Source organism: Perna viridis, chromosome 2 (genome assembly GCF_037379345.1).
Source record: "Perna viridis isolate PV_CMFRI_1.1 ecotype Kerala chromosome 2, ASM3737934v1, whole genome shotgun sequence".
NCBI lineage: Eukaryota > Metazoa > Mollusca > Bivalvia > Mytilida > Mytilidae > Perna > Perna viridis.
This window is the reverse complement of record NC_142446.1, coordinates 63,707,137-63,995,494: the sequence shown is the minus strand read 5'-3', so window position 1 is coordinate 63,995,494 and position 288,358 is coordinate 63,707,137. Positions and strand designations below refer to the sequence as shown.

Genomic DNA, 288,358 nt, shown 5'->3' with positions numbered 1-288,358 from the left:
CTATCTGATGTGAATTGTACTCTTCATATGGCCATACTACTTGCAGTATCACTTTCCAAATCAAACATATACCCTCTTCATATCTGAAATGGACTCTACTCTGAACACAACCATACTACTTGAAACAGCATTTTCCTCACAAAATTGTACATGCCCATCACATAAGACGCCAGCAGCACTCCTAATATATAGCAAAACTACTTGAAACAGCACTTTCCAACATAAATATATATGCTCATTATATTTGATACATTTGTACCTAATCGTATATGCTCATCACATCTGTTTCGAACCCTATTGATAACATTGTCATACTCTATGAAATAGCACCTTACCATCGAAAATATCACACCTGATGTTGACAGTACCCATCATATGCCCAAATCACTTGAGATAGCACTTAACTACCAAACACATATGTGATTCTTGCATCAGTTGCCGACTTCTCTCTCAATATAGCCAAAGAACTTGAAATAGCATTTTCCTGCCCCAAAATATTCATAGTCATTACATTTTCTCCGACCCCTATTGCTGACATGGGCATATAACTAAAACTAGTACTTTCCTACCAGATTCACACATATTTATACATGTTCTTATATCTGATTTGTACTGTGATCTTGATATAGCCAACCATACCTAATGTACTCTAAACATTGATTGACAACGTAAGAACGGGTTTTCATACAAAAAGTGTACTTGTTGATTCCATCTTTTTCGTATGTGCTCATAATGTATCGGTACTATATGAACTAGCGCTTTCCTACCCAAAACATTCAGACTCATCACATCACATTTGTACCGTATTCTTAACATTGCCATAATACCAATCATAGCATTTTCCTACTCAAAATATACATGTTCATCTTACTTGACGCCGACTGTACTATAACTTTTGCCATACTACTTCTAAGTGCATTTCCTAACCAAAATCATACATACCCATCATATGTTATTCAAACCCTATTATTAATATAGCCATACCACTTGAAAAAGCACTTTCCTACCAAAATCAAACATGCTCATTACATCTGATTGTGCCATACTCTTAACATGACCATACTACTTGAAATGGAAAGTGCGAAGTCATCACATATAATATGGAGTGTTGGCATAAATTGGCTTACTACTGAGACTAGTAATTTCTACTAAAACGAAACTATCTGATTTGAATTGTACTCTTCATATGGCCATACTTCTTGCAGTATCACTTTCCAAATCAAACATATACCCTCTTCACATCTGAAATAGACTCTACTCTGAACACAACCATACTACTTGAAACAGCATTTTCCTCACAAAATTGTACATGCCCATCACATAAGACGCCAGCAGCACTCCTAATATATAGCAAAACTACTTGAAACAGCACTTTCCAACATAAATATATATGCTCATTATATTTGATACATTTGTACCTAATCGTACATGCTCATCACATCTGTTTCGAACCCTATTGATAACATTGTTATACACTGTGAAATAGCACATTCCCACCGAAAACATCACATCTGATGTGGACAGTACCCATCATATTGCCGAATCACTTGAAATAGCACTAAACTACCACACACATATGTGGTTCTCGCATTAGTTGCCGACTTCTATCTCAATATAGCCAAGGAACTTGAAATAGCATTTTCCTACCCCAAATTATTCATAGTCATTACATTTTCTCCGACTCCTACTGCTGATATGGGCATATAACTAAAACTAGTACTTTCCTACCAGATTCACACATATTCATACATGTTCTTATATCTGATTTGTACTGTGATCTTGATATAGCCAACCATACCTAATGTACTCTAAACATTGATTGACAACGTAAGAACGGGTTTTCATACAAAAAGTGTACTTGTTGATTCCATCTTTTTCGTATGTGCTCATAATGTATCGGTACTATATGAACTAGCGCTTTCCTACCCAAAACATTCAGACTCATCACATCACATTTGTACCGTATTCTTAGCACTGCCATAATACCTATCATAGCATTTTCCTACTCAAAATATACATGTTCATCTTATTTGACGCGGACTGTACTATAACTATTGCCATACTACTTCAAAGTGCAATTCCTAACCAAAATCATACATACCCATCATATGTTATTCAAACCCTATTATTAATATAGCCATACCACTTGAAAAAGCACTTTCCTACCAAAATCAAACATGCTCATTACATCTGATTGTGCCATACTCTTAAAATGACCATACTACTTGAAATGGAAAGTACGAAGTCATCACATATAATACGGAGTGTTGGCATAAATTGGCTTACTACTGAGACTAGTAATTTCTACTAAAACGAAACTATCTGATTTGAATTGTACTCTTCATATGGCCATACTTCTTGCAGTATCACTTTCCAAATCAAACATATACCCTCTTCACATCTGAAATAGACTCTACTCTGAACACAACCATACTACTTGAAACAGCATTTTCCTCACAAAATTGTACATGCCCATCACATAAGACGCCAGCAGCACTCCTAATATATAGCAAAACTACTTGAAACAGCACTTTCCAACATAAATATATATGCTCATTATATTTGATACATTTGTACCTAATCGTACATGCTCATCACATCTGTTTCGAACCCTATTGATAACATTGTTATACTCTGTGAAATAGCACATTCCCACCGAAAACATCACATCTGATGTGGACAGTACCCATCATATTGCCGAATCACTTGAAATAGCACTAAACTACCACACACATATGTGGTTCTCGCATTAGTTGCCGACTTCTATCTCAATATAGCCAAGGAACTTGAAATAGCATTTTCCTACCCCAAATTATTCATAGTCATTACATTTTCTCCGACTCCTACTGCTGATATGGGCATATAACTAAAACTAGTACTTTCCTACCAGATTCACACATATTCATACATGTTCTTATATCTGATTTGTACTGTGATCTTGATATAGCCAACCATACCTAATGTACTCTAAACATTGATTGACAACGTAAGAACGGGTTTTCATACAAAAAGTGTACTTGTTGATTCCATCTTTTTCGTATGTGCTCATAATGTATCGGTACTATATGAACTAGCGCTTTCCTACCCAAAACATTCAGACTCATCACATCACATTTGTACCGTATTCTTAGCACTGCCATAATACCTATCATAGCATTTTCCTACTCAAAATATACATGTTCATCTTATTTGACGCGGACTGTACTATAACTATTGCCATACTACTTCAAAGTGCAATTCCTAACCAAAATCATACATACCCATCATATGTTATTCAAACCCTATTATTAATATAGCCATACCACTTGAAAAAGCACTTTCCTACCAAAATCAAACATGCTCATTACATCTGATTGTGCCATACTCTTAAAATGACCATACTACTTGAAATGGAAAGTACGAAGTCATCACATATAATACGGAGTGTTGGCATAAATTGGCTTACTACTGAGACTAGTAATTTCTACTAAAACGAAACTATCTGATTTGAATTGTACTCTTCATATGGCCATACTTCTTGCAGTATCACTTTCCAAATCAAACATATACCCTCTTCACATCTGAAATAGACTCTACTCTGAACACAACCATACTACTTGAAACAGCATTTTCCTCACAAAATTGTACATGCCCATCACATAAGACGCCAGCAGCACTCCTAATATATAGCAAAACTACTTGAAACAGCACTTTACTTTCCAACATAAATATATATGCTCATTATATTTGATAACTTTGTACCTAATCGGACATGCTCATCACATCTGTTTCGAACCCTATTGATAACATTATCATAATCTGTGAAATAGCACTTTCCCACCGAAAACATCACATCTGATGTGGACAGTACCCATCATATGGCCGAATCACTTGAGATAGCACTTAACTACCAAACACATATGTGGTTGTCGCATCATTTGCCGACTTCTATCTCAATATAGCCAAAGAACTTGAAATAGCATTTTCCTACCCCAAAATATTCATAGTCATTACATTTTCTCCGACTCCTACTGCTGATATGGGCATATAACTAAAACTAGTACTTTCCTACCAGATTCACACATATTCATACATGTTCTTATATCTGATTTGTACTGTGATCTTGATATAGCCAACCATACCTAATGTACTCTAAACATTGATTGACAACGTAAGAACGGGTTTTCATACAAAAAGTGTACTTGTTGATTCCATCTTTTTCGTATGTGCTCATAATGTATCGGTACTATATGAACTAGCGCTTTCCTACCCAAAACATTCAGACTCATCACATCACATTTGTACCGTATTCTTAGCACTGCCATAATACCTATCATAGCATTTTCCTACTCAAAATATACATGTTCATCTTATTTGACGCGGACTGTACTATAACTATTGCCATACTACTTCAAAGTGCAATTCCTAACCAAAATCATACATACCCATCATATGTTATTCAAACCCTATTATTAATATAGCCATACCACTTGAAAAAGCACTTTCCTACCAAAATCAAACATGCTCATTACATCTGATTGTGCCATACTCTTAACATGACCATACTACTTGAAATGGAAAGTACGAAGTCATCACATATAATACGGAGTGTTGGCATAAATTGGCTTACTACTGAGACTAGTAATTTCTACTAAAACGAAACTATCTGATTTGAATTGTACTCTTCATATGGCCATACTTCTTGCAGTATCACTTTCCAAATCAAACATATACCCTCTTCACATCTGAAATAGACTCTACTCTGAACACAACCATACTACTTGAAACAGCATTTTCCTCACAAAATTGTACATGCCCATCACATAAGACGCCAGCAGCACTCCTACTATATAGCAAAACTACTTGAAACAGCACTTTCCAACATAAATATATATGCTCATTATATTTGATACATTTGTACCTAATCGTACATGCTCATCACATCTGTTTCGAACCCTATTGATAACATTGTTATACTCTGTGAAATAGCACATTCCCACCGAAAACATCACATCTGATGTGGACAGTACCCTTCATATGGCCGAATCACTTGAAATAGCACTAAACTACCACACACATATGTGGTTCTCGCATCAGTTGCCGACTTCTATCTCAATATAGCCAAAGAACTTGAAATAGCATTTTCCTACCCCAAAATATTCATAGTCATTACATTTTCTCCGACTCCTACTGCTGATATGGGCATATAACTAAAACTAGTACTTTCCTACCAGATTCACACATATTCATACATGTTCTTATATCTGATTTGTACTGTGATCTTGATATAGCCAACCATACCTAATGTACTCTAAACATTGATTGACAACGTAAGAACGGGTTTTCATACAAAAAGTGTACTTGTTGATTCCATCTTTTTCGTATGTGCTCATAATGTATCGGTACTATATGAACTAGCGCTTTCCTACCCAAAACATTCAGACTCATCACATCACATTTGTACCGTATTCTTAGCACTGCCATAATACCTATCATAGCATTTTCCTACTCAAAATATACATGTTCATCTTATTTGACGCGGACTGTACTATAACTATTGCCATACTACTTCAAAGTGCAATTCCTAACCAAAATCATACATACCCATCATATGTTATTCAAACCCTATTATTAATATAGCCATACCACTTGAAAAAGCACTTTCCTACCAAAATCAAACATGCTCATTACATCTGATTGTGCCATACTCTTAACATGACCATACTACTTGAAATGGAAAGTACGAAGTCATCACATATAATACGGAGTGTTGGCATAAATTGGCTTACTACTGAGACTAGTAATTTCTACTAAAACGAAACTATCTGATTTGAATTGTACTCTTCATATGGCCCTACTACTTGCAGTATCACTTTCCAAATCAAACATATACCCTCTTCACATCTGAAATAGACTCTACTCTGAACACAACCATACTACTTGAAACAGCATTTTCCTCACAAAATTGTACATGCCCATCACATAAGACGCCAGCAGCACTCCTAATATATAGCAAAACTACTTGAAACAGCACTTTACTTTCCAACATAAATATATATGCTCATTATATTTGATACATTTGTACCTAATCGTACATGCTCATCACATCTGTTTCGAACCTTATTGATAACATTGTCATACTCTGTGAAATAGCACTTTCCCACCGAAAACATCACATCTGATGTGGACAGTACCCATCATATGGCCGAATCACTTGAGATAGCACTTAACTACCAAACACATATGTGGTTGTCGCATCATTTGCCGACTTCTATCTCAATATAGCCAAAGAACTTGAAATAGCATTTTCCTACCCCAAAATATTCATAGTCATTACATTTTCTCCGACTCCTACTGCTGATATGGGCATATAACTAAAACTAGTACTTTCCTACCAGATTCACACATATTCATACATGTTCTTATATCTGATTTGTACTGTGATCTTGATATAGCCAACCATACCTAATGTACTCTAAACATTGATTGACAACGTAAGAACGGGTTTTCATACAAAAAGTGTACTTGTTGATTCCATCTTTTTCGTATGTGCTCATAATGTATCGGTACTATATGAACTGGCGCTTTCCTACCCAAAACATTCAGACTCATCACATCACATTTGTACCGTATTCTTAGCACTGCCATAATACCTATCATAGCATTTTCCTACTCAAAATATACATGTTCATCTTATTTGACGCGGACTGTACTATAACTATTGCCATACTACTTCAAAGTGCAATTCCTAACCAAAATCATACATACCCATCATATGTTATTCAAACCCTATTATTAATATAGCCATACCACTTGAAAAAGCACTTTCCTACCAAAATCAAACATGCTCATTACATCTGATTGTGCCATACTCTTAACATGACCATACTACTTGAAATGGAAAGTACGAAGTCATCACATATAATACGGAGTGTTGGCATAAATTGGCTTACTACTGAGACTAGTAATTTCTACTAAAACGAAACTATCTGATTTGAATTGTACTCTTCATATGGCCATACTTCTTGCAGTATCACTTTCCAAATCAAACATATACCCTCTTCACATCTGAAATAGACTCTACTCTGAACACAACCATACTACTTGAAACAGCACATTTGTGATCAGATGTGATGAGTGTACTATGGTTTGAAAAGTGTAATTTCAAGTAAGGTGGTCATTTGTAGAGTAGGCATCGAATCGGGTGTGATGAAAATGAATGAATTTAGGTAAGAAAGTGCTATTCAAAGTAGTCTGGCATCACATGTAATGAGCAAGTACATTTTAGGTATGAAATTGCTATTTTACGTAGCATGACTATGTCAGGTGTACATTTCACACTAGATGTGAAGAGCATGTATGTTTATTTGATAAAGCTTATGTTTAAAGTGGTATAGTCATGTTTATAATATGGTTTGCGTCAAATTTGATGAGCATATATGATTTAGGTAGGAAAGTGCTATTTCGCGTAGTATAGCAATATTAAGGGTACATACCAAATCAGATGTGATAAACAGGTATGATTCTAGTACCAATGTGCTTTTTCAGGTAGTATGACTGTGTTCAGAGTTCAATCCACATGGTATGTGATTCGCATGGATAATTTGGATACAAAAATGGTATTTCGCATGGTATTGCTATCTTTGAAATCATAAAATGGTCATTTTAGAGGGACGAGAGGGTATTACTTACCATGAGCATGAATGATTTTGGGTAGAAAAGTGATCTTTCATGTAGAATGGCCATGTTTATAGTACAATTATCGACATATGCGATGAACATGTATGTTTTGGGTAGGAACATGCTATTTCAAGTCGTGAGGTTATACATAGAACACAGTACGAATCAAATATGATGAGCATGTATGATGTAGGTAGGAAAGTGCTTTTTCACGTAGTATTGCGATATCAAGGGTATATGCCAATTCACATGTGATAAGCGTGTATGATTCTGGTACGAATGTCCAATTTCAAGAAGTATGACCATGTTCAGAGTTCAGTCCATATCATATGTGATTAGCATGGATGATTTGGTTTTAAAAATGATATTTAACATAGTATTGTTATCTTTGGAATTGTAAAATGGTTAAATGGGTAGGAAAATGATATTTCAAGTACTTTGGGACTCACTAACCACATCTGAGTTAAATGGCCACCCCACCCCCTCTATGTAGTACCAAAACACAATGAACCTAGACCTATGCATTGTAAGTGCATTATTTGTGTGTTTTCTGATTAAAATTAGTCAAAATAAAGCCGAGAATGTGTACTTTAAAATCATACATGTAATATACTATAAAAGTGTATGAATATTGTTTACATGTGTGGGTAATTTGCCTCCATGTTGTCAGTAAGCAGAAAGGGTAAAATTATGGATTTTCATTATTATTTAATCAAGTAAATTTTGTGAAGAATTTCGACAGTCAATAGATTTTGATGTCCCAAAGTAAAGGTAAAAGACTGGAGAATGGCAACATATATTTATTGTTTCATTTATTTAAAATACAAGGGAATACAAATACTTTCAACAATTATCATTACACTATTATCTAGTACAAATGTATCATGATACCTGTAAAAAATATACTAAGCTACTATTTTTCCTTCATTCCTCTTGGTGCACAAAACGAAGCCTTACAGCATATGAAGTTTTCAACTTGCCATGGGTAAATGTAACTAAGTACCTAACTTTCCCTGACCCAAATTTCACTTGCCCTGGGTAACAGGAATAGGAATCCTAGAAGACTGCTTTAAGTAATAAACTGGTTGGTTATGCAAAATTTGTGTTCACAGCACAGAGTTATATATAAATCCTTGTTCACAGTAATGGTTAAGTTTAAATTTAAAAGTATGGTTTAATTGGACTGTCCATTGTGTTGGCTTAATGTGTAAACACAAGTGGAAAAAAAGAGATAGACAACTTAATGCATACTGTATATGCATGCACAAATGTATATAGTAAATGTACCCGATATCAGAATAATGACATTTCCACTGGGCTTTGCCACATATAAGAAACAAGAACATACTTAATGTATTCAATTTTCTTTAATTATACATGTACAGTTATATCACATTTTACCACAATATGTCTTATACCAGATACTGAAAACGTTTGCAACTGTATTGTTTTACATTTTTATATTAAGAGTCAGTCTTGAACAGATAACTGGAAATAGGTAAATACATCTAATATTTAATCTGCGCCTTCCTCATGCTCAAAATATAATGTGTTGATTCTCCCATACTAAACATTTACTGAATTTAAGTCATTGTGTGTCCAATATGCTGTTGAAATGGGTCAAATCAGTTGAATAATTGACATGCAAGTCATGTTTCCTTCTGCTTCATATACATGTGCATTGTCTATTAATTCAATTCACACTGCTTAGGATGCTGAAAATTAAAACAAACCAGTATCAATATACATGTAATACATATAAAAATTGAAAGCTTTTCATAATTGTAAGCTTTTAATATCTATATATGATTATAAATTGCATGTACATTGTACTTGTACTATTTTGTTAAGACCTGATTGAAAAGGATGGTAACAGCTGTGATACCGCACTTGATTGTGTTTTATAATGCAACTTCAGTATGTATTCAATACATTGTTAAGTAGAAAATACATGTTTAATGACAGTTCCCTGGTGGACTCATGTCATATTTAGCAATGAGTAGGAGGTTCGATTCCTCTTGTTCTGTAAATAATTTTAAAATTGAATGGTTAAATGAAATAAATTAAAATGAAAAAGGAACAACCATTTGATCTTTATGGGAAGAGCTACATTTGTAAACTATCCTGCCTTATTATTTTGTGAAAAAAAAAGGTCCTGCCTTTATTATTTTAACAATTTTATTAGGACAATCATTGATCCGTTTTTTTTTTGTTTTTGTTTTGTTTCATAAAGTGAATATTTCAATATTTCTTTTTTATTTCATTTTTAAGCATACCTCCCCCCCCCCCCCCACAAAAAAACACACACACATACGCATACACATACATGTAAAGTGCAATTGTTACAATGTATTTCTGACTTACTGTTGTCTGTTATTTTTGGTTTGTAGTACTGTAGTTTCTAAGCATATTTTTAATACTGTAATTAAGACAACTTGACTGGTAATGTGTTTGAAATAAATGTACATTTTGTAAACGAAGGTTAATTTCATAATACTGCCTTTCATGATCAAATTTCTATCTTAGTAACTGCATCAATAATAAGCAAATTTTTATCGTTGATGAAATTAATCTTTTTTACGATCGCAGCATCTCATACATTATGTATTTTAATAGGAGGTTCCTAAGAACAAACATAAGAAATGGCGGACTAGCAAAATATGAACTACAAACTAGGCATGTGTAGAATGAGCTGTAAATGTGAGCTAGATCAATAAGATTTCTCTAAAATGCAAATTAATATCATAAATGATGATAAATCATTGTAAAACCTTATCATAATTATGAAAACATTAGGTTCAAATGGGCAAAATCAAGTTATTTCATAAAACCAAGGCTCGGTTTTACCAGGACAATAATAAACATGGCTTTTCCATTTACCTGGTTAATTTCTTTTTATATCTACCGAATTTGTGTATCTCCTTATGATAAATCCAAAATTTACAACTTTCTGAATCGATATATTATAATTTCACGTAAATCTGTCCATTCGATCGCTAGAAATTACATTTTGAAAAAGTTGTGTTTAAAATCTTGAAGTCATACAGAAAATTTTAACATGGCGGCAACCGAAAGATTGAGTCCCCTGGAACTACCACTTGTACAGCCATTGCACATACAAATAGTCTCAGGTCTAATCGTCCTCGATAATGACAAGGTCCGATAAATTCCTAATAGCAAAGGATGGTTACCTGTTTGGAACGACTATGTTCGGATAACAGTCAGAAAAAAATCCTTTTCGGGCGTGGCTGTTCTTTTGAGGTTCTGTTGTGGAACATTGAAGTTCCCAAATAATCGCAGAATTTTTCATTAGAAATTTTAGCTCTTCAATCATTTAAGTAAATGTCTCTCTTCATTGAAATGATAGTAAAATCCTAATGAAAATGCTGGTGTTGATGAATGAGTTGCACTTATCCTTAAAATGGACCTCTTTTCCTGGTTCCCCCGACCTATCCATTTTTCAAAACATCTTTTTTTACTTGAGTATTATATTTTAAGGGCGAAATTTGATCGGGGGAATTTCTTATTTATAACGTTTTTAAAAAAATACAACTGACCAATCGATTGACCAGCAAAAATTAATACTATACAACCTCCGATATTCAAAAAATGCTTTATAACTTGATGGAAAATTTCGACCAAATCAATTCTCCTAACGTTGGAAAAATTTTGTATTCGCCCAAAATGGCAAGGGCGAGTATATATATATATATATATATATATATATATATATATATATATATATATATATATATATATAAAATGATATAAAAAATAAAAACGGCCATATCGACTACATCAACAATAACCTAGGATGTCATAATTTAATTTTCTACGGATGTAGTTTCGGGTTATCCAAAAAACACCGTCAAAAGATTAATTTCTATTTCGTTTTGCATTTGAAGTGAACTTTTCTAATAGTTCATGTTAAACGTATTGAAACTAATTACAAGACATTGCTTAAAGCATATACATGGTATAAAGTAACTTGATCTATATAAAACGAAAAAAATCATTAAAAAAGAATATAACGCACAATAAAAAATCAACAAAAATAAAAACGATACTGTAATTTTGTAACCTATATCTAAATACACCTTTTGCACTGCATAATACCATAGCTAATGTTTTAAATTAAATATTATGTTAGCCTTGTATTGAGTTGGTTTATAAATAGACGGAGATAAAACAACCTTTCATTCATTCATTCATTCATTCATTCAAATTTTTACTTCCTCATTTCACGAGATATTGGAATTAAAACAATTCATAAGTATAATATATATAACAAAAGTAATTTAAGAATATATGTTAGGGACAAGAAAAAAAACCCATACATTTCTAATGTACATGTGGGTAAACAAACGAGAAAGGGATGAATACGGCCCAATGTGTACAAGGCTAAAAAAGTTACATTTTATGGCTACAGTAACTGAAATCATATCATGAGTCGCATAAGTTTGCATGTGCAAATATATCATTAAAATTTTCATGGCACAAACTGCAGAAGATCATAGTAGTGGTTGATAACTTAGTGATTGATTGAATTAATGTCCGAACAACAATATTTCAGCTATATTCAGGCGATGAACATGAAACGGATGATAAAATGAACCTGAAATTATCATGATAGAATGAAAAAAACAGGGATCGGGCACACTGATAATAGGGTCGAAAAATTATGATTGCCATTAGAAAAGGGAAGGGATGGGTAGGGTCGGGCAATTAAGCCTCCTGTTGCGGAGCGCAAAAAGTTCCTGAAGTAGGAACATACAGCAGGCATCTTGAATGTGCGATGAACGTGGCATCATAACACGATGCACCACTATGGTTTGCGGTCAGGTTTTCCGTATTAGAGCCTGACAACCCCAGCAGGTAACAGGCAAGGGGTACTCCATTCATTCTACCATCTAGGGCACACAACCCAGTTGCTCTCTGGGCAAAGCGCCCTAGCCCCCGCCTTGAGCTCTGAACACTATTTAGTCGCCTTTTACGACCAGCCTAGCGCTGTTTCAGGCTTATTCTTTTGACACCCGGACCAGTAACTTGTTGATTAGGTTAGAGTATTCAATTTCAGCACAATAGTTGGCATATAAATGTATAAGACGTACAAAGTCAACGACATCATTACTTTGTTTTTTCCCAATCATCAAACTGCTGATAATTAATAGCACTGTTCACAATGGATTTCCATTTCCACTTATTTAAAAGGAAACAAGACTTAGAATATTCCGTAAGATATTCGCAAAACTTATATGTACCTTAAGTATTCTTGACATCTTGAATAAATCCGTACTGATATTTCTCTCTGTTGAACAAATAGGTAAAAAGTCTTAGTAGAAATATTCTCTTTGTTTAAACATTAAGTCAACACAGATCTTGTAAAAAGCAATTTTATTTTCGATGTGGCTCAAAATCGGTTGTAAACCCACTAAACACTCTCACATGTCTGACCTAGAAATGAATTTTAAATCGAGAATGTACTTTAAAATAAAGTGTTAAAAACTATAGAGAGCAAAACATCTTCGTTTCGTGAGTTAGTCGCGCCATTAAAGGACAGTTGGTAAGATAACATATTTATACAGTTTTATTAAAATAGTTGGATGTGTTGATTTATTCGTCTAGCCCTTTTTTGTAAAGTAAGAGCTTTTCCCCTTCTTGCAGGCATCGGCATTTTCGCGTTTTCAATTTAAGTTGGGGAATTAATCTCAATACCTAAATTTGTGAAATCGTCAAAAACTTTAACGACATTATCACCGATACGACATTGGAATTGAATGTCCTGTGCTCTTTGGTGCTTTAAAAATTGGATAATTGGAGATTGTTTCGCATTCAACTGAAACCGTCATAAAATATTGGTTACTATATTTAGAATACGTTGAAGAGAAATCGGGCAAATTGCTATGTGTCACCTTTTGCACTGCATAAAACCCAAATTTTATTTTCAGTTAAACATTTTATTTGCCATGCGTTGTGTGGGTTTATATACAGCTTGTATCTTCTTCAAAGCACGTTGAAAAAAGCCTGTAGATCTAAATTACATTGATTTTTACCGATTGACCTCATTTTTAGACGTGAAACATAAGGTAATTCAAGTCATTTCCAGATAAAATATAAATTGGGCCTGACTTTTATGCAATGTGCATTGATTGAAATGACTCATCTCATCTATAAAATGAAGAAATTATGTCACATGTCAGAAGGAATTTCCCCCAATAAAGCACCGAAATTTAACATAGACATTGTAAAAAAAACATCAAGTAACATTCAGACACTACGTAATGTAAATGTGATTCATAATGTAGAAAAACCCACCAAACAAATGGTGAAATTTTGGTTTACATATACCATACTTTTGGGTACCAATAATCTTTTCTGTATTCACATCTGTACTGATGGTGGTTTTTTTTTATATGCATGAATCACCTCATGTCTGTTTTTTTTTTAATAAAGACTGTGACTAAACTTGAAAACGAGATGAAACAAACTCTGCACTAGCATATGCAACTCGTATTATGACTGAGGTGTAGTTTATGTCTGATACAAAATAGTGCTGCTGTATATACTGTTTTTTTTTTAAATATTAAATCAAATGATAGTCGAAACAAATACCATGTTCCCCTTAGGAACATAAATACCTATAAGTCTAATCCACTGTTTTTGAAAAAAAGGTACCAACAATTTCAGTATAAGTAATGTCATTAAAATAATAGAATCGCTTAAAACTGCCGTGTTTTATAGATAGAGTTCATAAATCATTTGTGATTAAAATGAGTTTCAAGAAATAGCAAATCACTGGTCGTGGGTAATTGTGTTGTTCTGTCACCACGTATAACCCATATGCCCTTTCCGCTATAAAACTCATCGTACTGCATCCTTATCATAAGTGTGTGTTTATTTAAACCATGAATAAACTTTGAATGCATGCGTTTGGTACTTTTGATAAATCAGTCATCTATTTTAATATACTTTTAAAATAAATCAATGTTGCACAAAGGAATTGGATTGATTGTTTGATTTGGTATGTTAAACAAGTTCATATGAAAATATTTGAAGTCAAAAACATAAAATATGAGTGTTTTCCCCATTTTATCAAGAATATAAATCCAAATGAACAGCTAAAATAATATTGCAAAGTAAATATGCTTTCACTACTTCTTTAATATCCTTGACTAGTGTTTCTGTTGCCTTTCATGCAAACTTGATTTTTAGCAAAGCAATTTTCGCCCTTCAATTGCTTAACAACATGTTTCTTGCTTAAATAGGTCCTTTTTTCTTAAAGAGCTACCTTTTCCATTATGGATCATAGTTGATGGTACATGAAGTCTGTGTGACGTTTTGCCTATCAATTATTGCATACATAATATTGTAGTTTAAATATGTTCATAACTTTTAGCTAATAAACGTGATGTAAATTTCAAATCTTCTTCATAAATGCATGTCATTTTATTTATTTTAGACATTATCGAATGACTATTTAAATGCAACATTCATTGTTACGTGGAAACACCAATGAGAACATAATGAACTGTACATTTTAGGTACCACCCTATATAATTAACATAAGCATGATTTTTGTTTACATATCTAATATCAATTTAACGACAGACTTTATAAAGCTTTCACTAGAAAATGTATTTAGCATGTAGAGCAACAGCTGTTCTCAAAATGGTCAAAATAATAAACGTTGATTGCGTCACAAGTTCATGTATACATGTACGCAAACATAAATTTACGATGGATGCCGCAACATTTTATAGAATTAAAATTAATATTCTAATAATAAATACACAATGAAATACAAAATGTATGTCTTTTATACAATTACAAACGTAAACAATTATTTGTTTTCTTAATGCAATTATAAAAATCCGGAAACAAATACAATTTTTGTATTAAATCTTTCCATTGAAACTTCCTGCTTTTATTGATATATCGGTCACAAATTAGAACGATAGTGAAAGTATGGTGATATTGAACCACACCATTGAGCGTTTTTGTCATTTTAATGAGGTACCTTGTAATAAGGTATTCCAAAAACGAATATGATTAAAAACATTTCTACCAATGCTTAACACACGAAGGTTAGCTGTTAAAAGTGTTCTCATTTTTTGTGTTTATATTTTGATCTAAGTAAAACGCCGACAATACTCGAAATGTGTTATACTTTACAACGTTTTAGTAGAAGACGAAAACGCTTAACTAAACTCTGTAATTGTATGAAATGTATTCTAGTATTTAATGATATAGTATTGTCTGCTTTGTTATACTATATGGTGATTCATTTAGATATTTATTTCAAAATTATATTCGTATCACTGGATTATAAATATGTATACAAATTTATGATCACATATAAACTACTATGAACAAAGTAATATGTTTGTTGATTCTTGAATTCGTGGATTCAACAGCTCTATTATCAAAACGAATGGAAAATATACTTTTGTCTAGACCCAAATATCGTGGTTTATCAAACCAAAGAAAATCTTAAAAACTGGTACCCCACGAACAGTAATACGCCCACAGTAAGTTCTGTTTAACATCGTGACGATGTTTAATTTTGTATCAATGTAACAAAGTAAATTTAAAGAATTATCGTTGCATTATCAAAACAAAACATTTTTTTGGATTTAAATATTGATGAAATGTTGTTACTTATATTTTGAATACATTTCTAAATTACTGCAAGTCTGAAATCATCGATCATAAAATATTGTTTTCATATTTTAATGTTTTGGATTTTTATAAATTTTGCAGCTTCAAAATATGGATATATTATGGTGTATCCATCAGCACCATGAAACTGATTTATTCAGCGGGTCATAGTTTTCCTTTCCTCGTTTGTCTATCCCGGACTTGAATTTTATGAGCAACTCGGCGGGTGTTTCTAGAAAAGCAGAGGACGCTTACCCTACCGATGCACCTGGTCAATGATCCCAGTTTTTAGTGGAGTCCGAGTTCATTTGCTTTTGTTACTTTGTCAGGGGTGCGCTGGGCGTCGCCAAAGTCGCAATTTGCGATTTTTTATTTTGTCTGGCGACAAAAATGGCCAGTTGGCCAGGTTTTGTATATTAAAATTGACAGGACGTTTATCAGCAACGATGTTCTCTCTAGTTAAACAATTTTGTTGACGCCTGGTCAGAGTTAATTGCTTATGACCAATTTACGACTGAGGGCAATTAAATTTAATTAGACCAGGCGACCGTGACTGACAATATCCTCATGGGAGGTGTCAATCAAATGTAAATATATTATTGAGCCAATCAAAACTCCCATCATCTGGTCAAAGGTAAACACAACTAAGGCCATGTGCACGTGGCTACACACAAATTTCACTTGTTTAACCATGTAATACATTCAGAAGCAGACTTACCTATTAACAGAATAAATTAAATCCAGTTAGCAATGATTATCCCATCAGGAAGTATCTAAATACTTCGAAATGAAAGAATTGATAAAAGAAAATAAATGACATTTGTTTACACTTTTGCCATGTGACTTTTTTAGCGGAAAAATTGGTAAACAAATAGAATAGGGATTCCAAAAATCTAATTAAGGAAATGCTATTCAGATATCAAGATAATTAAACAGGGACACAATTAATGGTCCATTTTGATAGAAATTTTATCACTTGAAAAAAAGAATCAAGTTTGTTATATATATATAGTATTAGCTACATTAGAAGACTAAGGTGAACATGTTTTAAAATCAGGGGCTATGAGAATAGTAATATAAAGTCTTTGATAGAAGTAAAATACCTGTTTCTGGAGTAGTACTTCTGTTATTTTATGCATATGAAAGTGAGAGACGAGAGCTAAAAACCTGCTTTATACATGCATGACGAGTGAATCTTGGGTACATGTTGGTCATGAATGGAGAGGTTATTTTGATGAATAGACAAGAATAATTCATCAGTGGACTTAATACTGTCTTTTGTTTTTAAAAGTATATTTTTTGGCACCCTTTGACTCTTATTTCTGAAAACTGGCGACAAAAATGGCAGCCAGAGCAGCCCCTGCTTTGTAAGTATGATTTTATTTACTTTATGTTCTTTGTTGTGTATGTCTGTTTTCCATGTCTGGTCTTTGTCCCTGGATTGCATTCTTTTGATTACCGCTATAACCTTGGTTCCTTTGATTACTCTTTCAAATTATTACAATATGAAGAAAGCAAAATAGAGAAAAGAAATCCGGAAAAAGTTTTCGAACAGTAAAATGATATTTAGTATTTAAAAAATTAACAAAAAATATAACAACCTTGAAAGAACGGTTCACTTGTATACACTACATTAATTGAGCATTGCATGTTATACAGTATTATAACTGAATAGAAGAAATCTTTGAATTTATATTTATTTGAATCCTTTATTTAAAACTATGGAAATTTGTAAACTTGATGCATGTAGCGACCATGGATAGTAGTGAATTAGTATTTTCCCTTTGGACAAATAGTTACTTAAATAACCGATAATTTAAAAAAGCTTTATATCTGGATGATTTATTTTCCCAGGAATTATAATTTTCCTAAATTCGAGGTATTAGTCATGTCATGGAATTAAAAACAAGCGAATTATTACTAAGGTCTCACTGACCAATTCTAACGTTTGCATTACTTCACATATTAAAAAGTAGTTTTCAAAAATTCACTTGACAAAAATTTCAAGAACAAATGATTTCTTAAGGTTGCATACCATTGCAAAGCTTGGGTGAGAAGGCTTTCAAAATCATTATTCTAATGGTACGATATTTGTAGAAATTCTTCACAAAATTTACTTGAATAAATAATACTGAACATCCTCATTTTACCTTTTCTGTTTATTGACAGCATGAAGGCAATTTACTCACACATGTAATCAATATTCATACACTTTTGTAGTAAACTACAAATGTGAGTTTAAAGTACAGAATCTCAGCTTTATTTTGAATACCTTTGATCAGAATACACACAAATAATGCACTTACAATGCATAGATCTAGGTTAAGTGTGTTTTGGTGCTACATAGGAGGGTAGCCATTTGATCCGAAAGGGGTTAGCGAGAACTAAATTTGTACTACTTTAAGTAATTGTATCGTATATAGAATAAATTTTAAATAAACCAGAATCTAGATATTAAAAAAAATATATGCACTGTCGAAAACAAAATAATGGGTGAATTGTTAAACTACAGTAAATTATGATATAATAAATTTACAACTTTGACATATTTTCGTTACAGTATAAATGAATTAACAAGAATGAAACGGGCAAAAAATGAGAAAAGTGGGTACCAAGAATATACGAACAAACAGATGAAGGTAAGTTAGCCCAACCAATGTACTTCAGCTACTTACAACATAATCTATTTATCAAAAGAATATCATTGTAAAAAAAAATGCCATTTAGGACGGATTGTCCTCTACTTTTTTTTATATCGTTTTGGGTTTAAAATAGGAAAATTACTTTTCTCCTTTTTCAGTTTTTGCGTTTAATATTCATGTTTTGGTTGCAAGTTAGAATTCTATGCTATATCACGAACTTACAATAATTCTACACAAAAATCGTATACAACTGGGATTTCATTTACATGATTGGGTAAGGCTTTCTCTGAGAATATATTTTGAACCTTATAAATATTTGTTGAGTGAGGATCGTTTAAATTGCGGCAATTATAAAGGTTGCACTTTGTAATCGGAAATGATATAAGTTACTGCTGATGAGAACTGGTGAAGTTATACAAAGTTGAATTTTCAAGTCAATCATTTTATAATAATTCTACATTTCACTGTGGACAAAATATACCAATATGCAATTTTAGTCAGAAAATAAGCACAATCAATGGCGGAATCACTAAATATGTACATGTATCCAGAATCAAATATAAAGATATAAATATGTTCAAAGTTTGATTCAAGTATTTGTCTTCAATGATCAAATATATCTGGTCTTGTTTTTTCATAAATGTTTTAAAAATGATAACAACTACTAAGAAGAAATAATTAGCAACCAAAACATTCGCATGTGTGGCATGCAAAAATATGTCCTAATGACATTTGAGCCCATACTCAAACATGATAACTACTAAGAAGCAGTAATTTAACATTTGAACCCGTACCTATTTTATAGAAACGAATTATAAGTAGTACACTTAACATATACTTACAGTGATTGTTTTCATTAAAAATCGAAATAGTTCAAAATATTAATTCATAGTTTTGCTTATAGCTTGAGACTGCAGCTTACAACACAGACACAAATAGACGGAAACGTAAACGGAAGGATAGACAATACAAAGTACAGATCTATGGTTTAAATTTCTTTAAAGAGATTTAAGCTTTTGGTTATGCTAGCATAACTTAAAATAGTTTCCATATAAGGTCATCAACTATTCAAAAACGGAGCCCTAACGATATTGCAAATTGTGCTTTATGTGAGACAAAAGAGCTTTTAAACCAACCAAAAGGTAAGTTATATATTAAAGTAGCACTTCAGATAATAATTATGTAAAATGTGATTCATTATTGGAAAGCCTACGCGTTTTTTATTTTTGATATGTTGTTTAAAATATTGTAGTAAACAGAAAGTAACATGTTGCTTTTCATATATATATTTTCTAAGGAAATACAAATTGTATATAATGTACTGTAGAATTCAAAGACAAGAGAGATAACTCCGTAAATGACACTAAAATACAATAGAAACTGTTTTAAATGTAGATAATTTTCTAAGACCAGATTGATTGGAATGAGTAATTATACATATCATCATAATGACCTATAAAGTAACTAAACAACAACAATAAAAAATATGTAGTCTTTTCTTTTGGTGTATCACATATTACAGAATTAGCATGATTCTTATAAAGACTAGTATTTTACTTCTCTGTATCGATAAATGACATAAATATGTTTTATCACTAAATGCACTCAATTTAGCGTTGCTGCTTATCTATTGTTGTAGTGATAGGTATGTCCGCCCTGCCGTCCATAATTTCTTCCGTTCCAATGCCACTGACTGGACTTTATCAACTGTTTTTATATTACTATAAACACATATTCTCTTTATTTTTTTTTTATCCAAATCAATTTGGAGTTTATAATGTTCAGGCAAATTAGGAGTCGGGGTGGCAAAATTAGTAAGATTCGCTCACATTTTGTCTAGTTTAGACAAGACTTAAAGTGTAGTTATGCTCTATTTATACTTATTAAACAAATACTAAGTATGAATTAAATTAAAATGTAAACGAACTAGACATTATCTAATTATTAAATGAATGTTCTAGGACAAATTGCCGAACAATACAAAACAACCCGTCGGACGTGACAAGGAGGCGAAACATTGTGATGCTCCAATTAATTATGACGGTGGTTCATATAAGTACATAGAGTCACTGGGACAAAGTTAAACGGTATTTAAAAATGTTACGCTAATGTAAATTAACAAAATCATGAAAATGCAGTATCTGTTTTTTTCTTAATTTGATTAATACCTTATGCAAAGGGTTTACAAAAGTTATTTGTCAAGGTTCTTTTATAAGTCTATCTTATAATGGTCGTCCTACAGTTACTTTACTATTTTACATTAAATTATGTCTGAAATTCCATAAAAAAAACAATAGACGCACTGAGTACAAGAAAGCTAATTTACCACGTGAAAACTGTAACTAATAATTAAAAAGATTACATCGTCAAGAACTCATATGTATGTATTTGGTCCGTTACATTATGACTGTGACTAACTATATGTCACTTGTAAATAAGGACGTAAAAACGAAAACGTATAAAAAATAAAAGGAAACGAAATTTAAAACCACTTAAACTGTGTTATACATATAGTTTATTCTATAAATACTCTTGTCAAAGCTATGGGCTCTGTATTTTAATCAAACTATAAAAAAGAAAAACGTGAACTAATTTTGTAGATTTAGGAGTACGAAATATTGAAAAAGAAGAAAAACAGTATGTACACTTAATCGGGTGAATATGTTTAAGTAGTATCGCATAAAAATGTACACAATCGTCATAACGCATTTTAATGAGGAATATACAATTGAAATGTTTGCATGCAACTACCATTATAACATGTATAATACAATTACAGTGTTCTCGTTACTGCAATGTTTTCTTTCCCATCGGTTTGTAGGATGGAGAAACTGCATAACATTATGATCTCTTTCATTTCGAAACAATTTTAATAATGCCAAAAATATAATATATGACTCAGTGAAAATAACAAAATCTAAAGATATGGTTTTATCAATTGCATTATTACAGGTCGATATAGCTGTATATACTTTGAGTTTATGTTCTTAATTTTAATTGTACATGTATGAACAAATGCACAAATACAAACGTACACTTCCTGGGTGCATGGGGACATATCGTTGGCACATAATCAACGCAAAATGGTATAACACGTTTTGTAAAAGAACGGCCAGTTATTCGCTCTTTTTCAAGAAAAAAAAATGCAAAACAAAGTTTTACAGAGAAACAGAACACTATATTGCATTCCAAGATTGTAAACATAAAATGGTACTTAATTGATGAGAGAATACTAAAACATTATTCGTGTTTTTTTTAGTTTTACAGTCTTAGGAATATTCATTGGTGTTTTTAATGGTCTGAATTACCTTAAAGGGTATTTGTACAATTTTATCATGTTTATTAACTTTTTAATTATAGACTGATGATAACTTTTTGCATTTTTAGAATAGTTCTGTCAATAAAGTGATACGACTATGTGGTTTTATCATTGTCATGGCGTATCGTCAATAAAACTATTTATTGATGATACGATATATATTATTTGTTTTGTTTGACTTTGTATTTTATTCATGTTGATGTTAATTATTTCAGGATTATCGCAAAATTCATCTAAGATGAAAAAGGAGGTAGTGCTAAGGAAACGGACAGTTTTCGAACATAGAAAGGCTATGCATAGTGATAAGCACCGCGTACAAAATTTAATGACATCAAATAATCTGTCTAATGTACTTGGTGAGAATGTATTGTTCAATTGTTATAAACGCAGTTTGCCAAAATGACTCTCAGAATAATTTCAATGCAGCTCTTATTCTTTCCCAATTTTCATTTGCCATATTATCTGGTCCTCATTTACCTAATTCCCATGTCATCGTCAATTTTCTCATTCTTGCGTCTAATTTCTGATTTCATATTTATATTAAACATCGTAGGAAACGCAAACTTATAATGCTACGAAAACATATTATTTTCAATGCTATAGGGTTTTTGTTGCAATTATATTGATGAGAATAATGGTCCTGAAAAAAATATATAACACGAACTTATTGACTGCGATATCATACTGTGAAAAGAATAAAATAGAATAAAATTACCCAATATATAAATAAATGCGTTACAGCCTTATATACATTCTACTTGCCTTATTTGTTTAAGGAAGCCGACGTTTTGTGCGAGGCATGAGCATGGACAATTCTTCAAAAATCCGGTATTATACAATATGTATAATAGATCAGACCATTCAACAGTTCATCTTATGCCACATAGTAAAAGAACAAAGTAGAATTCAGAATTATTTGGATGTGATTATCTAGGAAAATTGCAGAATGCACCACCACAAGGAGGGGTTCCAATACTGCATAGTTGCATGTAAAAATTCATTGATATTAATGTTGGTTTTACATATGTTATAAATTATGATAGAAATTCATTTTTTAAAGAAATATCTTGCATACAAATGGACATTTTCGTGTACTGTGAAATTGTATTTTTTTCTCAAATGTTTTTGCTTAGGGAACACAAGGTTAAAAGGAATGCAATTTAAATTTATCTTGCGTTACTGTTTTAAGTAAAGAACACTGTTTGAAAGATGCGGATAATGATAAAGTAAAATAAAAAGTTGCTACAATAAAAGAGTGATTGGCATTGTGCGTTTAGCACTAGACGCGAGAAAAAAAAATAATGTTTCAGTTTTTGTCATATTTAATAAGTATTGAATCCATTTGTTTCTTCTTACATTAAAAATGCAGTTTTTGTTCGCATCATGTATAACTGTCACAAAAAGAGGTGACCTTGACGGACATTAAAAGCAACAAATAAGAACAAAAACAAGTACAAACAAAACAAAACGTCACCCCCCAAACACACACAAATACACACCTCTTTGGCGTATCTTTTCTAAACTGAGCCTGTTCTTACCTGTTGTTATCTGACCAATATGTCATCTTACAAAAGCATATATTCATCGCCAAGACTAGTGATTAAGAGTGTACATCCGTTTTATGTAAGAAAGGATCTTTTGGAACCTAGAACCTGTTTGTTAAAAAAGACCAGAAATTGAAAACATACTAAATCAACAAAAAACCAAAAGTAACCAAAATAATACATACAAAGTAACGAAAGTGAATGAGCTTGAACTCTACTAAAAACTGGGAGCATGGACTAGTTGTACCGGTAGGGTAAGCGTCTTCTGCTTTTCATGAAAACCCATCGAGCTGCTCATAAAATAGTCAAATCCGGGGTAGACAAACAAGGAAAGAAAGGAAAACTATGACATTTTGAACAAATAAGTTTTCATGGTGCAGATGAATACACAACAATGATCCACAAATTCATCTTGAACGATATAAAATTCAAAATTAGGAGAAAAGAATTGTTAACGGTTTCATACTCGACAGCTGTTGTTATTACAAAGGACTATTAGTTGAAGTATGAATTGTCAAATCTCTTATCATGGTTTCCTTACAGGCTGTCAAGTCTAAAATTTGAAACAAGAAGATACCACAAATCAACAAATTTTGGAATTAAAAATCTAACAAGTCATTGTAAAGTGACATTGATTACAAGATGATGATGTAGAATCTCTCGCATTTTGTGAGAAATGCAGACAAAAATCTTGTTCCTGTGGAAATCGATATAATTAGTAATATAAATGATGTAGTTTATGATTTTTATATTTCGACATAAACATGTAAAATCATAAGAAGTTATAACAAATATTTAAGGTCGTAATATAGAACTATAATGATGCTGTTTCTCACTGTTAAAAAGTAATATTTTCGTAGTTATATTAGTAAATGAAGTTACTTTCGACAATAAATGAAAAAAAAACAAACAAAAAACAAACAAAACAAACAAACAGAACAAACAAAACAGAAAAAAACAAACAAAACAAACCAAAAGAACAAACAAAACAAAAAACAACAAACAAACAAACAAAAAATGCAAAACAAAACAAAACACACAAAACAAAACACACAAAAACAAAACAAAACAAAAACAAAAACAATTGTTGCCTATTATTACACCGACGTAATATATTGTCTAATAGAAAAATGGCACATGTACGATCTCCTGTTAACATTATCTAGAAACCAAGGCAATGTTTGGTTACGCAAGTAAGATATCGGCTTACTGTACACCTGGTTTGTACTGACAGATTTAAGTTTGCGTTGTTGATTTATTCATTAATTTCTATGTTTATTCATGTAATTGGGATCACCTGTTTAGTTTTTTCCCTTGGTCATGTATATACTATCCCTAGTTCTGATCGTGGCTTCATTACTGTAACGTTGCTGGTCATGATACATGCTTTTTGTACCTCTGTTATTGAGCATGTTAACAGACTGATAATAAACAGCTGCAATATAACTTATGTATTACGTTTTTGGTGGGTACCTATGATAATACACAATATTTGAACTGATTTAACTATATCTTATCTGTCAGATTTTAGACTATTGTAACGTCACATTGTCACTTAAGATTTATTTTATATTAAATAATTAATAAAATAAATGTTACGATTAAAGTTTAACCATCACTGTATTCAAAAAAGATAAGAGATATCTGATTTTTTTTTAAAGTTAACTTTATTCGTGGACATGCTGAAATGCCATAAATGCACCAGCGAATAACCTAACAACTAAAAATTGTTGCAGAGGTCAACAAATTATCTTCAACAAATCTCAGTAGATTTTAAGTAATTTAAGTAAGTAAGCATTGATAAACCCCTAGCAACATCCGTTATAAAATCTACGGCAACACAACAATAACATTTCTTCAATATCAACTAAAAATTAAATAACGATGCATGGACGTAAAAATGACCAACATTTCATGAGTGCTCATTGTAGACGGCGCATGTATGCGGTGGTGTTAAATTAGTTAAAAAGACAATAAATAACCCCCTTTTATTTAAGAGAAAAGTGAAATAAAACAACAAACGAACATCCAGAATTCACACTCAAAATGAGAACCAACTCACGCTCGTTGTTATTGAAAGCTAGCAAGGAAAATAATAACGAATGACAATATCACCATTATCTGTCACTACATTCCAAGGGTACTGGATTTGCTGTAGAACGTTAAACGCTAAATTTGCATGATTTAATGATGTAGTGCACTTTAAAAAAAAGTTTAATGCATTCTTATCACAAGGTAAAATACAAAAAGTTGTCATCCCTATCAAACATTTTATTTACTATGCATCAAGAGGGTTTATATGCAGCTTAATGTCATACTGTTTAAAGTATATTAAACCATTTAAGAGACGACCAGCTTTTTTTGGAAAGCTAATACTTGTCTTATGTATGTATTTGACAATAAATCAACAAAAAGCAATTGCAATACAGTGAATATTGATATAAAGATAATTCTCCTGACAAGGAAATTTAATATGCGAATTTACGAAAATTTATACAGTGACTATGTCAAAATGACGACATCCTCACCAACATGAAATATTTCAAAATTTGAATAAAGAAATGATTTGTGTGATTATAAGTTATCCCAATGGGGATCCACCGAACGGGTTTATATTGTTGCACTAAATGCATGGTACTCCACGGTTTCATAGCTATCTTTGATAAGTATGGGCATGTCATAAATAATTACAAGATAAAATGCACATGTACACAGATACAGAACTAAATTTGATTTGATACATTTGACGACAATTGCAGGTTACATATTTGTACAGCATTAAGTCAGATAGTCACCAGTTCCTCATTTATTTATCGACCCATATCATATAAAATTATATTTTCAATTCTTCAAAGTCGTTTTTTCTTCATGCATGGTATCCAAGTCGTGTAGCTTTGCCCTGTCAATAATTTGCTTCTAGATTAGCACATCATAGGTACGCAAATATTTATAAGGAATACATGCATATATGTACTTAGAAAAATATATCATTCAGAAATCTTAATTGAGAAAGCCCTTAAAATCCTTTATGTATAAAATCACGCTCAAAAACATTCAGATGTATTACGAAATGTATTTGAAGATGTATAGGAAAATTATATTTTGTAATATTACACCTCTCTATTATCTGAATTACTTTTTGATCGAATTAGGAAAATAGTACAAATAGACAGTGATTCATAAACCTTGAAATCTTAACTCGCTGTATGTAATCGAACTGTGATTGCTGATGAAAGCATTTAATCTTACATAGTAGGTAAAATAATAAAGGGAATTTTTCCTTTACACGCTTAAGTAAAAATAAAAAAAATATGAAGAAGAGAAAGGGTATGTCGATTAATTTGTAATGAAAGAATTAACGCACACAGAGAGTTGAGTTGATAACCGAACAGAAAGAGTAGAAAATAGAACGGATATGGTCCAACGCAACAAACCTACCAGTGTATTTCATTGTTCCTTCTCTCTTATAAGGCTGACTTTAAAGCTGATCTGATCTAAAGGAAGGAACATCGCTTAGCTATATTTTGTTCTCAGTTTCATTTTTAAACATGACGTATTATCGTCAAACAAGTATAGTTTCTGGAATTTTATACGTCGCGACTACCCTAAAAAACTTGAGAAAAATGAAACTACAGACACTTTCAAATCATCCTTGACCTACACTAAGATATAGCTGGTAAAAGAAAATGGTTGACCAAACTATACGACAAAGTCGATGACTTTTCATACCGTATTGTCACTTTCATTTTGTCTATCGCAACATCCATTCAGCACCTGCATATAGAGTTTTTATATCACAATTTATACGTTTTGCCAGAGCTTGCTGTAAGTATACATACTTGTGAACCGTGCTAGACGTCTTTCAATAAGGCTTCTAAAAAAGTGTTATGTTAAAGTGTTATAAATCGTTACAGTGTATCCATCTGCACCATAAAAACTAATTTGGTCAATGTGTTATAGTTTTCTTTTTTCTCTTTCGTCTACCCCGGACATAACTTTTTATGAGCAACTTTGCAGGTGTTTATAAAAAAGCAGAGAGCGCTTACCCTACCGGTACACTAGGTCCATGCTCCCAGTTTTTTTTAGTAGAATCCGAATTGCTCATTTACTTTTATTACTTTGTATGTATTATTTTAGTTATTTTTATTCTTTGGTATTTTATGGCTGTTCTCTCTGTCTATAATTTGTCCTTGGATAACATTCCTTTGATTTCCCCTAGAATCTTGGTTCCCTTGGTCACTCTTTGTGATGGGAAGAATACGTGTAATGTTAATTATTTATCTAATCATTTTTAAACGCATGTATCTTTTTTTTCAAATCACACTTTGATAAAGTGGCGTGTTAAAAATGCCTTTTAACGAATCTCTCTTGGGTCGTCGACGATATATATCGACCAGTTGAGAGGAAACATTATTTTAAACAAGCAGATGGTGTTGAAAAGTACGATATTTTCATATAATAGTCGAATATTAAAGAGTAATCAAGGGAACCAAGGTTATAGCGGTAATCAAAAGAACGTAATCCAGTGACAAACACCAGACATAGAAAATAGACATACACAACAAAGAACATAAAGTAACTAAAATTATACATACAAAGTAAAAAAGCAATGAGTAACTCGGACTCTACTAAAACTGGGCGCACGGATAAGGTGCACAGGTAGGGTAAGCGTCCTCCACTTTTCTAGAAACACTCGCCGAGTTGCTAAAAAAGTCAAGTCCTGGGAAGGCAAACGAGGAAAGGAAAACTTTGACCCGTTGAATACACCTTGCAACCATACATTGTATTTATTTACATTTTGTTGACGTCACATGTGATTTTGTTTGCACCGCTCTATTTAATTATGCAAAATTACTTGACTTCACCAGTAAATTTTAGTTATAAGAGATTTATTAAAAAAAAATATTCTAACATGCAATAAAATAACTTTAATAATTACGATAAAGTATTGATCATTTCTTTTATATTTATGTTATTAGGGTGTAGAAGAACATGAAATAAAATAGTGGAAATATACTAGTAGGTTTTTAAACCATATACAAGTATTTTCTACATTGGACTTATGTTGGTGATATATCCATAAGCAATTCCCTTAGTGGATATTAACAGTTGGAACGGTTTGGGTTTTGCTTTAAATTTTCGTTAATTTGTCCACTTTATGTCTAATAATTGACCATCTGAGGATCATCATCTGTTACATTCACTCCTAACATTATACAACCACGCAAAAAACATATTGTTCAACTTACAATATAAACACTATGCTTTACTTTATGTTCTTTGTGATGTATTTGTGTTTTCCATGTCTGGTCTTAGTACCTGGATCACATTTTTTTTTATTACCACTATAACCTTGGTTCCTTTGGTTACTCTTTGCAAGAACTATCGTTCTTAATGTGCTTTGATTTGGTTAATTTCAGTGTGAGATGAATGTATGTTTTTGAAAGTACAAATCTAATTACAGGAAAGACTATTTTTACGTCAAAATCTTAAGACTGAAAAAACCTCGTTTATTCGATGGACATCATCATGAATAACCTGTACCATATGCAGTGTCTGAATTTTATACGAAATCGTACTAAATTTCCCCCGATTGATTTTGTTTTATTGCTCCAGGGTGATACCAGAAAATGTGCGTTTTACGTAGTTTGGCGTTGTTGGTTGTTTTGTAGTCTAAAACATTCCAAATATTGTTATTGATCGAAATGCATTTGTTTCGTTTTTTACCACTGGGATATTTCTTCAGATATAAATTAATTTCCATTCATTTAAGTGTATATTGACATTCATATTACTTTTATTTTAAAATAAATAAAAAAAAATAATGAAACTCACCGCCTAAATAAATAACCTCACGCTACTTAAACTAGAGCGTCAACATTTCGGTCATGACATTCTTGTCAACGATGGTAACTTTAAATACTAAATCGGTGTTGCCATGATTGTTCTCACTAGAATCGTAGTTACCACTTATATAGCAATAATAGTCGTAAACCTGTGACGTTCCAATAGCTATTGTTTTGTTTTGATACTTGCATTGTAAATGTACTACTTTCCTCAATCATACACATTGATAACAATAGTCTAAATCGGAGTATTTGTTTGGAATTAAACAAATCTTCATTTAGTTCCTTAAATAGTTAATAATAAATACAACTTTCCAAAAGGGTAAAGCAAGTTTTTCCATGGACTACATATTTTTTACTGCAAGTTTTATGAGTTATTAAATACTTAAACAATTAAACCAAGTGTTTTGTAAATAACCTCGGTATGATTCAAATTCACATTTCACAGCAAATTAAACAGTTCATCAGTCAAGAACCAGGAAGTAAATAAAGACAAGTAAAATGACCTAGAAATTGATAAATAATTAAAAAAAAAGAAAATACAAGCAATACATAGACAGCAATAAAGATTTACTGGAATCGTGCAATAAAATTCTGGATATTCGAAACAGAACAAGGTCGTACAACTATAGTTCACTGTATGGTGTTGAATTTGATTAATTGATTTATACTTTGAAACTTTTTTTCTATTTGATCTTACATCATAGGTGTTGTATAACTTGCATTTGCTGAATCACCTTATATATATATATAATGTATTCCACGCAGGACTCTTGTGATAAGAACAGGAAAACCCGAACTTTAACAAACCGTCTCTTTAAAAGCTTATGTGAGTTACGTACTTGAATTGATTTTCATCTGATTGTTCACCTTGCAACCTATACAAGAACTCAATGAACAATTGTAAAGCACCAGGACATCACGTGTATTTCCAGTTTATTTTTTTTACTTCTTAAAAGACATTTCAGACGACCATTCAGCTTGTCATAAAAAAGGTCTAATAATGGTAAGTGAAATAATGCTCTTTGAAAAATGGTTTTAAAAAATAAAGATTGTTAAATTGAAACATGCAAAATATTACTACTACTACTACTAATAATAATAATGATAAAATGATGAACATAATGATAATGATAATGATATTGAAATAATGATAATGATATTGAAATAATAATAATAATAATAATAATAATAATAATAATAATAATAATAATAATAATAACAAAATTAAAAAAGCAGACAGCAGGCACATGATAGAAAAAATATATGCCATATAAATATCGGTGACAAGTCATTTTACATTTTTCGACTACAACGACACATTGGTCTTTCATTTAATTAAAACAGAGAGTGATTTTGTAAAGGCGTCTTATTTAAACGACGAAATGATAACCATTTATATTTGCGTCGATAAAGTAATACAAGAACAAGCATAGTTTCAACAACCCTTTCAAAGTCGTTTGCAGTTCAATATGTTACCAAATGTAAAATATGAAGCAGTTATTTCTTTAATTAGAGCTTGTACAGTTCTTATAGTAAAAAATCAAAGAACTCAATTTTAATTCAGAGTGTCTTCTTTTCATGTTACAATCTTTAACTTCACAGGAGGCTTGCAAATTTTTTTGTAAGCAAAACATGATTTTCTAGTTTATGTTATTGTCTTGTTCATGACCTTCAAAACTATGTCACTTCATTTTGCCATTGCTAAAATTTATACAATATCAATTTTCCTTGAATATCATTTAATAGAGTTGTAATCCCTCGTTAGATGTATTGTTTAAATAGACCATTAAATTTGATTGAAATACCACGGTTTCTACTCCATTCTATTGATTTATTCGATTTATTGATAAAATATTTTTGAAAGTAGTTCAGTTACTTAACAAATAAGCAATGGTTATGTAATAAGTATTTTGACAGGATTAAGACAACCGTGTAAATAATCACCAGTGTGTTTGATATTCGCAACGTCCGTACTACATTATCGTAATAAAGTTTATATATATATTTTCAATTTCATGTCTGAAATCTAAGGTATATCAATCTATTTAAGAAAAATTACAATATAAGTAAAGAAATTAAAAAAAACTTGTACGCTTTAAAACACCGGACATTGTATTTTATAAATGAAACCAGTGGTTGTTTGGAAAAGACAGATTATTATACTAATACATGGCATTATTATTTTAAAAAACCCGTTTTTCCGTCCGGTTATTAGGTTTTATACAATCGTTTGTTTAACAATTTAAAAGCAACATATATTTTATAAATTTGAAACCATTTATTTCTATATCATTAAAAATTTCTGTGTTATCATGTTATCAATTCACTTTATAGTACTCGAGAGTAATAGTAACATTTGCACGTTTGAAAAAAACTTAGTTTTTTATAATCCAAAACAGCTTTTTGAAGGCAACATACTAGCATCAGTTGTATTTATATATTCAGTGTTTGTTATTCATTTTGACTCTATATTAAGTTGCTTGCACCAATTTCTTTTACAGAAACCTCCAATTCAGAAACATAGTAATCTTTAGGGCTCAGATCAAGGAAGAAAAATATGCACTCCAAGTGAATGGTTACAGCAGACATACCTGGGATTGCGAGTAAATACTAAATACTTATAAATGCTACACACTTCTCATTCTGAATGAAGTTTCTCAACAATTTATATAAAACTTATATAGAAATCCATAGCAATGGTTAAATCAATCTTTAACTTTGTCATGCTCAATATATAGTAGTTGCAACACATGAAAGTTGTTGGGTTTCAATAAAAAAAAATATGGCAAAAATTAGGCATTTCGAAACTATAAAGAAAAGAACTGAAAAAAAAAACGAAATATGAGTTCAATGTACCTATTTCTCTTACCTATTGATAAAAGGTTGTACACAATTTTTCATATATGAGAAAGTTAAAAAATGCATTAGCAGTTTTTACTTATGCAGAAGGTTCTTTTGTTTAAAGGTTTTACCACAGAAAAAATACAAATAAGTACTTAATATTTAAAAATTTACAATTCAGATTAGATGGGTTTTTCCTACAGAAAATTGCAATTTGATATATTTGAAATTGTTAACATATGTTACATTTTGTATTCATATATATTTTTTGAGGATGAATCCCAAGCAATTGTTGAACAAAATAATTCAGCATTTGAGGTGGAAGATGGCATTTTACTGTGCAATCAACGTGCTTCCATGCACAGCGACGACTATGCCTCGATTGAATCTCCAAGAGTCAGTTCAAATATAGTATGTATTTGGTTGGTCAAAGTTGATTGTGCATTTTTGTTATAAATAAGTAGTAAATGACACGACTAACTAAGTAAAGAGTAATCAAGGGAACAACAATTCTAGTGAAAATCAGAAGAATGTAATCCAGGGACAAAAATCAGACATGGAAAACAGACAAACACAAGAAGGAACATAATAACTAAAATAATACATACAAAGTAATAAAAGTAAATGAGAAACTGGACTCCACTAAAAACTGGTAGCATACACAGGTGCACCGGTAGGCTAAGCATCCACTGTTTTTTTTAAATACCTGCATTAGGTAAGTCAGGAAAGTAAGGTCAGTAATGTAGCCGGTGCTTGTAGTAGTTCACTTAGAGCGGAGAATATTAAGCTTGTTATTTGTCTCATATTGTTCTATTTATGAAAGACACAAACAGTCACGTTTATTTTATTTATGTTTGAAGACAAAAATACAGCTGATAGCATCCATTGTTTGGGTGGGGTTATTTATGAGTTCTTTTCTGTTTGTTTTTGTTAGTAGGTAATCGTAATGATAGAGATAAAAATTGAAATTAAGACAATATTGTTTTTTAAGGAGCAAAACACAGACTACTTACACCCGTATTACACGACATCTGAATTTGACGAAGAATATGCATTGGTTACAAAGTCCATAAGAAATGATAACGAGTCATGTAATCTCGCAGCACCAGCTCCACATGTAAGTTTCGTGTTTTACATAATACCTGTACACTAAAACGCATTTGTGACCTTCAATTGGTCATTTCCCCGTAAAACTAATAACAGCGTATTAGGTACATAAAAAATATTGATATATATATTCAATATGTATTTTTAATGGATTGTTGTGTTTCAAAGTAAGTAACAAACATACAAAATGTATTAGGCACAGATGTCTTGTATGGATTAAAAATAAACAAAAAATAAAATACATAGCCCTTTAACACCCCAAAATATATCAGTTAGGCAAGAAGCAATCTATGAGTAAGTTAATGATTGTATATTATATCCAATTTAAATATAAATTCTTGCACATTTATATTGAGAATTAGGGGTGACAGAGACAACCTTGGGGTATTTCTTGTATGTTCATTGAGGGATGGTGAGAGGGTTGAATTGTGGATGACTTGGAATTTGGTGTTTTTGTAGAACCTTGGATAATCTTTACTATTTGATAGGGATCCCACAGTGTCTTAGTACCTTCCAAAGTACATTTCTGTTAACTATGCTAAGGCCTTCTTGAAGTCCACGAAGTTTATGTAGAGGGCTGGTCTCCTTTCTATTTAATCCTCGATGATGACCCGTAACGTGGCAATTTGGTCAATACATGATCGACCGCATCGGAATCTGGAGAGTAGTTGAAGTCCTTTCCAGTTTTTGCCAGTTGCTCAGGTGGACCTCCTTTGGAAGCTTAATAATGTAACTTAACCTCCACTCCTCAGGGATTTCCACTGTTTTTTCAGATTGTTTTCAAACAGCTCATGATAGGTGCTGCTGAGCCCCATGCCAGTTCAAATGTCAAAAAGAATAGATGAAATATTGCTGCTCAGGCGTTAAACTCCAACAATCAATCAATTAATCCTTTAACCAATCGAAATGTTGGTTTTTCCGGGTTAATCTTTAAGACCTCAGGTGCTAATTTGATTAAGTCCTAGGGCTTTTCAAGTCCTTATACGTAGGGATTTTATGATTTTAACATTCGTGGTTGGGCCTTCTCCAGGAGGTAGATCAGGAGCATCTGATATATCTTCTCCATTTAAAAGTGGTCGATCTAGTTCTGTTATAACATTTCCATCGTTGTATTTTGCTAGTTTTGATTAGTTGGTATTTCTATATGTCAAATGCCGTTTGATGTAGTACACAGCGTTTGTGTCATTTCTGCCCATTGCATTATTTGCTGATGAAGCGAGCTCGTTGATGTAGGTACTTTTATCCTGTCTGGTCCTTTCTCTTTACTTCTTTCCAATGCTTAAATGTTCATTCTCAACCATTTTTTGCAATCTTGTCTTGACCTTCAACAGACCTACGCTTCTTAATTGTCGCGATTGTATTGTCTGATAAACAAGACTTGTATTTCTTCTTTGAGAATCCAAGTTCTATTTGGCATGTGGTGTTTTACTCTTTCCCATTGTTTGCCCTGAATATAGTATGAGCGCTCCAGATAACTCCATCTAACTACGTTCCAAAATATCAAGGTTATATTGCTCCATTTCTATTGCAGTATGGGGAGCTTTTCCGGTTGCCTATAATGTCTCCTCGCGCCAACTTGCAATCATTAAGACAGTCTTAAGGGAGAACGTTTCATCGGCGGTTGAAAAAATTACAAATTTAATTCGTTCATTTACTGAACATGCTTGTATACATGCTTGTCATGCCATAAGTACATAGGAAATTTGTTGTCATTTAGAAACTGTAAACGTTCTGAGCTGTCTTGTACATAAGCTCCTTGATTTTTGAATATAGGTAGCAAAAATTATTCAAGAAGTTTTTGCAATTTCTACAATAAGAAATAATCGGACGGCACAGTATTCTTATCTTTTCTCTATTGGAGATAAAATCTAAATTGGTTATGTTTAGTGGTAGTTCGTGTTCTTTTAATAGTTTATCATACTGGATTCATATAAAACAAGTCTCTGGATATTGATATTCATTTAGTAACTCATTATAACATTTTTCGACTATAAACCGTGAAATGTTAATATTAAAGACATTTGTTACATACTTCTTCATACATAATTTAACATGTTGAATGACAGTTTATGGTGCATTCATTATATGTGCATGAGATTCATTTCCTCTCCTTTCCTTTTACTTTTTTTTCTTTTTTTCTACCTAAATTGTGAAATAGGTATTTTGTTCTCAAAAATATTCAAGCGCCCCTCCCCCTAAATTTACAAATGGTCGGTGCATACAGCCGTATGACTCATCCTCTGAACTGAACCACCAGCGAGAAAACACAAAAAAGACGTTTGCAGCTCATTTCACATTACATCTTCGCTTGAGTTAACTTAACGTTTGATTGTATAACATTTTGTTCCATAAATTTCTCTTTACTGATTGAATACCTTCCGATACAAATGTAAATAAAACGTTTTTTGAGATTGTATCTGATCCGGATGCTGTCAATATTTTATAATCCCAGTGTGCAAGTAATAAAAGGTGATTAAAAACATGTGTACATTACTTCATTTGGAAGCATAAAATGGACCACTAGGTAAGTATCTGAAATATAGGAAATATTTCATTTATCATATTTTCTTACAATAACAATGAATTCAAGTGTATTTGTCGCATCTTGATTCCGTTCGTGTTAAACCATAACTTGACCTAGACTTAGAAATCGATGGTAAAGAAAAACTATTGACCAAACTTAATACAAACGTGATGACATTTCATTCAAAATTGTCAACTTTCCTTTCATCTGTGGCAACATCCCTTCAGCACCTGCGTATGGAGTGTTCATATCACAACTCATACGTTATGTGAGAGCTTGCAGAAACTTTTCGTATCGCACTAGAACTCTAAAAAATAGGTTTCTGAAACAAGTTTATGTTGCTACAAGATTGAAGTCATCACTACAGAAGTTCTATGGTCGTCATCATGAACTCGTGGATCGTTATGGTGTATCCATCTGCACCATGAAAACTGATTTATTCAACGGGTCATAGTTTTCCTTTCCTCGTTTGTCTACCCCGGACTTATTATGAGCAACTCTGTGGGTCTTTCTAGAAAAGCAGAGGATACTTACCCTACCGGTGCACCTGATCCATGCTCCCGGTTTTTAGTGGAGTCCGAGTTGCTCATTTGCTTTTGTAACTTGGTATGTATGATTTTAGTTACTTTATGTTCCCTGTTGTGTATGTCTGTTTTCCATGTCTGGTCTTTGTCCCTGGATTGCATTCTGTTGATTAACGCTACAACCTTGGTTCCCTCGATCACTCTTCCAAAGATTTTAGTACTATTATATTTTACTTGAAAACAAGTGTTGTTTGGTGAATTTTTCTACGTGTTTTTTTTGTCATTTCAGGAGAAAAACTTTGGCTATGCTCAAATATATGGTTCAACGCCTCAGAGGGACGAAGGAAATACTAAAGTTAAAATGCCACTCGGAAATGTAAACTTTTTTTCCGGAATTTAAATTAAATAACAATAGTAAATAATTTTGATATTTCATTGAGCTGTTGCAAAATGCGTTTTAATTACAGTATGCTTACTGCAGCTTATTTTATAAGCATTTTGAAGTCGTATTCCCTTGCTTTAAAGCCTAGAACGAGTATAACATTGGGAGTTTATGATTTATTGTTCTGCTTTTAGCAATTAACACAATGCAATTAACCATAGAGTACCAAACAGAAAATGAAGTCTAGCAACGTAAGTTTAAATTTTCCTGTTCCAAATACACCTGATCGACCTCTGTTATTTACAGGGCAACAACAAATTACATGGCTCATTATTCAGAACATGGCAAGACAACTATGCAGCCCCAAAACCAATTAGAGATCACAGTAGTACAAACACCGCATCACCAAGAGATTCAAGATGCAGCAGTCAATATGTATGAGTTTATTGTGTACATTTTTAAAGAATATTTATCACAATTCTTTTAAACCAATTACATATTTTGTTTGAAATGGTTTTATCAATTATGTTTCAACTTTAAATAAATAAAGTAAAATGTGCATGCGTTAGTATAATTCATTTTTGTAGGTCAGTAAGTTAAACTATAAAGTTTTCGAGTTCAATTATTACGCAAAAAATATTTGGAATTTGCACCAGAAAGGAGCAAATAAATTACACTAAACGTTTATTAGTTTATATAACATTTTTTGTATATCATGAAACTTGCAGCCTTTTTTATTTAATAATGTTACATTGCAGACCCGTAGGTTCAGTGTCTCAGCAATTAATACACCGAAATGTTTAGTTTTGATAAGTCAAAAATGTTTCAATTGAAGAAAAATAACCAACCAGATATATCAATGAAAAAAAAATTGATGAGCACACGCGTTTCGTCGCGACTACGTACATCAGAACATCAAGTTATTCTATACATTTATCATTACACTTACCTGTTTATTCGTTTAGAATAGGAAAAAAATGAAATCTTGTTATTTCACTTTGTTTCTAATTTAAATAACGCCTTGTTTTTACTTTTTTCATTGTTGTACAGACATCATTCGGTTGAAAAATTCATACCTTCAACGGATTTTTATTATTTTCCTGTTCAAATATTTTCTATTATCAAAGACTGGCATATTGTTTTAAACTATTTCACATTATACTTGTAGGATTCCATCAATACAGACTTTTTGGAACAACACAACATTCAGAATAGGATAGAGGTAATTTTATGCAAAATTTCCTGTTTATGCTTTAATTTAAACTTCGACAGTCATCAAACGTTAAGCAGAATCTTAAGATTGTATTAATTTTAGTGTTTAAGTAGCAGAATGTATATAAACTAGACATAAGTTGATACATGCATGCCAAAATCACTTTTATCTCAGTAATGGTTACAAACCACAAAAGCGGCCAAACTTGGTTATATCATTTTAGCATTTTTTAGATAAAAATATATAGATTGTTTATAAAATTGCACTTTGAGAGAGTGTAGTTTTTTCAAACAAAACATGCATTATTTGTTCGTTAGGTTTTTCAACATCATGAATCACAATGTCTTAAGTCAGTGTCTGAACTTTATATTAACTGGTTTTTAAATCGATCATAAGCGATATACAGGAGCGATTTAAGGATGTAGAAATTATGACAGAAAAGACTTTTAATTTTCAGTAGGTTTTATTTTTGTAATTTTTATCTATTAAAAAAACCTAAAAAAAATAAGTATTTCATATAAACTTCTCGAAAAAAAAAACAGTGAAAGGAATATTAAAAGTAAATTATAAAAAGAAACGTGGGGGTCACTGGGCTAAAATCATAATGATATGAATGTATAAAACCAGAGAAGTACAAAAAACTGACAAAAGAGACTGCACAAGGGCGGCAGACATCATTTCCGGTATTTTATTTTATCTTTACATATTGTCTTCCAGGATCCACAAAGCCACGGTAGACAAATATGTACGGCTTCTATTCCACCAAAATTTCTTCAGGTGAGTATGAAAAGCTTAGAATTAATTTAACGATAAGATTTCGCAAAGAAAAAAACCAAAAAACAATATCAGTCGTTTTACAGTCTATACAAATGAAAAGGGTATAAATAATCGGCACAGTTTGTAATAAAACATGCCTCTCTTGATAATTTATATCATCACAGGAACAATAGAAACAATGTTTAAATACATTTAATTTTGAGCTATATCCTGCCATATCATAAAATGAAACTTAGTGATATAAAATGGTTTAATAAAAGAATTATTTAAGTCTACACATTGATATTTTTATTTGTAGCAGTATGATCAAGCGTTGGATCTGAAGAAAAGGGTCTGTTGTATTGAATATTATGTAATAAGTATTTTGCTATTGCTTTAAAATATGATTGTACAAATGTATTTGTATCTAACGACAAAAATGTTTTGAATAATAATATGTATAGGGCAAAGAAGGTTGTCCTTTAATATGACAATTATGAAACTACACAAAAACACGCAACTGGGAGAACATTTGACTGCATGAAATAAACCTCTAATAGAGATCGAAGACTGAAAAATTCCAAAAAGACAAATTTCATATTGGGTAAGACCAATATTTTTTCAGCTTATATTTTAATAATACTCTTCTGCAGTTTGTGTATGTATGATATTATGTCTCCGACTATTGATGCTATAGTATTTTTTTTATAATAAATGAAGGCTCGATTGTTTTTTAGAATAACCGTCCAAGAAAGATTATAGCAGTTTCGATTGGGTTATTAGTGTTTGTTGCAATAGCTTCTGGCATTGCATATGCCGCTAGTATGGACCATAATGGTATGACCAAATAAACGATAGTCAAATTATAAATGCTTAAATCTTAGGGTACACTATAGCAGCTACTGCGTATTAAATAGTAACATGCCCTTTTTAAAATAAAAAAGAACTTCTCAAGGAATAAAAAACAGCTGTCAAAATATTTTGGTGCTCTCAAAAGAATGATTAGGTTTATTAAGTGTAACCATTTAAAGTTAAGGAAATTGACTCGCATTTGTGGCGAAAATCACAACCCCCACAATATTTGTATTCGAAAAAAATGTATTAGGGACCAAAGAAAGTGAGCGTTTTTATAACATTAGAGAAGTGGAAAATTTAAGGACAAAACAACTACAAAGTTCCTTAGTGACGAGAAATAACTGGTTGTGTAGATCACCATAATGTGCTCGTTTCCAAAATAGAATACTTTTTGCAAAAAAATGGAAAATACGTAGACGTCTATTTTTTTCATGTCAATTGCTTTTGATCAAATGTTATACACTACAGTTGATTGAAGTTTTCACAACATTTCACAGAAAACAATTATTTTATTACAGACTGTGTGAAGTCAGCCTCATATCTTGACATACACTTAAAAATCGATGGTAAAGGAAAACTATTGACCAAAAGTTACGACAAATGTGCTGAATTTTCATTCAGAATTGTCAATTTTTCTATCATTTGTGGCAACATCCCTTCAGCACATCCTTAAGGAGTGTTCATATCATAACGCATACGTTATGCAAGAGCTTGCCGAATCTATGCAGACTTTTTGTATCGCGCTAGAATTCTAACAAATAGGCTTCTGGAACAGGGTTATTTTGCTACAAGATTGAAGTCATTACTAAAAAAGTTTTATGGTCGTCATCATGAATCAATCGAAGCCAAGAAAACTTATTTATTCAACGGGTCATAGTTTTCCTTTCCCGTTTGTCTACCCAGGACTTTAATTTTTATGAGCAAATCGGCGGTTGTTTCTAGAAAAGAAGAAGACGCTTACTTTACCGGTGCACCTAGGACATGCTTCAAGTTTTTAGTTGAGTCCGAGTTGCTCATTTGCTTTTGTTACGTTGTATGTATGGTTGTTTTACTTCATTTTCTTTGTTTTGTATGCCTGTTTTCCAAGTCTTTGACCATGGATTACATTATTTTGATTACTGCTAAAATCATGGTTCCCTTTATTATTCTTTGCGTAATTATTCAGTGAATGAATACAAACAAATTAAGGCCTGGAACTTATTTAATATTGAATTGAAAATTATTGCTGTATTAAGTCGTCATACGATTTATATCTAAGATGCAGACACCAGACCCCACAAAGCGAACACTGTAGAAGAATTCGTAGAATGTAAGTAAATATGTAATCAGTTCATTTAATAGGTTTTACATTGCACTAATTGTTCAACAAAAAATGTGACCGTCTGTGCAACGGAAAATACTATTTAAAATTGATATATGATATAAGAAAAAATATTTTAATTGAACAAGAATGTAACTCTCATTTCATATTTTTTTTCTCAGATATCGTTAAGGATTATTATTAATGCTTGATCAAGTGATCTGATTGTACCAACTGTACGAAGCTTGAGGTTTCGCTTCAAACGCCGAGAAGTGAAACATGAGCAAGCTCACATTGATCCAACATTGATTTTACAGTTAATTGCATTGACTACTGCATTTACTATTAAACGATGCCTGTTATAAGGGAGTAAAACATTTATATCATACTAATATAAATAGAATCGATACACAGGATTTCACTAACTCAACTAACACGAAAACAAAGCAAAACAAGAGGTAAAAAGCATTTACAAATTCATGTTGTAGATTGTGCAGAGGATGGCAACGTTGGCAATATAGGACAAAAAGTGTGTTATGCACCTAACAAATCATGTCTACACGTCTTAGATAATAGAGATGTAAAATATGTTATCATAACACAAGTTACATCAACACACTACCAATACACAAGAACAGAAAGTCACAACATAACTATTCCTATAGAAAAATTCAATACTGTCTTTGATGAATGGGTTATTGACTACAACATATCAAGAACTGAACAGCCGATAAGGATAGAGAGAAGGAATGTAAAATGTCGTCATATTGGAGACTACCATTTGACAGTTGAATTCGCGGATAATGGTACTACGACATGCACATTTAACATACGGAGTTCATGTACGTGTATTTGATAAGATATTTCATTGAAATTTAAGGGACTAAAAACTGAAGTATCGATAATTTCAACCAGTACGTTGTAATTATAAAGTGTTTGTTCTGAATTTTATTCTTTAAACCAGTCAAATGTTTTAGCACTTCTCTGTTAAACAATCAGGCAAAATATAAGTAAAGTGTGGAAAATGAGGAAAATAACGCAACGATTTCATAGCACTATCCGAGTCTTTATATCTCATTACCTCAAAGAATATACGACAAAATGTTTACGAAGTTTGCCTTTTTAAGATATTGATAGATCAAATTTAGTTGAAATGTAATATATAAAAGTGGTGGTATAATTTTCCAGCACTTTTTTCCGATATAAACGGTCAAAGATATCTATGTCATATATATACTTTTGAATAGCTTTGTTCCAGTTGTTTTATATGTATGAAATATATTTGAGGCATAAATGTCCAAATAGAGAAAAATGATGTGTCACCCATGGCCTGATTATTTAAAAGATTCTGTTTATTTTTTTTTCAGATTTTTTTTTCTTTTGATAACACATGAAAAAATCCATAACGAAAGAATTAAAATATTTCTAAATGGTTGTTGTATATACAGACAACTCTTGCATAGTGAGAATTAATTTAAGTGATATCTTTTGGGTGTTTCCTTTAATATATTGTAATGCATTTTTTTTTTATTTTGATAGCCCCTCAGTTAGATTTGAAATATAATAGAACAGATGAAGGCTTCCTTATATTTACATGTAATGCGAGTGACATGTGTATAGATGCACAACTAACCCTTTTCATTACTGATGGGGATTCAACGAAACCCTTACTTTCTGAGGACGGGCACGAATCGTGCAATTCTGCAACTAAAATGAAAACAATCAATTTAACTGCGTCAACAGACGTATATGTCAACAATATATCTTGCAAACCTCTTACCCTTGATGAACATCTCACGGAAAACTTAACAAAGACTTTGCTTGTGTGTTGAGATCCAAGTAAGTATCATATTTTGAAGAGTTTGACATAAATATCTGTAAATTTATACATGTATATACACGTGTTACAGCATCATTTCAGTTAATTTATGTTCTTTGTTGTGTTTGTCTGCTTTCTATATCTGGTCTTTGTCCCTGAATTACATTTCTTTTATATCCGCTAGAATCTTGGTTGCATTGATTACTTCTCCAACTCTCATAGGCAAACTTTAAATCATATTAAGTGTATTTCATTTAATGAGGTATAATGTTATTGTATTTTCTGCGTTTTTGAAATGAAATTTCTTTGCAAAATGGAAACAAGTTTTCTAGCTGACATAAAAAAAAACACACTTTGATATAAATGATTGAACGGATGACGTTCTACTTGATTTGGTAAAACTTGCAACATTCGAAAGGGATAATTAAGGGAACCAATGTTGTAGGTGAAATCAAAAGAATGTAATCAAAGGACAAAGACCAGACATGGAAAACAGACAAACACATCAAAGTACATAAAATGACCAAAATAATACATACAAATTAAAAAAATTGCAACTCGGAATCCACAGGGAACATGGACCATGTGCATCGGTAGAGTTAGTCCCCTGCTTTTCTAGAATCACCCGACGAGTAAAGAAAACTTGAAAATCAGGTCAAGGTTTTAGTAAATGATGGTGTTTACATATATATATTATTTTTAAAATTCAAAAGAGTTTATGATTTGTCATTTTATGGAGAAAAAAAAAACAACTCTTAGGATATAATTTAGTTTCCTTTCTTTTTATATGCATTGCATACTAATATAAGTATTTTAAAAAAATATTCTAAAATAACAATGAACCGAACCATCTTCTAAACTACTGTATAATGGCACTATATCTTGGAAGAACTGTTCTCTGTTTTTAAACAACACAAACAAATGTCTGGTACTTGAAATTTTACGAACAAATCGATGTTTCTATATAAGCAGAGAACGGTTACCTCATCGATGCATCATGTCTATGTACCCAGTATAAATGGGCCCGGGCTGCTTATTTACTTTTGTTTCTATGCGATTTATGTTTTGTTATTTTATGTTGTTTTTTGTGTGTGTCTATTTGTTCATTGTAATCCTTTGGTCATTTTCTTTTTGTTACCGTTCGAATTTTGCTTTCTTTGATTTCTGTATCGTCAAATAAGTTAACATCTAATCCTTCTTTTTGTTTACTACTGAGTAAAATACGATATCTTGTGTCCTTTTTTCATCCTTACAGTCCTATTGCCTATGTTTGTTGCTATTTTATTTATTAAAAATGTTATATATATATAAACGTCTCGGAATGTGACAACTTTATTCGCTACAATGCTCCATCGGATCAAGGGGATACAGGGAAGTTAATGTAAAGGAACTGGAAGGGCTGAAAAATTCCCAAGGATGTTAAAACTGTCAAATTTCCAAAGCAAATTTTTGTTCGTTCCATCCGCGGGACTCGAACTCGTACCGCTGTGACCTCTGTGGCAACACCGCCTGCACAAAATCCAGTGCCCTAGTCCACTCGGTCAGATAGGCTATTAAAACATAGCTTTCGCTGGTCGGGTCATTCCTCATCGTTGGATTAATCTAGGGTTTAACTAAGTACACTGTGTATGGTAGTACGGGGCAGCTCATTTAGATGTCATTATGTAGGATAGAGGATCAAATTAATGATGCATGTCACAAAAAATCAAATTTATACATACAAAAGTGATGACTCTATTCGCTACATTGTAACATCAGATCAAATTGATACATTATCTTCCATTGGATCCGATAGAGCAGTATAAACTTCGAAAGTTTTAGTTATTTCATTTTATAGTTGATGATGAGATAATTTTAGTCATAGCAAATATTTCTAGATTTTCATAGAAAGGTTTAATGGGCTTTCGCACTAATGCATTTATTTTACGTTTGTTGAGTCATTGACATAGGGACGATAGATGAAAATGCCGAGATAGGATAGGTTAACGGTTGTCCACTAAAATTATTTTCACGTACTGGATTTATTTCCCTTTGTTTATGAAACATATACTTTGATTTCAACTTATAGTCTACTTTTACTTTTTATTCACTTCCCTGGCACATTTCTGTGGGTCTGCATAATAACCATTTCCGTCGTATGAACGTGTATCGTTAGCCGAGTATGCGATGCTCGGTATTATAGAATGCTTATCTTAACTTTCTTAATACTATTGTGTTCAGTCAGGCATGTACTTAGGTGAACTTAGTTTCTGAAAAAAAAAGACAACGAAAGGAAATACAGTTAAAAGATAAATTATTGAAGGAAAGTAGTATTTGATAAGAAAAATGAATTTTAAAATGGACACGGGGCTTAGATTTTTAAAACAAAAGTTAATTCATACACATATGAAATCAATTTCACAAATAAAATATTCTTTTCACAAAGCTTAGGTTTTTCAAATTTTATAATGTTTATTTTCAAGTTAAAAACGTAGTATTTCTAGACACACAAAAATGATCCTGTTTATCGAAAAAAAAATATCCACCATCTTGAAATGAAAGGATGTGTTATGTGTATGTCACTGTCTCCACAATAATCATGGTGTGGTAAATGCGTTAAAGAAAACAAAATGTTTTCTATGAATGCATATTTTTCTAAAATTATTTTTAAATTTTACAGATGCACAGTTATCCCTGACAGTTTATGAAAACAATGATTCTTTTAACATTACTTGTATATTGAGTGAAATATGCAGTGAGGCCACCTTAAAAATTACCATCACCGATGGAAACTCCACTTCAGTACTATTGGGTAAAAACTCGTCGTACTGGACAAAAAACCTCAAAATAAGGACAGATGTGATTTTTCCGAAGACCGATATTTTATATGGGCAGAAAATCACTTGCAAACCTCTGACAGTAGATGAAGAATTTCCAGAAAACTTAACAAAAACTATATCATTATGCAAAAAACCAGGTAGGTATGATTAAAGTTTAATGATAAATTATTCATGGAAAGTTGTATTTGATAAGAAAAAATGAATTTTAAAATGGACACGGGACTTATTTGTAAAAAAAAACAAAAGTTAATTCATAGATATATAGAATAAATTTCACATATAAAATTGTATTCTTTTCACAAAGCTTAGGTTTTTCAATTTTATAATGTTTACTAAATTTAAAAACGTAGTATTTCTAGACACATAAAAAAAAATGATTCTGTTTATCGTAAAATTATCCACCATATTGAAATGAAAGGACATGTAATGTGTATGTGATTGTCTCCACAATAATGATGCTGGTGCAAATGCGTTAAAGAAAAAGAAATGATTTTTCATCTGAACAAGTTAACAACGAAGAAAGCGTAAGCACTTACACAGTCAATAACAAAACAGTTTTTAAGAAATTAAGAAGAGAAATTTGAATGCTATTACATCAAATTATTTTATTTTCAGAAAACTTAAGTAAATGCCCAGAAGAGAAACACGGGCATTTTTTCCAACATCCAACTTTATGCAACAAGTATTACCACTGCTCACATTCAACATTATTTCTACAGGACTGTCCGGCAAATTTAGAGTTCAATCCAGACAAATGTTCATGTGATTACCCAGAAGGCAGGTGCAAAGAATCTATTATGTGTCATACTCCTTTAGAAAAGTTGAAAGAGTGTCAAGGCATGGCACTCATTCGTAAAGAGTGAACATGTAATTCTGTAATTATAGTATACAGGCCATTCCTGGTAAAGAGTTGTATATTCTGTTATTGCAGATGTTTAAATGGTTGTAACTATTTTTAATGCTTTAATCGCCGGAGCCCGTGAAATGGCTTTAGAAAAGGAGAGAATACAGAGAAATCAAAATAGTAACTTTTATCATCGAGTTGAAGATCAGAGAAAGAGGCAAATATGAATTTGTCCGTAGTGTTTTATATCCGGTGTTTAGATAAAATAAAGACGTCCAAGATCATACAGACAATTAAACCTTTAATTTTATTGAATCATTCTAACATTCAGTTAATTCTTCAAACGTGAGATTCATAAGTTCCGATTCAGTAATTATTTGTGTTCCGTTTTTTTTTTATTCTCTTTGTTGATCAACAATAATGCGTTAGTGCTTAGAATTAAAGCGTGTTCTACTTCAATTTTTTTTCACGTGGCCTAACCTAATTTCTGAACCTTGTTTCTTTTCGATTTCCCGTCCTTTGCCATACAAATATAAAAGCATTACTAACAGTTTCCTTTAACCATATATTCTGCATTATTTTCTATAAAAATCAATTTAATACGTCAGAAAGTAATATATTAGTAGTCGTTATCATTAAGTGGTAATAATCTTATTAATTAATCGTTATATATCAATTTACACAAATGGATGCAATATAAATTCAATGGTTGATACTTCGTGGTATTGATACGAATTGATATATTGACATAAAATGTATCATGATACAAAATAATCATATGAATATACTTTGATAGCCCAACATATTTCTAATATAACACATTATAGAATAAAATCCCTTTCCATCTGGATATTAAGGGACACAAAAAAATATGTATATAAATTCATGTTAAAAGACAAATTTAAGACATTTGAGTTACAAAAAAATACAAATGAAGATATTAACGACTGAAAAACAAGTATTAAATTATAAGCAAAAAGCAAAGTTTTGTTGAATATATACATGCAAAAGTAGAAGTACAGTCGATCTTCTGGCTTTGTAATTGCTGTAAACCCTTTATGGTTAATTGCTGAAGAAGATTTGCAAGGCATTGTTATAGAATTTTCTTTGTAGCCAATTCCCTAAAAATGTTCTTCAAAATCAATTACTGTCTTACAGTTGAATTAAGAACAGAATTACATATTGCAAGGTGAAACAAAGATCGGCTTATAAAGTCATAGTCAATCATCATTTATGTTATCATTGTAGTCAGAGGAATGACTTATATTGAAATCAATATTGATATAATAGACAAAGTAATCTGTAAATATTACAGAAAAATAATTGCCATAGTTTAAACGCCTACCTTTTGGAAAAAGTCAATCAAATTTTATGTAACTATTAACAAAACTTCTACAAAAACAGATGATTTACATGGACCAAATAAATTGAAATGCCTATCTGAGACAAACAGAAAGCTGAAAAAGGTACTTTCATTGTACGTTTTCGTGTGTCCCTTAAATCAAGAAAGACACTTTTTGAAACTGATTGTAGATCCGCGTTCGTATCAAGCCTATTTTTCATTCTTTGTATTTTTTAAGTTTGATGTAGAGGTATTTCGTATTTTCAATAAGTTGATTAAAGATTACCGATTTTTTCTAAATAAATCTTATGGTAACAAGAAAAACATGTAGAAAGTTCTCATCAGTTGTACACAGTATCAAACATTAAGTTTTAGACAGAGCAGAGGAGAATATATAAATAAATGTAAACATGAATATTTCTTAAACATGTCGATATTGGTAATAAATAATACAATATTTGGAAATTGGTATAAAATATCATTAAGATATACACCTTAGAATAAAGTTACGATATTTGTTAGGCATATATAACATAAATTAACTGGCCAGACCTGGGCAGGGATGGATATAAAGTCAGATATTGATTCTCTTCTCTTTATTGTGGGTCTGTTATGTTTTTCTTTCATTGGTATGTTAGATGATAAGGTTATAGGGGATATGACCATGTCATAATGTAAACTTTGCCTGTTTTTTTCCATCTTGGATTCAGCCAGAAAAATCTTTTATGTAGCGTAAAAGACTGCTCATAATTAAGCATTGAAGCTTCAAATTTTAGGAGACATTAAGATATAAAATTACATTGAACAAGCTCAACGTTAGGTTTTCAGCATTGACAAAGTCACGTACTTATTTTTGTAAAAAATGTTTGCATTTGTACCTTACTTCTACGCACGAAAAAGCTTTATGCTATAAATTATTGTGGTCTCCCGTTCCGTAAAAAAATGTTTTGCAACAAGTATTGACAGAATTAAATACACACTTATTAAAAAGTCTGTGTTATCAAGAGTATATTCCACTAATAACGGAATCCACAGAGGTGAAATAGTTAAAAAAATCAGGTTTTAATGTTGCCGATCAACTACACGGTGACACTGAATGAATAACTATATCTTTAAGATCATTGGTGTTTCTAGTGTTTAATGACAGATAGACAGACATATCCCATCTGCGTTTAATGTATTCGGGGGACAATAATTAGAACATAATAAGCACATATTAAACTTCTTGTTGATCAAGTTATAGTTATTTTTAGCGGAAATGAACAATCCCTGTGATATTTGCGAAGTTTAAAAATATATAAACGAGAAAAATAACAAATGACACTTGTTCATTGGAAATTAATACTACGAATTTTGTAAATTAATGTGGGAAAATTTGAAATATATGCATTTATATAGGTATTAACGCTTCCGGTGTCAAATGCATTAAAGCTTGTCATTTGAAAAGACTATTTTTTCCCATATAATTGGCAAGTGGATATTCTAACCACAATACTTCAAATGATTCGCAGCCAGGACATGTTTATGTATTGTCACAACCCAACCAAACCACCAATGGGGATGCACGTGCCTTTGTTATTTGTGTGCATATTATTAAATAAACAAGATGCAGTATGGAACTTATATTGGTGCTAATTCAATATTCAAAATACCGTAAAAAACGGCAAAAAAAATTAGATCTATTAATTTTAATACGCAATAAATAGCCTTAGTTATACAAAGTCAGTGTATGAACTCTAAACTATCCTTACCAGTTTGTGAAATTTGGTTTATAGAAATTATCCAGGTCTTGTTCTTCAAACCAAACTTGTTTAAAAGTAAGCTGACTATAAGGTGGCAATAATGAGAAAAGGGAATAAGGTAAATATGATCCCATAAACATGATTGATAAACATATTAATACATCCTAACTATATGAATTACATATTGAGTAGGCAAGTCAGAAACTGAATTTAACTGATCCTAACCATATGACGTATACATATAGAGAGACTGATAACTGCTAAGGTCAAATGCTTTTAGAATCACTCTAAACTATACAATTTTACCAACACATTACAGATTAGTGCTGCCAAATATCCACAAAATCACGAAGTATCTCCTTCCTAACAAACATATAATTGATATAGCATACACTGGATACACCATTCATACATCTCACATATGTGTAAAAAGTAAAACAATACATACTCGATAAAGAAACGATTCAAGATCTAAAAAGCACGGTACTACGAAACTCAAATACTTCTATGGTATATACTGTGCTAAGTGCTAACTTTCTATTAAGTTATAATTCAAGAATTTAATTTCAATTTACACTAATTTCCATACTAGTCTGAGTTTTACAAATATCTTAACGCGTCAAAATTAACCGTTTCAATATCTCTGCCAAAGTGAGAACTGTTGTTGATAAATAAACCAGTAAATAAATGTAGTTAAGCTTTGATAATCTAAGAGTTTGTAATGCATGTTTTTCTGCTGTACTTAACATTTATTGTCGAATACAACTGTATTGCTTAGATTACTAAGACTATATTCGCTACACTGCTCCATCGGATCAAATTGATACAGGGAAGATAAAGTAAACGTACAGAAAGGTCTGAAGACTTCACAACGATGTTAGAACTGTCGAATTTGCGATGCAAAGTTTTGTTTGTTCCCTCCGCGGGACTCCAAACTTGTACCGCTGTGACATATATGGCAACACCGCCTGCACAAAGTGCAGCGCCCTAGACCATTCGGACAGCTAGGCTATAAAATATAGCTGTCGCTAAAAACCTTTTCTAAATCAATGAATTGACAAACTTCAAGGGCCCTTTAGTTTTTAAAATATAATATGTTTGATATTTCGTAAGCTGTAAAAAATATAATTTTACAACCGGGAACGTAAGATGAAAGGAAAATAACAAATGATTGGTGATATACACTATTTTGTTTGCACGTTAAGTGCAGAAGCATATGATTTTAAGAATATATTTGAAACGGCTGTTATGAGTTACAAAATAAATCGTCACGGTTGCTAGCACTTTGTAAATATTTGTTGACATTTAAAGCTTAAAAGTCAAGTTAAGTGTAATGAAATTGATACGTCATGGCATATCTTTAGTAAGTTGTTGATAAAATATATGAAATGTAAATGAAATTAATGCTGTGGATACATATATGATTTACAGGTGATATTGTTGTTCTTATTTGTAGTTGAAGACCAACAATCTATCGATTTAGAAATACATTTCAATATGAACTCATAACTACTGAATACATTGCAGAACAAATAAACATTTAAATATTATTAGGAATAAAATCACCACTTGCAAAGGGTTAATGTGAAGAAGAGAGGGGGTGGGATCGAAACCCTGGGATAGAGAAAATATACGTTAGACATTTTATCTTAATTTAGTCTTCATTAAAGAAAAATAATTTATACAAATCAGACTGGAGCTGATAAATGCATTTCAAAAGCCCACATGATTTAATATTATTCAGAAACAGCGCAGACCACATTAACACTTTTGACTTTACACTATGGGATAAAATAATAAGAAACTTTTACATTTAAGATGGGTCTCATAAAAATTAATTAAAACAAACTTTTTTCTCGTTTTTTTTAACCGATCATAGAAAAAATAACATTTTCCAGATCTTTGATCTCGGTTTCCATTAAGTTTACGTTTTTGCTTTGAACAGTCTAGATTCGATAATTTTGTACATCACATCTACCAGAAACATGCTTAATGACTTCCGATAACAGACATAATTTCATATTTTCCTTCTTTTGTCTACCCAGGAAGTTGAATTTTATGAGCAACTCGCTGAATTAATCTTTAAATGCAGGTGATGTTTCTTCTACCCATGCTGGTGGCCCATTATCCTAGCTTTTTGTGAAACCTGGGTTACTTATTTCTTCTTTTCTTTGGACGTATTATTTTGGTCAGTTCATGTTCTTTTTTGTGCGTGTTCGATCGTTATCCCAATAATGTGTTCCAGTTTTGTACGGTTCGAGTCCTGATTCTTTACAGACCTTTTTACTTGCGCAATATTTTAAAAGGTGTTATTGAGGATGCAATAGAAGTATAAATATTGAGTTTATTTGAATAATTGATGATTAAATCTGCTGGCCTTGATGAGTTGTTAGTGACCAATTAGGTTCGTTAGAAGCAAACTAAAATTTGCTTAGTTTATTAAATTTCATCAGTAATACCTTTGTTTTCTTATCATTGTTTCGTCACCAATGTTAATAATTTGCATACCACGCTTTCAATTCATTTAAAGGAGTGCTGCATCGTGTCTTTACATAGTTACACTGTCCGACAGGAGACACACATGAACAAACCTCTGGAATCCAATGGAAATTGTCAGGACATGATGTCAGGTACATGACTGTTTTGACACAATGGTAAAAATAATTGCATATAAGAGGATGCTGGTACATTTGACCATGTTGGTGTTCCTAGCATCTTGAAAGATTTTCTAAAAAGAGAAATTCATATAAAAGTAATGAAACAACAGCTTATGAAATTAGTAAATATAAAACTTGTATTTCTTGACGTATTTTATGAATTAAAGGAAATAGATTGAAAGTAACGTTGTTTTCGATTCGTTAGCTTTCCGTATTTTTGTCACGGGAAGGTCAATTTAGCTTTCCGTATTTTTGGTTTAATTTAATTAATACTATTGATTTTGATAAAATATGATATACATGTTATCCAAGTCATTTCATTCATTAATCATTCATTACATCATCAGTTTATATTAACTGACGGACCAAATTTAAAAGTCAAACGCGCCTTAACTTGAATGCACTCGTGCATGAAAAATATCACCTGTTTACTAACTACCTGTCATACCTGTAGTCATTACATTGTATTGGCATACGTGGAACAGTTTCATGTATTTTCAGGTTAGTCAATTATAAATATAAAAAAATGTTCGGGATTATTTTATAGTTCAAAACGAGAAATGTTAAGCTCGCTATTGTAATTTTATATTACAAAGTTGATTAATTGTATTTTCAGAATAAAAAAAATATACAGGACGACATTTTTCTTAATGCCACAGAATACCCGGCGACATTTATTTAAAAAGTTAAAAAAATACACTCTCCGACGTCATATCGTGTTCTTGAAATTTGTCTCAAATGTTTTACTCAGTTGGTTCTTCACAGGCAGACATAGTTGTAGTCAAATTTGAAGTAATCATGCCGTTTCCTTCATCAGAAAGGTATTTACAGGAAATTGTTTACACAGTTTGTACCCTCGCCTTCAGTATATTCATCACAACATTTGTTTTTATAGACGTCTCGGTCTTGTATGATTTGTCCTCTTGTATTTTTTTGAAATTGGTAAAATTGTCATAATTTATTGACACAGAAAGCATAGCTTTTGTGCATATATAACTAATTGTACACTTGATATTTAGGTCTCCATCTGTTTCTTCAATAGTACTGTTCAACTGTTGATCTGTAAAGAACAAATTTATCTCTGTTAAATGATGCTAAATAATGATTTTAAATGAACAATTTACGTACTAAGTTAATCTAAGGACAATCTAATACTGCTCAACAATTCTAATCATATTTTAATTCCGTTTTTATTTAGGGCTGGGATGGAACATTTGATACTCACTTCACACTTTATTGATTTGATATATTTTTTTATTCTGTTTTACATTGTTTTGTTCTATTTTTGTTGAAGTGAAACTCAAATCGTCATTATAACATCGGCAGACAATTAGATCGAAATCCGAAATCATTCATAAAATATATGCGTAAATATGAATGTAGAGTATCTGCATCTTTTCAATATTGCTATTGGAGGCCTATACTCGAATTCACCTCAGACTGTTTGCAGTTTTTTTTTAATTATCTTTTAAGTTACTCGTAAGTTCCTTTAAAAAAAATGCCATTTAATTCATGCCGTTCTGTACTACAACTTTCATACAATTATTTTTCGTTCTTACCTCCAAAGGTAACGACCAAAAATTTGCATCGCAAATTTGACAGTTCTAAGACCCTAAGAATTTTTCAGACCTTTCTATACGTTTACTTTATCTTCCCTGTATCAATTTGATCCGATGGAGCAGTGTAGCAAATAGAGTCTTAGTAATCTCAGTATACAGTTGTATTCGACAATAAAAGTTAAATAAGTTACAAAAGTACAGCAGACAAAACATGCATTACAAACTCTTAGATTATCAAAACTTAACTACATTTATTTACTGGTTTATTTATCAACAACAGTTCTCACTTTGGCAGAGATTTTGAAACGGTTAATGTTGATGGGTTAAGATATTTGTCAAACTCAGACTAGTATGGAAATTAGTGTATTGAAATTAAATTCTTGAATTATAACTTAGTAGACAGTTAGCACTTAGCACAGTATATACTATAGAAGTATTTGAGTTTCGTAGTACCGTGCTTTTTAGGTCTTGAATCGTTTATTTATCGGGTATGTATTTTGTTTGTTTGTTTGTTGTGGTTTAACGCCCAAGCAGCAATATTTCAGCTATATTCAGGCGATGAACATGAAATGAATGATGATGAAATGAAAATGGGATGGGACACAAGGATAATGGGGTCGATTAATTTTGATTGCCACTGGAAATAGGGAGAGGTGGGTAGGGACGGGCAATTTAGCCTCCTGTGGCGGAGCCTTATGGTTCCTACTCCGAGAGAATACCACAGTAGGGTTTTTTTAACATGTGAGGAACGCACACGGTGCACCACTATAGTTTGCGGTCAGGTTTTCCGTATTATAGCCTGACAACCCCAGCATGTAACACGCCAAGGGTACCCCATTCCACCACCTGAGGCAAGCAACCAAGGTACTCTGTGGGCAGAGCGCCCTAGCCCCTGGCTAGTGTTCTGAGCACTATTTAGTCGCCTTTTACGACAAGTTTAGCGCTGCTGCAGGCCTATTCTTTTGACACCCGGACCTGCACGGGTATATCGAGTATGTATTGTTTTACTTTTTACACATATGTGAGATGTATGAATGGTGTATCCAGTGTATGCTATATCAATTATATGTTTGTTAGGAAGGAGATACTTCGTGATTTTGTGGATATTTGACAGCACTAATCTGTAATGTGTTGGTAAAATTGTATATTTTAGAGTGATTCTAAAAGCATTTGACCTTAGCAGTTATCAGTCTCTCTATATGTATACGTCATATGGTTAGGATCAGTTAAATTCAGTTTCTGACTTGCCTACTCAATATTGTTAGGATGTATTAATATGTTTATCAATCATGTTTATGGGATCATATTTACCTCATTCCCTTTTCTCATTATTGCCACCTTATTGTCAGCTTACCTTTAACTAAATTTGGTTTGAATACCAAAGACCTGGATGGATGTTTCTGTAAACCAAATTTTACAAACTGGTAAGGATAGTTTAGAGTTCATACACAGACTTTGTATAACTAAGGTTATTTATTGCGTATTAAAGTTAATAGATCTAATTCTTTTTTGCCGTTTTTAACGGTATTTTGAATATTGAATTAGCACAAATATAAGTTGCATACTGCATCTTGTTTATTTGATATTATGCACACAAATAACAAAGGCACGTGCGTCCCTATAGGTGGTTTGGTTGGGGTGTGACAATACATAAGCATGTCCTGGCTGCGAATCATTTGAGGTATTATGGTCAGAATATCCACTTGACAACTATATGAAAAATAGTCTTTTCGAATGACAAGCTTTAATGCATTTGAACAGAGCTACCATTTGCATTCGCATTTGACATCGGAAGCGTCAATACCTATATAAATGCATTTATTTCAAATTTTCCCACATTAATTTCCAATATTCGTAGTAACAATTTCCAATGAACAAGTGTCATTTGTTATTTTTCTCGTTTATATACTTTTAAACTTCGCAAATATCACAGGGATTGTTCATTTCCGCTAAAAATAACTATAACTTGATCAACAATAAGTTTAACATGTGCTTATTATGTTCTAATTATTGTACCCCGAATACATTAAACGCAGCTGGGATATGTCTGTCTATCTGTCATTAAACACTAGAAACACCAATGATCTTAAAGATATAGTTATTCATTCAGTGTCACCATGTAGTTGATCGGAAGAAGCAGCAAAATTAAAACAGGATTTTATAATTATCTCACCTCTGTGGATTCCGTTATTAGTCGAATATACTCTTGATAACACCTACTTTTTTATAAGGGTGTATTTAATTCTGTCAATACTTGTTGAAAAAACATTTTTTTTAAGGAACGGGAGACCAAAATAATTTATAGCATAAAGCTTTTTTGTGCGTAGAAGTAAGGTACAAATGCAAACATTCTTTACGAGAATAAGTAAGTGACTTTATCAATGCTGGAATTTTTTTCTCAGTTACGTTGATCTTGTTAAATCTAACTTTTATCTTAATGTCTCCTAAAATTTGAAGCTTCAATGCTTAATTATGAGCAGTCTTTTACGCTACATAAAAGATTTCTCTTGCTGAAACCAAAATGAAAAAAAAAAACATGCAAAGTTTACATTATGACATGGTCATATCACCTATAACCTTATCATCTAACTTACCAATTAAAAAAAACACAACAGACCCACAATAAAGAGAAGAGAAAAAATATCTTACTTTATATCCATCCCTGCCCAGGTTTGGCCACTTAATTTGTTATATATGCCTCACAAATATCGTAACTTTATTCTAAGGTGTATTTTATAATGATATTTTATACCAATTTCCAAATATTGTATTATTTATTACCAATATCGACATGTTTAAAAAATATTCATGTTTACATTTATTTATATATTCTCCTCTGCTCTGTCTAAAACTTAATGTTTGATACTGTGTACAACTGATAAGAACTATACTAAATGTTTTTCTTGTTACCGTTAACATCCGTTTGAAATAATAAAAATATTGATACATGTACATACTACATTGTACTGTCTTGGGTTTTACAAGCTTTTTGACAACAATTAATCGAATTCGGCATTAGGTCTAAGAGCTTCTGACAAAAAGGGTAGATATAGATCCTTATATTGTTCAGTATTGAAGATTTGTTTACCAAACGTTCAAATGTATGTGTTCACTGGACCTGCTTTGCACCTTGTATAGACTAACGAACGGAGTATACTACATGTTAAATCAGTCATTTTTTAATGCATGTATGTAATGACTAAGACGTTATTATTCATCCAATTGTTTCAGTTAAAACAAAATCCATATAACATATTTCTTAGTATTATGCCTTCATAGTTAATTGGCATTAAGAATCGATAGATTAGAGTACATATATACATTTTTCAGCGTAAATATTAAAATTTGGGTGGGTGTTTTACATCTAGTAATACTTTTTTTCTTTTTATAAAACTGGATAATAAAGGGGTAACAAAGAGTGAATGTCTTTATATTGTCCCCATATTATTTCTTTCTAGAAACCGCATTGAGTTGGGGATAGATTTAGTAAGCCTCAGCTTATTTCAACTTATAGCAGAAATCCTCGAATTTTCTATTTTAAATTTTATATTAAGTGAATGATTTTTTATGTAATATACTCTTCTTTTACTCATTCTGGTAAATTTGAGACTCCTTAAAATGAAAGGTACAAGTCAAACTAATACTTTTCTTTAGAGTAAGAAATCTAGGAACGACAAAATTCATTCAGGAGTAAATCTTAACTTTATCAATTATGTCTTTAAGATTTTATTGTTATTAATTATATCTTTTTGTTAACTCCACGTTATACGCAGTTAAAAAAAGTTATCTACAAAGTATTCAAACAGTAAAGACACAAAAGACGTTTAAGATATCCTTACGTTCTAACTAGTTATGTATCTCGTTATATTTGATTTTTCATTTCTGCTTGCATGTCGTAATGTTCAAAGAAAATCAGGTTAGACAAACAACTTGTTTCATTTGAACTCAGATATTTAATCTATATATCGATACTTTGTATTTATCCATACCAGGAAGTGCAAACAGTGGTGCGTCTAATTTAACTCATCTGAAAGGGTTATTGATTGTTTTAAGCATTGTTTGAGATTTATTTTGGAAAATCGGTAATCTTTAGACAGATTATTGAAAATACGAAATAACAATAAATCAAACTTAAAAAATACAAATAATGAAATAGGCTTGATACGAACGCGGATCTACAATCAGTTTCAAAAAGTGTCTTTCTTGATTAAAGGGACACACGAAAACGTACAATGAAAGTACCTTTTTCAGCTTTCTGTTTGTCTCAGATAGGCTTTTCAGTTTATTTGGTCCCTGTAAATCATCTATTGTTGTAGAAATTTTGTGAATAGTCACATAAAATCTGATTGACTTTTTTTTAAGGTAGGCGTTTAAACTATGGCAATTATTTTTCTGTAATATTTACAGATTACTTTGTCTATTATATCAATATTGATTTCCATATAAGTCATTCCTCTGACTACAATGATAACATAAATGATGATTGACTATGACTTTATAAGCCGATCTTTGTTTCACCTTGCAATATGTAATTCTGTTCTTAATTCAACTGTAAGACAGTAATTGATTTTGAAGAACATTTTTAGGGAATTGGCTTCAAAGAAAATTCTATAACAATGCCTTGCAAATCTTCTTTAGCAATTAACCATAAAGGGTTTACAGCAATTACAAAGCCAGAAGACCGACTGTACTTCTGTTCATTGTCAGTGGTAAATTTCCATTAAATGAATTATATAAAGTATTATCGCAACATGATTCAGTGTACTTTTATATGTATATATTCAACAAAACCTTGCTTATTATGTAATACTTGTTTTTCAGTCGTAAATATGTGTAAACTTGTTCATTTGTATTTTTTGTAATTCGAATGTCTGAAATCTGCCTTTCAAAATGAATTTATATACATATTTTTTGTGTCCCTTAAAATCCAGATGGAAAGGGATTTTATTCTACAATGTTTTATATTGAAAATACATTGGGCTATCGAAATATGTTCCATATGATTATTTTGTATCATGATACATTTTATTTCAATAAATTAAAATCGTATCAATACCAGGAAGTAGCAACCATTGAATTTATATTGCACCCATTTGTGTCAATTGACATATAACGATTTACTAATAAGACTACTACCACTTAATGATAACAGCTACAAAAAAGGAATTGTGGCTACCATGTATTACTTTTTGACATATTAACTTGATTTTTATTGAAAATAAAACAGAATATATGGTTAAAAGAAACTGTTAGTAATGCTTTTTTATTTGTATGGCAACGGGCGGAGACGATGGAAATCGAAAAGAAACAAGGTTCAGAAATCCGGTTAAGCCAAGTGAAAATAACTGAAGTAGAATACGCTTAAATTCTAAGCACTAACGCATTATTATTGATCAACAAAGAGAATAAAAAAACGGAACACAAATAATTACTGAATCGAAACTTATGAATCTCACGTTTGAAGAATTAACTGAATGTTAGAATGATTCAATACAATTAAAGGTTTAACAGTCTCTATGATCTTGAACGTCTTTATTTTATCTAAACACCGGATATAAAACACTACGGACAAATTCATATTTGCCTCTTTCTCTGATCTTCAACTCGATGATAAAAGTGACTTTTTTGATTTCTCTGTATTCTCTCCTTTTCTAAAGCCATTCCACGGGCTCCGGCGATTAAAGCCTTAAAATAGTTACAACCATTTAAACTTCTGCAATAACAGAATATACAACTCTTCACCATGAATGGCCTGTATACTATAATTACAGAACTACATGTTCACTTTTTACGAATGAGTGCCATGCCTTGACACTCTTTCAACTTTTCTAATTGAGTATGACACATAATAGATTCTTTGCACCTGCCTTCAGGGTAATCACATAAACATTTGACTGGATTGAACTCTAAATCTGCCGCACAGTCTTGTAGAAATAACGTTGAATGTGAGCAGTGGTAATACTTGTTGCATAATGTTGGATGTTGGAAAAAATGCCCGTGTTTCTCTTCTGGGCATTTACTTAAGTTTTCTGAAAATACAATATTTTGATGTAATATGTCATTCAAATTTCTCTTCTTAATTTCTTCAAAACTGTTTTGTTATTAACTGTGTAAGTGCTTAAGCTTTCTTCGTTGTTAACTTGTTGAGATGAGAAATTTTCCTTAACATCATCTTTGTGATTAGTAGGATGTTGAAATGATGCCGATGCAAAGTCCCAAAGATACAATTAACCCTATAACTCTAATTACACCTACCTGGTTATTCGCGTAATGATATGGTTTTTGTTAAGTTTTCTGGAAGTTCTTCATCTACTGTCAGAGGTGTGCAAGTGATTTTCTGCCTACATGAAATATCGGTCTTCGGAAAAATCACATCTTTCCTTATGTTGTTTGGCAAGTACGACGAGTCATTACCCGATAGAATTGAAATGGAGTTTCCATCGGTAATGGTAATTTGTAAGGTGGTTTCAATGCATATTTCACTCAATATACAAGCAATGTTAAAGAAATCATTGGTTTCATTAACAGTCAGAGATAACTGTGAAATTTAAAAATAATTTTAGACAAATATGCATTCATCATGTTCATAGAAATCATTTCTTTTTCTTTAACGCATTTGCACCAGCATCATTATTGTTGAGACAATCACATACACATTACATGTCCTTTCATTTCAATATGGTGGATAATTTTACGATAAACAGAATCATTTTTTGTATATGTCTAGAAATACTACGTTTTTAACTTTAGTAAATATTATAAAATTGAAAAACCTAAGCTTTGTGAAAAGAATACAATTTTATATGTGAAATTTATTCTATATATCTATGAATTAACTTTTGTTTTTTTTTAAATAAGCCCCGTGTCCATTTTAAAATTCATTTTTTCTTATCAAATACTACTTTCCATGAATAATTTATCATTTAACTGTTATATCCCTTCGTTTTCTTTTTTTTTTCAGAAACTAAGTTCGCCTAACTACATTCCTGACTGAACACAATATCAATAAAAAAGTTAAGATTAGCATTATATAATACCGAGCATCGCATACTCGGCTTACAAGAGAGGTTCATACGACAGAAATGGGTATTATACAGGCCCACAGAAATGTACAAGGGAAGTGAATAAAAAGTGAAAGTAGACTATAAATTGAAATTGAGATCAAAGTATATGTTTCACACACAAAGAAAAAATACAAGAATTATTTACTGTATATAGATCCAGTACGCGGATATATTTTTAGTGGACAACCGTTAAGCTATCCTATCTCGCCATTTTAACCTATCGTCTCTATTGCAATGACTCAACAAACGTAAGAAAATGCATTAGTACGATGCTCGGCTGTAGACTCATGAAACCTTTCTATGAAAGACTAGACAAATTTTCTATGGCCAAAATTATGTCATCAACAACTATAAATAAAATAACTTAAACTCTTCAAGTTTACACTGCTCTGTTGGATAAAAGTGATACAAGAAAGATAATGTATCAATCCGACGGAACAGCGTAGCGAATAGAGAACATTCGCTTGTATAATATTGATTTGTTGTGACATGCATCATTAATTTGATCCTCTATTCTACATAATGACATCTTAATGAGCTGTCCCGTACTACCATGCACAGTGTACTTACTTACAGCCCTAGATTAATCCTACGAGCAGAAATGGCCCGGCCAGCGAAAGCTATACTTTTATATAGCCCAGTTGGCCGAGTGGTCTAGTGCGCTGGAAATTGTGCAAGTGGTGTTGCCAAAGATGTCACAGCGGTACGAGTTCGATTTCCGCGGAGGGAACGACCAAAACTTTGCACGCAAATTTGACAGTTCTAACGTCTTGGAAATTTTCAGAACCTTCTATAAGTTGACATTATTTTCGCTGTATCAATTTTAACCGATAGAGCAGTGTAATGAGTTTTGGACTCACTAAGTGAACAGATTTATGCCGTTTTATCAAAACAGTTGGATGTGTTGTTTTATTCGCTCAGTCCTTTATTGCAGAGGAGCTTTTCTTGAAGGCATCAGTAATTTCTCTTTTTCAATTTTAGTCGTGAATTGTGCTCAATAACTAAACTGGGGTCATCGTCAAAAACAGTAAAGACATCATCACCGATTCGTATTGGTAGACTATATCTAGAATACGTTGAACATACAATGGGGAAGTTGCAAGATTATGGCGGTAATCAAAAGAATGCAATCCAGGGACAAACACCAGGCCTGGAAAACAGAACATAAAGTAACATAAATCGTACATCCAAAGTAACAAAAGCTAATGAGCAACTCGTATTCCACTAAAAACTGGGAGCATGGACCTGGTGCACCGGTAGGGTAAGCATCCTCTGCTTTTCTAGAAACACCCGCCGAGTTGCTCATAAAAATCAAGTCCGGGGTAGACAAACGAGGCAAGGAAAACTACGACCCGTTGAATAAATCAGTTTTCATATTGCAGATGGATACACCATGACAATCCACGAGTTCATGATGACGACCATAAAACTTCTGTAGTGATGACTTCAATCTTATAGCAACATAACCCTGTCCCAGAAGACTAAGCTATTTCTGTGCGATACTAAAGTCTGTGTAGTTTCGACAAGCTCTGGCATAACGCATGAGTTGTGATATGAACACTCCATACGTAGGTGCTGAAGGATTGTTGCTACAGATGAAATGAATTTTGACAATTCTAAATGAAAAGTCATTACGTTATCTCAAGTTCTGTGGAGGTATATGCGATGTATCAAGGATGTATTAGGATTTGTTAAAGATAATACGTCATCTATAGAGCGGAAACTGAGATTAAAGGATCTAGCTATACGATATGCAACTCATTGTATGTGTCACCTTTTGCAAATCATTATGCCAAAGGTTTTGTTTTCAATTAAATATTTTGTTTGCTATGCGTTGTGTGGGTCTATACAAAGCTTGAAGTAAAGCTCACCAATGTATCTGCTTCTAAGCACGTTCGACAAATGCCTATAAATCTGAATTATTGATTGATTTTCACCGATTGACCTCATTTCAAGACGTAAAACATACGGCAATTCAAGTTGTCATTTCCAGATAAAATATATATTAGGTTATACTTTTATGCAATGTACATTGATTAAAATGACTCATCTTTAAAATGAAAGAATTATGCTACATGTAAGAAGGAAGGTATTTCCCCAAAATAAGTACAGAACTTTAACAGACATGGGACTGAAACATTAAGAACCAGTCCATATAACATTCAGAAAGTGCCTAATATACGGCTGAAATAGGGTGTTGAAAACCGACCAAACAAATGATTAATTTTTGGTTGACATATACTATATCTAACAATAATCTTTTCTGTATTCAAATCTATAGTGATGGATGATTTTTAGCACGCGTAAATTTTTCACTAAATCATTATTCTTGAATACTGTTACTTGACATGTTTTCTAATCCATGCAATATACATCTTGCAATCCAACAACAAATCAAATGCGTTTTGGAATAACATGCATACACTGTTGAGACTTGGATAACAAAGCAGTATTATGTATATCAATGTCTTGATATTTCTGTTCTTTTCCGAACCTAATTAGGCAGTTTTCTTGCAGATACATGGTTATATTACATGATTGTTTTCTCCGTTTTTTTTAAAAATGAAATTAACAAGCTAATATTTGTACGTTTACAACTAGAATCAATTATTTTACATTTACAAATAAAATAAAATTTTATTACCTATATGTGTCCAATACCTCAGTTTGTTGATATCAATCAAATTCAGGTCAGTTAACATTCAAACACATAGCTAGCTAAAAAGAAAACATCGGTTTAAAGGTAACAGCAGTTGAGCGATTACATATTTGAGAAAAATAAACTATTAAATTAAAAAAAATCTGTGTTTGAAATAAAAACAAAACCCGTCCAAGTCGGGAAGTATAAAAAAAATCCCCCAAAAAACTTAAATATCAATCATTTTGATATAGTTTTAATCGTTTGCTTACCGTTGGTCTTATACTTTTAATGTATTTATTTTGTTTATTTTCTTAGATATAACTGCCGGTCTAGATAACGTTGTATGGACCGTCAGACAATTATATTGACCGTTCGAGTTCAAAGTTGAACGTGACGTATTAATTAAGGAAATTGCGTATATTTTCCTTTTTTTTACGAATGATACCGATCAAACTATTTTTAAGAAGCGTAATATAGCAAATAGTCTAAATTGCAATGTATCGACCTGTTGGTTGTCAAACAAAATCAATAGACTTCAGCGGCTACGGTTCGATCCGTATATTTTTTTAAGCAAAGAGCCGGTCAATATATGACCTTCGGCATTATGAACTATTTGCTTAATGTCAAATTCGCTTAGGTGAATCACAATGTTTTATGTTCGGTTGAATATAATTCACAAGTTAAATATTCAACAATGCTCTTGGTGTATTTTTTTACCAATTATATCATCCTTTCTTAAGTTGTTTAGGAAATCTGACTTTCTGCGCGGAACATGGACATGCAAGATTTGGCAAAGATCCGGTATCATGCACCATGCACATTTATCGATGTGATTATTCAATAGTCCACTCTATGCAATATATAATAGGTGTAGAGCGAAATCTTGGGTTATTTGGATGTACTTATTTAGACAACTACAGTGGCAGAATGCAATATCACCAGGAAAATATACCACCCACCCCATGTTTAACATTTGCATGTCAGAAGAACATTACTATTACTCATTATTATCAATTATCAAAGAAAGACTTAATAAAAAATAATAAACACACACACAAAAAAAACTTCCCATGCGTGATAACTTAAATTTTGACTTGAAATAAACGGTTGGTACGGAAAAATGTTTGGTGTGTTATTTATTGTTAACGTGATATAAAAATAATGTCAAAATCATGTAAGAAAGAATAATTGTTTGTACAAAACATATAAATTACACTCTGATTGCAATGTTTGATGGTCTTACAGTCGTAGCTTTGTTCGTGACATGTTTATATCTATTCTGTTTTTTTTTGTAAATGTTTTGTAGGATTGAACAGTTAAGATTGAGCATAATTATTTATATGTTTGTTTGAATGTATGAATATCAGCAATATTGAGCTATTTATAATTCATGTACACTCAAAAACTAAGCATGAAAAAAATGAAAGAAATCACAATTTGAATAATAAAAGACATTCAAACGTTTTGTGTAATTCTTATATAAAATTAATCATAAGAAACTATGGCACATGTAACTTTCTTATCTCGTTTAAGCCGTCCATTCCTTAATCTTTTTGATGATCATTAATTGATGTTATTAAACCTATATTTGAAGGTTCTGCAGTATTTGTTAAGATAAAAATAAACGAAATGCCGATATACGGAACATTTAACTATTCAAATACAAGTTGAAGTATTAATGAGAAGCAATGTCGATGCGTAATGCTTGAATTGGAATAGAAAATGTCTATTTCAATAGATATCCTATTCCTCTTTGTATAGCTTATCAAATGCATAGAGCAAATGTTTATTTTCTACATCATCTTACTATTGCAGTTACTGTTTTTTTTATTACCTAACACTATTTGAAAACAAATCTCCACAATCATGTTTAGAAAAAGTCATGTAACAGTATGCCCATTCAGAATGTTTATCAAAACTTAATAGTGTGCTTGATTATTTTGTAACATAACGCCTTTGAAGTTACGAACTTTTTCATGTCTTGTAATCCTACTTGTGTTAATCAAATATTTGAGCTGGGTTCCAATAATCTATTTAACATTTTCAAACAGTTTGGTTTTGATTTAGTTTCGATATTTTATCAATACCACAGTGGTATTATTGTCAAACCCATTCAATGATTTTAAATACTAATAAACACTCAGATACAATAGATAAAACGGTTAGCCTACAACTCACTATTGTAGTACTTCATTAATTATTTGCGAATAAACATTTTGCAAAGACCTATTTACATAAACGTGACGCTTCCTATATACGAACATACTTTGCTTTGAAACAAATAAAAGTAAATGAGCAACTCGGACTCCACTAAAAACTGGGAACATGGACCAGGTGCACCGGTAGGGTAAGCGTCATCTGCCTTTCCAGAATCACCCACCGAGTTACTCATAAAAAGTCAAGTCCGGGGTAGACAAACGAGGAAAGGAAAACTATGACCCGTTGAATAAATCAGTTTTCATAGTGCAGATGGATACACCATAACGATCCTCGAGTTCATGATGACGACCATAAAACTTCTGTAGTGATGACTTCAATCTTGTAATCAAAATAATCCTGTTCCAGAAGCCTATTTGTTAGAGTTCTAGCGCGATACAAAAAGTCTGCGTATTTTTGCAACTCTGGCATAATGTATGAGTTGTGATATGAACACTCCATACGCAGATGTTGCCACAGATGAAAGGAAAGTTCACAATTCTGAATGAAAAGTCATCATGTTTGTCGTAAAGTTTGGTCAATAGTTTTCCTTTACCATCGATTTCTAAGTGTAAGTCAAGATATGAGGCTGACTTTAAAGTGTCTGTAGTATCCTTTATCTCAAGTTCTTTGGGGTAGATGCGATGTATCAAATCCCCGAAATTAAGATTTGTCATCTTTATAGCGGAAACTGAGATTGAATGATCTAGCCAAACGATATTCTTTCTTTCTGATCAGATCAGCCATAAAGTCAGCCTTATAAGAGTAAAGGAATAGGTTAGCAAGTAAAGGAGCACAATTTGTTCCCATTGGAATGCCGACCGTTTGTTGAAAAACACGTCCACCACACTGGACAAATATGTTGTCAATTAAAAATTCCAGCATTTTGTAAACATCTTCCTCTGTATATTTGGAAGATGGTTTGGAATTATTTCTTACAAAGTATGAGGAATCTCTACCAAGAACTATATATTTGTATCTAGGTGTACCATCTTTTTTTGGAAAAACAACGATGTATAATGTTTTTAAGTCGGGATTTTAACTGAGTATGGGAATAGATGTATACAGTGTTGAAAAATCAAATGTTTTAATGCTATTATATTCAGATAATGATTTGAACTGATTGTCTCCAAAAGATCTTTCGAATTTTTCAGGATCCACATTAAATTAATACCACTACGGGAGTAACAAGTGTTGTGGTAAGACTGCAGACTCTCTTTGACAGTTGTGATGATAGAAGTTAAAAGTTTTAAAAGAGGTTTGGTGGTACATTTTGCAGATCTAGCTATGAAACGTTGTTTGTATGGATTCTTGTGGAGTTTAGGAATGCAGTACATAGACGGTAAATCACAATCATCGTCCGTGATAAAGAGATCAAAGTTGTATTATATTTCAGCTTTAAATTCATTTAGAAAGAAATTAATTCTGAAAATATACTCTAAAAACGACTTAATTAAGATAAAAAAGCCGTCTCTTAAGTGCAATTCAGGTTTGTATGAATGTTGCACTTAAATGGTATTAAAAACATCACTCCAAAATGTTGTGTTGTCATCAATTTCGTAATCATTTTATTGCGGCAATTCCCACCACACGGATCGATATCTATCTTATGACCGGCAGGTGTTTACAGAAATTTACAGCATGCATTACATATCAATGAACATTGTCCATACTCACGGATTTTATTTAAAATTTTCTCATTTTCTTATTAATTTCTGTATTGATTTATGTGAGTGGGATTTTTCTGTTTTCTTAGTTTAGTCCTTGTCCCTGTATCGTGAATATACTATTATTGGTTTTGAACTTGGCCTCATTAGTTAAACGTTGCTGATCACATTGCATGCAATTTTATACCTGTCTTAAAGAGCATTACAGTACAATGATAATCAAAAGATGTAAGATAACTGTAGTATTACACTTTAGGTAGGTCCTTATGATTATACACAATCTATGAACTGATTGAACTATATTTTATCTGTCAAATATTACGCTATTGTAACGTCTCATTGTCACTTCAGATTTATTTGATATTAAATGCAATTTATAAAATAAATTTTACGATTTAAGTTTAACCTTTACTGTCTTTTGAAAAAAAGGTAAGAATTATTGGACTCTTTTTAAAAGTAAATTTGATGATTAGGTTATTTCCCTCATAAAGACCAAAGTAGAAGAAGAAAAATCTGAAATGCTGAAACGCCAAAATGCACTAATGTATAACCTAAATACAAGGTAGCATATACTTGCCGAGGTCACATAAATATATGTAACAGTCTCAAAGAATAATCAAGGGAACGAAGGTTATAGCAGAAATCAAACACATCTTTAGGTAAACTCGGAAATATACGTACAGTCCTTGAACCGATCTGTGCAACGATTTGTTAAATCTTCTTGTTCACTACATTTCCAGGGGACTTCATTTGGCGTAGAGTCCTTCAACACTAAATTGGCAAGATTTAGACTTAGTTTTTATGTGGTAATGCAATTAGAAATCATATATTTCTGTAAAAATCAAGATCAAAGAAAAGACAAAATGAACTCTTTAAAAATAAAAGACAGTCACGTTGTTATTTTGTTGCTCATTTGCTTTTGTTACCTTTTGTATGTATGATTTTAGTTATTCTATGTTCTTTGTTGTGTTTGTCTGTTTTCCATGTCTGGTCTTTGTCCCTGGATTGCATTCTTTTGATTACCGCTATAACCTTGGTTCCCTTACTTACTCATCTACATCATTAACCACTTGGGATTACATATTTGTTTATGCAGGACCTGCCTGTTTTTTTCCCTGAAACCGTTTTTGAGGTTAAGATCTCGCGTTCTCACGTTTTTGCATTTTAGGTGTACTGTGTTAACTTCAAAGTATATGTTCATAAGATTTAAAGTGATCAACAATATATAAAGTGACTGCTTAAATTGATTTAGACAGTAAAATGAGTACAGTAAATCTTCACACAAGTGTTAACACCTTTAGTTTTTGGAACAAAATTTAGTTTTAATTTTGTATTCTTACCACAATGCAAAATGCAATTGGTTTTATTTCAATAAAACATTTAATTTACCTTGTATGAAGAGGGTTTACAGCTCTTTTATGATATAAACTACCCACTTATACCTCATACCAACTTCATTCCCCACTCCCGATCACCATCTCCCTTTGATAATCCCCCACTCCGAAGAGTAAAATAATCTCCAATATCTCATCTCATACAATTCCTATTGAGTATTTCTTACCAAATAATAATATTGTCAAATTATCTTTTATATTTCCTGCTGAATGCTGCAACATTTTAGCTGTTATTTCTAATTAGATTTAATATATTTCATATTATCAATATTTGTAGAACAAAGTTCCCCTTCCTCTTCATTCAAAATCTCCATCCTCCATACACCAACCCCATCTCCAATCCCCATTCCTCATTGCCGATTCCAATATACCTTAGAATTGGAAGCTTTTTCCATACTAGTACTGTATATGCAGCTTAATGTCATGCGGTTTAAAGTATTCACTTCATAGCACGTTTAATAAATACTTAAAAATCTGAAAAAAACATTGATTTTCAACTATTGACGTGATTTTCATGTGTAAAACATTAGACTATTGACATTGTCACTGTTTAAAGATAAAGTTAGGTTTAATACATGTAACCTTAAATGATTTTTATGACTCATCTGTTATATGGAATAACTGTTTTGAGTAGGGTATTTCCCTAATAAAGTACCGATAAATGTTATATGAACCAAGGCCACAGCATCAAAGAACATAAGCAAATACCTCATGATACACTGTATGAGGTAACATAAATAATAAAAATAATAAGAAATAAAAAACAATAACACAAACTTTGTACTCAGTCTGCCTAAAAATACGGTTTACAATTTCATTCATATTGGTTAAATCGTAGTTTTCTTGAAAGTAAATCAATTACATTTATTACGTGTTCCAAATTTGAATGAAAATTGTGGCTAGTTGTCATATACATTTTTGTTGGTTATATATGAATATATGTAAAGAATGGTCGCGGCTATTGTGGATGGTAACAATGAATTCAAAGGGTTGTGTAAAATATTACAATACAAGAAAAATATAAGTAGAAAAAATGACGGATCAGTGTGCACGTTTTTGAAATATCCATATACGCATTTAAAATTTGGTGGGTAAAGGATTTCTTTTGATTTTTTATAGGCTTTATATGATAAAAACCCCATAAAAATAACGAGCTCTTCATTAAAAAAAAACCATTCAAACTGCATGTAGTATTTGATAGACGGTGTGTTTAATGAAATTATAAAATAAATGAGGGGGTCATAGGGCAAAGCATATTTCTATGGAATAGATAAAACCAAAAGATACTAAAAATCTGGCAAAAATACGTAAATATAAACAACGGACACTCTTCATAATTAATGTCATATTTCTCTGTAATTATTCTTATCTACAATGCAAATTTTACATTTCTGTCTGTATTGCGAGTATTTACAATACTATATTGTATGTGTCTAAGTTTCGTTTTAAAGTAAGTGAAATTTCGGTATGGTATGCACTAGTAAAATGTTAGATATTAAAGAAAAACGACTTCAAAAACCTTTAATTTCATTCACATGTTTTCGTTTTTGTATTTTAAAGCTGTACAAAATAATTTAAACTTTGCAAAAAGCGTGAATTAGAATCAGAATTTTATTTTGATGTTCACAATTTATCTATGTATTTTTTTTATCTTGACGGTACGTATCAGAAATATAACGAACCCACGAAATTGGAAATACAAACCAAAAATGAATAGACGGACCTTATGCAAAAACCTATTCGTTATAAGTAGTTATCATAAATGGTTTAATAAGTATCATGAATAAATTATATGACATGCAAATTCTAGCATACTATTGTTGTGTTGTTTAGGTAAAACTGAATTATTAATACATTTTGAGCGTATTTTATTTATATTGTTTTTAGACCGCGCAAAAGTCAAACCACTGATTTGCTAGTTGCGGGTTATACTTATTTTTTTTTACCACACTTTCTTTATGCTGTAATACCCATTGTACTAAACCCCTCTAACAGGTTACCCGTGTTCAGTATTATCGATGTACATTTTCGTTTAAAGCGTATGTGGTTTTAAAATACTAAATACTACTGGTACTTTGGATAAAACGAATCATGTATCTTAAAGACTTGATATGAATTAATATGTTTGGAAAGGCAATTTAATTTATTTTCTGAACACTTCCATTGTTTTTACTTAAAATAACGACATCATTCGTTAGAATATATCCGTACCATCTTTTTAATCTTTTGAAGAAAACAATGAATGAACATGGCATTAAAAAAAAAAAAAAAAAAAAAAGACCGATAGAAAGGAGCACATGTTTTAGAATAAGTTTCTGATATTTTAGAATTGAACTTATAAATCTTTTTTTAACAAAAATCTAATTTTATATTGCTAATGCTTCTTAACATTAGACTAACGAAAAAGGAGGTTATATTCCCACAAATTTTAATTGCATTTAAAAGTGTAAAATAATTGAATATCTAGTTCAGAAACCGCTTAGATTTTTGGATTTTTGTAATGCACCTTACAAATCTCCAAAAAATAATAAATGAAAACTTGATTAATTTGAAAGTAAATTTAATATTTGTAAAACTGGAGTATTACCTAAGCGGTATCTGAAATAGATATTCAATTATTTTACACTTTTAAATGCAATTAAAATTTGTGGGAATATAACCTCCTTTTTCGATAGTCTAATGTTAAGAAGCATTAGCAATTCATATACAAAGCTAAAACTCTATAGCTAAAAAGGGTACAGATATATTTTTAATTATAACGAAAGGGTAATGAATAGAACGAAGGTTCTAGCGGAAATCATATGAATGTTATCCAAGTACAAAAACCAGACACCGATAACAGACACAAACAACAACAGACATAACATAAAAGTAAATGAGCAACTCGGTCTCCACTAAAAAAGAAGAAATGGGTTCTAGTTGAACATTTGGTGACGTGATACTTTTATGGCAAATGTACGTTTACTGGTTTCGCAGTTGCTTAAACGCACGTAGTTCAATTAAAGAACAACTGATATGATACTATAAAATAACCACTTATTAGAATGGAGATGGTAAAATGTGTCAGTGGTTCCAATGTATATTTGATTTTTCTTAATGTCATAGCATGTACAATCTAAAGATAACCGATATATCCAAAAAATCTATCTACTGAACGTTAATATCCTGGTTGTTATTAGCAAATTGATAAAAAATGTCTTATTGGGCATATTAAACACAACCCAATGCGTTTGTCATTTAAGTAGGGTAGAAAGTTATCTCGTCTAGTTTCTACAATTGATTACGTAATTAATGTAAACGAATGATTACCCCAACCTTCAAGATTGATAACGGCGTTAGATTGACATGAAATTCTGCACTTCTATTGTTGACAGAAGGAATTATGACAAACATAAATCTTACGTACGTGTATTATTATGAATAAAAAAGAAAAGAGAGTAGTTCTATGAAGTTTTTGAGGTAAAAAGATGTTTTTGTAGACTTAATAAACCTGAACAAGAGATTACAAACAAAATAATTTTAATTCATGAAATAAGGTAAGTTCGTTTAACTTTTCTGACACAGAACTTAATGACCGATCACAAATACAACGCAAGATACAGCACATAATAAAGGTTTTTGAATGTAATATTCAGTATATTTTATGTGATGTAAAAATGTTGACTTTCAAAAGCTTTTAATTGAAATAAACAAATTTATTTTATAATAAAAAAATATGTGGGATTGTTCCGTCCAGTCTGGGTTCTCATCTGTCGAATATGTTTAAAAAAAGTCTAAACGAATATGTATTTGTAACAAATCATCGAAGATCTTAAGATTGTATTAATAAAATGTGTTTTATTGCAGTGCTGCAGTTTTCAAATCAAAATGCATCTTTAAGAATGTTACGCAAAGGAACACCTTCCATATTAAATACAGTTGTCGATGGATTTCGGAACAGTTCTAACAGTTGCAGTTCCAGTAAGAGGACCCATACGTGTCATTTGAGTAAGAGAAGCTATTGAGAATTTCACATAATTTGATGCATTAACGTGTTAACAAAATTTGTTAATTCCGGTATGAACAGCACCCGACTGTATGCCAATGCTTCATTTTTTTATTTCACTATAGATACATGTAATTAGAAAAGTTTACATTAAAAGATTTGCAGAAAGCGCTTTTTTTTTAAAAATAATCTAACCACAGTTAAGAATATACTTGGCTAACATGTTGTAATCTAGAATATTGAATAGTGTAATTGTTTTCTTGTTATGAAACAAAACAAGGTGAAACTTCGTGTAAGAAAATGTAAAATATGGCACTAATTTAAATGCCTTCATATCGTTTAATGACGACTACCTGATAGGACGAAAGTATATAGGCAGAACTTGTGTTCATTTCAGAAATTTTCATAATAAACATGACATCCGATTAATATATCATAATTCAAAACTTATCTTATTGAATGAAGCAAATCATTTTCAATACATTGACAGCTTTGGTAGAACTAATGCAACAAAAGGATCAGCAGACCATGAACATCTACAAGGAATCAACAAAACTGAATGTCGTGAAAGAAGAAAGAGTAACGATTCTTATGATTCCAACATTTCCACTGGTAGTGATCCATATGTATCGTTTTTAGTGAGTAGGAAAGTGAAAATAAATAACTAAATGAAATTTAAAAAATCCAAGAAACGAACAAGAAAACAAAAAAAAACACACCCAATCAAACACATCGAAAAAAATAATAATAAAAAAACACAAAACAATACCAGAACAATACAGAAGTACACCAAAACAAAACAAAACTGAAAAAAAAATGAGGAAAAAACAAGTGAAAAACCACCATTACATAACACAAAAGAAAAAAAGACCATAAATTAAAAGACATAAAAATCATTTATCTTATGATATGACGTGCTTCAAAGCTCTTTAGATCACAACCATGGTAAAAAATGATAAACACATGATAAATGTTTCGTGCAACACATAGGCTTCGTCTAATCGAAAATATGAAGAGACTAATCCTTTTAGAAACTCAATTTTATCATTGTTTTTACCAAGAGCTGAATATTTATGTCGTTATTTGATCCAATTATAAAATGATGTAACGTAAGTCACCAGACCCTGGTAAAACAATAATGAAATGGAGTTTCTTAAATAATAACTGCAAATATCGTAATGTTTCTGTTTAAACTGATAATCGGTGAGAATTGCTGTAAACGCATTTGTCAACTTATTTACAACTTCTACATGAAACTACTAAATGTTACAATTAGCTATTTAGTTAACTATTTTGTTTTTCTAAAACAATATATAAAATAAAACTGATTTGTTTAAATAGTTTGTTGCAATATTGTAAAAGGGTATTGAAAAGGGGCGCTAGAGATTGAATAGGAAATTAGCATATTAAGATTATATTTTTCAAGAGCTGAAGAATATCTTTCAAATATCTTTATAAAAACATTAGATCCAGGACAAAGACATTATGACATCGTCAAAAATTTAGTATTACTGATAGATTGAAAGGAACTTGATAAATGAAACTTATAATGTATTACTGGTGTAAAATTTTGAGTCATGTTTTATATTAAGAATATAAAGGAACCATGTCCTAATAAAAAGACGAAAAGGAAAAAAAATGGTGATGACGAAAATATCAACATTCCGTGCAAGGTATGTTTATTTTGATTAATGAATATTACATGATAAATACATTTCTGTGTGAGTCATTGCAAAACTTTGATGCAGTCTTACCTGTCTTAACGACGACCCACCTCCAATAAGCTGTCTACAATTATCATTAAAAAAACTTGTTTTACATTGTATGTTTATTAACCCGTATCTTGCTTGACTACTTCTCTTCTTCACCCATGATTTCGTTCTGCCTTAAATGAAAAGACCGCTTAAGGCAGGTTCAATTGTTTTTAGATGCAACTACTAATATTGTATCAAAATCATACTTGCAAATTCATTTTGCTTTAGGTTTTAAATTATAAATTTCCATAGTTGTAAAATCTTTTTTTAATATTTCGTACATTTAAATACTGTTTACAAAGAAAAAAACCCTCAGAAGCGTAACATTACTTTATGAAGTATTTTGGATAATAGAAAATTGTTTGAAGGAAAATAAAGTTACGCACACAGTTTATTATTCAAGTCTATATTCATTGATATTTTGGATTAGTTTTGTTACTATATATTTTATGTTGATCGCAAAAAAGAGAAGCGTAAATGTAATATATCACTACAAATGTTACTGGTCAGACTAGTGCTAGTTCTGCAAAAACCAAGCATTTAAAACATACATCATTTATGCAAAGTTGTAAATTCCAGCATTAAACATGTCATTCTTTTATGTATTAGCATGGAATAAGAAAAATCTATTCTACATTTCTGCAGGGGCCACCAAAGACAATACATACCAATTTTAGTGGACTAAATGTTAGTTGGCAAATGAGCACCATTAATGAGGAATTACAAAAGATATATCCTGGTTTAAAGGTAGGAATGTCATTTTGATAACTAGTTCATTTGATCCTAGCATTTCTCCGTCATAATAATTGATACTGGATTTTTTCCCAATAAACAAATATTGAATAAATCTTTCAAAATTTCAAAGTTCAAAATATATTATACAGACCGTGCCTTTACATGTAAATAACAAATAACAGGATCTTTATCTTCGATTTAAACTTTAAAATTGTCTGGGAAAATATTTTTTTAAAACATTTCTTACAGCATGAGACTACATGTGGCAATGAAGAAATCACTCGCAGTAAAAGGGGAAAAAATCATCGACATTACAAGGTATATATCTTATGTAAAATTGTATAAATATTATACCAGTTTTTGTCGATTTGAACTTCTTCGGGGCGGGTGTGTTAAAGGGACCACAAAGCGGTTTATGAACATATATTAGTTATCATATAGTTAGATATGCAGGCGTAACTGTAGACAAAAAATAAAGGTCGTACTATCTAGTCAAGATTAGAATAAGTCTAGGTCAAAATGCTTTTATTTTGTAATAAACCGTACATGTTTTAGTCGATTAATCCATGTACTGAAAAAAAGCTTTACTGCCATAGAGACATCATCAATTCTCATACATCTTATTTGTTACAATCAACAAATAACACGATTTTTTCAAGATAAAAACAATGTCTATGAACGGGAAATCAACTTAACCATGTTTCGAACGTTGAAATTGTGGAAAAAATATGTAAACAATACTTAATGTTTTAGGAAAGAATACAACAGCACCCCGTCGAATTTAGCAGTAACAAAGAGGCCAAACATTTGGATCTCTCATTAAATAACGACAGTGGGTCATTTACTTACATTGAGTCACCAATCCAAAGTTTAAAAAAGGTATGTATTTATGCAAAATACTCAATTACTTAATAAAAGCAAATCCTTTTTGCGACATCATAGTTTGTCTATGAAGAATGTTTGTGACGAGTATCGTATACGTATAGTATGTCTCTCTACATAAAGTAAGGGTGCTTATCAGATTTAATGCAGATGTTCACAGACACCTATTGACGATTTCAAACAACAATATGGACACCGTGAATACTGTTTTTTCAACATCCTCTAAAGACGTCACGTCACAATTTATACATATAAAATTTCGCATATGCCAGAACATGTAGACACTGTGCGGGCTTTTCGTACCGAGTTAAATTAATACCGATTGTACATTTGAAATAGGGTTCAATTGCTACAAGCTGAGATAGGAATCCCGACCAAAGTTTTGTGTATATCATCATTAACTAGGGGATTGCTCTGGTTTATCTATCAAGAATTAGTTAATCGATTTGTTCACTATGTCGTAACTTTTCGTTCCTCGTCCGACTTTTTAGGGCATGGCATTTTATGTTTAAATCTGCAGGCGTTGCATAAATTCTGTCAAAATTTCCTTGACTGGTTTTAGTATATGTGGAGAATTATCATTAGGTTTTTTAATCTAAATAGTTTTTATTTGTAAGTGTAAGGCTGGTTCCGATACAATTGTTGGTTTCAACTCTTAATTTATCTTAAACTAGTTCACAACAGAAACGTCTTCATTTGCAGAATGTTTGTAATTCTGTCAAAGAGAAGCTAATATGGACGATAACAGGCACCGATATGGACACGGTAAGAACTGTGAAAATTAAGTATTAATATAAATAATACCTTCCAGTTGAAGTTAAACATGGTCTTTTATTTTTAATAGTAATTCAAACCAGACGAATGCTGGGAGCACACGTGTAAAATTAGAGCATTACAAGTACAAATGCCTACATACGCGAGCATATATGCATTAATTAGCTGAAAATGTACGCATAAGTTTGTTAGTTCCGAAGAAGACTTCTATTTTCCTTCTGTTCAGATGTGAACAATGTTGTAAGTCACTCTGTGTTTCGACCCGAATTAGAGAAAATTTGTACACCTTCCTTGAATTTAACTAGATAACCAGTTTTATATCTTAAAAGTTAATTCTTCTTTCCAAATGACTGTCAAAAAGAATACAAAAAATATATTCGATTTATTTTGTAATTTCTTAACTGTAACTATCATTTGTTATCCATTGTTACGATAATCTATTTCATATAAGATTAATAGCATGTATTAAGTTTCATCCTTTAATCTCAGTTTCCGTTATAAAGATGACGTCTTATCGATAAACAATCCTACTTTCGGGGATTTGATACATCGCATCTACCCCACAGAACTTGAGATAAAGGATATTACATAAACTGTGAAACCAGCCTCATATCCTGACCTACACCTAGAATTCGATGGTAAAGGAAAACTATTGACCAAACTTTACGAAAAACGTGACGACTTTTCATTCAAAATTGTCAACTTTCCTTTCATCTGTGGCAACATCCCTTCAGCGCATAACTCATACGTTATGCCAGAACTTGCCGAAACTTCGCAGATATTTTGTATCGCGCTATAATTCTAACAAATAGGCTTTTGGAACAGTTATGTTGCTTCAAGATTGAAGTCATTACTACAGAAGGTTTATGGTCATCACCATAAACTCATGGAATGTTATGGTGTATCCACCTGCGCCATGAAAACTGATTTATTCAACGTGTCATAGTTTTCCTTTCCTCCTTTGTCTACCCCGGACTTGATTTTTTTTTATGAGCAACTTGGCGGGTGTTTTTTTTAGAAAAGCAGAAGACGCTTACCCTACCGTGGCACCAGGTCCATGCTCCCCGTTTTTAGTGGAGTCCGAGTTGCTCATTTGCTTTTGTTATTTTGTATGTATGATTTCATTTACTTCATGGTCTTTGTTTTGTGTGTCTGTTTTCCATGTCTGGTCTTTGTTTCTGGATTACGTTCTTTTGATTACCGCTACAACCTTGGTTCTCTTGATTATTATAACAAACGATTTATTATACTTTCCACCAACAAACACTTTAGAACTGTAATTTAAATTGCTGCAATACCTGACCACAAGTATTTATATATCCCGTCTTTTTAATATTAGCAAAGTATTTTTATGAATGTGTCAGCATTTTCCCACTAGGGTGTGTTTGTTGGTTATTCCATGCAATATGTGTAATGTATTATAGTCAGTAATAATGTAGGTCTTGTTGGATTAACATAAAAAAATATTTCCCATATGATCAATTACTCCGGATTATTTGGGTTTTTAATGGAACACCATCTTTCTTCATTTGACGTAAGTAAAACGGTGCCATGCAACACCCATTCTAATAATTCATTCATGAATATAATTTATAGAAAATAAAAAGCTATGTAATAAGATCTTGAGGGAGGAGATTCAACTGGTATTTGTCATTTTTTAAGATAAATTTGCCGTTTCCTGCAAACATGTCCTATCCATCTCCATTTCTTCTTTTGTATTGCCTTTGATAGAGGTACGGTGTTGGTTCTCTCATAATGTTTTTTTGTTTTGGATCTTTTGTGGCCAGAATATGTTGTGCAGAATCCGTCGAAGACATGGCGTCTTGAAGACATCTAGTTGGTTATTTATGGTATTTGTGCTATTCCATGACTTTGTCCCATACAATGATACTCCAAATACCTTGCTCTTGAAGATTTTAAATTCAGTGCTGGTTCTGATCTTGGTGGTTTCCCAGATGTTTTTCAGCGTAGCAAACGACCCTTTCGCTTTTTGTATTCTGGTAATTTTGTTTAGTTCAGAATTTATTTACTTATCTTGAAAGGTGTCACTACGCCTACATGTATATCACGAGTATACGCACGTGAAAAGTTGACTGCTAACCTAATTTGTTCAGGTTTACAGACTTTAGAATTATTCATCTAAAAGGTGTTTTCTTTTGTTTGCTCACAGCGTCCTTTTAACATGTGTTCTCGATTGTTTAACCCGAGATGTATTATTTGTTCTTCGGTTGATTTACCTCTTTCATAAAGGGTGGTTTTAATTATCAGCAAATAAGCTTATTTTAATAGAATAGTAGGATGAAGTTTCACAAATGTCAATAAAATTCCAAATCCAATTCGCAGTCACAAGTTCAGTAAGTAGTAAAAGTGAGATAGCTCGAAAGCTACACACACATTTAGCTCTATGAGTGAAATTCTACATGACATTTTCAGCTGGGTGAATCGCAATTAATAAACATTGACATTAGTAAAACAATATATTTCTCCTCGTTGAAAGAATCTGAATTAAAGTTTCATCGGATATTTTTTTGATATTTGTAAAAGGCTTAATAAAAAAAAATAATAATATAAAATTGTAAGTAAAATAATAATACTTTAAACTGCAGAATGTTTGTAATTCTATCAAGGAGAAGCAAATATGGACAGTTACAGACAACGATACGGACACGGTTAGTGCTGTCAAATTAGTGCATTTAAAGTATATCTAATCAAGTCGTGGAAGTTTGAATTTATAACTTTGCAAGATCACACGCAAATTTGAATGGATTCAAGTACGGTCAGTTCGGATATTAAAGTCCATTTGGTCACATTTTAAAATCAAATTGTACGTTAATCTTCATTGTTCGGAGAAAATGACATGGTTTTGTTTACAGGCCCCCATCACAATATATTAAAACAAAACAAAATGTCGAAAAGAGTAAGAAACAAGAGACAGAAGATGTAATGTTAGTATAATATGAGTGAGCAAGAGATATTTGAAATTGAAAATCTTATGCAGAAAACAATCTTCAATGTTTATAAACAGTGGTCAAAACAATGTGTAAAGAAATAAAACGCCATCTATATTTTGATAGGTGTAAATTTGGTTTGTTTTGTAGATTGACGAATACGAGTTTTATGAAATGAGGAAAAACGTATGTACACTGTTAAAGTTATCGTATTTTTTATATTCTAAAGAAGTTGTAATTGAAATCTCTGTCATTTCCCAATGATCTGTAAGACGAAAAACCTAACATTTGAACTTTGTTTTAACAACCCACACGATTTCAAAACAGTTGGAACTTTGAATTAACGTACCTTGGCTGCTGAGATTGGATTCTCAAAATTTGTCAGCATATACTTATTTAATGTAAAATTCAGTGATATGCCTCATGTGTTTATGCTCTGTATTTTTGCTCTAAATTGATGATTTTGGGTTGAGTTGTAGAAACAAGCATCTTCATTTAAAAGTTTGAAATAAGGTTCCAGGATTTTCGGGACGAAAATAGATAAAACAAATGTTCGCATACACTCGAACTAGTTGTTATATCACGTCTGAATATTTTTATTAATATGTTTATTTCTAAATATTTTAATACCTTTTGTAAACTATTTTCGACTTTCAGAATATGGCCAGCATGAAAGCGCTTAGAATCTGCTGTTTTATCATCGTCATGGCAATCTTTTCTGCTATAATAGCGTTTTTGTCTTTATATGTCAAGAAATTTATAGAAGGTTGGTAAGATAAATAAGATACAACTTGATTTGTGTCAATCTAAGTAAACTGATTCATGGAACTAAACACCAATATAGGGAGATATCGCATTACTTACTCGATTAACTTAATACTGCCGCTGAGTTATCTGCATATATTAATGGTGTTTAGGTACAAAATAGGCTGCAAAAACATAGCAATACCCAACCGGTTGCCTTAGACAACAAATCAAAATCCAGAAAATAAAACAATAGAAACTGGAGAAAAATACAGCACAAAAAACTTCAAAAGAATGCATTAAACAACGAGTCCTAAGAACACTACCTAAGAAAACTGAACCAGTGACAAGTCTATACTAGCAATTGCTGACAAATATAATCACATACAATTTATTTCGATTTTTCAGGCAATCCTTTTTGACAGTTTTTATTCATTATTTTAAATGGCCTTACAATTGATTTACACAAATCTAGATTAAAGGATTATGTAAAGTTAGGTGGTCGGTCGAGAAAAAAAAGTTTTCAAGTTATTCTCACAAAGGAACACGACTCAATGATACAGTGATTTTTATCATTTCCATTTTTTTAGACGAAAAACTTAAACCCAACCGTAACCCGAGTTTTCTTCTAGGCGGTGAGTAGAGTCACTAAAGTCTTTACGACAAACATAAGCCATTAATACTTATTATTACGCATTTATTTCTATAAGATTCAAAAGTGTTTTTTTGTTTTAAATAAAAGTCATTATTCTTTATAGATAAAGTGTAGATATACAGATTAACAGATATAACACGCGTAATCATAATCTAAATGCTCAATTACTTTCATTTTAAATGTTTACATCTATAACTTGTGATAACCGTTGATTTTATTATAAACTCAACCATATTAAAACAGTTTTTTAAATTACATTGTAGATTGCGGTGAAACACATATTGTTGGGAATCTCGGGAGTCAAATATGTTTATCCCCTGAGTCATTCTACGCGAATTCATCGCAGAGCGAAATCTTAACAGGAGTTACAATATTTCGAAATTCATCAAGGTATTTTAAATACACGAAAAAACAAAACTTAATTGTCAGTTTTAAAAATGATGAATTCAATGAGGAAAAGAATGGTTGGGTAGTTGATTATAATGTTTCTAGAAATGAACAGCCACTAAAAATTGGAATACTCAAAATGACTTGCGAAGATGCCGGAAATTACACAGTGACTTTGGAATATGAGGGGACCCACAATGAGACCTATGACGTATATTTAGACAGTTCGTGTGAGTACACCACATTCAATATGAATTTCAAGGATAAAATGTCAATTGAGAAAAAAAATAGTTCAAAATAATATAAACCATCTACATTTCATTTTTAAATTTGAAATACCACAGGAAACTTATTAAAAATTCGATTGCATTGGGATTTATTAACATATTAACATTGTAAGCGATTGGTGATATAGTATCCCCCCCCCAAAAAAAAAAATAAATAAATATCAATTGATAAAACAAACCGCTTAGTCTATCTTTGTAGGAACTACACTAAATAATTATCCTCAAAAATGAAACATTCCCAATCCCACGCACGCGAAGCACTGGAAACACAACACATTTCCCACGAAACATGCACATGAAGCACACGATACACGAAAGCCACAAGAAACATGTTGCTTGAAGCAAGATACAGGAATTATCGTCTTTGCATAAAATATTCAACTCTGTTATTGGTATTTTCCGGAATTTGACTTGCGAAACGAAACTAATAATATATTATGGAATATAGTGTATGTCTGTTCGTCACTTTTTGTTGATTGCTAACATCATAGATGTAGTTTTACATTAATATGTATTATGCTAGAATAATTACATTCGATATAAACACTCCTTAAATATCCATATGTGTTTCGATATAAAATGACGCTCACTTTCGTTATACATGGAACATTGCAAAAAAAATGCATTGCTCTGGAGTACGAAATTTTGAAATTTCATTATATTTGGGTAAAATTTCCAGATTTTTAGTTCATAAAGTTTTTATATATATACCTTCATATTACTTTAAATATGACAAAATACTATTTGCATGTGATAAATGTCCATCATTGTTGCATGCAGATCGTTGGGTATACATTTTTCGTGTTCCAGGAGAATAAAAATATCCAAATTTCATAACGTATTGGTAAAAATATTTTATTTGTTGCATTTTTGATATGAAAGATGGCTATTTTAAAATACATGGTACATTACAAAATATCTTTATTGGTCTAGGAGTATAAAAATATAGAAATTTCATAAAATATGTGTCAATACTCATTTTTTTAATAATAAAGTATTTTTGTCTTATGCGAGACCATCTAATTGCTTTGAATATTGTAAGTAAATAAGTAATTTTTATGTAGGGAATGTCCATATTTGTTGTATATGGACTATCAAGAACACATTTCCTTGTTCCAATATGTCATAAAGTATTTGTAAAACATACTTAATTTTTAAGTAATTTAGCTATTTTATCTGATGTGATACCATCTTTTTCGTTAACAAAAAGTAAATGTCGTATTTTTTATATGAAAAATGTTCATTTTTATTATATATGGTACATTGCAAAAACATTTTCAATGGCCTCGGAGTATAAAAATATTGATTTTTTGTATAGAATTGGGGTAATATATACTCAATATTTAGTTTTTAAAGTATTTTTGATTGATGTGAAAACAACTAAATGCTCTAAATATTGAACAAAAGTGGAAAATGTCCATTTTTGTTATTTTTGGACCATTGGGAACACATTTGACTTGTTCCAGGAGAAAAAAAAATATAAAATTTATAAAGTATTGGTGAAGCATTCTCTATGTTGAAGTCCTATTTTAGGAACTATTTTATCAAATGCTATACTATCTTATTTGTATAAAAAATAAATTAATATTGTATATTTTATATCATAAAATGTCCATTTTTGATATACCGGGCACATTGCAAATCATTTTCATTGGTCTCGAAGTATGAAAATATTGAAATTAACACATTTGACTTGTTCCAGGAGAAAAAAAAATATAAAATTTATAAAGTATTGGTGAAGCATTCTCTATGTTGAAGTACTATTTTAGGAACTATTTTATCAAATGCGATACTATCTTATTTGTATAAAAAAAAATTAATATTGTATATTTTATATCATAAAATGTCCATTTTTGATATACCGGGCACATTGCAAATCATTTTCATTGGTCTCGAAGTATGAAAATATTGAAATTAATGTTGGGATTAAATATACTCAATTTTTAGTTGATAATGTATTTATGACTTATGCAATTATTTGGAACACATTTTGGATCATTTGGAACACATTTTTGATGGATACAATACCTTTTGATGGTTTAAAGATAAAACATAATGTTTTGTTTGTTTCTGTAAAATTCCAATACTGTACTTTTGCGTCGGTTACAGGAAACAGTTCTTTAATTAACATTTGATAAAACCATAAACGTCACATGTAATGTTTAAAAATGGTTGAAAAATAATTCCAAAATGACAATTTCATGCATATGTACAATATCGTTTATTTTGAAAAAAAAAATAAAAAATTCGAATCGATATAAACATTTTTATTCTCAAACAACAAACCAGCCGATATTATTTGCGATCGGGATACTTTTCGCCGACCATTTCGGTAGGCCCTTTAAAATATTGCAGTATTTAACTATGTGTCTTAAATAATCTACGAATGTTTGAAACCAATTACTTCCTATATATTTATAATGATTCCTGACAACATATTTTCTTTTCAATGTAAAAGGATCTGAAAACGAAATTTCAACGGTATTCCGTAACATGGATTTACCATGAGAACTATTTTCTTCATCCAATCAGGATACAGAACCGTTGCACGAAACACGTTGCACGATACACAAAGAACAAAGCACAAAGGGCACTCTCGAAAGGCGCAAGCACACGAATCCCACGATGCACGTTACACAATTACACGAAAACACGCACACGGAGCACACAGAGTGGGCCAAAATTAAAATTTCAGGTGGTGTACATTTGATATCACGTTTTCGTCCACACGTCACCCTAATACGATCATAAAGGAGCGCAACTACATTACACAAACAAACACTTACCTACCCTAGAGAGAGAGAGAGGGAGAGAGAAAATAAAACTAATTGACCATAAAACAAAGGAAATATAATTTGACTTATTTACAGATCCTAATTTAAAACTTGACGTTGATAACGAGGATAAATCATATATCAACATTACATGTGAATTGACTGACGTTTGTTCGGAAGCCCCTCTTTCAATATTCATCCATGATGGTGACTCAACCCATTCATTAAGAGGAGATAATACATCATGTGATCTTGGAACAACCATTTTGAAAAGAGAGCTGACAATACCTAAGACGTCAAAAGTTCCGGTATATAATATTTCTTGCAAACCTCTCACTCACGACGGGGAACTAAATAACTTAACAAAAAGTGTAAAATTGTGTGATGTACCTAGTGAGTATATTATTCATAATGCTAAGAAACGTATATTCGTTTTTTTCCATTTGAAATCATTTCTGATTCACATTAAAATGGCACAATCAAGTATAACTTCACAAATTACGTTTCTGCATCAACTTGATTTTTCATTTCTCCCAATACATGAGCCAATGTAGATTTATGTTTGTATAGTTTTTTTTTTACCGAAAAGCAATCAGAAAGACGATTTTAAATAGATTATTTATTTTTGCTACTTACCTTAATTTGGACATGGTGTCAGGTTCAACTTTCCGTCTGTCCATGGAGAATCGGCATGAGTACTCAAAGGCACCAACATTTTGGCGGAAATGTAATGTAATTCAGATATAGAGACAAGACAAGGAAATCAGACATACACTACAGAGAACATAAAATAACAAAAATGATGCATACAAAAGTAATAAAATTATATGAGCAAATTGGGCCATCAAAAACCGGGAACATGGCCAAGGTGCATCGGTAGGGTGAGTGTACCTTGCCGAGTATCTTATAAAAAGTCAAGACGAAAGAGGAAATGAAAACTATGACACATTGAAAAAAATCAGTACTTATGATGTAGATGGATACAACGATCTACAAATTCAATATGACGGCCATTAAAAACATTTGTAAGGATGACTTCAATCTTGTAGCAACATAACGCTGTTCCAGAAGCCTAATTGTAAAAAATCTAGCACGGTACAAAAGGTATGCGTAGTATACGGCAAGCTCTGGCATAATGTATGAGTTGTGATGTGAATACTTCATATGCATGTGCTGAAAGAATGTTTTCCACAAACAGAATATGAGGCAATTGGTTTTTTTTACTGCCTTTCTCACAAGAATCTCAGGCTCACCTAAAGGGCTCGCCTAAAGGGCTCGACCTGAATTATCCACGAACAAACCGGCATAAAAAAGACCAATTGCCTTATATTCAGCTTATCTCTCATTATATTGTTGTATTATGTTCTTAGCTTTGGTCTAATGAATGGTTCATTTAAGATAATTATTTTCGTTTACTTCCGGCTTGTCTCTGACCTTTGTCCTTTGCACTCGAATGTGAAATATTAAGTGAACATATCAATACCAGTTTGCACGTTTATTATTTGTTTTTGCATATACCTTTGACCAGGGATGAAAGGAGACATCATTTAGATTTTTTTTTATTTTGCCGTAGGCTATCTACAAAATGTTAACTCTTTTTGTGTGTTTTAGTTCTTCCCATTTATTATTTCAATTTTTCGATTAAAAAACACGTTTGCTACTGGTACATATTGTTAAAATTTCAAACGTTTTTATTTTGTGTAGAAAATTTGACAACTTGTGAGAAGGAACACAATGGACACTTCTTCTTACATCCTGTATTATGCAATATGTATTATCATTGCGATTCTCCGACATTATGGCTAAGACCATGTGGCAACGGCACAGAGTGGAATCCAACCAAATGCACATGTGATTTTGAAGGAAGTGCAACGACTTCATGCAAATATTATAGTAAAATAACATCATTATGCAATTTTCCGCTAAATGAATCACAGGGATGTTCCAACACCACTGGAAGAATAAAATAAGAATTTAATAGCAGAACAAAAATTAATAAAGAACATGTTTACCATGTAAAGGCATAGTTTGCTTCCTTTAGAAATACCTATTCCGAACTATGTCTTAAGACGAATAAGAAATTATTCTTCTTCATTTTTTTTGTACTTCATGTAGAGAACATAATGTTTTAATGACGTTACTGACAATTTCTAATAATTGATTAAATCATGCTGTAGACATTTTCTTTTGTTTTAAATGAGATATCATGTTTAGTGAAAAATAATAACAACTAAATGATGTAATTTCGTGTTATATATAAGGTGCTGTGTTAATTTAAATTACTTATTACAAACTATATTCTTAGGCATCGGTCTTTATTGAAAAAAAAAATCAAATTTCAAATTACTTTCCTATACAATAAACATGTATAATTGTCATTGCATACGAATAAACCCTTTTTCCAAGGTTGCAAAAAGTGGAAGAAAGAAATCCATTTGCAGTTAAATTCATATTGTAATGAATGAAGATCTCGATATCCATTTGCGATCACTTCTAACCTCTCTTAAATTTTATCAGAATCTGTCAGGAAAACTGTTCTATGACAGTAGTTAGAATAGAAATCATAACAGGGTCTGAAGAGGCTGTCCTAGCCCTATTTCCTGACAGTTCCTGACAGAAAATGTCCTGGGTCGTGACAAAGAAAATATGCAAAGCTGTTCTAAACTGTCATACCCTTGCACAGTTCCTGAAACCATTTTTTCTATTCTGTGTGACGTAATTTAGAACAGGAAGTCCGCAATTAATAATGGAAACTGTGCGACTAATGTGAATTAGCAAATCTGATTAGGACAAAAATCTTGATTTTTTAAATTTACATTGAATTTCCAATTAAAAGAGCTCGTCGTGATCATCATCCCAGAATCGTTGTTCATGTTGCAATTTTCATCGATTACGGCCATTCACAAAATATCATTGTTTACATGTATATATATATAAATAGCCTAGCTGGCCGAGTGGTCTAGGGCGCTGGACTTAGTGCAGGCGGTGTTGCCATAGATGTCACAGCGGTACGAGTTCGAGTGCCGCGGAGGGAACGACCAAAAAATTTGACAGTTAATCTCGGTTCCCTTGATTACGCTTGCATTATATAGTAATACTGACAGTATTTACAACAATAGAATGAATGTATGTATATTTAAATAAAATAGTTAACAGTTACTATAAATATATATATGTGTATACGTTATGAGTACATACATGTAAAAGTATAGCTACATGTAAATGCTACCAAGATCACAGATACGAATATGCTATTACGGAAAACAAGGAAAATAGTAAATAAATGTAACATTAAAGAAATAGAGAAATTTACTACTTGTAAACCATTTACTATGTTTAATATTTAAGAAGTACTAGGGAACTGAAAATAATAATTGTCAATGGCCAATCATATTTGTTAAATAATGAATAAATTATAGGTACGGGTCGCCTGCACTAAGTCATGTTTCTATCACTATCCACACGTACATTTGTACATGCACTTTAAGAAAAATTGCTAGTTTTAACTTAAAATTAAACTTTTAAATAATATATTTAGTTTACTAGTAAAGAAAGCAACCATTTTTATCTTCCAGGAGGGGGTCATGTGCTTAGATTTTATTGTCAGATTATAATTGTTTATTTCAATAAATGGATGAGTTAAATATCGTAGAATTTGGAGCTCTTTTTTTCAAAGGGACCATACGATCTGGCCCTTCCTCGCTTATAAACATGGTGCCTATAACAAAACCTTTGGACGAATTTTAACAAGCTTTCTAATTGTCATGTACTCGGAATATAATATATACAGCGTCTTGGCATAATATAGAACATATTCCAAAAATGGCAAAATAGGTAACTTGTCATCTTGTGAGTACATAAGAATCATGCATTAGCTATTATATTCTACTTGATCTTGAATGATTTTAAGATTGATACGATTGTCGTACGATGATTAAAATCAAGAATGAAGCTATAGGACAGTACATGTACGTTCTACATTACAACCTTTGACACTTTTTGTTTACTTAATAATGTACGTGTTTTTTGTCTTCACCTGTAAAATTTTAAGTTTATGGGAATTACTGCCGTATGCAACTTTGGAGGAAAATAATTTTTACTTTCTAGGAAACTAGAAATACTTACCATAAAATTAAAACGCATGATCCAATTTGACCCAAGAAATATCGTCAGAGCACCACCGTTTACCACAAATATAATAATTTTTCACAACTTATCCATCCAAAGAAATCATGGTTTTACAAATCTGTCAAGCAAACGGCACGATCTACAATTGTCGTTTCATGTTCACTATACATGTAGAAAGTACTTTCGGCCACTCATATATTATTAACACGTGAATGTCGTTCATATTCGATCATTTTCCGTGTCAGAACCAACAGCGGCCTGTCACAGCCATTTGTTTCCCGAGAGACGAAAATCATAATGAAATGGGAGATAATTCAACTCGGGTAGGTTTCTGCCTGTCATGTGGGTGACTGCAACACATATATTTCGGTCAAAATTCTTTACAAATGTCATATTCTTGCAAACTGTATGAGTGCGCAGACTTTTCATTTCCATTAGGGTCTAAAATTATTGACTAAAATGTTAATTTTTATTTAAAAATAATTATCATGTGAGTGACTGCGACATATATTTTAGTCAAAATTCTGCAGAATTGTCATACTCTTGCAAATATATGAATCACATACTTTTAATTTCAATGAGGATCCAACATTATTTATTAAAATGTTGATTTTGTTCAATATGATTATCCTGTGGGTGGTGGAGACACATTTATTTCAGTCAGAATTCTTTAAGAAATGTCATATTCTTGCAAAATGTATTAGTGTGCACACTTTTAATTTCCACGACAGTCTAAAATTATTGACTGAAATGCTAATTGTTCAATATAATTATCATGTGGGTGACTGTGACACAATTAATTCAGTCAAATTCTTTAAAAATGTCATTTTTCTGCATATATATGAGTGCACACTTTAAATTTTCTTAGGGGAAAGTTCTTCAAATAAGTTGTCAAAATATGCCAGTCCATTACAATGTGTATGACATTAATTCCATAAAGATTTTGCATTTTATTAGATTTATCTAGTACGTGTACATGAAGTCTTATAAAGGGTTTTAAACAGTGTAGTTTTGAGAAGTGTGATAAAATTAGGCCATGATTTGTTGAAAGATGTTCCTTTTACATTGAAAACACTCTTAGTATAGTAACCTTGTAACAAGGTCTCATTAACAACTTCCGGGTCAAATGGCCACCCCCTATGTAGTACCAAAAACACACTGAACCTAGACATATGCATTGTAAGTGTATTATTTGTGTGTATTATGATTAAAAGTAGTCAAAATAAAGCTGAGAATGTGTACTTTATAATCATATATGTAATTAACTACAAAAGTGTATGAATATTGTTTACATGTGTGAGTAATTTGCCTCCATGCTGCCAGTTAGCAGAACAGGAAAAAATGTGGATTTTCAGTATTATTTATTCAAGTAAATTTTGTGAAGAATTTCTACAATCATCGCACCATTAGCATAATGATTTTGGAAGCCTTAATTTCCAAGCTTCGCAACGGTATGCAACTGTAAGATGTCATTTGTCCAGGGAATTCACAGTGAGACTTTGAAAATTACTTTTTAACATGTAAAGTAATGGAAACGTTACAAGTGGTTAGTGAGACCTAATGATAACTAAAATAAATCCTTTAAAATAGGCTTTTTTGTAACTATTTATTTTATCTGCTACATACAGAAAAAATAACCCTTTGGCAAAGGCTTGACATGCATGTAGTTTAAAATAACATATTTTATACCCCTTTCTTAAGCTAATATATGTGAAAAGTAAAATGTTTTTAGGGATATGAAAAAATGGAAACATGGAAAGTTCAACATTGAATGAAAAAAGCATATTCAAAAGATTACATGTGTATACATGTACATGTCTCAATCAAAATGGAACTCGGCAAAGACAAAAGACACTGAATGACCCTGATGCAGACTTGTAAATGCCATTATACAGTACTTGTACATATACATCACATTTTTTGTTCAATATCAAATAGCAGTATTAAACTCTTGAAGAAGTCACATTATTATATTATTTTCATGCTAATTCAGCTACAGTTACCATATTAAAAGCCAAATTAAGAAAATAAACTGTAACTGTACATTTATGTCAATATATAAGGACAAAGTGCAGACAGAGCCTATCTGTATTGTGCACCCCCATAAAATCTATCAGTTGCTTACTTGCACATTATGTTATTACGGTACTTGCATATTATTATGAAAACATTGTTGTCAAAATACATTCTAGATGTTAAGACAAAGATTCTGAATCAAATCATTACATGTACCAAACTGCTTGCTGAGTTTGGTGCGGATACACTGACATCTTTAAATTTTCAGTTAATGAAATACAATATCCAGTTTTGCTAAGAAAACTATTAGAAAAAAGAAATTCAGAAATACAATTTCACCAACATGAGCATGTAAATTTCTTTTTTATAACAGAAACTAATGATGCAGTGCAATTTCAGTCAAATTCATTGTATAATATTAATTGTGAAAGGACGTGTAAATGTTTGTGCTGTGCATTTGTTCTCACAACTTTGAATTTGTAACAAAAAGACACAGATATTGAGAGAATCATAGAGAAAAAAATACAAAAAAAAACTATCAATGAGATATGTGAATTATATGGACTGTATAATGAATGTAAAACAATTAACAACTGAAATCATTTCAACCATAAAAATGTAGAGTAGTTAAAAGGAGACCTAGGAATGGAAAATATACAATTGTTAAATGGCAAATTGCAACTGTTATCCTTCAAATAAGATATAAGGTGCCTTAAGTAGTTGCAAGTAACTTGCAAGCATTCCATATTTCTGTTTGGTGTAAAATTTAAAGAAATATCTCACAAAAAAGGATTAATTAAAACAATATAGTTTTGTAATCCTTAGGGAACTACTATTTATTTTCTTTATTGGAAGAGGGTTAGGATAAAAACACCTAGCATTCGAATTATCAAAAAAAAAAAAAATAAGACAGCCAATAAAGGCAGATCTATTATGTCCTAATTTTTTTGAAATAATAAAAAAATCCAAAGAAAAAAGACAGCAGAACCTTTCATTAATTTCTCAAAATAAAAAAGACAGGAAAAAAATTTGATTCACCCCCATAAAAAAATCAAATGGTTGCTCCCTGTGAGCCTCATAATGATTTGATGGAAGGGATAGCAGGACTACATGGACGAGAATATCAGCTGTAAATTCAATCCAAAGAGTTAATTTTGAAAAAAAATTGTTGCATTTTTTAAAATATGCCACTGTGTCAAAAATATTAAAAATACAAGCTTATTAGTACGAAGAGAAAAAGTTAGAATAAACATACTAACAAATCAAACTGGTCAAAATAACAACATTCCATGTGCTGTGAATTTCATACACTGCAAACCTATACAGTTTATATTAAAAATAAAGGTTAGACAGATGCAAACCATTCCAGGCATGATAAGTTGATAACTGGCATTCCAAGAGACTTTATTCCTCTACTTAAAAAGACAGTGATGAAAATTAACAAATTTACAAAATGCATGGCTGTCAACAATTCAAGATGCAAATTTGTGGGATTTGGCTTTAAGTTGGAAAGATTGAAGGAAAATGCACCTAAATCAACTTAAAATGTGTGAGAGTAAAGGAAACATACCGTGTTAATAAATCTGTTTAGTGTCTACGAATACATTTACAGGTATACACTACTACTGTCAAATGTGTGTAGTTGAATTGAAATTCATGCAATGTATTAAAAATATTTACAACTAGCTGAATACTTAAACCCAAAAGCTGATGGATTCAGTACAATCAATTTATTTACTTACGCGAGGAAGATACTGACGCTCATTTAGTAAATTACAACGTCAATGGGAAGTAATCCTAACGAGAAGGTGAAAATAAATGTTACTTACATGACGAACCCAAAATCCCGCATATTTTCGTAAAAAAAGACGATATTTCAAATAAGGTACAAAAAATGTTACCTCAGGTATTTAAGCGATTATGGCCTCATTGAAATCTTTGAAATCAGAAGATTTATTGCAAATACTCCATATTTCAGTTAGATAGTATTAGATTATTCTTGTGATACTTAGTTTATACTGACCTAGTTGTGTTTCTCCGATGTTCCATGTTATGATATTTTAGCAGGCAGATCCGACTTTCTATCAAAGCAGTAGCAGTCTTGGACTTTGGAAAAAGGTGGTCTCAAAATGTTTTTAAAAAACGCCGCCATATTGGCTTTCCTTAGCAACCGCCTGTGATTAGATATTTTCCAACGCAAGGGCTTCCGTTTGTCCTAAAATAAGGGGGGTGGGGGCTTAGTTTATATGTTAACCTCTTGGGTAACAAGGTAATGTAAAACATACAATATTTATTTTCAAAATTTGCATTCATAGCGCTAACCAAAAATTGCTCTTTATTTACTAAATCCGCTCGATGTACTTGGTCAATGCTACTTCTTAACAAATTAAACGAATCTTATATCAAAGAATCGGAAATGGAATTATTACACTCCCGAACGAAGCGTTAATGGTTGGTTTATCAACAAGACCCTGTATTTTTATGGCCAGAAAACCATCAATATCCAATTGAGTGCATGAAAAATCAGGAGCTTAAACAGAAAATGGAAGCTTCATTCCGTATACTTTGTAAATGCAATTTAATCCCCTTCCATTGAAGATAAAAAGGAAAATCGATTTAATAATAACTTTTTGAAAAAAAAAGACACCATGTTATTATTCCTAAAGTATGTTAATGAAAGAGTAATCAAGGGAACCAAGGTTATAGCGGGAATGAACGTTTATATAACAGCTCTTGAATGGTGTGAACTTCCCATTCACTCCAGATAACATCCCCAATCCTCATTCCAGATTGGAAATTCCCATTCTCCGTATCTACGTCCCAATTCCCAATAAAATCCGCATTGCAAATTTCTTTAGCAAATATTACAATTATGAAATTGAATTTTCTATATTTCAATTCTTTAACATAAAAACTAAGAATTTTATACAGATTTCATATCAATAAATACATAAATAAATAAAAATGATACCCCATTACCCGCTAGAAAAGCAGAGGACGCGTACCATACCGGTGCACCTGGTCCATGCTCACAGATTTTAGTGGAGTCCGAGTTGTTCATTTCTTTTTGTTACTTTGTATGTATGATTTTAGTAACATTCTTTGTTGTATATGTCTGTTTTCCATGTCTGGTTTTTGTCTTTGAGTCGCATTCTTTTGATTACCGCTTCAACCTGGATTCTTTGGATTATTCTTTCCCATATAAGTAGTGTATACAACACCAAAATAGTTTTGTTTTGAAACATTTAGAATATACGTCTTGACTATTCACTATACCTTCCACAATTAATCAATTTTTGTATTAAGTTTTGATCTAAAAAAGTGAACATGTATTTCGCCAGTATATTGTATTGTACACAAGTTATATGATATATTTGTGTGTGCATCTTATGTAATTTCAGTTGCTTATTCACTTGTGTCTAATTGCATTTATGTTAGTCGATGAAGTGAGTAATCAAACCAAAATTCTATTAGAAATCAAAAGAATATGAGACAGGGCAAAGACCAGACATGTACATATGACAATTGTAGTACCAAAATGTGGTGAGCAAATCATTAAATAAAATTATGACGTCACAGTCACATTCTATATTTGGTCATTGAGAATTTGGACAACACTTTTTTTCTGACCAGGAAGGGTGTTACTTATCAAATTAAATAATTACAAATACAGAATGCACAAGACAAAAGAAAGGGAAAATTAAATAAAGAAATCCGGAAAATGTTTCAAACAATAGAAACGACATAACCAAGTTCATCGCAAAAATATAAGAATAATCAAAACTTAAATTTTCAAATCAGTCAATTTTTGATAATTCTACATTTTAACTGTGGGCAATACATAACAATTTTAGTCAGGAAAAACATAATCAATGGGAAATCACTAAAAATATATCACAACTCAAAGTGATAACAAAGTTGATTTGATCCAAGTATTTGTCTTTCGTAATCATGGACACCTGATGCCGGTCTTTCATAAATATTTCAGAGATAAATACGACCAAGTAGCAGTAATAAGCAACCTAGAAATAAAGATGCATGCAAAAACATATGTCATACTTTCTTAACATATACCGACAATGATTGTTTACATTGAAAATCAAAATATTAATTCATTGTTTTCCTTACAACGTGAAACTACAGCTTACAACAAAGACACAAGTGGACGGAAAAGAAAACGGAAGGTTAGACAAAACAAAGTAAAGATCTTTGGTTAAAATATCTTTATAAAAAGGATTTTCCTAACCAGCTTTTGGTTATGCAAGAATACCTGAATATTATCAAAAAAATTCATTTGGCATCGAACAACACAAACTTTAGGTGGAAGATACGGCCATAGTTAAAAAGCAATTGGGTGAACAGGAAATGGCAAGATGACAAAAGACTAGACCGCCTATTTAGTAATAGGGCAAGCCTAGCCCCGCTTAACTGGTAATTTGTACCAGGAAAAGCTAGAATTCTGGTCCCATGATAACACACGGCAAGAGAGACCATGGAACAGAAACCCAGATACCATAGCAAACATTTACCCGAACTCAATACCCCTAAACTGAAGGTAAAGTACATTTTAGTCGAAATTGACCAAAATCACATTACAACGATTAACAGTTTTATTCGAAAAGTACGTCCCTAACATTTCATAAATAATTGTCAAAGCAATGGGATCGGTTATTTCTTCAACGATATAAAATAAAAATTGTGAACTTATATTGTAGTTTGACAGATATGAGTTATTTGAAAATAAGAATAAGGTATGTACACTGATTAAAATTAATGATATCGCACACAGTGTACATATGCAAAATTAATTCACATATAATTTTCATACAAAATGCACATGAATTTCACCTGAATTGAGCAAATAAACTTTGTGACAGAGGTCATGTGAAAATCGAGAAATGAATCGCGCTTTCATGTATAATTCATGTGATCTGAATAGTTCACATGGAATTCGTATTAAATGAATTTTACGTGAAAATCACGTCATTTTCATGTAAAGCTCGTTTAAAATGAATTTCACATGAAAAAAATGTTTGTCTACACAAAAGTCATAATGTATTCAAACGACATTTTCAATAAATAGAAACATTGACATGTTAACTTTCCATATTATGCAATAACCAAGACATCATTACTGTTATATTACATCCCATTGGTTTAAAAAGATCGTTAAACTACTTATCATGATCAACGCACTCTGTTCGAGACAATTTTAATATTACTATAAATATTATAAACGCTTCAATCAAAATTTAAAGATTCAAAATGTTTTAACAATTGCCTAATTTCAGATCAATATCAATTCTTTGTATCTTGAGTTTAAATCGGGTATGTGTAATGGGTAGAAAAAGGTTAATAGGACAAAGTCGATATGTTTTCATAAGTTTTAGAAAGTAAGTTCAGAGAATTACATCAAAGAGAGTTATTTCTTTATAATCGATAGATGTTTCAACAAAGTCAACTGCAACCTAGAAATTTGCATTAGTTGTTTACATAGAATGACACACATTTTAAAGGTGTAGCGAACAAATGTCTTTTTTTTTAAATGAGTTCGTACGAAGTTCATGATAAAAAAAGGAAAACTATTAATTAGTGGAAATGCGCACCTTCTTCCCTGGATTATATTCTTTTGCTCCTAGTTTTTAGTTGAGTCTAAGTTGCTCATTTGCTTTTTAACTTTGTATGTATTATGTTAGTTACTTTATGTTCTTTGTAGTGTTTGTCTGTTTTCCATGTCTGGTCTTTGTCCCTGGATTACATTCTTTTTTATTTCTCCTTGAACCATGGTTCTTTTGTTACGCTTTGATTCTCGCTAAATTCTTGATTACCTTAATTACTTTTACACGGTGTATAGTTGTGCGAAAGAAAAGCATACTCTTTACATATTTATATCAATAAAGTGCAATGAATAGTCATACTGCTAACATATTGAAGCGCTGAAAACAATAGCTTAAATCAAAAAGCCACGCATTAAAGAATGTATCACCATTTTTACACCAGTAATACTCTTTTTTGTAAAACGCGGTAAATCATTCATTGACTATTTGAGTAATCAACAAACTAAGGGTACAATTAGCATTAAATATAAAAAAAAATGAAAGAAAACATCAATCATCTCTCAAGCTTTAGCTATTAAAGAGAATAGAAACCCTCCCGAACATGTGGGAAACATCAACAGTTTTTACAAGAAGAAGTTGTAGTTTATTTTTTCTATTTCGTACTTATTTAATTCAAGAGGATAATTGCTCTAATTTAAATTGAATATTTCGGATAACAGATATCCGTCCTCAGCATAAAACTCATAAAACTATATGAGCACAAAACTCACAAAATTTAACGAACATAAAACTCACAAAGTTCAAGATCAACACAGATTCAGAAGCTGAATCGCGTACGCTGTGGGTGATTGTACCTTTATCAAAGGCTCACATAAGCAACTGATGAAGAGCCTGAATGAAAATAACAAAGAGGGTCTTTTTATCAAGGTTACAATTAACTGTGGAAAACAATTTAAAAAAATAAAAAGTCCAAATATAGTAATATGGATATATAGCAAATAGTGCTGTTCCAGCCTTAGATCCAAGACATAAAAATGAATTATTTTTTTTCCATCTGGAGAAGTTGTTTGCAATTTCTTCATCCAAAAGCTTATCCGAGATACTCTTTTACATTTTGACCAGTTCTTATTATGTTCTATGATCGTCACAACAATGTTGTGGAGATCCTCCTGGGTGTGTCCGGCAGATCTAAGATGGCGACTTAGAGGGAGGTCTGGTTTGCATTTGTAGTCACTGCGATGATTATTCATACGCCTGTTGAAAGGTTGTTTTGTTTCGCCAACGTACTGCATACCACATCGGCACTGGAGAAGGTATATGGTATTTTCGGCTTTGCAAGTTACGTCGCAAAAAATGGCAAATTCCTTTCCAGTGCAGTAGCTTTTAAACGTTTTGGTGTGCAGCATCTGGGTACAGGTCATACATCTCTTATCTCTACATGGTCGACACTGGCCCGTTGTTATTTGTTTGGACTGAGATGAAATCTCTGCTCTTACTAGGGCTTCTCTTAGGCTCCTAGGTCTACGGAATGCCAGGACCGGGGCCCCCGGAAAGAGCTTGGAGAGCTTGGGATGTTTTTGAATGTCTTCCCAATTTGAATGCAGTAACTGCGAGAGTTTCCAAAAGGCTTGATGGTACGTAAGTACAAAAGGGACCCTTTTGTTCTTTTTCTTAGGTTTGTACTCGAGGGGATCTTCACGGCTGATTTTCTTAGCATGTTCTAATCCCCGATCTATATCTGTTGATTTATAGCCACGCGATAACAAATGACCACGGAGTTCATCTAGACGTTTTTTGGTTGTATCGTCAGAAGAACAAATACGCCGAATTCGAAGTGCCTGACTGTATGGTATGCTTGTAGTACTATGTTTTGGATGACAACTATTGGGAGATAAGTATTGGTGACTATCAGTTGGTTTGCTGTGAAGATCCATGGACATTTCCCCGTCTTTTACAAACGTAGTAGTATCCACAAATGTGATTTTAGTGTCAGAAATTTCATGGGCGAATTTGATTGATGGATGAACATTATTGGCATGTGTGATAAAATTGTCTAAATTTTGTTTCGACTCAGTCCATTTCATGTCAACATCATCGATGAATCGAAACCAAGAGAGGGGTTTCGATAAAGATGTTGAGATTATTTGATTTTCTAATTTACCTATGAAGATGTTAGCATACGAAGGAGCCATTTTCGTTTCCATAGCTGTACCATTGATTTGGAGGTAGTGTTCGTCGTTGAAAGTGAAGTTGTTACACTTCAAAACTGAAGTGAGTAAATTAACTAGGCAGTCGGTAGGGGGGTCCAAAATATCTCATGATTCCCAAGCTTCTCTGCAGAAGTACGGGATATTAGTATAGAGTGAAGTGATATCAAGGGAGACCAGAAGTGTTTCGGGAGGTAAAAGATTCATTGATTCCATTTTCCTCAGATAGTCCGTGGTGTCTTTTAAATATGACGGGAGCTTTTGAACAAGGGGTCGGAGATGGTAATCCACAAATTCAGAATTTGTTTTCGGTTGGGTGACTATTAGCAGAAACTATGGGTCGTCCAGGAATATCTTTGTTTTGTGAATTTTAGGTAGAAGGTAAAAACGTCCGGGTCTTGGATCCTCTGGTTTTATGTATTCGAACTGTTGTTCTGTAAAGCTGCCGTCCTTGAACATTTTGTTCAGTTCTGAAGTGATTTTTTCACTGAAAGATTTAGTAGGGTCACTGGGTAGCTTTTTATAAAATCTTTCATCAGAAAGTTGACGCATAGCTTCTGAGATGTAGTTATTTTTATCCATAACTACTATGGCGCTGCCTTTGTCTGCTGGTTTTATAACTATATCGTCACGGTTTTTCAACGACTATATTGCTTTTTCTCATCGGGCGTAATGTTAAAGAAAGATGGAATGTAGTTGTTGGATAAGTGTTTGATATCTGATTTTATTTTGTCAATGACATTTTCTAGCGTGCCACATTTATTTGATTTAGGAGCCCATTGATTTTTCTTTTTGAATTTTCGAGTGTATATATCACTTTCTTCATGGTCGGAGTCAGAACTGTCAGGGTCCATAACCTGGTCTTCATGTTTGTTAGCAAAATGTTCTTTGAGCCTGAGAGATCTAGCAAATTTATCCAGGTCATCTTCAAGTTGAACTTCATCTATATTGTTAGGGGTGGGACAGAAATTCAAACCTTTAGATAAAATCCTGGTTTCAGTTTCAGAGAGAGTAAAAGATGAAAGGTTGACAATTGTCGTGGTGGAAATTCGTTTCAAGTTAGATTTTCTCTTAAATCTGCGTTTACGAGACTTTTTAGACGTAGATTTGTCCTGTGACAAAATAGTATGTGCTTCTATATTGATAAAGAGGTTTACGCCGTCTCGTGTGAATTTGTGAAGTTGTTTACTTCTTAATTTCTTGGATTGAATAGCTCGGATTTCGACTAATCGTCTCTGAATATTACAAAGTTCAAGATCAGATAGAAAAGAACGAGCATTTTTAAGTAACTTTTGATGAGATATGCTGAAATCAGCTAGTTGATGCTTTGCTTCCTGATATAATAAATCCATCAGACTCAAAGAACCATTAAAACGAATATTATTCCATCTGTGATGAAATCTATTGGATTTTTCTCCAGTGGTAGGGGAGGAAGCCTTAAGTGTTAGGCCTTTAGGAATAATTCCTTGATGTAAATATGTTTCTAAATTAGATATATGATGCTTGATAACACAGACTTTTTAATAAGTGTGTATTTAATTCTGTCAGTACTTGTTGCAAAACATTTTTTTACGGAACGGGAGACCACAATAATTTATAGCATAAAGCTTTTTCGTGCGTAAAAGTAAGGTACAAATGCAAACATTTTTTTACAAGAATAAGTACGTGACTTTGTCAATGCTGAAAACCTAACGATTTTTTCTCACATTTACGTTGAGCTTGTTCAATGTAATTTTATATCTTAATGTCTCCTAAAATTTGAAGCTTCAATGCTTAATTATGAGCAGTTTTTTACGCTACATAAAAGATTTCTCTGGCTGAATCCAAAATGGAAAAAACATGCAAAGTTTATATTATGACATGGTCATATCACCTATAACCTTATCATCTAACATACCAATTAAAGAAAAACACAACAGACCCACAATAAAGAGCAGAGAAAAAATATCTGACTTTATATCCATCCCTGCCCAGGTCTGGCCAGTTAATTTATGTTATATATGCCTAACAAATTACGTAACTTTATTCTCAGGTGTATTTTGTAATGATAATTATACCATGCAACCAATTTCCAAATATTGTATTATTTATTATCAATATCGAAATGTTTAAATAAATTATTGTTTACATTTATCTATATATTCTCCTCTGCTCTGTCTAAAACTTAATGTTTGATACTGTGTACAACAATAAGAACTTTCTAAATGTTTTTCTTGTTACCATAAGATTTATTTAGAAAAAATCGGTAATCTTTTAGACAACTTATTGAAAATACGAAATACATCAAACTTAAAAAATACAAATAATGAAAAATAGGCTTGATACGAATGCGGATCTACAATCAGTTTCAAAAAGGGTCTTTTTTTTATTAAAGGGGCACACGAAAACGTTCAAGGAAAGTACCTTTTTCAGCTTTCTGTTTGTCTCAGATAGGCATTTCAATTTATTTGGTCCCTGTAAAGCATCTGTTTTTGTAGAAGTTTTGTTAATAGTTACATAAAATTTGATTGACTTTTTTTAAAAGGTACTTTGCCTATTATAGCAATATTGGTTTCAATATAAGTCATTCCTCCAACTACAATGATAACATAAATGATGATTGACTATGACTTTATAAGCCGATCTTTGTTTCACCTTGCAATATGCAATTCTGTTCTTAATTCAACTGTATGACAGTAATTGATTTTGAAGAACATTTTTAGGGAATTGGCTACAATGAAAATTCTATAACAATGCCTTGCAAATCTTCTTTAGCAATTAACTATAAAGGGTTTACAGCAATTACAAAGCCAGAAGACCGACTGTACTTCTGTTCATTGTCAGTGGTAAATTTCCATTAAATGAATTATATAAAGGATCATCACACCATGATTCAGTGTACTTTTGCATGTATATATTCAACAAAACTTTGCTTTTTGCTTATAATTTAATACTTGTTTTTCAGTCGTTAATATCTTCATTTGTATTTTTTTGTAATTCGAATGTTTTTAATTTGTCTTTTAACATGAATTAATATACATGTTTTTTTTTGTGTCCCTTAATATCCAGATGGAAAGGGATTTTATTCTACAATGTATTATATTAGAAATACGTTGGGCTATCAAAGTATATTCATATGATTATTTTGTATCATGATACATTTTATGTCAATATATCAATTCGTATTAATACCACGAAGTATCAACCATTGAATTTATATTGCACCCATTTGTGTCAATTGATATATAACGATTAATTAATAAGATTATTACCACTTAATGATAACGACTACTAATGTCTTTCTGACGTATTAAATTGATTTTTATCGAAAATAAAACAGAATATATGGTTAAAAGAAACTGGTAGTAATGCTTTTTTATTTGTATGGCAACGGGCGGAGACGATGGAAATCGAAAGGAAACAAGGTTCAGTAATCAGGTTAGGCCACGTGAAAAAAAATTGAAGTAGAACACGCTTAAATTCTAAGCACTAACGCATTATTGTTGATCAACAAAGAGAATAAAAAAAAACGGAACACAGATAATTACTGAATCGAAACTTATGAATCTGACGTTTGAAGAATTAACTGAATGTTCGAATGATTCAATACAATTAAAGGTTTAACAGTCTGTATGATCGTGAACGTCTTTATTTTATCTAAACACCGGATATAAAACAATACGGACAAATTCATATTTGCCTCTTTCTCTGATCTTCAACTCGATGATAAAAGTTACTATTATGATTTCTCTGTATTCTGTCCTTTTCTAAAGCCATTCCACGGGCTCCGGCGATTAAAGCATTAAAAATAGTTACAACCATTTAAACTTCTTCAATAACAGAATATACAACTCTTTACCAGGAAATACTATAATTACAGAATTACATGTTCACTCTTTACGAATGAGTGCCATGCCTTGACACTCTGTCAACTTTTCTAAAGGAGTATGACACATAATAGATTCTTTGCACCTGCCTTCTGGGTAATCACATAAACATTTGTCTGGATTGAACTCTAAATCTGCCGGACAGTCCTGTAGAAATAGAGTTGAATGTGAGCAGTGGTAATACTTGTTGCATAAAGTTGGATGTTGGAAAAAATGCCCGTGTTTCTCTTCTGGGCATTTACTTAAGTTTTCTGAAAATAAAATATTTTGATGTAATATCATTCAAATTTCTCTTCTTAATTTCTTAAAAACTGTTTTCGTATTGACTGTGTAAGTGCTTACACTTTCTTCGTTGTTAACTTGTTCAGATGAGAAATTTTCCTAAACATCATGTTTGCGATTAGTAGGATGTTGAAATGATGCCGATGCAGTCCAAAAGATACAATAAACCCTATAACTTTAATCATACCTACCTGGTTTTTCGCATAATGATATGGTTTTTGTTAAGGTTTCTGGAAGTTCTTCATCTACTGTCAGAGGTTTGCAAGTGATTTTCTGCCCATATAAAATATCGGTCTTCGGAAAAATCACATCTTTCCTTATTTTGAGGTTTTTTGTCAAGTACGACGAGTTTTAACCCAATAGTACTGAAGTGGAGTTTCCATCGGTGATGGTAATTTTTAAGGTGGCATCAGTGCATATTTCACTCAATATACAAGTAATGTTAAAAGAATCATTGTTTTCATAAACTGTCAGGGATAACTGTGGATCTGTAAAATTTAAAAATAATTTTAGAAACATATATGAATTCATAGAAAACATTTTTTTTTCTTTAACGCATTTACCACACCATCATTATTGTGAAGACAGTGACATACGGAAGATAATGTATCAAGTTGATCCGATGTAACAATGTAGCGAATAGAGTCATCACTTTTGTATGTATAAATTTGATTTGTTGTGACATGCATCATTAATTTGATCCTCTATCCTACATAATGACATCTAAATGAGCTGCTCCGTACTACCATACACAGTGTACTTAGTTAAACCCTAGATTAATCCAACGAGGAGGAATGACCCGACCAGCGAAAGCTATATTTTTATAGCCTATCTGGCCGAGTGGACTAGGGCACTGGTGCAGGCGGTGTTGCCACAGAGGCCACAGCAGTACGAGTTCGAGTCCCGCGGATGGAACGAACAAAAACTTGCTTTGGAAATTTGACAGTTTTAACATCCTTGGGAATTTTTCAGCCCTTCCAGTTCTTTTACATTAACTTCCATGTATCCCCTTGATCCGATGGAGCGTTGTAGCGAATAGAGTTGTCACATTCCGGGAGTTGATATATATATATAACATTTTTAATAAATAAAATAGCAACAAACATAGGCAATAGGACTGTAAGGATGATACAAGGACACAAGATATCGTATTTTACTCAGTAGTAACCAAAAAGGAGGATTAGATGTTAATTTATTTGACGATACAGAAATCAAAGGAAGCAAAATTCGAACGGTAACAAAAAGAAAATGACCAAAGGATTACAATGAACAAATAGACACACACAAAAAAGAACATAAAATAACAAAACATAAATCGCATAGAAACAAAAGTAAATAAGCAGCCCGGGCCCATTTAAACTGGGTACATAGACATGATGCATCGATGAGGTAACCGTCCTCTGCTTATATAGAAACATCGATTTGTTCGTAAAATTTCAAGTACCAGATATTTGTTTGTGTTGTTTAAAAACAGAGGACAGTTCTTCCAAGATATAGTGCCATTATACAGTAGTTTGGAAGATGGTTCGGTTCATTGTTATTTTAGAATATTTTTTGAAATACTTATATTAGTATGCAATGCATATAAAAAGAAAGGAAACTAAATTATATCCTAAGAGTTGTTTTTTTTCCATAAAATGACAAATCATAAACTCTTTTGAATTTTAAAAATAATCTATATAGCTTGTAAACACCATCATTTACTAAAACCTCGACCTGATTTTCAAGTTTCCTTTACTCGGTGGGTGGTTCTACCGATGCACATGGTTCATGTTCCCTGTGGATTCCGAGTTGCAAATTTACTTTTTTTAATTTGTATGTATTATTTTGGTCATTTTATGTACTTTGATGTGTTTGTCTGTTTTCCATGTCTGGTCTTTGTCCTTTGATTACATTCTTTTGATTTCACCTACAACATTGGTTCCCTTAATTATCCCCTTCGAATGTTGCAAGTTTTACCAAATCAAGTAGAACGTCATCCGTTCAATCATTTATATCAAAGTGTGTTTTTTTTTGTCAGCTAGAAAACTTGTTTCCATTTTGCAAAGAAATTTCATTTCAAAAACGCAGAAAATACAATAACATTATACCTCATTAAATGAAATACACTTAATATGATTTTAAGTTTGCCTATGAGAGTTGGAGAAGTAATCAATGCAACCAAGATTCTAGCGGATATAAAAGAAATGTAATTCAGGGACAAAAACCAGATATGGAAAGCAGACAAACACAACAAAGAACATAAATTAACTGAAATGATGCTGTAACACGTGTATATACATGTATATATTTACAGATATTTATGTCAAACTCTTCAAAATATGATACTTACTTGGATCTCCACACACAAGCAAAGTCTTTGTTAAGTTTTCCGTGAGATGTTCATCAAGGGTAAGAGGTTTGCAAGATATATTGTTGACATATACGTCTGTTGACGCAGTTAAATTGATTGTTTTCATTTTAGTTGCAGAATTGCACGATTCGTGCCCGTCCTCAGAAAGTAAGGGTTTCGTTGAATCCCCATCAGTAATGAAAAGGGTTAGTTGTGCATCTATACACATGTCACTCGCATTACATGTAAATATAAGGAAGCCTTCATCTGTTCTATTATATTTCAAATCTAACTGAGGGGCTATCAAAATAAAAAAAAATGCATTACAATATATTAAAGGAAACGCCCAAAAGATATCACTTAAATTGATTCTCACTATGCAAGAGTTGTCTGTATATACAACAACCATTTAGAAATATTTTAATTCTTTCGTTATGGATTTTTTCATGTGTTATCAAAAGAAAAAAGAAAAAATCTGAAAAAAAAACAGAATCTTTTAAATAATCAGGCCATGCGTGACACATCATTTTTCTCTATTTGGACATTTATGCCTCAAATATATTTCATACATATAAAACAACTGGAACAAAGCTATTCAAAAGTATATATATATGACATAGATATCTTTGACCGCTTATATAGGAAAAAAATGCTGGAACATTATACCACCACTTTTATATATTGCATTTCAACTAAATTTGATCTATCAATATCTTAAAAAGGCAAACTTCGTAAAGACTTTGTCGTATGTTCTTCGAGGTAATGAGATATAAAAACTCGGATAATGCTATGAAATCGTTGAGTTATTTTCCTCATTTTCCACACTTTACTTATATTTTGCCTGATTGTTTAACAGAGAAGTGCTAAAACATTTGACTGGTTTAAAGAATAAAATTCAGAACAAACACTTTATAATTACAACGTACTGGTTGAAATTATCGATACTTCAGTTTTTAGTCCCTTAAATTTCAATGAAATATCTTATCAAATACACGTACATAAACTCCGTATGTTAAATGTGCATGTCGTAGTACCATTATCCGCGAATTCAACTGTCAAATGGTAGTCTCCAATATGACGACATTTTACATTCCTTCTCTCTATCCTTATCGGCTGTTCAGTTCTTGATATGTTGTAGTCAATAACCCATTCATCAAAGACAGTATTGAATTTTTCTATAGGAATAGTTATGTTGTGACTTTCTGTTCTTGTGTATTGGTAGTGTGTTGATGTAACTTGTGTTATGATAACATATTTTACATCTCTATTATCTAAGACGTGTTGACATGATTTGTTAGGTGCATAACACACTTTTTGGCCTATATTGCCAACGTTGCCATCCTCTTCACAATCTACAACATGAATTTGTAAATGCTTTTTACCTCTTGTTTTGCTTTGTTTTCGTGTTAGTTGAGTTAGTGAAATCTTGTGTATCGATTCTATTTATATTAGTATGATATAAATGTTTTACTCCCTTATAACAGGCATCGTTTAATAGTAAATGCAGTAGTCAATGCAATTAACTGTTAAAATAATGTTGGGTCAATGTGAGCTTGCTCATGTTTCACTTCTCGGCGTTTGAAACGAAACCTCAAGCTTCGTACAGTTGGTACAATCAGATCACTTGATCAAGCATTAATAATAATCCTTAACGATATCTGAGAAAAAAAATATGAAATGAGAGTTACATTCTTGTTCAATTAAAATATTTTTTCTTATATTCTATATCAATTTTAAATAGTATTTTCCGTTGCACAGACGGTCACATTTTTTGTTGAACAATTAGTGCAATGTAAAACCTATTAAATGAACTGATTACATATTTACTTACATTCTACGAATTCTTCTACAGTGTTCGCTTTGTGGGGTCTGGTGTCTGCATCTTAGATATAAATCGTATGACGACTTTATACAGCAATAATTTTCAATTCAATATTAAATAAGTTCCAGGCCTTAATTTGTTTGTATTCATTCACTGAATAATTACGCAAAGAATAATAAAGGGAACCATGATTTTAGCAGTAATCAAAATAATGTAATCCATGGTCAAAGACTTGGAAAACAGGCATACAAAACAAAGAAAATGAAGTAAAACAATCATACATACAACGTAACAAAAGCAAATGAGCAACTCGGACTCCACTAAAAACTTGAAGCATGACCTAGGTGCACCGGTAGGGTAAGCGTCTTCTTCTTTTCTAGAAACAACCGCCGATAGTCCTGGGTAGACAAACGAGGAAAGGAAAACTATGACTCGTTGAATAAATCAGTTTTCTTGGCGTCGATTGATTCATGATGACGACCATAAAACTTCTTTAGTGATGACTTCAATCTTGTAGCAACATAACCCTGTTCCAGAAGCCTATTTGTTAGAATGTAGCGCGATACAAAAAGTCTGCGTAGATTCAGCAAGCTCTTGCCTAACGTATGCGTTATGATATGAACACTCCGTAAGGATGTGCTGAAGGGATGTTGCCACAAATGAAAGAAGAATTGACAATTCTGAATGAAAATTCAGCACATTTGTCGTAAAGTTTGGTCAATAGTTTTCCTTTACCATCGATTTTTAAGTGTATGTCAAGATATGAGACTGACTTCACGCAGTCTGTAGTAAAATAATTGTTTTCAGTGAAATGTTGTGAAAAAATAGACGTCTACTTACTTTCCATTTTTTTTGCAAAAATTATTCTGGTTTGGAAACGAGCACATTGTGGTGATCTACACAAACAGTTATTTCTCGTCACTAAGGAACTTTGTAGTTGTTTTGTCCTTAAATTTTCCACTTCTCTAATGTTATAAAAACGCTCACTTTCTTTGGTCCCTGATATATTTTTTTCGAATACAAATATTGTGGGGTTGTGATTTTCGCCACAAATGCGAGTCAATTTCCTTAACTTCAAATGGTTACACTTAATAAACCTAATCATTCTTTTGAGAACACCAAAATATTTTGAGAGCTGTTTTTTATTCCCTGAGAAGTTATTTTTATTTTAAAACAGGCATGTTACTATTTAATACGCAATAGCTGCTATAGTGTACCCTTAGATTTAAGCATTTATAATTCGACTATCGTTTATTTAGTCATACCATTATGGTCCATACTAGCGGCATATGCGATGCCAGAAGCTATTGCAACAAACACTAATAACCCAATCGAAACTGCTATAATCTTTCTTGGACGGTTATTCTAAAACACAATAGAGCCTTCATTTATTATAAAAAAATATTATAGCATCAATAGTCGGAGACATAATATCATACATACACAAACTGCAGAAGAGTATTATTAAAATATAAGCTGAAAAAATATTGGTCTTACCCAATATGAAATTTGTCTTTTTGGAATTTTTCAGTCTTCGATCTCTATTAGAGGTTTATTTCATGCAGTCAAATCTTCTCCCAGTTGCGTGTTTTTGTGTAGTTTCATAATTGTCATATTAACGGACAACCTTCTTTGCCCTATACGTATTATTATTCAAAACATTTTTTCGTTAAATACAAATACATTTGTACAATCATATTTTAAAGCAATAGCAAAATATTTATTATATAATATTCAATACAACAGACCCTTTTCTTAGGATCCAACGTTTGATCATACTGCTACAAATAAAAATATCAATGTGTAGATTTAAATAATTCTTTTATTAAACCATTTTTATATCACTAAGTTTCATTTTATGATATGGCAGGATATAGCTCAAAATCAAATGTATTTAAACATTGTTCCTGTGATGATATAAATTATCAAGAGAGGCATGTTTTATTACAAACTGTGCCGATTATTTATACCCTTTTCATTTGTATAGACTGTAAAACGACTGATATTGTTTTTTTTTTGTTTTTTTTTATGCGAAATCTTATCGTTAAATTAATTTAAAGATCATTCTAAGCTTTTCATACTCACCTGAAGAAATTTTGGTGGAATAGAAGCCGTACATATTTGTCTACCGTAGCTTTGTGGATCCTGGAAGACAATATGTAGAAATAAAATAAAATACCGGTAAGGATGTCTGCCGCCCTTGTGCAGTCTCTTTTGTCAGTTTTTTGTACTCCTCTGGTTTTATACATTCATATCATTATGATTTTAGCCCAGTGACCCCCACGTTTCTTTTTATAATTTACTTTTAATATACCTTTGAATGTTTTTTTTTCGGAAAGTTTATATGAAATACTTGTTTTTTTTTTTTAGGTTTTTTTAATAGATAAAAATTACAAAAATAAAACCTACTGAAAATTAAAAGTCTTTTCTGTCATAATTTCTACATCTTTAAATCGCTCCTGTATATCGCTTATGATCGATTTAAAAACCAGTCAATATAAAGTTCAGACACTGACTTAAGACATTGTGATTCATGGTGTTGAAAAACCTAACGAACAAATAATGCATGTTTTGTTTGAAAAAAACTACACTCTCTCAAAGTGCAAATTTTATAAACAATCTATATATTTTTTATCTCAAAAATGCTAAAATGATATAACCCAGTTTGGACGCTTTTGTGGTATGTAACCATTACTGAGATAAAAGTGATTTTGGCATGCATGTATCAACTTATGTCTACTTTGTATACATTCTGCTACTTAAACACTAAAATTAATACAAATCTTAAGATTCTGCTCAACGTTTGATGACTGTCGAAGTTTAAATTAAAGCATAAACAGGCAATTTTGCATAAAATTACCTCTATTCTATTGTGAATGTTGTGTTGTTCCAAAAAGTCTGTATTGATGGAATCCTACAAGTATAATGTGAAATAGTTTAAAACAATATGCCAGTCTTTGATAATAGAAAATATTTTAACAGAAAAATAATAAAAATCCGTTGAAGGTATGAATTTTTCAACCGAATGATGTCTGTACATCAATGAAAAAAGTAAAAACAAGGCGTTATTTAAATTAGAAACAAAGTTAAATAAAAAGATTTCATTTTTTCCTATTCTAAACGAATAAACAGGTAAGTGTAATGATAAATGTATAGAATAACTTGATGTTCTGTTGTACGTAGTCGCGACGAAACGCGTGTGCTCATCATTTTTTTTTCATTGATATATCTGGTTGGTTATTTTTCTTCAATTGAAACATTTTGGACTTATCAAAACTAAACATTTCGGTGTATGAATTGCTGAGATACTGAACCTACGGGTCTGCAATGTAACATTATTAAATAAAAAAGGCTGCAAGTTTCATGATATACAAAAAATGTTATATAAACTAATAAACGTTTAGTGTAATTTATTTGCTCCTTTTTCGAAAACTTTATAGTTTAACTTACTGACCTACAAAAATGAATTATACTAACGCATGCACATTTTACTTTATTTATTTAAAGTTGAAAAATAATTGACAATACCATTTCAAACAAAATATGTAATTGGTTTAAAAGAACAGTGATAATTATTCTTTAAAAATGTGCACAATAAACTCATACATATTGACTGCTGCATCTTGAATCTCTTGGTGATGCGGTGTGTATACTACTGTGATCTCTAATTGGTTTTGGGGCTGCATAGTTGTCTTGCCATCTTCTGAATAATGAGCCATGTAATTGGTTGTTGCCCTGTAAATAACGGAGGTCGATCAGGTGTATTTGGAACAGGAAAATTTAAACTTACGTTGCTAGACTTCATTTTCTGTTTTGTACTCTATGGATAATTGCATTGTGTTAATTGCTAAAAGCAGAACAATAAATCATATACTCCCAATGTTATACTCGTTCTAGGCTTTAAAGCAAGGGTATACGATTTCAAAATGCTTGTAAAATAAGCTGCAGTAAGCATACTGTAATTAAAACGCATTTTGCAACAGCTCAATGAAATATCAAAATTATTAACAATTGTTATTTAATTTAAATTCCGGAAAAAAAGTTTACATTTCCGAGTGGCATTTTAGCTTTAGTATTTTCTTCGTCCCTCTGAGGCGTTGAACCATATATTTGAGCATAGCCAAAGTTTTTCTCCTGAAATGACAAAAAAAAAAAAAAAAACACGTAGAAAAATTCACCAAACAACACTTGTTTTCAAGTAAAATATAATAGTACTAAACAAATCTTTGGAAGAGTGATCAAGGGAACCAAGGTTGTAGCGTTAATCAACAGAATGTAATCCAGGGACAAAGACCAGACTTGGAAAACAGACATACACAACAGGGAACATAAAGTAACTAAAATCATACATACCAAGTTACAAAAGCAAATGAGCAACTCGGACTCCACTAAAAACTGGGAGCATGGATCAGGTGCACCGGTAGGGTAAGCATCATCTGCTTTTCAAGAAAGACCCGCAGAGTTGCTCATAATAAGTCCGGGGTAGACAAACGAGGAAAGGAAAACAATGACCCGTTGAATAAATCAGTTTTCATGGTGCAGATGGATACACCATAATGATCCACGAGTTCATGATGACGACCATAGAACTTCTGTAGTGATGACTTCAATCTTGTTTCAGAAACCTATTTTTTAGAGTTCTAGTGCGATACAAAAAGTCTCTGCAAGCTCTGGCATAACGTATGAGTTGTGATATGAACACTCTATACGCAGGTGCTGAAGGGATGTTGCCACAAGGAAAATTGACAATTTTGAATGAAAAGTCATCACGTTTGTATTAAGTTTGGTCAATAGTTTTTCTTTACCATCAATTTCTAAGTTTAGGTCAAGTTATGGTTTAACACGAACGGAATCAAGATGCGACAAATACACTTGAATTCATTGTTATTGTAAGAAAATTTAATAAATGAAATATTTCAGAAAGACCATATTAAAATAGTTAATTATTACTCATTCAGTAGAAGAGAAATATCTGCCTGACTCTCACCGGTAAAGGAGGCGGGGTGTCAACACTATCTTCTGTTATTTGGCTTTTTACTTTTGTCTGTTCTCTATCCACTTTACATACTTTACTATACACATGTGTATCATTTGGCTTTTTCTCCTGAAAAAAGGAGGCAAATTTCACACACACAGTCAATGATGTAATGCTGTTGTATATGTATGTGAATTTATCTATTATTTTCTATATTTCAGATACTTACCTAGTGGTCCATTTTATGCTTCCAAATGAAGTAATGTACACATGTTTTTAATTACCTTTTATTACTGGGATTATAAAATATTGACAGCATCCGGATCAGATACAATCTCAAAAAACGTTTTATTTACATTTGTATCGAAAGGTATTCAATCAGTAAAGAGAAATTTATGGAACAAAAAGTTATACAATCAAACGTTAAGTCACCTCAAGCGAAGATGTAATGTGAAATGAGCTGCAAACGTCTTTTTGTGTTTTCTCGCTGGTGGTTCTGTTCAGAGGATGAGTCATACGGCTGTATGCACCGACCATTTGTAAATTTAGGGGGAGGGGCGCTTGAATATTTTTGAGAAAAAATACCTATTTCACAATTTAGGTAGAAAAAAAGAAAAAAAAGTAAAAGGAAAGGAGAGGAAATGAATCTCATGTACATATAATGAATGCACCATAAACTGTCATTCAACATGTTAAATTATGTATGAAGAAGTATGTAACAAATGTCTTTAATATTAACATTTCACGGTTTATAGTCGCAAAATGTTATAATGAGTTACTAAATGAATATCAATATCCAGAGACTTGTTTTATATGAATCCAGTATGATAAACTATTAAAAGAACACGAACTACCACTAAACATAACCAATTTAGATTTTATCTCCAATAGAGAAAAGATAAGAATACTGTGCCGTCCGATTATTTCTTATTGTAGAAATTGCAAAAACGTCTTGAATAATTTTTGCTACCTATATTCAAAAATCAAGGAGCTTATGTACAAGACAGCTCAGAACGTTTACAGTTTCTAAATGACAACAAATTTCCTATGTACTTATGGCATGACAAGCATGTATACAAGCATGTTCAGTAAATGAACGAATTAAATTTGTAATTTTTTCAACCGCCGATGAAACGTTCTCCCTTAAGACTGTCTTAATGATTGCAAGTTGGCGCGAGGAGACATCATAGGCAACCGGAAAAGTTCCCCAGGCTGCAATAGAAATGGAGCAATATAACCTTGATATTTTGGAACGTAGTTAGATGGACATCATTTGGAGCGCTCATACTATTTTCAGGGCAAAATCTACTGTACTCATGACCACCAAACGAAGATGGCAACCATCAGCATTGAGTAGAAATCTCTCTCAACATGAAGGCCAAGTCATCATTCATCGAATGGAATCTTGCGACTGAAAGATTTATCGTTGGAAGATTTATGTCAAAGATACAAATGTAACAGTCATTCAATGCTACGCTCCTACCAACGTAGCAGAGGAAGAAGACAAAGAAGAGTTTTATAACCAATTCCAAGCTACTCTGGATTGAAGAACACTTGGGGCATCTTGATTGTAATGGGTGACATGAACGCCAAAATTTAAAAAAAATATAACACAGGGAGAACTGATCACGGGGAAGGAATAAATTGGTAACATCAAACTCAGAATGCAGATGTTCGTTCCAAGAACGATCTGGTCATAGGAAATACAACAGTCCTGGGTATACCACATAACAGTCGGCAGAATATTGAAAAAGAGTATGACAGACATAAGAGCTTATCGAGGTGCTGATATAGTCTCCGATCATCAATTTGTGGTGGCTAAATTTAAGATCAAGATAGCCATGGCAACTTAACAAGATCAGATTAGAAAGCGGAAGTATAACATGAGGAAGAGGCTCAGTAGACAAACAATGGGAAAGAGTGAAACACCACATGCCAAATAGAACTTGGATTCTCAAAGAAGAAATACAAGTCTTGTTTATCAGACGATACAATCGCGACAATTAAGAAGCGTAGGTCTGTTGAAGGTCAAGACAAGATTGCAAAAAATGGTTGAGAATGAACATTTAAGCATTGGAAAGAAGTAAAGAGAAAGGACCAGACAGGATAAAAGATCAACGAGCTCGCTTTATCAGCAAATAATGCAATGGGCAGAAATGACACAAACGCTGTGTACAACATCAAACGGCATTTGACATATAGAAATACCAACTAATCAAAACTAGCGAAAGACAACGATGGAAATGTTATAACAGAACTAGATCGACCACTTTTAAATGGAGAAGATATATCAGATGCTCCTGATCTACCTCCTGGAGAAGGCCCAACCACGAATGTTAAAATCATAAAATCCCTACGTATAAGGATTTGAAAAGCCCTAGGACTTAATCAAATTACCACCTGAGGTCTTAAAGATTAACCCGGAAAAACCAACATTTCGATTGATTAAAGGATTAATTGATTGATTGTTGGAGTTTAACGCCTGAGCAGCAATATTTCATCTATTCTTTTTGACATTTGGACTGGCATGGGGCTCAGCAGCACCTATCATGAGCTGTTTTGAAAAAAATCTGAAAAAAACAGTGGAAATCCCTGAGGAGTGGAGGTTAAGTTACATCATTAAGCTTCCAAAGGAGGTCCACCTGAGCAACTGGCAAAAAATGGAAAGGACTTCAACTACTCTCCAGATTCCGATGCGGTCGATCATGTATTGACCAAATTGCCACGTTACGGGTCATCATCGAGGATTAAATAGAAAGGAGACCAGCCCTCTACATAAACTTCGTGGACTGCAAGAAGGCCTTTGCATAGTTAACAGAAATTTACTTTGGAAGGTACTAAGACACTGTGGGATCCCTATCAAATACTAAAGATTATCCATGGTTCTACAAAAACACCAAATGCCAAGTCATCCACAATTCAACCCTCTCACCATCCGTCAATGAACATACAAGAAATACCCCAAGGTTGTGTCCTGTCACCCCTAATTCTCTATATAAATGTGCAAGAATTTATATTTGAATTGGATATGATATACAATCATTAACTTACTCATAGATTGCTTCTTGCCTAACTGATATATTTTGGGGTGTTAAAGGGCTATGTATTTTATTTTTTGTTTATTTTTAATCCATACAAGACATCTGTGCCTTATACATTTTGTATGTTTGTTACTTACTTTGAAACACAACAACCAATTAAAAATACATATTGAATATATATCAATATTTTTTATGTACCTAATACGCTGTTATTATTTTTACGGGGAAATGACCAATTGAAGGTCACAAATGCGTTTTACTGTACAAGTATTATGTTAAACACGAATCTTACATGTGGAGCTGGTGCTGCAAGATTACATGACTCGTTATCATTTCTTATGGACTTTTTAACCAATGCATATTCTTCGTCATATTCAGATGTCGTGTAATACGGGTGTAAGTAGTCTGTGTTTTGCTCCTTAAAAAACAATATTGTCTTAATTTCAATTTTTATCTCTATCATTACGATTACCTACTAACAAAAACAAACAGAAAAAAACTCATAAATAACCCAACCCAAACAATGGGTGCTATCAGCTGAATTTTTGTCTTCAAACATAAATAAAATAAACGTGACTGTTTGTGTCTTTCATAAATAGAACAATATGAGACAAATAACAAGCTTAATATTTTCCACTCTAAGTGAACTACTACAAGCACCGGCTACATTACTTACCTTACTTTCCTGACTTACCTAATGCAGGTATTTAAAAAAAAAACAGTGGATGCTTATCCTACCGGTGCACCTGTGTATGCTACCAGTTTCTAGTGGAGTCCAGTTTCTCATTAACTTTTATTACTTTGTATGTATTATTTTAGTTATTATGTTCCTTCTTGTGTTTGTCTGTTTTCCATGTCTGGTTTTTGTCCCTGGATTACATTCTTCTGATTTCCACTAGAATTTTTGTTCCCTTGATTACTCTTCACTTAGTTAGTCGTGTCATTAACTACTTATGTATAACAAAAATGCACAATCAACTTTGACCAACCAAATACATACTATATTTGAACTGACTCTAGGAGATTCAATCGAGGCATGGTCGTCGCTGTGCATGGAAGCACGTTGATTGAACAGTAAAATGCCATCTTCCACCTCAAATGCTGAATTATTTTGTTCAACAATTGCTTGGGATTCATCCTAAAAAACATTTATGAATACAAAATGTAACATATGGTAACAATTTCAAATATATCAAATTGCAATTTTCTGTAGGAAAAACCCATCTAATCTGAATTGTAAATTTTTAAATATTAAGTACTTATTTGTATTTTTCTGTGGTAAAACCTTTAAACAAAAGAACCTTCTGCATAAGTAAAAACTGCTAATGCATTTTTTAACTTTCTCATATATGAAAAATTGTGTACAACCTTTTATCAATAGATAATTTTTGCCATATTTTTTCTTTATTGAAACCGAACAACTTTCATGTGTTGCAACTACTATATATTGAGCATGACAAAGTTAAATATTGATTTAACCATTGTTATGGATTTCTATATAAGTTTTATATAAATTGTTGAGAAACTTCATTCAGAATGAGAAGTGTGTAGCATTTATAAGTATTTAGTATTTACTCGCAATCCCAGGTATGTCTGCTGTAGCCATTCACTTGGAGTGCATATATTTCTTCCTTGATCTGAGCCATAAAGATTACTATGTTTCTGAATTGGAGGTTTCTGTAAAAGAAATTGGTGCAAGCAACTTAATATAGAGTCAAATGAATTACAAACACTGAATATATAAATACAACTGACGCTATTATGTTGCCTTCAAAAAGCTGTTTTGGATTATAAAAACTAAGTTTTTTTTTCAAACGTTACTATTACTCTCGAGTACTATAAAGTGAATTGATTACATGATAGCACAGAAATCTTTAATGATATAGAAATAAATGGTTTCAAATTTATAAAATATATGTTGCTTTTAAATTGTTAAACAAACGATTGTATAAAACCTAATAACCGGACGGAAAAACGGATGTTTTAAAATAATAATGTCATATATGAGTATAATAATCTGTCTTTTCCAAACAACCACTGGTTTCATTTATAAAATAAATGTCCGGTGTTTTAAAGCGTATAAGTTTTTTAATTTCTTTACTTATATAGTAATTTTTCTTAAATAGATTGATATACCTTAGATTTCAGACATGAAATTGAAAATATATATATAAACTTTATTACGATAATGTAGTACGGACGTTATCAATAAATCGAATAAATCAATAGAATGGAGTAGAAGCCGTGGTATTTCAATCACATTTAGTGGTCTATTTAAACAATACATCTAACGAGGGATCACAACTGTATTAAATGAAATTCAAGGAAAATTGATATTGTATAAATTTTAGCAATGGCAAAATGAAGTGACATAGTTTTGAAGGTCATGAACAAGACAATAACATAAACGATAAAATCATGTTTTGCTTACAAAAAAATTTGCAAGCCTCCTGTGAAGTTAAAGATTGCAACATGAAAAGAAGACACTCTGAATTAAAATTGAGTTCTTTGATATTTTACTATAAGAAATGTACAAGCTCTAATTTAAGAAATAACTGCTTCATATTTTACATTTGGTAAAATATTGAACTGCAAACGACTTTGAAAGGGTTGTTGAAACTATGCTTGTTCTTGTATTACTTTATCGACGCAAATATAAATGGTTACCATTTCGTCGTTTAAATAAGACGCTTTTACAAAATCACTCTCTGTTTTAATTAAATGAAAGACCAATGTGTCGTTGTAGTCGAAAGATGTAAAATGACTTGTCACCGATATTTATATGCCATATATTTTTTTCTATCATGTGTCTGCTGTCTGCTTTTTTAATTTTGTTATTATTATTATTATTATTATTATTATTATAATTATTTCAATATCATTATCATTATAATTATTTTCATCATTTCATCATTATTGTTATTATTATTAGTAGTAGTAGTATTTTGCATGTTTCAATTTAACAATCTTTATTTTTTAAAACCATTATTCAAAGAGCATTATTTCACTTACCATTATTAGACCTTTTTATGTCAAGCTGAATGGTCATCTGAAATGTCTTGTAAGAAGTAAACTGGAAACACATGTGATGTCCTGGTGCTTTACAATTGTTCATTGAGTTCTTTTATAGGTTGCAAGGTGAACAATCAGATGAAAATCAATTCAAGTATGTAACTCATATACACTTTTAAAGAGACGGTTTGTTAAAGTTCGGGTTTTCCAGTTCTTATCACAAGAGTCCTGCGTGGAATACATTATATATATATATATATATATATATATATATATATATATATATATATATATATATGTAAACACGTAAGATAAGGTGATTCAGCAAATGCAAGTTATACAACATCTATGATGTAAGATCAAATAGAAAAAAGTTTCAAAGTATAAATCAATTATTCAAATTCAACACCATACAGTGAACTTTAGTTGTACGACCTTGTCCAGAATTTTATTGCACGATTCCAGTAAATCTTTATTGCTGTCTATGTATTGCTTGTATTTTCTTTTTTTTAATTATTTATCAATTTCTAGGTCATTTTACTTGTCTTTATTTACTTCCTGGTTCTTGACTGATGAACTGTTTAATTTGCTGTAATATGTGAATTTGAATCATACCGAGGTTATTTACAAAACACTTGGTTTAATTGTTTTAAGTATTTAATAACTCATAAAACTTGCAGTAAAATATATGTAGTCCATGGAAAAACTTGCTTTAACCTTTTGGAAAGTTGTATTTATTATTAACTATTTAAGGAACTAAATGAAGATTTGTTTAATTCCAAACAAATACTCCGAGTTAGACTATTGTTATCAATGTGTATGATTGAGGAAAGTAGTACATTTACAATGCAAGTATCAAAACAAAACAATAGCTATTGGAACGTCACAGGTTTACGACTATTATTGCTATATAATTGGCAACTACGATTCTAGTGAGAACAATCATGGCAATACCGATTTAGTATTTAAAGTTACCATCGTTGACAAGAATGTCATGACCGAAATGTTGACGCTCTTGTTTAAGTAGCGTGAGATTATTTATTTAGGCGGTGAGTTTCATTATTTTTTTTCTAATCTATTTTAAAATAAAAGTAATATAAATGTCAATATACTCTTAAATGAATGGAAATAAATTTATATCTGAAGAAATATCCCAGTGGTAAAAAACGAAACAAATGCATTTCGATCAATAACAATATTTGGAATGTTTTAGACTAAAAAACAACCAACAACGCCAAACTACGTAAAACGCACATTTTCTTGTATCACCCTGGAGCAATATAACAAAATCAATCGGGGGAAATTTAGTACGATTTGGTATAAAATTCAGACACTGCATATGGTACAGGTTATTCATGATGATGTCCATCGAATAAACGAGGTTTTTTTCAGTCTTAAGGTTTTGACGTAAAAATAGTCTTTTCTGTAATTAGATTTGTACTTTCACAAACATACATTCATCTCAAACTGAAATTAACCAAATCAAAGCACATTAGGAAAGATAGTTCTTGCAAAGAGTAACCAAAGGAACCAAGGTTATAGTGGTAATAAAAAAAATGTGATCCAGGTACTAAGACCAGACATGGAAAACACAAATACACCACAAAGAACATAAAGTAAAGCATAGTGTTTATATTGTAAGTTCATCAATATGTTTTTTGCGTGGTTGTATAATGTTAGGAGTGAAATGTAACAGATGATGATCCTCAGATGGTCAATTATTAGCCATAAAGTAGACAAATTAACAAAAATTTAAAGCAAAACCCAAACCGTTCCAACTGTTAATATCCACTAAGGGAATTGCTAATGGATATATCAACAATATAAGTCCAATGTAGAAAATACTTGTATATGGTTTAAAAACCTACTAGTATATTTCCACTAGTTTATTTCATATTCTTCTACATCATAATAACATAAATATAAAAGAAATGATCAGTACTTTATCGTAATTATTAAAGTTATTTTATTGCATATTAGAATATTTTTTTTAATAAATCTCTTATAACTAAAATTTACTGGTGAAGTCAAGTAATTTTGCATAATTAAATAGAGCGGTGCAAATAAAATCACATGTGACGTCAACAAAATGTAAATAAATACAATATATGGTTGCAAGGTGTATTCAACGGGTCAAAGTTTTCCTTTCCTCGTTTGCCTTCCCCGCACTTGACTTTTTTAGCAACTCGGCGAGTGTTTCTAGAAAAGTGGAGGACGCTTACCCCACCTGTGCACCTTATCCGTGTGCCCAGTTTTAGTAGAGTCCGAGTTACTCATTTGCTTTTTTACTTTGTATGTATGATTTTAGTTACTTTATGTTTTTTGTGGTATATGTCTATTTTCTATGTCTGGTCTTTGTCACTGGATTACGTTCTTTTGATTACCGCTATATCCTTGGTTCCCTTGATAACTCTTTAATATTCGACTATTTTATGAAAATATCGTACTTTTCAACACCATCTTCTTGTTTAAAATAATATTTCCTCTCAACTGTTCGATATATATCGTCGACGACCCAAGAGAGATTTGTTAAAAGGCATTTTTAACACGCATTTTTATCAAAGTGTGATTTGAAAAAAAAAAGAGATACATGCGTTTAAAACTGATTAGATAAATTATTAGCATTACACGTATTCTTCCCATCACAAAGATTGACTAAGGGAACCAAGATTCTAGGGGAAATCAAAGGAATGTTATCCAAGGACAAATTATAGACAGGGAGAACAGACATAAAATAACAAAGAATAAAAATAATTACAATAATACATACAAAGAAATAAAAGTAAATGAGCAATTCGGACTCTACTAAAAAGAAACTGGGAGCATTGATCTAGTGCACCGGTAGGGTAAGGGCTCTTTGCTTTTTTATAAACACCTGCAAAGTTGCTCATAAAAAGTCATGTCCGGGGTAGACGAAAGAAAAAAAAAGAAAACTATAACACATTGACCAAATTAGTTCTTATGGTGCAGATGGATACACTGTAACAATTTATAACACTTTAACATAACACTTTTTAAGAAGCCTTATTGAAAGACATCTAGCACGGTTCACAAGTATGTATAGTTACAGCAAGCTCTGGCAAAACGTATAAATTGTGATATAAAAACTCTATACGCAGGTGCTGAATGGATGTTGCGATAGACAAAATGAAAGTGACAATACGGTATGAAAAGTCATCGACTTTGTCGTATAGTTTGGTCAACCGTTTTTTTTTTTTTTTTTTTTTTTTATTTTACCAGCTATATCTTAGTGTAGGTCAAGATATAAGGATGACTTGAAAGTGTCTGTAGTTTCATTTTTCTCAAGTTTTTTAGGGTAGTCGCGACGTATAAAATTCCAGAAACTATAGTTGTTTGACGATAATATGTCATGTTTAAAACTGAAACTGAGAACAAAGAATATAGCTAAGCGATGTTCTTTCCTTTCAATCAGATCAGCTTTAAAGTCAGCCTTATAAGAGAGAAGGAACAATGCAATATGCTGGTAGGTTTGTTGCGTTGGACCATATCCGTTCTTTTTTCTACTCTTTCTATTCGGTTATCAACTCCACTCTCTGTGTGCGTTAATTCTTTCATTACAAATTAATCGACATAACCTTGCTCTTCTTCATATTTTTTTATCTTTACTTAGGCGTGTAAAGGAAAAATTCCCTATATTATTTTACCTACTATGTGAGATTAAATGCTTTCATCAGCACTCACAGTTCGATTACATAGAGCGAGTTAAGATTTCAAGGTTTATGAATCACTGTCTATTTGTACTATTTTCCTAATTCGATCAAAAAGTAATTCAGATAATAGAGAAGTGTAATATCACAAAATATAATTTTCCTATACATCTTCAAATACATTTCGTAATAGATCTGAATGTTTTTGAGCGTGATTTTATACATAAAGGATTTTAAGGGCTTTCTCAATTAAGACTTCTGAATGATATATTTTTCTAAGTACATATATGCATGTATTCCTTATAAATATTTGCGTACCTATGATTGTGCTAATATTATAATTATAATTATAAGCAAATTATTGACAGGGCAAAGCTACACGACTTGGATACCATGCATGAAGAAAAAACGACTTTGAAGAATTAAAAATATAATTTTATATGATATGGGTCGATAAATAAATGGGGAACTGGTGACTATCTGACTTAATGCTGTACAAATATCTAACCTGCAATTGTCGTCAAATGTATCAAATCAAATCTAGTTCTGTATCTGTGTACATGTGCATTTTATCTTGAAATTGTTTATGGCATGCCTATACTTATCAAAGATAGCTATGAAATCGTGAAGTACCATTCATTTAGTGTGACAATATAAACCCGTTCGGTGGATCCCCATTGGGATAACTTATAATCACACAAATCGTTTCTTTATTCAAATTTTGAAATATTTCATGTTGGTGAGGATGTCGTCATTTTGACATAGTCACTATTTAAATTTTCGTAAATTCGCATATTAAATTTCCTTGTCAGGAGAAATATCTTTATATCAATATTCACTGTATTGCAATTGCTTTTTGTTGATTTATTGTCAAATACATACATAAGACAACTATAGCTTTCCAAAAAAGCTGGTCGTCTCTTAGCGGTAAAATAGCATACGTGAATGTCCTTAAATGTTATATTTTTATAAAAGATATAAATGTTTAAATATATACGGTAAATAATTTTCGGTAACAAATAAAACTTTTAACGGCTGTAATGTTTCAAAACATTTTGGATTTTGATGTAATTTTGAAGGTGGGTAGACTTTTCAATGCTCTACATTATGGCTCCTTATATTAATTATCTTCTTGTATAGTTTAAGAGCTGCAGCTCAATCAAATTCTATGAATTTTGATGAAATTTTGCAGGAAGGTAGAGCTTTGAATGTTCTACATTAATGCTTCTTACATTTATTATCTATCTTGATGCTGACAGACTCCCAAAGATATATTCCCACAACTCATTACATCATCCTAGGGTACATAGTTTCTTAGAAATTGACTTTGACATAAAACGTAACCAAAGTCAATCATGCATGATCAAACTTTCTTCTATGTGTACGACAAAATCATTCATGCGCGAAAAGCCCGCGAAAATAAAACGGGAATACACGATATATAATATAGTGACTATTAAATAACATTGATAGTATCAAAACTTTCTTGAAATTATTGTTACATATCAATACCATATTGAATGTATATCGTAACTCTTTTGTTTAAATTTGATCGGTGCAACTATTTAGGAAATTTACCGATTCTTCTGATATAAGACTGGTTTCCGTTCAGCCAGTATCAGACTAAAGAAGAGGCTAAAATAATGATAATATACCGTAAGCGCATACGGTTCTACGTATTGATTTTAGAGTGTGTTATGTTGTCAGCCAATCATAAATAATCTTTCATGCTTTCAATTCTTTATAATCGTCTCAATGGGGACGATTAACTAGAAATCTGGATTCGAAATTCAAAATACCTATCTTCGACAGTCACATCATTTATCTGTATTTTATAATATGAAAAAGTAAACTGTGAAAGTACTTTAATTCGTGGATACCAGTTTTTTTGTGGATTGGGAAAGAAACACAAGTTAGTGGTATCTTGAATTTGTGGTTTTGAGGTTTTCAGTATACGCATCAATGTAAATCTCCTTTTCGTTGGGGACCTAGTTTGTTGGATTGGAATACCCACGGAAACCATGCAAATTGGTACCCTACGAACAAAAGTACTTTTACAGTCTGATAAAAATCTAAATTATATATTTTTTTTCAACAAAACATTCAATATTTCTCATCTTTTATAAATACAAGACTAAAACTTGATCGTAAATTTTATTTTTTAAATGGCTTTTAATATGAAAATAAATCATACCTGACAATGAGACGTTACAATAGCGTAACATTTGACAGATAATATATAGTTAAATCGGTTCAAATATGTTGTATTATCAAAAGGACCCACCAAAGTGGAATACGGCAGTTATATTGCATTTATTGTTCATGATACCGCTGGCATCTTCCAAACACAGATAGCATAGGTAGCAAAATCCATGTAAAATGACAAGCAACGCTTAAGTCAGGAAGCCACAATAAGAAACAAACGTAGTATTTGTATGATCAGGGGGAAAAGGACTAAACTAAAAAAACAGATAAATCAAAATTTAACAAATAAATACAGAAACTAATGAATAAATTATCATTTCGCACTTAACTTAAATCCTAGTGAGTATGAACTAGGTGCATTGCGGTGGTTTTTCTAACTTTCCGTTTTTTGCCTGATATTCCTACTTTTTATACGTACTTTCCTTTCGTCTACTATTTTTCTTTTTTTAAAACTTTATAGATTTTATCAGTTAGAAAGTTTGTTATTACCATTCATTTTGGTATACATGCATGGTATGTGTTTCTAAAAATACCTGCAGGTCATAAAACAATTTAAGTCCCGATTAAAAGCCAAAAAAATAAAATTTGTTATTTAAAAATCTGCTCTCATAATGAAAACGGTCATGCACACAATAACGATAACGGAGTTGATGATGACAATTTTTCAACTTTTGGAGCTATGACTCAAATTTCTATGCCTACTGAACTTTAACCAAATAGCTTATTTGGAAGACGTTTCGATCGGTAAAAAACTTCGTATTAATTCGTCAGTCACTTGCATTACAACGAGCCCTTATAAAAATAAAATAACACCATATACTTAAAAGCAGTCTCGAGGAAATTAATTGAGCTTTGACATTATTGAAAAAAAAAAATACTTTAGATAAAAATACTCCTCCGTTTATTACATGTACGTATTCTATATTGCCGTGATAAACATAGTTTAAATCAATATAATCATATAGAGACTTTGAGTTACAGTTCCAGTTCCGTAGTATAAGAATAATCAGGAGAACCAAGGTTATAGCGGTAATCAAAAGAAAGGTAAGATCAGACATGGAAAAAGGACATACGCAACAAAGAACACGCAGTAACTAAAACCATGTATACAAAGTAAAAAAAAAACACATTGGCAACTAAGTTTTTTTGGTGTAGATGCGATGTAACAAATCCCCAAAATTAGGATTGTTTAAAGATAAAAGAGATTACAGGATCTAGCCAAACAATATTCGTTCTTTCGGATCAGATGCCGACCGCTTGTTGAAAAACGCGTCCACCACACTGGACAAATATGTTGTCGATTAAAAACTTCAGCATTTTGTATATTTGGAAGATGATTTGGAATTATGTCTTACAAAGTATGAGGAATCTCTGTCAAGGACAATATATTTGTATATAGGTGTACCATCTTTTTTTAAACAATGATGTATGTTTTTAAGTCGGGAACTTAACTGAGTATAGGGAATAGAAGTATACAGTGTTGACAAATCATGGGTGTTTATGCTTTCATATTCTGATAGTAATCTTGAACTGATTGCCTCCAAAAGTTCTTTCGAACGTTTCAGAATCCACATTGAATTAGTACCACTACGGCAGTAACAAGTGTTGTGGTCGGACTGCAGACCCTCTTTGGCAGTTGGCAGTATAGAGGTTACAAGTTTTGAAGGAGGTTTGGTGGTACATTTTGCAGATCCAGGTATGAAACGTTGTTTATGGATTTTTGTGGAGTTAAGGAATCCATTACGTAAATCACAATTATCGTCCTTGGTAGAGAGACACAAAGTTGTTCTCGTTTTATCCATTTTCTTACATAGTCCTCCACGGCATTCATAAGAACTTTAAAGTCATATTTCCAATTTATGGAGCGTGGTTCACGGTACTTGGGACCTTTAGAAAGAATATTACACAGAGATTCGTTTTCTATGGTAGTTAAATCTACCGTAACGACCGGAAGGACCATATTTGAATAGAGAGTTTTTGCAAGAACAGTCAGGTGGTTTAGCCTTGAAGTATTCATCTCGAGCTTCTGCAAGAGCATTTTATAATTTAACATTTTGGATGCAATGGATGAAGTTTAAGAATATGAAATAATTGGTATGGATTTATCTTTGAAATATGGGGTAATTTTCTTGCTAACGTTTTTGAGATGAAGGATGTCAGCCAAATTAATTACATCTATACCTTTGTTGACAAACGGTAGTGGGAGAAATGATCGTTTTTCTTTATCTTGAATTTTCACACAAACTTGTAAAGAGTCTTAAATTAATTAACAAAATGATGGCAACAAGTCTGTATGATGATGATGAGTTAGGGTCAGAAACAGGAGTGTCAAGACTTGATTTGTAATGGAAGTGTAGTTGAGTGAAAGGTATAGAATAGAGTTTGGTTCTTATGTGATGAAGTCCAAGAGGTTTTTGTATTAAAGGAAGGAGACCATCTATGGAGACATCATGTAACTTACGTTACGTATAGTGGCGATTGCCATGACTCCATTCCCGTCTTGGCTTTTTGTCAAATACATGCATCACATTAATGCCATTGCAATATTGGTTTAAAATGTTTCCTATACTTTTGATGTTGTCATTCCATCCGTAAGATATTGCAGTACCCAGTCTGCGTATCTAGTACTCATTTCTTTCGCAAAGGTAGTTTTTACTTAGAACGTGACTATTGGTAGGATCGTATTTTTTTTCTAGAATACGAACTTTCATAGAGAGAATTGAATGATCTTATTGATTAAAATGTTTATGAACAGTCGGGAATTTGGTGGTGTTAATTCCCGAACGATGACCGCACATTACTTTGTTTAATCGTTCCTGTGTTTCACCGACATTTACTAGACCGCATAAGTTGCATTCTAATCTATATTACGTTTCCTGACATGCAACTCAAGTCATCATGACTTCTTGTATGGAAAGTTTTGTTTGTAAGAGAACTGGAGAGGTAAATGTTGGTTATAAGTATGTTGTTTGTTTTGCAATTTTTAATGCCACATTTTGATATAATACAATGTGGTTTGTCATCGTTGTACTCAAATATATCATGTAAATTGATGGAACATGGTTTGATGAGTTTGAAATAGTAAGAATTTTTGTACTGGAATAATTAGTCTGCAGGCTGAACGTGTGAATGGTACCTTTTTGTTGGAATGGTAGAAGCACTTTCCATACCAGATGTGAGCGTGCTAAGATTCCCATATGGGGACACCACATTCTTACAAGACAGCAGTGTGTCCGATATCTGCAGTCAGGGTCGGACCTTTTTATACTGGGCGACGTCCGAGGCAGTTTTTCTTTTACTCCTCTTGTTAAAACCATAAAATATCAAATTGTATTGCTGGGTTAATGTCACCCTCGGGGACAAACTCCACCAGCAGCGGTATCGACCCACTGATGTGAAATAATAATCAAGAGAACCAAGGTAAACAATGATATGATGCAATATATAAATTGTTATTGTTTTGCATGTAATTATTCGTGTGTTTCAAAGTACATATACACAGAACCAGTGAAATATAAATTGACGGCAACTGTAATACTTCAATATACATGTAAAACTTTTCTAAATAGGGAAGCTATTGCTTTAGTTGGCAAACAGTTTTTTTTTCAAGAAAGGAGGCAGGACGAGGTACTTCAAAATCGACCTAAGGGTGGTCACTTATAGTGTATGTGTTCCATAGACTATGAAGGCACATTTATCCATTAACTAGCTTCGATACGCATTCAACTGAGATGTGGTATTCTGGTGTGTGTCAAAATCTGTCGAACATATTGATATTGAATGTTCGCAAATTAATGATTGCAAGATTAATTTCTTTTTAGCGTCTATTGCCTATAATAAGGGCATCTCGGATCAGTAAAAAATCTTCAAAATTCAAAAGTGTTAACTTTAGAAAAAATGAATTAAGTTGTTTTATGTTTACTAAACAGCGAAAATATCATTTTAACTCACTGGGCCATGATTCCAGTTTTTAGTGGAATCCGTTTTGCTTGTTACGTTCTGTGTGTGTGTGAAAACATATATTGTGTAATTCATTTAAATATAAAATTGCTAGTTTATCAAATTTACAAAATAGATGAACAGGGATATGCTTTGGTTTGTAATGGCACAGAAAGAATTATGAACATCAGAGAATTCCATTTTCATATAAAAGTCATTAAATACGACTGTCTCCCATTTTCAATAATGAGAACTCTGGTATACTAGCCAAGGATTTCATACGCTGAAGAAAATAACTTTTTGACACACTAGTAATTTATTTCTTATAAAATAAATTCGTCAGGGTTGCTAGCACTTCTCTTTTTAGCAAATATGAATGCTCTAATTTTCAAGTAATCCACAATAGGTTTAAAAGTTGGTTTCGGATAAAATCTGTATGATATAAATGAAGACCAATACTGGCAATGCATGTGTTTGATTAAAACATGTTGTTCTTGCTTTACAGACGTTAAAGTCATGATGTCAGTTTCAAGTCTGAAAAAAATAATGATTGTGATTGTTATTTTTGGCAATCAATTTTGTGCCTATTATCTTAATCATTATTTAGTCAATGGATTCACCTGAAAAAACTCCGTATCTTCGTTAATATGGCATCCGTTTCAAATATCATACTCACTTTGTTCTTTACACACATAATAAGTGGTCAAGTTTGAAGTAATCGTGCCGTTTCCGTCATCAGAAATGTAATAACAGGGAATCGTCTGTCCTAATAATACTTCCGACTTTGGAATATACAACATAACAACCTTTGTTTTTTCAAGAAGTGCAGGTTTTGGATGCTCTGTTCTCGTCAGTTTGTTTAGTAGTAGTTAAATAATTATTATTCATTGCCAAAGATATTATAAATTCCATGCATATATAACTCATTGTACACTTGTTATTAAATTTTTCGCCTGTTTTTTCAATGGTCATGTTTAATTTCAAATCTGCAAAGAATTAATTTACCTGAGTTTACTGATTTTTGGAGAATGATTTTCTTACAAAATTATTTTCAGGAAGATTACATACGGGTCAACAATTCTTATATTGTATCATATTGACCATGCAACACTACTACAAAAATACCTAAATAAGTTACAGATAATAGATACAATGAAACCAAGCTACAAAGTATTGTTTTGAAAACACGTTAAACCTAAAGGTGACTTTGACGGTTATCATATTCTTCGTTACAATAGAACCATACTCTCAAAACAAACATAAGTGAAAGGCTATTCACGTCCAATTAATGTCATAAAGTTTACATGATTTTTTTCAAGATGACTTCAGCATTTAAGACTACATGCAATAGTATTTAAAACCTGTATTAATGTATAAAGATGCCATCACATAGTAATTTTCAAGTTACTGAGTCATGGCCCCTTGGTTAGTCAAATTGACCAGCCATGGACCTAAACTAAGCCAATATGAAAATCACAATGTATTAATTCCGTAATACATACATTGCATAAATAACAATATACATAATTACACATGTTACAGTTAAATGATCAAGCTAGATTTCATACAAAGTAATTATAATGTTTTCCTTTCTATCAATTTTGAATACATCTTACCTGAATATTCTATACCAATTTTACTTGCTTTGGCTTTTTATCGGAAGTGTGAAAGGTTACTGTGTACATTCCAAACTCAATGCATGTCGTCAAATGTTTCCCTATCCATATTTCTTGGTAGGTTCTTAATTTATCATAGTCGATGTCGATTACCCATTCATTACTTCCTGTTTTGAATGTATCGTTTGTTAATTCAATACTAAATAATTCCTTTGCTTCATCGTATTGATAGGAAACATGATGAATTGTCATTTTCTGTAATGCTTTATTCTTTAACTGTTGAATGCGATGGTTTGTTGGTTCAGAGCATAGCTGGTATTCAACACTGCTATTTGTTTCGCATTATGTAATAAGAACCCTTTAAGGTAAACTTGAAGTTTTCATCATTAACCGATTCGACATACAAACCTTTCCTTTACATGTTACGGTTAGGATCGTTATTAATTGGCATATAACTATAAAGATCTTTTACTGTGACAAAGTTGCAACGCTATTTTGAATGCAAATTTAAAGATTGATGGTTCATTGGGACGCCTTAGACTTACACAATAGTGATAAAGTAGCTTACACTTCATTGTATGGAAAGATTTGAATTTTTTTAACATGTACAATTCAGGGTATAGTACATTAGAAAAATATACCACGAACTTGATAAGCGAATAATATATGTGAACCTTAAAGTTTCATTTTTTGCGCACGTTTTCGATCAATATACATCGGAAACGAACGACAGTATTTGTGTAGTATAATGTACTTTTAAGTTGCCATAGAAATATAAAAATTCATATTTTAAAATTAAATCATTAAATTTTGAACATTGATTAAGGTGTGGCAAGTAACTACCTTTCATTACAGGAAAGCATATCAGCAAAAAAACAGATAAATGTAGTAAATTGTAGCATACATCCCAAAGATATAAGCATATATATTAAGTAGAATTAAATTATTGGTCGAGTAATCAAGGGAGGCAAGGTCATAGCGGTAATCAAAAGAATGTAATCCAGGGACAAAGACCAGACATGGAAAACAGACATACAACAACAATGAACAAAGAACATAAAGTAACTAATATCATACATGCATAAGTTTGCTCAAGTTTTCCTTTACCATCGATTTTTAAGTGTAGGTCAATATATGAGGCTGACTTCACAGTGTCTGTAGTGTCCTTTATCTCAAGTTCTAAATAACTAAACACTTTTTGGCCTTGCACCCTAATATTATATAGATTGATTTGACATTACGTTTAGCATAATCACTTTTGACTATATGTATACATTCATCTACCTTAAACGAAAACTTTTCAGTGATATTGGTGTATCGGGAATTACTGGTGTTGTTCGATCTACATGTATAAGAATAACATTAATAAATATACGTATGCTTCTATACATTTTTATAGAACTATTATTTCTATAGGCTATAAAAAAAACAATATATGTTTTGCAAAAACTATTTTAACAAAAATGTGGTAAAAGTTATGAATTATTTTTATGATAATTATCATATATTTTTTTTTACTTAAAAACTAAAAGTTTCAGTGCGACAAATACGCAATAGAATGGAAAACGTATTATATCGCACATCACTCTAAATAAACGATTAGTTATTTGCATTACATAAATATAGAACCAGTTTTAACCGACTATTCATATACCTGTATCGTCAGGCCATTTGCGGCGGTTTCCACATTTCTGTTTTTTACCCAAGTATTACTATTTGTTATGTGGACTTTTCTTTAGATTATTCAGGTTGCTTATTACCTAGATTTTATCAGTTCGGTTAGTTTGTTATTACCCAGCATATACAGTAACAATGTGCATCTAAACTTCCGGTATTAATGAATGAAATCTGTAAACAGTCTTTCAATATGAATATACTTGTATACGGTGTATAGTCCGACGGATAAATATATTTATCATCCTGATAGGTCTCTAAAAATAAACACAAACTTTCAGTTAAATAAATACCATCATTATTTATTTTATACATTACCATAGAAAAATTAATGCTCTAGAAATTTAATATTATGATATGAAGATTGCACAGGGAAATTTCAAGATGTTTTTTATTGAATTTTGCTGTTATAATTGATGTAGGAGGTCAATTACCATTCGAGCCTACTTAAGCGCAATGAATGAAAACTGAAAGTATTTACGAAAGAATATACATACTCTTTTGTTTCATGTGTTTCCGTTTGTTCCAAATGTCATACAACATAAAACAAACTACCTATCATGACATGTGGAGCATTGGTTATTCTACGAAGCAAAAATAAAAGGTAAGATCTGCATTGTTTCGCTAATTATCATGTTCAAATTCCCTATATAACACATATATTTTTTAAACTCGTCACAAAAATTAAGTTTTCCGTATGATATTTCACAAATGACTTTAAACAAACATGTAAGCATTTGTTATTTATTTTTAATGTCACAGATATCAACTAGTTTAGCTTCTTTTATCAATATCTTAAAAATTAAGGGCATTTTATCATTCTTTTTATCATAGCTAAATTTGTTGAAATGTAAAGACAAACCAGACAAAAGAATATTTTTTTACAAGATTTTTGTTTTCTTTGTTTTTTTTCTCAAATAGTTACTGTTTTATTTTGACAGGCGTAAACAAATTTACGACTATCTGAAGACATTTATTGACTAAAAATAGGAATTATTTACTAAACGTTTCGTTGGTAATACATCTATGCAAGGAAAATAAGGAAAGACATGGGATAACATGACTAAACAATAACATTCTTTCTGTGATTAAGGGACAAAGACAATGAATAACTTAAACTAAAATAAAGAATACTCACATGAGCTGACGACATAATTATCAAATCGAAGATCCTTAACCAGGCTTATTGGCTAAAACTCAATTTGAATAGTAATCACTGTTATTAATGTGACTTTTTTTTAAGAAATACTCAATTACGATGCAATGATAGACTGGTATATAACCTCTGTTGAGATGGCAGGACCGAAAGAAATATTGACATGGCAATAATCTTTCATTTCAACTATTTCATTTTTCTCTGAGTCAGGTGTACTGTTGTAACTCGACGCACAAGTGTCGTCATACTGATATTTGTTTTTGTCTAACATGTCGCAAGTATGTATGGCCAGTAAGTTATGTATCTATTAATTATTCCCTTGAAAACTATTGAAAAAAAACAATGTTCATATGCTAACAAAGTAAAAGCAGTGTATATTTTCACAGTACATTTTTTTTTCATTTCAGCAAACATGTCAACTGCATTCATTTGTAAAGATTATGTTTATCATATGTTTTCTTTATAGTTGGCGCAATTTATTCTCTGTTAACGACTTCGTTTCTTATGTGATAATTGTGTTAAAGATTTTCAAGATATAATAAAGAACAATTACTTCTTTGAGAATCGTCCATCCACTTTAACATTTTGAATACGCAAAATACTTATTTTTTTATTATTTCAAACAAACCAAATCAATACTGAACGGAGAACTATTTCACAAATAAAAATCCTCCCAAAAAATTAAAAAATATGATTTATAAAAATATTGGTAATTTCGTTATAGTGTATCCCATCTGCACCATGAAAACTGATTTATTCAATGGGTCATAGTTTTCCTTTCCTCGTTTCTCTACCCCGGACTTGACTTTTTATGAGCAGTTTTTTTCTAGAAAAGTAGAGGACGCTTACCATATCGGTGCACCTGGTCCATGCTCATCAGCAACATTAGAACTAAATGCTGAGGAATTTCAAATAAAGTGTAAAAAAAAAGGCATTCAAAACAAACAAAAAACCTAAAACGAATTTGTCGTGATGGTTTTATCAGAATAGTCTTGTTATCCTTAACATTATCATAATAATTTACATGTAAAAACTTCCATTTGTCATTGCAGTAAAATTTAGAGTAAGGGAAATGTTGTGCCAAAAAGCCTTTTTTGAGCATTGTATTGTTTATTTAATACTACATAATACGTGCACTTCTAATATATACAATGCTTACTCACACATGTTATAAGTCATAAATCCGACAGTTTAAGGGTTGTCTTTAGACATTTTTGCGCCGACAGGTTAACGAGTATTCTAACAATAGGTTTTCGCTATGAATGACAATTTGTTAAAACACTAATGGATACACTTTTTGGATTAGTTGCCTCATATATAGCACATTAGCGGATTTTACAATCCGTATGAAAAATCCTCACCCAAATAGAACTAAATGCTGAGAAATTTCAAATAAATTGTATAAAAAAAGCGTTCAAAACAAACAAAAAACGTAAAACGAATTTGTCGTGGTGGTTTTATTGCTAGAACTCTAACAAATAGGCTTCTGGAACAGGGTTATGTTGCTACGAGATTGAATTCACCAATACAGAAATTTTATGGTCGTCATCATGAACTCGTAGATTGTTATGGTGTACCCATTTCCACCATGGTAACTGATTTATTCATAGTTTTCCTTTCCTCGTTTGTCTACCCCGGACTTGACTTTTATGAGCAACTTGGCTGGAGTTTCTAGAAAATCAGAGGACGCTTACCCTACCGGTGCACCTGGTCCATGCTCCCAGTTTTTAGTGGAGTCCGAGTTGCTCATTTGCTTTTGTTACTTTGTATGTATGATTTTAGTTACTTTATGTTCTTTGTTGTGTATGCCTGTTTTCCATGTCTGGTCGTTGTTCTTGGAATACATTCTTTTGATTACCGCTATAACCTTGGTTCCCTTGATTACTCTTTAAATAATTTTTAACTTTTATAAATACTGTAAACGTTTAAACTTACTATACTCGGCGTCACATAAATAATATACTGTTAAAATTTGAATAAAAATATTTTCTACGACTTTATTGACACCTTTTAGCCGTTTGGCTAAACGAATGAGCAAGTCATTTAAGACAATTTAAACGGCGGTAGGTGTCAATAAAGTCGTAGAAATTATTTTTATTCAAATTTTAACAGTATGTTATCTATGTGACGCCGAGTATAACAACATTTATTTTAAATATAAAAACAAATCTAAAATGACAATGAGATGTTACAATAGCCCAATATCTGACAAAGAAGATAGAGCTCAATCAGTTCTAATAATATACATTTATATAGAAACCCATCAAAAGCATGAAAAGTGTGATACGGCAGTTATATTGTAGACATCTATTATCAGGTTGCTTTTATGATCTATAGGACATGCATAAAAATGCAAGCGACATGACCAGCGACGTAATAGTAATGAGGACACGACCGGAACCAGTAACAGTATATATAAGTAACTCCACTTGAAATTAATCTTTGAAATATTAACCAGGTATTAGTTTCACAAAATGACGCGAAAGCTTAAAGTTGATCGTACGTAATAACGTCACAACATAAAAGAGCATTGTGGCGTCATATTATTCGATCGATTATACACTTTAGACTCTTTGTGAAATTAACTGCAGCTTAATTGCAATGTAATATGCGTTTCTAGCAACTAGTTTCTCGCATTCATTAGATACACGTGAAAATATCAAACCAGGATTATGGGAAAATCTTCAATAAATCGGTACTGATGGTGGTAAAGGACATATGATAATGATTTTGGCGTTTATGATGTCGACGTTAAATTTTTGAAGTGGGGACTTTAGTCTTGTGTCGACAATACCTTAATCCAATAGTTTATTTGAAATATTTCGACCTGATATAAAAATAACTCTGTACCCTTATTCGGATTCTACAGGAAAATAATTTAGCATCAACGTTTGCAGTTAATCTGAATCTTACTTAAAAAACGTGATCGTTTTATGAGGCATTTATTCTTTTAGTTACAGAGTTATGGTTAAAAAGAAGGTATGACGCAAGATATAAACCGGTCTTCTCTTGTAGGTTACTTTTCGTGTTTCAGGATATTCAGAAAAACTAAGATTTAAATTCATATTTTAACTAATGTATTTTTAAGGACAGCTGATTTTTTTAAAAAATTGAATATAAATACTAGAAAAGCAGATGATGCAAACACTACCTATGCACTTAGTTTATGCACCCAGTTTGTTTCATATATAACGAGTTGCTCATTTGCCTTTATTTGTTTGTTTGTTTGTGTTTTTTTTTCATGGCATGATATTTTGGTTATTTATTGTTCATTGTTGTGTTTGTTTGTTTTCCGTGTCAAGTCTTTATCCCAGGAATTTTTGTTCTTGTGATGACTCTTTCTATCGTGAGATTCAATTGCAGAAAAATATTGATAGACAGGGTGCTTCAAACTAAAATCACTAAATTGATATGACAAGATTGAAATTCATATCATGGATTGACGGTATCAGATGCATGCACTCATACAGTGCCTGTACATTCAAATGTACACACAATTTTTTTTTCGTCAGGTATCTACTTTTGTAATTAAATGTAACTATGTGTTCAATTTACATACGAAATGCACAAAAATCTTTTGAAAAAAACGTGCCCTGATCGTAAACATATGAAACAGAGGCGATCTTACATAAACATGAATGTCATTAGGTGCTCCGGGAGGATACGAATATTCTGCTCCGAAGGAACTTAGTGTGTTTCCACCCAGGACTTAAAAAAACGTAAGTAAAATATTGAGTCATTTCAATACATTCTCATGGAAACGGTGTAAAGTAACTGTAGCTCTTAAATAATGCGAGTGGGAGTGTTGTTTTATTTTAGTTTCATACACATCAAAACGTAATATCTAACATATGCGGAGTTCCATTATTTAAGTGTTTTTAATACCACCGCAAGCATGTAAGTTGTCAAGAGTAATGTTGCATTCTGTTTTGATGGCATTGCACTTCACATCTTCTGAAATATTGTGCGGATAATCGCAATTGCATATTTTTGGATTCCATACTAAATTTGCCTGACAAGACTTTAAGAAAAGACGGTTGTTTCCACAATGAAAGAACATGTTACATTCTTCAGGATGCTGATAATAATTTCCATTGTCCTCCTCTTTGCATGTGTCTAAGGTTTCTGAAAGAAAAGGAAAACATAAGCAAAATATAAAAGGTACAGTGGCAATCATTAAATGAACCATACTGATATATACAAAAATAAAATTAATAGTCACTCTATAGCAATAAATGAATGGAATTGATGTGTGCATTGAGACGAATTACCTTTTCTGTACGTATACGTACATGAACACCACATTTAATTTGTTCATTAAAGTATGATATGTATTACCACAAAATCATTATGTAATGGAAACTGCTGCATTCAATTTGCGATCTTAATGTGATTGGTATTTTTGATTTAAGATATAGTTTTAGTTAAAAAAAATCATCTTCATTGACTTCGAGAAGACATTTACTTGTACAGACAGAGACTCGCTTTAAAAATTGCAAATGCTTACATGATTCCGTTAGGCCTGTATTGTATTACCTTTCCTCATGATGGTAGCCTAAGATTGGGCGATGAAGGAAAGTGCAGTGGAAAAGAATAATAACATCCAGTGGACTATGATAGGACAGATTGTTGAACGTCATGTTGCTGGCGAGTTTATCCACCCTTGGCATGAACATAGCAAGGAGCACGAAAAAATACTTGAATCAAAAGCACAACCAGTGGTTCTTAATATAAACGGAGAGAAGAAACCAATCATCAAATTAATACTAATGGCAATATCCACATTATTCTATGAAACAGTGAACTGCATGAGGTAACATAACTCACATATGAGTTACTTGTAGTACCAATTTCAAAGTCAGATAGGGGAGGTTGTTGTTCACACAATGAATTATCTTTATAGTTTAACCTATGTTTAAAGTAGATCAAACAATGTTTATATGAAGACGACAGCGATGACATCAAAGCATGTGTTAACGTCGTATAAGAGTAAGAGTGATCAAACTTAGGTTAATATTCCCTAATTATCTTTGTTTTTCATAATACTGTACGTTACGCTTCTTAATAACACTATATGATGTCAATACAAAAACTAAACTTACTCTGTCCTTCACACAAATACTTATTTTGAGCCAGTCTTTCATTTAGTTGCTCGTTATCGGTAAGAGGTTTACATGATACTGTATGCTTTGTCATTTCCGATTTTAGTACATATGCCTCTTTTCTTATTGTATGTGTCTCTTGTGTACATGATGAATTCAATTTAGATTGTAGCGGATGGCTCGCTGTGCCATTTTTGACGACCAGAGACAGTAAAGCTTCCGTGCATATTTCACTCATTTGGCATGTAATGTGGTAATGGTCATCAGTTTCGTGTAAAATTAGATCTACCAGTGGATCTGTTAATTGAAATAAAATAGGTAATTCCTGACAAGATAATGTTGTGTTTACATAAAATAATTTAGCAAGATACAAAGAGTCCGGTTCGTTTAGGGATTCTCTGATACAAAAACGCCATACGCAGGTGCTGAATGAATTATGTCAAATAGGAAAGAATATATATTTAGCAGTCTTCGCGGTTTTCGTTTAGATTTGTCATGAATTTTCCGTTCAATCTAAGAGTATACCAATACCATAGGCTGACTTTATAGTGTTCGTAGTGTTCCTTATTTCTAGTATGCTTTGTAGTCGATGTATAATATTAACGAATCTTCGATTGTTGAAAGACCAAATGTTATTCTTATCGAGGAAACTGACATCAAATGATTTTGCTAAAGAGTGCGTCCTCTTTTGGAAGAGATCCAATGAGGGGTATTATGTAGAGGTAGAAGTATGTCTTTTTTCTTATTTGCTAGGGAAACTTTACAATATAATTAGTCTCATACTTTCCTAATAACCATTAACATAGTCACTGAAATATAAATCGTTTAACACAACAAAAGAATATAGGCAACTGGTTTTAAAACCAGTTGCGCAAATTGCTATGGTAGTTGTCTAGTACTATTTTAGTATGGAGTCTTGGATGATAATAAACATTTACATTTACTATCCGAACCTTTTAAATACTTTCAGGATATAGGTTTATCACATGTTTGCATGTATTTTTTTTTTACAGTTACCAATATATCAATATGTGCATACCTGAACTCTCAATATCAAATTCACATATACCATCTCCGTCCTTTTTATAATGAAAAATAATCCTGTACAATCCAATATCGTGACATGTAAAATTTTGTTTCCCGATTTTCAGGGTTTGTTCTATTCTAGATGCGTTGTAATCAACTACCCAACCTTCAAAATCAGTGTTGAATTTATCCCCAGGAATAACAACAGTGGTATATTCTTTTTCATCAGGATCAAAATATTTTAGCGGAAAATGAGTAATTGTTAAGTTTACCAAAGTTTTGGTTGTATTGAACATTGAACAGGAAGATTTAGGAGAAACACATATCGAATCACCAAGTGTACCAATCACTTTATTATCTGTGCAATCTACAAGATAAAACAGTGTCTGTAAGTTCATGCAGTTTCGTGCACTTGAATTCATAATTTGTTTTATATAAACTTTCGCCTTAAGATTATGTTTTATTTTCATCTGTTTTATAGACATTTGATCTTCATGCACTGACTTGTTATTTCTAAATTAAGAAATGGCAGCTATATTTTTTCGGTTAATGAAGAAATAACCCCAATCACGTAGTTTTTTATGTGCGCACCACGGGCACCGAGTTGTTTTTTAGATAGACCGAAAAGTATAATAGTCATTTCTTATGATTTAATTTCAGTATCATAATTCGACGAGTAGAATCGACGAATTAACAAAGGTTGATGACGTCATAGTCACATTTCAAAATTTGGTCTATGAAATGATGGACAAAATTTGTTATCCAATAAGAAAGGTGTTACTTCTGAAATGAAATTATGAACAAATAAACACAAAGATATATCTAAAGTCAAGACGTGTTCATCCTTTGCTCAATTTCATTTTAAAACTATGAAAATGGTTAAGTTTATAATAAAATAAGAGAAAAGATAATCACGGGCTAACACATTAAAACGTGAGAAAATGTGGATATTCAATTTAGTGATGATTAACTGATTACCTGTTAATCGGCATACAAGTCAATTTCATTAGAGGAAAACAAATAGTGCTAGGGGTACGGACCTATCCAACTATCATACTCAAAACAGTCAGTAACGAAAACGTGCAGGATGTTAACTAAGTTGCCGCTTATGTGCATCTACTTTTCAAAGCAATTACTGATAATGATTTGTATCTTCAAAACTCCTAATTTATAGCATCCTGCTACAACATATATCTTATGGAATGTATTGTGAAATTTAAATGATAAGTAATATTTGCTTATTTTGTTTGAGATATTAAACGCCACTACTTACCGCCTTTAAGAAAACTCAGGTTAGGGTTGGTTGGAGGTGGTTTTTCTATATAAAAAAAAACAAAACAAAATAATAAATAAAATTCAAAAATTGAAATATTGCTCTGCTATTCAGTCGTGTCCCATTATGTAATAACTTAAAATCTTTTTTTTTTTCAAAACAGACAACCTACCTATACCGAATCCTTTAGTATAGAAATACGTCATAGCAATCGTGAGACCCATAAAAAAAAATAATTAAATACAATTATTAAAAAGGATTGCTCGGAAAATTGCAATAAGTTGTATGTGCTTTTATTTGTATGCATGTAACCAGCATCATTGTGAACAGTACAAACTTCTCACAGGTTCATTTTTTAGTGGAGCTTTTGTAACTCCGTGTTTAATGTATTCTTTTAGGTTGTTTTGTATGGTATTTTACCGGGGTCTACCTTCTTTTTCTGGACACTGTTTTGTTTCGAAATGTCTAAGGCATGGCTTTTTTTCGCAGCCTATTCAGTACCCAAATATCACTGATATAAACAGATAACTCAGCGACCGTATTCAATTAATCAAGTAAGTTATGTGACATCTCTCTATGATTAAATTTGCTTTCCACCAATTAGTTTACTTAGATTAACAAAAAAACAAGTTACCAACCTTCTACCCATTTCTTGACATTTAAGGACAAATACGCTATTATAGCAGAAAAGACCGCTATGACGATGATAAAACAACACATTCTTATCACTTTCATGAAGGCCATATTCTGAAAGTTGAATTTTTATAAGGTTTTATAAGATTTAGTGCTAGAAATATTAATAAATTAATAAAAATAATTAAAATAAAATTAATAAATAATATATTAATAAACTCAACTAGACCTGAGTGTTTGCGTAAATCTGATTTTAAATTACCAGTCTTCATGCCCATTAATATTTTAGGGTGATGCTTCGATATGAAGCAGTTTTTATTTCTTTTTTGTCCTCCTTTATGATGAAATTTAATAATATTTTTAGTTATATTTTGTAGTTATATGTTTATGCAGGCGCTGATTCATTTTGCGACTGACCAGGCGCACGCTCCCACTCCTCCTACCAGATTAAAAGTGGAGTTTTATTTTGCGTGAAATGTATATTTATCACTAATTCAACATAAATAATTCTGTCCCGCTTTGCTCAGCTTTTTTTCTGTTTACACTTGAAAGAACCTAGATCCGCCCTTTGACGTCAAACTCATACTTAGAGATGATTTTTCTTACCACCCGAAATCATTAATTCAAAGTAATAAACAGAGCATACAAATATGAGACATTACATTGAACTTGGCCTTTAATCAAATTGATGTTAATTAATCATGAGATTCCAATTGTAGCTGCTATTGTATGTGAATTTGAAGTTACAATTATTTTGAAATCGTGTGGGTTGTTTAAAAGTTCAAATTTATAGGATTTTGCGTCATGGTATGCGTAATGTAGTCTCTGCAGTTGGAATCAATTTCAATTTTGCCGAATTTCTAATGAATTACGATAACTTAAACAGTGTACATACGTTTTTCCTCATTTCATAAAACTCGTTTTCGTCAGTCTACAAAACAAACCAAATTTACACCTAACAAACTATAGATTGCGTTTGAATTATTTACACATTGTTTTGACCAGTTTCGATAAACACTGAAGACTCTTTTATGCAAAAGATTTTCAGTATTATGTATCTGTTGCACATTTATACTAAAATCATATGTTCTGTTTTGTTCCTAACTCTTTTTGATATTCGCAAATGGTTTTGCAAAGTAATACGTTAAAAATTTCAAGATTTGCGTACTTGAAATACATAATTTATGTGGAGAATATTTTTACAATACATACCATGTCCATATCGTTGTCTGTTACTGTCCATATTTGCTTCTCCTTGATAGAATTACCAACATTCTGCAGTTGATAGTAAACAAACCTAACTTTAACACACAATGATTTCAAAATAAGCCTTTTACAACCATTAAAAAATGTCTGATGCAACTTGAATTCAGGTGTACAATTCTATCTAAATCAGCTTATTTATCGATAATTAAAGCCACCCTTAAAAATGGGGTAAAATTACATGAAGGGATACGTTTCAAGATAAGGAAAATAGTTTTGTCCTAAACTGAGACAAATTAACCAGAAAGTATACAGACCCATTCGGTTACTTACTTTCTTCCCTTAAAACTTTAATAAAAAATATGGGGCAACACTAACAAATATGATAATTAAATGAAAAGAGTGAACAACCAAAATATTATCACGAGTGCCGAAGAACGCCTGGATTTAACGAGTGTGTGGAACCTGTTCCACGCACGAGTGAAATCCTCTAGCATTCTTGGCACGAGTGATCATATTTTGCTTATTCACGATAACCAATTGATTATCCTATTAATCATATAGATTTTCTTCATAATTTATCAATATTTTCAACATGAAGTTTGAATTCTGTAATTTGCGAATTGATATAACAAATGTGAGGTATTGGCGGTAGAAAGTCAGGGAGTGAAATTACCGAAGTTATTTCACAGTATGAATTATAGAAATTCATTACACTGTGAACATTCGATAAAACTGCTATCTTTATTTTAACATCCTTATTAAAGCACTAAGAGAGGTAGTCCATTTCTTACAACAAAACGGTGAAGTTATCTTAAAAGATTGACTAATACCAGGTTAATCCCATTCCTCAAGATCTTATTACAATATTTCATTTTTTTATGTTTATCATATTCATGGATATATAGATAGAAATAACACAGATGTGGCTGAGGAAAATATCTCCACGACTTCCGATCCGTCGTTCACAGAATGGGAATTGCGTGGCACTTTTGTAACTTAGGTGGAATGACGAACAGTTGGTGTTCCATTAGAAACGAACAAATCCAGAATTATTGAGAGACTACATATTTTTATGTTAATCCAATGAGACCTATATTATAGTTGAAAATATTTTATTACACATATTGCATGGAATAACCAACAAACACACTATTGTGAGAAAATGCTGACACATTCATAAAGTAATTTGCTAATATAAAAAAAGACGGGATATATAAATCCTTGTGGTCAAGCCTTTCAACAATTTTAATTACAGTTTCACATTGTCTGTTAATGGAAAGTACGATAAATCTTTTGTAACTTATGTACATGCTTTTAATCTTATATGAAATAGATTATCGTAACAATGGGCAACACATTATGGATAATTTTGACGAAGAAAGGGAAATCGACACTGTTGCAATCAATCAAGATATGTGTCCTTCTACATAACGAAATCTATGAACAAAATCAATAACCACAATAACCATTGCACAGTTCAAAAATTACAAATTAAAACAAAACTCGAAAATATCCCCGTTTATTCATTTTCAAAGTCATTTTAAAGGAAGAATTAACCTTCAGATAGAAAAGCCTATATCTAATACAATTCAAGGGTGGTGTACAAATTGTTTCCAATAAGGATCGAAACACGCATGCTCTTGCACTTGCTGGCGACAGCCAGTTTACTTTGAAAACTTTACTAAGAAATAAAATAATGCGCCATATACTTGCTTGGTAATACCACCAGTAAGACTTACAATATTGTTCACATCTAAACACAAAGAAAATTGTTCTCTTCTTTGGAAGAGTAAGCAAGGGAACCAAGGTTATAGCGGTAATCAAAAGAATGTAATCCAGGGACAAAGACCAGGCATGGTAAACAGACATACACAACAAAGAACATAAAGTAACTAAAATCATACATACAAGGTAACAAAAGCAAATGAGCAACTAGGACTCCACTAAAAACTGGGAGCATGGACAAGGTGCACCGGTAGGGTAAGCTTTTCTGCTTTTCTAGAAATACCCGCCGAGTTGCTCATAAAAAGTCAAGTCCGGAGTATATAAACGAGTAAAGGAAAACTATGACCCGTTGAATAAATCAGTTGTCATGGTGCAGATGGATACACCAAAATTATCCACGAGTTCATGAGTTTTTTTCGAAAAAAGATAGTACACGTATAACTTAAAAAAACAAAATCATATATGATCTTGTATTTGTGTGCATTTGTACTTGTAATAATCTAATTTTACATCTGTGCTCCGACTGTGCGTCTGGCTTGAATTACTAATAGAGTTTAAGTTTGTTTAACTTAATAAGGACATAATTTATGTCAATGCATAATTCTCATACTTCTTACCGTGTCCATATCGTTGTCTGTTACAGTCCATATTTGCTTCTCTTTGATAGAATTACAAACATTCTGCAACGTTGCGGATGTGAACGAGTTTAAGTTAAATTAAAAATTGAAGCTTTATAAACAATTTTATCGAAATTAGCCTTAAACTTTCAAATATGTAAAGAAAAACTATTTTGATTAAAACCCAAATGTAAATTTTCCACTTAAGCTTAAAAAGTCAGGAAAATGAAAAATAATTTATACAAGGCCTGCAGAGTTAAACATAAAATGCCATGTCCAGAATAGTCGGAAGTGGAAAAAAAGTTATGACATTGTGAATAAATCGATTATCTCTTAATGGATAAATCAGTTAATGATGACGAACACAAAACTTTTGTCGTGATTTTTATCTCAGTTTGTAGCAGTTGAACCCTATTTCAAAGTACAATTGGGATTTATTTAACTCCCTACGAAAAGCCCGCACAGTGTCGGCAAGTTCTGACATATCCGATATTTTATGTGTATAAATTGTGACAAGACTCCTCCAGGTGTTAAAAGGACGTTGAAAATAGATTTAACAGTACTCACGGTGTCCATATCTTTGTTGGAAATCGTCAGTAGGTGCCTGTTTCTGATTGTGTTACAAACAAACTACAATTGAAAACGTTAATATCTGCATTGAATCTGATAAACATCCATACTTTATGTTGAGACATACTATACTTATACGATACTGAACACAAACATTCTTTATCGACAAATCATAATGTTACAAAATATGATTCGTTTTCATTTATACTCGGCGTCACATAAATAACATACTGTTAAAATATGAATTAAAATATTTTCTACGACTTTATTGACACCTACCGTCGTTTAAATTGTCTTAAATGACTTGCTCATTCGTTTAGCCAAACGGCTTCTCCCTAAACATTGAATCGTTAAATTCCGGTCAGATTTTAATTCTTGGTGCCAATATTTACATTGTAAAAAGTCGGCCATGTTTACAGTGATCGGGTTGCTAGGAGATGTTGTTTACGTTTAAATGGTTTGTCCAAAAACCAAAGAACCCAGAATGCATTTCGGCGTTATTTCGGATATCTCGAATTTATTTTACGCCAACAACGTACAATACCGAGAAGTTGATCAAGCAGACGATTGTCACCGGAGTTCGACGGGAACTTACGAATTTCGTTTGTAAACAAATCGTCCCGTAGAAACCAACATGGCGGATATTAGTATGGGATTTTCCCGTAAGGATTTGTTACGCATGATTTAAGCTAATAAGCGACTCGTTTAGGGAGAAGCCGTTTGGCTAAACGAATGAGCAAGTCATTTAAGACAATTTAAACGACGGTAGGTGTATAAAGTCGTAGAAAATATTTTTATTCAAATTTTAACAGTATATTATTTATGTGACGCCGAGTATAGTAAGTTTAAACGTTTACAGTATTTATAAAAGTTAAAAATTATTTAAAGAGTAATCAAGGGAACCAAGGTTATAGCGGTAATCAAAAGAATGTATTCCAGGAACAACGACCAGACATGGAAAACAGGCATACACAACAAAGAACATAAAGTAACTAAAATCATACATACAAAGTAACAAAAGCAAATGAGCAACTCGGACTCCACTAAAAACTGGGAGCATGGACCAGGTGCACCGGTAGGGTAAGCGTCCTCTGATTTTCTAGAAACTCCCGCCAAGTTGCTCATAAAAAGTCAAGTCCGGGGTAGACAAACGAGGAAAGGAAAACTATGAATAAATCAGTTACCATGGTGGAAATGGGTACACCATAACAATCTACGAGTTCATGATGACGACCATAAAATTTCGGTATTGGTGACTAGTCGTAGAAAATATTTTTATTCAAATTTTAACAGTATGTTATTTATGTGACGCCGAGTATAGTAATAAAGTATTTTGCATAAAAACATACCCTTTTGATACTTTGAATTGGTGACTCAATGTAGGTAAATGAACCACTGTCGTAATGTACTACGGAAAGACAATGTGTGGCCTTTTTGTCACTGGCACCTTCGACGGGATGTAATTGTGTATTTTCCAGTATTCCTTCCTAAAACATTCAGTATTGTCCACATAATAGATTTTTTCCCAAAATTTCATCATTCAAACCATGGTTACGTTGATTTCCCGTTCGCAGACTTTTTTTAACATTCAAAAAAATACAAAATCGTGTAAATTGTTGATTGTAGCAAAGAAGATGTATGTAAATTGATGATGTCTCTATGGCAATAAAGGTTTGTTTTAGTGCGTAGATTGGTCGACTAAAACATTTACATTTAATTACGAATTATTACATTTTGACCTAGGCTTATTCTAATCTTGACTAGATAGTACGACCTTTTTTGTCTACAGTTATACCTGTATATCTAACTATAATATAACTAATATTTGTTTATAAACTGCTTTGTGATTCATGTTACATACCCCAAAAGAAGTTCAAACCGACTAAACTGGTATAAGAATTATAATATTTTTCATTAGATCTTAACCTTGTATTGTCGATGACTTGTTTTCCTTTTACATCGAGTTATTTCTTCACGTCCATATGTAGCCTCATGCTGTAAAAAAATGTTTTTAAAAATGATTTTCTCGGGCAATTTTAAAATTTTAGTGGAAGACAAATAATTTAGTTATTTATGATAAACATGTAAAGGAACGTTCTGTATAATATATTTTGAACTTTGAAATTTTGAAGGATTTATTCAGTTTTTGTTTTTACTTTTTTGGTGAAAATCCGGTATCAAAAATCATGAAGAACAAGAGACTTTCAGTAGCCTGAATCGCTCACTTGGTTGAATTTTGCGCTTCAAGGACAATAAATTAAACAAAAAGTTCTCCAGCAATTTTGACTCAAGAAATTTTTGATAGGACTTATCATAAGGATCATTAGAAGTGAAAGTCTAAATCTATCATAGTTTTCAAGACATTGGCTGAAAACTGTTTCATTTTCCCCTGCCAAGGTCAATAACTCTTATAAGATAGCATCTGACAAATTATATGCCTGTAGTTCTGAAAATAAGGCTCATTTCAGCTATTGAAAGAATTTGGCTAAACCTAACGGTTTTAGAGATATATACGAAAAACTAGTGTCTGATCCCTATGTTCTAATTTTAGGAACAGTGGCCATGTTTTTGACAGATCAAAAAACCTCACTTCATTTCTATGCAGGATACCCCAAGGAACACTTATACCGAGTTTTGGTTTTAATTAGTAAAATAGTGTCAGAAGATTTTTGAAAGAAATATTATAAAAAATAGCAAAAAAAAAAAAAAACGTTGAAAAAGGGCAATAACTCTAACATGGCTTAATAGATCTCATCATGCTGAACACTTTTACTCAGTCAGAATTTCGCTAAACCTAACCATTTTTGAGATATATGCAAAAAACTACTGTTAGAACCCCTATGTTGTATTGTTAGTAACAGCGGCCATGTTTTTCAACAGATCAAATATTCACACATCCGTTCCATGCAGGATACCCCAAGAAACATTCATACTAAGTTTAATTCCAATTGGTCAAGTAGTTTTAGAAGAGAATATTTTTGAAAAATTGTTAAAGACGGACGACGACGGACGCCAAGTAATGGCAATAGTTCACATGGCCTTCGGCCCGGTAAGCTAATTAACTTGTAACCAAAACGATATTCCTACCTTCAAGCCTGGATATATCTTTTGTAATTCCTCATTAATGGCGCTCATTTGCCAACTAACATTTAGTTCACTGAAATTGGTATGTAATGTCTTTGGTGGCCCCTGCAAAATATTAATAGAATTTTGTTTATTCTATGCAATGCTTATATTTAAAAGAAAGACATGCTTAATGCTGGAATTTACAACTTTGTGTAAATGATGTATGTTTTATTTGCTTGGTTTTTGCAACTACCAACAGCCTGACACACATGTATAACATTTGTAGTGATATATTACATTTACGCTTCACTTTTCTTGCGATCGAAATAAAATATATAGCAACAAAAATATTAATGATTATACATATAGCCTTGAAACTGTTTGTATAACTTGATTTAACATTTTTAATAATATAAAATATTCATAAAGTAATGTTACTCTTTTGAGGTTTTATTCTCTTTGTAAACAGTATTTAGATAAAAGAAACATTTAAAGGAAGCATTTTACAATTATGAAATTTTTAAAATTTAAAACCTAAAAAAAAATACATTTGCAAGTATGATTTCGATAGAATATTAGTAAGTTGCATCTAAAAACAATTGAACATGCCTTAAGCGGTCTTTACATCCAAAGCAGAACGAAATCATGGTTGGAGAAAAGAGTTGTTCAAGATACGGGTTAATAACATAGAATGTAAAGCAGGGTTTTCTTTAATGATATTTGTAGACAACTTATTGGTAAATGCAGGGGGCAGTCGTTAAGACAGGCTAGACTGTATCAAAGGTTTGCAATGACTCTCACAGAAATGTATTTGTCATGTCGTATAAAGAAATCAAAATGAACATACCTTACAATATATGTTAATATTTTCGTGATCCCGACATTTTTCCTTTTTCGTCTTTTTGGGTGGAGATGGTTCCTTTATATTCTTAATATAAAACATGACTCAACATGTTACACAATTAATGCATGTATTAGTGTCATTGCTCAAGTTCCTATTAATATATTTATAATATTACATTTGACAATGTTGTGACTCGTAATGTCTTTGTCTTGGATCTAATGTTTCTTTTTGAAATATGCTTTTCAGCTCTTGCCAAATCCATTTTTAATATGCTTATTTCCTTATCAATCTCTATCTCCCCTTTCCATTACCCCATATAAATATTGTAATTCCCTATTTTATCTTTATTTTACTTAAGAAAAATCTGTGTGAAACGAGTTCATTAAATACTTACGTTGAGATGCAATGAAAATCAGTTAAAATAGAAATCTTACGATATCCCCAGATATTATTTAAAAAATAAATTAGAAAACTGCATGTCATCATTGTTTAATCAAGGTCTTGCCATTCATGTCGCATTGTTTTACGCCGAGTGATATTGACAATGAATTTTGAACTGTATTTAGTTATTCATTTTTTTTTGTTATTCTACGTACTAAAAACGACACATAAGGATCACTGCCAGTTGAGATGTTGGAATCATAAGAATTGCTACTCTTTTCTCGGCATGCGGTTTTATTGATTCCTTGTAAATGGTCAATGTCTGCTGATTCTTGTGTTGCATGGGTTCTACCAAAGCTGTCAATTGAAAATGAAATGTTTAATTCGAAAAGATAAGTTTTAAATCATTACTGTATTCATCGCATTTTATGTTTATAATGAGAGATTATGAAATGATTCGGAAAACAAGCTTTGGTTATATCAATTAGGCATTGATCGGTAAGAAGACATTTACATAAGTGTCATATTTATATCATTCATTTTCTTTCACGAAATTTCATTTTGTTTTGTTTTAGAACAAGCAATATTGCCTCCAGAAGACTCAAAACAACAACTATCTAGTATTCTAGATAGCAACATTCTAAATAAGATTTTTCGCATATATTCCTTAATTCATTTTTTTAATATTGAATTTTCTAATTACATGTATCTATCCCTTGTGAAATAAAAAAAATGGACTTGTATATATTCGAGTGTTGTTCGTGCATGTATTTACAAATTGTGTTAACACATACATTCATCTTATTATCTTAAATTATCCAGTAGTTTCACTTACTCAAATGACACGTATGGGTCGCTACTACCGGAACTGCAACTGTTGAAACTGTTCCGAAATCCATCGACCACTCTATGTAATGCCGTAGGTACATCTATTCCTTTGCGCAACATTCTTGAAGATTTATTTAAATTTGAAAACTGCAAAACTGCAATGAAACACATTTCATTAAATATTCTCAAGATCTTCAATCGTCGACATTTTTTCATAAATACAAATTCGGTTAGACTTCTTTAATATATTTGACAGATCAAAAACCAGCCTTAACGGAACAATTCCACATTTTGCATACCTTATATCACATCCCTAGACCTATATACACTACTAAGTTATACAAGTCTGAATAGAGTACATTGTGTTTTAACTTGTTCTATTTCTGTCTTAACTTTTCTAAATATGTCTAAAAAATACTTGGATTATCTTGACCGAGTAACACCTTGTCCAAACTAGTCTCAACTATTACTATTCTCGACCATGTCTCGACTTGTCTTGACACAGTCTTCACCTGTCTTGACCAAGTTTTCACAGGTCTTAAATTGTCTCGACCAGTCTCAAACAGTCTCAAATAGTCTCGATTTAGTCTCAACCAGTCTCGACTAAGTCTTAAACTGTCTCAACAGTTTAATTCAAAGCTCGAACAGTCTCATCAACATTATTAGTCTCGACATGAGTTTTTCATCCATTATAGCATTATATATTTTGGAAATTGCTTTAATTTATTTAAAAGTGGGAATGTTTATTATATTTGAAGTATATTTTTCTTCTGAATAAAAATACTTTTTATTATAATATCTAAATATTAGATATACCTTTACTTTAATATTTCACGACATATTGTCATTTTGTCAATGTTGTACATTATATATATACTTACATGTACTTCCTTGTTATCTTTCAAAAGTGGCTTTTGTTCACTTATTCGTTATGGTAATTAGCGTTTTATTTAAGCCACTTCAAACATATAATATTCTTATTTTTTCTTACCGGGGATATATCTAAATAGTTGTGGGCCTTGAAATATTGCGTTTTACTAGGGTCTGTAACTTATGAAATAATGAAAATAAAAATGTACTTCATTTTCAAAAGTTACTTAAAATTACACAAATATTCCAATTTTTTTAACAAAATAAATGCATATATTTAGATAACTTTAAAGTTTTACAATGGACTTAAAAACTGCCATATGAGGGGTAGTACCCTAGAGGAGGTTCCCTAACTTGAGGTCTTGTAACATCTGATAGTCGGTATAGGGGAGATTTCCCTGATATCAACTATTTTATGTGAGAGATTTTGCTTGACAAACTTTTTCGTCCCCAAAACATGTTAAAACAAATTTTGTAAAATGTTTATTGTTCTTGTTATATAACATTACATTAAAACACTGTGGTAGATCAAAACTGATTGTTTCCTCATTTAAAAACTCTGCAACTTGTTTCATGATTAAATAATCATATTGTACCATATGAAGTCATACATGTATATCTGTCTATTAATTGCAAGCCCACACCTGTGTCAACAGATCCTTGAACAATGGAAAGATCAAAGAGGCTGCCCAAGCTATCTTTAATTGAGGGAAAATCGTCCCTTGAATTAACTAGAAATGAAGTCCGGTACATAATGTATTTGCAAATCAGTCCAAAGTTAAGTTATAAATCTATACATCATCGTGGATTTATCGCAGAGAATCTGAATAACTAAAATAAATAGCCGACAACAGGGTTGTGGCACAATTGACATAAACGATCATTTTTTAAAAGAATTATTAAATATAGAAATATTAGTTTCAAAATTCTAGTCTAATATTACATGTAAACATATTTTAAATTAATAATCTAAAATTTGGTTGCACCTTTGAGGTGAAAATACGCGAAGTTCTATTTTTATATTTATTCCGATGAGGCATTTGTTATTTTCTCGCTCATTCGGCTTTACTTTTCACTCGCTATAAACACAAATGCTTCATACACATGTATGAATAGCCCATGTAACTTATCGAAAACAGATAGTACTTCTATTATCAATGGTATTACTCAGTGCGTGATTTATCTGCTGCATATTTCAAACCCCAGCCTGGAAATTAATTGTGCGTGTGAATTATACATGTAAGATACATGTGATGTTAAGGAAATGAGCCTCTGTACCAAACATCACAAAATGAAAATAATTAATCGTTAAGGTAATTTGTATGTTTATAGTTGAGTTGTCTAAGAGTAAGCAAGGGAAACATGGTTATAGCGGTAATCAAAAGAATGTAATCCAGGGACAAATCCAGACGAGGAAAACAGACATACACAACAAAGAACATAAAGTAACTAAAATCATACATACAAAGTAAAAAAAGCAAATGAGCAACTCGGACTCCACTAAAAACTGGGAGCATGGACAAGGTGCACCGGTAGGGCAAGCGTCCTTTGCTTTTCTAGAAACACCCGCCGAGTTACTCATAAAAAGTCAAGTCCGGGGTAGACAAACGAAGAAAGGAAAACCATGACCCGTTGAATAAATCAGTTTTCATGGTGCAGAAGGATACACCATAACGATCCACGAGTTCATTATGACGACCATAAAACTTCTGTAGTGTTGACTTCAATCTTTTTGCAACATAACTCTGTTCCAGAAGCCTATTTGTTAGAGTTCTAGCGCGATACAAAACGTCTGCGTTGTTTCGGCAAGCTCTGGCATAACGTATGAATTGTGATATGAACACTCCATACGCAGGTGCTGAAGGGATGTTTCCACAACTGAAAGGAAAGTTGACAATTCTGAATGAAAAGTCATCACGTTTGTCGTAAAGTTTGGTCAATAGTTTTCCTTTACCATCGACTTCTATGTGTAGGTCAAGATATAAGGTTGACTTCACAGTGTCCTTAGTATACTTTATCTCAAGTTCGTTTGGATAGATGCGACGTATCAAATCCCAAAAATTAGGATTGTTTAAAGATAATACGTCATCTATATAGCGGAAACTGAGATTGAAGGATCTAGCGAAACGATATTCGTTCTTTCTGATCAGATAGGCTATAAAGTCAGCCTCATAAGAGTAAAGGAATAGGTCAGCAAGTAAAGGAGCACAATTTGTTCTCATTGGAATGCGACCGTTTTTTTATGAAAAACACGTCCACCACACTGGACAAATATGTTGTCGATTAAAAATTCCGTTATTTTGTAAACATCTGCCTCTGTATATTTGGAAGATGATTTGGAATTATTTCTTACGAAGTATGAGGAATCTCTACCAAAAACTATTTAATTTTTAAATAGAAATATCAACGTAAATTTTATACATGTAATTGTGGAGTAAGGGAATGGCCTTAAATCTCCATTCAGATCGGAATTTTATCATTTTCTTTTTTTATTTCTTTCTTACGAGTGTTACTACATGTGTACAAGGTTTAAATTTTATTCATATTTCACGTCTTCTGTTCACTTGGTCGGTACTAGATTTTATAATATTACTTTGATACCAAAAATGAACTGTATATACATGTAAAAGTATCCGCAAGTATATCAAATAATTCCACTCAGTATCTGTGTAATGTTATTAATGACGCAATATACACGTGTAAATACTGAAATACTGTGGTTTTTATCTTTGAATTATTAAATTTGGACTGTTTATAGTCCTTAATTACTAAATATATGTTATAGTTCAAGATTCATTTGGGACTGGTCGGGACTTCTTTAAGACTATTCAAGACTGGTAAAACTGTTCAAGACTCTTACAGACAGGTTAAGACTCGTGAAAACTTGGTCGAGACTGGTCAAGACAAGATAAGACAAGTCGAAACTGGTTTAAGACAAGTCAAGACACAGTCGAGACTTTCTGAGACTTGATTAGACATGGTGAGACTCAGTCGAGACAAATCAAGTATTTTTTTCAGACATATTTAGAGAAGTCAAGACAGAGTTAGCACAAGTTAGAACAAAATGTACCCTATTCAGACTTATATAACTTTGTGGTGATAGCATACCCTATATTATACCCCTTGCCCTGTATCATATACCGTATGTTGTACCCCTATACAGAACTAAGTTAAAATTCAGTTAAAATATACAATATGAAGAATATTGACATGCCAAAATCTGTAACACATGCCGTATTCTAAAACATGTCACCATATTACATAATTTTAGGGTAAAGTCTAGTAAGAATTGGAATATACATCATGAAATAAATGAACGATTTAGTGTTTCTACTCCAACGTCGTACTTGTGATCATACAAAAACGAGCAGAACGTCCTTATCCTATTCTTAACATAAAAAATAAAACATTTACAGAAAAGCTGAACGAACTTACCTTATATCATTATTTAAGGATGTTTTGTTTGAAATTTGAACTTTGTAACCCCGACAAAAACAATCTTTATACCTTACACACTAGCAAGAGTTGTTTTTCTTTCCTTTTCATTTTATTCATAATAATACACTTGATGTCAATGATAGAAGTGAATATAAGAATATATGAAATTTATTGAAGCAAGGGTCAGCTATGGCAATAAATCGCCGTTTTTAATCTTGAAGGTTGGGGTAATCATTTGTTCAAATTGTTTACGTAAGCAATTGTAGAAACAGGATTTAACATAGATTTCTACCCTATTTCAATGAAAAACGGAATGGGATGGTGTTTAATATGCCCAATAAAACAAGGAGAGAAAACAACTTTTTTGTACTCTCATTTTATCAATACGCTGATAACAATCAGGAAGTTTATGTTCAATAGATAGATTTTATTGATATATCGGTTATCTTTAGATTGTACATGCTATAACATTTAGTAAAATCAAATATACATTGGGTTTTGGTATTGTAAGGCAATTAGTACCAACAATGCAATACTTTCAAATGTTAAAGGAGGTAATATTCCTGTTGTAAAAAGAAATACATCCAGTCTCCCTTCTTTCATATGAGTCCGTTAATTTAAAAAAAAAATTGTCTTACCTACCAGTTCAACAGGTAAATCGAATGGCCCATCGACACATATTTATTCATATTGTGCCTTTAAAATAAATGATTTGTTTTTGTTTTATCCAAAAAACCAATAGCATTTAGTATTTGAAAGTTGAAAAACCATGTATACTTTGAAAAAAGAATTATTTACAAAAGTAATAGTGAACATCCGTAAGAATGATTCAGTATGATGGATGATCTAGTACTAATTTAAAACAAGTATGGTCTAAAAAAATAAGTATTACCCACAGCTAGCAAATCAGATATTTGGCTGACGTGCGATCTAAAACCAAACGTAAATTGAATGCGCCCAGAGTGTATAAAAATAAAGTTTAACCCTAATTACATCCCATACAACCTAAACAACAATAGTTTGTTTGATTTCGCATGTCATTTTTTTTATTTATAGAGAATTGTTTTAATAATTTATGATAACTATTGAAAAGAAATAGGTATTCATAAGGTTCGTGTATTCTGTTTTACCAAGGGACTCAGACCTTTTTGAACTGAATTTTAGGCGTATTGAATAGTGTCATATATTTGTTCCACAGTGGCCAGATTTAAAAGGAGATGAATATGATTATGCCAAAGTACTTAAACCCCGCCGCGTTTTCTCTTTTTTTGTGTGTGTCGCAAGTCAGGAATTTCTGGCCTCTATAGGTATTGTTTTGTTTTACTTTCAGTTTACCTTAATGTTGCTGGAGTAAACACAACTATTTTGCTGTACCTGTGTGTATTTCTTTCTTTTTTTTTTGGAGCAGCTGTAGCCTATCCTGTGAAGGTTTCCGCGTCGTTCAATGACGATCATTGGTGGCATTTTCATCTCGGTGGGGTTGTTATCTCTTTGACATATTCACTATTTCCATTTTCGTTATATTCAGATGTACTTCCAACTGTGTAATCTAATTACGTGCATTTCTAATACGTATTGGCAAGATCGAAAATAAATAGATAAACCGCACTAAAGACCTCAAAACAAATTATGATTCTGAATTAAACTGGCCATGCATGTTTATTTCCGTACATAACATTCATTTGCTTATTGCAAGATTTACAGAACGTAAGAACCAATTTCATATAGCAACATTTCTATAGCTTTAAGTAGACAAAAACATAATATATAATTGCCACTTAGACTAACAGACCAACAATAAATTAAATGTATTTCATGCATATTGGATTTTTTAGGCCATATTTCAATATTATCTAAATTATACTGGTACATGCTAATTAATCTAATACATAATTAATCTAATTTCTTATAAAACAAAACTACGATTTCTAAAATATGTTATCGTATGAATTTGCAATAAGGACAAAAATCGAATTTGAAAATTTATTAAGGGTATTTACTGCTCATGTTTATTTATTTTTGTCAGCTTTTTGGAATCCTATGGCTTTTTGCAATGATTGAATTATATGAATGAAAAGTGTTATTATAATTCTTTGTCCTTTTGTAATTACTTAGATTTTATTTTTAATTTTTTGGTTTACCTTATACAGTGTACCAGGAGCCAATGATAAGTGACATTCTAATTTTCCTTAAAGCTGTGGCATTGGTACATGTAACCATTTCATTTACATCTATCGGTACTTTATCAGGGAAATACCCTACCCAAACAATGTAGTAAACCTTATTTTATCTTTCGACAATGACAATGACAATAGCTTATTTTTTTATCTGCAAAGCAGGTCAATAGGTGAAAATCGATGTAATTCAGATAATTCAGATTTACAAGTACTTATACAACGTGCTATGAAGTTAATACTTTAAACGGTATGACATTAAGCTGCATATAAACCCTCTTGATGCATAGTAAATAAAATGTTTGATAGGGATGACAACTTTTTGTATTTTACCTTGTGATAAGAATGCATTAAACTTTTTTTAAAAAATGCACTACATCATTAAATCATGCAAATTTAGTGTTTAACGTTCTACAGCAAATCCAGAATCCTTGGAATGTAGTTACAGATAATGGTGATATTGTCATTCGTTATTATTTTCCTTGCTAGCTTTCAATAACAACGAGCGTGAGTTGGTTCTCATTTTGAGTGTGAATTCTGGATGTTCGTTTGTTGTTTTATTTCACTTTTCTCTTAAATAAAAGGGGGTTATTTATTGTCTTTATAACTAATTTAACACCACCGCATACATGCGCCGTCTACAATGAGCACTCAGGAAATGTTGGTCATTTTACGTCCATGCATCGTTATTTAATTTTTAGTTGATATTAAAGAAATGTTATTGTTGTGTTGTCGTAGATTTTATAACGGATGTTGCTAGGGGTTTATCAATGCTTACTTAAAGGTGAAATGAGACTTGTTGAAGATAATTTGTTGACCTCTGCAACAATTTCTAGTTGTTAGGTTATTCGCTGGTGCACTTATGGCATTTCAGCATGTCCACGAATAAAGTTAACTTTAAAAAAAATCAGATATCTCTTATCTTTTTTTAATACAGTGAAGGTTAAACTTTAATCGTAACATTTATTTTATTAATTGCATTTAAAAATAAAATAAATCTTAAGTGACAATGTGACGTTACAATAGTCTAAAGTCTGACAGATAAGATATAGTTAAATCAGTTCAAATATTGTGCATTATCATAAGTACCCACCAAAAGCGTAATACAAAAGTTATATTGCAGCTGTTTATTATCAGTCTGTTAACATGCTCAATAACAGAGGTACAAAAAGCATGTATCATGACCAGCAACGTTACAATAATGAAGCCACGATCAGAACTAGGGATAGTATATACATGACCAAGGGAAAAAACTAAACATGTGATCCCCATTACATGAATAAACATAGAAATTAATGAATAAATCAACAACGCAAACTTAAATCTGTCATTATAAACCAGGTGTACAGTAAGCCGATATCTTACTTGTGCAACCAAACATTGCCTTGGTTTCTAGATAATGTTAACAGGAGATCATACATGTGCCATTTTTCTATTAGACAATATATTACGTCGGTGTAATAATAGGCAATAATTGTTTTTGTTTTTGTTTTGTTTTGTTTTTGTGTGTTTTGTTTTTGTTGTTTTGCTTTTTGTTGTTTGTTTGTTTGTTTGTTTTTATTTTGTTTGTTCTGTTGGTTTGTTTTGTTTGTTTTTTTCTGTTTTGTTTGTTCTGTTTGTTTGTTTTGTTTGTGATTTTTTGTTTTTGTTTGGTTTGTTTTTTGTTTTTTTGTTTTTTTGTTTTTTTTCATTTATTGTCGAAAGTAACTTCATTTACTAATATAGCTACGTAAATATTACTTTTTAACAGTGAGAAACATCATCATTATAGTTCTATATTACGACCTTAAATATTTGTTATAACTTCTTTTGATTTTACATTTTATGTCGAAAGATAAAAATCATAAACTACATCATTTATATTACTAATTATATCGATTTCCACAGGAACAAGATTTTTGTCTGCATTTCTCACAAAATGCGAGAGATTCGACTTTATCATCTTGTAATCAATGTCACTTTACAATGACTTGTTAGATTTTTAATTCCAAAATTTGTTGATTTGTGGTATCTTCTTGTTTTCCAAATGAAATTAAAAAAAATGGGAAAATTGTAAATTCAAGGTCGAATTGCAACAGGGATCGTATATTTAGAGTCCCTGAATGCAATAAGGATTTTATAAGTTTCTTTTTAGACATTTGAAAATAGGTCATTCATACTCAATTTCTATTTTTAAAGGTTCATCAAGACCCTTTTTATAAAACAATTCATATGATGTTATCCTTATGAACCTATGTAAAAGTTATATCAGAAGAAAGAGTGGTCTCTTTTATCTTTTTAAACATTCATGTCTGTATCTAAAAAAATGTTTAAAATTTTATTGAACAAATATACCTCTCTCAATTTTGAAATAATGCCAATTTTCAAAATTTAAAATTTTTCCTCCAATCAAGGGTAATTGAATACGTTTCATAGGTTGTTTATTGGTTTGAATTTAGCACCAATAAACAGATTAAAGAAAACTCTTTCTTCCTATATAAATTATATTTTATGATTATCTAATTAACACAGTTGATTAACAGGTAGAAGTTGACCAATTTTACAATCTACCACTTAGGCAGTTACCAATAAAAATGATTAATTATTGATTTTTTCAAGGTGAATTTTAGCATTTTATCACAAACTGAAGTTTTTTTAATTATACTATCCTCCAGTTTTCATTGAATAACTTTTTTTTTATTTTTGATTTCCTATCTTTATACACTATATTTTACAATTTGTGTTAACAACAATTTAGATGATAAAGAGGATTTGGAGGAATATGTTGATGCTTTGACAAGATTAGGGAGTAAAAATATTCCTACAGGGGACCAGGTGAAACCAGCTATATTGAAAATTGCTCAAAAAGGGTTAATTCAAATTACAGAATATGCCATTGACTCTATTTCACCAGTGGCCAGGGAAATTGTGTGTTCAAAACTTACTGAGCTCTCTACAACTTACACTGATTACCCAGATTTCCGAGCGGAGTTTGATGCGTTGTTAAGAGTGCATCACCCTTTCGATTAGGGTGAAGAACTTAAATAGATTAGATTGTACTATAAAACAATTTATTAACACTTTCGATTTTACACTGAGGATACTTTATTGTTTTATTATGTTGAAATGCCTTTGATCAGAAACCTAAGGTATATAGGGCCAAAGATTTGTTTTAATCTAGTAGCAGCTTGATTATTTAGTTAAAATGTCTTTGATTGATATGGAAACTGAGGAACAGTGTTAATTGTATTTTAATTCATGTTGAACTGCTTTAAATTTTGATTTAGTTGAACTGCCTTCGATAAGAAACATGATGTAGAAAATAAATTTCAAGCTGGTAAAACTGAATTTGTTGGAAAAAATATGGAGAGGCAAAGTTAATTTTGATTAAGTTGAAAGTTCTACAAGTAGTAGAAATTTAAATAAAGATTGCTTTAGATTTTAATTTAGTTTAACTGCAGTTGTTAAGAAATCAGGGATACATTATGCATGGTAACTTTCTTCAATGAGAAAATTAATTGTAGAATTGTTTTCAGTGAGGTTTGCACTTCATTGTAAAGCTGCCCTCCGAAGAGTTTTTTGTAATCATGAAAACTTGCTTTAAAGAACAAAGTTCATTTCAACAACGTTTTAAGTATTTTATATCCTGATTAACAAAATGACAAGTCATATATTTTTACCAGGGACCATCTAAACTCCTACAGCATAACATACGTACTGTGTGAAATCTGAAATCCAATAAGATTGAGGGATCTGACGCCGCACAATTGTCATTGGCTATGTGGTTGTATGGGACATTTAGTGCAAAAAATTAAGTCTGACAAACATAGGTGGGTGAAGTTACGGCTATGTGGTTGTATTGGACATTTAGTTAAAAAAAATAACAGTCCAACAAATATAGGTGGGTTAAGTTTCCTGATTGTAGCGTCAAGAATGTATATCAGGTGAGCTCTTCTTAATTTGTGGCATTCATTGTCATCTGTGTGTCATCAATTTGCACACAAATTTTGTTTTAATTTTTTATCTGTCAAAAAACATGTTCACCATGGCTCCAAAAGAACACGGGGTTCAGACTACAGTTTTTTGTTTATATTTCAAAAATTACAAGAGAAATAGAGGAAATCTGAAGCAAACAACCTTCTTGGCTGGAAGTTGTACGATTGCCCTTTATTGGCGTTATTGCCTCTTAATTCTCACAATTGACAATTTTTGCTATTTTTGCCTACCGTATGAGCTAGGCAAAAAGTCAGATTTACAAAAGCGATTAGTTCATTAAAATCTGCTATAGTGATTTCAGGGCTAAATTGTCTGATGAAGCGTTTAAGAGGTATTTACCTTTAATTGATTTTTCAGTTGAATTTCAGAAAAAAATTCTAAGAAACTGCTGAACAGAATTAAATGAAACTTTGTATGATTGGTCCTATGAATATTCACCAGAAAAGTTGTGTTTCAATATTTGATGTAGCGAAAAAACATGGCTTTTGCTGTTTCTAAAATAGACTAGGGGATCACACTGCAGTTTTATGCTTATATTTCAAAAAGTATAGCAGATAATTAAAATCTTTGCAACCTATCATCTTCAGCTTAAAGAGCACTACAAGAACATTGGGTTGTTGTTGTCAGAAGAGCCCTTATAGGGGTTTTGGCCCTTTTAAGACCAAAAATAGCTTTTTCATATCTTCGCCCTATAGAATGAAAACCATTGCAGAAAGAGAAAAGCTGTTGCTTGCTTAAATGTTCAGTTCAATGAGCTCTACAAAAATGTCCTGAAGGTCAAAGTCGTGAGATGTCCCCTTTTAGGGGTTATGGCCCTCTAAAGGCCAAATTGGTGTTTTTGCCATATAGAATGACAACTATTGCAGATAGAGAGAAGCTGTTGCTTGCTTGAATCTTCAGATCGATTGGCTCTACAAAAATGTCCATTGGATCAAAAGTATCAGATTAACCCTTTAAGGTGTTATGGCCCTTTAAAAGCGAAAAATCATATTTTTGCCCACTAAAATAAAAACTATTGCAGATAGAGAGAAGCTGTTGCTTGCTGAAATGGTCAATTCAATAAGCTCTACAAGCTCTTTCAAGAGTTAAGGCCCTTTCAATGTAAAAAAAATGTTTGATGACACCTTGTAGGTGCTAAGGACCTTTAAAAGTAATTTATGCATTTTTTTCATGTTTTTGCAAAAAAAGCTTTTGCTTGCTTAAAGGTTCAGAACATTGAACTCTACTAACCTTTTCAATATCTTTATACAACCCTTTATGGTGGCTAAGTATTATTTGAGTACCAGATGATAGATTTAGGCTCCTATGAGCCTCTAGTCTAAGATACGTTTGATAGATCTTCTCGAGCTTTTAAGGCTGCGTCTTTCTCACGTCAATGAGATATAGAATAAGTTTACATGACACAATTTCCACAAACCAGCAACAATTCGAAATCCTCTATGGCAGACAGCAAGCAACCCTCAACATTGACCTTAGGCGCTGTCTGCCATCTTGCTGTTGGCCCCAGGACAAACAAAATACATATTTACAGAAGTCAGATGGTGTTGCGAACTCTGTTCATAATATGAATTAAAATGGGCAATTGTAGAAATTTGTTGTACTTTTGTTTACTTTCATGACTTTACTTTGAAACTGTTGCTAAAAGCCAGAAGTTTGTTTTTAATTACTATTGTTGAAAGTGAAAGTAGCTGTACCAGATTTCGAAAGTACTCGGGCACTCTTTTATTATAATAGATTAATTCTTATGTTATGTCTTTCGATTTTTGCCTATCAACTTTGTGGCGTACTGGGCTTTTATAATATCACTATACCAAAGCCAGGCGCTGGCAAGTCCTCATTCCTTATTTGGAAAAAAAACGGAAAGCTTTGATTGGGTTCCGGCCAGTCTTTTCCTTCGTTTGTCACCATAAAACTATGGGAAGCTGTATATTGTTTTGCTCATGAAACAAGTCAAAATCTGCATTTTTTCTGTTGACTAACATAAGACGACGACCTGCATGCAATAGAAACATGCCAAACTGTAAAAAGAAACCAGTAGCTGACAAACAAAGGCAAACACTGACCAAACCGAAGCTTCCATTTTTCCCCAAACCCTGGATACTAAAAGCTCGCAAGTTAAGTTTTTTTTTCCGTAAGCAGCCATCTATAGCGATGTGCAACCTACATTAAACTATATAAATGCTATAGTTAGATTCGCAGATCAGGATGTTGGATGTTGTAAAGTTTCAAAATGTTCGAAACTTTTCTTAATTACATATTTATGTACCTTTTCACCTTTTAAAGGTGTACCATGCCATAAACATATCTTATCTTCTGTTTATATCTTTAGAGGGAAAATATGTAAACGCAGATAATAAACATTGTAGTATATTTTTTATTTCTTGCGGGGAATTTGTAGTTGATTTGTGTTTCGTATTTTTCCCCATTTTTTTCTAAACTCGATAACATAGCTGTACACCAGGCCTTTCAATCATTGTATTTAATATCGTGTCAACTATAATTCAAATTACAGTTGATGTCGAATATCCATATATAGTTCAACTGCATCATCTGTAGTTTGAGGAAAGAATCCTTTATTTATTCCCACATGGTAATTGTCCCGGAATGTGATTCTTCTCTACAGGCTTCGATGTAAACAGGCTGGACGTGGTTCAAATAGCTTCTGGTACCACACAAGTGAGGAAATCCACACATGACACTTGGTTTACCATTAGGACAGTTCTGATTGTTAGTTGGTCTGATATTATGCGAGTTCAATGCAATAACCATGCGGTCAATATCTTTCTGAAACAAGATTACAATGTGATAACAATATAACTACTGTCTATTTTCAAATTGTGCACAGGCCTTTTACATATAACTGTAGGTTTTAATGATTTTTTTTCTGATTTTGAGTTATATAAAGATCATATTTAAAAAAAACCGCACCTCAATGCTTTGGCAGGTTTACACAATAAAATTCGTCTTTAAGGTTATTTAAAGGTGAAAGAGGGGGTTTCTAATGCTTTTAGGCTATTTGAACTGAATGTTGAGTTTTGATACCGTCCAATTGTGTGAAATCATTTCAAATGTACTGCGTGAAAATGGTTATCAGTAACTGTTGCATTGTGTCGAGGTATCGAGGAACGGAATGTCAACATCAAACATTGTTGGTAACCACAACGCATACTTAAACTTTTTAAAAATAAGCAAATCGAAACATGACGAGGAACTATCATGCGCACATGTCTGTTCAGTAGATGAAAAGGATAAGATGTACGAAATAACTTTTAGACCTCTTGACAATAGCTTAGTATAGGGTGAAAGCCGTTAATAACAGTAAATTTATAGTTACCTGAACCAAACGTAGAAAACAGAACTGCATCTGATTTTTGTCGACATGGTTCCCACTAAACTGTCCATTATCGAGAAGGTCTGAAAGAACATCTATCCAGAACTGTGAGCATTGCCTTCGGAAAAAAAACTCCACAGCTTTTCAATACGCTGATTTCCCGTACTTTTACCATATATAAAACTCTCTTCGCGATTGGCTAGAAATTCTTGCATTTGTGCAATATGTCCGTTTTCAGTCCCCATATCTCCTCTTACAAGACGTGGACAACCACATCTTTTGCTTACTGATTCAATGAAGTACCCTGCAACTACTTTGGGGTCACTGTTGGTTTGTTTCTGGAAAACCCGTCAATACATCCATTTATGCAGATACCAAATTTCTTAAGCTTATCATATGAGTCTACATGCCACAAAAAGTCTGGACAAGATGCAAAGTACTTTCGTCTATGGAGGCGACGTTATAATCAAAACTCGATGCCCTTTTTGTCCAAAATTTGCCTTAAAATACTCACAGCCTTCCTTGAGGCGCATAGTCCATTGTGAATACATCTTAAATGCATTGCGCGATATCCTAGTTGACTACCACTAGTTGTTCTTGGATAAATTCAGCTACTTCGAGAATATCATTTCGAAATTTGCGTCTGAATAAGCCCTCTTGTCTGAATATTCTCTTCAATGTTGTTATACTTATATTAATATGATGATGTTGTGCTAAAAACTCTAATATTTCAGAATATCTAAATTCAAGGTCAAAATAAAAGCGGCATATCCTTTCTCGGTCCATTCCTAATGCGATTGTTTTGGGATGTGGCCGCTTAAATCGTTTATATACATGTACTAAGTTGATATAACAAGTTCGTAAGTTGATATAACAAGTAAACTAAGTTGATATAACAAGTAAACTAAGTTGATATAACAAGTAAACTAAGTTGATATAACAAGTTAGTAAGTTGATATAACAAGTTAGTAAGTTGATATAACAAGTTCATAAGTTGATATAACAAGTTCGTAAGCTGATATAACAAGTTCGTAAGTTGATATAACAAGTAAACTAAGTTGATATAACAAGTAAACTAAGTTGATAACAAGTAAACTAAGTTGATATAACAAGTAAACTAAGTTAGTAAGTTGATATAACAAGTTAGTAAGTTGATATAACAAGTTCATAAGTTGATATAACAAGTTTGTAAGCTGATATAACAAGTTCGTAAGTTGATATAACAAGTTCGTAAGCTGATATAACAAGTTAGTAAGTTGATATAACAAGTTAGTAAGTTGATATAACAAGTTGGCTAAATTGATATAACAAGTTAGTTAAGTTTTTATAACAAGATAACAAAAACAAAAACTTCACATGGTACTAACGGGCTTCCGTTTGTTAGCCAATGTTTATTGTAGGGGCAATGACCTTAAAGATGTGTTCAATCTAAATCTTTACATGACAAACGTTAGATAAAATGTCGTCTTAAACTGTGTCTTTAACACGTTCTAATGAAACATTTTTGTGAGAGGTTAGATAAAACATATATTAACTGTTAAAACAACGTATAAATGTTAGAATAACAAAAAAATCGTATATTGGCTTCATTCTTTTACTTCGTTAATGTGACTTTCAATCAGTTCTACTTATGATTGATTTTCGGAAAAGAATGAATACTTTTTTAGCAATGACCATCGTATAATAAGCAACCAATTGAAAACAAGTTACATTTATTTTAAAAGATACAAACTTATATTAATTTTAAATACCGGAAAACCCAATTGTAAATTTAACATCAAGTTACATATACTGCAGTAATAGGACACTTATAGTAATAGCCAGTTACACTTTTAATTTAGCGCGTAACTGTGTTAACTGTTCACCCGTGTAGTATCTTGTCATTGCTCTTTATTACACCAAATGTTTGTACAGTGTTGAGAAACACACGCACGCACACACCTATATAAACACACACGCACGTACACACCTATATAAACACACACGCACGTACACACCTATATAAACACACACACACACACACGCACGCACGCACGCACGCACACACACACACACACACACACACAGAACACAAATCTAGTATATTTCATTGGAAGGGAATACACTTGGGATTCCCTGAATATATGTTAAGCGTTTTGTATACATATGTCTTTCTTTTTTACGTATTCATGAAGAATAAAACAAACATATTACTTTATAGCGTAATGACATACGCACCACCATTTAAATGCACAAACCGCATTTTTTTAGACTTATATTGAATTAAAACACAGTGAGCATAAATGAAATCCGAACAGAATTGAATTTCTAAAAATAGAAATGTTTTTTTTTCAAAAATCCCCTTTAATTGTACGGTTAATCTTTATTGTTTAACTGTACGTTGATAACTCGTGCAGAAAATAACCATACATATGTATATCGAATACCTTTATACCTGATATTAAAGGAGATAATTACTGCTAAAACTAGGAGTCCTTAGGTAATGCGTTAAGACAAAATATTGTAATAGAGAAAGTAATCAATTAAAGCAGTAACATTTTTTTTGAATGCGTACTTAGTAAATGATATGAAATAGTACATCAATAGGAAATCAAACGTTTTGTTAAACAGTCAATTCAATTCAGGCTGCGTATAACGCAAAAGTTGTTTACTTATTCATGAACAACAAAGGCCACCTCCGAAATTTATTGAAGTCATTGAAGACGACAGAGACGCACCATTCTATTTATACCAAAAAGAGCTATGTAAACTGCTGGAATTGCTGGAACTGTTCCACTTTGAAAAGACAAACGATATTCATTTATATTGATACTAAAAAGATAAACATATCAAACATTTACCAGCAAGAAATCATGCAAATTATAAAGGTGTTGGAATATTTCTCATACTGAACATTCCACAAAAGCATTCAATGTGATGACTTACCTTAATTCAAAGTTATAATGAGTGTTCATGCAAGAAGATTTGATGTACAAGTCCTTCAAAGAATAAAATTTGTACAGAACAAGGAACAAACATGCAGTATTTCACTTGAAACATGTAAAACAAACAAAAATAACGTAATAAGCTTTTTATACACCCTACTGCGAGTCCATAGTTTCTGGATTTTCCAACTGATAAATATATATCATCATTCGACTTTCAGCGTGTAAGTGTATCGTATACTTTGTACCATTATAAATTTGTTGTATGACATGTCCAAATTATCTTAACTAAATTGTATCAAACATAGTCGATCCAGCAGTTTAAAAAAATAATATTTCACCCAATACTTACTTCACCTATATTAGATTTGTTTTAACTATAAATTCGGAAACTTACAAAAATACTGACAAAAAGTGATATTTTTTGGGACAAAAACGAAGGATATTGTGTAACTCTTATATTCAAGATGTGAAATATCTTTTCAAGTATTGTCTTTTAGTTTGATTGTTTGTTTATCTGTTTGCTTTGTTTGTTTGTTTTTTTTTTTCAAAACAAATTATAAAATATGTTCTTATTGGTCATCTTTAAATGTTTTTACAACGGCAAACACATTCCGAAACATCAGATTTGGGCCAATTTAACTATACTAAAATTCAAAACTTTAAAACAGTGAACAAAGACGATATGCATACGTAATATAGCGAAATAAACAAACCAGATTACACATAAAAACTGCATTAAGAAAAGGAAAACAAGATTACACAGAAACACACTGAAGATAAGGAAAACAAGACTAAACACAAACACACTGAAATATGGAAGACAAAACATTACACATAAAAACTGATAATAAGGAAAACAAGACTACACACAAACAAATTGAAGATACGGAAAGCAGGACATTACACATAAAAACTGAAGATAAAGAAAACAAGACTACAGACAAACAAACAAAAGATAAGGAAAACAAGACTACAGACAAACAAACTAAAGATAAAGAAAACAAGACCACACACAAACAAACTAAAGATAAGGAAAAAAAGACTACAGAAAAAAAACTGAAGATATGGAAAACAAGAATAAACACAAACACACTGAAATATGGAAAACAAGACATTACACATAAAAACTGATGATAAGGAAAACAATACTACACACAAACAAACTGAAGATACGGAAAACAAGACATTGCATAAAGACTGAAGATAAGGAAATCAAGATATCACACAAAACACTTGATCACTAGCAATTTGAACTCCCACAAAAATAGGAAGTGACATCATGTGTTCATGACGAAAAAGTATGCCTCGCTTTATATTACAACTGAGAATATTATGTTCACAATCTAGCAACAGTAATACAGTTCCCCGACACGAACCAGTACGGGGTACTGTCAAATACAATGCACACGTGGGCGATATTTATCATTCAAAATAATAACAATCAGCAAAATGGCTGTAAAATGCTTTATTGATGTTTTGTGAACGCATTGATATCACTTTCCTTTTACTTGTATGTTATAACGCAGAACAGAATTACTCACTGTAGAATACGGTATACTCCCAGTGAGATAACACCCGTAGTCGCCTACAACGTATATGTTTGACCCATCTACATAAAGCCACCCATAAATTTGAAATTAAATTAATCCATCTAAATAGATCTGCGATAATTAATACTGATTTCGAATTGAAGGACCGAAGGATTGATGAGCAGAAAATGTGATTTCAACATTGTATTCACTCGTTTAATGAGGCTATACATTTTAAACGCAATTTACTTCCTCTTTTGAATGTGCCTATTTATTGACACTAGGTTATATATATCAATAGCACCTAACGTATCTGGTCGCTCCATAATAATATACAAAACTCAATTGTCAAGGTAGATGAATTATTTGCATAAAAACATATTCTTTTATCAAAACAACTGATGTTATTCAATTAAACATCATTTCAATATCAATACGAAACTGATCTGAAAATGCAATATTTTTAAACATTTGGAGAATACATACTTTCATGGGTTTTTTTTTTATTTGTCAATTTGCTGGTGTGACAACTCCAAGTTTTCAAACATTCTTCCTGTTTGGTTCTTTAAATCTTGCTTCTCAGATTTAGTGTGTCCCTACTTCCATTAGTTAGTAATCATGGAAAATGTGATATATGGTTGGAAAGCCTATATATTTTAATTTCTGATATTTTGTATAACATGCTTAAGTAAAGAGAAAAAACATGTAGCTTTTCATGAATGCTGAAACCTTGTTCATAAAATATATAAGAAATACAGAAAATGCATTGTAGAGTTCCAAATTAACGAACATAAATCTGTAAATGACCGTAAAATGCAGTAAAAATACCTGATGTTCAATGTGAATCAACTCCTAAGAGCAGAAAGATTAGAAAGAATAATTATAATGTCATCATATAGAGCTATAAATCAAGTTAATAACAAAAGTCACATTTTAAAGAATTTGCATGATTCTTACAAAGACTACTACTTAATTGTAGTCTAAATCTAACAAATCAAATTTAGTTTGATAACGAAAAAAAAATGTTTTTAGTTACAAATGATAGATATGAAACAATAAGTATTCGCTTGATGATGACATACATTCTTCTTATTAGTTAACGCATATAAATATCCTCCAAAATCTACTTTCATTTTGTATGCAAATGTTTTGGATTTCAAGTTGAAACTAATAATGCGGTTATTTAAAAATTGTTAACGTGACTCACTATATCTTTTAAATACCAATTGCTTTAAATAGATCAATAAATTCATCTATACCTTTTTTCAGAAAAGTAAAAATGGAATATTTGAAATAATACGAAACCGAAACAACAGTGGCCTCATTTTTTGTTTAGTCGTCATATTTATTAAACATTTAAAACGATCGACTGATGTAATGTGATATAGTTTGATATAATCGACGTTTTAATACATTAAGATAAAGTTTTCTTTTTTTAAATATAAAAATTGTTTGAACTTACAGAAACTTGACACAGCGTCCTTAACACTTTTGGGTTAATCTTGATATTATTATTTACTTAGACAGGATTTTCCGCAAGTTTACAAAGCATTTGTAATTCTGTCTATCTAAAGTGGATTTTTATTTTTACTTTAATGTTGATTCTTCCCTCAGTCTGTCTGTTTGTCTGTCACACTCACTTTTGCCACTTTTAAACACCGGTCGATATTCTTCAAAAAGTTTTTTTTCGGGAATCATTATACAACCATGCATTTAAATAATGTCATTTTATTTAGATTTTTGACCACTTTCTTTCAAAATCAGACAACGAACAATGTTATTCCATTTAAAATTGAACGTGGATGCTTATGTTGTATCATTACATTTCATAAACACATCACAGTATTTAGTGAGTAATGGATTTATAATGCATGCGTGAATTTATTTAAATCTGAGTGTCGGTGACATCCATTAGCAAAATAAAAATACTTAAACTTTCACATAAAAAAATCGAGGGCATCAAATTTATGAAATTATATATTTATACAAATTTCTTTATCTATATGTAAATTTAGAATAGATATAACTTGATACAGGTAATACCAAAAATATCTGAGCTCATAATCTTGCATTCAGAAGAGATTAGGATAGTAAATGAACTATAATATGTGAAATTCGTGTTAAGTAAACTTCAAGTAAAACAACTGTAATTTCAATTGAAGTTCACGTGATTTACATGAATATCAGAGGAAAACATATTTGCCTGTGTACTTTCATAATCTTGTAATTGCATACTATGCAGTGAATTTAAGTTGATCAGCAGATCCATTATCATGCGATTGTAAAATGTATTGGATCCTGGAGGGGGTGATATATGATGATTGTTATATAATCAAAAGTTGTCGATGGTTCTAATACGGTTCATTTAAATGTTGATAAAACTCGGCTAACAATTTCGAAGCGACAATATTGGGAAAGTAATATCAATATTTTCGCATAAGCGCAAGTCATTGCATCGTCCATTGACAACCACAGATTAGCCTAAGTAGTTATATTCTATAAAAAAAGAACAAATATGTAAAAACGGCCTTATAATTGACAAAGAAAGAGGCTGAAGTCATCATACTGGTAATTAATACGAATTTAACATTTTTACGTTTGCACTTAGAGCCTGTCAGGAAACTATATCCTGGGCAACTTATGTAATTTCCATATTTAGTGCAGCCGAAATGACCAAAAAGTTCCGAAAGGGAAAATAACTGATGTACAGACTTAGTTGGGCATAGTTTCCTATCACCTCATATAGAGAACTTAACTTTCATATGGCCTCAACAATTTGTTATGCAGGTGATGTGCCATAGGAGTATGCCTTTCTGGTTTTAAATAATACAGTTCATGGAACAGGCACAATTTAAAAGGTTTGGGAAAAGATAGACCTAATTAAGTATTATGTCACTTGCTCTTCAAGACAGAAACCGCCTGGTAAAATATATAGCTCCGATTGTTTCATTCAAACCATAGTTTATCTTGTTTACGATCGGATAGGCAATCACTATCTTTTTTCGAATATGCCAGTGAGGTTTATTTGCTTATTTCACATTTTATGTATAATGTTCTTGCCATTCGTAGAAAATTGTTGTACTTCCAGAATCTATACAGATAATGAATCAGACCTGCCATAAAATTGCTAAAGCTAAATGTTTACGCTCATAATGGAAGCTTATATAAGCAACGCCTACCACTAGGTTCTCAGGACAAATATAACAAGTGTTTGCTCCATGTTGAAAACCCCATTGTAACTTTTGAGATGAAGAATAACTTGAGGCTTAGGTAAGTCAGTGTCATACATGTATGATATTTTGACTCCCGTGAAATATCGATCCCCGTGGATAAAATATATGATATCTTAACCAAGGGCACAAAATATTGTATAAAATATTGACCCGCAGGTTTTTTTAACATAACCACCCCCCTTATGATAATGAGGTTATGAGGTTAATCTATGACATAAACGGGTCCAAATATTAAATCTGAGGGGGGGGGAGCTAAAATATCACAACAGGTTAAATATTGCATGTAGGGGGGTTAATTCATAGCAGCAGGGGGCTTAAAATATTGTAGCAGGGGGTTTAAATGTCATAATGAATGGGGTTAATTCAACACAAGGGTGGGGGGATTAAATTATCACAGCAGGGGTTTATTTGAGTAATCATTTTAGGGAACCAAGGTTATAGCGGTAATCAAAAGAATGTAAGGGACATTAAGACCAGACATGAAAAACAGACATGCACAAAGAACATAGAGTAACTAAAATCATACATACAAAGTAACAAAAGCAAATGAGCAACTTGGGCTCCACTAAAAAACTGGGAGTATGGACAAGGTGCACCCGTAGGATGAACGTCGTCTGCTTTTCTAGAAACACCTGCTGAATTGCTCATAAAAAGTCGTGGCAATTCTGCCGGATTTTGGTCAGAAGAACATATTAGCTACTTTTAAAAATGTGTTCCATAATGCAAAACAGGTCATATTTGTGGGGTTTATTAGTCGAAAAGATATCTAGTTTGCCGTGTTCAACATAGGCGTACACTACTTTGAAAGTACTAGTGTTCGTGGGGTACCAATTTTCATGGTTTTCGTGGTAGACCAATCCACAAAATTTGATGTGTTAAAAAAATTTTGAGTTCATACGTTTATTAATTGTAAGGCACAATGGTGGGACCCAACCTTTAAGTAGCACTTCAGAATACTTTCGTGAAAACTTGTGAAGTTTTTCATTAGTTTCATTATTTTCACTTCAAGTATTCTTCTTAAAGCAGATCAGTCAAGTCGATAAGGTCAGCATCACTTGGCAACTTATCAACATCTATTTCTACAATATCACTGCGACTGTCTTTGTGAGCACTGTTAAATCTATACTGTTTTAATGCTTCAACGGGCTCTCGCGAGCTGCAAGTTGAGATAAATTGTGTTCTGTTGCGTTTTGAACTTCCATAAGCAATGTGATACGCTATACTCTGATTAGCACTTTGGTCTGTGGCAGTTAGTCCGTTTTATATCTGCTCGTTATCTCTTAAAAGCCTGTACAACTTTGATATTGTGTTCTACAAAATTAATATGAATATGCTGCGTTAATATCTCAAAGTTCGAAAGCAATTATGTTTTCATCATTAGTTTTCATGTTATGTTAATATCACTGTTACGTGAAATACTTTTGTATTTCAACAGATTATTAAATCATTGTAAGCAATAACTCGAATTTGATACTTTTATAGAGATAATCGGATAATTAACATACATACCGAACGTTTTTACTCAACGAAAGAGTCTCAGAAGGGTCAGTATTTTGAATTACGGTTATCTGCCTTGTTTCATTTTTTTTGTGATCCACTGTAACAGTAAAAATCAAATTAGAACTACATTAAGTTTGCTATAAAGAAATTAAACAATTTGTTGTTTTGTCTTGTAAAAGTGAATTCTATCCGTATTTTCGGCCCATGGAAAGTATATTCTTTTTGTGTAAATCTCTGGACCCGCCACCTGTTTGGATTATAATTCTTATCAGAAGCATGATCTATTGTTGGACATGAAGATAATGGGTTTAAACTTTATTTTCAAATGTTTGAGTTTTAGTTTATTTGACGAAATGTACAATTGACTATATAGGTAATAAACATCTATATATACGTCTTAAAACTATATACTAATATTTCAGTTACGTGTAGCCCAGGTTAAGACAAATCTTTGACACTTGTATGTAAATTTTTGCAAACTTTAATAACATACACATGTTTTCTACGTTGAGAACGGGTACTTTACATTAAAAGATAAAATGATCGGTTAGCATTGAACATAATGTAATATTACTCAGTCTCTGATTCAGACACGCGGACTCGTTACAAATGACTATATAGGTCATAAACATCTATATATAGTTCTTTTTGTAGATATGCATATGGAAGGCTAAGGCTGAGAGGTGTTATTGGTCCATTGTCGTCCGCATGTAGGTCTTCTCCCTTTTGAGAACACTGAACAACCTCACAGCAGTAGACGTTGCAACCCACATTGTCAATAGGACCAAAATTAGTAATTTATGCGAAATGCATATCTTTACAACACCCATAGCCAGGGGGTGCATAAGTTTGTTAGGATTCCCCTCCCTATAAAACAAATACGCACTTTTTTTTCTTTTTTTTTCTGTTTTGTTTTTGGTTGATTATTGACTATTAAAGTCGATAGCACTTCGCGGTGCGAGGAATTGGACTCGCTTTGTGAGTCCACGCTTCGTGAGTCCACATAACCCCCTTTACAAACTCCTGCCTACGATCCTGTTTACATTCGTCGTCGTCTATAAATGTTTCCTTAAATCAATCTGATGCAGATTGTAAAAAGAATCCACCATAGGCCCAAGGTATGAAGAAAGTGATTGCTACATAGTGAAGTCAATACGACATGCCCGTTGACGTTTACATTACATACATATATAGTGAATACACACTATTTCCGCCAAAGACGGATAGGAAGTGTACAACGTTTTGTTGCATATTTATAAATGACATCTTACTTGAGTCTCCTTTTTTTCCCGTTTTCCAGACTTGTTACTTAATTGTTGCTTAGCCAATGTGTACACACGGTTGTTGTGACGTAAATGTAGCTGCGCCACTGTTGTGGGTGACGAAAAGTATACATGTACATGTATACCAACTGATATTTTAATCTCAAATTTAAATTCCTACTATACATTCGCTCTAGTTGCTCATCTGCTTTTGTTACTTTGCATGTATGAGTTTTGTTATTTTATTTTTTGTTGTTGTGTTTGTCTGTTTTCCATGCCTTGTCTTTGTCCATGCACTGCATTCCTTTGATTACCGCTATATTCTTAGTTCCCTTGATTTTTCTTTCTTTAGTCTTTTTTTGTAGACAGTGTAACTTAAGTTTTTTTTTAAATATGTCGGTAATGATTATAAACATATATGCATAATATACCAATTTGAAGATGATTTGGTTTATAATTTTTCATTGTTAACATATAATAACTTGTATGTGATTTTTTGAATGTTTTAAAATTCGGGTTTTAGCATGTCCAATATTTTTGTAGGCATACCTCGCAAACTAATTCAACACAAGCAGAAAAGAAAACAAGTACTATCTTTGAAAAAAAGATAGCCGACGCATTAACATTTTACGTCTAAGTTTTTACATTTCTTCAAGGAGTCATAGAAAATATTCATAAATCTTTGAATTCTTTCAAGAAAATGACACATGACACGCAAATTCAAATTTTCGATACAGTTTTTTCTAACGCAATTTCAAATTTTCTGTACAGTTTTTATGAACGCCACTAAGTTATAAGTATTTGGCCAATCGGGAAACATAATTGCTATCAGGTGACTTGCGTTTCCATAGAAGAGCGTCCAAAAGGTCAAAGGGTAAGAAGCAGAACTATTCCGACTGCGTCGGAAAAACAGACATAAAAAAGTAACCGAAATAAAAGTATTTCCCTTATCCGTCACGTTATCATTTGCATATATTTATGAACTCAACAATAAAATGCATTTCCATTTTCAACTAGTATGTTTTGATGCCAGAGTTATAAATGTACAGGAGGTTATGATGTTTTAATTATGTTGATCTTGAATTTAATCACATACAGAAGATACGATTAGGACGGGAAAACGATTGAGTAATATCATATATCTACGTTATTAACCTGATATGGAAGTTCATCACCTAAAACATCACTGGACTGTATGGGGCGGTAATGGTTATACGTAACCTCTGCTTTTACAGTTTATATATGTTTTGAATGTTTTCTTTGTTATAGAAACCTTGCAACTGTGTACTGTGTACTATCTGGAGAAGTACTAGAGTTTGGGTGGTATAATTTTGACCATACCATATTTTAGTTACATGCATTGGTCAACTGAGAAAATAAAACAAACATAAAAATGTTTGAATTACATTGACAAGAATTTGTCCATGCATTTCTCCATTATTTTCTTATAATTGTCCTCTTTGATGATGTTGGTTGGTCATCATCATCCGAAAAAAGACATCCCCTCCTAGTTCTTTCATTTTCACTGGAATTGCCTCCTATCTCCCCCTCTCGCTCATTCAGTTCACGATTTAGACCAGGAATATCCCTCCTTATTATCTCTACGATAAAACATAAAACAGTTATCTGCACAAAACATGATGAAGTAAATGCACACTGTGAAAGAGTCGAACCTTGTGTATGCATGTTTAACATTTATTGTCGTTAGTTATTCATGTTAGAAACGGAATTCTTTATTTTTGATAATAATGTAAATTTGAATAAAATAAAGTAAATAAATACACTTGTGTATAAATGTTAACTGGACAAAATTTGTATCTACAGTAGTGTAAGTTAATTCAATGACGCGTAACTGTCGTTTTCAATAAAATATCATATTATTCGAGCATTCCAAAAATAATTATGCTTTGCTGTCACATGTAAGGGATTTGTACCAGTCGAGTACACGAACGGAACTAAAGTTTATTCGATTTGGTTTTTATTAATGATTGTACTGATACAAAAAAGTATTTATTTGAAAATATAAGTTTTTTTCTACGGTCAATTCTTTATTTATAAAATACATACTTTACTGGCAATGTTTTTTTTTTCTCTGAAGAGGATGTACTCATTTCCCTCCAGAATAAGGCTCTGCTAAATCTCTGATTATGCTTACAATTTCTTTCCTTTCCTGGTTAATGATAACAGCTCATTCCTTTGTAAGCTTCCTTATTTGGTCTGCCATTCTGCGCTTCAGACGTGGAAAGTCTCCTGTCTTGTACATTTGTTGTGCTTGAACTGGTAAATCATCCATATTATTTTTCATCTCTTCTAGAATAAACAGCAAGTTGGATCGATTCTTCTCGTATGCTCTTGCGGTGAGCAATTTTTTAATAACAGAAATTTCTATGTGTGGTCTGGAAGCCATGATTAAGAAAGATAACCGCGTGGTTGGCTTTGCAAGAAAGTATAGGTACAAGGGCAAACCTTAGATTTCATTGGTTCAAAATCATCTAACAACATGATGAAAAAATAGCAACTTTTCACCATACAAAGTATGAATATACTTAACAAAAAAGGTAAACCAGCATCAGTACAGATACGTAAAATTGTAATTTGTTGATTTTTTTATAGAAAAGATGTCGCAAATAAAAGATATATTTCTGATATACAATTTCCGTAGTTACATGTAATTTAAAATATCCATGCAGAAAACGTATGCGCACATGTATACATCTTGTTATTACACCTATCCCTTTATACATGTATCACATGTAATTATATGTTGTTACCGTATGTAGTTTAGTATATAAATACTTTAGCCACACATTGTTAAATGCTCAAAATGGATAGAAGAGAACAACTGTTTGCACTGGTCCTTATAATGTATATGCAATACAGAAGGCTGAAGTTTATAGATTTACCATTTAACAAAGAGGAAGATTTTCTTGTTTATTTTGATGATAAATTTTCTCAACGAGTACAAAAGGAATAGTGCAGTTGCTCTGCCTTTTCACAACCCAACCATACGTAACAGAATACTTGAAACGTATGCTGTACCAGCAATGATGGAGACCACCAATTAATATGAATTACTGTTTACAAGACCGTGCGAGTTTTGGATGTTACCCGGAGAGACAGTGGACTCGTTCAGGGATATGCTACTACAAATATCGCCGCGAACAGCCAAATTCAGATTTGGAGGAAAATGTACGACACTGGAGAATAGACTTTTTATGACTTTAATGTGGCTACGTCAATATCCAACTTACACAGTACGTTGGTGTTAGTATTGCCATAGTAAGTGCAGCGCTAAGCAGGATGTGGGTACTTCTTTGGGACGAAATCTCCTTTTGTTGAAATACAGTAAAATTCAATTATATAACAACTATCTTTCAATGACGCGGACCTCTAAGAAAGCACCCCATCTTCCGTCAAGTGAATATGTTATATTTTTCAGTATCGTAATAGCGCAAGAATACGAGCAATTTAATCAATTGTTATTGAATGCTGATATAATGCATCTATTCTATTTGATTTTTAAAAACAATTTACACCCTCTCTCCCCAAAATAATGTCAACAAGCCCATTTAACTACATTCTATACAACTATTTTAACTATTTGACTAACGAAGCAATAGTCACGCGGTAAAAACCGTTGTTTCCAATGCGGTGGATATGGAAATTAGGGTTGACGAGTGATAATTGTGCTGTAATATCTAAACTTGAAGAGAAATAAACAAATCAACATGTGTATCAAACAAACACATACACGAGCAACGTCGTGACTCCTTTTGCCGGAAATTTTTCAATTATAATTTGTGTTTAATTCTGGCATGGCCGAGCTAACGATGTCCTGATAACCCATTTTGTCTTGGAGTATTTAAAAAAAATTATCTATCCTCAAAGTTAAACCAATATTTACTCTAAATGCAATGAAAATGCTTTCTCAATTCATATCAAGCGTGTGAGAAATATGATGGACATTGGTTTACAATACCTGTAATATTTTTCGGGACTTTAAGTATGTTATTTATACAGAAAATAATGAAGAGATAATTTAAATACCATGACATTAATTTTAAATTGCATTTTACAGGTGATTAGTGACAACCAAAAGAACATAAGCTTCGTTCAGTAAGGATTTCGTAGCCATGATAATGAAGCATGCGCGTACCAGCAGCTGTCATCGATCGGATCTGGGCTGGACTTAGACTTTCCGGCAAATTTGTTTTTGTTAGCAGACAGCATATACCCTAACACAGGGCCACTTCTTACAACTTACAAGGCCAACGAGATAGCTGGACAGGCAAGACTTGAGAAGACACGTAGGCGTAGATTCAATATTGTTCATAGAAAGAGACGTGTGTATGTTGAGCACGTAATGAAGGAATTGAAGACTTTTAGGATAGTAGGATCTATATTTAAACGCCCAAGATGGGAGCTATCTTGTATTATGGAGTTATGTGCAGGACTATTAAAGAAAGGGGCAGATTTGATTAAAACTGTGTTTTATTAAGTACAATTTGCATTTTTCTTATATTTATCTGCACCCACATTTAATGACGCCCAACATTCCCATTAAATAATTACATTTAACAATAAACATTTAAATGTTGAAAACTTGAGGTACAGTCATATTAGAAAAGAATTTGTGAACGGTAGCCACGTTTAAAAGATATAAATGAAACTAAGTACAAATGAAATATAAATGAAATGTAAACAGAAATTGATAAATGTGAGCCTAAATGTTTTGGCCTTACGGCCTTCGCCAGAGACAAAGAGTATTGAAGATAAAACAAATTATATTTACATAATTTCTAGTCGTAGCCTAAACTTAATACGTTCATTTTCATTGACATTCGACAGTGCAAATTTTCATTGTATCTCAGTGATCACGCAAAAATAAAAAAATCAAAGTACTGATGTACTGAAAAATTTTTATCGATCGTTTGAATTTTTACGCCTTGAAGCATCCGAAGCTTTATTATCTTTACACATGACCGAAAAAGCCCATAAGAATGATTATAACAAAAAGCAATGTCACCAGATCTAGACAAGAAATCAACATCATTCCCGAGATATTTATTATTGAAATTCCTATGCTATCATCTAAACATAGTTTCGTTTTTATTTGTCATCCATTTTCGGGTTTCCGATCTCACGAGGCGGTAACCGTACTAAAATACACGATACAGTGAGTGATTCATTGAGATGCTTCGGGACTTTATGCTACCTTTCTGTACAACGTTTGGCCCCCAAAATGTGTGGCAAATGATAGCTTGGAACCCTGTAAAAGTTTCTTGTTCGGATGCACTGCCCCCTGTTTTGAATATATTTGGATCCGCTAGGGCTTGTACGAAATATCTGAACACAGATTCAGCATTCCTCTTTATATTTCATTTCTGTGATCGATGAATATTTATAGCCTCGCAGGTTTTTCATTTTTAGCTAAACATTAAATAGTGTATTTATGTGTCAAAAAATAAATAGACAACTTGGGCGTAAATAACAAAGAATTAAAGTTGGTATATTAAAATACCAATAAAATGGACTTAACTATCTGTATTTGAACCTGAATGGGGTACGTGTATGCCGATTGAACTATTTTACTGCGGTAGTGTAAGATAATTGCAGATGTTACCATATATTACAAATCTCAAGGCTAATGCTCCTGTATTTCAATTCTGATTTTCGATCAAAATTGAAAAAAAATACATTAAGTAGATATATTTTGTAACATGAAAAGTATAAAGTATGCACAAACTGAATATAATTAGCGAAGTAAATGAAACAAGACGGTTATCTTATTTTTCATTATTTTATAACGGTTATTTCATTGATTTCATGAATCAAGGGAATGACATGCTCTTTTCATAAAGTGGGAAAACATTAGACTTTGAGAGAATGGAATATTTTGAAATTTGACAAAAGGTGCCATACCGTAAAAAGAAGTCCGATTTGTGGTTATGCCTTGAATCATCTTTGAGTGGGACTGCAAAAGTGTATATCCGCTGAATTTCTTAAATTTGTAAATGACATTGAAGGAGGTAACGACAGGAGAATAAATCGAATGTAAATTTGAGACTTAACGACAAGAAGGTTTGTATCCAGATCTAAAACTTACTGGACATTTCTATGAAAAGAAAGATAACTGGAATGTATTTTTGATACTATTCACATTACGTCCGTAGATTAAGTTTGTTATCCGATTATCGCTATTAGGTGATAAAAACCAACTGCTACATATTGTATCATTACTTCTACAGAAAGATAAATGGAAATTCATTGTACTATTTAATTAGTATTTGTGTATTTTACGCCGATTCGCTCTTGATCCGTGCATTTTTTTTTTTTGCATTTTTGATAATACCGGATATATATAAAGTTATCAGTGAAAATTACTTTATTAGTCGGGGCAATAACTACATTTACTTTTTTATTGTGCTTTCCCATGGCATTTTTCAAATCGCCTTCGAAAATATCTCGATCATGAAATAGCTTGGATGTTTTATCGGAGGATGCCGTAAAACTATCTTACACTATTGTAATATTCAATTCTGTTAAACGCTTCCAAAGTCCAAAATGAAAAAAAAAAAAAAAAAAAAAAAAAAAAAAAAAAAACACACACACACACACACACATAAATTAGGTATTTATAAAATAATAATTAAACATATTTGATGACACATATTAGGATATAATGAGGCTTACGCTTTTTTTCTCGGTTTTGTTCCATGAAGATCATTGAGCTACTAGAAGAGAAATCAGTCTGTTTTATATCTATAATACGGCTTCTAAAAGGACTTCTCTGTAAATAAGAAAATAATATCTAATTTTTATCATTACATTTTTTTCATAACAACATAAAAAAATATATATATCAACCCATTTAAATGAATTAAGTTTTCTCTGTTTTATCTGGATCTACAATAAAAGGCGTGTTTGATGATGAACAACATAAACATGTCGTTTTCCTGATTCTGCGGAGCACCTCGATTGCCATTCCTCAAATTAACAAGAATCTACAAGAGATGACAAAGGATCAATCAAGTTAAATTAAATGTTATTGTATGAAGTATATATGTGTTTGCTATGCGTCATTTAACGCTCTGTTTCATGACAAATTTAATTTAAATGGAGCTAGGATGGTATACACAAATTGAAGATATTTTTGTGGGATTAATAGTACAATCGCTTTAGTTGTTTGTGTGCTGTCTTGATTTTAATATCATCAGTTTGTACATGGTATTGTCTGTATTTTCGCGTTTTGGCAATACATTGGGATATTTCTAAATTGTCAATTAATTTTGAATATTCGATATAAGTCCTCCATGTTAAGATGTGTAATCATTTGCAAAAAACACATACTGTTTTGCGAACAAATATGAATAATAAAGGAGAACTCATAAAAAAACTGTTCATTTATAACATTACAAACATATCATTAGTGCTTAAAATCTTCAATTTAAATTGTAATATAAAGTTTTCTTTTATTTCATAGCTTATTTTTGAAAGAGGTGTTATTAGAAACATTATTATGTATAGTTCATGTCGCATAATTTATTTTAATTCTTAGCCTTTATCTTTACGTGTTTTTTTTACATTATTTTCTTTGTCTGGTTAAATTTAGCGATAAGTTCTTCGGTCAATAAACGAAATATCTGACAAGCGTGTGAAGTTTTTGTGTATGTTTTATCATACCAGAGTTCGTCTTTGAAATGCATTACAGTCTCTTTTCCAAGGCTCCATTTGTAATAAATGATATATCTTTTAATGTCTCCACACTCCGTTTTATTCTTGGTATTTATCCAATTAATAATAATCTCTTGTTTATACATATATGTATTACCACGTTACTCAGACAATAAAGCTTGTTAAGGTTGAAATATTACATTCTTCTGTCGTCCGTGTTTCACAAAATAATTGTGAAATTTTCAACTGATTATATTTAATTCGGGAAAGTCACGTAGTAATTACATAACAATTATATGTAACAATATGCTATATTTATTAACAGCACTGTCATTCTAAACCTCAAACTTTTTTTATTTGAATAAAAGAAGGGATTTTGTTTGTTGCTTTTGCATACCATTACGCAGGTAAAGTGTGTCAAAACCACTTGTAAATGATCAATTGTGCGTTAGTATCAGTATCGTTATAATATGTATGCATTTATGGATTTAAAGTATATTTCATTAAGTAACAATTCTTATTCTGCATTAAAATGCTGCCTTTTAGATGACAAATTACATTTGTGTCGGACAGCATGGTTTATTAATAAAGTATATGTAAAACGAATGCAATTTCTACATATTTTCTTATACTTTTTTCACTAAATTTAAGATCGATACTTATTTGATACTTATCTACCTCGAAGAACCGAACGAATTATGCACCAGGAAATGATCCTCAAGGTTGTGTGTTCACTTCAAAGGCAATTAGAACATTTAAATGCAACTATAGTATGCACATAGATTCAAATTACATACATGCGAACTAAGACTACGTTTTATTATCAATAAATAAACCAATGTGCAATGTTTTGGTATTTAACTGAATGAACATTAATCTATGTTTATACATTGGTATATGTCAATTGGAAATGTTTTTTTTTCAGTTTCGTTTTGAATATTATGTAAAAGATATATGTTAGAATTTGGCAATTAATACTGTAAATAGAATATCCAAATGTATGTAGATAACAATTCTTTTTTCTAACAGGAACAATTAATTATAAATGTTTTTCAACAAACGGTCGGCATTCCAATGGGAACAAATTGTGCTCCTTTACTTGCTAACCTATTCCTTCACTCTTAGGAGGCTGACTTTATAGCTGATCTGATCAGAAAGAAAGAATATCGTTTGGCTAGATTTTTCAATCTCAGTTTCCGCTATATAGATGACGTATTATCTTTAAACAATCCTAATTTCGAGGATTTGATACATCGCATCTACCCAAAAGAACTTGAGATAAAGGATACTACAGACACTTTGAAGTCAGCCTCATATCTTGACCTACACTTTGAAATCGATGGTAAAGGAAAACTATTGACCAAACTTTACGACAAACGTGATGACATTGTTAACTTTGCTTTCATCTGTGGCAACATCCCTTCAGCTCCTGCGTATGGAGTGTTCATATCACAACTCATACGTTATGCCAGAGCTTGCCGAAACTACGCAGACTTTTTGTATCGAGCTAGAACTCTAACAAATAGGCTTTTGGAACAGGGTTATGTTGCTACAAGATTGAAGTCATCACTACAGAAGTTTTATGGTCGTCATCATGAACTCGTGGATCGTTATGTTGTATCCATCAGCACCATGAAAACTGATTTATTCAACGGGTCATAGTTTTCCTTTCCTCGTTTGTCTACCCCGGACTTGACTTTTCATGAACAACTCTGCGGGTGTTTCTAGAAAAGCAGAGGACGCTTACCCTGCCGATGCACCTGGTCCATGCTCCCAGTTTTTAGTGGAGTCCGAGTTGCTCATTTACTTTTGTTACTTTGTATGTATGATTTAGTTACTTTATGTTCTTTGTTGTGTATGTGTGCTCCCATGTCTGGTCTTTGTCCCTGGATTACATTCTTTTGATTACCGCTATAACCTTGGTTCCCTTGATTACTTTCTCCATGTTTAACATTTTTCATTAGGAAATTATGAGTTATATACATCAGACAAACAAAGCTACTCCACATTTAACGTTGTGTGGATCACTGATACCTTTGTTTATTTTGTCATTTAAAAAATCGAATGATAAAATTGTGTTAAATACAATCCAAATGATTAATTTAAATTATGCACCGAAAGGTATAAATTTAAGATAATGTATTTAAATACCACACTGTTGGTCACTACTCATATTTCAATGACTATGTAACATACATAAAGTGTTTCCCGGTTCATGATGTTAGACGTTTCTTTTTGTAACAAGACATCTTACTTAGTCTGTTTTGTAAAGATTTAAAAAAAACCAAAATAGCATATTTTTTTTTATTAAGCATTAAAATCAAAACTATTAATTCACTTAAGATGTGGCTAAAAGATCTGTCTATTATTAAACAAATCGTGAAATATACAAGAAACCTATTAATTTGTTAATTGTCTAACGTAAGTTCGAAAAGAAAAAAAAGCATCTTTTAATATTGTTTTCTTTATTGTTTGTTGTTGTATATGCAATACACGTTTATTATAGATTTTTGGGTGACATTTGTCATCCTGGTTGGATTGTTGTCACCATATCCATTCTCAATTGTTTTAGACAAATATAAATGTATAAGCATATATTAAGTTTTAATCAGTTAAATACTACTTTAAAGACAAAATAGTCGCGCATTATGTTATTCATTGATAATAAAGCGCCTTTATTGTGCAATCAAACTTAACCTTGAAAATGTAATTTGAATCTATTCAAAATGCAAACGCAGTCTCCAAAGTCACTTTCTGGTTCTGATTATTATTTAGAACAACACCTATAAAACATTTATTCAATTTTTGTATTTTAGTATCAAATGTTTATAATAGGTAAAAAATGAATTTATCGATTTTTGTTTAGGAGTAAAACATATGGATATTGCAGTTTTAATGCCGTATGAGAACGTCTTATCATTACTTATCGTTTGTATCGATTTAAAACTGTATAATTTTTTTCATGTTTATATTATTTATACCTTCTGTCTGTTATTTTCATATCATCGATATTCATATTTTAACATCATAGAGACTGTGCTTCATTTTAGGATAATTATAAACATTTATTTATACCAATGTTTCCTTTCATTAGTTTCTTTTATGTTATTGTATATTATATAGCTTGCTGCATTAGGTATGTAGGTCGTCCTTGTTTACTGTTTTGTGTTCAGACCATGTACGTGGACTGATATATCTAAACTGTCCCCTCGTTGACATTTATTTTTGGGGCAATAACTAGGGACTTTTTGCCGGTATTCTGTTACATTGATGTGTAAATTATTTACCCTTTATTGAACTGGTATATAAATGGTAAGCATAGAGTAACTAGCAAATGTATAATATTCTTATTTTCATTCACAATAAGACTTACGTAAAAAAATGTTTTGTTTTTGTTTTAAATGAATTAGATGTCGTTCATAAGTTTCATGGTGTATAGGCAAATAAGAATTTACCGATTGTAACCGAACAATGTACATAACAATGTGAAAAACTAATGTGTTTTGTTTGTAAATTGAATATAGTTGCAGTATCTATTTATGGAAATGAAATAGTTTCCTTTTACACCATAGTCGTCACTTTGCTGAATCATTATAAGATGATACACATACAATAATGCAACGATCTATTTTGTTTTTTTTATATTATTTAAAGTCCGTGCGTATTTATGTTCGTTGTATTTCTAGATAAATTTTACATTTGAAAAGCAACACAGGTTCTTCAATTTATAGTAAAATCGAAACATCAAAAATAACAAATTTGAATAATGAAATGTATAAAACTCGACTGATCAATATTTTATGAAATAAGCAAACAAAGTCCTGATTTATGAATTTCTCATCAATTCATCAAATCAGAAATCATATTCCTGTTTTTTATTGCATGGTTCCGTTCCATTACTTTGAATTATATCGATTATTATAATGTTTAAAAAAAACTATTTTATCACACAAAAATGTTGAGTAATTACCATCAATTATTTTAAAACACATAGTCAATGTGTACGATTTTTCTTTTAATTTAAATTTAAGTATTATTTAAATTACCAGGAAACATATCATTGAACAGATTATCTATTTCAACATTTCTAAATTTATCTAAAAATTGGCATCAATGACAAATAAAAAGAGTGACGTGTACCAATGAAAAAGTAATCAAGGGAACCAAGGTTATAGCGGTAATCAAAAGAATGTAATCCAGGGACAAAGACCAGACATGGAAAACAGACATTCACAACAAAGAACATAAAGTAACTAAAATCATACATACAAAGTAACAAAAGTAAATGAGCAACTCGGACTCCACTAAAAACTGGGAGCATGGATCAGGTGCATCGGTAGGTCAAGCGTCCTCTGCTTTTCTAGAAACACCCACCGAGTTGCTCATAAAAAAGTCAAGTCCGGGGTAGACAAACGAGGAAAGGAAAACTATGACCCGTTGAATAAATCAGTTTTCATGGTGCTGATGGATACACCATAACGATCTACGAGTTCATGATGACGACCATAAAACTTCTGTAGTGATGACTTCAATCTTGTAGCAACATAACCCTGTTCCAGAAGCCTATTTGTTAGAGTTCTAGCTCGATACAAAAAGTCTGCGTAGTTTCGGCAAGCTCTGGCATAACGTATGAGTTGTGATATGAACACTCCATACGCAGGAGCTGAAGGGATGTTGACACAGATGAAAGGAAAGTTGACAATTCTGAATGAAAAGTCATCACGTTTGTCGTAAAGTTTGGTCAATAGTTTTCCTGTACCATCGATTTCAAAGTGTAGGTCAAGATATGAGGCTGACTTCAAAGTGTCTGTAGTATCCTTTATCTCAAGTTCTTTTGGGTAGATGCGATGTATCAAATCCTCGAAATTAGGATTGTTTAAAGATAATGCGTCATCTATATAGCGGAAACTGAGATTGAAGAATCTAGCCAAACGATATTCTTTCTTTCTGATCAGATCAGCTATAAAGTCAGCCTCATAAGAGTGAAGGAATAGGTCAGCAAGTAAAGGAACACAATTTGTTCCCATTGGAATGCCGACCGTTTGTTGAAAAACATTTATAATTAATTGTTCCTGTTAGAAAAAAGAATTGCTATCTATATACATTTGGATATTCTGTTTACAGTATTAATTGCCAAATTCTAACATATCTCTTTTACATATTATTCAAAACGAAACTGAAAAAAAAAACATATCCATTCTCGTTATATCTAATTGACATATACCAATGTATAAACATAGATTAATGTTTATTCAGTTAAATACCAAAACATTGCACATTGGTTTATTTATTGATAATAAAACCTAGTCTTAGTTCGCATGTATGTAATTTGAATCTATGTGCATACTATAGTTGCATTTAAATGTTCTAATTGCCTTTGAAGTGAACACACAACCTTGCGGATCACTTCCTGGTGCATAATTCGTTCGGTTCTTCGAGGTAGATAAGTATCAAATATGTGATACTAATAGAATTTAAGAAGAATCGAACTTTACAATATGTCCTGAACTTTGTAATTGATGTAGAAACGTGTATCTATTTAAATGGGCACAAGTGTTTGATTTAAAAATTAAATGATAAATTTAAAAATTCTATGAGACGATAATGGTAAAAGTAAAAACATTTAATTTGAATAGCCTTTCCATAGAGATTTATTATAGACATTTACAATGTATTTGAAATTAGCATTTTCTTTAAATTTTCCAAATATGTAATTAGATGCTCTATTCCGAGTCAATTGAAAAAAAATTCTCTGTTGATGTGAGTTTGACGTGATGATTTGAAACCGGCAATGACTACTTCAAGAAAAAAAAACAGAATAATGTCCCTTTTTAATTAAATCCAATGAAATAGCCGTAGAAAACTGATTTATTTAACGGGTCATAATTGTCCTTTCCTAGTTTGTCTACCCCGGAAAAGCAGAGGACGATACGCTTGGTCCATGCTCCCAGTTTTTATTGTCCGAGTTGCTCATTTACTTTTGTTACTTTGTATGTATGATTTTAGTTACTTCATGTTCTTTGTTGTGTATTGTGTATGTCTGATTTCCATGTCTGGTCTGTGTCCCTTGATTACATTCTTTTGATTACTGCCATAACCTTGATTCCCTTGATTATTCCTTAATCCTGTAATATGAACTACCATCTTTGTAAATTAAGTTGATAATTATCTATGGGTTTGATGGTGTAGGCACATTTGTCATGTTTAAATTTTCTATTTATTTGCACTTCTCAGTTGTTAATAAAACAAGAGATGTTCCTGCTGTAAAGAGCATTTGCAAGATTTGTTGAAGTACAAATATTTTGGCATATTTTCGGGAAAAAACTAATCCGGGCGGAATAAGGATGAGCGTTGATCATGTTCAGCCATTTTGTCAGCTTTTCGGACTTCTCTCGTTTTATCGAAGTCATAGCATTGATATTTTTTGCATAGTGACCGCCACTTTCCTTCTTATGCTTTCATTAAACACACCTTAAAATTGTTTTGGGGGATTATTTTACGAAATTTTTGTCATATCATCCGTATTTTCTTTTTCTTGTTTTGTTCTAGCAAGATAGGGCGTTATTCTTGACCCTGTATTTTTTAATTTTATAATGTTTATCATGTTTAAGGCAATATACTACAAACTATTTTAATAACTAAAACGTTGAGTAAGTGTGAGCTTGTCAATTTTGGAGGGAACCGTACTATTGTAAAGTTGTATAAAGAGTTGGTGCAACATATCACTATTTCGCACTTTTTATAGGTTTTAATGGAAAGATAACTCAAACTCATTAAAGATAACACATATATTAGACATTGGTATTAACATGCAACTGCATTAGTTTAAATTATGTACCTTAAACAATAAAGCTGAACAGCAAAATTAAAGCGACAAAATTAGAGTGATAGTTCAGAGAGTCCTCAAGTTAAGTTCATGGCCTTCTGCAAAAAAAGGAAGACAGAGACGATTTGTATTTACACATAGCTAACATAATAGAGTACAATCGGCAAACAAGACACCATATGAAAAATGATAAAGAATATGAATATGATTTCTTACAGGAAAAAGAGTGATATCAGGTACTCGAGAAGGATATACATATCCTGCTCTACTATGGCATCCGTATCGTAGCAAGAGGGCGACTTTTGGTTAGAGTCAAGCTGAAATTATGTAGCACTCGATGCATAATGTCACAAATAAACCCCAACAGGGAAATTTAATCTGCGATTCACCATTTAATAAGTTTCAATTTTGTAAATGATTTGTCAATGGGATAAATGATTTCAGTGGAGATAAAAAAAAATATAATCTTGGAATCAAGACCAGGCACACAAACAAAGAACATAAAATGACCAAATGGTACGTACAAAATAACAGTAGTAAATGAACAACTCGGACACTCCTAAAAACTTGAAGCATGAACTAGGTGCACCGTTCGGGTAGGTGTCCTCCGCTTTTCTAGAAACACAAGCGGAATGGTTGAAAATCATTCAAAGTAGTCGCTGAGTCTTTGATAGTTTACTTTGTAATTAGAGGAAAATCACTCAATGTAAATAAACAAAGCCGCAAACACACAAACAATGCAAAACAAAGCAAATGAAAAAAAGACAAAAAAAGTTATTTAAAAACTAAAACATGAAAGATTATAACAAAATTACACAGAGAGTAAACAAGGGAACCAAGGTTTTAGCGGTTATCAAAATAATGCAATCCAGGGAAAAAGTTACGATACGCATATCTTCTATCTAAACACCTTTGATCTTGTTAATCAAAATCTGTAACCCGTTGTCGCAAACTACATACTCTAATTTTAAACTTATTTTGTTAAGCAAAAAAAAAAAAAAAAATACAAATACTACAGAAGAAAAAATAGGAAGCACTAGTGCTGCTTATTGACAGTAACAAACAGATCGAATAAGACTTGGAAATTTTCAAAAAAGCATTCGTTTTGAAACATGTCATGTGACCAATATATAAAGCTGTTATTTAATGCTTTTGAATTACCTTTAAATGTTTTGGTAAACGGAGTATAGTTCTTTTTTACATGTTTCAATTAGTGATTGTGAAAGAACAGTAGTACGTTGGAAAGAAAATGAAAGTGAACGTTTAAATAGGCGAGATGACTTATTAATAATTTTATGTCCAATAAATGGCTGATCATCGATTTAATTTCTATTCTAGCGTTCTACTTAACATGAGGTAAGTCTGTTAAAGTACATATTCTGCATTTAGTGATTTTCTGTCTGTGAGATTGCATAGAGGAAGACGACATTTCCCTACAAGTGATTAAGTTTTCAAATTATAATATCAAATTTTACTTAATTTGTTCATATAAAAAATATCCAGCATTTGTACCGCACATTGTTCTTAAATTGATAACAACTAATTTCAAACGAATATATTCATAATACTTGCATTGATATAATAAATATATTAGATTTCATATCGTATTTTAAGGTATGTTGAATAACACAGTTCGTATGACGTTTGAGTGAGGGCACTTTTAAAAGAAAATATATAGAATGTAAGTACTCAACGCCATGTGAAATTTACAATACTTTTGCACTAAAATATTAATCAAAGAATAGAGTTTAAAAAAATATGCACATTAAAGATATGTAACTTAATATTCACGTTTTTTGTTATTGTTAAATACCCTATCAAACCATTGTATTGCGTGACTCTTCCTGGTTCGTGGGATAGAATTATATACCTTCGTCATTACAATTAGTCCGGATTAAACTTATACTTCTGTGCAAACCAAAAGAATAATCAAGGAAACTAAGGCTATAGTGGTAACCAAAAGAATGTAATCCAGGGACAAAGTCCAAACATGGAAAACAGACATACGCAACAAAGAACATAAAGTAACTGAAATAAAATGCAACAAAAGCAAATGAGCAACTCTGACTCCATTAAAAACTGGGAGCATGGACCAGATGTACGGGTAGGGAAAACGTCCGCTGCTTTCCTAGAAACACCCACTCAGCCGCTCACAAATACAGTGTATACTTGCAAATACAAAGCGTCTAAAATCCCTACTAAAATAATAAAAACAAATGATTTCTTGATAAATATGAAACCAACTGAAATTCTAATTTTGTATAATAAGGAATGGCTACATGTGCACGACTTCATGCATTACCGTGAATGTCACTTGCAATTACATATATCAGTATAATTGTTCTTTTAACAAGTTTGATACAAACAGCTGCACCATGCAATATGCGAGCGGCAAACGAGTAAAAATCAGAAATTTAAGTCATCTACAAGTCACACTGGAAATTGTGAGGTATGTACTGGTGTATTTCACAAACTTTATATTTGTAGGATTAAAGGTTATACTCTGAAAAAATACTTCGCAGAGCCTTTCTGTTGATCAAACGTATTTATTAACTGAAAGCATTTAGATAACGTTTGACGTATTACGGTGTTGGTTGATTCCAAGTTTTTCATGGGTGCCAGTTGTGAATACGCTTTGAAACGATACTTGTTATAGACGAAACAAACACAAAAAATTTGGAAGGAATGATTTTGATTTTATCGTACAACGTCTCTCTATTGAATTACATTGATCATTAAGTCCACTTTGCAAAATGTGGTTGTTATCCAACATTCACAATTGAAACATTGAAATATTTCGTTGCTAAATAATTAAACATAAGTGGTTTAAAATGATCTGGCACTTAGTATAATTCTGATAACTTGATATTACAATTCAAATAATAAGTTTCGTATCTGTCTTTGTATTTGTAGCTTTTGAATTTGTTTCCCGAAATGCCTAGTTCTATATTTTGTTGTTCATGCTGCTTTCATAATCATTACAACATTGGATGTAGATGTATGGGTCAAGATAGGAGCAACCTTTGTGGCATTGGAGGAACTGGATCAGCAAGAGGCGCAGATGTTAATAGTTCTTTTCAAGCGAATCAAAACGAAGTAAATTTTAAATCTTTTTTAACTGAAATTTGATTTTTAAGAATTCTTTTATACTTTAATTTATATTTGAGGGTGTTTTATGTTACGAAAATTAAGGATAAACCGGTTTCGTACTTGCAAAAAGACTCATTTGGCGTCTTGTGACCTTATTATAGGTCAAGCCATTATTCATATTCCTCTTGTTGTTGTCTATGCCTTTCTAATCCACCTAGAATAAACAGTTCCTTCAAAGTTGTTGTTTTAACAATTTATAACATTTATGCAATGTCTTTTTATTAGAACAGGCGTAGGTTTCATAAAAAAATCTCGAGTTCAGAATTTCCTCAAGTCCTGTATTTCCTGGATCCTTCAGTTTTAAGGAATCTGATTGGTCGAAATTTAAGTTGGTTGATGAAGGACCTGAAAATCCAAATTTTACATGTTTAATGGAACTGGAACAAGATGCATGAGAAGAAACTTATCTGCATCATTGCTAATGAATTAATATTTTAAAAAAGTGAATTATTATTTTTTTCTTTTAATTCCGATTTGTAAATGAACTTGAAATCTAAGATACATTGTCATAATATTTTTGTTTTTACATACAAATTTTACTGTCCATTTTTAAATCTATACCTACAATGTATTCATGTACATAATTCGATAATCAAATTCAGTGTTAATACAAATGATAAAGAATTATACAAAATTTCCAAATTTTCACATTTTTTTTCTAAAAAGTTATATTGAACAGTATTCGCCACTTGTACTCATTTGCCAGTCTGTTGAATACTGACGATAAATATCAGGGGTAAATCTTACAACCTAGCCCTGTTCTTTAATGATTGTATTTGCATCTCTAGATTCTTGTTTATGTTAGATTTGTAAGCACAATTATGGCACAATCGAAAATTTAAATTGCAATAACTGCGTTGACATCTTTATCTAAGAATTTACAACTTTACAAATTTGTAGAAGAAAGATGTCGAACCAGTCGAAAACGAGGAAACAATTTCATGTGCGATTGAAAATGAACAGCAGACACGTGTTAAGCATCCTTGTTCAGATTGGAGCTTTTTAGATAGAGTATCAACATTATTATGTTGTCCCTTGTGTGTAAGTATGAATACATTTGAATAAATAAGTTTAAAACACAGAAAATAATTTTTCTATGATTTCTCCCGTTTTCATCATTGGCATATTTTCATCATACATTCTAGAACATTAACATGAATTTGTAGTACTTTTGCTTATAGTATTCAACTATTCATCGTTTTTTTTTTTTGTTCTCTTATTTTTATTTTTTTTTATTTATTTATTTTTGTTTTGTTTTGTTTTTTTTTGTCTGTGTGTGTCTGTTTTTATTTTGTTTATATTTTGACATAGAGACCTCGGAACAATGTACACAGAATATCAGTGCTATCACCAACCTCCATAATTGACGATACATACGATACATATCGTAACATTTTGGGTACGACTGTTCCTGTAAGTAAAAATATTCTTTTTGAAAATTTGGTAATAAGCTTATAAGATAATGCTTATTTGATAAAAAAATACATAAAAGTAAAACTGGGAGGGACAACTTTATTCATAGAATTAATCATTACTTATACACAAATTGAATACAATGAACACATATTTTTAAGTACAAAAATAACTATTACTTGTTACTTTACACGGAAACAGTATATTATCTACGTGAGGGAGGTAGACTTAGGGTAAGGGACACAACACTTAACTTTGTAGCCTTCTTTTACCACACGCTCATGGTAAAAGCATGATGGAAATCATACATGTTTTGTGTGAAATATAAAAAACAATTATGCAAATCATACAGTCGCAGATTTGGGAGAATTAAGAAGGTACGATCCGGATAATCCTTGCTAATTTATGCTAAGATTTGTGACGACAAAAGCTACACAAATGCAAAAGCTAATTTTCAATGTGTTTACCATAGTACTGTTGTATTTTGCTAGGATATTCAACCTGTGCGATCATATCAGGTAAATTAATGCAATATATCTATTCTAAAAGTTTCATACAATAATATTTCTGAAGACAAAAATTAATACATGGTGTGGAGAACATCAACCAAACTATGAGAAAAGAAATTTGATTTTAACGCATTCACAGTGTGTGTTATAGGGAGAAACACATTCCCATTTGCAGAGATAACAGCGATATACATGTACCGTCACTAACATCAACGTCAAAAGTTATTTGGATATTAATGGCTCTGTTCGCTTTTTCCTTAGCAAAACCAAAAATCATTTTTTATGACACGTTATCATTTGTGACACAACATGATGCCAATTAAACGAAATATAAATTGAAATATTCCAGAAAAAAATTGAAACTGTTTATTGTCTTATTGTATGACAAAAGTTAACATTAAGATATTTGTTTCTTATTAATTTTCTATACTATTTTTAGGTTTATTCTTTGCTCGTTTTTATATAAAAATTAGTAATGATATCAATGCGTTACTTTATTACCTTTACCCTATACATATTTCATGTATTTGAATTATTTTAGGGACAAGAAAATTTTTCCGACTCCCTTAACTCCTTTGAGCGCCGATTATTTGATATAAATTTTCCAGGACATTCAAATGTAGTTAATAAGGTAACTTTGTGTTAAAGTCATGAAACTGAAATTTCCTGTACCATATTTTTTGTACAGTCTGTACCTTGGGAAAAATATTGAATCTATAAATTACTAAATCGATAAAAATAAATTTCCAAAAAATTATTGTACGAGTGGTCTCGGCTAATTTATGAAGCTGACGAATATGGGCAGTTGATATTACATGTGTACGATATGAATACTATTATCTATAAAGATAATACGTAGTCATAGCTAATGGATATCAATAGAACCAGGATTCAAAAAGAAATCAAGAATAACGTTTAGACAGGGGATATCATCACAACAATTACACTTATGCGTACAAAGAAACAGAAGTAGATGTGCAACACGGATTCCACAAAATTGGGAGCATGGAAAGTCATTTCAAGTTTGTTACATGTAGAAATTCAAGAAAAGTGTCTAACAATTTGTTCTTGTCATAAGAAATACATTATTTTGTTCATTGGTTGTCAACAAGATATGAACGGAAAAAATAATTAATTCATTATGGTTAATCCTAGATTTTACTTTAATGTAGGATTATCCAAACTTCAGCAACGCCAGGCGCATGATCTCATCTGTTAGAAACATTGTAAGATTCTTCTCGTTTTTCATATTATACAATAAATATAGATTTGTAGCGTTCACTGATAAAATAAACTCATTTTATGTTTAGTTTAGGAGACAATGGTGATTGATTACTCTGATAGAGCATTTCTTACTAGACTTGTAAGAAATAAAATTCCTTCAGTAAGAAAACAAATTAAGGTTAGAATTGTAGTCGTTATAAAATATTTAAATTGCCTCGCATACCAACACGCGACTTCAAAATCAAGCCTGACATATCGGTGATGCTGCTGACGACGACTGGTCCATTACAAATTATCAGTAATATGGTTGTATTTGCCCATTAAATAAGCCGGAAGTTGCAAGTCGACAGTATCAGTCCGTTCACAAAGCTGGATCTAAGCCGTGAAGGAAATATCAAATTATATCAAAACGTTATCATGTATATCCAAATATAAACATTATAATTAAAATAAAGCGTTAGCCTCTATGAGAATCAGACCGTCAATGAAACATGGTAGGAAAAGAAAACACCATTTTGGAAGTTTAATTTGACAATTAACACCATCAGAATCAAGAAAAAAGACACTATGGTATATTGAGTTATAATACCAAGGAAATGCACTGAAAATCAACATTTAAAGGACAGATAACTCTATCAAAAAGCTCGTTTTTTTGTAATATCATATTGATTAAATTCGGAACAAATCCAGTGATGCAGAGATCAAATAATGGTCTTTCCAAATAGATAAACATCCGTGAGTGAAGTTACATTGTCAGATCGGTGGGATTTTTTAATGTTTCTGATTTTTTTCCCAATTTGCCTGGTTCTTACAAAAACTTACACTTGAGCAAAACAAAATCAACATTCAATAAAGGAAAAAAATATAAGATATTAATTTTTTAAATTATGTTCTTTTTAAGGATGAAACAGTGCCATCGGAACATGAAACACAAGAGCAATATTTGTCGGTACAACATTTAAATCAATCATCAAGGTTACCAAACGATCAAATTTCCTACGGGAGAAATTATGTATGTTATAAAGCTTTGTTGATTAATCATTCTAATATCATCATATCAACCTAGAGCACTTCTCTTACTCCTTAGATATAAAGAGGTTTGCATATGCAAGACAAGCCTTATATATTCTCCTATTTCATCTTTCATATTTCAAATCAAATTGGTGCATACTCTTCCAAAAAATACCGATTTATATAAAGTAGATATTTTTCTTTTTCTTTGTTTTCTTTATTTTTTCCCCTATTTTCTTGATTATTTTTTTTTTGGTGTTGTTCTGTTGTTTGTTTTTACTAACCTTTTGTAATTTTGATTCTGTTTCACCTACATGTAGCTCACTTGGCATATTCAAATATATTGCATATTTACGGATATAACAAAGAAACTTGATGTTCTAAAAAAGTAATCATGGGGACCAAAAAAAAAAGTAGAAAATGCCCTTATATAATTGAAATATTAAACCTACTTTGTGTATTTTAGGCTGAAGAAGATGTAGATAAAAAGAAAAGGGTATGTTTTTCAACTGCCACTGTGTATTCTTAAATTGCTCAAAGCTTAGTGCATTTATAAAAGAGAAACAGTGCAATATGTACAATAACTAGTGAATAAATTATTCATGAAGTCAAAAGTAGTTCCAATAAGTTAAAATACATTAAGATTTGGCTAAAATAATTATATTATTTGAAACAATTATCAAATGCATGTATAGAAAAGTTGCATCTAATCATTTTTCTTTAGATTAGAGTTATTTTGTAGAAATGTAACATAAGGAAATGGAGGTGTCTAATTATGTTAGTGGTTATCTGTTTGTGTGTTTCCGGTCTAATTGCATCATTAACGTTGATAAAACACATGCAAAATTCCGCACAAGGTATAATTTTGTTATTAATAGAACTTCGAGGTTAATTAAATATTCAAGAATATATAGTGTGAGGTGTGTAGGTGAAGGCTTCAAACTAACATTTCAAATATAAATTTTTAAGATGTCAATAAAGAATATATAAATTTTAGATTATGTAAATATGTAAATTGTCATAGACTATATCGACAGAGAATGTAAAATATTATCATTGCATTTACGTTGCTATAGAATATGTGTTACTAATTCGAATGCCCGTTCGATTTTGTAACATTCATATTTGTACTTAATACTTCATGTTTTATAATAATTCAGATCTATTTTGCAGACGACAACATACATCTTCCTAATATAAACGCCCTTGTAAGTGGTAAGTACATTCTAAATGGATAAAAGTTCTAGTATCATAATCTTATACTTTACATTACAAGCTCCATTTTTGCTACACAGATAATGTAAACACCTCATTGTTTATTTTCTCAAATACACCAGTGAAAATTGGGACATACCTATATCAAAACATTTGGAATAATTAGTGGTACTGAGAAAGACAAAGAACCATGTGCCATGTTGAGACTGAAATAACAAACAACATAAATGAAAAAAATCTGCAATATGAAATACACATGCAAAATAAACGCGACACGGAACAATACACTACGCTAGGTATAAAGCTCCATGGTGCCAGGAAATAGGATTAATGGAAAGCTTGTTATATTAAGTGTACAAGTAAGTACAATGGCAAAAAAGGGTTCCTAGAAGGATGAAAATAAGAAGTTTATACTAAACGTAGAAGAGCTTAGAATGCTTTTTTTTCGAATGTATTCTCTCTGTTTCAGACTGCCATAAAGGTACCGCTGTTGGCAAAGTCGGGGGACACATTTGTTTTACCCCTAAGTCGTCCTGCTCCAGGACACTAGAAACAGACGTATTAAAGAATATAACAATTACACAAACTTCTTCAAAATATTTCAAGTTTGTAAATGAGTACTACAGTATTGTGATATCCGAAGATAAGTTCAACTCCATATATGAAGAATGGTTTGTAGATTTCAACAAGTCAATGCTAGAACAACCCATTAAGATTGGAAAAGTAAACCTGACATGTCAGGATATTGGAGAATATAGGGTCACATTGCATTATGAAGTTGGAGAACCGGAATCTTGTGAATTAGGCATTGAAAGCTCCTGTAAGTCAAGTTCTTTTCTTCATTGTAAACATTAAATAATTGAACAAAATACTCTACGCTGGACAAGCAACATTAACATGGCAATAGCAGTTGTGAATAAATGATGTTTAACTTGATGGTCCATTTTTATAGTATTTTTTCATTGTTTTGTACATTTTATTGTTTTTTAATTAATTTAATTCGTTCTCAAAACATAGGTACATTAGTATTTTGCACTGCATTTCATATTCTTTTTTATAATCAATCATTCCAAAACAATCTATTTTTGTAGATCCTCAACTTAACCTAACAACCAATGACACCGGTGATCTTGTCTATGTCATCTGTGAAATAAACGACTTATGTTCCGATGTATATCTTAAGTTATTTATCAACGAAGGAAATTTATCATACCCAATTATTGGTAATGAAAACAAGGAATGTAGTTCAAATTTGCTAAGTAATAGAAAAACGAAAGAAGTTGCTTTACGAAAATCTATGTTATCTCCCAACCAAACTCTTTCCTGTCAACCACTAACTGATGGCATCGCAATATTGGAAAATTTAACAAAAACCACATCATTGTGTGATGGTCAACGTAAGTATTGAAGCAATTTTAAAATAAAAATTCTGGCCGCATAAAACACGTTTGTACTAATTTCCTCACAAAAAGTTCAATATTATATTTACTTCCATCTTTCGACACATTTGGTAACTATGTAAGAATTCATAATTAATTTTCTGACTTCTTTATTTAAGAATTTTCTGGGTTGCTTTTTTGTTAATGCTTACTATTGATTAATATTGAATATTTAAGCATGGTTCTGCCTAAGACATAAGATATGGGGCGACTCATCTTATCTTAAGATAATCAATGAAACTGTATAAATATATTTGTTATGTCCTAAACACAACTTTTCGTTAGTTCATGTCTAATCTGCAACTTGCATCGTGAAATATTTTTAACTGGTTACAGTGTAGTGGGCAACTTTCATTTCCATTTTTATTTTTGAATACAGTTTCTATGATGCCTTCTGAATGATTTCCAGTCAATATGTATTTGGGGTCCTCTATATATATCTTGAAATATTTTTTGACTGGTTATAGTGCAAGAGTTCTGGCGGGGAATTCGCACGTACTTTTCCTGTAGTTGAACATAACCAAATTCGAAGTTCTAATATCACCAATTCGCTACTTTTATTTGCACATATATTTCCTAATACAGTTTCTGTGGGCCTACAGAATGATTTGCAATTAGAAATATTTGGGATTAAGAAATGCATGAATCACCAATTATATACATCTGTCTGGTGTTAAAGCAGAGCTGTACTTAATAACACATTTTGATATCATGCAATTTCTTGAAATGACAGTGGGACTATCTAGTATTGCATACATTGCAGAATCAACGAATCTTCATCATTTATTTCAGAATGTTCCAAAACTTGTAACGAGGACGAACAGGGTTATTATTTCCAACACCAAACATTCTGTAATGTCTATTACCAATGCGAATATCCTACACTACATCTACGCCCTTGTCCTGGAGATCAACAATGGAACCCTAATTCCTGTACATGTGATCATGCAAAAAATGTTTGGGACCAGTGCAATAATATTACAAAAAGATATATAACCCCAATAGATAAAATCAAAATCAAGGCATGTGGAGGGTCTTTGAACATAGCAATGAATATATAAGAATGAGGGGTTAATATGGGTTTAAGACGGAATCTCTATATAACTTATACTTACTCTGTTTAATTTGCATACACTATATGCATATTGTGCCAATTAAATGATGTATGTTATTTGTTGAACGTATTACAATGTTTAAAGAATGTTGATATTTTTATTGTTAACATATTGTTTTTGTAATAAACAAAAATTTTCCCTTTTGTAGCTGCATGTTTCTTTTTATGATATGGTATTGCTCTACTGATCAATAGTCTTTAATTAAGATGTTTTTCACAGTTGAAATACAAGGTAAAGTCTTCTATTAACGTTATGTACAAAGAAACGTCAACCTTTCACTTTATTATAAGAAGAAAATCTATATCATGGAGGTTCAACCCATCTCTGGGCTCCGCTGTGGTAAAAAGCTGTGCATCAGCACTGCATAAAACCATTATTTTGACCTTTAGATCACAGTTCATGTACAAAGGTCACAAACTTTGGTATATGACAAACCATATCAACTGGTGTACCCTTATGTTAAACATTAAAACTGACACCAAAAGACAAATATGTAACACCCCTGATACGACTCTGTCGAACAGAATAAAATAGATCAATATCGAAGTTCACCACACATTGTACGCAATACACTGACTTGATTTGATCTAAACTCGTGCCAAATGTCACATAGCAAAATGTTACATAAACAAATAAAAGTAAAATAGTTTCAATTCGAACAAGATTTGCTCATGGACAGACGGGCGTACACCCAAAACTCAAACTCTCTAGCTCAAATTTGGATCGTATAGGCCTATTGTAAAATAATAAATTTAATTTTCTCTCGGGAAATTATAATAAATAAGTTAAGATAAAGGAACATATATGTTCTAGGTATTCATTATTTCATCACTGAACGATCCGTAACGAAGTGTTCTTTTAACCGAAATAACAAGCTGTCGTAAAAACAGTCAACAGTTTATAATGAAAGAAAAAGCTCTGACTGTAATTGTTTATTTCACAAAATAAACAATAACATGAATATGATAAACTCTCCTATTTCACTTTATTTTGATTACAACAAACTTCTTTAAAGTTATTCGGTAGTCAGTTCTTAGTTTCAAAAATGCAGGATACATGTCTATAAATGTACCTCAATAATAAATTACGTAACTTTATAATATAAAAAACACAATAGTTTCTTGTTTGGAGATCAAAAGTTGGTGTGTATCAGATTTAATCACGCGAGTCTTCAAAAGAAACTAGACAGTAGAAAGTTGGTCACACTTCACCACTATTCGTAGTATGAAAAAAAAACTGTGTTATAAAGGGAACCATATTTGATGTGTATATATATGATGTACAATGTCAAGGACAATATTTTCAGTGGTAGAATAAATTCAAGTAGGGTTGAGATACAATATTTTGATTGAAAGAGTAATCAAGGGAACCAAGGTTATAGCGGTAATCAAAAGAATGCAATCCAGGGACAAAGACCAGACATGGAAAATAGATATATACAACAAAGAACATAAAGTAACTAAAATCACACATACAAAGTAACAAAAACAAATGAGCAACTTGGATTCCACTAAAAACTGGGAGCATGGACCAGGTACACCGGTAGGGTAAGCGTCCTTTGCTTTTCTAGAAACACCCACAGAGTTGCTCATAAAAAGTCAAGTCCGGGGTAGACAAACGAGGAAAGGAAAACTATGACCCGTTGAATAAATCAGTTTTCTTGGTGCAGATGGATGCACCATAACGATCCACGAGTTTATGATGACGACCATAAAACTTCTGTTGTGATGACTTCAATCTTGTAGCAACATAACTCTGTTCCAGAAGCCTATTTGTTGGAGTTCTAGCGCGAAACAAAAAGTCTGTGTGGTTTCGGCAAGCTCGGGCATAACGTATGAGTTGTGATATGAACACTCCATACGCAGGTGCTGAAGGGATGTTGCCACAGATGAAAGGAAAGTTGACAATTTTGAATGAAAAGTCATCACGTTTGTCGTAAAGTTTGGTCAAAAGTTTTCCTTTACCATCGATTTCTAAGTGTAGGTCAAGATATGAGGCTGACTTCACAGTGTCTGTAGTATCCTTTATCTAAAGTTCTTTGGGGTAGATGCGATGTATCAAATCCCCGGAATTAGGATTGTTTAAAGATAATGCGTCATCTATAGAGCGGAAACTGAGATTAAAGGATCTAGTCAAATGATATTCTTTCTTTTGAAACAGATCAGCTATAACGTCAGCCTCATAAAATGTCCTTACGTTAACGTCATGTAATGATACTATTCCGGTGGATAAATATAAATTGTTTGCTGTGGAATCAATTGTGTTGTGTGCATCAATTTTCATCCATTTTCCAAATGCATGTATCAAAAGCATGTTCAAATTTTAAGCGTAAACGAAGGTTCTTATTCCATTTTAACATGATAATCAGTTTTTTTTTAATAAAGACGTAGGCGTATTAATATAGAGCCGTGTTTGTAACAGACAATTCACAAACACTTAAGTTTTTGAAAAGTAAGTATTTTTTATCATAAAACACTGGTAAAATATTTGTCTGGTATTTTTGTAAATGATGTCCATAGATTTTTATCTAAATTTAGGTATATGTTTTGTTAATTGTTTTTAAAAGTAGTGAAATAAAAATAATCATAATGAATAGCAGTTATGTGTAGAATTACCCACGAATATACACAACTTTATATCTTTTTTATTTATATGGCAGCTTATGTTCTGCTTTCAACAGCTGTGTACCCAGCCAGCACAAACATACAATAAAAATGTTTTAGAAACGTTTCCTTCAAAAGACTGAAAACTTGTTTTAGAAATGTTTTTAAAACGTAAAAATGTATGGCTGCAGAAAAAATTATAATAACTTTTTGAACACCCATTCACTATAATGTTATTAAAACGTTTCCTTAAAAAGACTGAAAACATTTTTTAGAAATGTTTTAAGACGTAAAAATGTATGGTTGCAGAAATGTTATGATAATGTTTTCAACAACCATTCACTATAATGTTATTATAATGTTTTTCAATAACATTTTTTTCAAACCATCTAAATTATGAATTATTTTAATGCAAAAATTGCAAACACATACAACAGGTTTAACATGAGATAAGATATTTGTAGAGTTCTCTTTATTTTGTAGATGTAGCAACAAACGAAATGAAATTTCAAAGATAGGTTTTGTCAGTTCATTTATTCATCTTCAGGCATCTCAAGCAGCGTCCACTTCCGTTCTTCGGTTTCCTGAAAAAAAAAGATGTACACGATTAACAGTATAGTCAAGATATACATGCCTACAGTAGTTATAATTAAAACTAAAGGAATAAATTATATCAAAGTTTTATTTGCACTTTGAAAAACCATGAATTGAGTTTTTAAGCTGAAATTGTGGTGAGCAGAGCTATACACACCTTTAGAATGTATTTCTTCTTCAAAAAGCATGTGGATATCCATGGAACCCAACTTTATACATGTGTTCTATAATTAAAACTTTATTGAAGTTCAGCACAAACAGTGGTGGATCCAAGAGGAGCCCAGGGTCCCCATCATATTTGAAAAAAAATAATTTGATTTTATAGAAAATTAGTGATACTACCAATAGTGATCCCCTCAAAGGTCATATTTCCCCACCTTTTCCGGAGTTCCTGGGTCTACTACTGATTTATGTAAAACAGTGATATATTCCGGTTAAATGAATGAACAGATACACTAAAAGACTAACAAATACCAAACCTCCAGAGAGGGTAAAAGTCGACAATAAACAAAAACAATTACAAACATTAATATGCAAAAAATCATAATAATCACAACTAATAGAAGATGTTCAATATTGTGAACCCAATTTTGACAATATGTGTAGGATAAATGGTTCAAAGTTTCTGTCAATTTGGCTTTACATACATGCAGGACATGAAGTAATGTCATAAATTCAAAAAATAACTTGCGAAGTTTCAAACTAAATGTCCTGGTCAGATTCGATGCAAAATATAAGCCTAAGTACTCATAAACATAATCAAAATATTCATACAACTATCATGACGATGAAAAATGGTTTATAAACATACATCTGTTTGTCTTCACAGCGTGATGTTGTCTATTGACTGGGAAATTGTAAAATGACTACTTGACCAGCTATGTTTATAAAACAAAAGTACACAGACACGTGTTTATTCAAAGTACTTCAGTTTTTAACTATCTAATACTTATATCTTGTTGGACAGATCCACTTTTCTTTAAATCGTCTTCAAAATAGTGCATACGTGTTTAGGACAATACGCACACTGATAAAGATTTGCTCTAACCAATTTCAATAGCAGCATGTGGCACACCATTTACACTACTACCTTATTATTTCTATGGAGATGTCATCATCTACATATCATCGGTGTTGGTTAATTAAAAGGCAAGGAACAGTAAACTTGGATGAATTTACTGTAAATCAAATATGCATGACAAATTAAGAAGACTAGTATTACATGCACATGTATAATGCATGTGTATAATACATGTATCCTTGTTCGGTCATTTTTAAAGATTTTTAAATAATGATGTACACTGTATTTATATATTCAAAAACGTTATCAGAACATTTTGAAAAATAATCAAAATGTTTTAAAAACGATTTTAAAATGTTCCGTTGAAAATGTTTTAGCAAACTACCAATAAACTCTAAATAAGATATTTCGAAAAGGTTCGTGCTACCTGGGAAGCTGCTGTTTTCATAATATGTAATGTTTTGTTTTCGGCAGATCTGTAGCTGCTATGTTCATAATATGTCGTGTTTTGTTTAAAGCAGCTTTGCAATTATGTAAGTGTTTTTCTTAATGCGGAAACTCAAACACGATTGCCTTGGACTGACTTGATCCAATCGTGACATTCGTCATGTTCTGTGTATAGGTATATTTTTTCCAGTTTTTTAACATTAGTTATATACAAAATGTATTTCATATTGAAATTAAGTTGAAAAAGGATCATAGATCTTGGTTACTGAATCTGATATATCTATATTCATTTAATTTCATACACGAGATTGACTTTGTAAACAATCTTAGCCAGATATGGGGACTATATTCATCATGTCTACTCTCAATTATTTGAGGTTAAGAACATTAAAGACAGAATGATGTTTATCCTCATGTCTTGACCTATTCTTGATCGACGGAAAGGAAAAACTCAGTACCAAACCATACTGAAAATCCATACGTTATATCAGGCGTGGAGATGATTTATTCATCGTGTTATACTTACTTTACTTTTTCTATTTTATCTTCCCGGATGTGAAATTTTATGAAAAACTTGTCATGTGTTTCTAGAAAAGATATTGACGCCCTCTATATCGATGCATCCGCTTTTTACTCTGTTTTAGTAAACCCAGGGATACTTAATTTCTTGTGTTTATTTGATCGTGCTAGTTTTTTATTTTGTGTTTTGTGTTGAGTATTTACATTTTCCTTGTCTGGTCGTTTTCCTTGATCATGTTCCTTTTTATTACCGTTCCAATCCCTGTTCCCTTGATTTCCGTTTTGAGATGGTATTCCGTATTCTTTTAGATATAAAGTGAATTAAGCGTCGTCAAAACGTGACTTCCATCGATATCATATAGTAAGATTTTAAATATTAGTAATTCAAAATAAACTTCTCCAAATGTTAATTAAAATTATAGAAACTGATCGGAATTTGTCGTCCCAGAACACAATCAACTGTTTTTATGTGACTTGAACTTAAAGTGACAAATCCTTGTAAATAAATTCTAACATATAGTTACATGCGTTAACAGATACAATGTATCTCAAGTACCTACATTACATAATTTTCTTTAATTAAAACCGAGGAATTTATCAACAGCACATGTGCAGTGTAGGTGACATGGTTTTAACAAGAGGAATGAATAAAAAAAAAACTGGCTCGGACCAGTCTAAAAAGGTACAAACTCGACAACAGACCCGAAACATTGTTGTCAGGTAAGACTGTGGTGTCCCCATTTGAGAATCCTAGCGCGCTCACATCTGATATGGATAGTGCCGACAATACCAACAAGGAGTACCTAATCACACATTCAGTCTGCTGACCATTTATTCCAGCACAAAATTTCTGAATATTTCAAAGTGATCAAACCATGTTTTATCACTTTAAAAGATATATTTGACTACAACGATGACGATCTACATTGTATATATCAAAATGTAGAATTAAAATTGTTGTTTTATTTTTATTTTATTTTTAAAGTCCTCCTAACTTTTAAAAAAAGAGTTCGTTCACTGGACCTGAAGATTTTACAAATCAAAATAAGAGGAAGGCACGTCAGAATTCACATAATTACTTCAATTTCACAAAAAAATATACTTTATGAACTATAACAAACATATAAACAGTCATGTTAGAATGCATACTAAATGATACACCCCAATTATCGGACATTTTTCTTTTAATGACGAATTCCTAATCAGATTCCCTAATTTAACAAAATTATAGTCTAAATACATAACTTTGAAATTTTGGTTTACTTTCGATCTCCTTATTTATTTAGAAAAATATATTGTCCTGTCTTTAATAAATTTAAGATTTTAGTACAGAGATTTATCTAAGTCCATCGACTCTAAAACCGGGAGAGCAGAGTAACTGCCGAAAAAGTATTAATTATATCCTCTAGAATTTACAAAAGCCTTGGAATGTTTCGTTTCTAAAAAAAATACAGATTTTATTGTATAAAAATACAGTTCACCTACCTAGAATAGTCTGAAAGACTTTGGGTCTTGTAAGAAAAGCCTATTTTACTATGATGATTGGGGTTGCGGTCTTATGTATCCTTACGGATCTTGCACGACCGCCTGTAAGTAGTTGCAGGTAGCGGCTCCCAGCCTTCGGGACACCTAATCGAAGAACTCAGTCAGAGTATGTCCTACTAGCGGCTGGGCTGCTCTGTTGACGCTCTGGTCTACTCCAAGACCCCATGTGGGTCCGAGAGCGTTTCCCCGCTCTAACTATTTGGAAGTACGTCAACGTGTAGAACGAGTTGAACTACATGATGATTGGGGGTTTGTACGGTCTTTACTATCCTTACGGATCTCGCACGACCGCCCCTTACCGAAAATCTGTTAGTAATGCCAGTTAGTAGTAGAAGGTAGCGGAGCCCAGCCTTTGGAATACCTGACCGAAGAACTCAGAGTATGTCCTACTAGCGGCTGGGCTGCTCTGTTGGCGCTCTGGCCTACTCCCAGATCCCACGTGGGTCCGAGAGCGTTTCTCCACTCTAACTGTTTGGGAGTACGTCAACGCGTAAAGTGAGTTGAACTACAGGCTCGAGCTTCCCTTTTACAAGATTGACTGAACCAATATATCTGTGTTAGCCAATCGGCTTGGTTGTTCTGTTGATAATGAATGATGCATCGAATGTACAGTGCAATACAAATGTATACAGTCAAAGTGCAGCTGTGATAGAAAGACACTAACTTTTAAAGAAGCTTAGCTGTCTTTTACCATCTGTCTGTATGGGGAACGAGAGGTATATAACAATGGTATATGTTTATATTCTTATAAATCGAATTCAACTCATGTATATAACATCCCCCCAGCACAAAGAAAAATGCCCATTTTTCAATTAAGTTGAATTTAGATTTCAGCATAGCGAAGCGAAAATACAAAATGCATATATAAATATATCAAACAGATCTCCATATCATCATGTTTCATAAACATTTAGAGAAAAATAGAAGAATCAATAAAAATCAACCTTTAAGGAAGTAATTAATAACATATTTTTTTAATAGATTTTTTAAATATATATATTTTTTTAATTTGTCTTTTTTCTCTACCAATAGAAAATTTAAACATGTACAAGGAGCTATTCGTTTCCGTCTATTACAAACAATGAAAGCTTACGTGCTCATTTATAAAGAGGCAGAGAGTTGAGATCGGAATTCCAACAGTGTTGAGATAACGGGAAATTAGGTCGCCGCCCATAGACGATTTCAAAAGGAGAAAACCCGAGGCTGATATTTACGGTGTTATTCATTGAAAATAGCACTGGTGGTAAAACATTTTCCCAAGGTTAACCTTGTTCAATATAGAGTGTCATACGCTCTCCCATTGTCCTGTGTTGCCGTTCACACGCTCCTAGGCAATGGTTAGAAAAGTTTGGCGTGAACTCCTGTTGTATGTCTAGTAATCGGCAAACCTCCTTTGTGCACCTACTTATACATTCTGATCCTAAGTCACTGATCAGAATGTCGAATACACCAAACTGTGTTATCATTTTGAAAATCACTTCAGCAACTGATATTGAATCTGCAGACGGAAAAAGCTTCTGCGAAAATGAATTTGCTGAAAATGTCGACTGCAGTACATATGAATGTATTTCCTTTTGAAGAAATTGGGACGGGTCGTATATATCGATTTGAACGACTTGAAATGGAGAGTCTGGCGTGCGATATGCTGTGATTTTTTTTTATTTTGCACTCACTTTAGTCATTTTTCGCTGCTGACACTCTGGAAAACTTTTGATGTAGTCCGACACTTTTTGTGCTAGTTTCGGAAAAAAAGTATTTCTCCTTGACTAAATCAATGGTGTACTACAATCAGGATCACTCGTTTTCGGAGTACAGGCCTTTGTCTTGTCGTCATTACTTGAATTGTCAATTTCGTCACAGTGATTGTTACTTTCTTCAAAAGCACCAGATTCAATGTGAGAAATGTATACTTGTAATTTGCTTTTTCGACGTCGACAAAGTTTCGACTTTTTCAAATCTAGTATATTGTCACATTCCGTATTTGCGTCATACATCGAGTCAGGATTCAAGTCGGTTTTGATGGTTGAAGGTGGTTTCTATAAAGCTGGTTTCACTACACAAAAGTTATTTACCTGCTCTGTATCACTAGAGTTATAATGTAAAGTAACTGGAAATTTATTTCCATTTTCCACAAAGATATCACCAACAATCTCCTTTTGATACGGAAAGTATGGGTCCTCAATGTTTGGACTAGAAAATTCATTCTGTATTTTTTCAGGATTTGTGTTACGTGACAGAGCGTCAGCCACCTGCGTTTCCTTTACTGGCTTCTATCTTATTTCAAAACTGTACTGTTGTAGAATGGCTATCCAACTTTCATAAATAGCACCTTTTAATTGTTTTTCGAACAATGGTTTCAACGCTTGGTGGTCACATTCTATAATAAAGCGTCTTCCGCGCAAATAAAACGAACAGTCAAGAATTGTTGTGACCATACCTAACAGATCGAGCTTCGTTGGTCCGTACGACTGTTGCCATCTACTAAGTGATTTTGATCCATACCGATTAACTCTGCGTAATTCAATGAACAAAGAACATAACCTATTCCTTTTGCAGACGCGTCAACACCCAGATGAAACCGAACGTCCTTAAATGGAAATGCTAAAATAGGTGATAAAACGAGCAATGATTTCAAAGCAATAAAAGAGGTTTCTTGTTCTGAAGTTCAACGGAAGTGCATATTCTTCCGTAAAAGTCTAGTCAGTGGTTCAATTGTCACACTAAAATTATCAATACACTTTTTAAACCAGTTAAAAGACCGACTACACGTCTCAGTTCACGTACCGATTTAGTCGAGGGTATTTCTTGAATCGCTGTATACGATCAGGAGGTGGCCTAAAAAAATACATGAATCTCGTGCAAAAGTACATTTTCTAGGTCATAACTTCAAACCAGCCTACTCTAAGAGAGAAAACACATTATTCAAGTCATCCAAATGTTGTTCAAAAGTTTCCGATGCAATTAGTATGTCATCTAAGTAACACAAACACATTTTCAAAGTGGAAGCCATGTACTACTTTGTCCATCAGAAGTTGGAAAGACGATGATGATCATTTTAAGCCCATCGGTAACCTGAGAAATTTGAAAGTACCATAGTATGTGTTGATAGCGGTAAACCGTTGACTATCTGAATGAATCGGTTGCTGAAAGAATCATGAAGACATATCAATAGAGGTTAGAAAATTCGGTGATTTCTTGGAAAAAGATTCAGTGAGGTCCTGCAGGTCTGGAATCGAGTAGCAAAAATCTTGTACTTGGCTTTTCAAATAACGAAAATCTATACTGCAATGAACTCTTAATATGTCGTTCATCGGAAACTTTCGTTGGTTTAGTAAGCTTAGATACTAGTACAACAGGGCTTGTTATTCGTACACTCTCGAATTCCTTCACTGGTGCAATAATGTTCTGACGTAATAGTTCATCAAGGTGCTTGCGTAGGGCCTTTTTTTATCGGGAGGTAAACGGTATGGTCTCTGGTACTTCGGACGATTATCCGGTTTTCCTATGATGCACTAAATTGGTGTAACCTAGATCTGGATTCTTTGGACTCTTACAATTAAAATTTATAGAGTCATAATTCTGTCGAGATGTAACATTTATTGAGCTTCCAGTATCAACTAACGCAGCTATATTTAAATCGTACACGTTACGTGCGCTCGTATCTACAGTGGTAACACAATGTTACGACGTTTTTGGGGAAAATCAAAGGACAAAGGAAATGTGGACGCTATTTTTCTTTGATAAAAAGTTGTCTGATCAGAATTACCACGAAAAATATCACAACTTTCTGTGACTAATGATCAACTGCACCATGCAATCTAGAAAAGCTTTGAACAACTCAGTCTGATGTTTATATTGTATTAAAAATTATGAAATTGCTTTTATAAAGAAATAAACAAGATAGCAATACTATTATTAGTAATCCTCTTGAAATAAATTAACATTAAACGTTATTTTATTGTAAGTGACTTTTGTATTTGTGTCATATTCCCATGTCCTTTCTTTTTCTAAAGACATATTTAAAATATTTGTGTCGGTGCCTCATTCAGTAATATTTTTGTTTGTTTCTCTCCTGTTGGAAGCTTTCATGGGGAGGAAACACAAAAAAAAAATGTTCCTGCCATGGTTGATGTGCTGTGTATATAACATAACATTTCCCCATATCCTTTCTTTCTCATGATAGTTTGTTTTTCACCGAAACCGTGTATTAACGTTATCAGTAGGAAAACTGTGATGGTAAAATTAAAAAAAAAAGGTTTTCATAGGCCTAGTTGCGAATATTTTTATAATCAAAAACTTTCAGCAACATACACGTATATTTAATTTAATGGTTAATCTAGATGTGTGTCTTTTACTATAAGAATGAAATTTTCGAAACCGCACTGGTGATTTTTTTCTTAAAAAATACGACAATATCACATTTTAATTGTTGTTTTGAATAAAATTCTAACTTGATAATGCGAATTGTAGCTGTTAAGTGTAAACTCATGCGAAAAAATCGCCAACCACACTTACGGAACGTCGCCTTTACCGTTATTGAAAACGTGATTTTTATGGCGTTGTGACAATTTGTAAGATTTGTAAAATATGCTGTTGTAAGAGTAATAAGAATCAGAAATTAAAAGTCTAGGACTTAATGAAAAGCAGAGAAAAATAACATTCAGAAAACAGTTGTTGTTGGAAAACGGAATGTAGCAATAATATAAAAATAAGACGTGAGCTTTGCATAAATTGCCGTAATGCTGCGAAAAAGAGCATGTGTGACATTTCGTAAGACTCAATAAAAGTTCTTTTGTAAAACTCTGTTTTTCTTTTAAAATATGTTGAAATTTATGATTTTGAGTACAATAATATTACTTAAATGTAAAAAGAATGTACCTCTGTCCATATATGATACCCCTTTTCTTTGTTTAAATTAATGTACTAGCTCTGTGTGTTCTGTGGGACAGTTTTGTCCTTGGTATTTTTGAACAATTGCTGGGAATGAGGTCACCATGACGTCAAAATAAAACAACATTAAAAAAACGTGGATATTTGCCATTTAAAAACAATTGTTTTATTATAAAAAAACAAATTTTCCATGTCATTTTTAAATCATTCATGCGACTAAAAATGTTACCTGGGACAGCTGAACAATTACAGATTTCAACATTTTTAGGATGTATATATATGACAACAGCGCTTTATTTTGACATTTATCCAGCTAAATATATTGCTACACCCATATTCTTCAAGAATAATTCATAATTCAATAGATTACTACAGCTTAATTTGTTTTGTCGCATTTTTATCGGTCGATTACGCCGCTATTTTGAAACAAGTACGAAGAGCGCGCGTTAAGTAAATACTTTCATAGGCATGTACAAGAATTTGGACTTTACCTCTTTATCTGAATCAGTATAAACTGAAGTTTCAACGGAAAATAAATCACTGACATCTTGAACTTTTGAAGAATTTGCAGTTAAGTGATGTCTTTGTCGGTTCGGAGAAGGAGATCGCTTTCTGGCTCTTAAGATTGACTGCCCGAGGGAGCGTGCCCTGTGTCCCTCGGGGTTGTGGAGTTTAAATTTAGACACAGAAATGCGGAATGGCCGTATTGGTTGCACAATTGGCACCTAACATTAGTATTTGGCTCTCCTATGCCATTCCATATGCAATTCCGTTGTATGTGATAGGCACCGGCACACTTATTGCAAGTGAATATTTCTTTTTGTTCAGTTTTACGCATTAGTGTGCGTTGTTCCCGAGCATGTTCGGTATTTCGCTCGGTTTGGTAATTATTTGCTGGTCTCCTTTGGGAAAGTTCATTTTGTGCCGTAAATTTGTGTACCATGATCGTTAAATTTGTCACGTGTTCCTTCAACTCTGTAATTTCAGATTTCGTGTCATATGTTTGTTGAGATGTACTTTGCCCAGTTTTGTTTTGTGGAATAGCCGCGGCTACACTTAACTCCCTGTGAATTCTGTATCCACACGCCTCTCTAATTTTGGCTGCGGAGAGTGCACTTGCACTAGAACTGTGGTTACCGGCCCTTACAAAGAACGCAAGTTTTTCTGGTAGACCCTTCACAAATTTACATAATATTTCATGATCTGGTTTTGACAAAAGTTGTGCTTTTTCGACAAGCTTGCAGTGATAATATTCCAATGACTGAGATGGAGATAATTTGAGATTTTCGAAAATTTCATTTTCCATTAGAACTGATGGGTTATTCCAACTCAAATTGACATATTTATTTTTGAAAAGACTCTCAAAAATTTCCCAGGTCTTTTTGTGACTTTTGTCGAGAGAATTAAACCATGTCACGGCTGGTCCCGTAAGGTGCAAATGAAACGCTGCAATTCTACGCTGGTGATTCCCAGCGTGTATGTTGAGTAATGCTGCATATGAATCAAATTCATTCAGAAAAACTGAACCATTTCCATGCGGGTAACCCCCAAATTTCTGCACACAGCTAGTTTTTCCATGATTGTTGTTCTTGTCATATTACTTTTGATAAAGAATGTTACTAAGAGAACAGGGATTACTATCAATGTGAATATATAATTGATTAAAACATTACATGATCAGTACTTCCGACTTCACAGTAAAATTTTTAGGAAATTGAAACACAATGACGATCAGACGAAAGTTCGTTTTGATAAAATGTGTTTCATCTTTGAATGTGAACACTCAGCAGTCCGGGCCAAGTGCATTTTTATGAATTTATAAAATGAATATAGTTTTGATATCAATGCTCCGCTGTCTGGCATTTTTTTCCCTGTATATACATGTATGCAAGGGAATCTATAAGAATTAAAACAAAAAGCAGAAAGTAAACAAAGGAAATCGCGCGAGCCCCATATTTACAGTTATCGCGGTTGTGTACGAGTCATTATTCTAGTCTATCAGATAGCCTAAGAAGAGATATTCTGGTTTATCCTTTGTCAGTAACGGGTAAAACAGTGGCCAAAATATTGGAAAATCGTACATAGTTGTAACCATATTGACATTAATGTTTGAAATGAATGACTCCGACAACCGCCAATTGGGGAAAACAGACATACACAACAAAGAACATAAAGTAACTAAAATCATACATACAAAGAAACAAAAGTAAATGAGCAACAAAAGTTTTGTTTTATTAAGATTTTAATTGATCCACATGTTGTGCATATGAAGGTCGCTAAGTATTGCATGTACAGGTACACGTATTTCACTACCGTCTGCAAGTTTACATAATAAAATATGTCCATCCTGACAATAATAGAGCGATTTTATCAAAGACATCAACGTATGGGGAAATATACGAGGAACTCAGATGGACAAGACTTCGGAAACTGCTTTTATCATGGCTATTAGTTGAAATTCTTATACGGGGATAGGGTGTGAGTAGTGGTCACGACTAATAAAGGCTATATACACAGACACTTGTGAAAATTTATTAATGGGTATGCCTGTGTTGTATAATGAGGGAACATTTAGGAAAATGAAAACACCATTTCGAGTTTGAATTGCTTTGTCGCAATACACAAGTCATATAGTAGCGAGCGCCGCGAAGCGGTGTGAGCTCTACCGTTATTACGTGTACTTTCTTAATTTCCCTTAAGGTTCCACAATATACTTACAAAAAAGTCATGTACCGGAAGTAACAAAAAGTGACTGTCCTTACGGAGAAAATCCATCATTTCCTTCAATCAAACAAATAAAAATAAATAGGTTAAAATTACGTTTAAATAAAAATAAATTCATCTTTTCTGATAGTTTTCAAGTCTTTTTTTCTAATTTGTTTTACTTATTGAAAGAAGTGAATGTTATGTTTATAAAAACTTCGGGAAACATGTGGATGTACGTACGTGTATCTCCGCTGCTCCGCTGTTGCTGTTATGTAGTACAAGGAAAAATCCCGAGTACAACTTTCGATACAAACTCGGAACACGATTGACTGTTTCTTTTTTTATCAATTCCAAAACAAAAAGGAACCAGTCGAAAATATTGTACGATGTAGGGTTATGCAACCCAGGATACCAAGATGGCGGTTCCACCAAGTAGGTGTAGAATTGCGAGGTAAAAGTGTGATTTCTCTTAACTCCATGCATATATCAAGCTGGTGTTGGGAACGAACATTTATATGTACCTAGAGATTGTGCCTCTTTATTTTTTATTGCTGTACAATGAAGCATATTACCGAAATCAACAGTTGAAATTTTGGTTATAATGGGGAGTAACGGAGAGTTCCAACGACAAATTTTGTCGGAAAAGAAATTTCGGAATAACATCTAATATCTTCGTATAATTTCACTTTCGTGACAATATCTATGGCTTCTTAACTGTATAGAAACATGTTACTACTAAATTTTGTCGCTTTGAAACCATCAGTAAAGATCAATATATTTTGCGTTTGTTTATAAATTGTCCCCCTTTGTAAATGTGCCAATTAATGGTACCAGTATCGTATTGCATATCCCTGAGCGGGTGTACGTGAAAACATGGATGCTATAAAAACAGTGCATTTTCTTTTTGCCTCTCTACAAACTAATGTTTTGTCAAAAGATATCAACAATGACTTATAAAATAGAGCAAATATCACACTGTAAGATGAAGAACTTTTTTTAAAAGAAAATCTAACATAATATCATAAAAATGTTCCACTGAAAAGGTAGGTTTGGTAAGTGCAAAACGAAAGTGAAAGTAGGGAAAATGGCTATTTATAGTTCAAGACTACTTTTCTGTCCGATCTTCGTGGACTCACCCTATTTTCTTTGCGGGAAATTATTTTTTCACATGTCCTTAGAAATGCTACAGAAGTGAAAGTTTTATTGAATCAATTTACATATTTTTAAAAAAAATCCTAAAAATATGCACTTCACTACAGAAGTCTATGGGAAAATCAATACGATACTGAGACCTAATGCCTTCAGCTCAGACAGAGTTGTCTGTCTTAGTGGTCGTTAATGAATTACTTTGAACAATTAATGTTAAAATCATGATATTTACATTTATATGGATAATATATATTTTTTGATTTTCTGTAAAATGTTTTTTTAGTGTCGAATCATGTAGTACTATTGATAATTTTGCATATCAAAATAGTGCATAATACCATTTGATATGTTCACATTGAATTTAAAGGTATTGTTAATAAATCGGATTGGTTGAACAGTCTAATTACGCTAAGAAGTTCTGCTTACATGATAATATCTGTTGGACTGGTATTTACGATGCAGACTGATGCTTCTCACTGGCTTATGTAAGTGTTGGTATGTTTCCTTTAAATAAATGATTTTCCTACTCTTTAATTAGTATACTATTTTACTGTGTTTCAGGTCTTGTGTGGAGAAGATAAACTGTGGAATAGCATCGCCAAATTGTGGACATATTTGTGATGAAGTTTTTTTTTATATCTGAATAAATATAGAAGTTGAATATATATTTATGAATGAATTTTAGACTACATTAGACATGATAAGTATTAATTGAATGAATCTTGGTGTAATCATGAGACTTATTTTAAAGCAAACCTAAAAAAATCAGTCTTTTTAAAAACTACAAGAGTTAATTTTAAAAGGAAAATAATCAAGCTGACTTTATGTTTTATTTTAAAAATCTCCAGTTCTTGAAGTACTTTTAGGAAAACCATTGACACCAACTGAAGTCGATACATTCAATTTCATGAGACAATAACACGTTCATGTTGTGCAATGTCTTGGAAAGTGTAATTTACTCCTGAGTCCCAGGGCAAAGGCTTAATATGCAGAAAACACCTAATAAAACTTGTACATATATAGTTGGTATTCGCATACATATTTGTATATATATGCATCATTTAACCTGTGTACTCAACATGTTGACTTCCTGATTACATTGCTTCTTAAGTTTGTATTTGATTATTTAAGGTACTGTCATTATATCTCTGAAAGAGGAAATAAAGGCACGAACGAATAATAAAGGAAAAGAGCCTGTTTATAATATATAAACCGAAACAAAGACAGAATGTGCTGACACAAAAAATTGTCAATTCTAGTAGTCTTCAAGATGTACACCTAAAAACTGTTATCATATCCTACACAAATTCTCAATAAAGATGTACTTGATTTTTACCCATATATGTCCCCTTAACGTCTATGATAAAGCCGAAATACATCAATCGTGGACTCAGTTAAATTCAAAGGTTGGATATATCTTTTTTAGAGACTACTTACTATTAGAAATATAAAGTCCATGTCTTATTGGGTTAAACAACTGAGTAGCAAAATAAGTGTAAAAGTTGCATGATCAAATTATTAAAAAAAAAAAAAAAAAAAAAAAAAAAAAAAAAAAAAAAAAAAAAAAAAAAAAAAAAAAAAAAAAAATTGATGCTGAATTAATTGAATGTTTATATGCACAAAATGAATGAAGTGAAATGTATTGTGATGCAGGGCGTTTCAGTAACCCTGCATCCAAATACATTCCATTCACTTAGTTTGTGTACATAATCATCCAATTTTTAATTCAATACCAGACTGTTAGAACAAAACCACTTTGCGAAGTAAATACGCCCCGTGCAGGTCCGGGTCTTAAAAGAATAGGCCTGCAGCAGCGCTAAGCTTGTCGTAAAAGGCGACTAAATTGTGCTCAGAAACCTTAGCCAGGGGCTAGGGCGCTCTGCCTACAGAGCAACTGGGATGTGTGCTCCAGGTGGTGGAATGGGGTACCCCTGGCGTGTTACATGCTGGGGTTGTCAGGCTATAATACGGAAAACCTGACCGCAAACCATAGTGGTGCACCGTGTAGGGAAAGATGCCACGTTCCTCGCACGTTAAAGAACCCTACTGTGGTATTCTCCCGGAGTAGGAACCATAGGCTAAATTGCCCGACCCTACCCATCTCTCCCTATTTCCAGTGGCAATCAAAATTTGTCGACCCCATTGTCCTTGTGTCCCATCCCTTTTTCATTTCATCATCATTTCATGTTCATTTTATCATCAATTTCATGTTCATCGTCTGAATATAGCTGAAATATTGCTGCTCGGACGTTAAACCCCAACAAACAAACAAACAAACAAAGTAACTACAAAAAATCAAATATTTGAACGACAGGCATGAAAGAGTAATCAAGGAAACCAAGGTTATAGCGGTAATCAAAAGAATGTAATCCAGGGACAAAGACCCGACATGAAAAACAGACATACACAACAAAGAACATACAGTAACTAAAATCATACATACAAAGTAACAAAAAGAAATGAGCAACTCGGACTCCACTAAAAACTGGGAGCATGGACCAGGTGCACCGGTAGGGTAAAATAGGAATATTGACAGCTATCTTTTAGAAACATTTGTCATATGTATTGATTAAAATCCTTATTCATGTAAAGAAGCATGACTATTTATAACTAGTCTATGTCACAGGATGTTAGAAAGGCGAATTGTATATACTACCCTGTCAAATAGTAATGATAAAGTACGTCTGTCAAAAAAAAAGGTCCGTTGCAGAAATGGTAGAACAAAATACCCAAAAAATTCTTCCACACCTTTTGTAATGGGTTTCTCTCCCCTATACTATAATACCCCTGTACGAACTGAACCGCCAAACTGAAAAGGTAAATACATTCAGAAAATACCAAGGGAATAAAATGATAGATGCAAAAAAAAAAAAAAAATGCATAAAAACTGACAACCGTTACAGTTAGAACTCCCTCAGGCAAAGGTTCCTTACACGGTTTTGGTAGTCCAGGGTAGGTCTCAGTATCGTATTAATTTTCCCATAGACTTCTCTATAGTCGGCGTCACATAAATAACATACTGTTAAAATTTGAATAAAAATATTTTCTACGACTTTATTGACACCTACCGTCGTTTAAATTGTCTTAAATGACTTGCTCATTCGTTTAGCCAAACGGCTTCTCCCTAAACATTGAATCGTTAAATTCCGGTCAGATTTTAATTCTAGGTGGCAATATTTACATTGTAAAAAGTCGGCCATGTTTACAGTGATCGGGTTGCTAGGAGATGTTGTTTACGTTTAAATGGTTTGTCCAAAAACCGAAGAACCCAGAATGCACTTCGGCGTTATTTCGGATATCTCGGATTTATTTTACGCGAACAACGTACAATACCGAGAAGTTGATCAAGCAGACGATTGTCACCGGAGTTCGACGGGAACTTACGCACTTCGTTTGTAAACAAATCGTCCCGTAAAAACCAACATGGCGGATATTAGTATGGGATTTTCCCGTAAGGATTTGTTACGCATGATTTAAGCTAATAAGCGACTTGTTTTTGAGAAGCTGTTTGGCTAAACGAATGAGCAAGTCATTTAAGACAATTTAAACGACGGTTGGTGTCAATAAATTCGTAGGAAATATTTTTATTCAAATTTTAACAGTATGTTATTTATGTGACGCCGAGTATAGTGAAGTGCATATTTTTAGGATTTTAAAAAAAAAAAAAGTAAATTGATTCAATAAAACTTTCACTTCTGTAGCATTTCTAAGGACATGTGAAAAAATAATTTCCCGCAAAGAAAATAGGGTGAGTCCTCGAAGATTGGACAGAAAAGTAGTCCAACTATAAATAGCCATTTTCCCTACTTTCACTTTCGTTTTGCAATCACCAAACCTACCTTTTCTGTGGAACATTTTTATCTTATTATGTTAGATTTTCTTTTAAAAAAGTTCATCTTACAGTGTGATGTTTGCTCTATTTTATAAGTCATTGTTGATATCTTTTGACAAAACATTAGTTTGTAGAGAGGCAAAAAGAAAATGCACTATATTTTTATAGCATCCATGTTTTGACGTACACCCGCTCAGGGATATGCAATACGATACTGGTACCTTTAGCCTTTAGTAAAGTTAAGGCCTCTTTTGGTTTCAGTGCTATGAAACATTTTGGATTCCCAATAATTTTGCCCTCGAGCATAACTGATGAAGGTTATTCCAGAAACGTGGTTGTTGTGCTTACTAAATTTGGTACCACTTGTTTTATAGCCAATATGATGAAGGTGAAACCTTTTAACGCTCCCGAAGAAACATTATAATAAAAACTAATTTTTTGTCTGCTCTTATTTGATATGTTAGAACTTCAAGTATGGTAAATTTTGTAATGATATATATTTGCCCTGAAGCATTATACTAATTGTCATGGTCTGGTATGTCTGTTGGCCAAAATGTCTGGCATTCATCAAGAATTATTGGTTTTTGTGGTCCGAAATGGCTTTGGGTTGAATGGTCCAGCACTGGATAACATTATGGTTCTTAAAATTTGCGAAACATCTTGAAAGATTTCTTTTATTGTATTTAGTTTCGCTGCATTTTGTTTCATTTAGTATAGTTTAATTATGTTTTTATTACGATTTGATTCATTTTATCATATTGTTTTGTTTCAATTCTTTCTTTTATTGATTATTTTCGTTATGTTTTGGTTCTTTTTTGTTTCGCAATTTTTATGTCCCGAGGATTATGGGTTATATTGATGACATAATTTTCGTATACATCTGGGAGCCATTCTGCAGACTATAAGGCCAACCCTATCTTGGAAAAACTACAATTCGATTTGTATTTCATTTTCGAAACTGGCAAATATTTTCCGAGACTAGTTTGGCACTCAATCACACATACACAAGTATATACAAATGAAGCTGCCATTATGCTGTTTTTCAGCTCCTGAAAATGCAGGTACAAACAGGATATTGATGCTTTTTCTTGCCATAGGTATACAGAACCAAGTTGATAATACAACCATGTACAATTCAGTAGCTACTTGTTTTATTACTGCCATTGGGTCAATTCTAATCCCTTTTGAATTCAGTGTCTGGAGCTACATTTTTGTACATGTATTTTCTGATTTAAATGCAATTTTTTTTTTTTATATTTAAGCAGCAAGCAAAATTATTATTTTTATTTAAAATTGTGCCTAGTTAAATAATGCTCATTGATACGACTAGGAAAGAAAAATGAAATTTCAATCCACTAAATGAATTGAAAACAGGTAAATAAATAAGGAAAACATTTGGCCTTTCTTGAAATTTAGATGTTATAAATCAGATTCAAACAAATTACAACGCATAATAGGACCAAGTTTTCTTTTTATAGGACGGATTGAACTAACATATTAAATGTTTGCCAGTCGGCATGGTTGTACTTTATTGAAGCATCCAGATGTAAACTGTATATACTTTTAATAAGTAAACAAAATAAAGACTTGAAAACTATCAGAAAAGATGAACATAAAGACAAAATATCTGCTTTCCTGTGAATTTTGTTCCAATTTTCATATAGGTACCCTTTAACAGTATTAAGTCAAATACCACAAATTTTGCAAAAAAAGACAAGTTATGATAAAGAATTATTTAGTTACCTTTTTAAACATTAAAGGTGGCCTGTATTGATAAGACAAACGCTTTAACTATTCTATGAATTCCAAATTGTTTCAAAATCTCAGTTTGTTTGGCTCATAATCACAAAAAGTTAAGTTTGGACCCCCTTTTCTAGCCTTAACACAAGAGAGCCAGGCGATAATTCAAAATCTGCTTACTGAAACGGCCAAGTTCTTGTTTACAGAAAGATAAAATAGAGTCAAAATGTTGTATATTTACAGCGTGGGAAACCACTGCTTGCCAGCTTGCCAAATACGAGTAGATGTGTAGTTCTTATTAGCTTGCACTTGTCAATTCGGTGACTGTCATTTGACTGGCGAGTTCCAAGGAAAGTTAACCAGCCAAAAGGTTATTTAGTTAAACATCCCTTAACATACATTAAAAATATGTTCCCTACATATTAAGAAGTTTAGCTTGAATATGTCAAGTGAATTTTGAACAATTTTATTGACTTGTAAAGCATTGTTTACGATCTGCAGTTTTAATTTCCGGTAAACGGGATGTGCCAAAACCTACACGACGGTCCATCTCGTATTAATAGTCAAACGAAATTATCTTGGTAATTTAATATATGTTACCTTGCAAATTAGTTGTTTATTGTCAAAATAAAAATGAACAAGAAGCAAATGATTTTCTTGTTTCATAATGATGAATCTGTTGAATTATAATTTTATTTTTAAAATATGAGTTCAGAAATGGAGTACTTTAAGTACTTGAAAAACTACAATGGGAGGGAATATTCGAAAATGGAAAAGTTTTTGATAAATATAGAAATAAATGATAAGAGAGTTGAAGAAAGAAAAAAAAAGCAGAAGCAGTGTTCTAGGATTCCTATTCCGGTTACCCGGGGCAAGTGAAATTTGGGTCAGGGAACGTTAGATACTTAGTTGCACTTTCCCATGGCAAGTTGAAAACTTCATTTGCTGTAAGGATTTGTTTTTTTAGGAAAGCTGTAACTGACTCTGGGAAAGTTGATTTTCTATGCATTATTCCCGAGGAAACCTCAATTTCTGAAAAATCACTGAGAAGGTAGTCAAATCCCAGAGAAAGCAGATGATAGTACAGCCAAAAAAACAATAAAAAATTGGCTAGCAAGGTCAATATTCCACTAGCCAGTATGGCAAGTTGGGAAAAAAAAAGGTTTTCCACACTGTATTTATCATTATTTTAATGAAAAAGACGAGTTCGTTCCCAAAAATGCTGATTTTCAGTCAAATTTGGAACCCTGAGCACGTATAAATGTACCCAGTAATTACAAAAGGAGAAATATCTCACAGACATAGATAGATATTTTGCAAGAACAGTATATAAAATACACAGAAAACATCAAAGTTCTACTTACTTCACACACTATTGAAGAAAATCCATTTTTTATATGTCATTACCACCAATTTTTTATAAGCCTCATTAGAATTTGAGTGGAAATACCATTAGAAATGGTCATTTATGAGATAAAAATGTTTTATTGGTGAGTTTTCACTTTTAATCAATCAAATGGCTGTAGTACAGCACTTCTTGAGCAGTTAAAGTAGAATAAAGGTGAAAATGCTAAAAACATTTAAGTTTTTATATGTCATGAGTAACAAGTGCAATTCCACCATGTTCAAGTCTCTACTCCAAGTATTAAAAATGTCAAAAAATCAAAACTTTATAATTTAGCAATTTAAGTCACCATATTTATTTTTTATATAGTTGTGTTGAGAAAATGTTTAATAATAACAATTGCAATCTATTGGTCATCTTTTAATCTCTAAAAGCATTGCTTATTTCCAAATTTAGTAAAAATATGCCTTAAAAGTAAAAAATGAGGCCTTGCATCACTTTATTCCATTTAAAGTTGCTCCATTTAGTATAAAATAAGATATATTGTTGTTGGAAAGCTTCTAGGATAATTGAAACTCACTTACTATAAATCTCACTTTCCACTGAAACTGTGGCTATCAGGTCTCAGTCTTGTATTCTTTGCCCCATAGGCTTCTATAGTATACCTTAAATTTTCATGATTTTTTTTAAAAATAGACAGGGAGTTTCAATCTAACTTTTGACCATGTTTTTTAATTAAGGAAATGTCAAATATAATTTTAAGGTCCATTTCAGAACTTTGGTACACCAGGACTGGTCAAACGAAAAATATACTTTTTCTACTTTCACTTTTATTTTGAGTTCATAAATAGACCCCTTTTCTGAAGCATTATTTTTCATGAAAATACTGTTTTTCCTCAAAAAAAAGTTTTTTTTGTGTCATAGCTTGATATTTATCCAGTGCTTTTGATGAAAAATTATAGTCATTTGCCTAGAAACAAAAACAGGAAAAGGCAAAAAGGAATAGCAGAGTATTTTTTTAGCCTCCATGTTTTGATGTACACCCGCTCAGGAATATGTAATACAAGACTGATACCTTTTATTTGAATTGTTATTGAAAGAGAGATAACTCAGGTCAAAATACTGCTAAGAGAGGGAGTACAGTCCTGATCATGGGCGATATCTGAAAATAATATACCGACTTCACTTTGCTTTTGGTGTCATCTGAAGGCGAAGTGAGCGACTCCAGGTGACTATTTTGCCCCAATCGCTCAGCAGTGTGAACCCTGACTGCATTAATAACTAAACAAAGACAGTACTATGACATAATGTACAGAAGCTGGAAGTAAAACGGCCAAATTTTATTAATACATCGTATAAATAATAGTGTTGTCTGACCAGATCGGTAACTCTATCGAATCAGTTGAATAACATTTTGACCACCGGAATGGGGATAACCCAGTATGCTATTTTCTCAGACAAAGTTGATCTAAATGGATGGTTTTGGTTGTCTTTTTTTAGGTCCTATATGTTTCAATGCTCTTAATTATTTTATTAATTTGGCTTTTTCAAGGGACATTTCATGGAGGGGAACATTTAGGGATTTCCCCATTTATCCACAGAGATTTCTGTGAAAAACAACCCAATGAAAATAGTGCGAAATCTACATGTACTTATTTTCATTAGAATGCACTGTTCTCATAAATTTGCATATTACTGCTTTACTGCATTTTAAGTTAGGATTTCATGAGAAATTTCAAAAACACAAAATAACCATTTTCCCTATATCTCAGCAATATGAAAGTATTAATGGCCATAGTGTCGGCTTGTTTAGATTCTGACAGATGCTGTCTATAGCACAAACAAAAGACAAAATTGCATGGAAGGATCATGTCAGATATACAAAAACCAAGTACATTTTGATAAATAATTTGTTTTCCACTGGAGTATGGGTAATTTTACATGTACATGTACAAAAATGTATGTCAATTTTGAGGCCTTATATGGGTGTAAGGATTATGTTGAAGTAGCGTTTTTACATGTCATTAATAAAGAGGTACAAAAATAAATCCTGGCATTGCCGATCATATCAAAGGTTAATTAATAAAAAAAATGAAATAAAAGATCATTTAAGTAAAAATCTGCAAAATGAAAAAATTAAAAAAAACTTAAATGGTTTTTTCATCACGATTGTAGTAACATGACCATGTACATGTATATGTGCTTGTTTGTTTTTATTTGGTACACCTGATGCATGTATCATCACAGAAACCAAAGTGCCTAGGGTTTTTAAAAACTTTTTTTTGTTTGTATAGAAATTGATAAGTTTTTCATAATAAAGCAGAAGTGACTACAATTTAGTGTGTACATGTATTTCCACGGGCAAGTTATTGATTCATATTTTTCAAAATTTCAAATTGTTTCTTCTATAATGTCAGGTCTTTTCAAAATTTAAAAGAGTAATGATATGGAGATGCTCAACAAGAATTCCTCATTTCATGGTTGGATTGCTACTGTGGCGTTAGCAGTAATAGTCGTTAGATGGTCCTAAAGAGAATTTGTTAAACTTTTGCATATCGGAAATTCAACATAGCCCACAGGTCCAATAATGCATTTTTTCGGATTGGATGAAATTTGAAAGTTCTTCTTGTTAGAAACTACAATGTGCACAGAATTGTTATGTTGTAGGAATGATCTTGAGGTGGTCCTTTATCAGACTTGTTAAATTGGTGCCCGTCTAAGATGGCTGCCATGGCATGTCTAATTTAACTTTGAACCCTTTGGGAAATGTAAAAATTTAAGATTTTTCTGAAATTATTTCACATTGAAACCAAACTTGGCAAGAATAATAATTGATTTGTCCTCAACAGTACCACATACTTTGGTCAAAGTTGCACATTATTCTAAAATACCATTCATTAATCTAAATAAAACTTCTCTTACAACACCAGATGAACTTGTGCTAACTTGACACAGAATTTACAATTATAGCATCTCTATTGGTATAAAATCAATTTATATAATCTATCATTTTTTTTTTTCAGTTTTGGTAAACTGTTTCACTATTTTATACATTATGGACATGGAAGAAGAGAATATTTCAGTAAGTTGGAATGTGTGCAATCTGCAGTACCAAGAGCTGGGACTTATAAGCCCAAGTAAGAGGTAGAACACAAGCCCTTTGACAAAGGAAATACAAGGAAGGAATTGTTATTTCCCGTATTTTGTTTGCCACCAGTAGTACATTTTTAAGTTTTGAATTCCTTGGCATTTACCCAAATGATATGCCCCATCCCATAGGGAGTGGTCGGTGAAGAATAGGTCCTTTGGGGAAACTGTTTAAAAATCATCTTTTCTGAAACTGCTTGACCAATTTGGACCACACTTTTATGGAATTGTCCCTATGTGATCCCCTTTTGGAAATGTATCTGATAACCCCACTTGCCAGTGAAGAACGCTGGCATTTTTTAAACACAGGACCCTATGGGAAAATTTGTTCTAAAATCTTCTCAAAACCTGTTAGGTGGATAGGGACCAAACTTTATAGGAATGGTTCTTTAGCAGTTCCTTTTCAGAATTATATCAGATGGCCCTGTCTGTCAACCAAGACTACTTATTCAACTGACATAATTTTAACATAGGACCCTATGGGAAAATGTTTAAAAATCTTCTTTTCTGAAACTGCTAGGCCAGATTGGACTAACCTTTAGTGTAATGGTCCTTAGATGGTTCCCCTTTTTAGAATTATATCAGATAACGTCAACATGCATCAAAGATCGCTGTCATAAGCTGACATAATTTTAACATAAGTATGATAAGACCCTATTGGGAAAATGTTTAAAATCTTCTTCTCTGAAGGCCTTTTATGCAAATTGGGACAAAACAAAACTTTTAGAATCTTCTCTGAAATTGCTTGGCAAATTAGGACCAATATTCGGTTAAATTTCACAATACACATGTATCTGATGACCCTAATTTGCACTCAAAATGGCCTTCTTCAGTAGAAAATTCATCTTGCAGACATTTCTCAATGTTTTTTTTTAATTAAGTGAGCGATACTTGTGTAAATTAACCCACCCATTATGATATTTTACCTCCCCTGCTGTGATATTTAACCCCCCCCTCCCAGCTACAATAAATTACCTCCCCCCACTCTGATATTTTAACCCCCTAGAACAATATATTAACCCCCAGCTGCGATATTTTAACCTCCTGCAATAAATTACACCCCCCCTATGTGATTCAATATTTAAACCCCCTGTTGCAATAAATTAATCTCCCTGTTATGATATTCTAACCCCCTGGTGCAATAAATTAACCCGCCTGTTTTGATATTGGAATTTTTAATCGACAACATATTTATCCAGTGTGGTGGACATGTTTTTCAACAAATGGTCAGCATTCCAATGGGAACAAATTGTGCTCCTCCTTTTGCTGACCCATTCCTTCACTTTTATGAGGCTGATTTTATAGCTGATCTGATCCGAAAGAAAGAATATCATTTAGCTAGATCCTTTGATCTCAGTTTCCACAATATAGATGATGTATTATCTTTAAACAATCCTAATTTTGAAAATTTGATACATCGCATCTACCCCAAAGATAAAGGATACTACAGACACTGTGAAGTCAGCCTCATATCTTGACCTACACTTAGAAATTGATGGTATAGGAAAACTTTTGACCAAACTTTATGACAAAGGTGATGACTTTTCATTCAAAACTGTCAACTTTCCTTTCATCTGTGGCAACATTCCTTCAGCACTTGCTTATGGAGTGTTCATATCACAACTCATACGTTATGCCAGAGCTTGCTGAGACTATGCATACTTTTTGTATCGCGCTAGAATTCTAACAAATAGATTTCTGGAGCAGGAATATGTTGCCACAAGATTGAAGTCATCACTACAAAAGATTTATGGCCGTCATCGTAAACTTGTGGATCGTTACAGTGTATCCATCTGCGCCATGAAAACTGATGTGTCATAGTTTTCCTTTTCTTATTTGTCTACCTGGAATTTGACTTTTTATGAGCAATTCAGCAGGTGTTTCTAGAAAAGCAGACGACGTTCATCCTACGGGTGCACCTTGTCCATACTCCCAGTTTTTTAGTGGAGCCCAAGTTGCTCATTTGCTTTTGTTACTTTGTATGTATGATTTTAGTTACTCTATGTTCTTTGTGCATGTCTGTTTTTCATGTCTGGTCTTAATGTCCCTTACATTCTTTTGATTACCGCTATAACCTTGGTTCCCTAAAATGATTACTCAAATAAACCCCTGCTGTGATAATTTAATCCCCCCACCCTTGTGTTGAATTAACCCCATTCATTATGACATTTTAACCCCCTGCTACAATATTTTAAGCCCCCTGCTGCTATGAATTAACCCCCCTACATGCAATATTTAACCTGTTGTGATATTTTAGCTCCCCCCCACTCAGATTTAATATTTGGACCCGTCTTATGTCATAGATTAACCTCATAACCTCATTATCATAAGGGGGTGGTTATGTTAAAAAAACCTGCGGGTCAATATTTTATACAATATTTTGTGCCCTTGGTTAAGATATCATATATTTTATCCATGGGGATCGATATTTCACGGGGGTCAAAATATCATACATGTATGACACTGACTCACCTAAGCCTCAAGTTATTCTTCATCTCAAAAGTTACAATGGGGTTTTCAACATGGAGCAAACACTTGTTATAATTGTCGTGAGAACCTCATATCGCCAAACACTAACCGAGTATAACAGTCATTATCCTTCTCATTTGTACATGGGGCCCAGGTCACCTTGAACTGGGAAAAGTAGCATGTAATCATGAATAGGGATTAAGATGAAAAGTAGTTTAACTAGTTGTGAATGAGTGACGCAGTAATAATTTTGGTCTATGTACTCTATATTAATATATGTGTAAGTTAAGAAAGTAATATGTGTATTTATTATTGTTATTCCATAAGAAGCACTTTGAATGGGAGTTCTAATATTTTGCAAATGTCAGTCCATTTTGTAACAAAAGTATACCATGAAAATTCAAAAAGTGAGTTTTTGTTTATGCGATAAATATTCTTTCCCATTATTCACAATTAAAGTATCCCATTAATCTCTGAATTTACAGTGTAGCTTATATGGAAAAGAATGGAAATGGGGTAAATGTCAAGGAGACATCATCACATCTCAAGATAAAATTTATTTAGTTAGGTAAACAAAACAAACTCACCTGAGCCTTAAGTTTCCAGAAATTGTAATTTGCTGATACTTGCAGAATGTGAAAATTAAAAATGTCACCTATTTTGACCATAAAGTCTTTTAAAATCTGACTGGATATACAAATTTTCTGTCTTGATACAGGTACTTCCCCATTTTTTAACACTGTGTTTTACAAGTATGCACATCCACAAGAGGTTATGTTGTACACATCAATCCTAATCCAAAGAGAAGTGTCCCTAATAGGTAGATAATATTTGTGATTGTATTTATTCTTTAAGGATGAAGTCCATCTCAGAATACTGTTTTCCCTTCAGATAGCACATGTATTTATACTGCATTCATGGTATTTTTTAAGTGAATGCTAAAAAAGTTGTTGTTTTATTATGTAATCGGCCTGTTGTCGTTGTGGTCATCTGAAGACAATTTGATTTCTATTGATTGATTTGAGTTTTCGTTTACTTGTCCTTTTCAAATTTTATCATGAAGGTTCTTACATAAATATACGCACATGATTTAAAAATGGGGGTACTGGATTGAGTAAACATTTTATTGGTTACACCTATGTGCAAATTATCTAGTGTCAACATGCTGCAGTCCTATTATGGTGGGATGGCATACATGTAGCTCCTCAGTTGTTGAAATAAAGGTGTACAGTACCTAAACTGATCTGTGCAACTAAAATTGCAAATGGTCATCAATCACTGATCGGTTCCCAATCAATCATCGATCTGTCATACCAATCCATTAAACCAGTGATCGGATTACGTGATCACAGAGCAGTCAATACATTTTACAGATTCTCTGTTTCGTTTGTCAATGTGTACACATATTTACCGGCACATAATTCAGTAGATTAAAACATCCATCAATTATATTTATTCCACAATTTTTTTTTTATTTTTAACAAAATACAATATGTGGATTTAATATCTTAAATGTAAGGTAGATTTAATATGGTAGTGTATTCATTCCAATGAAAATTATTAAATTTACATGAACCGATCATCCGTCATTTTACATAACAAAACTGAGGTCAGGTCGGTTATCGATCCGTCAGCGATCAATCAGTCCATCAAATAGTTGTGCAGATTGTTTCAGGGACTGTTTCATAATTCAGGTGTTTATCTTGTGTAATGTACTGGATATCTTGAGATGAAACTGTGAAACCCTGCCCATTATGTTAAGTAATATACAGTCCTTGAACCGATCCGCACAACGATTTGAAGGATCGATAACCAGTGACTGATCTGATCGCAGTTGTGTTATGCAAAATGATGTAAGATCTTTTTTAAATTTAAGCAATGTAAAATAAAAGTGTAGATTGATGTTTAAATCTATTACATAATGTAAATATGTGTAAAATTGCAACAAAAACCGTAAAATACATTGACCGCTCTGTGGTCACATGATGCGACCACCAGTTAAATGGATGGGTTTGACGGAACGATGACTGACCGGAAACTAATCAGTGATCGATGACAGATCACAATTTTTGTTGCACGGATCGGTTCAGGTACTGTACCGATATAGCTTTATATTGTAGAGTATACAAGATAATACTTTTAAGCCATGCCCTCTATGTCATTTGCTCATTATGATGCAAATGTTGCTGGGGAAATCAAGAAAAAAAACGTTAACTTTAAAACTGACATCAATATTGAGATATTGTGGTATAAAGACAATAGACATGTAGGTAAAGTATCTTAAAATATGAGATTTATTTATTTTACTCTGGTCAAGACAAGGAGAAATGCTCAACAGAACCTTGCATTTCCCCCTTGTTTCTTAGCCTCGTACAAATAAATCTCATATTTTACGACATTATATCTATATTGTCAAAGTACCGGTATGCAATATTTCTATCTGGAAATTCTCTGAAATATTTTATTGCAAGGAAAAATATTTAAGTAGGAATACATTTGTAAGTTAAATTACTACAAATTATTATTTTATTTTCAGGAATTGGATCCTACAATTTGGGACATAGCCAAGTCCAAAAAGGTATCTCCATATTTCAGAACTTTCGTTAACATAGAGAAGTACAGTGGTGTCAACAAATATTTTGCTAGAACAAAATTTCATGACTTTTTTTGTGACACTTTGAAAGAAACCATTGAAAGGGAACCAGTAGATGAAGAGAGTAGCATTTTTGTTGGAACTCAGGGTATTGGGAAATCCTCTTCAGCAGTTTATTATGTACTTTCTTGTATTAACAGTCAAAACAGTCCTATCCATTACATTGACATGGATGTTGTCAGAGGAGAGGCAAAGAGGAGCAAGTTGAAAGATTATATAAAAACAATGCAATCTTCAGATATTTTAATTATCGACCATGTCACAATTTTTAATACATGTATTGTCCAAGAAATTGAACTTGAAGCAGTAGTGTCTAGAACAATTCTTATCAAAACAGGATTCTCAGCAGGTGCTACTAAAAGACAGGTTATTTATCTGTTAAAAACAAGTTGGCAGCTTAGTTGGGAAGAATTTGTAGAAATCTGGATTGAGTCTCTGAAAAAAGTTCAGTACAGCTTGGAAAATCAAAAAAAATTTGTGAGTGAACTGTATGATAAATGTAAGGGTAGATTTGCTTTAACACCACGATTGTTACAAAGAGTAAGACATATGTTTGTACATGATGGAGATACGTTTGATAAAGACATAAAAGTAGGGAAGAGTGTGAACTATTTTCTAATGAGATACAAGACTAGTTTAGCAAATGATATAACAAAGTTTTGGTTGCAGTTAAATGAGATAGTTGATTCTGACATCAATTCAACTGTGAAACAAATATGCTGCAAATTTGCTATACACACTAAAATACTGTTGCATCAGATAAAAGCAACAGAAAATATTATTCTTGCCCTAAATCAGTATGATTTTTTTATGATAGCAGTGAATATCTTCCATGCTGAAGTAAATGTTGTAAGCAAAGATGATGTTGAAAGTGATCTCAGATTTGTAGAACTTGGTCTCTCAGAGGGAGATGAGTATGTAAAAGTTTCTTTATTGTTGCCCGAATTATACAATCATTGGAGAGAAGTGTTCCACTTTAAGATAGATGACATTATTGATAACAAGCGCAACATTGACACCAATACAATATTAGAGGCCTGCTTTCAGTCTGAAGGCATAAGAAAAGAATTGGAATATGAACTCATTCGGTTGCAATACCGGCTTAAATCTTTAATAGTTCCTCAAATTGCAATAGAAAGTCATTGCCATGTATCACCAACATCAAACAAATGTGTGTTAGATCAATGTAATGGAGTACTTGTTCTCATGCCCAGAGATATTACTTTTCTCCAACCAAACTTGAATGACCTTCAGAAAATATCCGTTAGAGGTGCTTATCAGAGACATGACAAGAATGTTGCAAGATTGGCAGTCTTCATGAAGAAAGAGATTGAAATGAATAAAGAACGCTCTTTAATGGTTTATCCGTCATTTGATAATTTGAAAGGAATTGATTATGTGTTATACACAGAAACAGAAGAAAGCAAACAAACCAGGAATCCTTCAAAAAGGAGAAAAACCAAACTACATACACTGTATTTGGTACAAGTAGTAACTGGTGCAACACATACGGGAGTCACTATAGGGGAAGCTCTCAATATCTTTAAAGACATAATAAAAAATGTAAATCTTCATGTCATGGTTTTAGTGACCAGAAAAGAAAATGATTTATACACATTAACTGGCAATATGTTATTTGACAATGTCTCTGTTGTGAACTTAACCCACCTAAGCCTGTATGGTTTGATAAAGGAGAACAAATTGTTGACAGGTATTGTAGAAATGATAAGAAAGTCTTAAATAGTAGACAATGATCTATACTAAACAATAAAGAAGCTGAACATGTATGTTTATTTCTTTAGAGACAAATATCTTTTAATTGTGTTAGCGCTACACAATGGCCACATCCCCAAATACACAAAGGCCACATCCCCAAATCCTAATCAAAATTCAAAGTGGCAGTCTCATTTGTCATCCCGTCCACCACTTTGGTGAAAACGGAAGTTTGGAAAATTAATATTTAAAAAAACAGGAACGTCAGATCGGTTATGACTCAAACACCTACTCCGTTTCATTTTTTTCATATCGGTTCTCTGAATTGCGGAGGAATATAAGACACGTTCAGACTTATTTATTCAATTCTTTTATTATTCACGTGCCTCCTTTCGGATTTGAAAACCAAAAGATGGCAAAGCGTTTAAACTATTTTTGAAAGGGAATCAGTTAAATGTAAAACTGTTGAAAATAAGATGGCTACACCAGCAGAAGTAGTGAACAATGTTAGTGTTGTAATAATGCTTTTAGTACGTAAACTGTGACTCAGGATGGAAGAAACAAGCTAAACAATAATTGTATATACACTAAGGGGTTACAGACAAGACCATTATTAGAGTAAATTCCCATATAACTTCATTAGTGCAGAAGAAGTGGGTATTTAAAGAAAATCTTAAAAAAGAGGAATTATCTGTTTTTTTTCCATTTTACAGGCAATATTTAGTGTCCTACAGAAAGCCACTGTGATTGATTTTAGAAAGAAGTTTACAGAACTGAAATTTATGGGTTCATGCTATTTAAAATATGAAGCAGTTTTCAATAGATTTTAGCGTCTTTGGTCGAGATAGGGGTGAAATTAGCTGATTTTAAGCAGCTCTGAATAGACATTTGTAAGTGTTTTCATATGTCTATAGTTTAGAAGACAAAACTAAATTAACAAATTGCTGAAAACTTTACAATATCCTATTTTTTGTTCACTTGGCGACTGTCGTTGTCATCATTATTATATGTAATTATTCAAAACTCTTCTTTCTTCTCTGTCACTACTTGACTAATTGGAACCAAACTTGTTAAAAATGTTAATCTGTTAAGCCATGTTGAAATTACTTCCCTTTTTCAATGTTTTATTTTTTATATTTATTTTTTTTGCTTGGCTATTTTATGCCCCCACAATGTTTAGTCTGGGGCATATTGTTTTAACCCCTGTCCGCTCGCCCCCATCATGGTATATATATGTAGTTGTTCTGCTTAACTTCTACAGTATTTAGGGTATGAAGTTAATACTTTGCAGAATGATTATATATGGATTGAAGATGTACATATTATCAGGGTCTTCATTTCTATCAATATTTGACATTTTTATGGATAGTTGGGACTTAGTCATTTTGTCACCATTTTTAGGGAATTGGGTACATGCCTATTCCAGATTACTCCTCCTACAGTTGTTTAGGTTAGGACGTTAATACTTTTCAGAATGATTATATATGGATTGAAAATTATCAGGGTTTGATTTCTTTCAATATTTGACATCTTTATGGATAGTTGGACTTGGTCATTTTGTCTGATCATAAAATTGTCACCATTTTAAAGAATTAAAACTTGTAAGTATAAATTGACTTTATATATGTCAGAAAATACATGCAAGGGCATCAGATGTGTCAGACACAACAATATTCTCATAAATGAATTTTGACAACCAAACTGCTGTAGCTGTGTTAAATGGAGTATAGGGGCATCCAAAATGCTATTTCTTTCCTCTGACACTACATGTCCAATTGGAATCAAACTTGGTTTGAATGTTCTTGGGGTATCCTGCATAGAACTTATGTGGGAATTTATGACCATGCTAAAAACATTGCTTCCGTTACTGAAAATAGATTATAGTGTTCAGACTAGTTTTTTTTAGCTCACCTGGCCATAGGCCGTGTGAACTATTGCCATCACTTGGCGTCCATCATCATCGTTGTCCGTTGTTTTGGTCCATTGTCATTGTCCATCATGACTAATTAGAACCAAGATAATATAAATGTTCCATGGAGTATTCTGCATAAAACTAATGTGAGGATTTTTGATTCGTCGAAAAACATGACCAATGTTACTAAAAATAGAACATAGTGGTCAGACAATGGTTTTTTGCGTATATCTCCAAAACCGTTAGGTTTAGCCAAATTCTTTCAATTGCTGAAATGATCCTTATTATTAGGACTACAAAAGTTCTCTGACATGAAAGTTGTCAGAGGACTCTTTAAGAATATTGCCCCTGATAGTGGAAAATGACTTTTTTACAGTTTTCAGTCGATATCTTGATAACTATGATAGGTTAAAAGAAACTTTCATTTGTTGAAATGGTCCTTATTAGTCCTACCAAGGACTTCTTTAGTCAAAATTGCTGGACAACTTCTAGTTAAAATTACTGCTTTTGAAAGTCAAAGTTCAACCAGGTGAGCAATTCAGGCGCCTGGGAGCCTCTTGTTTTTTTTCTCGCATATATCTCAAAACCGTTAGGTTCAGCTAAATTCTAATATTGGATTACCTGACCAATTTGAATCAAATTTGTTATGAATGTTCCTTTGGGTATTGTTCACGGAACTGATGTTGGGATTTTTTATCTGTGTTAAAACATGGCTGCTGTATTAAAATAGAACAAAGCCAGATGTTTTTCTCATTTATCTTCAAAACCGTTAGGCTTATCCAAATTCCTTTATTTGCTGAAATGATCCTTATTATAAAGCTTACAAAAGTCTCTAGGGATCAAAGTTGTCAGACAACACAATGTAAGACTTATTGCTCTTGAAAGCGGAAAAGTAAGCTTAGATAGAATGAAACTTTCAGTTGCTGAAATGATCCTTTTGATAAGGCCTTCAAAAGTGTGATGTGTTAGGAATGATCTTTAGGAAGTCCTTTGTCATATTTGTTTTGGTGTTGATTTGAAATCCAAGATGGCGACCACCGCGTGACAAAATTAACCCAATAGGAAATATAAAAAAAATGATTTCCTGAAATTGTTTAACACAATGGATCCAACTTTTGGGTGTTGTTTATTGGATAGTCCTCAACAGAGTTAAAGAGTAATCAAGGGAACCAAGGTTATAGCGGTAATCAAAAGAATGTAATCCAGGGACAAAGACCAGACATGGGAAAACAGACATACACAACAAAGAACATGAAGTAACTAAAATCATACATACAAAGTAACAAAAGTAAATGAGCAACTCGGACTCCACTAAAAACTGGGAGCATGGACCAGGTGCACCAGTAGGGTAAGCGTCCTCTGCTTTTCTAGAAACACCCGCCGAGTTGCTCATAAAAAGTCAAGTCCGGGGTAGACAAACGAGGAAAGGAAAACTATGACCCGTTGAATAAATCAGTTTTCACGGTGCTGATGGATACACCATAACGATCCACGAGTTCATGATGACGACCATTAAACTTCTGTAGTGATGACTTCAATCTTGTAGCAACATAACCCTGTTCCAGAAGCCTATTTGTCAGAGTTCTAGCGTGATACAAAAAGTCTGCGTAGTCCCGGCATGGTCCGGCATAACGTATGAGTTGTGATATGAACACTCCATACGCAGGAGCCGAAGGGATGTTGCCACAGATGAAAGGAAAGTTGACAATTCTGAATGAAAAGTCATCACGTTTGTCGTAAAGTTTGGTCAATAGTTTTCCTTTACCATCGATTTCTAATGTAGGTCAAGATATGAGGCTGACTTCACAGTGTCTGTAGTATCTTTTATCTCAAGTTCTTTTGGGTAGATGCAATGTATCAAATTCCCGAAATTAGGATTGTTTAAAGATAACACGTCATCTATATAGCGGAAACTGAGATTGAAGGATCTAGCCAAACAATATTCTTTCTTTCTGATCAGATCAGCTATAAAGTCAGCCTCATATGAGTGAAGTAATAGGTCAGCTAGTAAAGGAGCACAATTTGTTCCATTGGAATGCCGACCGTTTGTTGAAAAATACGTCCACCACACTGGACAAATATGTTGTCGATTAAAAATTCCAGCATTTTGTAAACATCTTCCTCTGTAAATGTGGAGCCTATCAGAACTCAAACATAGCTGCCAGATCCAATAATGTGCTCTGATTTGCTGAAATGTAAAAGATTTTAGAAGTTACAAATCACATGCAATTTTCATATTGTAGGAATGATTGTTAGGTAGTCCTTTATCAGATGTGTTAATTTGGCACCGATTCAAAATCCAAGATGACTGCCACTATATGTCCCATGTCAAAATTAACATCGAAATATGAAATATTAAAAAATGATATTTCTTTACAGAGACTATATTATATTTGACACATTAAAAGCAAACTTTTCAGGAAATTGCATTTAATGATCCTCTACAAATAAAACATGGTGCTTATCAGAAAGTCATCATGGCAACCGGATCCAATAATGTTTTCTGAGAAGCTGACTTTTGAAAGATTTTTAATCATTTGTGATTTTGGTGCAATCAAAATCTGTTTGCTAGGATGGTTTTAGGGTCTAATACATATTCAACTACTTCACACGGATGAATGATTATGGAGTCTCCGTGGAGACTCAAGTTCGTGTATTATAACAATAAAAAATACTTTCATTAAGGTTTATGGGGTCAGTTTTTTAAGTTCACCTGGTCCAAAGGACGAGGTAAACAATTGTCATCACATTTGCGTCTGTCGTCTGCTGTTTGTCGTCCGTCTATTAACTTTTACATTTCAATCTTCTCCTCTGAAACGGCCAAGAAGATTGTAACCCAACATGACAGGAATGGTCATTAGATGGTACTCTGCAGAATTTGTTATTTTGGTGCCGATCAGGAATTCAACATGGCCACCAGGTCCAATAATGCGTTCTTATTGGTTGATAGTCTTCTTGATAAATTTAAACAAAGATGATTTTTTTTTCCAGAAACTACATTGTAGTTGACACGTTGAAACCAAACTTTACAGTAATGTTCATTTTGGTGCTTATTGGACATTCATCACGGCGAAAGGGGTCCAATAATGTGTTTTGAGAAGCTGATGTTTCAAAAATCTTATTGCATTTGTGATTTTGTTGCAATCAAAACCTTTGTTTGCTAGCTTGGTTTTTAGGGTCTAATACATTTTCAACTATTTTACGAAGTAAACATTTACAGTCTACGAAGAAGCTCTGGTTTCACTTAAAGTATTTTACAATTCTGACATAAAAAAAAATCATATTTATTGAAACTTTCAGGCTAAATACGTATTTCTATCTTTTCAATAAGGGATAGGATAATTATCTGGTTTTGAGATTTTAGTGCATGAAAGTATGTATATGTTGTATATAAAGGCTAAAGATCCTTGTCCTTGCATTTCATTGATACTTGATTTATAAACATAGAGAAAAAGGACCAATAGGGTATAAGAATGAACAAGTTCATTTGAGAATATTGAATGTTAAAACGTTTAATTTCAAAACGATGTTTCTGAGGACCGAAAAATCATTGACGGGTACATGGTTTGGGGGTTATTTTATTTTGTTGGTTGTCATCCATAAACTTATCACATTTCAATCTTCGTCTCTTAAACGACTTTAAGGATTGGAGTCAAACTTAGCAAGAGTGGTCATTTGATGTTCCTCTACAGAATTTGTTATTTTGGTGCCCATCAGAAATTCAACTTGGCTGTCAGGTTTGACTTATGTGTTCTCATTGGTTGAAATTTTATTGTTCTTCTCGTCAGAAACTACATAGCGTATGGAATTATTATGTTGTAGGAGACCTTGTATTACATTTGTGAATTTGGTTCAAATGGAAAATCCGAGATGGCCGTCACGGCATGTCAAATATAACATTGAGCCCTATGGGAAATATAAAACATGATGATTTTTCAGAAATTATTATTATTATTTCAGTAAAAAAGTATGATAAAATATTTATCAAACGTAGTTGTTTTTTTCCATGGGATTTATCATAATGCCTGTTTTCAAATGGTACTTGAAATTTTAAAACCTTGTGGAATTGATGTAAATAGAGACACAAAGTTGAAATGTTCCAGCACTATTTCTGTGTAAATGTCTGAATTGCAAGATATTTTTTCGACGTCAAAATATTTTAAATTTATGATAATTTTGACGCCTAATTTCAAAATTTACATGGCTTTAGGACGTAAAAAAATAAACCTAGTTTTACCGACGTCCATCATCCCTTCAAATAACTGCTTTCGTATTTAGTCGTGAACTTGAGTTCGACGTTAGTACACCAAAGAATATTTACGTCAGACTGACGTGGATATTGTAACGTCTAATCGGTGTCATATTCTGTTTGTTTGTTTGTTGGGGTTTAACGTCCGAGCAGCAATATTTCAGCTATATTCAGACGATGAACATGAAATTTATGATAAAATGAACATGAAATGATGAATGGAAAAAGGGGTGGGACACAAGGAGAATGGGGTCGCCACTGGAAATAGGGAGAGGTGGGTAGGGTCGGGCAATTTAGCCTCCTGTTGCGGAGCCCTATGGTTCCTACTCCGGGAGAATACCACAGTAGTGTTCTTTAACGTGCAAGGAACGTGGCATCTTTCCCAACACGGTGCACCACTATGGTTTGCGGTCAGGTTTTCCGTATTATAGCCTGACAACCCCAGCATGTAACACGCCAGGGGTACCCCATTCCACCACCTGGGGCACACATCTCAGTTGCTTTGTGGGCATAGCGCCCTATCCCCCGGCTAGGGTTCAGAGCACTATTTAGTCGCCTTTTAGGACAAGCTTAGCGCTGCTGCAGGCCTATTCTTTTAACACACGGATCTGCATGGGGCGCGTCATATTCTGACATGACATAAAACAAACGTAAATGGAACATAGAAAACAACATTTAACTGACGTCGCCTATGGACGTCTGGTTTACGTCGATATTTTGTTGCCTGACGTGGCAAACAAAATCCACCCAATATCTGACGTTTGATTGACGTCATGTGTTTTTTGGTATGTATTATTTTTGTTATTTCATGTTCTTTGTTGTGTTTGTCTGTTTTTCATGTCTGGTATTTGTCCCTGGATTACATTCTTTTGATTTCCGCTAGAATCTTGGTTCCCTCAATTACTTTTGTTATATGTTTCAATAATATGAGGAAGGTGAAATCTTTAAGGTTCCCGGAAAATCATAGGAATTCAAACACCTGAATCCTGTCATAATTTTTATAATTGTAAAATGTGTTATGATATATGTTTTTTTGTTTCCTTATGCATTCTCCGATTGTCATGGTCTGAAATATGTATGGGCCGAAATGTCCAGCTTTGGTAAGGAATTGTAGGTTGTCATGGTTCGAAATGTCTTTGGGCCGAATTGCCCAGTATCGATTACGTAATTTTCGTAAACATTCGGATGCCTTGTTTTGACCATCCCTATCTTCGAAAAAACTCAGATTCAATTTGTATTTAATCATCAAACTAGTTTATGTACCCTAGACTGGTGTGGTCCTCAATCGCATTTACCAAGTATACGAAAATGAAGCTGCCATTATACCGTTTATGTAAGCTCCCGACTTTATATGCATCAAATTGGATATTGATGCTTTTTCTACCAATAAGTATGCAGGATCCGGTTGATAATATAGCCATTTCCGGTCCCTTCGGGAACGTATTAGTTACTTAGTTTTATGAGGAATTGTTTATATTTTATGAATTGTGTTAAACGCGTGATTACTATACAGTTTTGTTATTTCAATTTCATAAACTTCCTTACAAACATAAGTAAGATCAAGGGAAATTTAACAATGACTTTGAATTTTATTATCGAAGACTTTATCCTAATTACACAATTCAATGTAAAATATACTTATTTTCAAACTCGATTGTCTGTAATGAGATCATTTACCTTTTTTTTGCGTAGCATCACTAACAATGTGTGGTTAACAACATGCAACGAATACAATAAACTATCTACCAACTTACCATAATTGATTATTTACTGAAATTTACATTATTACACTATTCAAAACCTTAAAACACCGAGTATTTCTTTTGTATTGCATTATAAGAACTACTCGGTGCTTGTTTTGACTTCCAATTTTGATTGTATTAGAGTTAAATACGTATATTTTTATTTTGGATTTAGATTGTTTTTGTATCTGATGCTTTTGATGAGAAATAACTCTTGAAACACGTATACAGCATATCGAAAGTATTGATGTGATATTTTTGTAATTCACAAATAAGTGACATTGTCTACAATAGGGTTCACTATTTTCACATACAAAAGATGGTCTGAACAGGATTATCCCAACTAGAATCATCGTTAATGTATATTGCTTAGCGATAGCCTCAGTCAAATGAATAAAAAACCCCGACTTTTTCGTATAAACTGGTGAATAAGATGTGAGAAGGTGAGAATCACAAGAGCCTCGGAATAAATAAAAATTGACTTGAAGTATCAAAAGTTTTTCTCAGTTCCAAAACAGAAGTATAATAAAAATAGAAGATTTGATATGACTACCAATGAGACAGTCATCCATCCAATTCCACGCAACAAGGAATTAAACTGCTACAGGTCACCATACGGTCTCCAATGATGAGCAAAACCCATACCATAAAGCAAACTGTAAACCTCTCAAAATAAAAAGAGTAGAACTATTCATTAAAAAAAAAAAAAAAAACGGACATTGCCTTTCATGAAAAGTATGTGCGTATATAATGGTATACTATCCTCTTCTGTAGTCATTCCTTCGGCCTTAATCACCAGTTCTCACATTTGTGCCACCTTACATGCTATCTGCATATACAGGGGTGCTTATCCTACCGATGCACCTGGTCCATGCTCCAAGTTTTTGGTGGAGTCTGGGTTGCTCATTTCCTTTCGTTTCTTTGTAAGTTGACTTATGTCATATTCCTTGTTGTGCGTGTTTTTCCTTGTCTGTTCGTTATTTTTGGAATATATTATTTTGATTACTGTTCGAAACATGGTTTTCTTGATTACTCCTCGCAAACGGTGATTTCGATGATTTACCGACTGACAGTTGTTAGTGAGGTATCATTATAAAATACATGCATACCAGTCAAATCATGAAAATATATAGTTGCTTTTTAATTTAATACAATGATGATGGCCTGTTGATATTTACATCTCACAGTGAGTCAAATCTTTTCCGTTGTAATGATTAAGGTGTGTTTTCAATATGACATTGCGGTTGTAATTAATTATCGTTCTGTAACACATGTCAATTAGTTCACATTCGGCTTAATAAAAAACCAATATTACAAAACCATAAAAGAATGTTTCTTCTTTGAATACACGGATACCATATATATAACCAAAACCAGTGATTTAAGAGATGAACAGACTTTTCATTAACTTAGCTGATTAAAAAAAAGTTATGACTAATAGGATCAAATCATTTTGAAATGAAAAGAATACAAACATCATTAATATAGTCATTCAAAATATGTTACATCGATACGGTTGTTGTCTTCTATTAGTACAGAAAATTACTATGAACAAGATATTTTTAATCTGTATCTTACTTGAGAAATTGGTTAAACGTTAACAAATTCGTACAGCCGTCACCGTTGTCAAGTAAAACATCAAAAATATTTTCCTAAGAAATGGGTAAAGTAGTTCACATGTTTTTAAAAGATGTGAATACAAATTTACATGAATTTAGGTATTCAAATTGTCATATTACTTGCATTGTATTCAGTATTTATGCCACCTTTCTTTTTTTTTCCTTTTTTTTTGCGATGATAACAGCTTTATTTGTTTCAATACGCGTCACATGTGTTATCAAAATGCTGAATTTTAATTGTAGACAACATATTTGTATAGTGTGACGGACGCGTTTTTCAACAAAGTCTGCATTTCAAAGGGAGCAAAATGTGTTTCGCTACTCGCTGACCTATTAAGTCACTCTTGTGAGATTGCTTTTATAGCTGATCTTATCCAAGAGAAGAAACATCGTCTAGCCAGTTCCTTAACCACATATAACTTGCGCTAAAAGTTTGTTTGTTGGGGTTTAACGTCCGAGCAGCAATATTTCAGCTATATTCAGACAATGAACATGAAATGGATGATAAAATGAATATGAAATGAAAATAAAAAGGATGGGTCACAAGGGTGATAGGGTCGACAAATTTTTATTGCCACTGGAAAAAGGGGGGATGGGTAAGGTCGGGCAATTTAGCCTCCTGTGGCGGAGCGCAAAGGTTCCTACTCCTATCGAATGCCACAGCGGGTGTTCTTTAACGTGCGAGGAACGTGGCATCTTTCCAAACACGGTGCCCCAATATGGTTTGCGGTCAGGTTTTCCGTATTATAGCCTGACAACCCCAGCATGTAACACGCCAGGAGTACCCCATTCCACCACCTGGGGCACACATCCCAGTTGCTCTGTGGGCAGAGCGCCTAGCCCCCGGCTAGGTTTCTGAGCACTATTTAGTCGCCTTATACGACAAGCTTAGCGCTGCTGCAGGCCTGTTCTTTTAACACCCGGACCTGCACGGGGCACTTGCGCTAAAAGACACTACAGACAATATGAAGGCATTTATGGAAAACTCATGACAAAAATAGACGACAAACGCGATGAATTCTCATTCCTTATAATCAACTCTTTTTTTACATTTTTGACAACAACCCTTCAGCAACTGCATAATTATGGACATTTCACATCACAACATACATGGTAGGCAAAAGCCAGCCGTAATAACGAGTACTTTGTGTACATTGATCGACTTATCACAATTAAATTTCTGGAACACAGTTTTGTTGCTGCAAGATTGAAGTCTTCACTTCACTAAGTTTTATGGTCGTCATCATGAAATCATGGATCGTTAAGAAATAAAACCCCGACAGATAATAAAAAAAATCAAGGCATGTTAAAACATGTTTTAAATGTTTATGGGAACATTAAAAATTGCAGTGAATCTGTAAATGATTCAGATTAATTGATGTATGTATATATGTAGTTTTATTACTTTAGGATTTGTCTTTGTTACGGATTCAAATAAAATTTGACTGTGTTGATAACGCTATGCTGTTGTATATCGCTAATGTCTCGTCCAACTGTGTACTATTCGGTATTTTGCTTACCACGTTTTGCGTCTCTATTGAAAGTGCAAACAATGATATCCTTAATGCAGATGGCAGATTTCAACAAGTACACACAAGAACTACTCATTAGGATTTGAAAGGTAAACCTGGCTTATAAGTGAATAGGTTAGATTGCATTACGTAGTTGGAAAGCAGGAATCTTGTAAATTTAACACTGAAAAATCCAAGCTCCATGCAGCTGCAGACGTTCTTACTGATTGCTGAAAAGACAGGCCTTTGAAATTCTTGAGCGTTATTCAAATTATACGTCGTTTGACAATCGGATAACGTCGCTTAAAATCATTCACTTTTTACCGTCTTTGCAAGATCCTTGCATTTTCTGCGAGGGTTGGCTGCAGCATCTAGAGTGAATAATGAAGTCAGACGCTGTTTCGGAGCTTGTGAAAATTCCTTTCTAGATTGGAAACACTAATCAAAACTTGAACAATTGAACAACGTCATCAATTGATGGTAGACAACTTAATATAATAATAGACACGGAAAAAAGATGGAACACTTCAGATCCATCAAATAAATGGCCTGAACGTGAAAACAGGAAAACAAGGACTATCTACAAACAAAATGATGCAAACTAATTTAACAGATTACATTTAAAACTGAAGATAAGAAAAACATGACATAACACAAAAACAAACTTAATCACTAACAATCACTAACAATATGAACTCCCATGTGAACCAGCATAGCATGCCCTACTCCACCAGCAGCAATGGTTACCTTTAAAGTGAGTGTAATCAAAAAATAATCATGCAACTTTCCGACACGATTAACAAAGGGTTGGTAGGAGGCTTTGACATGATAGCTTGCATTGTATACATTTGTATTTTTTTCTAGCGCCATGCGAGTCCGGATGTCAAGAGAATAGGCCCGCAGTAGCGCTAAACTTAATAAGAAACTAAGTAGTGCTCAGAACCCCCGCCGGGGACTAGGGCGCTATACCCACAGAGCAACTGGGTTATGTGTCCCAAGCGGTGGAATGGGGCACCTCTGGCGTGTTACATGCTGGGGTTGTCAGGCTATAATACGGAAAACCTGATCGCAAACCATAACGGTGCACCGTGTTGGGAAAGATGTCACGTTCCTCGCACGTTGAAGAACCCTGCCGTAGTATTCGATAGGAGTAGGAACCCTTGCGCTCCGCCACAGGAGGCTAAATTACAATATTTCCCTTTTACTGGTTGCAATCAAAATTTATCGATCCTATTATCCTTGTGTCCCTTCCCTTTTTTCATTTCATCATCATCATCATTTCATGTTCGTTTTATCATTCATTTTATGATCATCTCCTAAATATAGCTGAAGTATTCCTGCTCGGGCTTTAAACCCCAATAATCAATCAATCAATCATAGATCTTTCTAACTTAGGTGAATTTTGTTGTCGAAACCATAACGAAATCAAACTGAGGGTTTAAGTTCTCTGTGTATTGTTCATCTTGAAGGGGAAAATTGGTGACATTTGAAAAATGATATCATACGAAATGTTAATAATGGAGAATATATTTGTATATTTCATAACACTTTATTACAGATTACATTATTCTGCATCGAAATGTTTTACATAATTCATAATTTTTTATTTATGTGATAACATAAGGACACCACACAAGTTAGTACACTAACAATAAAAAAAGCGTAATGTTACTAAACTAAACAAAGAATACTCAAGGGCACCAAGGTTATAGCGGTAATCAAAAGAATGTAATCCGGGGACAGCAACCAGACATGGAAAACAGACATACACAATAAAGAACAAGAAGTAACTAAAATCATTCAAACAAAGTAACAAAAGCAAGCTCGGACTACACTATAAATTGGGAGTATGGACCAGGTGCACCGGTAGGGTAAGCGTCCTCTGCTTTTCTAGAAACACCCGCCGAGTTGCCAATATAAAAATCAAGTCTGGGGTAGACACACGGGGAAAGGAAAACTATGACACGTCGAATAAATCAGTTTTCATGGCGCAGATAGATACATCATAAAGATTCACGAGTTCATGATGACGACAATAAAACTTCTGTGGTGATGACTTCAATCTTGTAGCAACATAACCCTGTTCCAGACGCCTATTTGTTAGAATTCTAGCGCGATACATTATTGTACAAAAAGTCTGCGTAGTTTCAGCAAGGTCTGGCATAACGTATGAGTTGTTATATGAACACTTCATACGCAGGTGCCGAAGGGATGTTGCCACCGATGAAAGGAAAGTTGACAATTTTGAATGAAAAGTCATCACTTTGGTCAATAGCTTTCCTTTACCATCGATTTCTAAGTGTAGGTCAAGATATGAGGCTGACTTCACAGTGTCTGTAGTATCCTTTATCTCAAGTTCTTTTGGGTAGATGCGATGTATCAAATCCCCGAAATTAGGATTTTCTAAAGATAAACTGAGATATAAGGATCTAGTCAAACGATTTTCTTTCTTTCGGATCAGATCAACTATAAAGTCAGCCTCATAAGAATGAAGGAATAGGTCAGCAAATAGAGGAACACAATTTTGTCCCATTGAAATGCCGACCGTTTGTTGAAAATGCGTCCACCACTCTGGACATATATATTGTCGATTAAAATTCCAGCATTTTGTGAAAATCTTCCTCTGTATATCTGAAAGATGATTTGGAATTAGTTCTTACAAAGTATGAGGAATCTCTGACAAGAACTATATATTTGTATCTAGGTGTACCATTTTGGAAAAAAAACAACAATGTATAATGTTTTAAGTCGGGATTTTAACTGAGCTTGGGAAATAAAGTATACAGTATTGAAAAACCATAGGTATTTCCTCAAAGACGGTCTTGATATTATTATGAACGACATCCAAAATTAATAAATATCAGATGCAAATATATAATTTCCATGTATGATATTTTTTAGATGATAGGACAATATCTGGTAATGGTAGGATAGGTTTAAATTCCCCCTACGGATATAAAACAAATTGCAGTGGTTTCTTGTTCAGGGATGAACAGTTTTGTGGGTAATAAAACTATACACGCAAGTCTTTAGGTCAAATATTGTCTGTAGTTTTCACTCAGGAACATCACTCAAGAGTTTAAGCGTTTTGTTATGAAAGTAACCATATCTGCCACGTAGTTATATGACATGCAAAGTGAAGGACACTATTTTTTTGCTGTTTACTATAATAAGAAGTAGGAGCCCATTTAAAGTCGAGGTAACATTATCATATTAAATGTTAGTCTTGAAAATAAGCAACAGATTTGTTTTTCTTTCTTTTTTGCAATGAAAAGAACGAGTTTCATCATACAGCAATTTGTTTTGGCGTGTTAATATGTACTAAATGCATCTATATCCTACGTTTTAAATATTCTAAACGAAATGGATACGTGGAAATTATATTTTGCAAGTGAATTGAACGCCTTGGGGAAATTAGGATCATGATCATTTTGAACTTACATTCATCAGCCACTCAAATGAAACACATTTTATTGATTCATTTCATTATATTCTAAAGGATAACATCTGTATGTCCAATTTAATGGAACGAGCTACAACTTTTGACTTCCATCTTTTCATCTGATATTTGAAGAAAAACCTCCGAAATGATATTTTTAGATGATAGGACAATATCTGGTAATGTTATGGTGGGTGTAAATTCCCTCCTTAAAGTAATGCACAGAAATCCATTTTGCTAATATATAGCAGTTACTTAAGTTGTAAAATGTACTTTACAAATAACCGTCTACTAAACCATCGCCTATTATCTTTAATGACTTTAACGACATTTGACAAGATCGGACATTTTAGATTGTTATTTACCTTGATGACAATTTCCATTTCCGTCACAAATTTTCATACTTCATGAAATTCTAAGTTCTTCCTGTTCCAAAAAGACAAATCCCTGCTGCAATCTCATTACTGGGTCCTTTCATAATCCCATGCGTGGCTTATCACTGAACAGGCGACTTCTTCATCACAGAAGAGACGAAAGCAGATCCTTGCTTTGTCACTTTAATTTCCAAAGATAAGTCCATTCTCAGAGCCACATCTATGTATGTGTACATTTGCTTAAGCAGGTAGACCTAGGGTAAGGGACACAACTCTCATGTAAGCATAAAAGTGACTTGGACTGATTTAATACTGTTTCAGAAAGGATTTAGTGAAATTGAATATGATACAAACATATCACTGATTTCATGTGCTATGTCCCTTACCCTAGGTCTACCTCCGTAAGTTTGATTTTCAGGCTGCATCTGGTAATTTCGTTATATCAGTATAAAGCATAAAGTTAAAACACAGCGTCATGTGACATGAACACATTTTATCTTTAACAGTGATATATAATATTCTGCAATACTTAAGTATGCAAAATCAAGAACCTTGCCAATGTGATTTATAAGTTTAATGTCATTTTCAAACATAAAAAGACAAGTGTACAAAGCTACTAGCCCATTTTGTTTTGTTAGATTAGTACAGTCTTTGTTAATTACGTTATCAGCGATTGTTATGTTTCCATAATCTAAACATATAACGATTTGTAACGACCTACCTGCATAAAACAATTGTTTTCATTATAATGTGATGTCATTCAATGTACACGTTCCCTTATATATATATACCCATGTTGAAAGTTTACTTATATCTTTTTTATCATTTATTTCACACCTATAACTTTTTTAAATGATTTAACGCATATGTGTTTGTAGATATATGATTTGGTTGATATATTATGGTAGTTTTGTTCTTGTATGACTGTAAACATTGATATTGTCTATATTCGTAAAACATGACAACGGACAACTAGTAACATACTCATTACATTGACGAAATGCAAGTGATGTACATATACATCACAAACATGTACTTCATTGCAAGTAACAAAAACCAACCATTTGCCGACAGCCCGTAGTAAGTGATAGATTAACAAAGAAATGATATTTTGTTACAATCCCAAAGTTTTTGATATTTTCAAACGCTTTTCTATGGAATCTACTTTATAACCATCTTTACTAGCATCTGACCCCCACCTACCACGTTTCTTCAAACGCCTATCGCTCACGTCAGAATTAGCTGCTGCTGTTGATCCACCCGATCGAAATGAATGAAGGCCAATGTTGGACCCATGGTAAATCAATTTCACTCTCTTAAGTATTGAATCACTGGCCGCCGTGTAACTCAGCTTTGTATTCTTATTTATAAGTTTACATGTTGTGCCTGATCTAAAAACAGGTCTAAACAAAAGAAATCTGAAAGCATTTTACCTTCAAAACCGGTCAATTTGATATATCTTAAGGTTCCGCCAAAGGAAAACAAACCAAAAACTGAATGTTCAATATTGTATTAGTGTATGCCATAATAACATCATATCACATATCAAAATGTTCCTCTCATTTAGCACAAGCTTTCTAAGCCATTTAAAAACATTTGTTCATTACTGTAATCCTTGAATCTTGCATATAAATGTGCCAGACTGCCATTAAATACACATCTTTGTAAGTCCATATTTACCTATAAAAAGTAAACAAAAATATTTATCAAACATGTATCTAGTGCAAGTTACCTTTTTTAATGGATTCTAAATCTTAAGACTATACTTAATTGTAACAAGTAAATTACTCAAAATGAATTTAAATGGAATCCATTTATATTGGGACTACTTTCAATTCTATTTATAGCTACTTTCACTTTGTCTTTAGTGAGAAAAATATGGACGGCCATTTGGATCTAATTCAATGTGTTAGGATTATATAATAAAAAATAAATTAACCTATTAAAGCAACTACTCCAATGTTTAAAAAAAACATGATAGATTTTTTTAAAGTTAAAAAAAGTTTGCTGAAATGATAATGTACATGTACATGTGTACATATGTGAAAAATAAACACATTACCTAAGCAACCCTTAAAATAAGGACAATGTTGTTGATTTGATTAGCAGAGCAAAGACTTGTTAAGGGTAAATAAGGAATTGGGATTTTAGGTTAATATTGTATGATTTTTCATTCAATATGCCATTTTGGGAGGCAGAATAAAGGGATTAAGTTCAAAATTTTGAAACAAACTGCTAAATTTTACACAATTGGCCCCTGAGAGATGGTTGAATCAAACAACCTTGGTGAGCATTGTAACATTTACCCCATGAGCACACATTTTCACTCTTTAGAAAAATTCAATTCCAATACTCAAAATAAAATTATAAAATTAACCTTCCTTTTATGCTCAACTATAGAATCAATTCTATTAAAGTTGTATTGCTGCCATCTACTTAAAAAATTTAAAGATAAACTCAAATAAAATGCTTTGCAGGGTGCAGCTTGATATGACTGCAGAGGTTGAACCCTTAACATTTGGGGCAAGTATGGACACACCACTTAAACTAGACACAGCTACGAAATTTGATTATGATTAGATATTTGACACAGGATAAAAAATTGACCAGAACCAATTTGGTCACTTTTTTGCAATTATTCCTAAAGGTTCCAGCAAAAACCTGTTAAAATCAATCCCAAAGTCCTGTGGAGAAATGGCACCTTGTGGTACAATTTCAAAGTGATCCATTTATTTTCACTAGAGTTGCATTCCCTAATAGTCATGATATTGTTTGGACATCAAGAAAATGCATGTTTCGGGCCCCTAATTTCTGAAAGTTCAAATCTTTGTCCCCAAAATCAATCCAAGTATGACTATATAGAACATTCAGGAACAATATCATAGACATTCCTATGTTTGTACTGGAGTTCTGAAGTTGAATTCTATCAAACGCTTTTTATGCCAGTTTTAGGCCCCTTATTCGAAAACGATTTGGCTATAAATCCCAATATCAATACCAACAAGCCTAAATTGTTAATTTTTTAACACTGAAGTCCACCTCCAAAAAAGTTGACCCCTCAGCCCTTAGACTGTTTTCTAGGAAACTCCATCCTTTCTAAGATTAATTGGTACTTACAAATCATTAAAGTTTAAACAATAAGTCAGAAATGGAGGTGCTATCACAGTGACATTTGACACAACAAGAGTTTATAAGCTGATTTCTGTAATGATGAAGCTCTTTAGATGAATATGGAGTTCCTACAAAATTAATAATTAACATTAACACCCCAAAACACTGCAAAATATATGATTAAGAAAATAAGGTTTAATTCAAAATAGCTATTACATATTGAAAAAAAATCCATAAAAAATGGTAAAAATCAATTAGGCAAGGGACCTATTTCGAACAATTAAATGTCACCTGATTATCATAAATTAGTTATATAGTGAGTATTATCTGATATTTCCATATTATTTACTCAAAAAGTAATTTCCAATTCAATTTCCATATACATGTACAAGTCAATTTAACTTACACTCTGTAACTATAAGATGTATAATATCTAATATAAGGTCTATATCTTAATTTCTCTCCGTCTACAGGTCTTGGTAATAATTTTTGTTTGTATTTGTATGCATCTGTTACTTTTTCCATACCTGAAAAGTAAAAGTATACATATTTGTTTTTTTTTCAAATTGACTATGTACATGTAAATATATTTATCAGAAGAGTCTTTTAATTAAGGGACAGCTGGACAAACATTAGATTTATCAAATGTTGCAGACCCAGAGTTTTTGACAGGAGAGGGTTACAGTGGCATTAAAAAGGGCGATTTCTAGGCTATTATTTGCTAATTTTACAGTACATTTAGCTCAAACAACGGAATTTTCCAATAAAAAGGAGTTTCCACCACCAGAACCCTCCCCTGGACCCCCCATTAGTTAATCTATTTTCTTCTTGTTTGCCATTTTGCAGGTTGGACACAAGACTTGAAATAAGGGTGAACCCCCCATTTGTGGTACTATCCCTCATATGGTGTTATTTTTTTTTATCTATTATATAAATAAAAAAATGGAAAATTATGATTTTCTATTTAAAAGTGGGAATATTTATTAGTTCCTTAACGGCTTTAGCACTCTGTCTGTCCGTCCAGAAAAAAAATGAAGTTTTCCGCATTTGTTTCTAAACACTTAAAGATATTGAGCTGTGTTTTAGTATGTGATTCAACCTTGAGGAGTTACAGATCTAATTAACATTTCGTTCTACTTGGCTGATTATTGTCTGAGTTATGTCTCTTGAACATTGAAAAATTTACTGAAATTTAAGTTTTCTGCGCTGTTTTTCTTTTAAATGCTTGCATATATTGAGCTGGTTTTTAGTATGCGAGTCTACCCTGGTGAGTTACAGTTCAAGTGTAGAATTGGTTCCACTTCACTGATTTTTGTCAGATTTATTGCCCTTGAATTTACTGAAATTTACGTTTTCCACACTTTGTTTCTAAACGCTTGCATATATTGAGCTGATTTTTTTGTAAGCGAGTCTACCTTGATGAGTTAAATATCGAGTTTACGTTTCATTCCGCTTTGCTGATTTTTTCTTAAGTTACCAACTTTCAGTTTTAATCACTATACCAAAATTTCAGTTTTACATGCTCTTTAAAAAAAAAAAACCTGTTAATATTATCGTAATGTTACAAAATGTTAACATAAACAAATTGTATAATTATTCATTTAGATTGGTATGGAATTTGAAACCTAATTTGTCCAATTATCCGTGCATAAAACTTTGCAAATCTGCATCTGTTAAATATATTTTAACATCTTCCTTGTCTTTGTCCATATCCCTTCTTCTATTCAAAATCAATGTCATTTCTTCAGTTTGTCATTTATACTTGATGGTTCAAGGTAATACTTGGGTCAGTCACATTAAGTTAACAGCAAGATTGATCGGGCAGGTCAAAACTGAAATGGATGTTGCTAGAGATGCCCTTACGGGATAAAAAATGTAAAATATTGCAAAGTGCTACAAAGTTATTGACCATTTTGAGAGCGAGAGGAAAGGGGGTATGCTCATGGGGTTGGAATTTTGGGAAAAAATGTTCAAGTTATTCATTTATTAAAGACAAAACTCCCCCATTTATTAACATGAGAGATTTTTAAATAGAAATATTGATTATGCTTGCTGCTTAAATATAAATAAAAGTATTGCACTTGCTAAGCGAAAATTTTTTAGTGTCATTATTTGTCACACAGACAATACATGTATGGTAAATCTCACGGTTCTCGCTGATTTAGGCAATGCCTACCCCATATTATTCTATAATGGATACAAAAACACTAAGGGATCCCCTAAACGAGTTTTCGCCTAATTTGTGATGTTTTGTACTAAAGACATAACAACATGCCCTCTAGGCTAGAAACCACTAATTCCTCTTCCCATAGGCTTCTATGCAAATTTCACAATATTCAATGGCTTCTCTGGACTTTACCTTAACTTTAACATGCAGAGGACTATATATCAACATGATTCTACATATGTCAGCTCACAATCCTCAGAATGGCATGTGGGGTTAGCAGACTTGCAGTGCAGTACTGGTCACCGGAAGTGAAGTGTCTATAAATAGCATGGGAAATCCCAGTGTTTTCAAAAGATAGGGGTATTTTTAGAAATCATTATGGAGATTAGGCTTCACATCACAAGAAGCAACATGCACCTATAAAATGTACAGAAATGTTTTTCCTTTCAGAAACTGTTTAAATGTTTTAAATAAGATGAGAACTTTTTTCACAGCACTTTTATGAACAGGGGTAATTTCTGCGTAGAACTATGTTTGCGTACGTTCCAAATGCTCATTGGTTGAATTGGTGGTCTGTAACCTCTATACATTATGTGTCCATACGACAATTATCACAGAACATCATAAAAATACTTTTTAATCGTTTAATAGTAAAATTATATACATATTTACGACTGAAACCTTAACAGTTCAGTTTTAAAATTGTTTGAATGAAGTAAATTAGTTGCCCCAAAAATCGTGGTAAATATGGCCGATGATGGGGCATGAAGCCATTTGAACATTTAAATGATGGAGAATTGTTGAATTTTCGCAACTGATTGCGTTGACCACCAAACGGAAAGTTTAAATCAAAGTCAATTGTAGATAAAAAGTAGATGAATACTCGCATATACTCCCCAATTTTAAATAATCAAACATTTTGTCTCTGTATTTACATTCGTCATTCGTCGTAAAATAAATCGACAGCGAAACGTTGTACAATATAGTGTAAATACAGTGACAGTAAACAAGATGAATTTTTTTTTCTCCAATTAAGAGTATGTTCAAAATTTAGAAGGGTAATCTTAACTTCATTGTAAACTTAAAAATAGTTAACAATACATTTTAGAGCGGAGGCATACACCAATCTACTTTCGATTTGGACAGATCTAGTTGTGCAGGATGCAAACAGCAATTTCTGATGAAAACGATTATCATCAAAAATACTTTTTAGTTACATTTATGTAAAAATATGTTCTTGATGAAATGTTGTCGACATTGGCCAGATCGGTTCGGTATCACCCGAGATTTTAGATTAGTTTTACACTGCCCACCAAGATTTAAAAAATGGCGGCTTCTGCCATGCTGACTTGAATGTGAAAGTAACCATGAAGGGCGTGAAATACAGAAATTCGTTACATGTAAGGGGTAACTTGCACTAGATAAAGGTCTAATGAGTTACTGTTAACGATTTGGTATCATTCAAATGTGTCCTGTAGTGACCCTACTTTTTTATAAATTTTCAAAATAACTACATTTGTTTCCATAATTACACTATTTTTGATAAGTGGCACATCAATATAACATTAAAAATATGAAGATAGTAACAAAAGTAACTTCTTAGCCTAGTTTCAAGTCTTTTCATGGTGTAATGACATTTTCCTTTAGCAGAACCTTAAGTACATGTTATATGGGCAACGAATGTGTGACCTGTTCGAATAAGAACTTCTGAACTCTGTATTGATCAATTTTACTTTTCTGAATATTTAAGACCAAGTGTGACTCCCGAACCTAACCTCTGCTTTCCTGGAAACACCCACCGAGTTGCTCATTAAAATTCAATAGGAAAAGACGAAAGATGAAAGGAAAACTACGACACGGTAAACAAATCGGTTCTTATGGAGCAGATAGATACAGCGTTACGACCCACGAGTTCATGATGACAACAATAAAACTTCTGTAGTGATAACTTCAATCTTGTATCAACATAAACCAGAAGGCTAATTGTAGAAGTGTAGCACGGAACGAAAGTATGTAGTTATGGCAAGCTCTGGAATAAGGTATCAGTTGTGATAAGAAAACTCCAAACGCAGGTGCTGAAGGGATATTGATACAGATAAAAGGAAAGTTGACAATACGGTACGGAATGTCATCGCGTTTGGCTGATGCAGGTGTATTTGTAACTCATTTGTAAGTTCTCTACTGACTTGTAAAAAAAGCATGTAATTTTGCGGCCGAATAAATGACTTCAAAGTAAAAAAATGCATGTTATGGAAATCAGTTCATCAAACATATAGAAGTGTGATACCTTGCGCGAAACAAACCTAGAACAAATGCTTTAAAACTAGCTAGTCTCATAAAAAATCACATGCACTTGTACCAGTACATGTAAATTTTTCTGTATTTATTTTCACTATTTTTTTAACTTGAAAATGCAGGTTTACTTTGCACTTCACGACTTATACAGGCTATAATATTCAAATATTTTCATTTCATAGATATATGAAATAACGATGAATTTTCAGCTTTGCTCAGAATATTTCCCAATCGGATTTTTTATCTTCAACTTGAGAATTATATCTTCCAATCGGAAAGTATACTTCCCATTGTTGGCGTTCTTTAATTCTATTCGATATTGCATTCTATTTAACACGTTATAAAATGTGACTAGACCATTAGTAGGCATTTTAAATGGCACAAAAAATCACATTAAACGTCAAAAATTATAACGAATCAAAAAAGTTCATAAGAACCAGGAAGATACTTTCAATGATTAAATGTGAGTGTTCTTATTAGCATTTAAGTGTCAGTCCTTATAAGAATCAGTCTTTTCAAATAGAGAAAACCCTTTAGTAATAGTATATTGTCAGATCGCTGGGATTTTGACATGCATGATTCTATTTTTTTTCTCATTTTGCCTGATTCTTACAAACAATTACACTTAAACATACGATTGTATTTTGACTATTATATATATTATGTACTTGCGTAAAATCCTATTATTATTTCTCTAAATTAAGATTTAACACACACCCTAGGTCTATATAGCATGCCCTATATAACACCTTCGCCTGTATCACACACTGTGTAGCGCATCCATACATGGAATAGAATAGAAGTATAGCTGTAATATATGATATCACAATGTATATTAAAATGACATGCCAAAATCTGTATTGCATGCCGGTTTGTCTCTCGATCAGTATCGCCCCTCGGGTCGGTTGCTCTTGGGATGATGAGGATGTCGATGGTTGATATAACATGTGATACAGGTAATGATATTAAATACTCAGTATGTATAAAATTGCAAGCACTAGTTGGTCAATCGGGCCAGTTATTACATGAAATCTGTGTTCATTAAAAGACATTTTCGGTGAAACAAAATCATGGCAAAAAATAAAAAAAACACTAAATAATCCAGTTTAAATAGAATCAAACTATTGGAAGTTTAAATAGTGAATTTATTTTTTTTTCAAATGGAAAGGTATACATTACTTGGTTTTAAACATTTTGAAAAGAAGGGTGTTGAATATTATTGCACATATTTTACACTGATATTTAAACTATTGTCCAGAGGGGAATTACATGACTGTGTGGAATATGGAAATTAGTATATATTCTCCAATGATATATCTTGAATCAACTGTAAATTTATCTTATCGTCTTCCATGTGCATCAATTACACTGGACATTGATTACAGCATGTGTATAACTGTTATCTACAGGGTTTGGATAGACATTCTGAGGCTACTGCCAATTATTGACATTAAATATTGGTAAGTTGATTTTCACATTGACTAAAAACAAATATTCATCAATTAAGAAAGGATGCAACCTTATGGCAGTCTATTTTCATCCTATAAGTTTGCATTGCTAATAACAAAATAAAAAAAAAATGATTTTTTGTTGCCATAGTGATGAAAAAAAATTTGACTTAACAATTAGTCACAAATTCATGGAGATCAATTAAAATGTATCATGTGTACATGTCTCTTTTTGTCGTTTTCTGTTTGAAAAAAAAAGTAAAAAAATAAACCTTATGAGTTTATTAAGGATTGTAATTAGTTTTTGGTCCATGTATGCCGACTCGGAGATGTTATATCTAATGTTCTATCCAACCAGTTAAAAAGACATTTAATATTTTATTAAAAAAAACAGAAACGGTAGCAAGAATAACAAAAACAATATTTCTACACTTTACACTTTGAAATCAACATTGTTGTTTTAATATTGATCAATAATGACTGTGTCATCCATCGATGATTAGGGTTATTTGTTATTTACATGAATTGTAATGGCATTGGGGTACTATTTAAGACTTTTTTAAGTTAGTGGGCGTTGGTATAATACCATGATAAAAGGAAATGAACAATGTTGAGCATTGAGTTATTTCTTAAAAAAAATAGAATATTTGTCCTTGTTAACTAAATAAAACTGTTGATTTAGTTACAAGACTCATACATCGAGCTTAGTTGTTTATTATGGTTTAATGATATGGTTAGTGTGTGACTAAAGTGCAACGACATACCTGACCTTATATTCAGTTAAACCGTTAATTATATAGTATGCATAAACCTATACAATCTATGTTGTTACTTCATTAAATGAACAATATAGGCACAAGTAACTTCTACGTATGTTAACACTCGACAAATACCAGATTTCATTTAAAATCTATGTTTTTTTTCATAATGTTGTTTTTTTTTACTTTCAAATATCGACTATAGATTTGAACCCTGTTCAAAGATTAGGTTATTTTAAAAATATTATTTCCTGTATTTTAATTGGTTTAACATAAAATAGACCAATAAATGTATTAACTTATATTCAGATCTAAAACAATGGCTACAAGGACTACAAACAAAACATTTTTTTGTCCAATATGCAAATTCGTCGTCTATCAAGGTCCAGATTTTGAAGGGATTGATACAACGATCTCAAGTGGATACATACATTTTGATGTGAGTATAGTTTTTGTTACAATTTCATCATATGAAAAGTATTTGTATTAACACATTTAAGCATATCATATATATATATGTAAAACATTTAATGTAGCGCGTTGAACCAGTTAGAAAATAAGAATGCAACTCAAAACACAAATAAATTTACTTTACAGTTACATAGTTGGTCGTGTAGAAGTTTAACTCCAACAGAACTAACATATGAAGTAAGTATCCTCTTTGTTGGAGTTGGTGGCAACTTCGATAGCTTAGTCGTAGTTTTGGTGTCATGGTATTTTTATTCGTAATTTTAACGTTTCCGTAAATAGGTAATAAAAGTAGGTTAATAATAATAAACAGAAATATGGCAATAAACGAAGTTTAATTCAATGAGATCATAAATAGAACGAGGAGTACGATCTTTCTAGTCCGGAGACAATAGTTTTTTTTTTATGTTTTTGAAATGCAAGCCATTTTAGCAAGTTTTTTCAAAAGAATGAAACTCACTAACACACGACAACCTGGTTGGCGGTCTTATTAGGCGATGGAAGAACATTAAACACTTTTGTTTGAAAGTTAAAACTATTTTCGCCCCGGTAAATACCTAATGTGTGTGAAATAAGCTATATGAAAGTGTCCAAACACTTACCACAGCTCCAATAAATCAAACATTTGAATTTGATGTCTGCTGATGCCCATTGCTCATATTGGACAGGGAACCAGTTTGTCGGGTTGGAATGTTACTTCCATTTAAACAAAAAAGGAGGTCAAAGTCGCCTATATGAAAAAGGACTTTTTATGCACATAGAAAAAAACAAGATATCGATAAGTAAATCAATTAACTAGAATTGATACGCAAAAGCTATTGAATAAAGGAGCTAACCCGACTTTTCAAATCAAGAAATATGGATCGAATTTTCGGTCAGTAGTAATCCTCTCTTGCGGTAAATTCTATAATAAAAAACGAAATTTGGAACAAATTTATCCTCAAATATGTGTTGTTAAATGTTCACACATATTCATTTACAGTCACGTCTGTTGTGGACTTTTTTCAAAGTTCTGTTTAAAAACACAAATGATAGTGCTCCTACGTAAAATCAGTGCTCATAAAAAAATCCAATATTTTACCTTCTTTTTTTCCCGTACTTCCGCAATCGTTTATTTCCATGTCGTCAAATCCTGTCACTTCCGTTAGAAAATTTCTAGCCATAAATTCATAGTTCAGGGTTTACATTCTACATATATAAAACGCTGCTGACGCTCCGTCCATATTATATTGGAAGATGTACATCTGTTTTTCGAAATGAACAGGGTTCGTTTAATTCAGATGTTGCATTTTAGTTTCCATCAATGTCACAACTGTGGAGATAAAAGCTAAAAAGCAACCATTTATTGCAATGGTAGCATGATTCGGTATAAAAGGTATATCATAAATGCAATTTCATCTTGATATCAACAAAAATACTATAGGGAGTGTGGAAATGCAATATCGGTCAACGTAATAAAATTCCACCTGTAATGAAACGGTAATTGAAATTAATTCATGAAAGGTTATACCTAAATAATTTATTTGTTTTTTTATTCACAGCCAGAACCAGATTATCCCCAAAGTGAGGTATGTGCCAAACAATATATACTCTTTAGTGATTAGTAATACTTTTCAGAAATTAAAAGAGAATACTATCATCTACGAAGATTTTTATAGAAATTATATTGATTGTTGAATAAAGAGGTACTTCAACTAAATTTGAGGTGTTAAAACTAAGAAATCATGAAAAAAAATCAAATATCAGTATTGATGTATTCGATTCAGATAAACAATTAATTGTACTGTATCCAATTATTCAACCCACAGCCCACATCGGACCATCCTGAGACGATCAACGACAAAGTAGATTTTATCTCATAAATATTCATGTATTTGCATGCGATTTTGAACAACAAATGTACATATGTACATGAAAAGATGCCTTAAAGTTTATTTTTAAGATATATTTTAAAAGAGTAATTACGGGAACCAAGATTCTAGTAGAAGTCATAAGAATGCATTCCAGGGACAAAGAACAGACATGGAAAACAGACATACACAACTAAGAACATAAAATAACCAAAAATATATACAGAGTAAAAACATCAAAATGGAAGTCAATGCAACCAACATCAAATGAAACAAAACGGTTCTTGTAGGTTTGTAAATGATTAGCTTCTATATGATATCGAAAGGTGAAGCATTGACTGAAGTCTGAATGTCTATTTATATGCTAAATACTGTGAAAGTACTTATCTTCGTGGGGTTCTAATTTTCGTTAATCTTAGGTTGACTCAAACCACGAAATCAAATTATCGATGAAATACGTATTTTCTAAATATTTTTACCGTGGGAAATGTCAAATCAAGAATTAAATAACCCACGAACCAGTAATGTTTCTGCAATCCTAGAGAATAGATATCCACGAATAAAAGTACTTTCTCGATAGTTGTTTGTATAAGGCAATATGGTATAGAACCATTTACATCTTCAGTTTTTATACTTATAGTATAAAAGTAAGTGTAACAAGTGGTGTTGGAGAATTTTGATAGTTTTAAGTATTGCAGTTGTCTCAGCGTTTGTAGCCATTTTTGTTACAAAACCATGGGAAAACAAAAGTAAGTTAGCGTGTACAATCATCTTACAATATTGCGAAGTAAAATAGCGTTATCCTATCTAATACAACATGAATGGCACAAATACTTATTTTCTTTCAAAATTTTATTTTGTTTCTGCAAACAAAATAGTCTTTTGTAAATATATTGTTTGTTTGTTTAAACTGTTTGTGAATGCATTGTTATGTATCTAAATGTAATGTTTTACAGGTGTAGAACCAATCCAGATTCCCGAATTTAGTGCTCGTATTAATCGTTAGTATAAGTTTTTATTACTCATTCTGTTTATTGCAAAGAACACGTATTCAAATTATTTTCCTGTAATTTGAAACTTCCTTGCAATAAATGGTACTATCAATTGGTAAATAAACTTCTTATATTAACGAAAAACGAACAGGATGACGAGTTTAACCAAAGAGTAATCATGGGAACCACGATTCGAGCAAAAACCAAAATAATATATTCTACAGAAAAAGGGTAGGTAGCGATAACAAACAACACAAGCAGATTTAAAGAAACCGAAATAACAAATAAACAAAACTAAATGAACAACCCGGAAACTAACGTTGACCACGTTTATCCGAGTGGTAAGCGTCCTCTGCTTTTCAAGAAATACCTGCCGTGTTGCTAATAACCATCTAGAATAGACGAAAGAGAACACTATGATGACACAAAGAAATAGAAAGGTTAAATTTTACAGATTGGTACACCATAACGATCTATGATATTCAGAGCTAATGTTTTATATAATATTTTGTTATGCAATCAATATATTTTATCTTTCAGAATGTAATGAAAATGATACTGTCAAACGATTAACCGAAGAGGCTAGCTTTGCACCTAGCTTAGCTTGTTCTACATTATTAAAAAACAAAGTGTTAAAAATGTAACAATAATTCAAATATCATCAAAATATTTCGATTTTGTTTCTAATGAGAACTTTAGAGTTGTATTTTTGGAAAACGAATTTAAGTTGATGTTAAAAGGATGGATAATTGACTATAATCTGTCAAGATCAGTCCAACCACTTCTTGTTGCAAAGCCAAACCTGCAATGCCATAATATTGGTATATATAGAATCATTTACACTACGAGTCTGGAAAAGATGAATCATGCGAGTTTAGCCTAGACAGTATAAGTAAGCATTATTGTGTAAATTCATCAGTATAAAGGAATGATTTGTTTTACATACGTATGTATTTACATAATTATAATATACATGCCGTTGATAGCTCCTTTCATTTGCTTATATTTTGCTTTTTTTATAAATTTTATATAGTTGTATTTGTCTGTTTTTTTTTTGGTTTTTTGTTTTGTTTTGTTTTTTGTTTTTTGTTTTGTTTTGGTTTGTTCCGTTTGTTTAAATTAGTTTTTTGCTATTTGTTGTCTGTTGTTTGTTTTTGCTGGTTGCATTTTTTATTATTGAGAATAAAACGAGCAGTACATTGATCACAACACTCATATAATATATATTTATGTATATAACTACAATACGATTATTAAATTGTTTTTCATTTCTTTACAGAACCTCGAATAAATTTGTCTTCACAAGAAAATAAAGAATACATTTATGTCAAATGTGAAGTCAGCGATATGTGCTTAGATGTTCATTTGGTATTATACATCAACGATGGTAATGCATCTCATTCCGTTATTTCCCATAATAAGAATAGCTGTGGTACACTAAGTCAAAGGAATATCAAAGAAGTTGCCCTACATAAATCAAAGATGTCTCAACACTACTCAATAACATGCAAACCTCTTACAAATGACATTAACCTTTCTCAAAGTTTAGCGACAACAATGTCTTTGTGTAATGGAGACCGTGAGTATTTGCCTTGAAAACTGCATTTATTTTACAATTTGAATTAAGGCCTAATTTTAAAAAAAAATCTCTGTCATCTGTAAACTTTATTTTTTTGTGAGCTCTACTGAATAATGTTCATTAAAAAATTTAATCAGGCATGAGATCATACTTTTTTTTAGTATTTGGATAATATCATAACTTTTAATTTAACAAATCTATATATTCTTACAATTGTAATCTTATCAATTCGGCTTCCAAACTTAAGTCAGGTTCCCCTTTCATACGAACTAATTTGGTACGTCAATCTGGTATACTTATTGTATTGTGCTTATGTTTATTATAGAGTGTTTAAAAATAATTTTATATTTATTATTACTGTGAAGGTATTTATATTCGTGGGTACCGATTTTCGTGGATTCAAGAAAAAGTGCAGGTTCGTGGATTCTTGAATTCGTGGATTTCTCATTTAAAAAAAATATATTGCTTAATGCTCTTTGGGAATTGGCTGGACCCGAGTCTTCGTCGGCAAGATAATGTGTTCATTCACAATACAATTTATGTGATGACTGCATGAAAACGTGATCAAAAGTAATTAAATCGAAATTCGATTAATTTAATTAAACAAATGATTTTCTTCAAAGTATTTGAAAAGAAATTAATACTATGGTAATCAACACTGATTGAACTGCTATTGATAATTACAGTTGTTTTAATTTCGCCGCTAACAAAAAGTAAATGTCTAGCCACCCAAGCCCTTAGCGAATGGTAACCCAAGCTCAGAATGTCATCACTAAGCGTTTGATATTACTCATTGGCAATCAATTGCATTTAAATAGAGGCCATACAATGACGAATGCATATTACTCTCAAAATGTCGTTGACACAGTGGTTAAAAACGGGCTCAGTTAAGACCAGAGAATCTGCTACACCAGGGTTCCCAACCCAGCAGACTTCTCTACAAATTAGGATGCAGTCATCGTCCAGGCAGCCAACGACGCCATCGACACAATAACTCAGACAACTAACTCACGCAAAAGAAAGAGAGGTGATTACAATACCTATGACGAGAAGACCCGTGCAAAAATTGCCAGGTACGCAGTTGACAATAGCGTAGCTAGGGCATCCAAAAAATTTACAGCTGATTTAGGCCGTAAAGTCAGCGAGACCACTATTTGCATACAGAATTACAGTTTTATTCATAATAAAATAAAACATGCCTACCTTTTAAGTCATTATTTTAACTTTATTATTACAGTTTGTCGTTTATTCAACAGGGTATGAACGTGTTTTGACAGTAATTAAGGGCTATGCTTTATTGATTTTTAATACTTTTTGTGTTAATTAAGATTTATTCAATTTATGAAGCTGTCAAATTAATTTCCTTATTATTCCATGAAAAATAAATATTTCATTTATTTCACGATTTTTATTCGTTACATTTCAGGTGGCATAGAACTGGCAATACTACCATATTCACCTCGTAGGAACCCACTACTCTTAGGAGACCTTGATTCAAAAGTTCAGGACTGGATACGCCAAGTCCGCATCAACGGTGGAGTCATCAACGCTAGGATCGTCATGGCTGCCGCAGAGGCGATAGTCACCAAATTAGCCCACCATCGCCTTCAACGCTACGGTGGACATATCCCTATCAGCAAGACATTCGCAAAGTCAGTACTACGTCGTATGGAGTTCGTCAAACGCACGGGGACCAAGGCAGTCAAACACCTACCAGAGGTCTTCGACACAATACGTCAGAACTATACTGACAAGTTAAGCACCGTTGTACAGGAACACAAGGTTCCTGACTCACTTATCATCAACTGGGACCAGACAGGGTGTCAACTTGTACCAGGCGGTGACTGGACCATGGACCAACAGGGAACTCAAGATATCACTATTTCCGCACTCGACGACAAACGCCAGATCACTCTACTTCTAGCCGTTGGACACTTCTGCATCACAACTCATCTATGCAGGTAAAACAGACAGGTGTTTACGAAAGGATGTTGATTTTCCTTAACCTGGGACATCACCTACACAGAATCCAACTGGAGCAACGAGGAGGCCATGATCATCTCTACACACAGCAAGATGGAAACTTGTAAGACTTGATCCAGCTTGGCTTCCGAAAAGCCGGTTTGTTAAAGACTTTTTAAAGCAAAGTGATAGATAATATGGTTTAGTGCTTTTTGGCTCTTAAGTATAAAATACATTTTTTTTGTGTTTCATGTAGTGCTGTAAAACATGTTATCATAACATTATTTTTGTTATTAATGGACTTCTCTATTAGTTAATATTGTAGTAAATATGAGACAAATAATTTTTTTTTATTTTATTCAGAAAAATCAACTTACATATTCAATAAATGGATCTGACATAGGATCAATGATCTAAAAAATCTAAACATTCTAGGGACAGTGACTATAGTAATACCTACAAAAAGAAACTGAAATATATACTAATGAAATAATAAAATAATGAAACTGAAACAATCAAATATAAAAAATACAAAATAAAAAGCGACCAATACTCCACTCGTGACATTCTAGACGAAATGGCATAAAATTAACACTTTGATGAAGCATCGATTCTCATAACGGAAGTTGATTATACTTTCAAAATTAGGTAAGCGCTTAATTTTACACAAATAAAAATGGATATACTTTCATAAAGTTTTTCAGCGAAACCAAACAATATTTGAGGTATGCATGGCCATTTTGTTGTCAATTTAGTCTGAACAATTTTGTTAACATCCTTCAGATAACTACGTATGTCACACAACACAATCAACGATGTCCATGATCAACACCCAAAAATCGATGGCTGAATTTATTATTCGTTGGATTCCTAAATTTGTGGATTAGCCCTCCTACGAAAACAACGACAATCGGTACCCCACGAACAATAATACTTTCATAGTATTATATGTAGTAACTCGACTAGTTTGTGTATTAATGTTTAATTTAATAGACTTCTATCTTTCAGAGTGTTCGAAGACTTGCAATGAAGAAGACAAGGGCTCTTATTTCCAACATCCAACATTCTGCAATATGTTTTATCAATGTGAATATCCTGTATTACATTTAAGACCATGTCCAGATACCGAACAGTGGAATCCTGATGCATGTACATGTGACATTGCTGAAAACGTCGCCAACCAGTGCAATATCACAACAAAAAGATATATAACACCATTAGTTTCAAGCGAAACAAAAGCATGTGGTGGTCTATGATAAAACTGCCTATTCACCTGCATATGCATGAAATATACTATGATACCACGCTCAATATTTAGCTCATAATATGACATTTAAAAAAAAATTTGTTTGTTATTGCCTAGTGTTCCTCTTTAGTCTTTAAACGCCCCTCTTAATTCAAAATCAAGAATATGCCTTATATGTAAGTTATCGTGTGAACAACTACAAATCTTATATACAGGAACCATTACCTTATGTTAATATACTCTTTCTGCAAGTTCTCTATAAAAGGTAACTTTGAGTTATAATTATCTACTATTAATAGAAGGGGGTAAAGAGCAAATATTACTCAACTAATAATCTTATTGTATTTAATTATAGACAAACAAGTCATTGATTATTAATAATTAACGTCACATTCATCGTTAAAAAGAAAAATGTCACCAAACTATACACATATGTTTAATAAGAGTATACAAAAACTATTGTAAATTATACACCAGTAAAAGTATCTTGGGAAGATCTAATTGTACCACACTGTGTGTCTTTGTTTATATTATTGGCTATACTCAAAATAATTCAAATATTCCGCTAGAATCTGTAAATCAGCAAACAAAATGAACCAAGTATTGTTCTTAATGTATTCCCGTAGATTTGAGTGGACCATTATATTCGGATAAAAGATATAGTCAAAGCAAAGCTTCAACCAAATAATGCACGTCACACAATTTATGTAACCCTATGAAATCAATAAAACTATGAGCTTCTGTTGCAAATTTTGCTTTTTCCCCATATCCGTCAAAGGTTTCTTTTTCGTATAACACACGTATTTTGATTGATGTATCGTTGATATATACAATTACTATTTTTGATATCACAATTATACGCATATGTTAAAAATTAAAATCGGTTATTTTATATTGAAATCAACTGGATATAGACAAAGACTAATCAAGAGAGCCACGTTTATAGCGGTAATCAAATGAATGTTATCCAGGGACAAAGACCAGGCATAGAAAACAGACATACAAAACAAAGACCATAAAGTTACAAAAATCATACATATAATGTAACAAAAGCAAAATGAGCAATTCGGACTCAACTAAAAACTGGAAGCATAGACTAGGTGCACCGGTAGGTTAAGCTCTGCTTTTCCAGAAACACCCGCCGAGTTGCTCATAAATTCAAGTCCGGGGTAGACAAAGAGGTCAGGAAAACTATTATACGTTGAACAAATCAATTTTTCTATAGACAGATGGATACAGCGTAACGATCCACGAGTTCATGATGACGACCATCAAACTTCTTTAGTGATGACTTCAACCTTGTAGCAACATAATCCTTCCAGAAGCCTTTCTATCGCAATAGAATAAGTCTGCGTAGTTTCGGCAAGCTCTGGCATAACATATGATGGATATGAACACTCCATATGCAGGTGCTGAAGGGATGTTGCCACAGATGAAAGAAAAGTTGACAATTCTGAATGAAAAATAATGACGTTTGTCGTTAGGTTCGGTCAAAAGATTTCCTTTACCATCGATTTCTAAATGTAGGTCAAGATATGAGGCTGACTTCATAGTGTCTGTTGTATCCTTTATCTCAGATTCTTTTTGGTAGATGCGATGTATCAAATCCTCCAAATAAGGATTGTTTAAAGACAATACGTCATCTACATAGTGGGAAACTAAGATTAAAGGATCTATCTAAACGATATTATTTCTTTCGGAACAGATCCGCTATAAAGTCAGCCTCATAAAAGTGAAGGAATACATCAACAAGTGGAGGAGCATAATTTGTTCGCATTGGAATGCAGATCGTCCACTTCAATGGATAAATATGTTGTCGATAAAAAATTACACGTGCAGGTCCGGGTGTTTGAAGAATAGGCCTGCAACAGCGCTAAGCTTGTCGTAAAAGGCGACTAAATAGTGCTCAGAACCTTAGCCGGAGCTAGTGCGCTCTGCCCACAGAGTAACTGGGTTGTGTGCCCCAAGTGGTGGAATGGGGTACCCCTGGTGTGTTGCATGCTGGGATTGTCAAGCTAAAATACGGTAAACCTGATCTCAAACCATAGTGGTGCACCGTGTTGGGAAAGATGCCACGTTCTTTGCACGTGTAAAAAACCCTACTGTGGTATTCTCCCGGTGTAGGAACCATAGGGCTATAAATGCTTATTGGGATAAAAGTATACAGCGATGAAAAATCTTTTTATTTCTACTATATTCTGATAATAGTCCTGAACTGATTGTCTCCAAGGATCTTTCGAAATTTTCAGGATCCACATTGAATCAATACCACCACGGGAGTAACAAGTGTTGTGGTGGGAATGCAGACCCTCTTTGACAGAGTCTAAACTCTTTTATGCGTTCTAAATAGAAAATAAAATATTTTGGCCTAGGAAATTTTCTCTCGTGGATTCTGTTTCAATGACATTATACAACGTATAAATGTCTAATTACATATGCTTTGCACGATCAATCAATGTCACTACTCGAACTGATATCGATGTCCGAGATGATACAATATGTTATATGGGCTTTGCAAAGTTTTTTTTTATTCACTATCAAATTCATAAGGCTTTACTAAGTTCAGTAAACTTATCTCTCACCTTACCGTGCAAAATATAGCTGTTACATTGCTGCACAGAAAACAATGAAAATAGTGTAACCTACCTAGAATATATGGCGACGTCCATATTGTTATTTGTTTTCTTGCTACATCACACTATTCCCAGTAGAGTTTGGTGATTTTCCAGTATGACATATTTTTCTAATTTACATACTTCATGTAAAAGTAAATAAAATAAGTAATTTTATTTATATAATGCCATTGCAACACAATCAATGAGAGGGAAATTACTTAGGTCAAGGCATTTTTTTTTTGTATTTAGAACGTATGAAATAAAAGGATTTTTTTTCGGACATGCTGTGGATGTTATGAATATTCACAATCTCAAGTATTTACTTAGTTTCGTGTCTCATTTATTTTCGTTACTTACTTCACAGGGATATAAATAAATCTTACACCAAAACAAAAATCCTAGAGCATTATCTTGATTACAAATCGATAAGTAGTTATAGATATATGCTTCAAATACTTTACGTATATTGTTTTTTTTCTTTTGTTTAATGGACAATAGAGAATATATTCAATTTCTAAAGTGATAGTGTGTTATGTAGAAAATAAAACGAGAGTAAGTTATTTCAAATTATCCCACGCAATAGTTTCAAACTTGTAGTTTTCTAAAAGATAAAACATTGAATAAATATGTCTATGATCTACAGACATAGCAATGGTCTGCGTTGTAAAGGTATATGTCCATTATATAAACCAGTTTGTGGAAATGTAATAGGTTATGTTCCAAATTAAGTTTTTACAAAAGCAAAGGTCGTTCTACTCATTTTAAATACTTATTTTTGAAATCGTCATGCATTCAATAAAAAGTTTTGTTAATAAATAAGTCTTACTATAGACATCGTTAACAAAAAAAAAATAACTTTATTATTACAAGTACTGAGGGAAATATCAAGATAAGCCTGTTGTATCCTACAGTCCCTTAAAAAAGTCAGTGGAATTAAGTTGAATGTAGTTTAGTTAGTTTCTGGAAGTAAAATCTATAGCTTCTAGATCGTTATTCCTTAGAATCCGTTTTGTATAACAAGTTGTGGTAAGATTATGTGTATTATAAATTTTCAAAAATGTTAGAAAGATCTTTATTTTTTCATTTGTTATATTAATTATATCTCTTATCTACATATGTAAATGGGAGAACATTAAATCATTTAGTTCCTTAATGTATAAAATGATAAGCAAATTATGTCGAGTGCCAAATTTTACGAGAAAAGATAAGGAGTATATGTCAAAGATACATATGTTTGTTGATTTGTTGTAGTACACATTGTCTTTACGTTGTCCATTGACAGTAAATAATAAGACAATCATATCTGCCCCTGTGCTTTGCTTCAGCTACTGCACCACAAGAATTCTGTATTTTTACAATTGTATAATTTATTATTTAATCAAAGTCTTATATGTGCTCAGCTGTGATATAGAAATAAATAGGAGAATATACAATATCAACCAGTACGTCCAAGTGTCTCTTGGCTCTGTTCAATGGTATTTTTTTTGCACAAGTTGTTTATACATATGGAAAGAGTAAGAAACAATCTACATACTCAGGTAACTTATTGTGCATCTATTTCGTTACTTATTTCATCGAATTTCTTTCCATTTCTGGCATTAACTTTCCCATTGACTTAGATTCTTTTATACAGAACGAAGTATGTCTGTAATTTTTCAATACCTACTTGATTTACTTTTGAACAGTGACTATCGTTAAAATGATATCTATATTATTCTATCCAACGATTTTGTCATGTACATATACTTCCAGATGCCTGGATCTTACAAATGCTGATGAGTCCGACAAATAGTCATTAAGTAGACAACAGTTTAAAGTAACCAATCGAAGATTTACGAGGACATGATGTAACCCAAGTCATACCTACGACAATTTTGAAAGCAACCAAAGAAGAGGAAGTTATACATCAATTGGCTCTGGCTACCTAAGCATTTGCGTAAGGTTTAGTCGTCATTGTTTCGATAAGAACTGGCTACATTAAAAGTGATGTAAGATTAAGCTGTTATTTTATTTCTTGACAGGTTCTTGCTACATAAATTGTACTGTAAAATTTTGATGCAACTTTTATCAGCATATTTAGTTTATAGTTCAGTTCATATTTTCTTGGCCTGTTCTCGCTACTTAAGCATTTGTGTGAAGTTTAGTTTTAGTAACAAATTCTGCCTAATGTCTTACTGTAATTTTACGTTTGTTTTATTTGCTGATAAATATTTCACAGAATGATATCTATAATTCGATAAGTTAACGTCATTTTAAGTCTTGGACTAATGACTGTAATAACTAAATGTATCGTAAACGTTAATCAAAAAGGAATTTGGGGTAAAATTTGAAATTGAAAAGGTCAAGAAACTACAAACAATAAATAATGCAATTTCGTGCACTATTCTGCAATCTTTCTCATACTGATTGCAATGGAAAACTGATTTTATAGTTACTATTTTGTTAAGTCCTTACAATATTTAATTCTTTTGATATGACTGAGCAACAATGCGAGTTGTATGCAGCATCAGCTACTGTCATTGTAAATTCGTGTAATATGTAATGTTAACAAAGCAAAGATTCTCGAATATGAAATTGAATATATCTAATAATTTCGAAGAAATTGTGTATATTTCACATTATTGGTGTATTATCATGAATATATTCCTGTTATATATGTTCCTAGATGTATTATTCGTTGGTGTCTTTGTTTTGTTGAATGTAGTTGTCACTTATATATCACTTTATGAATTCAAAAACAAAAACAAATATATCAAGAGTTAAAATTACGCCATATGTAATGTCTACACAAGTTCATCTAGTTTTAGTATATTAACAATAGACAATCATATTTTTGTTGTAGTCAGAATATTATAATACGTTTTGAAAAAAAAATGCAGTATTCCTTCGTGCATTAAATAAAGATTTGAGTTAGATAGTGTAAATAATCATGAGGCAAACTTGAAAAAGAATAAAGAAAAATATAAGGGTATTCACTTAGATCGGGAATAATATATTTTCAATATATCATTTTATATCTATTACATACATTTAATTAATAAAAATTTCACACTTCTTCGATCATTGGTATGCAAGCATCCACCCTTTAGATGAACAAATACAACAATGTACTTATAATTTCAAAAAAGATATTTACCAAGAATTAACATTACACCATTTGTAATGTACTTATAATTTTATTATTATAGAAGTTAAATACTACCATATTTCATTTGATTAAAATGTTCTTACTATGTAACAAAGTGTGTGAGGTCTTTTGCTATTTATTCAAAAGGATCTAATTGCATAATAGTTTGTGCAATAGAAAAATAGCGGATATGGTGAAAAGCAGTAGTTGCACCCAAGCTTAACATAAGTAAAAAATATAAAGTACCTACCGCTTTCAATAGGTCTTCAATTAGAGTACACAAATCTTTGTGTAAGCTCTTGAAAGTACAACAACAAAATAAAAACATGCACGGTAACTGAACAATTACAATTCTTCAGAATCAAAATACAAAGTAATATACCGACACAAATACACATCACCTGACTGTGGACAGGACCATAAAATTTACGATGAGGTTAAACCCCTTAAATATAGGGTCAAAAATTAACTTAAAAAACAAACAAACACACCATAAAATTTATTCAATAATGCACCCAATTCTGTCCATGGAATACCTCAGCAAAACCACATAGACACACCGACAAATGCGATAACCACTTAAACAACGCTCACAGTTACTGAAAGCTTGCTTAAGTAGGTAGACCTAGAGTAAGGGACATTACTCTTGAAATCAGTTATACTTTTGTATCATATTCAATTTCACCTAAGCCTTTTAAGCTTTCCTTTGAATCAGCATGAAATCAGTCCATGTTATTTGGATGCTTACATGAGATTGATGTAAAACGGTGAATACAGACGTTCCACTGATTTGTAGGAGTTGTGTTTCTTACCCTAGGTCAATCTCCTTAAAACATATTAAAGGATGTCAAAAACATCAAAACTAATCGCATCGGAAATAATTCCAGTGAGAAGTAACATCCAGTGCTTAGTAGACAAGATTCGATGTAGTGCAATACTAAAGTATGACTTAGTTTTTAGGTAGGTGTACAAGTGGAGGTCGAATATCTCTATCAGTGAAAGAAAATATTAAAAGAAAAGACAATGATTTGAAAATCGTATCCATTACCATTGAATCTATTCAGGGCACTCGATAAGTCCTTCAGAGTTTGTTTTAGAGGACGTGTTTATTACCACTACGAACAGTTTTGCAATATAAATACCATTTGAGGGTGCCTCAGGCTTACCATCATCTATGAATGAGAAATTAACAACAAGAAAATCAAATTCATCTCTTTTCCTCATATATTTAATTCGATGTAGTGCAATACTAAAGTATGACTTAGTGTTTAGGTAGGTGTACAAGTGGAGGTCGAATATCTCTATCAGTGAAAGAAAATATTAAAAGAAAAGACAATGATTTGAAAATCGTATCCATTACCATTGAATCTATTCAGGGCACGCGATAAGTCCTTCAGAGTTTGTTTTAGAGGACGTGTTTATTACCAATACGAACAGTTTTGCAATATAAATACCATTAGAGGGTGCCTCAGGATTACCATCATCTATGAATGAGAAATTAACAACAAGAAAATCAAATTTATCTCTTTTTGTCATATATTTAATTTTGAAGAATTCTATTTTGCAGTGTAATATTTAAATCAAGAAAATTTGTACGAGTACTACTATGGTTACATTTAAACAGCTTAAGTTCCTTTTGGTAGATGTCTTGAACAGTTTTTAAAGTTAAAATTATTTTTATCACTATTATATCATTTAGGTATCTATAAGTATTATCTAATTAATACAGCAGATCATGTTTTGAATAACAGAATTACAGTTTTTTTAGTTAGCAATACATTGTTTTCAATTACCTCAGTTGATTGTCACAAATGAACCGAATCAATTTATCAATTCTTATTTTTTCGTAATTTACATTCTACTTTATGTAAATTATTACGCTTCTTTCTTTTGTTCAGTTGTACCTAATTTAAGGGCCGCCATCCCGTGTCTTGTGCAGATTTCCATCCACATTCCAGCTTAAACCTGCGACTTTACCAAAGAGCAACTGCTATTTTCCTGTTATTCATGTAACGCGACTGACTGCCCTTATTTAGCTTTTTTTTTACTATTCACCCCTTCCGCGGGCGAGACGGGGATTATATTTGGCTGAAAGTTAAAAATCAATTATCCTTTCAGTAGGAATCTTCATTCAAACACGTACATGTTTCTAAAACTGACCCTGACCTGTAACCTTGCAGCTGCCGAATAACACTTTGAGGAATGTGAATATTTGTGATGTTCTGAGATGGTTTTGGTAATTGTCACCTTTATGAATGAATAGGATCGGAGATATTATATCATTAAAATTACAACTTAACGTCAATTCCACAGGCCGATTGGCATATTACAAAACATATATATCAAGCCGTACTCATTACCATAACTATATAAACAAACTAATCCCATTGGACCGTTGTTTAGGTATATTACTTATTAGGTGCGGTATATGTAATTATTAACGGCAGTTTCAGACATTAAAATCAATTGATCCTTTATGGTTTGTTTTTTTAAGCGTACATGTAGTATGTCGAGTGAAAATATATTTGATTTGGAAATTTAATTATTATACTGGAAGTTATTCTTGTCCTTACAATTTGGCTTTTCCTTTCTGTAGAGATCTATGTATCGAATTGGAGAGGGTACCAGAAAGGAGGGAAATAACCATAATTCAAATAATGAAAGTAATGAAAATGATCTCTGCATTGTCGATATTTCATAATAAGATTTACATATTTCATGCGTGTAATGTATGGTAGGGATTGTATTTAGAGCCTTTTTTGTATTCACCATACAAAAAATTAACGAATTTTAAACATGTTATAGGGTGGGTTTAATTGAAGAACTTTAAAAATAGCAATGTCAGATTAGGTTATTTAAATGAAAAGACATATTTCATCATTTGACTCTTGCGACAGTTAGAATGCTATGATTAAGTTTCAATTATCAATTACATGCAAACAAAAAAAGAAAAAAAAATAATTTCGACTTTTATTCGTCATTAAATGAGACGACAATTTTTTGATCAGAAACATTGAATGCTTAAACTGTATTTAGTGGGATCGCCATCGTGCACCCAATTTTGAAAGTAAGATAGCAGTTACATACCAACTTAGAAACAACTTGATATAATTCTACCATGTATCTCATAGGTATTAGTTCAATTAAAAAATGAAGTAGAACACCAAATGATATGCAAATATTCAAATTTTGTTTGTTTGTTGTCGTATCTTTGTATACATGTGCTTTATAATTTAAACACTGAAGACAACTTAACTCCAACTTTCGTAGAGTCCAACAACTCATCACCATGGATTAAGAAATCATTCTTCCATTTATGAAAACCTCAATGAGGAAACCGATGTGAAGGACACCTAAGACACTATTGGGGGCAATCAAAGATCAGGAAGTAATACATCAGTTGGTTCTGCCTATTTAAACCTAAGGGTGCGATATGTTTTATCAACGTGTCGTTGACTATTAAGCTTTGCTGTAGGTAACAGTTATTATTATATCAACAAGTTATGGTAACATAACCATAGTTTTAATTATCATCATCGACTTTTTAGGCAATATCACTTTCCCCGGAGGAATGATTTATCACATTAATATCTTTTGGATAAGCAATTATGATGTTATTGCTAATGACAACGTTGCTGTTACCAACTATAGCGTCATTGGCCAACCGAGCATTGTTGAATGACCAAACAAGAAGTAGAAATACAATAATAAAACATGCGTCAATTTCGCATCGTGTATCATATGCAAGTTCAATGGTCAAATAAAGGTAACACTGGAAAATATAGTACCTGACAAAAACCGGACATCGTATGATGAACGTTTGATTTATTGATGAGTGATCTATAACTGATGGTTGATAAATGACTGATCGCAATACATGTATTACGTGTCACTCTTTGGAAGAATCAGACAGTATGTGAAACATGTTATGAAAATTACCCGCCATTTTGAAAATTAAGTTTCACTATTTGCCACATCAGAATCAAGGAAACAACTGAGTATGGGAAATAGAAGTATAAATAGTTGAAAAATCATTGATGCTACGATATTCTGATAATAATCTTGCATTGGGAGTTTCCAGAAGATCTTTCAAAATTTCCAGGATCCACATTGAATTAGTGCCAATACAAGAACAACAAATAATAAAAAGTCACGTCTGGGCAAGACGAAGGAGGAAAATAAAAGTGAACAAAACGTAGTTCATGGTGGATACCCCGTAACGCTCGACGAGTTCATGTTGAAGACCATAACGATGAATTTAGTCTTGTGGAAATATATCCCAGTACCGGGAGCCTGATTGTAAAATTATACCACGGTGAATAAAATCCGAGTAGTCTTAGCATGATGTATAAGTTGTGGTAAGAAAACTCTATAGGTAGTTATATTTGTAAAAGGAAACTTGACGATACGAAACGTGAAGTATTCATTGCAATTGTTGTATAGCTTGGTTATGAGTTTCTATTTTCTTCCGATTAAGAATGTATAGTTTTGAGGCTTACTTCATCGTTTCTGTAATGTCTTTTATTCTTTATATCGATCTTTATGTTTATTTGAGTAAATTGCATTTCGATAATAATCTAGCAATGAGAAATACTTAGAAATCACTATAAATACAAGGTCATTGGGAAGCCTTATTTTATCCTTTTTTATTGTTTGTTTTCTTTTTTTTTAAATTTTTGTATGTGTATGTTTCTTCCGTGTTATTTTGCTTTTTTTTCACATAAACCTATGAAAATTCTAATTTTTATCTCTATGTACGTGTCGCTTCTAGTTCTTGTACACTATATTAAATTCAAATGCTTTTAAGTTTTATATAGTTAAATAAAGGAACAAATAATGTTATCAGATTAAATTATATGTATCCATTGATTGGATTTAATTTTTTTTCTATATGTAGTAGTTACTTGGAATATATTTTCATTTAAAAAAACGCAATATAGAAGTGAATTTTTAAAGAAATTATGAAGATAATGTGAATTAATGTGTTTCCTTTAAGATTTTGTGTTTAACTTGTAACTTGCTACTTGATTTGTGCTTCGATAGGTGTGTTAAAAGAGAGGACGATTTTTTATGTTGTTTATATTACGGGTTATTTTACATTTTTTTTTGTTGTTGTCAATGTAAGTTGCTTAGTCATGACGTTCGCTACTGCGTTCGGGAGACATGTTGTATATAAAAATGTAATCAGAGCTGTTTGTTATAATAACCACTGGCGGTCCTTTTGAAATGTATCATTTAACAGCCAACGACTGGAAGAATAGTCAAGGGAACCAAGTTATAGCGGTAATCAAACGAAGGTGCTCCTTTAGGTAAAGCTTTGCTCTTAAAAAGTCCGGGTTAGACGAAAAAGAAAGGAAATCAGTTTTCTTGCCTAACATGGATACACTGTAACGATCCACGAGTTCTTGATCACGTCCATAAACTTCTGTAGTGGTGACTTCAATCTTGTAGCAAAATAACCCTGTTCAAAAAGACAATTTGTTAGACCTCTAGCAAACGTCTGCATAGTTTCGGTAAGCTAAAAAAAATATTTTACATTTACGGAATGTTTATCCACCAGAACTAGAAACTAAAGAGACCACTCAGGCAGCTTCTTCCTTGTCATTTGTAGATCTTCAATTCGATTCGACGACAGTAGTCTTCACAGTTAAAAAATATGATATGACGAGATGATTTAAATTTTAGACATCATTAATAGTTTTGATCACCTATAACCTCTTTTAAATTCTGTCAGAATCTGTCAGGATTCCTGTTCTACGACAGCAGATAGAACAGAAATCCTGACAGAGGCTGTCCTAGATCAGAACACGTTTTTCCCTATTCCCTGACAGATCCTGACACAAACTGTCCTGGGTCGTGACAAAGAAAATACGAAAAGCTGTTCTAAACTGTCATACCGCTGGATAGTTCCTGACACTAAATATTTCTATTCTGTGTAACGTAATTTAGAACAGGAAGTCCGCGATTAATAAATTAAACTGCGTGACTAATGTAAATTAGCTAACCCGATTAGGAAACAAATCTTGATTTCAAAATTTACATTGAATTTCCAATTTTATATATAGAGAGCTCGTCGTGATCATCATCCCACAATCATTCGATCGTTGTTCATGTTCTAATTTTCGTTGATCACGGTCCAGTCACTCATCGTTCAAAAATCATCATTGGTTACATGTATAATTCTTTTTTTTAATTCTCTTATACACCTGTGATACTAATTAAATCAAATTATTTAATTATGAAATTAAAGGTCTATGTTTCTGTTCTAAGTGTAAAAGTCGTAACAGACAACTTTCAGATGTTTGGTAATTCTCATGAAGTTCAAGATTGACAAAGTACTTATAGAGTGAAAGCTGCTTTTAATGACATAAGGGTCTCAAATTATTCTAAGAGTAATCAAGGGAACCAAGGTTATAGCGGTAATCAAAAGAATGTAATCCAGAAACAAAGACCAGACATGGAAAACAGACACACACAACAAAGAAAATTGTTAAAATTGACAATTTACATTAAATGGGTGACTGATACCTAAATATTTCGGTCAAAATTCTTTAAAATGCCATTTTTATAAACGAATATGAGTGGTAACATTTCCAATTTCCCTACATAGTCTCATATGTAGAAAATGTAGAAACTAAAAATGTTAGTTTCAAATTAGTGACTGTGACACCATTATTTCAGTAAAAATTCTGCAAAATGCATGAGTGCAGGCGGTTTTGATTTTCATGAGAGTCTAAAACTATTGACTAAAGTGCTCATTTTTTTCAATACAACTATCATGTTGGTGACTGCGACTCATATATTTCTGGCAAAATTTTACAATAATGTCATATTCCAGCATATGTATGAGTGCCCATACCTTTAATTTCTATGAAGGTCTAAAATTAATGACTAACATGCTAAATTTGTCAATATAAATATCATATAGTGGCATTAATTTGAGTCAAAATTCTTTAAAAATGTCATATTCTTGCAAAATGAGTGCGAGCACTTTTTATTTCCATGAGGGTCTAAATTTAGTGACTAAAATGCTAAATTTATCATGTGGTGGCCGCGACATATTATTTTGAGTCAAAATTCTTTAAAAATGTCATATAGTTGCAAACTATATGAGTGCGCACACTTTAAATTTGCTTGATGGTCTAACATTATTGACTAAAATGCTAATTCAATCAATAAGCTATCATATAGTGGCTCTGTCACATTAATTTGAGTAATATTTCTTTAAAAGTGTCATATTCTTACAAAATGTATGAGTGCGAGCACTTTTTATTTCCATGAGGGTCTAAAAATAATGACTAAAATGCTATTTTTGTTTTCAATATAACTATCATGTGGTGGCTGCGACACACTAGTTTGAGTCAAAATTCTTTTAAAATGTTTTTTTCTTGCAAAATGTATGTGTGCGAGCACTTAATTTCCATCAGGGTCTAAAATTAATGACTGAAATGCTACTTTTTTCAATATAACTATCATATGGTGGCTAGAACATATTATCTTGTGTAAAAATTCTTTACAAATGTCATATTCTTGCAAAATGTATGAGCGCGCACACTTTAAATTTGATTGAGGGCCTCAAAGTAATGACTGAAATGCTAAACTTATCAATATAATTATCATGTGGGTGGTTGTGACACATTAATTTGGGTCAAAATCTTTAAAAACGTCTTATTTTTGCAAAATGTATGATTGCGAGCAGTTTTGATTTCCATGAGCCTAACATTATTGACTTAAATGCTATTTGTTTTTGTAATATAACTAACCATGTGGGTGACTGCGACAAACCCTGACAAGGTGTGTCGCGGGAAAGAACAGTTTCTGACAGTTTAGAACTGTTCTATGACAGCGAATACTGACAGGATCGGAGAGAGGTTAAAGTTATCGCAGCTGTATATATCAGGTTCTCCTGCATATGGTGTTGAATATTTCTCAGTTGTTTAAGTGTACCAGAGCTATTAGTCACTGTTCTGACTTCTTTATGCCACATCGTCTTTGCCTGAGGACAAATTTTTGAAGCCAGCTTATGACAAATACTCTCAAACACTGTCTAAAAAAATATCTTATTGAAAGATATTGTCTTTTTTTTTTTTTGTCTCAAGATTATAGTTACTGAATTTTTATCTGTTTTGACTATTTTGATTACTGATTTTAGACCCTGTCCTGTGGCAATTTTTTGTTCCCACTTTGACTTACAATATTTCAGAAATAATTAAGCTGTAAATAGAATGTTAAACACGATTTAAAGCCTAAACCCACCATTTGCTTCGAATATGTCTTTACCAACCATTGTTGTACTTCTTGTAAAAGATTCACAATCGAACTCGTGTACTGTTCCACCATGAAATGCATTTACCAACTAACACGTGTTTAATAATCTAAATTCGTAATGGAATAATACACTTTATTTACAATAGTTTATTGACGTAAGAAGCTAAAATTAAAAATCATATATATTATAAATTGCTTTTACGAAAAGGAATTACGAAACATTTATTTCTGTCAGATATGCAATGGACTTTTTGGAATCAAAAGAAGAAGTTGGAAGAAAATTTGGATGATTTTGGATAAAGTTGACTGTAAGTGACATTGTAAAATGCGTAATTGTTTTAGTTTTAATAGAATAATCAAGGAAACCAATGTTATAGCAGTAATCAAAGGAATGCATTCCAGGGACAAAGACCAGACATCGAAAACAGACATACACAACAAAAACATAAAGTAACTAAAATCATACATACAAAGTAAAAAAAGTAAGTGAGCAACTCGGACTCCACTAAAAACTGTGAGCATGGACCAGGTGCACCGGTACGGTAAGCGTCCTCTGCTTTTCTAGAAACACCCGCCGAGTTTCTCATAAAAAGTCAAGTCCGGGGTAGACAAACGAGGAAAGGAAAACTATGACCCTTTGAATAAATCAGTTTTCATGGTGCTGATGGATACACCAGAACGATCCACGAGTTCATGATGACGACCATAAAACTTCTGTAGTGATGATTCCAAAATATTGAAATGTCATTTTTTTTTTCGGGCGTGGCCCCTTTCTTTCCCATATAACTTGAAAACCATAAGAGATATCTGAAATCTGATTAAACAATACAGGCAGGGATTTTAATTAGGTATCCAATTAAAAAAGAATTCTCAAAATTGGACCAAAAATAAAAAAAGTTATTCAAGACATGGCATAGTCCAATTCACTGAAATAAGTTTAAAATCCAATTTCGAGGCTCCTGGTCATTTTTGACATCCTGTCTTCAAGGCACGTGTGTCTTAAAGACATTTTTCATTCCTGGGATGTCTTCAAGACATATGTCTTGAGACATCTCAAGACACAAAAGAATCACAACCATGTCTCAAGACATGTTTGTTTATGTCTCAAGACGTCTCAAGATGTCTCGACACTGCGGTCTATTTGCTATGTAATTTCGTACTGTCAGATTTCGTTTCATCTATTGCAACATCCTTACATCAACGCGTATAGAGTTTTTATAACGTAATTCATACACCACGCCAGAGCTTGCCGAAACGACGCAGAGGTTTTACTGCAATAGACTCTTACATCTAGACTTCTAGAACAGTAGTATGTTGCTGCAAGATTCGGTATCTATTTTTAGGCGGAATAGGTTGATATAGTTTTTATATTTTGGCCAATGTGCATTTGACCAACCAAAAGTTCCCAATTTCTTGTATGCGAAATTCAGTAGATCAACTTCATTGCAATTAGTAAAACAAATTCTAAAGTTTAATGCAAATCAATGCAATTGTTCATTTCTTTTTTTCTCAGAAAAGGCAAAATGTCTCTTTCAATTTGACTATGGTGAAAGTTAAGTCAAAGTTCTATTTCTTGCAGTTACGTGTCGATGACATATATATCCGGATTTTTTTTTTATTGTAAGGATCAATTGTTTCTTCTGCTCTGAGGGAGTAGAAACTATAATTTCCAATTAAATCTAGTTTAAAAGCAATCGCATACTAATATATCTATTTGGTGTTTTTGTTTTCTTACGTTTGATTTGTTTGTAAATCTTGATTTGTTACTTCGTTTTGTTCGATTAAAACCTACTTTGTTGAAATAAGTTGAAAAAGTTATTAAAATTATTATTAAAATGAACGATAACAGGATTTCCCTTATATTTGATATAATACCATATAATCTCTCCATAGTTACCTGTCCATTTGAATACTGAAGTTAGCATTTAAGTGTGTGTATTTGTAACATTCAAACAAAATGGTAAAAATAAGAAAAATGCTTTTCAAAAACCCGCCGATCTGACAAAATCATTTCAACCAAGGATGCTTTCTCTTTTTGAAAATACTATTATTTGATAACTGCATGACTATATTTGCTCAGAAATTTTTTCAAAAGAAATGTTCATTTTCAGTGCATTTCAATGAATAATAACTCAGTTTACCAAAGTTGTATGGGAAATCTTGTCTTTCTTCCTTTATTTTGATGAAGTAATCAGTGATAACAAACTCTCTAAATATTTTTTTTCATATCATGTTTCAACCACAGCCTGATTATTAACAGAGACTGACACTTAATTATTCAAATAAATATTATTTTCAAACTAACACTTACTTAAATTACAGTTCTGTATAAATATTTTTTTTTCAAAATTCATACGAGTTAAACCTCATGGTAAGTACTAGGAGGTCTTATCGTATATGAATCATGCCGAAGTTTACAATTTAAATAATTTAGATACTTCCCCCCGTGCTTGAATTTACAATATTATTGACCGGTTTTGTTTTATAAGAAAAGGGAAGAAGAAATACTGATGAAAAAGGGAGATATCAGAAAAGAAATCAACACGCGCAAAAACACATAAGCTGACAAGGACAGACAATGAGAAAAACAATAAAAAAAAGAAACAACAAGCAACGCAAATCCGAACAAATAACATGAATAGATGAGCTCAGACGCTCCGGAAGATGACGATTTCCTGGTCCATGCAAGACATCTGGCGTGCTGTCTGATGAAGTTCCCAATGTACGGTACAAAGTAAGAAACTATATTCGACTTAAGTCCATTTGTCATATAAGTCATTTTGAAAACAGATAATTCTAAAAGGTCAACTAGGGAAATGGTGACAACATTTAAACCTTTGTTTTTCTCTCTGACTCTTAAACGGAATATACGTTGTGGAATGCAACGGATTTGAATTAATCTCTTTTACACACATCATATAAAACAATGATGTTCTTTGTAGATTTAACATGGTTTTTTTTTATCCTATAAAGAGTTACGCTAGATTATCTATCACATACTTTTCTAATTGATTATTTGCATACTGTTTGTAAAATAATGAAATCATGCCGTAAATGTTACGAGCACACTTTTGATTCCAAGCCATGTATAATTTTAGCTATAGTTTGAAAACTATTGACAAAGCTAAGTCGTTAAACCTTGCTTTATAATTTGCTTTAAAAACCCAAGATTCTAGAGGAAGTCAAAAGAATGTAATTTAGAGACAAACCAGACACGAAAAACAGACACACACAACAACAAACATATAATAAATAAAAAAATACATACAAAGAAAAAAAGTAAATGAGCAACTCGGGCTCCACTAAAAACTGGGAGCATGGACCAGGTGCACCGGTAGAGTAAGCATCCTTTGCTTTTCCAGAAACATCCGCCGAGTTGCTAATGAAGAGTCAAGTCAAGAGTAGACGAAGTTCGAAATGAAAACTATTATACGTTGTACCAATCAGTTTTCATTGCGCAGATGGATACACCATAAAAATGTATTTGAACAGTTTCGATGATAATTTTGAACGTTAAAACGTTAAAATACATATAATTTTATACAATTATCGTATATCTTTATTAATAGTAAAACTAAGAACCAAAGTTTTCATTAAAATTTACGGTAAGATTAGCCCCATCCCCCTTTTTTTCTGACGTTTTTGCATTTTTTGCAAGACAGATATTATCCTACATGCTTTTTTTAATGTGTGGTTGTATCTAAAAACCAGGCTGGGGTGATTCATCATATCTTAACATTATCAATGAAATTGTTCAAACACATTTGTAATGTCCAAAAAATAACTCTTTTGATGTTTATTTTCTTTGGTCTGCAATATATCGTGAAAAAGTGTTTTGACTACTTACATTGTTAGCTTTCTGGAGCGAATTTTTCCTTATTTTTTAGTTGTTGAACCTAAACAAATTTTTACTGTTTATATCTCCAGTGGGCATCTTTAATTTGCATATTTATATTTGTATACTGTTTCTATGAGGCCCTGCATATAGGTTTAAGTGGAATCCAGATTTGTATTTGTTGTATTTGTTTTCCCATCTCTAGTCGTTATTATATATTCTTTATGTTTCCTATGATTACTCTATAGAATTGAAAATGATTGTATTTGGTCAAGTACCGGATTAGAAATACATCAATTAGTAAGCATCAAAATGTTTCCTCTTTAATTACCAGTATACCATGTACTATCAAAACCGATGGTCTTAATAAGCTTAGGAAAACTAACTTTTTGTTGTTCTAACGAGAAAACGCGCGTGCTCTGTCTCATTTCATGGGTGAACTGTGGAAATCTCGAGCAACTAGTAATAGGAATTACTGTTTTTTTTTGTTTTTGTTTTTGTTTTTGTTTTTTGTTTTTTTGTTTTTTGTTTTTTTGTTTTTTTTTTTTTTTAATTGAGAATTAGGTTTTACAATTCGTGAAAGTCATGTATTAAACACAAATCATGATATTGCTTCATACGACCGAAGCGTAACACACACTGAAGTATCATAAACTTTTTGCGATATCTTACGTTTCAAATGCAGTTTACTCTTGATTATTCGTGTGGAAGAAATGAAAAAACGCACACAACCTCCAAAATTATGATGTCAGTTTTTTTTAGTGCACGCGGGACGGTCCATATAACGTTTTATTAAATAATATGTAAAACTCATTCGTATATGTATTATGCTAAAATCTGCATGACAAATTTATTTCACGTTGCTCCACACCCAAAAGATATATGTGAATCATTATGAAATCTACCTAATTATTGACTTTACTCACTTACCCGATCCAATACAGGAAGCCTTTTTGCCCCGCTTTATATCCACTTTTTTCTGGTTCATTACATGGCAAATATGGCTTTCCATATGGACCGGCTTGTAATACGGACCTGTTGAACAGAATGTTGGAAACATATATTTGAGGCTGTATTGATCCCGAGGTCCTTAGTTAGTAAACGTTTGGAAATCTTAAAAGTACAATATTTCGCTATATTTCCAATCTCTATTTAAATTCGATAGTTTTTAGAATTTAAAGATCTCAAGATGATATCAAGATAAAAAAACACTTTTTCATCTTAGTATCGTAGTAAATAAAATACACGTTTTCAAAAATATACCGAGAGAAAGCCTAAAGATATCGGGAAAAATAAGCGTAAAAATATGGAGAACTAAGATACATCAAAATCACTAAAGTGCATTACATAAAAAATATAGATAAATGTTAAGGATATGGAAAACATAACAAACATGTAGGCTGTTCCAACATGAACTCCCAACAAAAACCATTACCGATATCAGTTGCACCGGGAAGTTAAGTATTTCCTGTTCCATAGGCATCACCCGGCTAAATTGTGTATTTTTGACAGACATATACAAATCATCAGACACAAGTGAAAACTGTCTTTTGTTCGGCTTACAATGGCAAGTTTGGCTTATTTTTCATTCACATTAACATGGTATTATGTTCAAAAGATCACCACTATGTATTGTGGTCTTTCATGGCCTTTTAATGTCCTATTTAATTAGAAACCAAATCCGATTTAAAGGATTACTGAATATAATGCGGCTAAAAAAAAATAACTAACGTATTAATAAGTTAAAGGGAATTGATATTCTTAGGTTTCGTATAGTTGAAAATTTTCAGATAGACAGTAACTTTTTTATCATCCAATGAAAATGAATTACAAATTAACGTAATTATTACTAAGCTGTGCATTAAATTTAATTTGAATACTTTTATGAAGTAAGCAGTAAATCAAAAAAAAAAAAAACATTTAATTTCTTAAAGTTAATATTCGAAATTTTTGATCTAGTGCCTTACATTGGACATAATAATGCTTAATGTCTCGGATGGCAATATAAAACATGTAAGTATATCTTCAAAGCTTTAAAAAAATTGTCAATACAATCAAAACTGTCTAAACTGAACCTCTTTTGACTTACAAATTGGTTCGGTTAGGAAAGATGTTCGCTTAACCAATTTTAAAAAAAACAAACACGTTTGAATGGAAAAAAGATTCTGGTAAAGACAGATATTTTGATTTTGCAGGATACGGTTTAACTGTATATATTGTGTTTCAATTCAGAGATACCTGTCTGAACAGAATCCCTTTTTAACTTTAAAATTGCTTTGGTGTAGATAGGAGTTCTGTTAAAGTTTAATAATTTATACTGATATAAAGATACTTTACCAGTGAAGTGTCTAATTTAGATAGATTTTCTGATATTTCAGTGTTAGGTATTCGAAATCTTTCAATGTATTTACACCGTTATGACCCGATGCAGTATCACATATTTCTTCCTGGTGTAATTTGATGAATGCCATTTAAAGCAATCCTGAACAAACCATTTTAATAGTTCGAGTCCCGTGGAGGGAACGACCAAACATTTGCTTTGCAAATTTGACAGTTCTAACATCGTTGGAAATTTTTCAGAACCTTCAATGCTTACTTTATCTTCCCTTCATCAGTTTGATACGATGGAGAAGTGTAACAAATAGAGTCACATTCTGACCCGTTGTGTATATTTATGTATATATTGTGAAAAGAAGTAAGTTGCATACTTAATTATACTAATTATATTAACAATACGAATGATTAACAGATAAAACATAATGACAAAGTAGAAATTTGAAATTAAGATTAACAAAAGAAACTTGATATAGCATGATACCAGCATTAAAATTTGCGTACATAATGGTATTTGTTATGTCATGAATGGAGAACTTTGATTGTTTGTTTTATAAAACTCTAAAAAAATTAAATTTGCTTGTACACTAAATAACTACAGTTCAAACCCTGTCTATTAATTAATGGTCACACGAACACGAACGCGTAATTGTACAAGTTACCTAGAAGCTTCCATTTATGCAATGTTCTATGAAATGGCCCTTATCAATTATACTACGCAAGTAAAACATGTATGTCTATCAAAATTGGAGAAAAGTGCAAAAGATGGACAATAGTTGGAGTTAAAAGTTGAGATCCTTTAAAGTTAGTAAATTTTTCAAAGATAAATTACGATCCACAAACCATAATATGAATTGCAATTCACTAAAGAACCTTTAACTTGATATACTAGGCCTACTGGAGTAAACAATTTGAAATTATTTTTGTAACAGCTTTCTCACTTATCACAGCCTTTTTCTATGTGGTATCCAGCATCAGGTATGGGTATCATAACATAGGACCCGGTTTCAGGTCTGTCGGACGTCTACTTCCTGTTTTAACTAAATTCGACCAAATTTGACTTTTACCCATTTTTAAAAATATTGATACTGTAACATACATCTATGAGAAATTTCATTAATTTTGTGTTTTGTGTTCAGATGTAAATGTCCCCCGTATTGTTTGTTATGTTTGTGCAAAACAATTGCGATAAAAGAGTTAATGATGACTAGAGCTTCCTTTTTAAATGACTACATCCGCCCATGAAAAACACCGTCAAAATCTGAGCCGTCATAAAACAGAAAGTTGATGGCGCAATGCCACTATAATGCATGCATTTATGAATGAAGTGCATTCGAAATATCTATTCCTGTGATTATTTGTTATGCAGAAAACTTTAACAAAAAAAGGCGCGGATCAACGGACTGGCAAACAAACGAAAGTACTTACGAAATACCTCCTTTTTACAAAGATAGTGTTAAACTGATTGAAATCCTTATAATTGAAAAAAAACCAAAGGGCTAATTGTTGTGGTCAATTTATCAATTTGCCCATCGATTCGCTGTGAATTCATTTTTACCATAAGAGCAAGGTAATAATATTTGTTGAACGTTTTTCTTCTTTCGTTTAATGTTGAAATTTAAAAAAATATTTGCTTTGGTTTTTAGAGCACCTGAATATAATTCGTACTATTGTACTCGCTTCATGCTTGATAAAGTTTGAATTTGTATTTTATCTAGTCTCCCATATTTTGTTTACCATGGAGTTTGAACATGTCTGTGTATTTCAGTTTATGGTTTTATTTAAATTTATTTTTTACAACATAAAAAAAAGCAAATAAATTTAATGTCATACATTACGACAACAGTTAATTACTACTATGTTGGTATACTATAGAATACTCTATATAATAAAATCCGTATATAACTCTCTCACAGTATGTACGATAAACTAAAGCATTATAGATTAGTTCACATGCCTCAGCCACTACCCAACCCTAACATGGTTTGTGTCAACATGTAAGTACTGATGTTGAAAATTATATTTCGTAGCTTTACAAAAATGTCAAACGAAATATCACATCGAATAAGATACACAGTTATCGACAACAAAAGCTGGGGTAGGTGCTCTGTTGTTAGCGTTTCAACAAAAATATATTTTTACATGTTCCATTTGCACCTATGAACTATGCCCTTTCTGGATATGAGGGCATTGGGGGACCACCTCTTATTTGTCTTAAACTACCAAATGACTGAAACTTTCACTCAATTTTCATAATATTTACTTCCTTCCTATTTTACGGTATTAGCAGTTCTTCTGGTAATAATTTGCAAATATTTGATGAAAATCCTTTTAGCGGTGCAAGATATTTTCGGTCTAATCTTAACTATACTTCAAAAGGTCGTGAAAATTTTATTTCTATTAGTACAGAAATATCACTCTTCAAACACCTTAAACGAAAAATGGATTTTTGCAAAACCTCTTGAAAATGATCGATATATAGAATGAATCGTAAACAATTTTTAGTTATTTTTTTTTTTTTCGTTGACTTGTTTATGATTCGATTTGTATATAGGCACAGAATGTCGTTGAAATATTACTCAATATTTCGCTAATGGTATTCTTTTCATGATTTACAACACATGTGCTTGTTGTATACATGTCACTACAGGTCGTTTCCTGTACATTTTCTTACTTATCATAAAATACTAAATAAAACATGATCTACTATTTTCATAACCTAACCTGCATAGAATTTTGGTGTACACAAAATGTAACTGTGTAATGTTTTAAAGTATTAAGTTGTAGATAATGTAATCATTATTTTATTGCAGTTACATGTATCATAAACCGTACTGTATGTTTTACACTAATGGACAATACATGTGGGTATCGATTGATAAGAAATATAAAATGTGGGTCAGATTTTGAGATTAAATATTCAGTAACATCTGAAAATTGGTTCAATTAAGACATGTTTTCGGTGTTCAAAATCCACTTATATTGATATAAGGGGACTTTCAAAGGTGTTTCGGGCTTAGACTGTCGTTTTGAAATTTCATATTATATGGCGACTTTCATGCTGAAAACAACTAAAAGACGACTTTTACCCAAAATCGAGATTAATTTCAAAATTGAGATTAGTCCTTGACACACGTGTACAGCATGAACAAATAGGCAATACTTAGTGGTAATGTTTGCTTTTAATACATTTTGTTTCTAATCTCTTTCCGGAAAGAACAGAAAATAATGAGTGATTTGTGTATATACTTTTGAATCCAGACTAAAGATGAAAAGTCAACCTGTTTATTAAGTTTTGACTAGAATGTTTAGAACAGATAAACGAACGACTAATATGGAAATGACAGATGTAAGTTTAAATATAGAACACAATGTTTGTATTTTTATTAGTTTTTTTTTTATTTCAAATGTAAGTAACTGAAATAACTGATATTGAATTGTTCTATTGGTTGTCCACAAGTAAGGAAAAGACAGAAAAGATAATGACAAGCAACAAACTTATAGGAAAACTGGAATAGTTAAGAAATAAATGATTAAACCATCATGTGTTAGGACAGGGTAAAGATATTGTATTTTATAAGGACTGTTACTTAATTACTAATTTTGAGATATCAATGATAAATTTAACGATATGACCCCAAAAACTCACCATATATATT

At 32.2% G+C, this 288,358-nt stretch overlaps 10 protein-coding genes and 4 long non-coding RNA genes across 43 annotated transcripts in view; 8 read left to right on the top strand and 6 right to left on the bottom strand.

The window, feature by feature from the left end:
• Positions 1-9,007: 9,007 nt before the first annotated feature.
• LOC148626445 (uncharacterized) lies at positions 9,008-11,407 on the bottom strand. Its single transcript, XR_015920070.1, has 2 exons — positions 10,540-11,407; positions 9,008-9,374 (listed from the first exon to the last, which is right to left on the bottom strand). It is a non-coding gene; the product is annotated as an uncharacterized LOC148626445 (long non-coding RNA).
• Positions 11,408-21,500: 10,093 nt separating this feature from the next.
• Positions 21,501-23,562, top strand: LOC148626444 (uncharacterized). Its single transcript, XR_015920210.1, has 3 exons — positions 21,501-21,596; positions 22,494-22,634; positions 23,055-23,562. It is a non-coding gene; the product is annotated as an uncharacterized LOC148626444 (long non-coding RNA).
• An 8,600-nt stretch (positions 23,563-32,162) lies between these two features.
• LOC148626443 (uncharacterized) lies at positions 32,163-43,006 on the top strand. 2 transcript variants are annotated; one of them, XM_088570454.1, is made up of 12 exons: positions 32,163-32,274; positions 32,786-32,923; positions 33,504-33,629; positions 36,957-37,043; positions 37,356-37,484; positions 38,218-38,271; positions 38,980-39,039; positions 39,341-39,370; positions 39,756-39,855; positions 41,132-41,182; positions 41,662-42,015; positions 42,713-43,006. In XM_088570454.1, the coding sequence occupies exons 2-12, from the start codon at positions 32,870-32,872 to the stop codon at positions 43,003-43,005; spliced, it is 1,338 nt and encodes a 445-aa protein (XP_088426580.1). In that variant the 5' UTR covers positions 32,163-32,274; positions 32,786-32,869; the 3' UTR covers position 43,006. The 2 variants fall into 2 exon arrangements, with proteins under 2 accessions (XP_088426580.1, XP_088426579.1); XM_088570453.1 differs by having other exon boundaries at positions 39,338-39,370.
• Positions 43,007-45,158: 2,152 nt separating this feature from the next.
• Positions 45,159-47,108, top strand: LOC148626442 (uncharacterized). The gene is made up of 3 exons (XM_088571111.1): positions 45,159-45,165; positions 45,652-45,948; positions 46,427-47,108. The coding sequence occupies exons 1-3, from the start codon at positions 45,159-45,161 to the stop codon at positions 46,672-46,674; spliced, it is 552 nt and encodes a 183-aa protein (XP_088427237.1). The 3' UTR covers positions 46,675-47,108.
• Positions 47,109-72,217: 25,109 nt separating this feature from the next.
• LOC148626441 (uncharacterized) lies at positions 72,218-90,872 on the top strand. Of its 5 annotated transcripts, none has more exons than XM_088570448.1 (15): positions 72,218-72,319; positions 72,772-72,904; positions 73,393-73,540; positions 74,495-74,575; positions 75,302-75,403; positions 75,641-75,709; positions 76,145-76,270; positions 76,976-77,038; positions 79,654-79,716; positions 80,146-80,181; positions 80,653-80,761; positions 81,330-81,374; positions 81,658-82,011; positions 84,939-85,235; positions 86,547-90,872. In XM_088570448.1, the coding sequence occupies exons 5-15, from the start codon at positions 75,356-75,358 to the stop codon at positions 86,810-86,812; spliced, it is 1,476 nt and encodes a 491-aa protein (XP_088426574.1). In that variant the 5' UTR covers positions 72,218-72,319; positions 72,772-72,904; positions 73,393-73,540; positions 74,495-74,575; positions 75,302-75,355; the 3' UTR covers positions 86,813-90,872. The 5 variants fall into 5 exon arrangements, with proteins under 5 accessions (XP_088426574.1, XP_088426575.1, XP_088426578.1 ...); XM_088570449.1 differs by having other exon boundaries at positions 72,298-72,376; XM_088570452.1 differs by lacking the exon at positions 72,218-72,319 and adding an exon at positions 72,335-72,453 and having other exon boundaries at positions 79,675-79,716.
• Positions 90,873-94,970: 4,098 nt separating this feature from the next.
• LOC148626440 (uncharacterized) lies at positions 94,971-98,842 on the bottom strand. The gene is made up of 4 exons (XM_088571110.1): positions 98,316-98,842; positions 98,191-98,282; positions 97,968-98,106; positions 94,971-95,008 (listed from the first exon to the last, which is right to left on the bottom strand). The coding sequence occupies exons 1-4, from the start codon at positions 98,746-98,748 to the stop codon at positions 94,971-94,973; spliced, it is 702 nt and encodes a 233-aa protein (XP_088427236.1). The 5' UTR covers positions 98,749-98,842.
• A 2,996-nt stretch (positions 98,843-101,838) lies between these two features.
• On the bottom strand, positions 101,839-118,299 carry LOC148626439 (uncharacterized). 5 transcript variants are annotated; one of them, XM_088570443.1, is made up of 15 exons: positions 118,082-118,299; positions 116,645-116,746; positions 116,070-116,207; positions 115,362-115,487; positions 112,041-112,157; positions 111,101-111,187; positions 110,660-110,788; positions 109,914-109,967; positions 109,139-109,198; positions 108,319-108,418; positions 107,063-107,113; positions 106,230-106,583; positions 105,232-105,531; positions 103,091-103,387; positions 101,840-102,764 (listed from the first exon to the last, which is right to left on the bottom strand). In XM_088570443.1, exons 1-14 carry the CDS (start codon positions 118,082-118,084, stop codon positions 103,251-103,253), a joined length of 1,758 nt encoding a protein of 585 aa, XP_088426569.1. In that variant the 5' UTR covers positions 118,085-118,299; the 3' UTR covers positions 101,840-102,764; positions 103,091-103,250. The 5 variants fall into 5 exon arrangements, with proteins under 5 accessions (XP_088426572.1, XP_088426569.1, XP_088426571.1 ...); XM_088570442.1 differs by having other exon boundaries at positions 101,843-102,868; XM_088570445.1 differs by lacking the exon at positions 115,362-115,487 and having other exon boundaries at positions 101,840-102,868.
• A 17,828-nt stretch (positions 118,300-136,127) lies between these two features.
• On the bottom strand, positions 136,128-166,693 carry LOC148626437 (uncharacterized). 7 transcript variants are annotated; one of them, XM_088570434.1, is made up of 16 exons: positions 166,324-166,652; positions 149,618-149,765; positions 148,998-149,139; positions 148,405-148,485; positions 147,579-147,680; positions 146,418-146,486; positions 145,841-145,978; positions 144,489-144,551; positions 143,922-143,984; positions 141,586-141,648; positions 141,269-141,304; positions 140,379-140,487; positions 139,741-139,785; positions 138,481-138,834; positions 137,442-137,738; positions 136,128-136,464 (listed from the first exon to the last, which is right to left on the bottom strand). In XM_088570434.1, the coding sequence occupies exons 2-16, from the start codon at positions 149,728-149,730 to the stop codon at positions 136,208-136,210; spliced, it is 1,932 nt and encodes a 643-aa protein (XP_088426560.1). In that variant the 5' UTR covers positions 149,731-149,765; positions 166,324-166,652; the 3' UTR covers positions 136,128-136,207. The 7 variants fall into 7 exon arrangements, with proteins under 7 accessions (XP_088426560.1, XP_088426561.1, XP_088426562.1 ...); XM_088570435.1 differs by lacking the exon at positions 166,324-166,652 and adding an exon at positions 156,060-156,176; XM_088570436.1 differs by lacking the exon at positions 166,324-166,652 and adding an exon at positions 153,916-154,056.
• LOC148626438 (uncharacterized) lies at positions 161,535-166,141 on the bottom strand. Its single transcript, XR_015920069.1, has 2 exons — positions 163,402-166,141; positions 161,535-162,851 (listed from the first exon to the last, which is right to left on the bottom strand). It is a non-coding gene; the product is annotated as an uncharacterized LOC148626438 (long non-coding RNA).
• Positions 166,694-175,929: 9,236 nt separating the features above from the next.
• On the bottom strand, positions 175,930-182,289 carry LOC148626436 (uncharacterized). The gene is made up of 3 exons (XR_015920209.1): positions 182,202-182,289; positions 180,543-180,639; positions 175,930-176,159 (listed from the first exon to the last, which is right to left on the bottom strand). It is a non-coding gene; the product is annotated as an uncharacterized LOC148626436 (long non-coding RNA).
• Positions 182,290-189,506: 7,217 nt separating this feature from the next.
• Positions 189,507-199,572, top strand: LOC148626435 (uncharacterized). Of its 7 annotated transcripts, none has more exons than XM_088570426.1 (16): positions 189,508-189,705; positions 189,964-190,030; positions 190,704-190,798; positions 191,346-191,445; positions 192,400-192,540; positions 192,811-192,912; positions 193,404-193,430; positions 193,963-194,052; positions 194,737-194,823; positions 195,547-195,657; positions 196,123-196,152; positions 196,399-196,513; positions 196,830-196,871; positions 197,341-197,691; positions 197,963-198,268; positions 199,103-199,572. In XM_088570426.1, the coding sequence occupies exons 3-16, from the start codon at positions 190,725-190,727 to the stop codon at positions 199,369-199,371; spliced, it is 1,845 nt and encodes a 614-aa protein (XP_088426552.1). In that variant the 5' UTR covers positions 189,508-189,705; positions 189,964-190,030; positions 190,704-190,724; the 3' UTR covers positions 199,372-199,572. The 7 variants fall into 7 exon arrangements, with proteins under 7 accessions (XP_088426558.1, XP_088426552.1, XP_088426555.1 ...); XM_088570429.1 differs by lacking the exon at positions 194,737-194,823 and adding an exon at positions 194,594-194,647; XM_088570427.1 differs by having other exon boundaries at positions 191,263-191,445.
• Positions 199,573-217,656: 18,084 nt separating this feature from the next.
• LOC148626434 (uncharacterized) lies at positions 217,657-231,870 on the top strand. Of its 2 annotated transcripts, XM_088570425.1 has the most exons (4): positions 217,677-217,716; positions 220,715-220,841; positions 224,840-224,898; positions 229,969-231,870. In XM_088570425.1, the coding sequence occupies exons 3-4, from the start codon at positions 224,872-224,874 to the stop codon at positions 231,823-231,825; spliced, it is 1,884 nt and encodes a 627-aa protein (XP_088426551.1). In that variant the 5' UTR covers positions 217,677-217,716; positions 220,715-220,841; positions 224,840-224,871; the 3' UTR covers positions 231,826-231,870. The 2 variants fall into 2 exon arrangements, with proteins under 2 accessions (XP_088426550.1, XP_088426551.1); XM_088570424.1 differs by lacking the exon at positions 220,715-220,841 and having other exon boundaries at positions 217,657-217,716.
• A 22,628-nt stretch (positions 231,871-254,498) lies between these two features.
• Positions 254,499-265,261, top strand: LOC148626433 (uncharacterized). 5 transcript variants are annotated; one of them, XM_088570410.1, is made up of 10 exons: positions 254,499-255,173; positions 255,627-255,677; positions 256,733-256,862; positions 257,021-257,071; positions 258,433-258,459; positions 259,382-259,490; positions 259,698-259,742; positions 260,274-260,625; positions 261,013-261,312; positions 261,678-262,356. In XM_088570410.1, the coding sequence occupies exons 3-8, from the start codon at positions 256,743-256,745 to the stop codon at positions 260,375-260,377; spliced, it is 456 nt and encodes a 151-aa protein (XP_088426536.1). In that variant the 5' UTR covers positions 254,499-255,173; positions 255,627-255,677; positions 256,733-256,742; the 3' UTR covers positions 260,378-260,625; positions 261,013-261,312; positions 261,678-262,356. The 5 variants fall into 5 exon arrangements, with proteins under 5 accessions (XP_088426536.1, XP_088426538.1, XP_088426535.1 ...); XM_088570409.1 differs by lacking the exons at positions 254,499-255,173; positions 261,678-262,356 and adding an exon at positions 264,283-265,261 and having other exon boundaries at positions 255,203-255,677; positions 261,013-261,120; XM_088570412.1 differs by lacking the exons at positions 254,499-255,173; positions 257,021-257,071 and having other exon boundaries at positions 255,200-255,677.
• An 18,990-nt stretch (positions 265,262-284,251) lies between these two features.
• LOC148626432 (uncharacterized) overlaps positions 284,252-288,358 on the top strand; it is a 10,300-nt gene continuing 6,193 nt past the window's right edge. The window contains exons 1-3 of one of the 4 annotated variants that reach the window (XM_088570405.1): positions 284,252-284,378; positions 284,946-285,060; positions 287,961-288,048. In XM_088570405.1, coding sequence (XP_088426531.1) covers positions 288,004-288,048 — 45 coding nt within the window. In that variant the 5' untranslated portion in view covers positions 284,252-284,378; positions 284,946-285,060; positions 287,961-288,003. Of the gene's footprint in view, positions 284,379-284,945; positions 285,061-285,122; positions 288,049-288,358 lie in introns of those variants that run through there. The other 3 variants (XM_088570406.1, XM_088570404.1, XM_088570407.1) reach the window with 3 other exon arrangements.

Excerpts from the sequence above, each read along its gene's own strand:
- LOC148626443 (XM_088570453.1), top strand. The coding sequence starts at position 32,870 with ATGCACAGCGACGACTATGCCTCGATTGAATCTCCAAGAGTCAGTTCA. Across the intron at positions 33,630-36,956 it reads TCGCAGCACCAGCTCCACAT|GAGAAAAACTTTGGCTATGC; the intron begins GTAAGTTTCGTG and ends TTGTCATTTCAG. Across the intron at positions 39,040-39,337 it reads TTCCACCAAAATTTCTTCAG|CAGTATGATCAAGCGTTGGA; the intron begins GTGAGTATGAAA and ends TTTTATTTGTAG.
- LOC148626442 (XM_088571111.1), top strand. Across the intron at positions 45,949-46,426 it reads ATCATTATGCAAAAAACCAG|AAAACTTAAGTAAATGCCCA; the intron begins GTAGGTATGATT and ends TTTTATTTTCAG.
- LOC148626441 (XM_088570448.1), top strand. The coding sequence starts at position 75,356 with ATGAGCACCATTAATGAGGAATTACAAAAGATATATCCTGGTTTAAAG. Across the intron at positions 77,039-79,653 it reads CAGGCACCGATATGGACACG|AATGTTTGTAATTCTATCAA; the intron begins GTAAGAACTGTG and ends TTTAAACTGCAG. Across the intron at positions 82,012-84,938 it reads CGTATATTTAGACAGTTCGT|ATCCTAATTTAAAACTTGAC; the intron begins GTGAGTACACCA and ends ACTTATTTACAG.
- LOC148626440 (XM_088571110.1), bottom strand. The coding sequence starts at position 98,748 with ATGGAAACGAAAATGGCTCCTTCGTATGCTAACATCTTCATAGGTAAA. Across the intron at positions 98,283-98,315 it reads ACGTCTAGATGAACTCCGTG|ATATAGATCGGGGATTAGAA; the intron begins GTCATTTGTTAT and ends ATAAATCAACAG. Across the intron at positions 95,009-97,967 it reads ACCATGTAGAGATAAGAGAT|GTTGCTTATTACTGCTACTT; the intron begins GTATGACCTGTA and ends CTTTATTTCTAG.
- LOC148626439 (XM_088570443.1), bottom strand. Across the intron at positions 111,188-112,040 it reads ACACCCCGCCTCCTTTACCG|GAGAAAAACTTTGGCTATGC; the intron begins GTGAGAGTCAGG and ends TTGTCATTTCAG. Across the intron at positions 106,584-107,062 it reads TGTAGAAGAATTCGTAGAAT|ATTGTGAAGAGGATGGCAAC; the intron begins GTAAGTAAATAT and ends TTCATGTTGTAG.
- LOC148626437 (XM_088570434.1), bottom strand. The coding sequence starts at position 149,730 with ATGTTGCGCAAAGGAATAGATGTACCTACGGCATTACATAGAGTGGTC. Across the intron at positions 138,835-139,740 it reads CCTGAGTTTTCTTAAAGGCG|ATTGCACAGATAATAAAGTG; the intron begins GTAAGTAGTGGC and ends TTTATCTTGTAG. Across the intron at positions 137,739-138,480 it reads ATTTGATATTGAGAGTTCAG|ATCCACTGGTAGATCTAATT; the intron begins GTATGCACATAT and ends TTCAATTAACAG.
- LOC148626435 (XM_088570426.1), top strand. The coding sequence starts at position 190,725 with ATGCAATATGCGAGCGGCAAACGAGTAAAAATCAGAAATTTAAGTCAT. Across the intron at positions 192,913-193,403 it reads TTTTGGGTACGACTGTTCCT|GATATTCAACCTGTGCGATC; the intron begins GTAAGTAAAAAT and ends GTATTTTGCTAG. Across the intron at positions 194,824-195,546 it reads CAGTAAGAAAACAAATTAAG|GATGAAACAGTGCCATCGGA; the intron begins GTTAGAATTGTA and ends GTTCTTTTTAAG.
- LOC148626434 (XM_088570424.1), top strand. The coding sequence starts at position 224,872 with ATGGACATGGAAGAAGAGAATATTTCA. Across the intron at positions 224,899-229,968 it reads TGGAAGAAGAGAATATTTCA|GAATTGGATCCTACAATTTG; the intron begins GTAAGTTGGAAT and ends TTTTATTTTCAG.
- LOC148626433 (XM_088570408.1), top strand. The coding sequence starts at position 261,081 with ATGTGCTTAGATGTTCATTTGGTATTATACATCAACGATGGTAATGCA. Across the intron at positions 261,313-264,282 it reads GTCTTTGTGTAATGGAGACC|AGTGTTCGAAGACTTGCAAT; the intron begins GTGAGTATTTGC and ends TCTATCTTTCAG.